The 288,358-nt window shown below is 48.3% G+C and overlaps 2 protein-coding genes across 3 annotated transcripts; both read left to right on the plus strand.

Annotated features, from left to right (window-relative positions):
- Positions 1-12,896: 12,896 nt before the first annotated feature.
- Positions 12,897-133,109, plus strand: uqcc1 (ubiquinol-cytochrome c reductase complex assembly factor 1). Of its 2 annotated transcripts, XM_086005848.1 has the most exons (8): positions 12,897-13,009; positions 14,796-14,903; positions 19,618-19,690; positions 22,651-22,708; positions 53,133-53,241; positions 95,000-95,077; positions 106,455-106,568; positions 130,967-133,109. In XM_086005848.1, the coding sequence occupies exons 2-8, from the start codon at positions 14,868-14,870 to the stop codon at positions 131,099-131,101; spliced, it is 603 nt and encodes a 200-aa protein (XP_085861974.1). In that variant the 5' UTR covers positions 12,897-13,009; positions 14,796-14,867; the 3' UTR covers positions 131,102-133,109. The 2 variants fall into 2 exon arrangements, with proteins under 2 accessions (XP_085861974.1, XP_085861975.1); XM_086005849.1 differs by lacking the exons at positions 12,897-13,009; positions 14,796-14,903 and adding an exon at positions 14,911-14,931.
- Positions 133,110-156,843: 23,734 nt separating this feature from the next.
- On the plus strand, positions 156,844-171,863 carry sack1c (scaffolding CK1 anchoring protein C). The gene is made up of 4 exons (XM_086005850.1): positions 156,844-157,586; positions 160,456-160,623; positions 162,691-162,815; positions 169,170-171,863. The coding sequence occupies exons 1-4, from the start codon at positions 157,056-157,058 to the stop codon at positions 170,014-170,016; spliced, it is 1,671 nt and encodes a 556-aa protein (XP_085861976.1). The 5' UTR covers positions 156,844-157,055; the 3' UTR covers positions 170,017-171,863.
- The last annotated feature ends 116,495 nt before the right edge of the window (positions 171,864-288,358 follow it).

Below are 288,358 nucleotides of genomic sequence, written 5' to 3' on the forward strand. Positions count from 1 at the left end.
AACGACGAGAGAGAAAGGAAAAAGTGTTTTTTGACAAGGGACGGGCTGAAACTGCTTTGAGTCACTTTTTTCAAACAAACTTTTTTTTACATTTTGGGTGGGTTTCTCTGAAGTTCCCCAAGCATTGGCCACACTACATAAGATTCACAATCACTTCTCCATATTATGCATGGGGTAAAGGAGCTGAATTTGCTACCCTGCCACCTATAATTCATTGTGCTGTCAGTAATATGTATATGTGCTTGTAGAAACAATCCTCCCCACTCCCTCCCACCCAAACCATTCAAATCCAGATTGTAGCAGTTCACCTAATGTTGAATTTCCCCATTTTCCACAACTGAATTCTCTTCAATTTCAATTTCAATTTTTTTTCTCACATAACCAAATACAAGAAGTGAAATCCAGTCAGTGAAATGCTTTTTTCTTAACGAGCCGAGCGCACCAAGCAGCAAAGGACACTTAGCTGCCTGGTACGCACGGAGCCCGCAAGGACGGCAGCCATTTTCATCGGCGCCATCACAATAGGGTCCGCTCTCGCCTCGCTCCGCCTTTCCCGCACTCCTGCCCGACAATCTTCAGCCGCCGTGGTACCGACGTCTTCAGATGTTTAAAGGAATTTCCTTCAATGTTTTAAGTGAATATTTGTGCTTGGCGAGGCAAAGTGAGTTAGTGCTGGGAAATGAAACATTTTTTTAATTTCAATGTTGGCGTCGAGCTTATGAAGGATTCCGTAAGATATACAGCACAGAAACAGGCCCAGCCAGCGTTTATGCTCCACTCGAGCCTCCTCCAGTCTTTCCTCATCTAACTCTATCAGCGTAACCCTCTATTCCCTTTTCCCTCATACGCTTATCTAGCCTCCCCTTAAACGCATCTATACTATTCGCTTCAACCACTCCCTGTGGCAGCGAGTTCCACATTCTCACCACTCTCTGGGTAAAGAGGTTAATTCTGAATGTCCTATTTGATTTTCTTGGTGACGATCTTATATTGATGGTCTCTAGTTATGCTCTTCCCCACTCGATCAAAACCTTTCATAATTTTAAAGACCTCTATTAGGTCACCCCTCCGCCTTATCTTTTCAAGAGAAAAGAGACCCAGCCTGTTCATCCTTTCCTGATGGGTATACCCTTGCATTTCTGGTATCATCCTTATAAATCTTTTTTGCACCTTCTCCAGTGTCTCTTTATCCTTTTTATAATATGGCGTCCAGAATTGTACACAGTACTTCAAGTGTGGTCTAACCAAGGTTCGATACAAGTTTAGCATAACTTCTCTGCTTTAGCTCCAAGCTCTGGTTTAGCTCCGTTAGGAACAGAGTAAAGCTCCCTCTATACCACCCCGATCTCTGGAGAGCACCCTGCATCAGTGTGAGTATTCCACTTCCCATACACATTGCTATTTGGGTGAGGCACCAATTTCGGGGGGCAGTTTGGTGCCACTGATCTCCATGACCAGTCGGAACTGATTCGAAACTGGATAAAAACCCATTTCACGTAGAACCCAGCAAGAAGGGACTTTTAGTCTGGGTTGAATTTAACCGCAGGCCTCAGCAGTGAAAGGCCAGAGTGTCTCCCAGTGCATTGGACTAGAGAGGATTTGAACAATGCGCACTCACACGGTTGATTAAAGTTTCCCACTGACGCTGGTGGGAATCGCTCGGTGCTGGCAGACAAACGGATAGCTGAAAGATGCCGTGAACCACAAATAACACAAGCAGACATTTGAGCAAAGAGATGAAGGGAAGAGATGAGCGGGAACTAAAGGGCAAACAGCTTCAAATCAATTGGGAAAGCCAGACTAAGTGCAGAGTATAAGATTGAGGAGAGGCGAGTGTTTAAGGGGGAAAGCATAACGGCAAATTATAAAAGGAAAGAGGAAAGCAAAAATGCAATGGAAAATAAGTCTAAGAGCTTCTGTGAGGGAGGAAAAATATTTTTGATTGGGGGTGTAGTAATTTATTATAACGCATATTCTTGATTCATGTGGAAAAGGCTGTATAGGAAATTATGTGGTATCCCTGAATATGTCATTCCTAATCCACTTGTCCAACAGAACATGGCTTTTTTCAGCACTGGCATATATTTTTGGATATCCCCGAACTGTGTTCCATTGACGATTTTTCCCAATGACGTACTGTAATATGGAACGGCTAACTTTTTTTAATGTGTACATTAACAGTTATTTGTCGAGCTGAATTATGCTCTGTGCTGCCGATGAGGCTTCCAGATGTGAGCCTGTTTCAGGGGGACACTTCAGATCCCCTGGAATTATTTGAGGAAAGGCGGGGAGTTCTGCCTGGCCAACACTCTTCCCTCATCGCCTGGTTGTTTGCGGGATCTTGCTTTGCGCCAACCGACTGCTGTGCTTGCCTACATTTCGAAGCGATTCATTTTGTGTAAAACGCCTTGAGGGATGTGATGAGGTGTTCTATAAATCATAGAATCATACAGCACAGAAGGAGGCCATTCGGCCCATCGAGTCTGTGACAGCTCTTTGAAAGAGTGATCCAGTTAGTTCCACATTCCTGCTCTTTCCCTGTATCCCTGCAACTTTCCCCCTTCAAGTAATTATCCAATTCCCCTTTGAATGTTGATACTGAATCTGCTTTCACTGCCCTTTCAGGTAGTGCATTCCAGATCATCATAACTCGTCTTGTAAAAAGAAATCTCATCTCTTTTGCCAATTATCTTAAATCTGTGTCCTCTGGTTAGTGACCCCCCAGACAATGGAAACAGTTTCTCCTTATTTACTCCATCAAAACCCTTATAATTTTGAACACCTCTATTAAATCTCCCCTTAACCTTCTCTGTTCTAAGGAGAACAATCCCAGCTTCTCCAGTCTCTCCACATAACTGAGCAAGTCATTTAGTGCTGTCAGATAGAGCCTGAGGCTGAGTATTGTCCCTTTTTAGGAAAATATATTAAATGTTTACGTCTGCGCCATTGGCAATTCCCTTTCTAATTGGTTATCTCACCATATTCCACAAAAACAACTCATTACCTGACAAAAAAAATCTTTTCTGAATTTCCTGATTTATGATTCATATTTCACAAAAAAACAAATGATCATCACAACCAGACGTAGAAAACAAAAAGGCACACAGCTGCCTTGACGGCACCCAGCCAACTAGGCCTCTCGGCCTCCCATTCAAAAAAAAGAGAGACACAGCTGCCACAGTGCTGCTTGGGCCAAGACATCAGCTCCTTCGGACCGAGTACTGACCGCTAGCAGCAGTGGGGCTGGTCCATTCAAATCCATCGCCAGCACTAGAGGGAATGAGCTCCAGTAAAACCTCTATAAATGGACTCTTCCCCCAAAAAACAGACACTTAGAATTGAGAGACCCAAATAACTTGCATGGTAAAATATACAAGAGGCACTCTGAAGCCACAGATACTCACAAGTTACAAATTTCGCACAGCCTTCAGTGCACCAAGCCCTTTTACAACTTAAACCATGGGACATGCAGCCTGAGAGGTGATCTCATTGACACACATAAGATACTGAGGGGGATTGACAGGGTAGATGCTGCGAGGTTGTTTTCCCCTGGCTGGAGAGTCCAGGACTAGGGGGCATAGTCTCAGGTTAAGGGGTCGGCCATGAGGAGGAATTTCTTCACTCCGAGGGTTGTGAATCTTTGAATTTCTCTACCCCAAAGGGCTGTGGATGCTCAGTCAATGAGTATATTCAAGGCTGAAATTGATAGATTTTTGAACTCCAGGGGAATCAAGTGATATGGGGATCGGGCGGGAAAGTAGAGTTGAGCTCAAAGATCAGCCATGATCTTATTGAATGGTGGAGCAGGCTCGAGGGGCCGTATAGCGGAGCAGGCTCGAGGGGCCGTGCGGCGGAGTGATAGTGGATTGGCGGTTAGGATCAGATCAGCCATGATCTTATTGAATGGCGGAGCAGGCTCGAGGGGCCGTATAGCGGAGCAGGCTCGAGGGGCCGTGTGGCGGAGTGATAGTGGATTGGCGGTTAGGATCAGATCAGCCATGATCTTATTGAATGGCAGAGCAGGCTCGAGGGGCCGATTGGCCTACTCCTGCTCCTATTTCTTATGTTCTTATGGGCCGTGCGGCGGAGCGGGGCCGTGCGGCGGAGCAGGTTCGAGGGGCCGTATGGCCGACTCCTGCTCCTAATTCTTATGTTTTAATGATGCAAAGCTTCTGTATCTGGAACTTTCACCGAGTCGGGATCACTGGCGCTTCCCCCTCCTTGCAGCTTGCTTCCTCTCCGCCGGTCAGCGCAAGGCGGCAGCAGCTTTTTGTGAAAGAAACGGCTTATGTGGAATGGGGAGCTCTTTACCCAGCATGCACCACGGCAGAGAAACCGCTCTATCTCTGGGATTGGATGTTGGCACGGCTCTCTCCCAGGGGGATAGAGCTGTTTCTCTGCCGCTAAGGTTGCTGCGTAAGGAACTCTCCATTCTAAAAATTTGACAGTACATACATACAATGACACCTGCAAAAAAGGGCAGCTAATGCCAGTCCTTAAGGTGTCCTTTAAGCGCAGGTAGTGCCGCCGATTGGATTTCAACAAATGCATAATGATGACATTTTCATAATGTTCCCAAATGAACTTTTATTCTGAATGAATGTATTCACCCAGTAGAGCATTTACATTGAAGATTTTTCCCTTCTATACTCGGATTGTGTCTGGAATGAGTGTTTTGAACTATATGATACTATAGGGCAATATTGGTGTTTAAGGGCTTAGCATGCCACATAAGCATATAGCATATTATCAAAAACATACTGGCTTGTGCTTGTGATTTATTTTTTTCTTCCTTAGCGCATCGAAGGCCAAGTTTGTTTTCTGGTTAAAACCAGCATTTTGATCAGCGCAGGGTGTGGAGAAGGTAGCAGCTGATTAAAGCGGTTGTTTAAAGCATTTTGCTGAGCAGCACTGCTCAACATAGGAACAAGAGGAGGCCATTCAGCACCTCGAGCCTGTTCCACCATTCAATTACAGGAAACTCTTTTTTATCCGGCACCGACGGGACCGGCGTGGTGCCGGTTTATCAAAAAGTCCGGATTACAGAGAGGTATAGTTGAAAGGTACGAGAGCTCCGTACACAGCAACAAATCCAGGCTTCCCTGTTGCTTAGCAACAGCTGCAGGAACCCCGGCCACAGACCAAGCATCCCTGTTGCTTAGCAACAGGTGCAGGAACCCCAGTTACACGGCCACAGCTCCAGGAACGGCCACTAACATGAAGTAAAACTTACCTGAACCTACTCCTGAATTTTGCCGGTTAACAGAGATTTCCGGTTATTTAGGTGCCGGTAAATCGAGAGTTTCCTGTAGATCGTGGCTGATTAATACCTCAGCACCTTTTACCCGCCTCAGCTCCCTATCCCTTGATACCCTTACCCAACAAAAATCTATCAATTTGTATCTTGAAAGCTCCAATTGACCCCCAACATCCACAGCCTTTGGGGCAGAGAGTTCCACATTTCTGCTACCCTTTGTGTGAAAAAGTGCTTCCTGATTTCCCTCCTAAATGGCCTGGCTTTAATTTTAATATGATGTCCCCTCGTTCTTGATCTCCCCCATCAGAGGAAATAGTTTCTCTGTACCTTCCTTATCGAATCCTTTTAACATTTTAAACATCTCCATCCGATCAGCCCTCAGTCTACTATACTCAAGGGAATACCTGTACAAGCCAAACTTGTGCAACCTGTCCTCAAGTTAACCCTCTAAACCCCGGGATCATTCTGATGAATCAACAGTGAAGTCGACATCAGAATTAGCTATGCTGATCGGGTGGGCACCAAAATCATTTGGGTTCCTGAGCAAATTGATCACTTTAACCAGACTCTTTCAAACTCTTGTTCGTCATAATGATACAGCACGGAAGGAGGCCATTCGGCCCATCATGCCCGTGCTGGCTCTTTGAAAGAGCTCCCCAATTAGTCCCACTCCCCCTGCTCTTTCCCCATAGCCCTGAAAATTTTTCGCTTCAAGTATTTATCCAATTCCCTTTTGAAAGTTCCTATTGAATCTGCTTCCACCGCCCTTTCAGGCAGCGCATTCCAGATCACAACAACTCGCTGTGTAAAAACATTTCTCATCTCGCCTCTGATTCTTTTGCCAATTTAAAGGGAGCTAACACTGAGGGGGATATGGGGAAAGAAAGCCAGAAATAAATACCTCCCCACATACCATGTACACACCCACAAACAGGATGTGCTTTTTTTAAATAAAGAGTATATATCCTCTCCTTCCTTTTGAGAGGGAATTCAGTTTTAACAGATGTGGTACAGACGGTCAGTCAGCCTCCGCATCGAGTCTCTGTCAGAAAAGTAATCAAGCAAGAAACCGGATTGGGGGGGGGGCGGGTCCTGAGAGGAATAACTGAATCCTGTGCTAGTTAAACTGACATGCAGCACCATAGATAACATTTCTTTACCGGTGAGTTCTGCCTTCACTGATGATCGTCTCACACTGTGTAACTAGGGCAGCTGGGCTCATTTGGAACCACTTCGACCTGTGAGTCAGAGAGTTCCGCAGTTCAACGCCCACTCCGAGGTGACTGCACAATTGAGGCTGACACGCCAGGACAGTACGGAGGGAGGTGCTGACATTTGGACACGGTCTTGTCTGCTAGGCTCGCGTGGGTGTTAAAAGATTCCATGGCGCTGCTCAAGAAAGAGGAGGGAATTCTCCTGGTGTCTGGGCCAACATTCCCCCCTCAACCAAAACCACCAGAAACAGACTCCGGTATCTTGCTGTGTGCAACTTGGCTGCCAGGTTTGCCTACATAAGTCGTTGCACACCAAAAATTAATTCATTGAATGTGTAAACACAAAAAGGGCTTGCATTCATATAGCGCCTTTCACAACCTCAGGGTGTCCCAAAGCGCTTTACAGCCGATTAAGTACTTTTTGAAATGCAGTCACTGTTGTAATGTAGGAAACGCGGCAGCCAATTTACGCACAGCAAGCTCCCACAAACAGCAATCTGATAATGACCCGATAATCTGTTTGTGATGTTGATTGAGGGATAAATATTGGCCCCAGGACGCCACTGCTCTTCTTCGAAATAGTGGCCGCGAGATCTTTTACGTCCACCTGAGAGAGCAGACGGGGCCTCGGTTTAACGTCTCATCCGAAAGACGGGCTTAAAATGCTTTGAGATGTTTGAGAGATGTGACGAGGCACTATATCAAATGCAATTTACACACTGTTCCCAGCCAGCTTTTTCTGTCATCGTCGTTGGCATTCTCGCTTCAACATTTTCTGAAGGCATTTCATTTTAAAACTGCATTCAATTAAAGTTCATCATCATCAATTCTAGTTGAACAGTAACTTTTTAAAAAAGAGATCCTGAAGTTTCTCTCTTACGGAGCCGCGATAAACTGAGAGACGGACATGCACATTTGCACATCAGTACACGACCTAGAAACTGTTCTGATAAAATCTCCGCTGAGTTCTAAGTGATCAGGAGTGGGCAGTAGGACTGTAGAGAGTGAAGTTCGAGTGGTTTCTGGATGCTGCTGGAATCTCAATTAAATTGTGGCTTTCCGTGCCCTTTCTGCTATCTGTAATTTTTAAATATGTGCAGATATGCTGTGGTCTCAGTAAAATGAAAACCACGTTGATGACATTTAACAGCAGGGCTGTAAATGATACTGATTGAAAACACTGAGGTTACTGTGCTATCACTGCAGAAGGATGCTAATGAGATTTTGGGGAATTCTAAGGATGTATGGGGACCAGATATTTACGGCAACTGAATGAGCAACATTCCGCTTTTCACTTGAGATCCACCAGGATTTTTACTGGAGTTTCTGGGATCGTATTTCCACAATTCTGCCTCTTTTCCCATGAAAACAGGAAAGCGGTAAAGATATGGAGGGGCTCCTATTCTCGATAATTGGGGCCGCTGGTTTACGATGGCTCAGTAAGCTTCCTCTCGGGTCCAGTTTGACCCTAGTTGGTACAGCTGGGTGGAGGAAGAAGGAGGCGGTGGTGTTTCACGATGGAATTGGACGGCAACTTTGAGGCCAGCTTTAAATATCGTGCGTGGTGCAGGCAGGCAGTTCTGGCTTCAGTAAAGGATTTTCACCAATACTGTAGTGGCCCTGTCGGTGTTACGCCAGAGTGATGGAACACGGGGTTTATTCTGGCCTCTTGAGCATCCCCGATATTCATCGCTCCAACATCGGCGGCCATGCCTTCAGCTGCCTGGGCCCTGAGCTCTGGAATTCTCTCCCTAAACCTCTCCACTTCTCTACATCTCTTTCCTCCTTTGAGATGCTCCTTAAAACCTACCTCCATCTGCCCTAATATCTCCTTGTGTGGCTCGGTGTCAGATTCTGTTCGATAATCGCTCCTGTGAAAAACCTTGGGATGTTTTACTACCTTAAAGGTGCTGTATAAATACAAGCTGCTGTTGGTTGAGAACTCAGTCTGTTGAGTTCTTGATCTCAACCTTGCCGTTATGGAGAAGGTCCGATGCTTCACCGGGAATGGAGGGCTGCTCCCTTGTCCACTCCTGGTAGCTGGTCCAAAGCAGCATTCACAGAATCACAGAAACCTCACAGTGCAGATAGAGGCCATTTCGGCCCATCGAGCCTGCACCGACACATATCCCACCCGATCCCCGTAACCCCTACATCAACACATATCCCACCCTATCCCCGTAACCCCACGTATTTAATCCCCCCCTAACACTAAGGGTCAATTTATCATAGCCAATCAACCTAACCCGCACATCTTTGGACTGTGGGAGGAAACCGGAGCACCCGGAGGAAACCCACGCAAACACGGGGAGAATGTGCAAACTCCACACAGACAGTCACCCGAGGCCTGATTCGAACCCGGGTCCCTGGCGCTGTGAGGCAACAGTGCTAACCACTATGCCACCGTGCTGGGAATAGATTCTGTTCCTCTCGGCTGTAGTTGGTCCATGGCCTGTGGAAAATAGTTTGGGAATGATGTTTGTAGTGAGTGAAGACCTAAGAGACCGGGTCAGAACAGTTCAAATGTAATCATTGGCCCAGAAATTCGGGTCGGGGGCTTCCCGCAGGTGCAAGCCCCCGATCTGCACTTACCTAGCACGCCGGCCATTGAGCTGTGGGCTCCCGTGGGATTCCGATCCTGGGCCTGCTCCACCTGCCGGCGCGCAGTGCTTGCGTATCCCAGGGGCGCAGTTAGCTGGAAGCATCCCCTGGGATCACGTGGGCCATGGGGAGCCAATCGGAGCAGGGAATGCTTCATTCATAAGATTGACAGGAAGAGCTGTCAAGACTTATAAATACTACGGCCCCAAAACATCACTAAATCTTCAAATAATTTTTTTTTTTAAATCACTTTTTAAATAAACTATAAATTACATGAAATAACTATTTTAAACAATTTAAATTTTTGAAATTTTAAAAAAAAAATTCTAACGGGGCTGAAAATAAAATTACCTTGCTTTAAAGTATTTATAAAAATAATAAACCTGTGGAAAAAATGTTTTAATTTTAATTAATTCACCACTTACTTTGTAAAAAGCAGGCCTTGCGACTGCTTTTTATATGTCTAACTTCTGGAGACTTACCCTCCCGGGAAAACCTGCAAAAAAAAACGAAGTTCGATGTGCACGCGCTGCCTCCCCCGCGCACGCGTTCGACCTCTGAACCCCTTCGTTCAGGGGATCGGAAGTGCCGGTTTCCCGCGCATGCGCAGTGCATGCAGGAAACCGGCACTTCCATTGGGCCTACGGGCGAGTACCCCGTGCGTACTCACCCGTGGAGACCCGAATTTCTGGGCCATTGCTTTAAAACCTTCCAGAGCAGCCTGTATTAATTGGATTCTACAGATATTTTCCTCCTCTGATTCCCTATCCAGCTGGCTCTGGTGTATCACATCGTCAGACTGGACTGGGTCAATGTGCGGCATCAAGTGTCAGATACGAAACGCGAAATTGACCATCGCACTGCAGAGTTTACAGTTAAAATCAATTTCTGGACTCTCGGTAATCAACGTTAAGTCATCCAACGATCTCAAAGCAAGCAAGACTTGCATTTCTATAGCGTCTTTCACTACCTCAGGGCGCCCCAAAGCATTTTGCAGCCAATGACGTGCTTTTGAACTATAGTCACTGTTGTAATTAAGGATATCTCTGACTCATCCATGGTATTGATCACATAATCTGGGGCACTATAGGTAGAAACAAACTGCTTCCGGTGGCTGATGGTTCTACAATAAGGGGACATAGATGCAAGATCAAATCGTAGAATCATACAGCACAGAAGGAGGCCGTTCGGCCCATCGTGCCTGTGCCGGCTCTTTGAAAGAGCTCTCCAATTAGTCCCACTCCCCCTGCTCTTTCCCCACAGCCCTGCAAATTTTTCCTTTTTAAGTAGAGATCTAAGTCACACACCATCCTGACTTGGAAGTATATCGGCGTTCCTTCATCGTCGCTGGGTCAAAATCCTGGAACTCCCTCCCTCACAGCACTGTGGGAGCACCTTCACCACACGGACTGCTGCGGCTCAAGAAGGCGGCTCACCACCACCTTCTCAAGGGCAACTAGGGATGGGTAATAAATGCTGGCCCTTGCCAGTGATGCCCACATCCCAGGAATGAATTAAAAAAAAAAAAAATTCCCTTTTGCAAGTTACTATTGAATCTGCTTCCACCGCCCTTTCAGGCAGCGCGTTCCAGATCACAACAATCCCCTCTGGCATTTTTGTCAAATATTTCAAATCTGTGTCCTCTGGTTACCGACCCTGTTGCCAGTGGAAACAGTTTCTCCCGATCTACTCTGTCAAAACCCCTCTCTCAAATGTAGTGTATTTAGATTGGAGAGCCGGAGAAACCTTTTTATACAGGGTTGTGAGGCTGTGGAACGCACTAGTGATTGAAGCAATATTTAAGACTAGGTTAGATGGTTGGTTGACGGAGCAGGGAATAAAGGGATATGAGCACAAGGTGGGGGCGCATGCAGGCGGCCTATCGCTCGCGTGCAGGATAAACACAGACTGACTGACCCCCTTTCATAGAGTCATACAGCACAGAAGGGTCCATTCGGCCCATCATCTCTATTCTGGCTCTTTGGTAGAGCTCTCCAATTAGTCCCACTGTCCTGTTCTTTTCCCATAGCCCTGCAAATGTTGCCCCCTTCAATTCCCTTTTGAAAGTTACTATTGAATCTGTTTCCGCCGCCCTTTCAGGCAGTATATTCCAGATTTAAAAAAATTAATTCATGGGATATAGACATCGCCGGCATTTATTGCCCATCCCTAATTGCCCTCAAGAAGGTGGCGGTGGCTTGCTGTGCCAATTCAGCGGGTCCGGAGTCACATGTCGGCCAGACCGGGTAAGGACAGTAGATTTCCTTCCCTAAAGGACATCAGTGAACCAGATGGGTTTATACAACAATCCGGTAGTTTCATGGTCACCATTACTGATACTAGCTTTTTATTCCAGATTTATTTAATTAACTGAATTTAAATTCCCCAGCTGCCGTGGTGGGATTTGAACTCACTGTCCGTGGATCAGTTAGTCCAGGCCTCTGGATTATTAGTCCAGTAACATAATCAATATTGTAAATTCTAGGTAAAAATCTAGCTGGTGTAAGGTTGGTGCAATATCCATGTTTAAACTGCAATAACTTTATCTTTAGCCTATAACGAGAAAAAGTATTTAGGTGGTGTAGAAAGACTTAACATGCATGTCTCTTACCTGTAAAAATCCTTCCCCGGAAGTGCCCTTGCCTCCCCAATGGATTTATTACTGGATTGACTGTTGGCTCATCTGCAGTAAATGTGAATTGAGCGAGAGAGAGAGAGAGTTTGCTTTCTTTCCTTCCTTTAATACACTGGGATTGCAGTTGGGAATGAATGTTTGTCTTCGATTCCCACCTTTCCATTGTTTTCAACTGGAATATGATGGACGTGTGTTGCAGTAGCATTTGTATCCCCTTGTCATTAGTGGTGCAATGTATGTATGTGCATTTTCTTCTATTTGGCTTGCATCCGAACCGCTGATGTTTGCATTGCCATGGCAATGGAACAAACAGTTTTTAGTCCACTAGCTTAAACTCTTTCTTGTGCTCCTGTCAACACTTTCCATTCTTCAAAATGGAGAGCATGAGCTATGTGGCTTCATAGCTGGGAATACATGAGCCATGTAGCCTGCAGCATTCAACGCACATGACATAACTGGGCTGACGTTTGAAATTTGGTCGTGTCCCGTGGCTGTGTAGTTGTTTTTGAGGCCTTGTATTGAACTCTGTTGCAGAACAGATGTACTGTATAACCACAAACCCGCGACCTCTACCACCTAGAGGGACAAGGGCAGCGGGTGCATGGGAACACCACCACCTCCAAGTTCCCCTCCCAGTCACACACCATCCTGACATTGGAAATATATTGCCGTTCCTTCATCGTCACTGGGTCAAAATCCTGGAGCTCCCTCCCTAACAGCACTATGGGAGTACCTTCACCTCACAGACAGGCTCACCACCACCTTCTCGAGGGCAATTAGGGATGGGCAATAAATGCTGGCCTTGCCAGCGATGCCCACATCCCAGGCATGATTAAAAAAAAACTGACAGGTGATTGACAAAGTGTCTAGAGGTTGGATTACATCTAAAAGATAAACTCACTTCACAGCACCACAGGTGGGGGGAGAATTTAAGTGGTGCAATGCTGTAATACTGTGTTTCTTAATCACACCATATTTTACCAGCGTAAGCAGGTGAGACCAGTTGTTTCTACTCCTGGTTTATGACCATGACTAAAAACACAGCAGGTAACTAGAGAAGGGGCAATGTAGCTGTTAGCTTTTCGTTTCCACAGATCTGTACAGCGGACTGTTTTTTTTGTATTTGCATACCACATAGATCTGAAATGCCTTTTTGTTTCCTTTCAGCTCCGTGCTGTGTGGCAACGTGCAGTGATAGGAGCCCGCATTTCCAGGCCGAACGGCCCAGCCTCGTACAATGGGCTTCGACGCACTTTACTCAGACAGGCACCCCCATGCCGAGCAGCTCACGTCACACCGAAGGTGGGTTCTGGAAATGGAAAGGGCTAATCTGTATACAAACCACGCAGAGCATCAGATGCAGCCTCCATTTCTTCCCTTCTCCCTCTTGCCCCCACCCCTCAGGTAATCGTGTTCACACTCAAACTGTTCATGTTGCTAATATGTCTGTCTTTACTTTGGCTGCCTCAGCTCATCTGCTGCTGAAACCCTCATCCATGCCTTTGTTACCTCTAGACTTGACTATTCCAACACACTCCTAGCTGGCCTCCCACATTCGACCCTACGTAAACTGGAGGTCATCCAAAATTCGACCGCCCGTGTCCTAACTCGCACCAAGTCCCGTTCGCTCATCACCCCTGTGCTCGCTGACTTACATTGAAAATTTTTTTTTTCACTCATTTATAATTTAAAAATACTATTAAAAAAGGTAAGTTTATTTTTAGCCCCGTAAAATTTTTTAAAAAGTTTTGTTGAAAAAATTAAAAAAAAATATTTAATTTAATGTAATTTTAACTAATTTTAAAAACATGATTTCAAAAGAAAATTATTTAATGTTAACGCCTCAATTTTAAAATTCTCATCCTTGTTTTCAAATCCCTCCATGGCCTCGCCCCTTCCTATCTCTGTAATCTCCTTCAGCCCCACAACCCCCCAAGATATCTGTGCTCCTCTAATTCTGGCATCTTGAGCATCCCTGATTTTAATCGCTCCACCGTTGGTGGCCGTGCCTTCAGCTTCCTAGCCCCTAAGCTCTGGAATTCTCTTCCTAAACCTCTCCGCCTCTCTACCTCTCTCTCCTCCTTTAAGACGCTCCTTAAAACCTACCTCTTTGACCGAGCTTTTGGCCACCTGACCTAATGGCCCGTATTTTCCAATCCCTACGGGTGTGTAAGAGCTGTGTACCCACCCGTAAGGACCTCGCAAGTGCCGGTTTCAGGCATGCCAAGAGTTGAAAACCGGCATTTCCGATCTGTCAAGAATCTTGACGGATCCCGCGCCTGCCCTGGAGATGGGCCTGTGCGGGGGGAGAGTTCCGCTTTCTGCACAACCTCTGCCCGCTGAAATCCCGTAAAAATCTTACGCCTGGTAAAAGCATGAGTAAGGCCTGCTTTTACCAGCATAAGAGTTTGAAAAAAGTAAAAAAAAACACTTTTTTTCCCACTCATTTATAATTTTAAAATACTTTTTAAAAAAGTTAAGTTTATTTTTAGCCCCGTAAATTTTTTTACTTTTTTTGGTTGAAAAAATATTTAATTTAATTTAATTTTAACTAATTTTAAAAACGTGATTAAAAAAAAAATAATTTAATGTTTTGATGTTTTTTGAGTGATCCCCATTCATACTTCCGACATGTCTAAGCGGAGAGACCTGTCGAAAGTATGAAGGGGGATTCCCTTCTCCCATTGGCTCCCCATGGCCCACTCGATCCCAGGGACGATTGCGAACCGCCTGCACCCCTGGGATACCTGGGCCCTGCGCATTTCGACTGTGGAGAGGCCCAGGAGCGGAAATGGCCGGACCTCGGGAGCCCTCCGGTAAGGGCATAGATTTTTTCCCGATAGGAGGCCTCCGCACGCAGGAAGCCTCCGATCGGAAAATATGGGCCATCATCTCCTCATGTGGCTCGGTGTCAGATTTTCCTTGCTGACGCTCCTGTGAAGCACCTTGGGATGTTTTACTACGTTAAAGGCGCTATATAAATGCGAGTTGTGTTGTTGCGTACCCTAGTATTTTATTGCAAGCTTTGCCAAACAAATAATCCTCTGGTGAGCCTTGACTGACAATTTGTTCTCTCTTTTATTAACAGCTTTCCAATGTGAAAGATAAGGCTCAGCCTGTTGAGGAAGAACTGGGCCCCTTCACCAAACTGATAGAAGCCATGGGATTCACAGGGCCCCTGAAGTACAGCAAATGGGTATCTCTTTAAATTTGCACTAATGAAGGTGGGTGGGGGGTGGTGTCTCTGCTGGGAGGTGGTGTCTCTGCTGGGGGGGGGGGGTGGTGTCTCTGCTGGGGGGGTGGTGTCTCTGCTGGGGAGGTGGTGTCTCTGCTGGGGGGGTGGTGTCTCTGCTGGGGGGGGTGGTGTCTCTGCTGGGGGGGTGGTGTCTCTGCTGGGAGGTGGAGCAGTATCTTATTCTTTGTAGCGGCAGTAGTCGGGATTCGCAGGTCTGTTACTGCTTGGTTTAGATACGGAATAAAGCCTCTTTCACGTTCTCTTCCCCCCCACCCCCAAAAAAGGAAAACCCAACTTGACACCAACGATGGTGGAGCAACTCTTGCTGCAACATAGAATCATGGAAATTTACAGCACAGCAGGAGGCCATTCAGCCCATCGTGGCCATGCCGGCCGACAAAAAGCGATCTAGCCTAATCCCACTTTCCAGCTCTTGGTCCGTAGCCCTGTAGGTTACGGCACTTCAAGTGCATATCCAAGTATTTTTTAAATGTGATGAGGGTCTCTGCCTCTCCCACCCTTTCAGGCAGTGAGTTCCAGACCCGCACCACCCTCTGGGTGAAAAACTTTCTCCTCAACTCCCCTCTAAACCTCCGACCAATGACTTTAAATCTCTGCCCCCTGGTTATTGACCCTTCTGCTAAGAGCTGCGGCCTAACTAGTGTTTTATACAGTTCAAGTATAACCTCCCTGCTCTTATATTCTATGCCTCGGTTAATAAAGGCAAGTATCCCGTATGCCTTCTTAACCACCTTATCTACCTGGCCTGCTACCTTCAGGGATCTGGACCTGCACTCCAAGGTCCCTTTGTTCCTCTACACGACTCAGTGTCCTACCATTTAATGTGTATTCCCTTTCCTTGTTAGCCCTCCCCAAATGCATTACCTCACACTTCTCCGGATTGAATTCCATTTGCCACTGTTCTGCCCACCTGACCAATCCATTGATATCTTCCTGCAGTCTGCAGCTTTCTTCTTCATTATCAACCACACGGCCAATTTTTGTATCATCTGCAAACTTCTTAATCATACTTCCTACATTCAAGTCCAAATCATTGATATATATATACCACAAAAAGCAAAGGACCCAGTACTGAGCCCTGCGGAACCCCACTGGAAACAGCTGTCCAGTCACAAAAACACCCTTCGACCATTACCCTTTGTTTCCTCCCTCTGAGCCAATTTTGGATCCAACTTGCCACTTTGCCTTGGATCCCATGGGCTTTTACTTTTGTGACCAGTCTGCCATGTGGGACCTTATCAAAAGCCTTGCTAAAATCCATATAGACTACATCAGACGCACCACCCTCATCGACCCTCCTTGTTACCTCCTCAAAAAATGCAATCAAGTTAGTCAGACATGATCTTCCCTTAACAAATCCATGCTGACTGTCCCTGATTAATCCGTGTCTTTCTAAATGAAGATTTATCATGTCCCTCAGAATTTTTTCCAATAATTTTCCCACCACCGAGGTTAGGCTGACTGGCCTGTAATTACTTGGTCTATCCCTTTCTCCCTTTTTAAACAACGGTACCATGTTAGCCATCCTCCAGTCCTCCGGCACCACACCTGTAGCCAGAGAGGATTGGAAAATGATGGTCAGAGCCTCTGCTATTTCCTCTCTTACTTCTCTTAACATTTCATCCGGGCATGGGGATTTATCCACTTTCAAAGATGCTTAAACCCCTTAATACTTCCTCTTTCACTATGTTTATTTCATCTAATATTTCACACTCTTCCCCGATGGCAATGTTTGCATCGACCCTCTCTTTTGTGAAAACAAACGTGAAGAACCATACCCGTGCCTTCCGATTCCACACACAGGTTACCTTTATGGTCCCTAATAGGCCCTACCCTTACTTTAGTTATCCTCTTGCTCTTAATGTATTTATCTTTGGGTTTATGGCATGGCATCTCTCCCACTTCAGATGGTCTTTCCGAGTTTAAAGCAAAGTAAGATCGATCTTGAATTTATACAGTACTTTCACAACCGGAAGTCCCAAAGTGTATTACAGCCAGTGAAGTACTTTTTTGAAGTGTAGTCACTGCTGTAATGTAGGAAACGCAAAAGCTAATCTGTGCACAACAAGCTCCCACAAACAGCAATGTGTTAACGACCAGATAATTTGTTTTTAGGTTTTAGTTGAGGGATAAATATTAGCCAAGACACCGGGGAGAACTCCCCTGCTCTTCTTCCAATAGTAGCCATGGAATCTTTTACGTCCACCTGAGAGAGCAGACGAGGCCTCGGTTTAACGTCTCATCCGAAAGACGGCACCTCCGACAGTGCGGCGTTCCCTCAGCACTGCACCAGGAGTGTCAGCCTAGACTTTGTGCTGAAGTCTCTGGAGCGGGGCTTGAACCCACAACCTTCTGACTCGGAGGCGAGAGTGCTGCCCACTGAGCCACGGGCTGACTTTCAGTTAGACTATCCAGTGCTGTGGTGTGTACTAACTAAGAGCTGAACTGGTAGTTCTCAGAGCAGAAAGGAGCACCAAGTTTTCCAGAAACTGGGTAATTAATTTCCAATCCCACTGGCCTCAAAAATATTTTTTATCGCACGTTAAGAACATTCAAAACAGCCCCGAGGGAAATAGTTAGTGCTTTACCTACGGTGTGATGAGTAACATTAACATGGGTCAAATGTGAAGCAGCTGTGAGCTAACACAACTAAACGAGTTGCTGCCAAATCTATCGGAGGCTCAAACTTTGAGGGCATGTATTTGTAACAAGATTTGTCCTCGTGAAACAGCAAGCCCAGGTGAGAGTGCTGGTGCTCAGGGCCACTTTTTTTTTGTTCTTTTATGGGATGTGGGCCTGGCTGGCAAGGCCAGCATTTATTGCCCATACCTAGTTGCCCTTGAGAAGGTGGTGGTGAGCCGCCTTCTTGAACCGTTGCAGTCCGTGTGGTGAAGGTTACTCCCACAGTGCTGTTAGGGAGGGAGTTCCAGGATTTTGACCCAGCCACGATGAAGGAACAGTGACATATTTCTAAGTCAGGATGGTGTGTGACTTGGAGGGGAACTTGCAGGTGGTGGTGTTCCCATGCGCCTGCTGCCCTTGTCCTTCTAGGTGGAAGAGGTCGCAGGTTTGGGAGGTGCTGCCGAAGAAGCCTTGGTGAGTTGCTGCAGTGCATCTTGTAGATGGTACACACTGCAGCCACGGTGCGCCGGTGGTGGAGGGAGTGAATGGTTAAGGTGGTGGATGGGGTGCCAATCAAGCGGGCTGCTTTGTCCTGAACCTATGATGGAGGGAAGGTCGTTGATGAAGCAGCCAAAGATGTTTGGGCCTAGGACACTGATGGAATAAGTCAGATTCCATCTCGAGATGGAATACCTGTGATTTTCGTTAGGCAAGTGTATTAACGTTTACTGAACCAAGGCGGGTAGATGGAGTTAAGATACAGATCAGCCATGATCTAATTGAATGGCGGAACAGGCTGGAAGGTGTGAATGGTATCCACCTGTTCCTATAAATGTGCAGTATCAGCTCCCCACGTTTATTTCAGCCTGTACCAGACAGCAGATCTGCAGACCCACATTTTTGTGGGTCTACAATGCCACAGATTCCCTAGATATCGGGTTGTTTACACTAGGGAATGAAGCCGATGGAAGGAGAGCTGCGTATCTGCGGTTGGCTACACTCCCCCTAGTGTAAAAATGTCTAATAAAAGGCTTCAGTTGGATTCACTGATACTGGGTTCCCTTGCACTGGCTACGCGGGGATGGGAAGCTTAGTACAATGAAGTTTCAAGTCTGGATTAACATACCCCTGTGGGTACAACTGATCTTATCTGTAAAATATGCTAATAGGTATGTACATAGAGGGCGTATGTAAAAGCGTTTCCTCTGCCCACCTGGGGCTCTCTTGCCGTGCCGGAGCTCCGAGTAGAGCGCTTGTTTTGGGAGCCTCGTATCGGGCATGCGGACAATGTGACCCGCCCATCGGAGCTGATTGAGCGTGGTCAGAGCTTCAATGCTGGGGATGTTGGCCTGAGCAAGAACACTGACGTTGGTGCGCCTATCCTGCCAATGGATTTGCAGGATCTTGCGGAGGCAGCGTTGGTGGTACCTCTCCAGTGCTTTGAGGTGCCTGCTGTACATGGACACCCACAAAGCCTCCTTGAAAAAGTGTAACATCCCCACCGACACCTGGGAATCCCTGGCCCAAGACCGCACAAAGTGGAGGAGAAGCATCCGGGTAGGCGCTGAACACCTCGAGTCTCATCGCTGGGAGCAAGCGGAAGCCAAGCGCAGGCAGCGCACGTCAACCCAAGCACCCCACCCACCCGCCCATTCAACCACCATCTGCTCAGACAGAGACTGTAGGTCCCGCATTGGACTAATCAGTCACCTGCAAACTCATTTTTAATGTGGAAGCAAGTCATCCTCGGTTCCGAGGGACTGCCTAAGAAGAAAAGAGAAGTATGTAAAATCTCACCTCCAAACACAAAGTAGGAGGGATCATGAATCTATTTTCTCTGTATCTTTCCATATTTGCCCACACCCCTTGACCCTCCTTTCTATAGTGTACAAGCTTAATGACGACGCTATTGATTTCTAGCGGGTGTGATTCATGTTGCTTTTCTCGTTTATTTCCCTTCTATGTTTTGGCTCCTATGTCTGCACTTGCTGTTCTGATCATTTTTCTTTCTTTATCACTGTTTTTGTTACAGAAAATTAAGATTGCCGGCCTCCGCATGTACACCTGTTGCGTGGAGAGAATAGACTACGATGGCTTGTTTGAAAGTATGTACAGACAGGGTTTCTCTGCAATTTGCTAAATTTGAGCTGCATTTAATGCATTTATTCTTTGAAGGTTTCACTCATTCTTTTCATCAGGGATGCACAGTTGCATTTTGGTGAAATTGACTCCAGCTCCGAAGGCACTCCCCATTCCGCCAGTCTCAGGCAGTCTGCTGTTAAATGCAAAATTAAGCCCACTGTCAAAATGATTTCCAGCCTATTAAAACCTTTCGAGATCTATATTGAAGCCAGGTCAAACATTCAGTCATGCACTCGGGATTTATCTCCATGTTTTCAAATTATGGTCATCAAAACAAAATGGGAATTGCGGAAGGATCGTTTACTAAAAGGGGGGGGGAAGATTACTGGCACAGTTGGTGGAACAGGAAAGCTTGATGGGTATCGGGAAGGACCTCGACCGATTCTTGTCAACCAATGGGATTCAGGGCCATCAGAAATGCACCAAGATACCACTGTGGGTAGGCGGGCTAGATAGGTGCCTGAACTGGCTGTGGGTTTCAAAGCTTCATCGGCAGTGAGTTCTAATTGTGGAACGTGCCCGATTATAAAAGAAAGAATGAATGAACTTAGATTTCTATAGCGCCTTTCGCAATCTCTGGACGTCCCAACGTGCTTTACAGCCAATGAAGTACTTTTTGAAGTGTAGTCACTGTTGTTGTAATGTAGGAAACGCGGCAGCCAATTTGCGCACAGCAAGCTCCCACAAACAGCTATGTGATGATAACCAGATAGGAAACTCTTCATTATCCGGCACCAACGGGACCGGCGAGGTGCCGGTTTATCAAAAAGTCCGGATTACAGAGAGGTATAGTTAAACGGTATGAGAGCTCCGTACACAGCAACAAATCCAGGCTTCCCTGTTGCTTAGCAACATGTGCAGAAACTCCGGCCACAGACCAAGCGTCCCTGTTGCTTAGCAATAAGTGCACGAACCCCAGTTACACGGCCACAGATCCAGGAACGGCCACTAATATGAAGTAAAACTCACCTGAACCTACTCCTGAATTTTGCCGGTTATTTAGGTGCCGGTTAAAAGAGCGTTTCCTGCAATCTGTTTTTAGTGATGTTGGTTGAGGGATAAATACTGGCCAGGACAAATATTGCTAGTAAAAGCTGGCAGCTTCACTGGAAAATAATGCGGAAAGGGGCCTCAATAATTTGCATTTGAAATTTAATTATCACGGCCTCTAAATTATCCAGTGTATTTAACGGACATGGTTTTGTGGCTGGAGAGTGGATTTGAAGCTTCACTTTGGAAAAAGAGGAGGCTTTTGGTGACCTAATCGAAGTCTTCCAAGATGGTGATGAGAATTGACCAAAATTGTCCAGGCAAATTGCTCACTGTGGCGAAAGGTTCAACTATCCGGAGACTTCATTTAAAAATAGGAGTTTCCAGGCCCAGCTTCTTCATCCCAAAGGTAACCTAGCTGTGGGATGAGATACCCGGGAAGGTCACTGAAGCAGATCTAAATCTACGGCAGTCTGAACAGCGAGTCGCACCACAGCAAAACTGAACCATTGCCGTAAAACTTAAGAGCTTACAGTGTCCATATCGGATTATAGGAACAGGAGGAGGCCATTCAGCCCCTTGAGTCTGTTCCGCCATTCAGTTAGATGATAGCGGATCTGAATCTTAACTCCTACCTGCCTTGGATCCGTAACCTTTAATACCCATGCCTAACAAAACCCGAAGAGGCTTTATTATCCCTGGTCCCTATCGATTGCCATTGTCCATCACAATGGCATTCAGACTGAGACAGGCCGACCTTATAGACTCATAGAATGGTTACAGCACAGAAGGAGGCTATTCGGCCCGTCGAGCCCGTGCCGGCTCTCTGCAAGAGCACTTCAGCTAATCCCACTCACCGGCCCTTTCCCCGTAGCCCTGCATATTTTTTTCTTTCAGGTACTTATCCAACTCCCTTTTGAAAGCCATGATTGAATCTGCCTCCACCACCCTTTCAGGCAGTGAATTCCAGATCCTAACCACTCACTGCATAAAAAAGTTTTCCCTTTGGTTCTTCTGCCAATCACCTTAAATCTGTGTCCTCTGGTTCTTGACCCTTCCGCCAATGGGAACAGTTTTTCTCTATCTACTCTGTCTAGACCCCTCATGATTTTGAACACCTCTATCAAATCTCCTCTCAACCTTCCCTGCTCTAAGGAGAACAACCCCAGCTTCTCCAGTCTATCCAAGTAACTGAAGTCCCTCATCCCTGGAACCATTCTTGTAAACCTTTTCTGCGCCCTCTCTAAGGCCTTCACATCCTTCCTAAAGTGCGGTGCCCAGAATTGGACACAATACTCCAGTCGAGGCCGAACCAGTGTTTTATAAAGGTTCATCATAACTTCCTTGCTTTTGTACTCTATGCCTCTATTTATGAAGCCCAGGATCCTGTATGCTTTTTTAGCCGCTTTGTCAACTTGTCCTGCCACCTTGAACGATTTGTGCACATGAACCCCCAGGTCCCTCTGTTCACGCACCAGCTTTAGAATTGTACCCTTTAGTTTATATTGCCTCTCCTTGTTCTTCCTACCAAAATGTATCACAATTATGCTGAGTAACTCAGTGGGGTGGAAGTTTTAACCTATGTGGCTGTACACTTGGATTTCCAGCACATTGCACCACGCACTTATCGCTGTGACAGCCTTTGTGGTTTCCTCTTTTTTTCCAAGTAATTTTTCTAAATGTTTCAAGCATAAAGAAGCTGTTAGTTACTTCAAAGTCTCCTTTCCAAAACCACGTTGCTAGAGGGAGGAAACACCCATCCTGCGCTTTCCTCTGAAATTTAGCCACAACCTTTTATTTTTTTTGATTCGTTTGTTCTTGGGGAGGGTCCCTTTCTGTTCTAGGTAAAGAGCGACTCTAAATTAGGCTTTCTAAATTTTTTTTTTTTAAGAAGTAGGCAAACTAAAATGACTCCTTGTTTCTGTGTATGCAGGATGCAGTTTATCAGACACTCTGAACTCCTGGTTCCTCGTCGCTCAACTTCATGTCTGGTGAGTGAACTCAAATCCAAATTGGGTGCCTTTGCGTCTCCCGTGCGCGCCCCCGGGCGGCGCTAACGGGGCGCAAATGGCTTTGCGACTGTGCGCGATGCTGACATCGACTCTTCCCTCCCCCCCCCCCCCCCCCCCATATTTGACGGGAGTGTTGCGGCGGCGCTACGGCATTGCAACCCGCTCTCCTTCGCCCGCAGATCGTGACGTCTTCGCCATGCGCATCGCCCCAGTAACGCCGCGGACCTGAAATTGACTTCTGCCCCCACAACAGCGACGGTGGAAAACATCGACATCTGCAAGAGGCGTGCGTCGGGGGGAGGGGGGTGCGATGATTAAAAGTGAGGTGGCCGAGGTAAGTGGAAAAAAAACGTAACCTTTCCTGTTCTAGTTTTTTTTGCCGGTTCCTGTCCGCGATCGATCAGCCCGGCTCTCTGCTTGAGCGCCGGACTGATCGCACGGGATCGCGGCTGCCTTGGTGGTCCAGGCAGGCACTTTTTAAATCGCAGAGCCTGCGGCGATGGCCCTTCCCTTTAAGGGAGGGAAGGAGCCTTTGACCGCAGCAGCCTCCACCCCGCTCTCCAATGTTAGTGCCCTAAGATGGAAGTGGCGTGCTTGATTTAGCGCTCCACTTCCCTCTTGGGGTGCTAAAACTCAATTTCGTGGTTGCCGGCGCTACTTGGAGACTGGGCGATGCTTGCGCCCCAAAATGGTCGATCCCGAATTCCCCCCCCCCCCCCACCTAGCGTCGTAACAAGAGGATCCAAAAGTTGGGTAGCGTTTTTTTTCCGTTTGATTATTCCTGTTAGATTGGAGTTCTTGTGCGAAAATACCAACAGCCGAGTACAACGGGCACAGTTGAATGAACGTGCTGCGAGTTCATGCAATCTTAGCGCCATCTGCATCCAGGTTACCGTGGTGCCAGAAAAAGCAATTGTGGCTACTTCTGTCGTCTTTCATCTGTGCTTCAGATCTAGGTCTTAAAGGGATGCGTTGTTACCACTCAGCTGCCTAGTTTCCACCATCAGGAGAGGGAGAGAGAGACCAGGGTGAGGGAATAAGACTGGGGTCTGTTTTAACACAGACCGAGGTGTATAAAATTATGAGGGGCCTAGATAGAGTGGATAGGAAGTTCCTATTTCCCTTAGTGCAGAAGTCAATAACCAGGGGGTACAGATTTAAAGTAATTGGTAGAAGGATTAGAGGGGATTTGAGGCAACCTTGTTTCACCCAGAGGGTGGTGGGAGTCTGGAACTCACTGCCTGAAAGGGTGGTCGAGGCAGAAACCCTCATCACATTTAAAAAGTACTTGGAGATGCACTTGAAGTGCCATAACCTGCAAGGCTACGGACCGAGAGCTGGAAAGTGGGATTAGGCTGGATAACACTTTTTCAGCCGGCAGAGACACGATGGGCCGAATGGCCTCTTTCTGTACCGTAAATTTCTATGGTTTGTAAATTTCTGTGATTTTTATGACCCTAAGAGTGAAAGGGCAATTTTCTCACCCGTGCTTAATTTGGAATTGTGACACGAGCTATTAGGCAGATCCTCCCTCACTGAGCCAGACACTTGTAAATGGGTTTGGTTTTCCTCGATAGATCTCCGCAATGACTAGGCACTTGTTACTGTGACTATTCCGACCCCAGTCTTGTTTTGAAGCCTGGAACTGAACCAAAGGTAACATTTTGACACTGGATTTTAAGCTGGTCACAATTCCTGTGTCTGGAACTGCCTTAGAATAATGTATTTCTTCATTTATTTTGGTTCTCTGTGCCCTAGTGTTCTGAACAGGCTTAAAGCAAACTTTCCACAGTGAAATGAAAGAGCTTTAATAGATATATGGAGGCAACAATTAAAATACGTGCCTTGAAATTTAGCTCTTCAGACATTAGCATAGGAACGATTGGCGAATTTACAAACTTTTCATCTATAATGCAACAACAAACAACAACTTGCATTTATATAGCACCTTTTAACCTAGTAAAACATCCCAAGGCGCTTCACATGAGCGTTACCAAGCAAAATTTGAAACGGAGCCATATAAAAGAGATATTAGGCCAGGTGACCAAATGCTTGGTCAAAGAGATAGGATTTAAGAAGCATCTGACATAGGATTACATAGGATATACGGCACAGAAACAGGCCATTCGGACCAACCAGTTTATGCTCCACTCGAGTCTCCTCATCTTTCCTCACCTAAATCTACCAGCGTAACCCTCGATTCCCTTCTCCCTCATATACTTGTCTAGCCTCCCCTTAAATGCATCTATACTATTCACTTCGACCACTCCCTGTGGTAGCGAGTTCCACATTCTCACCACTTTCTGGGTAAAGAAGTTTCTTCTGAATTCCCTATTGGATTTTTTGCTGACTATCTTATATTGATGGCCTTTAGTTATGCTCTTGCCCACAAGTGGAAACATTCTCTCTCTATCCACTCCTTCATAATTTTAAAGTTATTAGGTCACCCCTCAGCCTTTTTTCAAGAGAAAAGAGACCCAGCCTGTTCATCCTTTCCTGATATGTATACCCTCGCATTTCTGGTATCATCCTTGTAAATCTTCTCTGCACCCTCTCCAGTGCCTTTATATTATTTTTATAAAATGGCGACCAGAACTGTACGCAGTATAAGTGTGGTCTAACCAAGGTTCGATACAGGTTTAGCATAACTTCCCTACTTTTCAATTCTATCCCTCTAGAAATAAACCCTAGTGCTTGGTTTGCTTTTTTTATGGCCTTGCTAACCTGTGGCGCAACTTTTAGTGATTTGTGTATTTGTACTCCGAGATCCCTTTGTTCCTCTACCCCACCCAGACTCGCACCCTCCAAGTGGTAAGTGACCTCCCTATTCTTCCTACCAAAATGTAATACCTCACATTTATCTGTGTTGAACTTCATTTGACAATTATATGTCCATTCTGCAAGTTTATTAATGTCCTCCTGTAATTTGTTGCAGTCCTCCTCAGTATTGACATCCCCCCCCCAAATTTGGTGTCATCTGCAAATTTAGAAATTGTGTTTGTGATTCCAAAGTCTAAATCGTTAATATAAATTGTGAACAACAGTGGTCCCAGCACTGATCCTTATCGAACACCACTTGCCACTCTGAATAGCTACCCTTTACCCCTACTCTCTGCTTTCTGTCTTGAAGCCAGCTAGCTATCCATTCTGCTACTTGTCCCCTGACTCCGCATTCTCTGACCTTGTTCATCAGTCTATTATGTGGTACCTTATCGAAGGCCTTTTTAAAATCTAGATAAATTACATCTACTGCATTACCCTTGTCTACTCTCTCTGTTACCACTTCAAAAAATTCAATGAGTTTGGTCAAGCAAGACTTTCCCTTTTGAAATCCATGCTGACTATTCATTACAGTAAACTCTTGTTTAAATGGCACTTAATCATCCGGAATTCTTTAATAACCGGCAAAATAGATAACCGGTAATCTTGCCGAATCAATCCATTTTTCGTTTTTCTGAGTTTCCCGCGGTGGCCGAGTTAGTCAGTGGTTTTAACTTTTTTTGTGTTACAAATTGCCTACCTCTCTGTTATCCAGAATTTTTCATCAACCGGCACCATCCTGGTCCCGTAGGTGCCGGATACGAAAGAGTTTACTGTACTTTGTTTTTGGTTTCTAGATGTTCTTCTATTTTCTCCTTTAGTAGGAGACTTCAAGGAGGAGGGGGAGGCGGAGATGTTTAGGGAGGGATTTCCGGAGCTTAGAGCCAAGGCAGCTGAAGGCATGGCCGCCAGTCGTGGAACGAAGAAAATCAGGGGCTGCGTAAGCGGCCAGAATTGGAAGAAAGCAGAGATCTTAGAGCGTTGTAGGGCTGTAGGAGGTTACAGAGATAGGGAGGGGGCAAGACCATAGAGGGATTTGAATACAAGGATGAGAATTTTTTAATTGAGGCTTTGCCGGACCGGAAGCCAATGTAACTCAGCAACCACAGAGGTGATGGGTTAGTGGGACTCGGTGTGTTAGGATAGGGGCAACAGAGGTTTAGAAATACTCGAAGTTTACAAAGAGGCCGGCCAGGAGAGCATTGGAATAGTCGAGTCTGGAGATCACAAAGGGATGGATGAGGGTTAAGCACCTTACCTGTCCTGTCCCCAAGAGGTCCCAAAGCACTTCACAGTCAATGAAGTACTTATAAAGTGTAGTGATTCTCTTATGTAGGCGAATGAGGCTGCCAATTTGTGTCAGCTGTCTGTTTTGGGTAGTGGTAGTTGAGGGGGGAATATTGGCCAGGATACCCGCTCTTTGTAAAATGCTTTGGAATTGGGGACTTGTTTGTTGGGATGAAATCCCTTTGCTATTTTAATGAAGGCGCTTAAATTAACAGGCCATCACCTCTTCTAAAAGAACAGACAAGGAAATTTCATACAAGTGTGTGCTAACATTCGCATAGCTAAATTTGAAAGCCATGGTTTCAAAAGAATACGCAATATTGTTTGAGAACGAACGCACATTGCTGGTCAAATCGCCTTTGTACAGTGGCCCAGAAGATAATCTCCAGATCTACAAAAGTATATATTACTATAGCCAAGTTAGTCACTTTTAAATACAGCTGGGATTGAGAGGCGGAAGCGAGAAAAAGAAAAAGAAAGACTTGCATTTATATAGCGCCTTTCAGGATCACCGGACGTCCCAAAGCGCTTTACAGCCAATGAAATACTTTTTGAAGTGTAGTCACTGTTGTAATGTAGGAAACGCAGCAGCCAATTTGCGCACAGCAAGCTCCCACAAACAGCAATGTGATAATGACCGGGTAAACTGTTTTAGTTTTGTCGATTGAGGGATAAACATTGGCCCCAGGACACCGGGGAGAACGCTCCTGCTCTTTGAAATAGTGACATGGGATTTTTTGCCTCCACCTGAGAGAGCAGACGGGGCCTCGGTTTAACGTAGGTATTGGTGAGGCCGCACCTGGAATACTGCATACAGTTTTGGTGTCCATACTTAAGAAAGGACATACTTGCTCTCGAGTCAGTACAAAGAAGGTTCACTCGGTTAATCCCGGGGATGAGGGGATGGACATATGAGGAGAGGTTGAGTAGATTGGGACTCTACTCATTGGAGTTCAGAAGAATGAGAGGCGATCTTCACAGAATCACAGAAACCCCACAGTGCAGATAGAGGCCATTTCAGCCCATCGAGCCTGCACCGACACATATCCCACCCGATCACCGTAACCCCTACACCAACACATATCCCACCCTATCCCTGTAAGCCCCCTAACACTAAGGGTCAATTTATCATAGCCAATCAACCTAACCTGCACATCTTTGGACTGCGGGAGGAAACCGGAGCACCCGGAGGAAACCCACGCAAACACGGGGAGAATGTGCAAACTCCACACAGACAGTCGCCCGAGGCCGGATTCGAACCCGGGTCCCTGGCGCTGTGAGGCAACAGTGCTAACCACTATGCCACCGTGCTGCTGATCTTATTGAAACATATAAGATTGTGAAGGGGTTGGATCGGGTGGATGCGGGGAGGATGTTCCCGATGATGGGTGAAACTAGAACTAGGGGGCATAGTCTTAGAATAAGGGGCTGCTCTTTCAAAACTGAGATGAGGAGGAACTACTTCACTCAGAGGGTGGTAGGTCCATGGAATATGCTGCCCCAAAAAGCTGTAGAAGCTACATCATTACATAAATTTAAAACAGAAATAGACAGTTTCCTAGAAGTAAAGGGAATTAAGGGTTACAGGGAGCGGGCAGGAATTTGGACATGAGTCTAGGTTCGGATCGGTCATGGCCCTGTGGCCCTGAAAGGCGAGAGTGCTGCCCACTGAGCCATGGCTGACACCTGAGAAGGGTCAGCATATTTTTCAGGAACTGTGATGATGGAAGCAGAAACAAAAAGCCTCTAAAATCAAATCAAATAGGCATCAAAACCTCTGAGCTATAACCAACTTCAGCCAAGCCCAGATGATCATCAAAGAGCCCTTCACAAGGTGGTTAGTGAACTCCATGAGGGACCCGTTGCAATAGTATCAGGCTGTGCCATAACCACTAATTCCTAAAGGAAGTTTCTGCCCAAATACCAAACGGTATGAAACATCTTTGGTCAATCAGCAGCCATTTGTTTTCATGTGGTTGTTTTAATGGCTTTGATTAAGGCTCTGAATGTTTTTCTTTTAATTTAATTGTTGATTTAACTTTTTTTTAGGAAGGCAGCATTTTCAGTGGTGGGTTTCAGTGACAATCGACCACTGTGTGAATGTTTCTTTTAATCAGTGCCACAATACGTTAGGTTTATGAAATGGTTAATACAAGGAAAAGCCTGTGACAGTCACCATAATAAACGGCAGCACTTTGAAAGAAAATGGTCAACTCCATTACCTCACCCTTCCGTAATCTCTGATTAATGAGGCTAAAACTGTGCAATACGTCAAATGAACGGACTGCTGTGGGTGAGAAAGTTTTGAATGAGTGACGTGATTTATTTGAGAAATACACATGGGGTGGGGGGAATGACTGGCCTGTGGTTTTTAAAAGGCTACTGAAGTCTTCGCATTGCTCTTTAGTCTAAATATTCTTGTTATATCTCCAAACAGTTCAGGAAGGATATTTCCACAGACTGGTGGTTGTTTATGTTGCTGAAGGGTAAAGATGCAGAAACCACAGGCATTTGAAATGCAAGGTCGAATCTGTCCCAGTAGCTTAGTGGTTACAGGTCTCGACGTCCTCAACCAGCTGGTTATAAGACTCTCGAGTGTTCCTTGAATCTTGCCACTGCAGTTTACAGTAAGGATATCAGCTCTTGGTCCAGTTTCTGGGTGGAGTACCTCACCATAGTGAAAAGTTCTATCTCTGGCAATTGGTACTGAGTCGCTCTCTCTCCCCGTCTAAAGCTGACCAAGTCTGTTTGCAACCTTGGTGCCCTTTACCTCAACTTATCTGCTGCCGAAACCCTCATCCATGCCTTTATCACCTCTAGACTTGACTAATCCAACGCACCCCTGGCCAGCCTCCCTAGCTCTCATAAACTTTTGAAATCATTGATCATCTCCGCTTCCACCACTGTCGTCGACAGCGAGATCCAGGTCATTACCACTCGCTGCATAAACTTAAGGTCATCCAAAACTCTGCCGCCCGTATGCTAACTCTCGCCCATCTCCCCTGTGCTCGCTGACCTACATTGGCTCCCAGTTAAGCAACGCCTCGATTTTAAAATTCTCATCCTTGTTTTCAAATCCCTCCATGGCCTCGCCCCTCCTTATCTCTGTAATCTCCACCTCTTCTCCAGCTTATAATCTCCCTAGTCCTCTGCGCTCCACCTATTCTGGCCTTTTGAACTTCCCCAATTTTTAAATGCTCCACCATTGGCGGCCGTGCCTTCAGCTGCCTGGGTCCTAAGCTCTGGAATTCCCTCCCTAAATCTCTCTGCCCCATTACTTCTCTTTCTCTTTAAGACGCTCCTTAAAACCTACCTCTTCGACCAAGCTTTTGGTCATCTGCCCTAACATCTCCTTATATGGCTGTGTCAAATTCTTTTGATAATACCCCTGTGAAGCGCCTTGGGACATTTTATTACGTTAAGTCATAGAGTCATAACGGCACAGAAGGAGGCCATTCGGCCCATTGAGTCCGTGCCGGCTCTCTGTAGAGCAGTCCAGTCAGTCCCATTCCCCCGCTCTATCCCCGTAGCCCTGCAAGTTTATTTCCCTCAAGTGCCTATCCAGTCTCCCCTTGAAAACATTGAGTGTCTCCGCTTCCACCACCCTCGTCGGCAGCAAGTTCCAGGTCCTTACCACTCGCTGTGTAAAAAAGTTCTTCCTCACATCCCCCCTGTATCTCTTGCCCAATACCTTAAATCTGTGTCCCCTAGTCCTTGTACCATCAACTAATAGGAACAGTCTTTTTTATCCAAACCCGTCATAATCTTGTACACCTCTTTCAAATCACCCCTCAACCTCCTTTGCTCCAAGGAGAACAACCCCAGCTTCTCCAACCTAACCTTGTAGCTAAAATCCTTCACCCCGGAACCATTCTGGTAAACCTCCTCTGCACCCTCTCAAGGACCTTCACATCCTTCCTAAAGTGTGGTGACCAGAACTGGACGCAATACTCCAGTTGTGGCCTAACCAGAGCTTTATAAAGGTTCAGCATAACTTCCCTGCTTTTGTACTCAATACCTCTATTTATGAAGCCCAAGATCCCATATGCTTTGCTAACTACTCTCTCAATATGTCCTGCCACCTTCAAAGATCTACGCACATGAACCCCCAGGTCCCTCTTTTGAACGGTGCCATTAAGTCTATATTACCCCTCTCTATCCCTTCTGCCAAAATGCATCACCTCACACTTCTCTGTATTAAATTCCATCTGCCAGTTGTCTGCCCATTCTGCTAGCTTATCTATGTCCTGTTGCAGTCGATTGGTATCATCCTCAGTTTGCCACACCTCCAAGTTTGGTATCATCAGTAAATTTTGAAATCCTACTCTGTATTCCAATATCCAAGCCATATACAAAAGAGCAGTGGCCCCAGCACTGACCCTTGGGGAACACCACTGTCTACCATCCTCCAGTCTGAAAAACAACCATTTACCACGACTCGCGGTTTTCTGTCCTTAAGCCAATTTCTTATCCAAGCTGACACTGACCCTCCTATTCCAGGAGCCTCAATTTTGTTAACCAGCCTCTTATGTGGTACTTTGTCAAACACTTTCTTAAAATCCATGTAGACAACATCCATTGCATTCCCTTCATCAACCTTCTCGGTTACTTCATCAAAAAATTCGAATAGATTAGTCAAACACGATCTGCCTTTTACAAATCTGTGCTGGCTCTCCTTAATTAACTTAAACCTCTGCAAGTGCCTGTTAATTTTTTCCCTGATTATTGTTTCTAAAACTTTACCCACCACTGATGTTAAACTGACCAGCCTGTAGTTACTAGGATTGTCCTTACACCCTTTCTTGAACAAGGGTGTCACATTTGCCACTGGCCAATCCTCTGACACCTCCCCCGTATCAAGCGAAGATTGGAAGATTATGGCAAGCCCTTCCGCGATCTCCACCCCCACTTCCCTTAGCAACCTGGGATGCAGGCCATCCGGACGAGGCGACTTATCCACTCTAAGCATATCCAGCCTTTCCAGTACATACTGCCTATCAATTTTCACCCCATCCATTACCTCTACCATCTCCACTTCTACTGATATTTTGTCAGCATCCTCTTCTTTAGTAAACACCGATACAAAGTACTCATTAAGTATTCTAGCCTTGCCCTGCGCCTCTAAGCATATATCACCACCTTTGTCCCTGATAGGGTTTGGGTGCTGCTGCCGAAGAAGCCTTGGCGAGTTGCTGCAGTGCATCTTGTAGATGGTACACACTGCAGCCATGGTACGCTGATGGTGGAGGGAGTGAATGTTTAAGGTGGTGGATGGGGTGCCAATCAAGCAGGCTGTTTTGTCCTGGATGGTGTCGAGCTTCTTGAGTGTTGCTGGAGCTGCACTCATCCAGGCAAGTGGAGAGTATTCCATCACTCTCTTTACTTGTGAAAGGCTTTGGGGAGTCAGGAGGTGAGACACTCGCCGCAGGATACCTAGCCTCTGACCTGCTTTTGTTGCCACAGTATTTATGTGGCTGATCCAGTTAAGTTTCTGGTCAATGGTGACTCCCAGGATGTTGATGGTGGGGGATTCGGCGATGGTAATGCCGTTGAATGTCAAGGGGAGGTGGTTAGACTCTCGCTTGTTGGAGATAGTCATTGCCTGGCACTTCTGTGGCGCGAATGTTACCTGCCACTTATCAGCCCAAGCCTGAACGTCGTCCAGGTCTTGTTGCGTGCGGGCATGGACTGCTTCATTATCTGAGGAGTTGTGAATGGTGCTGAACACTGTGCAGTCATCAGTGAACATCCCCATTTCTGACCTTATGTTGGAGGGAGGGTCATTGATGAAGCAGTTGAAGATGGTTGGGCCTTGGACACTGTCCTGAGGAAGTCCTGCCACGATATCTTGGGGCTGTGATGATTGACCTTCAACCACCACAACCATCTTCCTTTGTGCTAGGTATGACTCCAGCTAGTGGAGCATTTTCCCCACGATTCCCATTGACTTCAGTTTTACTAGGGCTCCTTGATGCCACACTTGGTCAAATGCTGCCTTGATGTCAAGTGCAGTCACTCTCACCTCACCTCTGGAATTCAGCTCCTTTGTCCATGTTTGGACCAAGGCTGTAATGAGGTCGGGAGCCGAGTGGCCTTGGCGGAACCCAAACTGGGCATCCGTGAGCAGGTTATTGGTAAGTAAGTGCCACTTGATAGCACTGTTGATGACACTTTCCATAACTTTGCTGATGATTGAGAGTAGACTGATGGGGCAGTAATTGGCCGGGTTGGATTTGTCCTGCTTTTTGTGGACAGGACAGACCTGGGCAGTTTTCCACATTGTCGGGTAGATGCCAGTGTTGTAGCTGTACTGGAACAGCTTGGCTAGAGGCATGGCTAGTTCTGGAGAACAAGCCTTCAGCACGATAGCCGGGATGTTGTCGGGGCCCATAGCCTTTGCTGTATCCAGTGCGCTCAGCCGTTTCTTGATATCACGTGGAGTAAATCGAATTGTGATGGTGGGGACCTCAGGAGTAGGCTGATATGGGTCATCCACTCGGCACTTCTGGCTGAAGATGGTTGCAAACGCTTCAGCCTTGTCCTTTGTACTTACGTGCTGGGCTCCACCATCATTGAGGATGGGGATATTCATGGAACCTCCTCCTCCCGTTAGTTGTTTAATGGTCCACTACCATTCCGACTGGATGTGGCGAGACTGCAGAGCATTGATCTGATCCGTTGATTGTGGGATCGCTTAGCCCTGTCTATAGCCTGCTGCTTCCTCTTTTTAGCATGCAAGTAGTCCTGTGTTGTAGCTTCCCCAGGTTGGCACCTCATTTTTAGGTATGCCTGGTGCTGCTCCTGGCATGCTCTTCTACACTCCTTATTGAACCAGTCCCCTGGCTTGATAATAATGGTCGACTGAGGGATATGCCGGGCCATGAGGTTACAGATTGTGGTGGAATACAATTCTGCTGCTGCTGATGGCCCACAGCGCCTCATGGATGCCCAGTTTTGAACTGCTAGATCTGTTCTGAATCTATCCCATTTAGCACGGTGGTAGTGCCACACAACACGATGGAGGGTGTCCTCAGTGTGAAGACGGGACTTCGTCTCCATAAGGACTGTGTGGTGGTCACTGCTACCAATACTGTCATGGACAGATGCATCTGCGAGAGGTAGGTTGGTGAGGGCGAGGTCAAGTAGGTTTTTCCCTCGTGTTGGTTCTCTCACCACCTGTCGCAGGCCCAGACTGGCAGGTATGTCCTTCAGGACTCAGCCAGCTCGGTCAGTAGTGGTGCTACCGAGCCACACTTGGTGATGGACATTGAAGTCCCCCACCCAGAATACATTCTAAGCCCTTGCTCAGTGCTTCTTCCAAGTGGTGTTCAACATGGAGGAGCACTGATTCATCAGCTGAGGGAGGGCGGTAGGTGGTAATCAGCAGGAGGTTTCCTTGCCAATGCTTGACCTGAAGCCATGAGACTTTATGGGGTCCGGAGTCAATGTTGCGGACTCCCAGGGCCACTCCTTCCTGACTGTATACCACTCTGTCACCACCCAGTGGGACAGGACATACCCAGGGATGGCGATAGAGGAGTTTGGGACATTGCAAGGTATGATTCTGTGAGTATGACTATGTCAGGTTGTTGCTTGACTAGTCTGTGGGACAATTTTGGTACAAGTCCCCAGATGTTGGTGAGGAGGACTTTGCAGGGTCGACTGGGCTGGATGTGCTGTTGCCGTGTCCATAGCCGGCGCCGGGTGGTCCCTCCGGTTTCATTCTTTTTATTGTTTTTCGTAGTTAAGAGTCAACCACATTGCTGTGGGTCTGGAGTCACATATAGGCCAGACCAGCAGACGATGTTAGTGAACCAGATGGGTTTTTAAGACAATCCGATAGTTTCATGGTTACCATTACTGATTCTAGTAATTATTCCAGATTTATTTAATTAACTGAATTTAAATTCCCCAGCTGCCGTGGTGGGATTTGAACTCGCGTCTCCGGATTATTAGTTCAGATCTCTGGATTACTAGCCCAGTGACATTACCACTATGCTACTGTTCCCTCATTTTATGATACGATGATCACTCGTACCCAAGTGTTCTCCCACAGACACTTGGTCGACCTGGCCCACCTCATTCCCCATCACCAGATCCAGCAATGCCTCCTTCCTAGTTGGGCCAAGAACATACTGGTCAAGGAAATTCTCCTGAACACATTTCAGAAATTCCTCCTCCTCCTTTCCCTTTACTCTAACATTATCCCAATCGATATTTGGGTAATTAAAGTCCCCCAATATCATCACTCTATAGTTCTTGCACATCTGTGATTTCCGTGCAGATTTGCTCCTCTGTCTCTCACTATTTGGAGGCCTATAGAATACCCCCAATAGCGTGATCAGACCCTTTTTGCTTCTCAACTCTAACCAAATGGATTCTGTCCTTGCCCCCTCAAGGACATCCTTTCTTTCCAACACTACAATGTCTTCCCTACTCAGTACTGCCACCCCACCTCCCTTTTTTCCTTCCCTATCTTTTCTGAACACCTTGTATCTGTGAATATTAAGTGCCCAGTCCTCACCATTTTTAATCCACATTTCCATTATTGCCACTACATCATATTCCCACATGGCTAATTGTGCTTGTAGCTCACCAACCTTATTCACCACACTTTGTGCATTTACATACATGTATTCCAAACCTGTCTTGTATTCCCCATAGTCCTTCTCAGTCTGCTCCTATCTAATATGTTACTACTTCCTTCTCTAGTACTATCCAACACTCTCCCTCCTTTATGCACCTTATTCCGCTTTTCTACTTCTATATGCTGGTGCCCACCCCCCTGCCAATTCAGTTTAAACCCTCCCCAACCACACTAGTGAACCTCCCTGCAAGGGCATTGGTCCCAGTCCTGTTGAGGTGCAACCTGTCCCTTTTGAATAGTTGCCTCCTGCCCCAGACCTGGTCCCAATGCCCCAACAATCTGAAGCCCCTCCCTCCTCCACCATGCCTCAAGCCACACATTGATCCTCCCTATCTTCCTATTTCTACTCTCGCTGGCACGTGGCACTGGGAGAAATCCAGAGATTACTACCTTTGAGGTCCTACTTTTTAACTTCCTCCCTAGCTCCTGAAAGTCTGACTGTAGGACCTCAATACCTACCCTCTCTATGTCATTGGTACCGACGTGTACCACAACGTCTGGCTCACTCCTTTCCCCCTGCAGAATATTCTGCACCCTCTCCGTGATGTCCTTTACCCTGGCACCAGGGAGGCAACACGCCATGCAGGACTCACGGTGACGGTTACAGAAACGCCGGTCTGTCCCCTTAACTATGGAATCTCCTATAAAGACTGCATTTCTATGTTTTTCTGTTCCCCCCTGTGCAGTCCCTTGCCTATTGGTGCCCTGGTCTGGACTACACTCCTTCAAGGTGTCGTCTCTCCCAGCAGTCTCCAATGCTGCGTACCGGTTTGAGAGTGAGCCACACCCCAAAGACTCCTGCACTTCCTGCCTCTTCCAGATGGCCACCCATTTACTATCCTGAACTCTCTCTGCCTGTGGGGTGGCTACCTCCTGGAATGTATGGTCCAGGAAACTCTCACCCTCCCTGATGCTCGGCAGTGACTCCAGCTGCCCCTCAAGCTCGGAAACCCTGAGCTCGAGCAGCTGGAAACACTTCCTACACACACGGTCCCCCAAGACACATGAAGTGTCCTGAAGTTCCCACATGGTGCAGGAATTGCAAGCAACAGGTATCAGCTGCCCATTCATGATCTAAAAAATGTCTATTCCCTCTTTCAGAAGCTAATTAGTATCTTGTTTAAACTATTAATTTTATTCAATGTCTCTGGACCGCAGCTCTCGGGTATCGCTGTCTCATGCTCCCTTTCTCGGACCACTCCTTGTTTTTTAAAATATCAGAGCAGCACCACTTCCCTCACTCACCAAATTCCCTCACTCACCGAATTCCCTCACTCACCGAATCCCAGCTGATAGCCTTAAAGGCACTATATAAATATAAGTTGTTGTTGAGACCATTAAAAGGACTTATGCTTTGCGACCAGTTCCCCATTTGTAACCCTCAATCACAGAATAATGTCAGCTGATCGCCTTGAGAGGCAGTTCTTCAAATACAGGTCAAGAGGCTGCATCTTTACTGGAGTGTGGAGAAGGCAGGGAAAGAGAGCCCAGTCTTTGTGGCCTGATGAATGTAATGGGTGGACCATTGGACTTTCAATTAGTAGGATTGTTTGCAAGAATTCTGCATATTATTTAGAGCCCCATGCAACACAGATAGTTTAAAAAATATATATTTTTTATTCATTCTCTGGATATGAGCAAGGCCAGCATTTATTGCCCATCCCTAGTTGCCTTTGATAAGGTGGTGATGAGCTGCCTTCTTGAACCGCTGCAGTCCATGTGGTGAAGCTACTCTCAGTTCCAGGATTTTAACCCAGCGATGATGAAGGAACAGCTATATATGTCCAAGTTGGGATGGTGTGTGACTTGGACGAGAACTTGGAGATGACCGTGTTCCCATGCACCTTTTGCCCTTGTCCTTCTAGGTGGTGAAGATCTTGGGTTTGGGAGGTGCTGCCGAAGAAGCCTTGGCGAGTTGCTACAGTGCATCCTGTGGATAGGACACACTGCAGCCACGGTGCGCCGGTGGTGGAGGGAGTGCATGTTTAAGGTGGTGAACGGGCTGCCAATCAAGCGGACTGCTTTGATCTGGATGGTGTCGAGCTTCTTGAGTGTTGGAGCTGCACTCATCCGGGCAAGTGGAGAGTATTCCATCACACTCCTTACTTGTGCCTTGTAGCTGGTGGAAAGGCTTTGGGGAGTCAGGAGGTGAGACACTCGCCGCAGAATACCCAGCCTCTGACCTGCTCTAGTCACCGCATTTAAGTGGTTGGTCCAGTTTGACATAATGATGGTAGAAGGGCAATTAAGTTCTCATTTCAAGCTTGGTAATTTCTGTATAATGCCACTTGCATTTCTTACCCGTCCCCACATATCTTTCTCTCCTTCCTGATCTCATAGGTTGAGATCTAAATTGGGGAAATCCAACCGTCATCCAAACATTTTTATTTTTGCACGTTGGTGAAGTTTAATAAGAAATCTTTTTGAGAGACACTGACATCGTCAGTCTTGCTCTGCAATCTGCAAAAAAAAGGGTAAGCCAAGAAACATGGGCCAATGTCACTTTCAAAAGCTGCCTGCCTCGGGAAAGGAGGCATTGAGCTGTTTGACAAGCTGTTAGTAATGATTAAAGCTCAGGCGCAACTTTGTTTGAATGCGTGGTTTTAACATTCTTAAGGTCCAAAGATTTGCCTGTGGATTTTTCCGCACCATCGTTCCCGTTGTCCATTTTGTGTAGACGTCATTTTGCCTTTAAAACATGTCAAGTAAACTTGGCTTGCTTGTGATTTAAGCAGTCAGTTAGCTCGGTTAATGGTACTTGACTACTGCAGCCTGCGGCATATTTATTCAGAGCTGGTCTCCCTGCACTCGTGCAGCGTCAGTGAGTTGCGTTGCATGTACAGTACATTGCCTTGGGACTACCAGTGATGTCATTCACCGAAGTTTCAATGCTGTAGCTGTCTGCTCTGGTTATTGGCTTCAGATATATATATTAAACCGTGCTCATATTTAAATACGTGGAGTAGTGGGGGAAAACACAAGAACTCCCAGACACTCCTGTTATTGCGTCTACTTCCTCCCATCGCGGACTGCCTCAGTAAGCATAAATGACTTGCAGCAATAGTTGTGCGGAGGAGACCAGGAGGGTCTTGGGATTGGTCGCTTGTATGTTCTGAGGCTGTGGTAGGGTTTGCTACAGTTGGCCTTGCTATCCCTTAGGGAATGAGAATAAATGCGTGTATGTAGGACTTGTTGCATCAACTTTCACAATCAGATAGTCTACTGACGCTGTCCAGACTCCGAGATGAAGAATGTTTCTCACCCGTGGAACCGTTCTCGAGCACAAATCGTGTCCTTCAGGGGAGGATAGGTTATGGCTCGGCAGAGATGATCAGGAAGGACCAAAAAAAAGTTTATGACTCCCAAGGACTGTAGTCGTTTTGCCTTTGATAAAGTGATACACCATAGTATCATAAAGAAAGAAATTGCATTTCTAGCACGCCGTTCACAACCTCAGGACGTCCCAAAGCGCTTTACAGCCAATGAAGTGCTTTTGAAGTGTAGTCACTGTAGTAATGTCGGAAAATGCACTCAGCAAGATCCCGCAGCACAGTTCTTGTCATCAGACAACCCTTTTAAAACGTAAATAATTACAGAGAGCGATGGTCCGAATGAAGGATTTCTTTATTCTGTTCACTTCTGTTTTCTGGATGTTTTATGCAAAGCCTGAGTAGTGATGTCACTGGAGGTACCAGTGTGAGTTAGTGTCTGGCAGTAACAGGAAGGGAGCTAAGTTAACACAAGAGAAAGCGTCATTAATCTAATGGGGCTCACCTTAAGTGTGTTATTTCAGCTCCGCCACAGTGTCAGGCTCAATCCTCCAATGATATCAGTCCTTGCTGTTTTTAAAATATCCTTCAAATCTAAAGAACAGTAAAAGAGCGATTGAACAGTCCATGATCGTTTATTTTCTCTCGGTGACTTTTTAAGTATGATTTTGTTTTAAAAACGTATCTTAGACTCGTTTCCACTTATCTCGGGCAATATGTAAATGTGCTTTTAAAAATCTTCTTAATCATACACCTGCAGGTGGGTTACAGCTTACGATCGAGTCTGGGGATGGTATTAGGCCGAGAATTTACATCAGTTTATGCATGTTAGCGGGGACCCTGAGATTGGTTTTTAATCCTTTCTGCTCCCTCCTTTTATATCATCTATGTACTTTAATGAATGTTTGGGGACAATCTGGTTCTTTTCAGGACTTTCACACAGCAGGACTGGTGATTGTTGTTGAAATGAGTGACTTAAAGAAAAATATTACTGGTGATAGAATAATGGCTACCTGGGAGTGATTACAGGGTGTAATCGAATCAAGTGGCCTGGATAACTTTACGAGAGGAGACCTGGAATTTCAGGTGCCTTTTCCTGTGTGACCGCACCAGTTGGCAATAACTTTTTTTTAAATTTAAAAATGTTTTTTTCTCATCAATCTGTACTTGTGCTACAATTGAATCTGATGATTCATAATTTTTGTATTGTTAAGACTGTTGAATTTCCACTGCTCCCTTTTGCATCTTTTGGTAGTAAACTCTAGGGGTATTAAAGAGGATTTATGATCCCACTACAGCAGGTTCATATTAAAAAAAAAAAAATCTGTGGCTGCCGACACTGGGCATACAACTACTCTTTATATAGACACCAAAGTCAACATGTAATGGATGCTCCATGGCTGGCTGAGAGTTGCAGGGCACCAATTAAAGAAAGAGCTTGCATTTATATAGTGCCTGTCACGTCCTCCGGATGTCCCGCGGTGTTTTACAACCGGTTCATTGCTTTCTAAGTGGAGTTGCTGCCGTAACCTAGGCAGGCACGGCAGCCAAGTTGCGCAAAGCAAGGTCCCGTAAAACAGCGCTGAGATCACCGAATCATACAGCGCAGAAGGAGGCCATTTGGCCCATCGTGCCTGTGCTGGAAATGAATGACCCGTTAATCGGTTTTTGGTCGAGGAATGACTGTTGGCTAAGACACGAGGAGAACTTCATATTCTTCAAATAATGCCGTGTGATCTATGGTGCCCCCCGTGAACAGGCAGGCCCAACCTCGGTTTAACATCCCATTTGAAAGAAAGATGGCGCCCACAACAATGCAGCACTCCCTCTGTATGGCACTGAAGTGTCATTTTACATTATGTGCTCAAGTGAGGCTTTAACCCTTGACCTTCTGACTGCCACTGAGCCAAGCTGACACTTGAATCAACAGGTTCAGATGATGTCAGGTCACAGAAACCAAATTCAGATAGTATCCAGCCTTACCGCTGCCCCGATCTCTGGCCCTTTTAATTCATTATATTCTACTGTTTTATGTAAATAGAAGAGGCATCTCAAAGTGTTTCGGATACATTTCTTCCAATTCTGGTCGCCATATTATAAAAAGAATATAGAGGCACCGGAGAGGGTGCAGAGAAGATTTACAAGGATGATACCAGAAATGTGAGGTTATACCTATCTGGAAAGGATGAACAGGCTGGGTCTCTTTTCTCTTGAAAAGAGAAGGCTAAGGGATGAGCTAATAGAAGTCTTTAAAATTATGAAAGGTTTTGATAGAGTGGACATAGAGAGAGTGTTTCCACTTGTGGGGAAGAGCAAAACTAGAGGCCATCAATGTAAGATAGTCACCAAGAAATCCAATAGGGAATTCAGGAGAAACTTCTTTACCCAGAGAGTGGTGAGAATGTGGAACTCGCTACCACAGGGAGTGGTTGAAGCCAATACTATAGATGCATTTAAGGGGAGGCTAGATAAGCATATGAGGGAGAAGGGAATAGAGGGTTATGCTGATAGTTAGATGAGGAAAGACGGGAGGAGGCTCGAGTGGAGCATGGTCTGGTTGGGCCGAATGGCCTGTTTCTGTGCTGTATATCCTATATAGTACAGTGACTTGCTATGTGGGCAGAAATTTCTTCAGTACTGCACTGGAGGGTCTGCCTGGATTATACGCTCAGTGTTCAGGTCCATTCCCAGCTCCTCCAATAATAGAGCAGCCTTTGCCAGCCCACATCAGGACTTGTATAACATCTAGTCTTCGGCTGACAAGTGGCGGGTAATATTCGCACCATATTAATGTACATAAGAACATAAGAAATAGGAGCAGGAGTAGGCCATACGGCCCCTCGGGCCTGCTCCGCCATTCAATAGGATCATGGCTGATCTGAATCTAGACTCACGTCCACTTCCCTGCCCTCTCCCCGTAACCCCTAATTCCCTTATCTGCTAGGAAAATGTCTATCTCCATTTTAAATTTATTTAATGTTGCAGCTTCCACAGCTCTCTGGGGTAGCAAATTCCATAGATTTACTACCCTCTGAGTGAAGAAGTTTCTCCTCATCTCAGTTTTGAAAGGGCAGCCCCTTATTCTAAGATTATGCCCCCTAGTTCTAATCTCACCCATCAGTGGAAACATCCTCACCGCATCCACCCGATCAAGCCCCCTCACAATCTTATATGTTTCGATAAGATCGCCTCTCATTCTTCTGAACTCCAATGAGTAGAGTCCCAACCTACTCAACCTTTCCTCATACGTCAACCCCCTCATCTCTGGAATCAACCGAGTGAACCTTCTCTGAACCGCCTCGAGAGCAAGTATATCTTTTCTTAAATATGGAAACCAAAACTGCACGCAGTATTCCAGGTGTGGCCTCACCAATACCCTGTATAACTGAAGCAAGACTTCCCTGTTTTTATACTCCATCCCCCTTGCAATAAAAGCCAAGATTCCATTGACCTTCCTGATCACCTGCTGCACCTGCATACTAACTTTTTGTGTTTCATGCACCAGGACCCCCAGATCCCTTTGTACTGTAGCACTTTGCAGTTTCTCTCCATTTAGATAATAACTTGCTCTTTGATTTTTTCTGCCAAAGTGCATAACCTCACACTTTCCAACATTATATTGCATCTGCCAAATCTCTGCCCACTCACTTAGCCTGTCTATGTCCTTTTGCAGGTTTTTTATGTCCTCCTCACTCACTGCTTTCCCTCCCATCTTTGTATCGTCGGCAAACTTGGATATGTTGCACTCGGTCCCTTCCTCCAAATCGTTAATATAGATTGTAAAGAGTTGGGGTCCCAGCACTGACCCCTGCGGAACACCACTAGTTACTGATTGCCAGCCCGAGAACAAACCATTTATTCCAACTCTTTGTTTTCTGTTAGATAGCCAATCTTCCACCCATGCCAGTATATTACCCCCAATCCCGTGATTTTTTATCTTGATCAATAATCTTTTGTGTGGAACCTTGTCAAATGCCTTTTGGAAGTCCAAATACACTACATCCACTGGTTCCCCTTTATCCACCCTGTATGTTACATCCTCAAAGAATTCGAGCAAATTTGTCAAACATGACTTCCCCTTTGTAAAACCATGCTGACTCTGTCCTATTAAATTATGTTTATCCAAATGCTCTGTTACTGTTTCCTTAATAATGGACTCCAACATTTGGCCAACCACAGATGTTAGGCTAACTGGTCTATAGTTTCCAGCTTTTTGTCTACTTCCCTTCTTAAATAAGGGTGTTACATTAGCAGTTTTCCAATCTGCCGGGACCTTTCCTGAGTCCAGGGAGTTCTGGAAAATGATCACCAATGCATCCACAATCCCTACCGCCACTTCTCTCAAGACCCTAGGATGTAGGCCATCAGGTCCAGGGGATTTATCCGCCTTAAGTCCCATTATTTTACTGAGTACTGTACCATCTCCTTAGTGATTTTAATCGTGTTTAGCTCCTCCCCCGCCCCCCCCCCCCCCATTGCCCCCTGTTTGTCCAGTGTTGGGATATTTTTAGTGTCCTCTACTGTAAAGACTGATACAAAATATTTGTTCAGCGTCTTTGCCATCTCCGTGTTCCCCATCACTAGTTTCCCAGTCCCATCCTCTAAGGGACCAACGTTCACTTTAGCCACCCTTTTTCTTTTTATATAGCTGTAGAAACTCTTGCTATCTGTTTTTATATTTTTTGCTAGTTTACTTTCATAATCTATCTTCCCTTTCTTAATTAATCTTTTAGTTGTTGTTTGCTGGCTTTTAAATGCTTCCCAATCTTCTATCCTCCCACTTGATTTGGCTAATTTATATGCCCTTGTTTTCAGCCGAATACTATCCTTTATTACTTTACTAAGCCACGGATGGCTGTCTTTTCTTTTACTCCCCTTTTTCCTCAGTGTAATATATTTTTCTTGAAAGATGTGAAATATCTCCTTGAATGTAGACCACTGCTCTTGTACCGTCTTACACTTTAATTTGTTTTCCCAGTCCACTTTAGTCAATTCTACTCTCATACCTTCATAGTCTCCTTTATTTAAGCTTAGTACGCTGGTTTGAGATCCAACTCTCTCGCCCTCAAACTGAATTTGGAATTCAACCATATTATGGTCACTCATTCCAATGACCATCTCCAACAAGAGAAGCCCAACCATCTCTCCTTGACCTTCAAATGCACCCCTCATTGCCAACTCCCTGACCATCAACATCCTGGGGAGTCACCATTGATGAGAACTGAATTGAGCCAGCCATATCAACACCGTGGCTACAAGAACTGGGCCAAGGCTCAGTACTCTGTGACGAGTGGCTCACCCCCTGGACCCTCACAACCTCTCCAGCACCTACAAGGCTCGACAACAACAAGCATTTATACAGCACCTTTAATGTAAAACATCCCAAGGTACTTCACAGGAGCGATTATCAAACAAAATTTGACACCGAGCCACATAAGTAGATATTGGAACAGGTGACCAAAAGTTTGTTAAAGAGGTCGGTTTTAAGGAGCGTCGTAAAGGAGGAGAGAGAGGCGGAGAGGTTTAGGGAGGGAATTCCAGAGCTTAGGACCCACACAGCTGAAGGCATGGCCACCAATGGTGGAGCGATTAAAATCAGGGACGTTCAAGAGGCCAGAATTGGAGGAGTGCAGTGATCTCGGAGTGTTGTAGGGCTGGAGGAGGTTACAGAGATAGGGTGGAGTGAATTCATGAGGGATTTGAAAACAAGGATGAGAATTTTACAACCGAGGCGTTACCGGACCGGGAGCCAGTGTGGGTCAGTGAGCACAGCCGATGGATGAACAGGACTTTGCGCGAGTTAGGATACGGGCATCAGAAATTTGGATGAGCTCAAGTTTATGGAGTGTGATGGAATACTCGCCACTCTCCTGCAGCTGCAACAACGCTCAAAGTTCAAAACAATCCAGGACAGAGCAGTTTGCTGGGCTCAATATCCATCCCTCCCTTACAGGCACCCTGTGGCTACAGTCAATGTTCCCTGTACGCTGCGCTTTGTCCTGCACGGCCTGTTTCTTGTAATGTGCAGTCCCTTTAAATTTCTGCGCCTGCGCGGCATTTACAATGGAAAAGCCGGTGAGCGACCTGCGCGGGACCTTGCAGATTGCTGCGCGGCTTCGAGGGAACATTGGCTACAGTATGTTCGATCAACAGGATGCCCTGAAGCTACACGGTGAGCTTACTTCAATCGCAGTGACTACACCTCAGAAAGTACTTCATTGGCTGTAAAGCACTTTGGGACGTCCTGAGGTTGTGAAAGGCGCTATAGAAATGCAAGTTCTTTCTTTCTGACCTTTGCCACTGAGAAGGAGAAGAGCACCAGTGTCGTGGGAATACCACCACCTCCAAGTCACGCACAATCCTGTTTTGGACATATATCAGTGTTCCTCCATTGTCAGCGCACTCTCTTGGAATTCCCTCTCTGACACCATTGCGGTTCAAAATGAAGGTCCAGCCACCACCACCTTGGGGTGACTCAGGATGGGCAATGAATGCCGGCCTTGCCAGCGCCGGCCACATGCCAAGAACAGACTTTAAAAACGTACACACGTGTCAATTGAACGAGTGTGATTCACTGTCGGTATCTCCATATCTTCCACCACCTGAAAAATAATCAAAATAAAACTAATTCCAATAACTCCACAGTATATTCACTATTAAAAAAAATTACGCATCCATGTCACGGCAGTAAAATCTTATTTCATGGTTCAGATAACAACTTTCAAATAAGCTTCGTCCACATGGATTAAATCATAGTCACTCAACAAGATAACTGGGTGTCATATCTCCCTGGTACTGTATATATTCTGATAAATATAAGACTGAGCTATTTCTATAATTTCCTGTGAAGTAGATCCCAGTGTCCCTAAGTTCAGTTAAGTTATCAGTGCTGTATTAAAATAGTGGCAGGAGTGCTGGTCGTACGTCACAGAAAGAAATGCATTTCTGTAGCACCTTTCACGACCACCGGGCGTCCCAAGGTGCTTTACAGCCAATGAAAAACTTTTTGAAGTGGAGTCACTGTTGCAATGTAGGAAAGGCAGCAGCCAATTTGCGCACAGCAAGCTCCCACCAACAATGTGTTAATGACCAGATAATCTGTTTTAATGATCTTGGTTGAGGGATAAATATTGGCCAGGATCCGGGGATAACTCCCCTGCTCTTCTCCGAAATAGTGCCCTGGGATCTTTTATGTCCACCTGAGAGGGCAGACGGGGCCCTCGGTTTAACGTCTCATCCGAAATCATCCAAAAGACGGCACCTCCGACAGTGCAGCACTCCCTCAGCACTGCCTGGGAGCGTCAGCCTAGAATTTTGTGCTCAAGTCTCTGGAGTGGGACTTGAACCCAGAACCTTCTGACTCAGGCGAGAGTGCCGCCCACTGAGCCACGGCTGAAACACGGTATCCTCTGTCACCAATAAATAACGCTCCCCAAAATCAAAATAAAACCATTGCGACGCACTCCTGCTGTACACATGTTTTGTAAGTAGGGCAAGTGATTTGCCTCAGCATGTATTCCCACATCAGATCCTGCAAATTCCCACTTTGCCGCATCATTTGCAATTTGTTGCCAAAGTACTGCAGCTTGTTTGCATCAAAAAGCCCCAGAGGCAGTGGTAATGCCATTTTCTGAGCAAAGTCACTTGTTGCACCATTTCACTTACCCTCATAATGACACAAACTCTGGCGTGTTTCAAGGGTGTAATAGATTGCAGGTTTTAGATGGTATTGAAATCACATCTTTTGAACTTCTCTCTGCTGCTGCCTTCTAACGCATGCAGGCTTGTGTTGTCAATATGTATTGTGTGTGTTCAGAGATATTTACTGCTTAGTGGATATATTAGGCTTTTAAAAAAAATAAACTTAAAAATACATAGGAACAGGCGTCGGCCATTCAGTGAGATCATGGCTGACCTGTGACCTAACTCCATAACCCGCCTTTGGCCCATATCCCTTAATACCTTTGGGTTAACAGAAAGCTATCAATCTCCGATTTAAAATTAACAATTGATCGAGCATCGATTGCCATTTACGGAAGAGAGTTCCAAACTTCTACCACCCTTTGTGTGTAGAAGTGTTTCCTAATTTCACTCCTGAAAGGTCTGGCTCTAATTTTTAGACTATGCCCCCTGTTCCCCTTAATATCTTGAAAACTTTGATCAGGTCACCCCTTAACCGTTTAAATTCCAGGGAATACAACCCCCTAATTTGTGTAATCTCTCCTCGTAACTTAACCCTTGAAGTCCGGGTATCATTCCTTCCTAAGGTGTGGTGCCCAGAACTGCTCACAGTGCTCCAGGTGTGGTCTAACCAGGGTTTTGTACAGCTGCAGCATAACCTCTACCCCCTTGTACTCTAATCCTCTAGATCTAAAGGCCAGCATCCCATTAGTCATTTTGATTATTTTCTGCACCTGTTCATTACATTTTAATGATCTACGTACCTGGGCCCCCGAGTCTCTTTAGACCTCCACTGTTTTTAACTTTCCACCATTTAGAAAGTACCCTGCTCTATCCTTTTTAGGTCCAAAGTGGATGACCTCACATTTGCCTACATTGAAATCCATTTGCCACTATTTTGCCCATTCACTTAAATATGTGGAAACAATAAAGTACTGTTGTAACATTACCCTGACCCGACATGGGATATCGCCCATCGCTTTAATTTGCTCTTTAGAAACAGTGGTAGGCCATTCAGTCCCTCAAGCCTGTCCTCCCATTCAATTAGATCATGGCTGATCTGTATCTTAACTCCATTTACCTGCCTTGGTTTCCTATCTCTTAATACCCTTACCTAACAAAAATCTGTCAATCAATTTTACATTTTCAATTGACCTAGCCTTTTTGGGGAAGAGAGTTCCATATTTCCACTTTGTGTGAAGGAGTGCTTACTGACAAGGTTATGACCACTTGTGTTCTCTGTCTGCCGTGTACAGTCCTAACAGTTTCATGATACAATCTCAGTTTTGAAATTTTCAGTTGCCCCCCCCAGCCTCAACAGCCTTTTGGGGGAGAGAGTTCCAGATTTCCACCACCCTTTGTGTGAAGAAGTGCTTCCTGACATCGCCCCTGAACGGCCTGGCTCTAATTTTAAGGTTAGGCTCCCTTGTTCTGGACTCCCCCCACCAGAGGAAATAGTTTCTTTCTCTCTACCCTATCAACTCCTTTAATCATATTAAACACCTCAGTTAGATCACCCCTTAATCTTCTGTACTCGAGGGAATGGAAGCCTAGTCTATGCAACCTGTCCTCATAATTTAACCCTTTTAGCCACAGTTAAGATCTGATAAAAAAACATTTTTATAATGTATATTATTAGTGGCTTAAAATGAACAGGAAAACTCTGTCTGCCAGTAGCATTCTGGACTGAGGACAGAATTATTCACTGTTTTCACATCAAACTATAGGGGATTGAGACTAATTGGTTAGCTCTTTCAAAGAGCTGGCCACAGGCATGATGGGCTGAATGACTTCCTTCTGTGCTGTACGATTTTATTATAGCGGGAGATACGTGGCTAGTTCAGTTAAGGCCAGGGTTCCCAGAGAGTGGTCATCTGAGTTGTCGCTACCTGGCCCAAGCAGAAGAGTCACGAGGCTGATTCTCTGCACCAGAGGACGAGAGCTATGAAAGCTGGGAGAAGCTGTGGTTTTTCAACCTTAAGAGGCAGCTGATGGGCAATGTTCCCTCATTATTTATTAGGCCGCGCGGCCCATTCAAAATTCCGCGCGAACATGGTTCTTCCCTTTAAAGAAACGGTGAGCCAGCTGCCTGGGACCTCCAGAGCACTGCGCAGCCGTATAGCTTAAAGAGAACATTGCTGAGGGGTGACCTTGTAGATTTATAAAACGCTAAATAGTATGGAAAAGGTACATTCAGAAAATTACTTCATAATACAGTAAATTGTGAGAGTATACAATGGTTCAAACTAGTAAACAACAACTTGCATTTATATAACACCTTTAATGTAGTAAAAAGTCCCAAGGCGCTTCACAGGAACGTAACCCGGCACCAAGCCAAAAAAAGGAAACATTAGGGCAGGTGACCAAAAGCTTGGTCAGAGAAGTAGGTTTTAAGGAGCATCTTAAAGGAGGCGAGAGAGGCGGAGAGAATTCCTGAGCTTAGGGCCTAGACGGCTGAAGGCACGGCCGCCAGTGGTGAGATGAAGGGAGTGAGGGATGGACAAAAGGCCAGAGTTGGAGGAGCGCAGGAACTGATGTTAGGAAGTTCTTCACACAAAGAGTGATCAATATATCGAATAAACTTCCGGGTAAATATTAGAAGCAGAAGTCTTGGAATCATTGATGAATCAATCGGGCGCCATGATGGGGGGAGGACAGTAGGTCCTTCAGGGAGGATGGACTGAACGGCTTTCCTTGTCCATATTTGTCTTGTGAACTCATTTTCTTTGCTAATTTTTCATGATTGAATTTGTGCTTTTGTGGTCAGTTAATTTGCTTGCTGTGACTGCCTGTACAATCAGGAACACTGCGTCTGAATGGAAATTGCGTGGATTTAAGGGCACAATGCTTTGCCCTCGTCCGACCGCTGTCTTGTGTTTGACAGACCTTTATACGCAGTGAGCGCTGTCATATAATAGCATTGACCTTTTCAGACCATTACTGGAGAGTAACAAATTATTTGGCCGTAGCATAAAATCCTGGTTGGAATGGATGTAGCAAAGGCTCCCAGCAGTGTATGTATTTCACTGTAACCGTAATGATGGTGCAGATGGTGTATGGCTCCCTCTAGTGACTTTGGGCAGCAAAATTCAATCTAGCTCAGCCCCCACACGCAGTTAGAAAAGCAACATAGAGGATAAATAAATAGGCCACTGAATAGGATTTATATTGGTCAGAATTGAGGTTTGGTCAGTGGTCATTAGTGGGATATAAATCATAGTTCATGAACGGCCTTGCATTTATATAGTACCTATCTCTCTCAGAAACATCTGTGTTTTAGATACATAGAAACATAAGAATTGCTGGACGAACTAAGACCCAGGTCCATCTAGTTCGCCTTCTACCATCTCGGCAGTCGCCTGATCCAATGATAATGGAGTTGTTGACCAATCGCGGCAATCAATCTCTATCAATGAGTCTACAACAGACCCAGACACGAGGCGAGGAAAACCCCCAGTGGTGGAGAGTTTTGGGAACTACAGGTCCAAAGTCACCTGTTCCTCCCGAGCATTGATACACTCACCACACGGCACATCTCAAATTACTCATAGACTGTGTCCCAAAATGTTATTTTCTGAAAGAAATCTAATTTGCATTTGACTGAATCAATACTAACTGCTTCCACCGTCTCCCTCGCGAGCCTGTTCCATATATTGACCCCTTGCTCCCTGAAATATTGCTTCCGTAGATTTGAATTTACTCCCCTTGAATGATTTTGGATTGTTATGTAGGCAAATTAACAGCCATTTTGGACACTGCAAAACCCTACAAACTGCAATGTGATTAATTTTTGTTTTGGTTGTTGGAGGAACGTTCACTGCTAGCACACTGGGCTTAATACCCTCTGTTCTTCAAATATTGCCATGGGATCTTTAAGGTCCACTTGAATCAGCAGATCAGATAGGACCTTAGTCTGATGTCTCATCTGAGAGACAGCGCAACTCTCAGCACCGTATGAAAGAGAGAACTTGCACTTCCATAGCGCCTTTCGCCATCTCAACACGACCAGAGCGCTTTACAGCCAATTAAGTATTTATTTTGAAGTGCAGTTACTGTTGTAATGTAGGAAATGAGGCAGCCAATTGCGCACAGCAAGGTGTCTCAAACAGCAGTGTGATAATGACCAGATAATCTGTTTTAGTGATGTTGGTTGAGGGATAATTAGCCCGGACACTGGGGGGAACTCCCCTGCTCTTCTTCGAAATGGCGCTGAGGAATCTTTTACATCCACCTGAGAGAGCAGACAGGAGCCTCGATTTAACGTCTCATCCGAAAGACGGCACCTCCGACAGTGCAGCACTCCCCCGACAGTGCAGCACTCCCCCAGTAGTGCACTGGGTGTGTCAACAACAACAACTTGTACTTATAGAGCACCTTTAACGTAGTAAAACATCCCAAGGCGCTGCACAGGAGTATTTTAAAACAAAAAATTTGGTTAATATGGGTTAATAAGGGCAGGTGACCAAAAGCTTTGGTCAAAGAGGTAGGCTGTAAGGAGCGGCTTAAAGGAGGAAAGAGAGGTAGGGAGGCGGAGAGGTTTAGGCAGGGAATTCCAGAGCTTAGGGCCCAGGCAACAGAAGGCACGGCCACCAAAGGTTGAGCGATTATAATCAGGGATGCCCAAGTGTCGGCCTAGATTGTGTGCTCATGTCTCTGGAGTGGGGCTTGAACCCACAACCTTCTGACTCCGAGGTGAGAGTGCAACTGTGGAGCCAAATTGACCCCGTGATAACTGATATCTGTTTCTTCCACTTAAAAGTACTTCAAATAACAAAACTTAAGTGGAAGTATTTAAAGTGCCAACTCTACCGATGCATAAGCTGCCAACAAGTTAGTACAAAACCGTTCCTTGTAGTGCTCTCAGCTCCTGGCTGATGACATCACCATGAAATCTGGAATAGAAAACTCCGAAATGAAGTCATCCCGTGTGGTACGAGGATGTTTCTGCACATGGTTGCTCCAGATTGTGAAATGATAGTCTGGGAGCTCCCAGTTGCAAATTCAAATTAGTAAATGAAGAGTTACATAACACAGATGCTTACATTGCTAAAAAATTGGGTGGAAAATCTTAAGAGCGAGACGTGCGATTACTTCAGCTAACTGCTGTGTGCCGTGATGTTTTGTCGCGACTGTCAACTCCAGTGGAAAAAGGGCTGCCAAGGTTTGTGAGGGCACCGCCGTCAATATTCCCTGTAATTTTTTTTTGGTGCACTGTCCTTTTAACGGGCTGCGCAGCCCATTCAAATTTTCACGCACGCGCGGTTTCTTGCATTGAAAAGCAAGTGAGTGGCCCGCCCGGGACCTCCAGACCATGGCCGGACAGCTTAGCGGGAACGTTGACCGCTGTGTTTATGTAGGATTGTCTTCATTTCAATCCGGCTGCTGTTGGCTTCATTCAGTGATTTCATTCAAAAAAATAAATTTTGGTATCTATGCTCTATCCAAAACATAAATATCTACTTTCTAACTTGCAGTGTCTCTCTTCTTCCCCCCCCCGACCTTTCCCCATATTTTATTTTCCTATATGCCTTGCGCCCTCTAGTTTGGCATTTGTTAAATTTATTTGGTGCAAGATCACTGTCACCTTATAAGAATAGCCTTTTGTAGTTGGCTTTGCTTTTCTAGGATTGGGTATTGCCTGTTATAACCGCCTCTCTGCGCTTAGTCATGCTTCTAAATGCTGCTGAATCCACACTGTTGGGCTATGCGTAGCTTTCTTCACAACATGAGGCTACCTTTTGAACCGGTTGGTATTACAGAATGTCAGTTTGTGTTCTCATAGAAACATAGAAGATAGGAGCAGGAGTCGGCCATTCGGCCCCTCGAGCCTGTTCCGCCATTCAATGAGATCATGGCTGATCATCCAAATTCAGTACCCTGTCCCTGCTTTCTGCCAATATCCCTTGATCCCTTTAGCCTTAAGAAATATATCTAACTCCTTGAATATATTTAATGAATTGGCCTCAACTGCCTTCTGTGGTAGAGAATTCCACAGGTTCACCACTCTCTGGGTGAAGAAATTCCTCCTCATCTCAGTCCTAAATGGCTTACCCCTTATCCTTAGACTGTGACCCCTGTTTCTGGACTCCCCGGCCATCAGGAACATCCTTCCTGCATTTAGTCTGTCTAGTCCTGTTAGAATTTTATAAGTTTCAATGAGATCCCCTCTCATTCTTCTAAACTCTAGCGAATATAAGCCTAATCGACCCAATCTCGCTTCATACGTCATTCCTGCCATTCCAGGTATCAGTCTGGTGAATCTTCGCTGCACTCCATGGCAAGAACATCCTTCCCTCAGATAAGGTGACCAAAACTGCACACAAACTCAAGGTGTGGTCTCACCAAGGCCCTGTACAACTGCAGCAACACATCCTTGCTCCATTACTCGAATCCACTCGCTATGAAGGCCAACATACCATTTGCCGCCTTAACCGCCTGCTGCACCTGCATGCTTACCTTCAGCGACTGGTGCACAAGGACACCCAGGTCTCGTTGCACTTCCCCTTTTCCCAATCTATTGCTGTTCAGATAATAATCTGCCTTCCTGTTTTGGCCACCAAAGTGGAGAACCTCGCATTTATCCACATTACACTGCATCTGCCCAATCACCCAACCTGTCCAAATCATACTGCTCCAGACAGAGTCATTTAGGAGGATGATTGTTGTATCTCTGAGCCAAGCTTCGCTTTTGTTTTTGCAGGATGTCCCTGGTGCGTATGAAGCAGGAAGGCCGAGAGGGGAAGTATATGTGCAAGTACATCGTGCACTCCATGTGGGAGGACCTGGAGCAACGGGGGAAAGTAATGGGGGTAAGCCAGCAGTTCTGTAACACATCTGGAAGATGTTTTCTCCTGATAAATAATGGACGTGCAAAATATTGCATGTTACCCGAGACTGTGTAGTTCACGAGAACCAGTCACCCCAGTGTGTGATTAATCAAGAGAAATATTTGACGGTGTATATTGGGATAATTTACTCCCTGTTGAAACCCCATCCTGTTTTTCAGAAGTTCGTTATTGGCAGATGGTAGACCATCAGACCATTTAAGATAATTGGCAAAACCACTAGGGGGAGATTAGATTTTTTTTGATGTAGCGAGTTGTTGTGATCAGGAATGCGCTGCCTGAAAGGGCGGTGGAAGCAGATTCAATAGTAACTTTCAAAAGGGAATTGGATAAATACTTGAAGGGGAAAAATTTGCAGGTTTGCGGGGAAAGAGCACGGCAGTGGGACTAATTGGATAGCTTTCAAAGAGCCCACATCGCCACGATGGGCCAAACGGCCTCCATCTGTGCGGTAAGATTCTATGATTCAGAGATGTGCTCTGATGTAAAAAGACTACTGAGTACTTGGTTTGAGTATAAAACAAGGCTTTAATCAACTGTTTCACAACCATGAGATTCTAGTTACATCACTAGTTCCTGGTTACAGAAACGTCCTGAGCAAGCTGGGCCCACGCCCGAGTATTTATACTCCTTGGACAGCGCCACCAGCTGGCCGCCCAGTGTTATTTCATGAGTCATTTCTCCATGAATGATCAGATTCATGACATTCTGAATATGGGTATTTGTATGCTGCGGTCCTTTGACCACTGGGTTGGGATGGCCCCAATTCATTTTGCTCTGGTCCCTTACAGCTGGCAATGAGGATCATGTACAGAGTTTGAACCATGTTCCAGAGTTGAAGGGGCAGCGTTCTGTCCATTGTACTGTCCAGTTCACCACCCCCACCCCCCCTCCCCACAGACAAAATTACTCGCCAATGCGAGCGTTAACACAAATGTCAACAAACTATTGTGGGTGTGAGTCCGCAGTGTATAAACACGCACCATGCGTCAGCTTCACTTCAAGGCCACAAAAATAGCTGCTGTGGGGAAGTGGAAAATTTCCTCATTGATATGGTCGAGGGGTGCTCTTCTGAGATTGATGTTGAAGGTACGTTGCCATTGAAGTGCGCCCAGTCCATGCCTTACCTGGCTAGGGATCCTGATACTGGGTGCCAGAAAGCATTCTGTTCCACAGCACTGACGAATCTTGCCTTGTTAAAACCACTGAAAATATCAAACTTCGCACAGTAAACTTGGCAAATGATGGACTTGCGCAGTGCAGCAGCTTTCAGTAGTGATGGGAATCCAATGCCACATGATCGGGGCCGGCTTTCTGTGAAGCTAGGGGTCAGAGTGCCCATTCAAGGCATTGTTTAGCCACTAATACAAAGGCAAAATACTGCGGATGCTGGAAATCTGAAATGTGAACAGAAAACGCTCAGCCGGTCAGGCAGCATCTGTGGAGAGTGTAACAGAGTTAACGTTTCAGGTCGATGACTTTCATCAGAACTTGTTTAGCCAGTTGATTTACGTGGAGCAGCACACAGTCTGGTCAGAAGAACCACAGTGATTCACCTATATCTAAAATATTAAGTGTTATGACTGCACGCACTTCCTGGTGTCGTAATTCCTGTGTCACAATTCTTGACACACTTGCCTACATAACATTTGGGTAATGCCTACTCACCGATTGGTACCTGGTACTTGTCTTTTGTCCTCCCATCACTAGGTGGTGCTACTGCACCTTTAAGTTGTGCCTCCCAGCCCCTGCAGGCTAATCAGGACACCCACTGTAAGTTGCAGTTACATTTAAAGTTGTATTTTAAATTGCTTATTAAATTTTAAACGTAGACATTTGCGTTCCTCCCGGTCCTGCCCCCCCCCCCCCCCCCCGTGTCGAACCTTCTTTCTGTTCGCTTCCCAACCCGACTGGACGCCCGGCCCCCGACTCTGACCCACTCTCCAACTCGGCATCCAACTTTCTTTATTAAATTTGTTCCCGGGTAGTGGGCGATGCTGGAAAGACCTTATTTATTGTCCATCCCTCGGGAGGAAATCTAATATTAGAGTTGCTTTGTATCACAATGTGTAAACATGGTATCACAATAATCAGGCTGACTGTTGCCTTTGTCCCTGTTTGGATTAACAGCTTCACCTATTGTGCTGGTAATCCTTTTACATAGAATTAGATAGAAATTTCAGCACAGAAGCAGGCTGTTCGGTCCAACTGGTCCATGCTCCACTCGAGCCTCCTCCCACCTTAACTCATCTAACCCTATCACCATATCCTTCTATTCCCTTCTCCCTCATGTGTTTATCCAGCTTCCCCTTAAATGCATCGATACTATTCGCCTCAACCACTCCCTGTGGTAGCGAGTTCCACATTCTCACCACTCTCTGGGTGAAGGAGTTTCTCCTGCATTTATTAGTGACTATCTTATATTTATGGCCCCTAGTTCTGGTCTCCCCCACAAGTGGAAACATCTTCTCCATGTTTACCCTATCAAAGACCTCTATTTGACCTTCTATCCAAGTTCAGTCTTCGATGCAATGAGGGGGTATAATTGGGCTCCTTTATCAAGGTTTGTGTGGGTCATACCTGCTTTGACAGACAGTTGACTAGCTGGGAAAGTGGAAACTCTCGTGAATGTCCAATTTCACGTGGAAGCTGTTCCGCACAGTTGCGTGCTCAAGTTTCAAGGCGTTTAGTTTTGGAAACACATTTTGTAAGTGTAGTAAAACCACTATGATTTATCGTTCCTCTGTTGTTTGACTTTTGCATCTGTTCATTTTCTCTCTTTATTTTTTCTGGTTGATAGTTTGTAGCCGAGATCCGCCATCTGTCAGCGTGTTACTTGTCTGCCAGTCGGAACATTTTGAAGTTATTGGCTGGTGGTTGGGGGGGGTTTTCCATTTCTGGACTCGTATTTTCTGCCCAGTCACTTTAATAAAGGCGGGGAGAGTAATCGCGGGCTGGCAAGCACAGAAGCGTAACACCCCAGCGAGCTCAACAGCTGAATGTTGTTCACCCTGAGCACTCCACCGTATCGGATACTTTGCACGGAAGGTCACTCTTCTGCACTGTAGGCGCTCTCGACGTATTTCATCTCCAAGAGAAAGCTGACATTTCTCCCCAACCCGGATGTACTTCCAGGGTGGAAAACCTGGGGATTTATTTACAGTAAGGTTTGGTCCGAGTGGGTAAAACTCGGATGAATTTAAACCTCTTTACTAGTCCAAAGCCTTGCTTTTTTAAATTTGTTTGTGGCTGGTTTGGAGCAGCCTGACTTTTATTTGGCTAACCCACATTCCTGGCTAGTAGCTATTGCTTTAATTGGTGTTGTCTGACTTTTTATTTATGCAGATTGCTTAACACACATTACAGATGACGAGCATCATTTGTGTTGGCCATTCTGCTGAGGGAAAGGCGCTAGAGTGAGTATTGACACCACTGTGTCAGCCAATGAATTGGAGGCTGGGCGGGGCTTGCAGTGAACAGTCTATTTTACAACAAACAGAACTTTTTTAATTTATCCATTCACGGGATGTGGGCGTCGCTGGCAAGGCCAGCATTTATTACCCATCCCTAGTTGCCCTTGCCTTAAGTGACTAGTGGGGTACCGCAGGGATCGGTCCTAGGGCCCCAGCTAGTCACAATATATATTAATGATCTAGACGAGGGAACTAGATGTAATATCTCCAAGTTTGCAGACGACACAAAGCTGGGTGGGCATGTGTGCTGTGAGGAGGATGCCGAGAAACTCCAGTATGATTTGGACATGTTGGGTGATTGGGCAGATGCATGGCAGATGCAGTATAATGTGGATAAATGCGAGGTTATCCACTTTGGTGGCAAAAACAGGAAGGCAGATTATTATCTGAACGGCAATAGATTGGAAGAAGGGGAAGTGCAACGCGACCTGGGTGTCCTTGTGCACCAGTCGCTGAAGGTAAGCATGCAGGTGCAGCAGGCGGTTAAGAAGTCGAATGGTATGTTGGCCTTCGTAGCGAGAGGGTTTTGATGATCAGCCATGATCTCATTGAATGGCGGAGTAGGCTCGAGGGGCCGAATGGCCTACTCCTGCTCCTATCTTCTATGTTTCTATAACTCCCCTGCTCTTCTTCGAAATAGTGTCCTGGGATATTTTACTCCACCTGAGAGAGCAGACGGGGCCTCAGTTTAACGTCTCATCCGAAAGACGGCACCTCCGACAGTGCAGCACTCCCTCAGCACTGCGCTGGAGTGTCAGCCTAGATTTATTGTGCTCAAGTCCTGGGAGCGAGATTTGAACCCACGACCCTCTGACTCCGAGGCTACCAACTGAGCCATAGTCTCTAAACGGGCAACCTGGCCACAGTCTCCTGCCGTGCTACTTTGAACCGTGGCACTCGGGGATGATAGAGGAAGCCAAAGGTGACTTGCATTTATTTTTTTCCCTCGCTGACAGGGAAGTGCCTTTGCTGAGATCGGGGACTGTGTGGGGGGGATCGTGGTGTTCCAGTGCGGTGTACATCGGGTTGCCAACCCCCCAGGATTGCCCTGGAGTCTCCAGGAATTGAAGATTAATCTCCTGGACACTGCAGCAAGCAACACCCGGGAGAGAAACCATAGGGGGCACTTCTTCTGAACGCTTTCATCTATTAGTTACTGAAGATGGGATAAAGGTTGTTTTGACTGACATTCAATGGGAGTGAGGAAGGCGATGCGCTGAGAGAATGGGCGTGTCGGGCAACCAATGGCGGGAGCGTGGGGGCGGGGCGGTAGGAGGCAGGAGGTCATCTGATACCTCCAGGAATCCGAGTTGGCAACCCGAGGTGCCAGGTTGCCCGTTTAGAGACTGTGGCTCCGTTGGTAACACACTTGCCTCTGAGTCAGAAGGCTGTAGGTTCAAAGCTCACTCCCGGGACTCGAGCACGTCAAGCTAGGCTGACACTCCCAGTGCAGTGCTGAGGGAGCGCTGCACTGTCGGAGGTGCCGTCTTTCGGAAGTTTGTCCCAAATAGGGAAGTAGTGAGATCAAAACAGAAAGTGCCGGAAAACACTCAGCCGGTCAGGCAGCATCTGTGGAGAGAGAAACTGTTAACGTTTCAGGTCGATGACCCTCCAGTGAAACGTTAACTCTGTTTCTACAGATGCTGCCTGACCTGCTGAGTGTTCCCGGCATTTTTCTGTTTATTTCAGATTTCCTGCAGTATTTTGCTTTTTGTTTTAGGGAAGTGGTGACGGAGCCAGGAAGTTCTGGAGCGGTTTCTCATGAAATGGGACGAGCTCCACTAAGTCTTCTGTTTTCACAGGAAATCCCCAAAATATAAAATGCACCAACTAGTACAGGAGACTTTGTTATATCCGGCACCGACGGGACCGAGCTGTTGCCGATCTATCAAAACTGCCGGACATACCAGCGTTAATGTTGAAGCATACGGAGGTTTTCATCTCCGTATCTGACAACAAACACTGTTGCTTAGCAACAGCTTCTAAACAGTCGGCCCGTACCTTAGAAGCGTCTCTGTAGCTTAGCAACAGCTTCAGAGAGACTTTCCAGAGCCTGACTGTTGGGGGAAAAAAAGCCACGAGAAGAAAAAAAACCTAACAAAACGGCTCCTGATTTCTGCCGGTAGATCGAGGTTTCCGGACATACAACCTCCGGATAAACCAAAGTTTCCTGTATAGAATTTAGACCATGTGGTAATTGCCTACCAATTCTAGCACAGTAATAGTCGTGTGTAATAGTTACCCACCGCTATACACTACAGGTTGACTATGATCCCTTTGCAGTAATTAGGTGGTTAAACTGAGGTGAAACCAGGGTTATTGTGTTGGCGTTCTGTAGGATGTCCAATGACCAATGGTGAGCATGGGAGGGTGGAGTGTTCAAAAAGCCAAAAATCCGCATTTCAGCCTGACTTGCGCTGAGACTTGGCTGAAACCTCTTCCATTAGAATGTAAGAATTCAGAGCAGGAGTAGGCCATACGGCCCCTCGAGCCTATTCAATAAGATCACTGCTGATCTTCGACCTCAACTCCACTTTCCCGCCCGATCTCCATATCCCTTGATTCCCCGAGAGTCCAAAAATCTATCGCTCTCAGCCTTGAATATACTCGACGACTGAGCATCCAGAGCCCTCTGGGGCTGCTGTGTGCCAGCTACCATTTCATTATCTGCCTTTGACGTTCTCTCTCCGCTCTTCAGAGCGGGCCCCCTATGCTTGCATCGCTGAGTTTTAAAAACAGATGAGAAAGCAGTGATTCCGGGGCTTTGGTCTGACAGCCTATTTGAAAACTTTGGGGGTGATTTTGCCAATGGGGGCGTGTTGGAGGCGGGACACCCACTTGTCGGGTTTCAGTCCCGCCTCCATCGACTTCTGGCCAACCCACGCTCTTTTCCCTTGATTGACCTTGTTAGGCCCGTCCAGCGGGCTCAGCAGGCCAATTAAGGGAAAGCCGGTTACAGAGAACGTCAACGCATGACGTTACATCTGTCAAAAAATTTTGACAGATGAATTGTCATCGTTTGACAGCTCTGTGAAGCTGTCAAACACTGACATTCTCTGTTGTTTGATGAGTTCTTGAATCCAAGACCTCATCAAACCCCTTTCTTTTGCAGAAATGAGATGGTTGCTGCATTGGAGAATGCAACGGCCATCTGTCATCTCTGTCACGGAGGTGCGAGACTCTCCGCATCCCCACCGACTGAAGCCTGCAGGAAGAAACAAAGGTAAGTACACTTCTTCTAACACTTTCCACTTACCTCAGATATTCACCTCTCCACCCTTGCACCCATCACTTACTCCACAGCACAGTGTTGGACCCCTCTGACCCCCGCAGACCCACTACTCGCCTCGGTGACCCTGGCGGGGTTCGGAGCCTTCGGGAAGCCCACACTTCAGGGCTCAAAATGGGGATAATCCTCTTATCTGCCTGTTAACTAATCCCCTTCCCGCCTCCAAGGAGACGGGACCCGGCGCGGGACGCTACCCGCCTCCTGGCAAGATGGCATGGAGGCGGGTTGGGCACCCCCCCAAATTCTGCCATTTTCCTGGCAGTCCCGCCTCCCCGGGGCTGGCAAGGTCGCGCCCTTTGGTTACAGCAGTAGGAACTGGCTGGGCGGAGGTCAGTCAGCAAAACACTGGCCCTGTGCATGGCAATTCAACATGTTCTTTATCGCCACCAGGGAGCTGTTTATTGCCTATGACCCAGGCCGCTGATCATTTTTTTACTGTTGTTTAGTTGAAACTGGTTGAGGGGTGACCTAATAGAGGTCTTGAAACTTATGAAAGGTTTTGATAGAGTTCTCTAAACCTCTCCACCTCGCCTTCCTCCTTTAAGATTGTAAGCAAGGAAAATCTGGATGGTAAAATAGAACTAACAGACTCAGGTGTTACCCAGATCAATAGTTTTATTACGAGTGCACACGGGAGAACTACCTCAGCTACCCTTAGCTAGAGACATCGTTCTCAGAGGAAAAGTGACAATACAGCTTAGTTTATACAGTTTATTAGACAACACCCACTTATACTAATGGGGTGTATACATGGGAATATTGATACTTCATTGGTTTACATGGTTAACCAATCAACTACTAAGCCTGTCCTTTGAACTCGAGTACTCTCTGGATATGTCAATAAAAAGCTTGTCGACTGAGGAGGCTTCATATTCATGAGCTATCTCTTACTCTTGTTATCGGTATGGGAAGGTATTTTCAGCAGAGACATGGCTAGCTGAATACAAAGCCGCATTGAATTATGCAGCTGGCTGACTACTTCTTCAAGGCCTTATTTGCTGCTACTCCTTAATTGTGCCTTTGTACTCTTGCCTCTTCCAAGAACAGGCTCTTTCTAAACAGTTACCAAGTTGTAATTACAAGCAACACTTCAGAATGTCTTTGGTCAGCTAATTTTTATTTACGTTAGTTTAAAAAGGGTTAATATAGCCAAGTATCCCATGGTGCTTTGCGTTTGTTTTCCAGCCCAACAAGACTAACTGGTACCTTTCAGACAGTTTTATACCGGTCGAATATTGAGGACCCCTTTATATCCCTTAAACCAAATTTTATCCTAACAAAGATGCCCCTCAAAACCTACCTCTTTGACCAAGCTCTGCCCCAATATGTGGTTCGGTGTCAGTTTTTGTGTGATGATGCTTCTGTGAAGGCTCGAGTGGAGCATAAACGCCGGCCTGGACTGGTTGGGTCCGATGGCTTGTCTCTGTGCTGTATATTCTATGTGATTCTATGTTTCAAAGCTCTCCTGGCCGGCCTTCCACCTTGCACCTTCCGTAATCCTGAGCTCATCCAAAACTCGGTTTCCCGTGTCCGAACTCGCCCCAAGTCCTGTTCACCCATCACCCCCTGTGCTCACTGCCCCGTGTCCGAACTCGCACCAACTCCAGTTCACCCATCACCCCCTGTGCTCACTGCCCCGTGTCCGAACTCGCACCAACTCCAGTTCACCCATCACCCCCTGTGCTCGCTGCCCCGTGTCCTAACTCACACCAAGTCCCGTTCACCCATCACCCCCTGTGCTCACTCCCCCGTGTCCGAACTCGCACCGAGCCCCGTTCACCCATCACCCCCTGTGCTCACTGCCCCGTGTCCTAACTCACACCCAGTCCCGTTCACCCCTCACCCCCTGTGCTCACTGCCCCGTGTCCGAACTCGCACCGAGCCCCGTTCACCCATCACCCCCTGTGCTCACTGCCCCGTGTCCGAACTCGCACCCAGTCCCGTTCACCCATCACCCCCTGTGCTCGCTGCCCCGTGTCCTAACTCACACCGAGCCCCGTTCACCCATCACCCCCTGTGCTCACTGCCCCGTGTCCGAACTCACACCCAGTCCCGTTCACCCATCACCCCCTGTGCTCACTGCCCCGTGTCCTAACTCGCCCCCAGTCCCGTTCACCCATCACCCCCTGTGCTCACTGCCCCGTGTCCGAACTCGCACCGAGCCCCGTTCACCCATCACCCCCTGTGCTCACTGCCCCGTGTCCGAACTCGCCCCAAGTCCCGTTCACCCATCACCCCCTGTGCTCACTGCCCCGTGTCCGAACTCGCACCAACTCCAGTTCACCCATCACCCCCTGTGCTCACTGCCCCGTGTCCGAACTCGCACCCAGTCCCGTTCACCCATCACCCCCTGTGCTCGCTGCCCCGTGTCCTAACTCACACCGAGCCCCGTTCACCCATCACCCCCTGTGCTCACTGCCCCGTGTCCGAACTCGCACCCAGTCCCGTTCACCCATCACCCCCTGTGCTCGCTGCCTGTGTCCGAACTCGCCCCAAGTCCCGTTCACCCATCACCCCCTGTGCTCACTGCCCCGTGTCCTAACTCTCACCCAGTCCCGTTCACCCATCACCCCCTGTGCTCACTGCCCCGTGTCCGAACTCGCACCAAGTCCCGTTCACCCATCACCCCCTGTGCTCACTGCCCCGTGTCCGAACTCGCCCCAAGTCCCGTTCACCCATCACCCCCTGTGCTCACTGTCCCGTGTCCTAACTCGCACCCAGTCCCGTTCACCCATCACCCCCTGTGCTCGCTGCCCCGTGTCCGAACTCACACCGAGCCCCGTTCACCCATCACCCCCTGTGCTCACTGCCCCGTGTCCTAACTCGCACCAAGTCCCGTTCACCCATCACCCCCTGTGCTCACTGCCCCGTGTCCGAACTCACACCGAGCCCCGTTCACCCATCACCCCCTGTGCTCACTGCCCCGTGTCCTAACTCGCACCAAGTCCCGTTCACCCATCACCCCCTGTGCTCACTGCCCCGTGTCCTAACTCGCACCGAGTCCTGTTCACCCATCACCCCCTGTGCTCACTGCCCCGTGTCCGAACTCACACCCAGTCCCGTTCACCCATCACCCCCTGTGCTCACTGCCCCGTGTCCTAACTCGCACCAAGTCCCGTTCACCCATCACCCCCTGTGCTCACTGCCCCGTGTCCTAACTCGCACCGAGTCCCGTTCACCCATCACCCCCTGTGCTCACTGCCCCGTGTCCTAACTCACACCCAGTCCCGTTCACCCATCACCCCCTGTGCTCGCTGCCCCGTGTCCTAACTCGCACCAAGTCCAGTTCACCCATCACCCCCTGTGCTCACTGCCCCGTGTCCTAACTCGCACCAAGTCCAGTTCACCCATCACCCCCTGTGCTCACTGCCCCGTGTCCTAACTCGCCCCGAGCCCCGTTCACCCATCACCCCCTGTGCTCACTGCCCCGTGTCCGAACTCACACCCAGTCCCGTTCACCCATCACCCCCTGTGCTCACTGCCCCGTGTCCGAACTCGCACCAAGTCCCGTTCACCCATCACCCCCTGTGCTCACTGCCCCGTGTCCTAACTCTCACCCAGTCCCGTTCACCCATCACCCCCTGTGCTCACTGCCCCGTGTCCGAACTCACACCGAGCCCCGTTCACCCATCACCCCCTGTGCTCACTGCCCCGTGTCCTAACTCGCACCAAGTCCAGTTCACCCATCACCCCCTGTGCTCACTGCCCCGTGTCCTAACTCGCACCGAGCCCCGTTCACCCATCACCCTCTGTGCTCACTGCCCCGTGTCCGAACTCACACCCAGTCCCGTTCACCCATCACCCCCTGTGCTCACTGCCCCGTGTCCGAACTCACACCAAGTCCTGTTCACCCATCACCCCCTGTGCTCACTGCCCCGTGTCCTAACTCGCACCGAGCCCCGTTCACCCATCACCCCCTGTGCTCACTGCCCCGTGTCCTAACTCGCACCAACTCCAGTTCACCCATCACCCCCTGTGCTCACTGCCCCGTGTCCGAACTCGCCCCAAGTCCCGTTCACCCATCACCCGCTGTGCTCACTGCCCCGTGTCCGAACTCGCCCCAAGTCCAGTTCACCCATCACCCCCTGTGCTCACTGCCCCGTGTCCTAACTCGCCCCAAGTCCTGTTCACCCATCACCCCCTATGCTCACTGCCCCGTGTCCTAACTCGCACCGAGCCCCGTTCACCCATCACCCCCTGTGCTCACTGCCCCGTGTCCGAACTCGCCCCAAGTCCCGTTCACCCATCACCCCCTGTGCTCACTGCCCCGTGTCCGAACTCGCCCCAAGTCCCGTTCACCCATCACCCCCTGTGCTCACTGCCCCGTGTCCGAACTCGCCCCAAGTCCTGTTCATCCATCACCCCCTGTGCTCACTGCCCCGTGTCCGAACTCGCCCCAAGTCCCGTTCACCCATCACCCTCTGTGCTCACTGCCCCGTGTCCGAACTCGCCCCAAGTCCCGTTCACCCATCACCGCCTGTGCTCACTGCCCCGTGTCCTAACTCGCACCAAGTCCAGTTCACCCATCACCCCCTGTGCTCACTGCGCCGTGTCCTAACTCACACCAACTCCAGTTCACCCATCACCCCCTGTGCTCACTGCCCCGTGTCCGAACTCGCACCGAGCCCCGTTCACCCATCACCCCCTGTGCTCACTACCCCGTGTCCTAACTCACACCAACTCCAGTTCACCCATCACCCCCTGTGCTCACTGCCCCGTGTCCGAACTCGCCCCAAGTCCCGTTCACCCATCACCCTCTGTGCTCACTGCCCCGTGTCCGAACTCGCCCCAAGTCCCGTTCACCCATCACCGCCTGTGCTCACTGCCCCGTGTCCGAACTCGCACCAAGTCCAGTTCACCCATCACCCCCTGTGCTCACTGCCCCGTGTCCTAACTCGCACCAAGTCCCGTTCACCCATCACCCCCTGTGCTCGCTGCCCCGTGTCCTAACTCGCACCAAGTCCCGTTCACCCATCACCCCCTGTGCTCACTGCCCCGTGTCCTAACTCGCACCAAGTCCCGTTCACCCATCACCCCCTGTGCTCACTGCCCCGTGTCCTAACTCGCACCAGGTCCCGTTCACCCATCACCCCCTGTGCTCACTGCCCCGTGTCCTAACTCGCACCAAGTCCCGTTCACCCATCACCCCCTGTGCTCACTGCCCCGTGTCCTAACTCGCACCAACTCCAGTTCACCCATCACCCCCTGTGCTCACTGCCCCGTGTCCTAACTCGCCCCAAGTCCCGTTCACCCATCACCCCCTGTGCTCACTGCCCCGTGTCCGAACTCGCCCCAAGTCCCGTTCACCCATCACCCCCTGTGCTCACTGCCCCGTGTCCGAACTCGCCCCAAGTCCTGTTCATCCATCACCCCCTGTGCTCACTGCCCCGTGTCCGAACTCGCCCCAAGTCCCGTTCACCCATCACCCTCTGTGCTCACTGCCCCGTGTCCGAACTCGCCCCAAGTCCCGTTCACCCATCACCGCCTGTGCTCACTGCCCCGTGTCCTAACTCGCACCAAGTCCAGTTCACCCATCACCCCCTGTGCTCACTGCGCCGTGTCCTAACTCACACCAACTCCAGTTCACCCATCACCCCCTGTGCTCACTGCCCCGTGTCCGAACTCGCACCGAGCCCCGTTCACCCATCACCCCCTGTGCTCACTACCCCGTGTCCTAACTCACACCAACTCCAGTTCACCCATCACCCCCTGTGCTCACTGCCCCGTGTCCGAACTCGCCCCAAGTCCCGTTCACCCATCACCCTCTGTGCTCACTGCCCCGTGTCCGAACTCGCCCCAAGTCCCGTTCACCCATCACCGCCTGTGCTCACTGCCCCGTGTCCGAACTCGCACCAAGTCCAGTTCACCCATCACCCCCTGTGCTCACTGCCCCGTGTCCTAACTCGCACCAAGTCCCGTTCACCCATCACCCCCTGTGCTCGCTGCCCCGTGTCCTAACTCGCACCAAGTCCCGTTCACCCATCACCCCCTGTGCTCACTGCCCCGTGTCCTAACTCGCACCAAGTCCCGTTCACCCATCACCCCCTGTGCTCACTGCCCCGTGTCCTAACTCGCACCAGGTCCCGTTCACCCATCACCCCCTGTGCTCACTGCCCCGTGTCCTAACTCGCACCAAGTCCCGTTCACCCATCACCCCCTGTGCTCACTGCCCCGTGTCCTAACTCGCACCAACTCCAGTTCACCCATCACCCCCTGTGCTCACTGCCCCGTGTCCTAACTCGCACCAACTCCAGTTCACCCATCACCCCCTGTGCTCACTGCCCCGTGTCCGAACTCGCACCCAGTCCCGTTCACCCATCACCCCCTGTGCTCACTGCCCCGTGTCCGAACTCGCACCAAGTCCCGTTCACCCATCACCCCCTGTGCTCACTGCCCCGTGTCCTAACTCTCACCCAGTCCCGTTCACCCATCACCCCCTGTGCTCACTGCCCCGTGTCCGAACTCACACCGAGCCCCGTTCACCCATCACCCCCTGTGCTCACTGCCCCGTGTCCTAACTCGCACCAAGTCCAGTTCACCCATCACCCCCTGTGCTCACTGCCCCGTGTCCTAACTCGCACCGAGCCCCGTTCACCCATCACCCTCTGTGCTCACTGCCCCGTGTCCGAACTCACACCCAGTCCCGTTCACCCATCACCCCCTGTGCTCACTGCCCCGTGTCCGAACTCGCCCCAAGTCCCGTTCACCCATCACCCCCTGTGCTCACTGCCCCGTGTCCGAACTCGCCCCAAGTCCTGTTCACCCATCACCCCCTGTGCTCACTGCCCCGTGTCCGAACTCGCCCCAAGTCCCGTTCACCCATCACCCTCTGTGCTCACTGCCCCGTGTCCGAACTCGCCCCAAGTCCCGTTCACCCATCACCGCCTGTGCTCACTGCCCCGTGTCCTAACTCGCACCAAGTCCAGTTCACCCATCACCCCCTGTGCTCGCTGCGCCGTGTCCTAACTCACACCAACTCCAGTTCACCCATCACCCCCTGTGCTCACTGCCCCGTGTCCGAACTCGCACCGAGCCCCGTTCACCCATCACCCCCTGTGCTCACTACCCCGTGTCCTAACTCACACCAACTCCAGTTCACCCATCACCCCCTGTGCTCACTGCCCCGTGTCCGAACTCGCCCCAAGTCCCGTTCACCCATCACCCTCTGTGCTCACTGCCCCGTGTCCGAACTCGCCCCAAGTCCCGTTCACCCATCACCGCCTGTGCTCACTGCCCCGTGTCCGAACTCGCACCAAGTCCAGTTCACCCATCACCCCCTGTGCTCACTGCCCCGTGTCCTAACTCGCACCAAGTCCCGTTCACCCATCACCCCCTGTGCTCGCTGCCCCGTGTCCTAACTCGCACCAAGTCCCGTTCACCCATCACCCCCTGTGCTCACTGCCCCGTGTCCTAACTCGCACCAAGTCCCGTTCACCCATCACCCCCTGTGCTCACTGCCCCGTGTCCTAACTCGCACCAAGTCCCGTTCACCCATCACCCCCTGTGCTCACTGCCCCGTGTCCTAACTCGCACCAAGTCCCGTTCACCCATCACCCCCTGTGCTCACTGCCCCGTGTCCTAACTCGCACCAACTCCAGTTCACCCATCACCCCCTGTGCTCACTGCCCCGTGTCCTAACTCGCACCAAGTCCAGTTCACCCATCACCGCCTGTGCTCACTGCCCCGTGTCCGAACTCGCACCAAGTCCAGTTCACCCATCACCCCCTGTGCTCACTGCCCCGTGTCCTAACTCGCACCGAGCCCCGTTCACCCATCACCCCCTGTGCTCACTGCCCCGTGTCCTAACTCGCACCGAGCCCCGTTCACCCATCACCCCCTGTGCTCACTGCCCCGTGTCCGAACTCGCACCAACTCCAGTTCACCCATCACCCCCTGTGCTCACTGCCCCGTGTCCGAACTCGCAGCAACTCCAGTTCACCCATCACCCCCTGTGCTCACTGCCCCGTGTCCTAACTCGCACCAACTCCAGTTCACCCATCACCCCCTGTGCTCACTGCCCCGTGTCCTAACTCGCACCAACTCCTGTTCACCCATCACCCCCTGTGCTCGCTGCCCCGTGTCCGAACTCGCCCCAAGTCCCGTTCACCCATCACCCCCTGTGCTCACTGCCCCGTGTCCGAACTCGCCCCAAGTCCCGTTCACCCATCACCCCCTGTGCTCGCTGCCCCGTGTCCTAACTCACACCAACTCCAGTTCACCCATCACCCCCTGTGCTCACTGCCCCGTGTCCTAACTCGCACCAACTCCAGTTCACCCATCACCCCCTGTGCTCACTGCCCCGTGTCCTAACTCGCACCAAGTCCCGTTCACCCATCACCCCCTGTGCTCACTGCCCCGTGTCCGAACTCGCACCAACTCCAGTTCACCCATCACCCCCTGTGCTCACTGCCCCGTGTCCGAACTCGCACCCAGTCCCGTTCACCCATCACCCCCTGTGCTCGCTGCCCCGTGTCCTAACTCACACCGAGCCCCGTTCACCCATCACCCCCTGTGCTCACTGCCCCGTGTCCGAACTCGCACCCAGTCCCGTTCACCCATCACCCCCTGTGCTCGCTGCCTGTGTCCGAACTCGCCCCAAGTCCCGTTCACCCATCACCCCCTGTGCTCACTGCCCCGTGTCCTAACTCTCACCCAGTCCCGTTCACCCATCACCCCCTGTGCTCACTGCCCCGTGTCCGAACTCGCACCAAGTCCCGTTCACCCATCACCCCCTGTGCTCACTGCCCCGTGTCCGAACTCGCCCCAAGTCCCGTTCACCCATCACCCCCTGTGCTCACTGTCCCGTGTCCTAACTCGCACCCAGTCCCGTTCACCCATCACCCCCTGTGCTCGCTGCCCCGTGTCCGAACTCACACCGAGCCCCGTTCACCCATCACCCCCTGTGCTCACTGCCCCGTGTCCTAACTCGCACCAAGTCCCGTTCACCCATCACCCCCTGTGCTCACTGCCCCGTGTCCGAACTCACACCGAGCCCCGTTCACCCATCACCCCCTGTGCTCACTGCCCCGTGTCCTAACTCGCACCAAGTCCCGTTCACCCATCACCCCCTGTGCTCACTGCCCCGTGTCCTAACTCGCACCGAGTCCTGTTCACCCATCACCCCCTGTGCTCACTGCCCCGTGTCCGAACTCACACCCAGTCCCGTTCACCCATCACCCCCTGTGCTCACTGCCCCGTGTCCTAACTCGCACCGAGTCCCGTTCACCCATCACCCCCTGTGCTCACTGCCCCGTGTCCTAACTCGCACCGAGTCCCGTTCACCCATCACCCCCTGTGCTCACTGCCCCGTGTCCTAACTCACACCCAGTCCCGTTCACCCATCACCCCCTGTGCTCGCTGCCCCGTGTCCTAACTCGCACCAAGTCCAGTTCACCCATCACCCCCTGTGCTCACTGCCCCGTGTCCTAACTCGCACCAAGTCCAGTTCACCCATCACCCCCTGTGCTCACTGCCCCGTGTCCTAACTCGCCCCGAGCCCCGTTCACCCATCACCCCCTGTGCTCACTGCCCCGTGTCCGAACTCACACCCAGTCCCGTTCACCCATCACCCCCTGTGCTCACTGCCCCGTGTCCGAACTCGCACCAAGTCCCGTTCACCCATCACCCCCTGTGCTCACTGCCCCGTGTCCTAACTCTCACCCAGTCCCGTTCACCCATCACCCCCTGTGCTCACTGCCCCGTGTCCGAACTCACACCGAGCCCCGTTCACCCATCACCCCCTGTGCTCACTGCCCCGTGTCCTAACTCGCACCAAGTCCAGTTCACCCATCACCCCCTGTGCTCACTGCCCCGTGTCCTAACTCGCACCGAGCCCCGTTCACCCATCACCCTCTGTGCTCACTGCCCCGTGTCCGAACTCACACCCAGTCCCGTTCACCCATCACCCCCTGTGCTCACTGCCCCGTGTCCGAACTCACACCAAGTCCTGTTCACCCATCACCCCCTGTGCTCACTGCCCCGTGTCCTAACTCGCACCGAGCCCCGTTCACCCATCACCCCCTGTGCTCACTGCCCCGTGTCCTAACTCGCACCAACTCCAGTTCACCCATCACCCCCTGTGCTCACTGCCCCGTGTCCGAACTCGCCCCAAGTCCCGTTCACCCATCACCCGCTGTGCTCACTGCCCCGTGTCCGAACTCGCCCCAAGTCCAGTTCACCCATCACCCCCTGTGCTCACTGCCCCGTGTCCTAACTCGCCCCAAGTCCTGTTCACCCATCACCCCCTATGCTCACTGCCCCGTGTCCTAACTCGCACCGAGCCCCGTTCACCCATCACCCCCTGTGCTCACTGCCCCGTGTCCGAACTCGCCCCAAGTCCCGTTCACCCATCACCCCCTGTGCTCACTGCCCCGTGTCCGAACTCGCCCCAAGTCCCGTTCACCCATCACCCCCTGTGCTCACTGCCCCGTGTCCGAACTCGCCCCAAGTCCTGTTCATCCATCACCCCCTGTGCTCACTGCCCCGTGTCCGAACTCGCCCCAAGTCCCGTTCACCCATCACCCTCTGTGCTCACTGCCCCGTGTCCGAACTCGCCCCAAGTCCCGTTCACCCATCACCGCCTGTGCTCACTGCCCCGTGTCCTAACTCGCACCAAGTCCAGTTCACCCATCACCCCCTGTGCTCACTGCGCCGTGTCCTAACTCACACCAACTCCAGTTCACCCATCACCCCCTGTGCTCACTGCCCCGTGTCCGAACTCGCACCGAGCCCCGTTCACCCATCACCCCCTGTGCTCACTACCCCGTGTCCTAACTCACACCAACTCCAGTTCACCCATCACCCCCTGTGCTCACTGCCCCGTGTCCGAACTCGCCCCAAGTCCCGTTCACCCATCACCCTCTGTGCTCACTGCCCCGTGTCCGAACTCGCCCCAAGTCCCGTTCACCCATCACCGCCTGTGCTCACTGCCCCGTGTCCGAACTCGCACCAAGTCCAGTTCACCCATCACCCCCTGTGCTCACTGCCCCGTGTCCTAACTCGCACCAAGTCCCGTTCACCCATCACCCCCTGTGCTCGCTGCCCCGTGTCCTAACTCGCACCAAGTCCCGTTCACCCATCACCCCCTGTGCTCACTGCCCCGTGTCCTAACTCGCACCAAGTCCCGTTCACCCATCACCCCCTGTGCTCACTGCCCCGTGTCCTAACTCGCACCAGGTCCCGTTCACCCATCACCCCCTGTGCTCACTGCCCCGTGTCCTAACTCGCACCAAGTCCCGTTCACCCATCACCCCCTGTGCTCACTGCCCCGTGTCCTAACTCGCACCAACTCCAGTTCACCCATCACCCCCTGTGCTCACTGCCCCGTGTCCTAACTCGCCCCAAGTCCCGTTCACCCATCACCCCCTGTGCTCACTGCCCCGTGTCCGAACTCGCCCCAAGTCCCGTTCACCCATCACCCCCTGTGCTCACTGCCCCGTGTCCGAACTCGCCCCAAGTCCTGTTCATCCATCACCCCCTGTGCTCACTGCCCCGTGTCCGAACTCGCCCCAAGTCCCGTTCACCCATCACCCTCTGTGCTCACTGCCCCGTGTCCGAACTCGCCCCAAGTCCCGTTCACCCATCACCGCCTGTGCTCACTGCCCCGTGTCCTAACTCGCACCAAGTCCAGTTCACCCATCACCCCCTGTGCTCACTGCGCCGTGTCCTAACTCACACCAACTCCAGTTCACCCATCACCCCCTGTGCTCACTGCCCCGTGTCCGAACTCGCACCGAGCCCCGTTCACCCATCACCCCCTGTGCTCACTACCCCGTGTCCTAACTCACACCAACTCCAGTTCACCCATCACCCCCTGTGCTCACTGCCCCGTGTCCGAACTCGCCCCAAGTCCCGTTCACCCATCACCCTCTGTGCTCACTGCCCCGTGTCCGAACTCGCCCCAAGTCCCGTTCACCCATCACCGCCTGTGCTCACTGCCCCGTGTCCGAACTCGCACCAAGTCCAGTTCACCCATCACCCCCTGTGCTCACTGCCCCGTGTCCTAACTCGCACCAAGTCCCGTTCACCCATCACCCCCTGTGCTCGCTGCCCCGTGTCCTAACTCGCACCAAGTCCCGTTCACCCATCACCCCCTGTGCTCACTGCCCCGTGTCCTAACTCGCACCAAGTCCCGTTCACCCATCACCCCCTGTGCTCACTGCCCCGTGTCCTAACTCGCACCAGGTCCCGTTCACCCATCACCCCCTGTGCTCACTGCCCCGTGTCCTAACTCGCACCAAGTCCCGTTCACCCATCACCCCCTGTGCTCACTGCCCCGTGTCCTAACTCGCACCAACTCCAGTTCACCCATCACCCCCTGTGCTCACTGCCCCGTGTCCTAACTCGCACCAACTCCAGTTCACCCATCACCCCCTGTGCTCACTGCCCCGTGTCCGAACTCGCACCCAGTCCCGTTCACCCATCACCCCCTGTGCTCACTGCCCCGTGTCCGAACTCGCACCAAGTCCCGTTCACCCATCACCCCCTGTGCTCACTGCCCCGTGTCCTAACTCTCACCCAGTCCCGTTCACCCATCACCCCCTGTGCTCACTGCCCCGTGTCCGAACTCACACCGAGCCCCGTTCACCCATCACCCCCTGTGCTCACTGCCCCGTGTCCTAACTCGCACCAAGTCCAGTTCACCCATCACCCCCTGTGCTCACTGCCCCGTGTCCTAACTCGCACCGAGCCCCGTTCACCCATCACCCTCTGTGCTCACTGCCCCGTGTCCGAACTCACACCCAGTCCCGTTCACCCATCACCCCCTGTGCTCACTGCCCCGTGTCCGAACTCGCCCCAAGTCCCGTTCACCCATCACCCCCTGTGCTCACTGCCCCGTGTCCGAACTCGCCCCAAGTCCTGTTCACCCATCACCCCCTGTGCTCACTGCCCCGTGTCCGAACTCGCCCCAAGTCCCGTTCACCCATCACCCTCTGTGCTCACTGCCCCGTGTCCGAACTCGCCCCAAGTCCCGTTCACCCATCACCGCCTGTGCTCACTGCCCCGTGTCCTAACTCGCACCAAGTCCAGTTCACCCATCACCCCCTGTGCTCGCTGCGCCGTGTCCTAACTCACACCAACTCCAGTTCACCCATCACCCCCTGTGCTCACTGCCCCGTGTCCGAACTCGCACCGAGCCCCGTTCACCCATCACCCCCTGTGCTCACTACCCCGTGTCCTAACTCACACCAACTCCAGTTCACCCATCACCCCCTGTGCTCACTGCCCCGTGTCCGAACTCGCCCCAAGTCCCGTTCACCCATCACCCTCTGTGCTCACTGCCCCGTGTCCGAACTCGCCCCAAGTCCCGTTCACCCATCACCGCCTGTGCTCACTGCCCCGTGTCCGAACTCGCACCAAGTCCAGTTCACCCATCACCCCCTGTGCTCACTGCCCCGTGTCCTAACTCGCACCAAGTCCCGTTCACCCATCACCCCCTGTGCTCGCTGCCCCGTGTCCTAACTCGCACCAAGTCCCGTTCACCCATCACCCCCTGTGCTCACTGCCCCGTGTCCTAACTCGCACCAAGTCCCGTTCACCCATCACCCCCTGTGCTCACTGCCCCGTGTCCTAACTCGCACCAAGTCCCGTTCACCCATCACCCCCTGTGCTCACTGCCCCGTGTCCTAACTCGCACCAAGTCCCGTTCACCCATCACCCCCTGTGCTCACTGCCCCGTGTCCTAACTCGCACCAACTCCAGTTCACCCATCACCCCCTGTGCTCACTGCCCCGTGTCCTAACTCGCACCAAGTCCAGTTCACCCATCACCGCCTGTGCTCACTGCCCCGTGTCCGAACTCGCACCAAGTCCAGTTCACCCATCACCCCCTGTGCTCACTGCCCCGTGTCCTAACTCGCACCGAGCCCCGTTCACCCATCACCCCCTGTGCTCACTGCCCCGTGTCCTAACTCGCACCGAGCCCCGTTCACCCATCACCCCCTGTGCTCACTGCCCCGTGTCCGAACTCGCACCAACTCCAGTTCACCCATCACCCCCTGTGCTCACTGCCCCGTGTCCGAACTCGCAGCAACTCCAGTTCACCCATCACCCCCTGTGCTCACTGCCCCGTGTCCTAACTCGCACCAACTCCAGTTCACCCATCACCCCCTGTGCTCACTGCCCCGTGTCCTAACTCGCACCAACTCCTGTTCACCCATCACCCCCTGTGCTCGCTGCCCCGTGTCCGAACTCGCCCCAAGTCCCGTTCACCCATCACCCCCTGTGCTCACTGCCCCGTGTCCGAACTCGCCCCAAGTCCCGTTCACCCATCACCCCCTGTGCTCGCTGCCCCGTGTCCTAACTCACACCAACTCCAGTTCACCCATCACCCCCTGTGCTCACTGCCCCGTGTCCTAACTCGCACCAACTCCAGTTCACCCATCACCCCCTGTGCTCACTGCCCCGTGTCCTAACTCGCACCAAGTCCCGTTCACCCATCACCCCCTGTGCTCACTGCCCCGTGTCCTAACTCGCACCAACTCCAGTTCACCCATCACCCCCTGTGCTCACTGCCCCGTGTCCGAACTCGCACCAAGTCCCGTTCACCCATCACCCCCTGTGCTCACTGCCCCGTGTCCTAACTCGCACCGAGCCCCGTTCACCCATCACCCCCTGTGCTCACTGCCCCGTGTCCGAACTCGCACCAACTCCAGTTCACCCATCACCCCCTGTGCTCGCTGCCCCGTGTCCTAACTCGCACCAACTCCAGTTCACCAATCACCCCCTGTGCTCACTGACCTACATTGGCTCCCGGTCCGGCAACACCTCCATTTGAAAATTCTCATCCTGTTTTCAAATCTCTCCGTGGCCTCCCCCCTCCCTATCTCTGTAACCTCCTCCAGCCCTACAACCCTCCGAGATCTCTGCGCTCCTCCCATTCCGGCCTCTTGCGCATCCCCGGTTTTCATCGCTCCACCATTGGTGGCCGTGCCTCCAGCTGCCTGGGCTCTAAGCTGTGGAATTCCCTCCCTAAACACCTCTAACTCTCCCTACTCCTTCAAGAAGCCTTTGGTCACCTGTCCTAAAATTCATGTGGCTCGGTGTCAAATTTTGTTTGACGCTCCTGTGAAGCGCCTTGGGATGTTTTACTATGTTAAAGGCGCGGTATAAAGATACGTGGTGCTGGTGGTGAAGTGGAAAGATGCTGTGTTGAAAGGCCAACATTTATTGCCCATCCTTCGTTGCCCTGAGTAGGTGGCGCTACAACCGAGTGGCTTGTTCGGCCACATCATAGGGCAGTTAAAGTCAACCACATCGGTGTGGGACTGGAGTCGCATATAGGCCAGTCCGGGTAGGGACGGCAGGATCCCTTCCCTAAAGGACATTCGTGAACCAGTTGGGTTTTTATGACAATCCGACAGCTTCACAGTCACTTTGATCGTAGAGACTTACAGCTCAGAAGAAGGCCATTCGGCCCGTCGTGCCCGTGCTGCCTCTTTGAAAGAGCGGCCATGCTCAGTCCCAGACCCCGCTTTTTGTCCGCAACCCTGTAGGTTCCTCATCCTCAAGTGCCTGCCCGACTCCCTTTTAAAATTATTCATGGAATCAGCTGCCACCACCTCTTCAGGTAGAGCACGCCAGATCCCGATGTCAGCTTTTTATTTCCGGATTTTAAAAATAACACTTAAACTGAATTCGAATCGTCGATGTCTCAATTGCCATCTGTGCAGTGCAGACTAGAATGAAAAGAGCAGTTATAAAATGGAAGCCAGCTTTCCATGAAAGCATTCTCAATGATTAGTTGTCTTCCCTGGAAATCCAGGTCAACTCGTCCAGCCTGAGTTCTTTTAAGTGCCTGTTTCCAATATGGCAGCACAATAGGGGTCCTTCACTAACACCAGAGCATTCTGAAATATGGTCTGTAAAAATCAAACCAAATAAGCTGGTCCAAACTAAACTTTGAGTGTTAGTGATTCCTTCACCGTCGCTGACTGCGCTGCCAGTAACCTCATGCAGCCGTGCCAGTACATGTGCCTCTGAGGTTCTTTCTTCCAGCCCGTGGTGCTGTTTTCTTATCTACAAGGCAGTTTAGTTGATCGTGCAATATATATATATTTCCCCCCCTCCTTAACAAAGGTTTGCTTTATTTCCAGTCTTGCTTTTCGCACCTGCAAGCTAAGTATTTACAATGCTGCTGCTGAGGAATCACAGTGCAGACTCTTGCCACATAACAGTCACCTGATAGCTGCACAGAAAAGCATTCTGCAGTGAGAGGAACTGGATGTAATTGAGAGTGTTGATGTGAATTATTTTCTCAATTTCTTCCCCCCCCCCCCCCCCCCGGAAGATAGAGCCTGTCGAGGGAATGGAACCCTTCTCGTTTAATTGCTCTCTACGTCGTCAGCACCAGATGTACTTGTAAAAGAAAGACTTGCATTTCTATAGCGCCTTTCACGACCTCAGGCCGTGGCAAAGCGCTTTACAGCCAATGAAGTACTTTTAAAGTGTCGTCGCTGTTGTAATGTCAGAAACGCAGCAGCCAATTTGCGCACAGCAAGCTCCCACAAATAGCAGCGAGATGATCTGTTTTTAGTGATGTTGGTTGAGGTATAAATGTGGGCCTGCACACTGGGGAGGACTCCCCCTGCTCTTCTTCGAAATAGTGCCACGGGGATCTTTTCCGTCTGCCTAGGGAGAGCAGACGGGCCTCATTTCTTAAGGCTAAAGGGATCAAGGGGTATGGGGAGAAAGCAGGGACCGGGTACTGAATTTGGATGATCAGCCATGATCGCATTGAATGGCGGAGCAGGCTCGAGGGGCCGAATGGCCAACTCCTGCTCCTATCTTCTATGTTTCTATGGTTTAATGTCTGAAAGACGGCACCTCCAACTGTGCAGCACTCCCTCAGTATGCCTGGGTTACCGGCAAAGAGCAAAGTCCCTTCTGCTGTATTCTGGACACAGCGCTTCACCTTACCTTCTGAAGAGTCCCCCCACTGACTGGCATTTTGCATTCCCCACAATAGCCACCCCTTATGATCTTTTTTGAGCGAGGCTGCTGCATTGGTAAGTTCTGGGCAGTTTTTGTTCTGTGTTCTTCTGCTCACGAAGCACTTTGTCGCAAACAGCTCAGTTTCCTTTCAATTAGGAACATTCCAGCCAGCAAAGCGAGCTTTTCATCCTTCCTGCCTGGGCTGGAGTTCTAGATTAATGAGGGAATCATCAACATGTCATATTGAGGAATGTAGATCCTTACATCCTGGACTTGGACATTCTTTTGTGAGGGTTTTGCTCAATTTTTGTTTAAAAATAATCCTGAGCGCTGATACTTTGGGGGAATGACCCGGTATATGGTTACTGAGCATGGCAGTGTGACGGAACTGATTCAGCATCAGTAGAGATACAGTCCTCAACGCACGCTTCGATCCCCAACCCTGTTGAGTGCAGTAACTCCAAGCCACTTCCTGCAATCATGTTGGCGATCCCAGTAAATTAAAAAACAAAATCATCAAAAGAGTATTGAAAATCCTAATTCATGGGAGGAATCGCAGGAAAGGTCATGAGCATTATTTCTCCCTCCCAAATTATTTGACTATTGTATTGTTCATAATTTGAAAGTGTGAGGTAGTACTTTTTGGTAGGAAGAATAAGGAGGCCACATATTCCTTGTAAAATAGGTGTCTAAATGGGGTAGAGGAGCAGAGGGATCTCGGAGTACAAATACACAAATCACTAAAAGTAGCGACACAGGTTAATAAGACCATAAAAAAGGCAAACAAAGCACTGGGGTTAATTTCTAGCGGGATAGAATTGAAAAGCAGAGAAGTGATGTTAAACTTGTATAGAACCTTGGTTAGACCACACTCGGAGTGCTGTGAACAGTTCTGGTCTCCATATTATAAAAAGGTTATAGAGGCACTGGAGAAGGTGCAAAAAGATTTACCAGAACTGAGAGGTTACCTATCAGGAAAGATTGAACAGGCTGGGGCTCTTTCCGCTAGAAAATAGAAGATTGAGGGGTGAACTGTTAGAGGTCTTTAAGATTATGAAGGGGTTCGATAGGCTAGATTTAGAGAAGATGTTTCCACTTGTGAGCGAGTCCAGAACTAGGGCCCATAAATATAAGATAGTCACCAAGAAATCCAATAGGGAATTCAGAAGAAACTTCTTTACCCAGAGAGTGGTGAGAATGTGGAACTCGCTACCACAGGGAGTGGTTGAGGCGAATAGTATAGATGCATTTAAGGGGAAGCTGGATAAACACATGAGGGAGAAAGGAATAGAAGGATATGCCGATAGGGTGAGATGAAGAGGGGTGGGAGGAGGCTCGTGTGGAGCATAAACACCGGCACGGGCCTGTTGGGCCGAATGGCCTGTTTCTGTGCTGTAAATACTTTGTAATACAGACACAAAGCATAATTCGCATTGTACAGTTATCAATTACAACTTTGCACACTATTATTATGGCATTCTACTATAAGCACTTCTTTACAAACTCATGTAAAGAGAATTGCCAGACCTTGTCATCCACCTGACATTAACTCTACAAATAAAGTACACCTCTTGGATTTTATTGTTCATTGGCAGAAACCACAGAAGTGTGCCTGGCTGGTTTAATTGGATTTGTTTTGTTTTTTAACCTTAGCTCATAAATTTTCAATGCAGTTTCCCTTGGGTCTATGAGGTCATCAGATTTCTGTCCGACTGGGGCCAGGTATATTGCAGAACAAAGGGGACATAACCTTAAGATTAGAGCCGGGCCGTTCAGGGTTAATGTCAGGAAGCACTTCTTCACACAAAGGGTTGAGGAAATCTGGAACTCTTCCTTCCCCTACCCCCGCGCCCCCCACCAAAAAAAGCTGTTGAGGCTGGGGGTCAGTTGAAAAATTTCAAAAACTGCGATTGATAGATTTTTGTTGGGCAAGGGTATTGAGGGTTACAGAACCAGGGCGGGTCGTTGGAGTTAAGTTACAGATCAGCCATGATCTCATTGAATGGCAGAACAGGCTCGAAGGGCGATATGGCCGACTCCTGCTCGAATTCTTACGTTCTTATCATTGCACAAATATTAAACTAAACGAATATGATCATAACTGTATCTGTTGCCGAAGACTCTTAATACCTGGTCCCGGTTACACGGCAGTATTGTTTTCCCACGGGTTACTCTTATTATAATAATAATAATCAACTTTATTGTCATTGTTAGTGCACAAGTGCAGTACAACGAAATGTAGGCTTGCGGCTCCCGAGAGTGTACATTTAGATTAAGACATTTAAACATTCAACATTCATTTGGCTTGTAATACATTAACATAAACATAAACATAAGAAAGTGCATTGGCAGATGTGCAGGCTTTAGAGTTTATTTGTGGAGTTCAGTAGGATGACAGCCCTGGGAAAGAAGCTGTTCCTAAATCTGGTCGTTCGGGTGCGAATGCATCTGTAGCGTCTCCCAGATGGCAGGAGGGCGAACAGACTGTGGCTGGGGTGGGTAGGGTCTTTGATGATGGTCCGTGACCTCCGTAAACAGCGTTTCTGGTATATGTGCTCTATGGTCGGTAGCCGGGTGCCGGTAATACGTTGGGCAGTTTTGACTACCCGCTGCAGGGCTTTCCGGTCACAGTAGCTACAGCTGCCATACCATACTGTGATACAGTTCGTCAGGATGCTCTCTATTGTGCAGCGGTAAAAGTTAGAGAGGATCAGGGGTGACCGGTTACATTCCTTCAGTCTCCTTAGGAAATATAGGCGCTGCTGGGCCTTCTTCACCAGAGAGGAGGTATTGAGGGACCAGGAGAGGTCTTCCGTGATGTGGACTCCGAGGAACTTAAAGCTGTCCACCCTTTCCACCACAGCCCCATTGATGTGGATGGGGGGGTGACTTCTGCCTTTAGACTTCCTGAAGTCCACAATGATTTCTTTGGTTTTCTTGATGTTGAGGGCCAGGTTGTTATCGGCGCACCACTTCACGAGATGCTGGACCTCCTCCCTGTAGGCTGACTCATCGTTGTTGGTGATCTGGCCTACCACCGTGGTATCATCCACAAACTTGATGATGGTGTTGGAACCATGAACAGCCACACAGTCGTGGGTGAAGAGGGAGTAGAGGAGGGGGATATAGGGCAGAAGTAGATATAGGGCAGTGCGCTTCAGCTCCCGGAACAGTAAGATGCTCAGACCACTTACGGAAGTGACTGACCCCACTGAACCAGAGAAGGGATCTATGGCAGACCCAAATTGGTAACGGGCTTGAGAATTCTGCATTCCATAATATTTCTGTTCTGCTGATGAGCACACTATTCCTATTGTTATATACTGTAACAGTGCGAGAGGGACGATGTGCAAGTCATAGGCTTTTGGGGGTTCTATCTGCGACGGGTTCAACTTTAAGAAGTTATATAAAATGTCAGAATGACCAAGGAAAGGCGGTATAGCTTTCAGAAATCATTAACCTTAATTGCCTTTATTCAGGAACGACTCCCAGCCTGGAAAGATAAAGGCAGGAAGGAACCGAGAGTGAGAAAGTGTAGGCTGGGAAGAAATCTCTGTTACTGTCTTATTCGTCACTGCACTTAAAGAGACGACAGCCATGGGTGAATAAGCATCACTTGTTTTAGGCTCTAGTCCACGTGTCTAATTGACCGTTGGGTCCTGGGCCCGCTTCAGCTTGCTATAATGCTAATACAGAACTGGTTACTGCAGTAAAAGCACTGGCTTCCTTTGGGTAGTTGGCATTCTCTGTCAGAAGTTAGGACAGAGGGTTCCTGAGGATGTGTAACTATTTATGGGACTCCCCAAGAGCATGTCGATATTTGTACAGGGTCCCACACCAATGCTCTCTCCCTGAGGTGCATGATCGCGCATCAATCGCGAGGTCCCGCGCAGACCGCTCACCGGTTGCTGCCGCAGGAAGAGATACCGCGCAGCAAATTTAAAGGGCCCGCACAGGGGGGAAAAAATCAGAGAGAACGTTGTTCCACGCCAGTGTTGTCACTGGCATCAATACGCCGGGGAAAAGTTAGACTAAAACCCACATGCTGCTGCACCTTGAATATCGCATGCACTTCAGCCCATCGAGACACAAGGAAAATATTCAAGCACTGCAGGCAGTACGGGGCGAAGAGGCTGATCCCCACAGTCAATTTTTTTTTTCTTTACTCATTCATGGGATGTGGGTGTCGCTGGCAAGGCCAGCATTTATTGCCCATCCCTAATTGCCCTTGAAGGCGGTGGTGAGCCGCTGCCTTGAACCGCTGCAGTCCGTGTGGTGTGTTGTAACAATTTGGTACGGTTTGGAGTGCTGGGCCATTTCCGAGGGCAGTTAAGAATCAACCACATGCTGTGGGTCTGGAGTCACATATAGGCCAGACTGGGTAAGGACGGCAGATTTCCTTCCCTAAAGTGAACCAGATGGGTTTTCTACGACAATTCACTAGTTTCCTGGTCACTGATTCATTACTGATACTACTGTAGCTTTTTATTCCAGATTTATTTAACTGAATTAAAATCCTCAGCTGGCGTGGGATTTGAACTCATGTCTCTGGATCATTAGTCCAGGCCTCTGGATTACTCGTCCAGTAACATAACCACTACGCTACTGTTCCCAAATGTCTAAATGATAAGAACATAAGAAATAGGAGCAGGAGGAGGCCATTCGGCCCTTCGAGCCTGCTCCGCCATTCAATGAGATCATGGCTGGTCTTCTGCCTCAACTCCATTCACTGGCCTTACTAGTCAGAAATCTATCGACTTCTGTTTTGAATATACCCAATGACTGAGCCTCCACAGCCCTCTGCGGTAGAGAATTCCAAAGATTTACCACCCTCTGTGTGAAGAAATTTCTTCTCATCTCAGTCCTGAATTGCCTACCCTTTATCTTGAGGCTGTGGCCCCTGGTTCTAGATTCCCCAGCTAAGGAAAATATTCTCCCAGCATCCATCCTATCCAGCCCTGTAATAATTTTGTATGCTTCAATGAGATCCCCTCTCATTCTTCTGAATTCAAGAGAATACAGGCCTAGTTTACTCAATCTCTTCTCATACAACAGTCCCGCCATCCCAGGAATCAATCTCATGAACCTTCGTTGCACTCCCTCTATGGCAAGTATATCCTTCCTTAGGTAAGGAGATCAAAATTGTACACAGTACTCTAGGTGTGGTCTCACCAAGGCACTATATAATTGGAGTAAGACTTCTTTACTCCATGATGGGGTAAGACTGGAGAAACCTGGGCTTTTCCGCTTTAAAAGGGGGTGTCTGAGAGGTGACCTTGTAGAGGCATGTAAGATAGTTAAGGGAATGTAAAAGGTATCCCTGAAATAGTCATTTAAATTAAAGTCGCAGGTTCATACCACTAATAGGTAAATTAAGGACCGATATCAGGAAGATCTTGACATGCAGAGTGATTCACACACAGAGTGACCCACACATAGAATGGACTTCCAGATAAAATAGCACAAACGAAGTCCTGGAATCATTAAACATTTCTATTGAATACTGCAATGGGGGGTGAAATGTAGGATCGTTCCGGATAGATGAGCCTACGTGGGCCGAATGGCTTGCTCATTCGTAACTTGCAATCTCTTGTGCAGCACTCGTAATTCATCATGAAATTGCTCCCACTCCGATGAACTCCAGTGACCAGCCTGAAATTCCAGTGCTTCACCCTAGCATTATATTAGCTCAAAATACTTTTCTCAGAAACTAGTTGGGAAGGGCAAAACCCATCATTCTGATTCCTGACACAGTATGAAAATAGCTCCCACTCGCCACTAAACTTTATTGAAACTCTTTTGACTGCCCAGAGCTATGAAGGAGTCTGCATTTCTGATCAACCACTCTAATCGCTTGGAATACTAGCTGTGCTATAGATTTGTAGAATAATGAATTGGGAGGCTTTGTGGTATACGAGCCAAAACTTACCAAGTGACATTGGAAAGACCAAATCGAGGTTAGTTTATGCCACGCGCACCCATGGGTAGTAAAACAGTCAAAGACCATATGCACTTCCAAAGGCTGGAGACACTTAACCTGATTGATATGAAGTCAACACTGTCATGGGTTAGATGATAACTGAGGCCAGTTGTAACACCCCATTGGGCTAGAGGTCCACTATACTGTATATGGACCATATCTTGCCAATGGCACACCACACAGTGCAGCTTTGTTTTAAAAGGGGAGTATTTACAACCGTGTTAACTTGGCAGCTTATGACTGTGCTGCCAACTTGGCAATGGGCCTCACTGTAGAATGGCACTGAAGCTGTTCAGATTTATTTTTGGTATCATTCAGCCTAGTGTTGTAGAATGGAATACTTAGTCATTTTCAGTGCTAGCGGCCCCCAACGCAACTTGTAGCACATGTTAGATGCAGATTGGAAGTTCCCTCCACTCCACCACAGCAATGCCCATGTCCAAAAAGATACTGATTTCCAATTTTTTTTCAATTAATTCACGGGATGTAGACGTGACCGGCAAGGCCAGCATTTATTGCCCATCCCTAATTGCCCTCAAGAAGGTAGTGGTGAGCCGCCGCCTTAAATACAACTGAGTGGCTTGCTGGGCCATTTCAGAGGGCAGTTAAGAGTCAACCGCATTGGTGTGTGGGTCTGGAGTCACATATAGGCCAGACCGGGTAAGGACGGCAGATTTCCTTCCACAAAGGACATTAATGAACCAGACGGGTCTTTTATGACAATCTGGTAGTTTCATGGTCACTATTGCTGATGCTAGCTTTTTTTTTAAATTCCAGATTTATTTAATTATTTTGAATGTTTTTTAATTCGCTTATGGGATCTGGGCGTCACTAGCAAGGCCAGCATTTATTGCCCATCCCTCGTTGCCCTTGAGAAGGTGGCGGTGAGCCGCCATCTTGAACCGCTGCAGTCCGTGCGGTGAAGGTGCTCCCACAGTGCTGTTAGGGAGGGAGTTCCAGGAGTTTGACCCAGCGACGATGAAGGATCGGCGATATACTTCTAAGTCAAGATGATGTGTGACTTGGAGGGGAACTTGGAGGTGGTGGTGTCCCCATGCGCCCGCTGCCCTTGTCCTTCTAGGTGGAAGAGGGCGCAGGTTTGGGAGGTGCTGCCGAAGAAGCCTTGGCGAGTTGCATGTAAATTCCCCAGCTGCCGAGTCGGGATTTGAACTCATATCTCTGGATCATTAGTCCAGGCCTCTGGATTACTAGTCCAGTAACATAACCACTGTGCTACTGTACCTCCTACATCTTTATCATCTCGCTGAGTGAAAGTGCCAATTGGTGCCGAGTTATGGGCAGTTAGGCTTGTGGACTCGTGCCCAACAGGAGCTGGATCGAGATTGCCTTTCCACCTCCTTTCACTTAGGATTCCTATGACTCCCAGAGGGATACTTCCAGTCTTGGTCTGGTCTGGATATGAGTCATCGTCCCAGACGCGAAAGGAATGTTTTCACTCGTTGTGCTAACTGGTCCCTGAAAACTCTCATTTCTGCTGCCTGTGTCATCTCCTGGAGGAGCATTTGTTATTGAGACAAACCCAGCCAGCTTCTAGGCATTTCCAAGTGAGCTGCCCTCCTTCTGTGGGTTGCGTCCTCAGACTGGACCACTCCGTAGAATTAAACACAAGTGGTCAGTTGTATCTCGGGGCAGAGGGGGTGGTGGGTGATTTAAAAACAACGCTCTCTTGGCCGGCCTCCCACCATACGCCCTCCGTAAACGTGGGCTCATCTAAAACTCTGGCTCCCGTTCAGCCAACACCCCTGTGCTCGCTGACCTACATTGGCTCCCGGTCCGGTAAGGCCTCAGTTTTAAAATTCTCAGCCTCGTTTTCAAATCCCCCCATGGCCTCATCCCCTCCCTATCTCTGTAACCTCCTCCAGCCCTACAATGCTCGGAGATATCTGCGCACCTCCAATTCTGGCCTCTTGGAACATCCCTGATCCATCATTGGCGGCCGTGCCTTCAGCTGCCTCGACCCTCAGCTCTGGAATTCCCTCCCTAAACCTCTCCACCTCTCTACCTCTCCTCCTTTAAGATGCTCCTTGAAACCTACGTCTTTGGCCAAGTTTTTGGTCACCTGCCAAGTGGTTCGGTGTCAAATTTTGTCTGATAATCGCTCCTGTGAAGCACCTTGGGAAGTTTTTACTACTTTAAAGGCGCTATATAAATGCAAGTTGTTGTTGCCTGTCTCTATTTCTGGATGGCAGAGCAAAGTGGCCAGTGAGCAAGGACTCATTCCTGGCTAGGTGCGGAGCTCAGTGAAAGCGACTTTTAAAAATAGGGATTTCAAAAGAAAAATTCCAAATTGCTCTTTTCTAAAATGTTCTGGTAACAAAGCCTCATCCCAATATAGAAGGCCGCACAAGTGCAGACATATGGCAACCATTATTAGATAGCTAATGTTTGTTTGAATTTAGGTCATCGAATTCTCTGAGATTTGAGGCGTGGACAAAACGCTTACCAAAGCTGTTAGTGAGAGGCTCCCCTCTTTTTTTTTTGCACGTCTCTGAGTTAATCAGGGAAGCTTGAGCTAAACTTGTCGGTGAAGTTTGGGAATCGAAAATTGACACAGCTGTATAAACAACACAAAGAGCTCCTGACCTCAGCGCTTTCAACTGTTTCAGTCAAGTTTCATATGTGTATATATATTTTTTTTTTAAAGCTGAAAGATTGATCAAGACTTGAGAATAACTTGAGGTCATTTACCTGGTTTGTTTATACGGTGAGTTTTGTTTCTAACACTCCTGCTCGGAAACCTTATTGATTATTTTAACTCATCAAGCTTAAAACTTTTTTTTTTTACATGTTCAACTGTTAGGTCCACCAAGCTCCCATGTGCGATTTACCGTTTCAAACCTCCCGACTGTGCAGCCATAGCGCTTCCTATAGACTGCATTACTTCCACAAGAGACTTGTCAGCCCAATGCACCATTCAGTCTACTGAATGATTGATTGTTGATCTGTGGACATGCCCCGTCTTTGGCACTCTTCGATCTCCTGCAGATTCCTTGTCAGCGCTGCTCAGTCCTGGCGAGCTGCCTCACGCTGCACCATTCAGGCTGGGCACACACTTCCAGCCCACGCTGGGTATCGCCTTGGCCCATTGGCCCAGTGGTAGCACTGCTGACTCTGAGCCAGAGGGTGATGGGCTCAAGTTCAATTCAGGGACTTGAGCACATAATGTAGGCTGTACCGAGGGGCATTGTCGGAGCGCCCGTCTGTCGGGGGATGGGGGGTGCGGAGAGATGTCGGACTACCTGGGCAGCTGGATGGAAAACCTCCCACGGCACTTCTCAACGAAGGTCGGGCCTATACTCATTGGCGTTTAGAAGAATGAGAGGGGATCATATTGAAACATATAAGATTCTGAGGGGGCTTGACAGGGTAGATGCTGAGAGGATGTTTCCCCTCGTGGGGGAATCTAGAACTCGGGGGCACAGTCTCAGAATAAGGGGGCACCCTTTTAAATCGGAAATGAGGAGGAATTTCTTCTCTCAGAGGGTCGTGAATCTTTGGAATTCTCTTCCCCAGAGAGCTGTGGAGGCTGGGTCATTGAATATATTCAAGGCGGAGATAGACAGATTTTTGAACGATAAGGGGAGTCAAGGGTTACGGGGAGCGGGCAGGGAAGTGGAGTTGAGGCCAAGATCGGATCAGCCATGATCTTACTGAATGGCCCACTCCCCCCTGCTCTTTCCCCATAGCCCTGCAAGATTTTCCCTTTCAGGTATATATTCAATTCCCTTTTGAAAGTTATTATTGAACCTATGTCCACCACCCTTTCAGGCGGTACATTCCAGATCATCATAACTCGCTGCGTAAAAAAAATTCTATTCATCTCCCCTCTGGTTCTTTTGCTAATTATCTTAAATCTGTGTCCTCTGGTTACCGATCCTCCTGCAGTGGAAACAGTTCATCCTTCTCAAAACCCTTTTTGAACACCTCTGTTAAATCTCCCTTTAACCTTTCTTGTTCTAAGGCGAACAATCCCAGCTTCTGTATTCTCGCCGCATAACTGAAGTCGCTCATCCCTGGTACTATTGCTCCTTGTGGGATGTTGCTGTGCGCAATTTAGGCTGCCGAATGACTGCCACTACACTTCAAAAGCAATTCATTGGCTGTGAAGTGCATCTCGAGGACGTGAAAGGTGCTATATCAATGCAAGTTCTTTCTTTTCAAGAATTGTGCCAATAAGGGGGTAAAACCTGAAAGCTTACATTGATTTTCCTTCGAAACAAAACTCAATCTTAACAAAGACGCAGTTTTTCCTCTTTCTCTTGCCTGTTGAATCCAAAGAGCCCAAACGTAGGACAGTTCTGTGGGTGATGCAGCACCGATGATGGTCCTCCTTTGGGTAAGATTCTGCTTTTGCCCCTTGCCTCCTGAACTTGCCATTATGGACACACAAACCTCGGATTTTGATTGGAAATTCAAAATATAAGGAAATAGAGTTCAAGTGTAGCCTCTGTCGTCGAGTAGCTAATCCCGCATTCTTCTCATCAGAATTTAGAAGATGTTTCTGTGGAACGCGCCACAATAAAAGTAAATTATTATTTGAACAAATTATTACAGGGTTAATAGGATTTTTTTTCTCTTGAATTTAATTACATTTTCTCTAAGAGCTGGTGCTGTGTGTTTTATTTCTGCTTTTTTTTGGGTCAGTTTATTTAATGAGGCAATGTTTTCCCTCCTTGTTGGAGGTTGGCACTCCAGCTACTGCTTGTGTTCAGCTTGTAATGTATTCCAGCTTGCCTTTTGCTCCGCTCGCCCCTTGCTCCAAGGGGTGTTGGGTGGCAGGGGGGGTGAGAAGAGGGGAGAGGCTGAGGCTGTGGCTGTAGTCTCGCTCACAGACAGAAAGGGTGCAGCAATAAAACTGCTGCTGTTAGTTAGCATCGCAGGGCACGGCAGCCATCAAGAAGGCCAGAGGCTTTCACTGCTCCAAGGACGATTGCATTACCCTTTAATTGGCAGCTGCTTTGCTCTTTTAAGGCACTGGCAAGGAGTGTAACTCTGGTGCCTTGCAAGCAGTCTGCTTCTGACTTACAGTAACACAGGTTGCCTGTACTGTCCCTGTAAGCCAACAAGACAACATTGCTGGGAACCAGTGTGATTCACTCTGAAATACTAAGCTTGTGATCCGTCCACAGCCAACTCTCTGGTATACGGCTTTTCAAATCCAATAAAAAGTTTATAAAGTTTTGTGTAAACTGTTTCAAACTTTTTTTTATATATATATATAAAATTTTAACTTGCTGTGCATTGGTGGGGAGCCAGAAATGTACTTACTTCAGCAGCCGTGTGGGATATGTTTCAGGACAAACAGTCAGAGGCTTGAAACAGTGGCACGATGTGTAATCTGCTGCTGAGCTGTTTGTTTAACTGTACCAGAAATGTACACAGGGGCAGTACTGAGTTAACAGGAAGGAATAGAACCAGTTTAGATAGCAAATGGTTTGGGTTTTCCGCGAATATGAATGTAGCAGAAACATTCATTTATCAGGCAGCTGACTGTGTTCTTTGGCCTGCTCGGTTTGCCTGAAGGTGACTAGGACATGCCTCCAAGCTTTCAGACTTTTTGTATATCTTGTATGTAAAAAAAAAGGAGGTGGATAGTTTAACTGCCATCCTCTGAGTCTTTTCCTGTGCTGTGCCTGCACCATATTCCTCACAAAACAGGGTTAAGGATTTACTAAATGAGCACGGTGGAACTTTTATAACATTTTATAACAGCCATCCCATCGCAAGGGAAAAAAACAGCTCCATGCTGGTTCTCAATAGCCGGGAACGCTAGCCAGGAACGCTACATTTGTTCAGTGAGAGGGATTCCCCCGTTTGTTCCGCGGGTGGGGATTCCCCCGTTTGTTCCACGGGTGGGGATTCCCCCATTTGTTCCGCGGGTGGGGATTCCCCCGTTTGTTCCGCGGGTGGGGATTCCCCCGTTTGTTCCGCGGGTGGGGATTCCCCCGTTTGTTCCGCGGGTGGGGATTCCCCCGTTTGTTCCGCGGGTGGGGATTCCCCCGTTTGTTCCGTGGGTGGGGATTCCCCCGTTTGTTCCGCGGGTGGGGATTCCCCCGTTTGTTCCGCGGGTGGGGATTCCCCCGTTTGTTCCGCGGGTGGGGATTCCCCCGTTTGTTCAGCGGGTGGGGATTCCCCCGTTTGTTCCGCGGGTGGGGGTTCCCCCGTTTGTTCCGCGGGTGGGGGTTCCCAGGTTTGTTCCGCGGGTGGGGATTCCCCCGTTTGTTCCGAGGGTGGGGATTCCCCCGTTTGTTCCGAGGGTGGGGATTCCCCCGTTTGTTCCGAGGGTGGGGATTCCCCCGTTTGTTCCGAGGGTGGGGATTCCCCCGTTTGTTCCGAGGGTGGGGATTCCCCCGTTTGTTCCGAGGGTGGGGATTCCCCCGTTTGTTCCGAGGGTGGGGATTCCCCCGTTTGTTCCGAGGGTGGGGATTCCCCCGTTTGTTCCGAGGGTGGGGATTCCCCCGTTTGTTCCGAGGGTGGGGATTCCCCCGTTTGTTCCGAGGGTGGGGATTCCCCCGTTTGTTCCGAGGGTGGGGATTCCCCCGTTTGTTCCGAGGGTGGGGATTCCCCCGTTTGTTCCGAGGGTGGGGATTCCCCCGTTTGTTCCGAGGGTGGGGATTCCCCCGTTTGTTCCGAGGGTGGGGATTCCCCCGTTTGTTCCGAGGGTGGGGATTCCCCCGTTTGTTCCGAGGGTGGGGATTCCCCCGTTTGTTCACTGGGTGGGGGTTCCCAGGTTTGTTCACTGGGTGGGGGTTCCCAGGTTTGTTCTGCGGGTGGGGATTCCCAGGTTTGTTCAGCGGGTGGGGATTCCCAGGTTTGTTCAGCGGGTGGGGATTCCCAGGTTTGTTCAGCGGGTGGGGATTCCCAGGTTTGTTCAGCGGGTGGGGATTCCCAGGTTTGTACAGCGGGTGGGGATTCCCAGGTTTGTACAGCGGGTGGGGATTCCCAGGTTTGTTCACTGGGTGGGGATTCCCAGGTTTGTTCACTGGGTGGGGATTCCCAGGTTTGTTCAGCGGGTGGGGATTCCCAGGTTTGTTCAGCGGGTGGGGATTCCCAGGTTTGTTCAGCGGGTGGGGATTCCCAGGTTTGTACAGCGGGTGGGGATTCCCAGGTTTGTACAGCGGGTGGGGATTCCCAGGTTTGTACAGCGGGTGGGGATTCCCAGGTTTGTACAGCGGGTGGGGGTTCCCAGGTTTGTACAGCGGGTGGGGGTTCCCAGGTATGTACAGCGGGTGGGGGTTCCCAGGTTTGTACAGCGGGTGGGGGTTCCCAGGTTTGTACAGCGGGTGGGGGTTCCCAGGTTTGTACAGCGGGTGGGGGTTCCCAGGTTTCTGCAGCGGGTGGGGGTTCCCAGGTTTCTGCAGCGGGTGGGGGTTCCCAGGTTTCTGCAGCGGGTGGGGATTCCCAGGTTTGTACAGCGGGTGGGGATTCCCAGGTTTGTACAGCGGGTGGCGATTCCCAGGTTTGTACAGAGGGTGGGGATTCCCAGGTTTGTTCACTGAGTGGCGATTCCCAGGTTTGTACAGCGGGTGGGGATTCCCAGGTTTGTACAGTGGGTGGGGTTTCCCAGGTTTGTACAGTGGGTGGGGATTCCCGGGTTTGTACAGTGGGTGGGGATTCCCAGGTTTGTACAGCGGGTGGGGATTCCCAGGTTTGTACAGCGGGTGGCGATTCCCAGGTTTGTACAGAGGGTGGGGATTCCCAGGTTTGTACAGAGGGTGGGGATTCCCAGGTTTGTACAGCGGGTGGCGATTCCCAGGTTTGTACAGTGGGTGGGGTTTCCCAGGTTTGTACAGCGGGTGGCGATTCCCAGGTTTGTACAGTGGGTGGGGTTTCCCAGGTTTGTACAGCGGGTGGGGATTCCCAGGTTTGTACAGCGGGTGGCGATTCCCAGGTTTGTACAGAGGGTGGGGATTCCCAGGTTTGTTCACTGAGTGGCGATTCCCAGGTTTGTACAGCGGGTGGGGATTCCCAGGTTTGTACAGTGGGTGGGGTTTCCCAGGTTTGTACAGTGGGTGGGGATTCCCGGGTTTGTACAGTGGGTGGGGGTTCCCGGGTTTGTTCAGCGGGTGGGGATTCCCGGGTTTGTACAGCGGGTGGGGATTCCCGGGTTTGTACAGCGGGTGGGGATTCCCGGGTTTGTGCAGCGGGTGGGGATTCCCGGGTTTGTACAGCGGGTGGGGATTCCCGGGTTTGTGCAGCGGGTGGGGATTCCCGGGTTTGTACAGCGGGTGGGGATTCCCGGGTTTGTACAGCGGGTGGGGATTCCCCGGTTTGTACAGCGGGTGGGGATTCCCAGGTTTGTACAGCGGGTGGGGATTCCCAGGTTTGTACAGCGGGTGGGGATTCCCAGGTTTGTACAGCGGGTGGGGATTCCCAGGTTTGTACAGCGGGTGGGGATTCCCAGGTTTGTACAGTGGGTGGGGATTCCCAGGTTTGTACAGTGGGTGGGGATTCCCAGGTTTGTTCAGAGGGTGGGGGTTCCCAGGTTTGTTCAACGGGTGGGGATTCCCAGGTTTGTACAGCGGGTGGGGATTCCCAGGTTTGTACAGTGGGTGGGGATTCCCAGGTTTGTACAGTGGGTGGGGATTCCCAGGTTTGTACAGCGGGTGGGGATTCCCAGGTTTGTACAGCGGGTGGGGATTCCCAGGTTTGTACAGCGGGTGGGGATTCCCAAGTTTGTACAGTAGGTGGGGATTCCCAGGTTTGTACAGTGGGTGGGGTTTCCCAGGTTTGTACAGTGGGTGGGGATTCCCAGGTTTGTACAGTGGGTGGGGATTCCCAGGTTTGTTCACTGGGTGGGGATTCCCAGGTTTGTTCACTGGGTGGGGATTCCCAGGTTTGTTCACTGGCTGGCGATTCCCAGGTTTGTACAGCGGGTGGGGATTCCCAGGTTTGTACAGCGGGTGGGGATTCCCAGGTTTGTACAGCGGGTGGGGATTCCCAGGTTTGTACAGCGGGTGGGGATTCCCAGGTTTGTACAGCGGGTGGGGATTCCCAGGTTTGTACAGTGGGTGGGGATTCCCAGGTTTGTACAGTGGGTGGGGATTCCCAGGTTTGTTCAGAGGGTGGGGATTCCCAGGTTGGTTCAGCGGGTGGGGATTCCCAGGTTTGTACAGCGGGTGGGGATTCCCAGGTTTGTACAGTGGGTGGGGATTCCCAGATTTGTACAGTGGGTGGAGATTCCCAGGTTTGTTCAGTGGGTGGGGATTCCCGGGTTTGTACAGCGGGTGGGGATTCCCAGGTTTGTACAGCGGGTGGGGATTCCCAGGTTTGTCCAGCGGGTGGGGATTCCCAGGTTTGTACAGCGGGTGGGGATTCCCAGGTTTGTACAGCGGGTGGGGATTCCCAGGTTTGTTCAGCGGGTGGGGATTCCCAGGTTTGTTCAGTGGGTGGGGGTTCCCAGGTTTGTACAGCGGGTGGGGATTCCCAGGTTTGTACAGCGGGTGGGGATTCTCAGGTTTGTACAGCGGGTGGGGATTCCCAGGTTTGCACAGCGGGTGGGGATTCCCAGGTTTGTACAGCGGGTGGGGATTCCCAGGTTTGTACAGCGGGTGGGGATTCCCAGGTTTGTACAGCGGGTGGGGATTCCCAGGTTTGTACAGCGGGTGGGGATTCCCAGGTTTGTACAGCGGGTGGGGGTTCCCAGGTTTGTTCAGCGGGTGGGGATTCCCAGGTTTGTACAGCGGGTGGGGATTCCCAGGTTTGTACAGCGGGTGGGGATTCCCAGGTTTGTACAGCGGGTGGGGATTCCCAGGTTTGTACAGCGGGTGGGGATTCCCAGGTTTGTACAGCGGGTGGGGATTCCCAGGTTTGTTCACTGTGTGGGGATGCCACATTGAAAGGATTAGTCAATTCTTGTGACTCGGCTACAAGTTCGAGGGAAAAATGGTTAAATTATGACGACAGGTTGCGTAAACAAGGCTTGTAACCCCTTGAGTATAGTAGATTAAGGGGTGATATAATTGAGATGTTTAAGATGATTAAAGGATCTGATATAAAAACAGAAAATGCTGGAAATACTCAGCAGGTCAGGCGGCATCTGTGGAGAGAGAAACAGAGTTAACGATTCAGGTTGTTTTGAAGAAGTGATAGGGTAGATAGAAAGGATTTCCCCTGGTGGGGGAGTTCAGAACAAGGGGGCATAACCTTACAATTAGAGCTATGCTGTTGAGAGGTGATGTCAGGAAGCACTTCTTCACACAAAGGGTGGCGGAAATCTGGAACTCTCTCCCCCAAAAAGCTGTTGAGGCTGGGGGTCAATTGAAAATTTCAAATCTGAGATCGCTAGGTTTTTTTTAAGCAAGGGTACTAAGGGTTATGGATCCAAGGCAGGTGGATGGAGTTAAGATTCAGATCAGCCCTGATCTAATTGAATGGTGGAACAGGCTTGTGGGGCTGAGTGGCCTCCTCCTGTTCCTATGTTACTAAGTTGGAGAAAGTCAAATTATGTAAATGCTCTGTTCAGACCATCCCATAAGTACCGTATCCAGAAGAAGGGGAGACGTTTTAGCGCTGGGACCGGTTCAGAGAAGAGCCATGAAGCTGACCCTTAGTGTGAGAAATCTGAATTAGGAAGAAAGACTGGAAAAACTTTGAGTGGCAGGTGATTCTGTGGAGGTATACAAGATAGCAAATGGGATGGAAAAAGGTAAATCCGGAATCACTGCAAACCAAACTGCTGGAAAAGGGCAAGAGGACAAAGGGTCAAACTGGTAAAAGAAAGACAGACTTACATTTATATAGTGGTTTTCATGACCCCAGGACGTCGCAAAGCGCTTTACAGCCAATAAAGCACTTTTGAAGTGTAGCCACTGTTGTAATGTAGGAAACGCGGCAGCCAACACCGACACCAGGGATAACTCCCCTGCTCTTCTTCGAATAGTGCCGTGAGATCTTTTACGTCCACCCAAGAGGCAAATTTAACTGCCAGGAAGTTCCTCACGCAAAGTGTGGTCGATGCACGGAATGAACTTCTGGGTGGAATAGCCGAGGCAAAAACTCTGGAGTCATTTAGGAAAAACTAGATTCTAAGAGGGGAGAGTAGTGCAGGAATCTTCCTGGGTGGATGAATTAGGATGGGCTGAATGGTCTTCCCGATCAGTGGTGACCCCAGTTAGAAACTGAACATTGAGCGAGGTCTGGGTCAGGACTAGCTCTGATGCCCCCATGCTCACAGAATGATATCCCAGCGAGGAGTTGATGTCTTCAAAAGAGAGGAAAGGGAGAAGAATTGGGTGGAGAACATCAACGGAGGCGGGGAAAGTTATGTTGCAGAAATGGGCGGAGAGCATTTGAACCACCAGCATCATCTAGCCCTTTCCCATTGTCTCGACTTTCCAATCTGTCGGAAGTGAAAGGAGCATATGATGGAAGGTGTGCAACAAAAAGTTGAGGTGCTGAAATTGGCTAAATTTGGAACTGATCTGGGGATTAAGAGGACTGACTTTTTGTGTGTGTGTGAGAGAGAAGAAAAAAGAGATTCCGTGAGGAGCATCGTAACGATCTTGCAATGGTACTGGTCTTTCATTCACTGTCAAGATGTTACAACTCGGCTCTGAACGCCACCTTTCAGAGGAAGGACATCTGCCCGTGTCTGAAATATGTGCCAACTGGGTTTACTCAGATTTCCTATGCATCTGTGACTCCTCTGTGTTACCTCCCCAGTTCACCCGGTTAAGTGTATCTTTGTTTTTCCTTGTGGAGAAGGGGCAGGATAAAATAAAAGCCGGTGAATACAGGAAGGAGAAAAAGGATTGCATAATTCATGCTGACTTTTATGCTCCACTCGAGCAGTATATGATGTAAGCCAACTAGTTACTGGTGCTTTGAAGGTGGGATAAACAGTTCAGGACACACTCAGAACCTGCTGTTATCTACTCCTGGGTATCACATGATTTAACATTGCACATTTGTTTATCTCCCAAAATCTCAGTGTCTGTTTAGTTGTAGTCCGGTCTCGCCGCTAAAGAAAAGATACAAATAAACACTTGCCCAACTTTCATTCACGGTACCATTTGTGCCCCCCCAGATCGAATCTGTTATGCTGAAGCAGAACATAAGAGTCATGACGGAAAACTTCTACGCGGCTATTTTTGGATATGATGAGGTGAGTGTTGGATCTCTTTGAAGTTTTGGCTCTCTGGAAAAGAGGAGGGACTTTCACTCATGAAGAAGAGTGGTGGGCTCATTGTGCCCGAGTATGGTGCCGCTGCAGACATCCCCGTTAGGGAGCACTTACACCGTAACCGTGGCGGTTTCGCTGTGCGCCATTGCCACAGTCGCAGTGTGAATGCGTCCTGAATCTGCAGCTCAAGGGCTGAACGGACAAAAAAGTGAAGCGAAGTGAGACTTCATAGATGCATTTAAAGGGAAGCTAGCTAAACACATGAGGGAGAAAGGACTAGAAGGATATGCTGATAGGGTGGGAGGAGGCTCGTGTGGAACACAAACACCGGCATAGACCAGTTGGGCCGAATGGCTTGTTTCTGTAAATTCCATGTAATTTTACGATAAGTGCCCTGGGCTATTTTACTACGTTAAAGGAGCTATATAAATGCAAGTTGGTGTTAATATGACTTAACTGATCTGATTGAATTTTTCAGGAGTATGAACAGGATTAGTAATGTTGATCCTGTTGGCAAAAAGATGTTTTTTTAATTACCTCTCATTTGAGGAGGCAGGGGTGGAATAGGAGTTATTTAATTTTAAATTGCCCAAATCACTCGATTTCTTCTAGTAACAGATTAACCTAAAAAGGAATTGGCGATAAAGGGCTAGTCAGAGTGAGAGGAAGTTGATTCAACCATCGACAAAGCATCAGCTGCAACAGTTCGCCAGGCCATGTTTACCTATCTCGCTGCATTGCACAAAGTGTTTTACGAACATACAAGCAATGACAGACAGGAAAAGACCCCCGTGGTCCATTCAGACTGTCCGCACACAATTGTGATACCTTGTTAAAAGCATGGCCCAGAAATTCGGGTCGGAGGCTTCCCGCGGGTGCAAGCCTCCGACCTGCACTTACCTAGCGCGCCGGCCATTGAGCTGTGGGCCCCCGTGGGATTCCGATCCTGGGCCTGCTCCAACTGCCGGCGCGCAGTGCTTGCATATCCCAGGGGCGCAGTTAGTTCGAAGCGTCCCCTGGGATCACGTGGGCCATGGAGAGCCAATGGTAGCAGGAAGAAGGGTTTCAACCTGAAACGTCAACTCAAATTTCTCTCCACGGATGTTGCCTGACCTGCTGAGTTTTTCCAGCATTCTCTGTTGTTAATCTGTATTCATAGATTTGACAGGAAGACATGTCAAATCTATGAATACAATTCAGCCCCAAAACATAACTAAAACTTCAAATACATTTTTTTTTTAAATCACATTTTTAAAATAACTATAAATTACATAAAATAACTATTTTAAACAATAATTAAAATTTTTGAAAAATATTAATTACAGTTTCTAACGGGGCTAAAAACAAACTTACCTTGCTTTAAAGTATTTAAAAATAATAAACCTGTGGAAAAAATGTTTTAATTTTACTTAATTCATCACTTGTTAAAAGCAGGCCTTGCGACTGCTTTTTAGAAGCGTAGCTCCTGGAGACTTACCCTCCCGGAGAAACCTGCAAAACAACCGGAAGTTCCAGGCGTACGCGCTGCCTCTCCGGCGCACGCGTTTGACCTGTGAACCCCTCCCTTTAAGGGAACGGAAGTTCCGGTTTCCCGCGCATGCGCAGTGCATGCACGAAACCGGCACTTTCGTTGGGCCTACACGTGAGTACACAGCGCGTACTCACCCGTGGGGACCCGAAGTTCTGGCCCATTATCTACACTCCCCGTCCCGCCTAAAACCATGCGATCTCCTGAGAGAGGCGAAAGACCAGATAAAAACCCAGGCCAATTTGGGGGGGGGCGGTGGGGAGTGGATGGGAGATCTGGGATACACCTCTCCAACCCCACCTGCCCCCGCCCAGGCAATCGAAACTAGTCCAGGAGATCACTCTGGCCCTGATAATTCTGCGCAGTACCTACCTTTTTGTACAAGGTGATCTCTGCCCCAGTCAAGAGCAGGTCCAGCTCGAGTGTTTTGAGAAGTTTGAACATGATCGGGCACTCTGTAAATACAGATATTAGGTATAAGTCATAGAAACCTACAGCACAGAAGGAGGCCATTCGGCCCGTCGTGCCTGCATTGGCTCTTTGAAAGAGCACTCCAGTTAGTCCCACATCCCCGTTTTTTGTCCGTAACCCTGTCAGTTCCTCATCCTCCAGAATCCGTCCAACTCCCTTTTAAAATTATTTATGGAATCAGCTTCCACCACCTTTTCAGATCGAGCGTTCCAGATCCCCACAACTCACTGAGTGAAAAAAATTCTCCTCATCTCCCCTCTCGATCTTTGCTAATGATTTTGAATCTGCGATCTCTGGTTATTGGCCCACTCGCCAGAGGGAATAGTTTTTCTCTCTCTACTCTTATCAGAACTTCTCACCATCTTGAAAACCTCTGTTAGGTCACCTCTTAACCTTCTCTGCTCCAAGGAGAACAGTCCTAACTTTTCCAACCTCTCCTCGTAACTGAAGTCCCTCATCCCGGGTAACACCCTGGTCAACCTCCTCTGTACTCTTTCTAAGGCCTTTACATCTTTGCTGAAGTGTGGGGCCCAGAATTGTCCACAATACTCCAGCCGAGACCTAACCAGTGATTTATAAAGTTCTATCATGATCTCTGATCTAAGTGTACTGCTGTTACTCTGAATATTGTGCGGTTTACCAAAAACGTAAGCTTGCCACTGGCTATTTGGTGAGTAGAATTTTCCATCCAGCCTGTTTTTCTTTCCCCGACTCATCTTCAAAAGCACCCTGCATTGGAAGGCTAGTCCACAACACCTGTCCGTCAATCACAGAAGCACGTCAAGAGTGTCTCCACAAATCCTCATCAAATTTACAGGCAGGTTTCCTTTCCATCTGAGGCGATGTTAAACGCCCCGTCTGCCTGTCCAGTGGACATAAACATTCCCACAACACTTTCTGTGGAAAAACAGCATGAAGCTCTCCCACTGTCCTGGCCAATACCACCAAACGCAGATCAAATGGCCATTTATCTCATTTCTCGTGAGCAAATCCGCTGTCGTCTTTGCCTAAGCAGCAGTAACTACACGCCAGAAGTAGCCTGTCACTCCCCTTGAGACATCCTATTTTCTTTCAAATTTAGTTTGAGTAAAAGTATATTGGACAGCAGATTTTGAGGCCGAATGACTGCGAATCAGGACTCTGTCGGAACAATTTACAAGCAATGACCGAGTTGCATTAATGGAACGTTTGTACCGATGCCTTGTACGAGGGGAGGAGGAAGAGAATTAGGTCGGGAGCGGTGCATTAAACTCGCTGTCGCAGATTGGGACATGAGAGGCAGGTGAAAGAAAACTTGCATTTTTATAGTGCATTTCACAATCTCAGGATGTTCCAATGCGATTAACACTTTTAAAGTGCATTCACTGTTGTAATGTAGGAAACACGGCAGCCAATTTGCAAACAGCAATGTGATAATGACCAGATGATCTGTTTTAGTGATGTTGATTGAGGGATAAATATTGGCCCCAGGACACCGGGGAGAACTCCCCTGCTCTTCTTCGAAATAGTGCCGTGGGATCTTTTACATTCAGCTGAGAGAGCCGATGGAGCCTCGGTTTAACGTCTCATCCGAAAGACGGCACCTCCAACGGTGCAGCACTCCCAACGGTGCAGCACTCCCTCAGCACTGCACTGGGAGTGTCAGCCTGGGTTTTGTGCTCAAGCCCCTGGAGTGGGACTTGAACCCACAACCTTCTGACCCAGAGGCGAGAGTGCTGCCCACTGAGCCACAGCTGACAATGGCAGTGCAGTAACTGATATTATGTAGGGAAATGCAGCAGCCATTTTGTGCAGAGCAAAAGCCCACAAGTTAGCAATAAGGTGGAGTAGTCAATTACTCTTTTTTTTTCCAGATGCTATTAGGTGGGAGAGCTATGTTGGCCAGAACAACACAAGAACTCAATCCCCTTCAAAAATAGTACTTTACTGGGGCTAGACGGTTAGATTATGAGGAGTGCCGCCATAGACTGGGCTTGTATTCCCTCAAGTATAAAGATCTAAATCAGGTGTTTAAGATGATTAAAGGAGTTGAGAGGGTGGATAGGGGGAAACTATTCCCTCTGGTGGGGGGGTGTCCAGAACAAGGGGGCAGAACCTTAAACTTAGAGCCAGGCCGTTCAGGGGTGATGTCAGGAAGCACTTCTTCACACAAAGGGTGGTGGAAATCTGGAACTCTCTCCCCCAAAAGGCTATTGAGGCTGGGGGGGAGGGGGGGCGCAGAGAGCTGGAGCGGGGGAGGGGACCGATACACAATGGCCCCGGGAATCCAGACAGACTCTCTTGCGACCTCAGAGCCGATCGCAATTGCAGCTCTTGAAGTGTGTTCCGATGGTTGACGGGTTGTTGTGTAACGCTGGGAGTGGTTTTGGTTTTCTCCCTTGAACTTTGACCTTTCAGCGGGAGAATCCGCAGCGCTCTGATTATTCACCTTTCACTGCCAGCTATATACTCCGGATACCGGAGCGGCGTGTGCGCAGTACCCAGTTGGACTACGCTTTCGTCGGCTCCCTGCAGATGTCAGAGGCCGGTGGAGGGGGAAGATCGAGGATCGGAGGAGGGAGGGAGAGGGAATCGGAGGAGGGAGGGAGAGGGAATTGGAGGAGAGAGGGAGAGGAAATCGGAGGAGGGAGGGAGGGGGAATCGGAGGGATGGGGGACGGAGGGGGAGGGAGAGAGAGAGGGGGAGACGGAGGGAGGGAGAACGAGAGGAGCAGAGAGAGGGGGACAGAAAGAGGGGTGAGGGTCCAGGCGCGTGTAGTCCATTCCCGGGGACTGAGCGGCGGCTGCACTTTGGAACAACACAGGTGAAGGCACAGCACATGTACAATGGCCGCTGGAAGGAGGCTAAAGCAAACAAGTTTTAGGCCACCGGTGAAATAAAAATGAGAATTTTTTCTTAAAGCCGGAAAGGAAATGACGGGAAAGTGATGTTGAATGTCCCGCGGTAAGTTCCAGTTCAATTTTGCCAGGTGTTGTCTTTTTGAAAGCGTCTATCAGGGTTATTTAAATCATGTTGTGAAAGAGGGGAAAGTTTGTGCCCCTGTTTGTACCTCAGAGTCTGTGAGAGACGGAGGGAATGGCAGCAGCAAAAGAGGAAACAGCTTCTCCAAAACTGAACCCAACTCATCGCCAAGGCTGGGGATCGATAACCTCACCACCTTCTTAGGAAGTTTAACCACTTTATTCACTTTCTTATTTGAGCTCCATTTGGAATTAGAGTTTATTTTATTATTTTTTTGTTGCATGTTTAACGACAGCGTTGAAGAGGGAAAGAGAAACTTGGAGCAACTTCTGTCAAAGCTGCAACGAGACTAGAAAGAATTTAAAGATTTTTAATGAATTTTTCACAAAAAAATGAGTATTAAAAACACTTTTCTCCCCCCCCCCTAAGTTTCAAATACAATTTTGGAAGAAACAGAAACAAAAATCAATTTTCCCCTCATCTAAACAAGTTTCAACCAGGTCTTGAAGTCCAAACGCTTTTAAAGAGGTTCTGAAATGCTTAAAACATTTTAAAATTGAAATTTCTCAATATTTGATTTTGAACGATCGAGTGAAGTGAGTAGCTTTACACAAACATGCAACCATGCTGTTGAGGAGGGGGAGGACTTGTAGGAGTTACATGTTACTTTTTATTGACTTAAAAAAAATGTCATTAAGACGTTTAGGAAGAGAACCAAAAAAGGGGAAAAATGCAAACCATTTTATTTTGTCTGTCGTTCTGTAGTCCGGAATAATGTAAATACAGGAAACTCGATTTACTGGCACCTAAATAACCGGAAATCTCTGTTAACCGGCAAAATTCAGGAGTAGGTTCAGGTAAGTTTTACTTCATATTAGTGGCCGTTCCTGGATCTGTGGCTGTGTAACCGGGGTTCCTGCACCTGTTGCTAAGCAACAGGGACGTCTGGATCTTGTGGCCGGGGTTCCTGCACCTGTTGCTAAGCAACAGGGACGCCTGGATCTTGTGGCCGGGGTTCCTGCACCTGTTGCTAAGCAACAGGGAAGCCTGGATCTGTTGCTGTGTATGGGTTCTCATACCTTTTACTATACCTCTCTGTAATCCGGACTTTTTGATAAACCGGCACCGACGTTGCCGGATAAAAAAGAGTTTCCTGTATAGATTTCCTCTTAAACGTTTAGTGGAGTGTTAATAGAAACACGAGTTATGTAATGATGTATAAAAATTGCAGGAAGCTACTTTAGAAGAAACCACTATTTGTTTATTGAGAAAGGCACAGAAAATACTTTGATTAAACTGATGATGTACAATTTTGATTTGGAATAAATGTTTGAAATAGGAGATTAAAAATTGAGAGTACAATGAAGTTTGTTTCCCACTATTTAATTGGGAAGTACCTAAAATAGTTCAACACTTTTCGTGATAAGAGCTGGGACCAAGATTGTGGAAAATGTTTGAGAGAAAAACATTAGAAGTGAAATTCGTAAATTCACATCTTTACGTCACCATATTACAGGAAACTTTCGTTTAACCAGAGGTTAAATGTCCGGAAAGATCTATCTACCGGCAAAATTCAGGAGCCGTTTCCTATAAGTTTTTTTACTTCTCATTGCTTTTTTTTCCAGTCCGGCTCTGCAAGGTCTAGCTGAAGCTGTTGCTTAGCTACAGAGACGCTTTTAAACTGCGGCCGACTGTTTTGAAGCTGTTGCTAAGCAACAGGGTTTGTTGATTTACACGGAGCTCAAAAGCTCCGTATGTTTTGACATTAGCGCTGGTTTCTACGGCAGTTTTGATGGGACGGCACCAGCTCGGTCCCGTCGGTGCCGGATACCAGAAAGTTTCCTGTAGTTTCCAAATCAGTCTGATTGGTTCTCCTGTCCAGGAAGAAAGATGAATGTTTATTTCTGTTAAATCATAGCTTTTCCTGCTTTTTGTTTTTAATTCGGTGATGCAAATTGTGCATGTGTTTTTCTGCACTTGTGAATAAGTGCTGCATTTCTGACATGTTACGTGGTTGGGGGGGGTGCTGGTTCAAAAAGACAACGTTTATTAATGGAAGTGAATGAAGCTGAAAATATGGATACCTGTTTTTGTTCAATTCTTTTTAATACTGTGAACTAAGGAACTGCAGCACTTTATATTTGTTGGTTGTCTGGTTGCATTGTGATTAATATTCTAATGACTTATGTGGACGTACAGCATGTCAGCGCCATAGGAAAGCTGTTGCTCCTGCTGCTTGTGCAGCCATTGCTATAGTGACGTGAGGGATGGGCTAATACATTGAAAACTTTAAAATTAAAACTAATTGCACGAATAGATATGCCTCTTGCAGCTCACCTTGGCCTTTTGGATTGTTTGTCGATGTATAACTGTGTAACTGAGTGACGTTTCTGAAGTGTTAATGCATTATAATGCAGCTCTTTTATATCCCAGTCATTTCTGACAAGTAATTTTTTATTAAATAGAGTTTGTACATGACAATCTAAAAGCTTTTAATTAATTCTACCGTAAACAAACTTGCAGAATGGCAATGTAAATGACAAATTAATTTCAATAATAGATAAGTGTGAGGTGGTGCATTTTGGCAGGAGGAATAAGGAGCCTCCCTAATCCTTGGAAAATAAGAGTCTAAATAGAGTAAAAGTGCAAAGGGATCTCGGGGTATAGATTCACAAATCATTAAAAGTACAAAGGCAGGTTAAAAGAGCCATAAAAGTGTAAATAAAGCACTGGGGTTCATTTCTAGAGGAATAGAATTCAAAAGCAGAGAAGTTATGTTAAACTTGTATAGAACCTTGTCTGATGATTTGAGACAGTGAGGTGGCAATATGGCATTACTGTATATATGCTTTGAAGTGGTTGATGTTGCTGTCTTTGTTGTAAAAATTGTTGTTTTAAAATTTGCTCACAGACGACAAGGTCGCGCTCAAAGGAGTTCGTGGCCCGCTCAGTATATAAAAAAATTAGCGGGAACATTGGTTACACAGTATTTACAGCACAGAAACAGGCCATTCGGCCCAACTGGTCCGTGCCGGTGTTTATGCTCCACACGAGCCTCCTCCCACCCTCTTCATCTCACCCCATCAACATATCCTTCTACAGGAAACTTTGTGTTATCCGGAGGCTAAATGTCCGGCAAGCTCGAGCCACCGGCAAAAATCAGGAGCCGTTTTGTTAGTTTTTTTTTCTTCTCGTGGCTTTTTTTTCCAACAGTCAGGCTCTGCAAAGTCTCTCTGAAGCTGTTGCTAAGCGACAGAGACGCTTCCAAGGTACGGCCGACTGTTTAGAAGCTGTTGCTAAGCAACAGTGTTTGTTGTCAGATATGGAGATGAAAAGCTCCGTATGCTTCAACATTAACGCTGGTGTGTCCGGTAGTTTTGAGGGAACGGCAACAGCTCGGTCCCGTCGGTGCCGGATGGCACAAAGTTTCCTGTATTTCTTTCTCCCTCGTGCTTATCTAGCTTTCCCCTAAATGCATCTTTGCTATTCGCCTCAACCACTCCCTGTGGTAGCGAGTTCCACTCTCTGGGTAAAGAAGTTTCTCCTGAATTCCCTATTGGATTTATTGGTGACTATTTTCTATTGATGGCCCCTGGTTCTGGTCTCGCCCTGGTGATTATGGATGTTCACTCCTGATGCGACCTTTATGACCTCCTGCCTCCAGCCAAAAACTCTTCATGTGTGCTTTATCCGCAAAGTACTAAAATAATACAAGTTCCATCAAAAAGCTTAGGTCAGAACAAGCCCACACTGTATTTCTAAGCCAAAATCATTTGGCATTGATTTGTCTTATTTTATTTGGAACTAATCTCCTGAAATGCCACCAGGCACTTATACAGTTCCCTGCTTTTTATATATACGTATCCCGCTTCACGGAGCTAAGGACAGAGGAGAAAAGTTGAGTGGGGCCTGATCCCTTTCCCTAGGTCCCATTCTCTCTCACCACTGAATGGGTTTGCGGGGTGCTCGTATTTATTGCTTCGTAGAATGACTTCATGGTATAAAATCGGCCCAATTTGGGTTTTTGCCCCAATGATTGTTCTATGAACGGGAATGTTATGTAGGTGGAGCCACACATGGCTTAAAGTAACCTGTCTCGCGATTAGGATGATGCAATGTAGCTTGTACCATCTGCTGGACATTTGCTGTATTTCTCTATTTTCGCACGTAGAATGTATTTTTCAACGCATTGTTGCCCCCATCTTTTTCTTTCTCTTTTTGTGTGTCGGCCGTAGCTCAGTGGGTCGCACTCCTGCCTCTGAGTCAGAAGGTTGTGACTTCATAACCTCTGGACGTCCCAAAGCTCTTTACAGCCAATGGAGTACTTTTGAAGTGTTGTAATGTAGGAAACGCAACAGCCAATTGATGCACAGCAAGGTCCCACAAACAGCAATGTGATAATGACCAGATCATCTATTTTAGCGATGTTGGTTGAGAGATAAATAGTGGCCAAGACACCGGAGAGAACTCCCCTGTTGTTCTTCGAAATAGTCCCGTGGGATCGATGCCGACGGGGCCTCGGATTAACGACTCATCTGAAAGACGGCGCCTCCGACAGTGCAGCACTCCCTCAGTACTGTCCCTCCGACAGTGCAGCACTCCCTCAGTACTGCCCCTCCAACAGTGCAGCACTCCCTCAGTACTGTCCCTCTAACAGTGCAGCGCTCCCTCAGTACTGTCCCTCAGACAGTGCAGCGCTCCCTCAGTACTGTCCCTCCGACAGTGCAGCACTCCCTCAGTACTGCCCCTCCGACAGTGCGGCGCTCCCTCAGTACTGCCCCTCCGACAGTGCAGCACTCCCTCAGTACTGCCCCTCCGACAGTGCGGCACTCCCTCAGTACTGCCCCTCCGACAGTGCAGCGCTCCCTCAGTACTGTCCCTCCGACAGTGCGGCACTCCCTCAGTACTGTCCCTCCGACAGTGCAGCGCTCCCTCAGTACTGTCCCTCCGACAGTGCAGCGCTCCCTCAGTACTGCCCCTCCGACAGTGCGGCACTCCCTCAGTACTGCCCCTCCGACAGTGCAGCGCTCCCTCAGTACTGTCCCTCCGACAGTGCAGCACTCCCTCAGTACTGCCCCTCCGACAGTGCAGCACTCCCTCAGTACTGCCCCTCCGACAGTGCAGCACTCCCTCAGTACTGTCCCTCCGACAGTGCAGCACTCCCTCAGTACTGTCCCTCCGACAGTGCAGCACTCCCTCAGTACTGCCCCTCCGACAGTGCAGCACTCCCTCAGTACTGTCCCTCAGACAGTGCAGCGCTCCCGTCAGTACTGCCCCTCCAACAGTGCAGCACTCCCTCAGTACTGCCCCTCCGACAGTGCAGCACTCCCTCAGTACTGTCCCTCCGACAGTGCAGCGCTCCCTCAGTATTGCCCCTCCGACAGTGCAGCACTCCCTCAGTACTGCCCCTCCGACAGTGCAGCACTCCCGCAGTACTGCCCCTCCGACAGTGCAGCGCTCCCTCAGTACTGCCCCTCCGACAGTGCAGCACTCCCTCAGTACTGTCCCTCCGACAGTGCAGCACTCCCTCAGTACTGCCCCTCCGACAGTGCGGCGCTCCCTCAGTACTGCCCCTCAGACAGTGCAGCGCTCCCTCAGTACTGCCCCTCCAACAGTGCGGCGCTCCCTCAGTACTGCCCCTCCGACAGTGCAGCACCCCCTCAGTACTGCCCCTCCAACAGTGCAGCACCCCCTAAGTACTGTCCCTCCGACAGTACAGCACTCCCATCAGTACTGCCCGTCCAACAGTGCGGCGCTCCCTCAGTACCGCACTGGGAGTATCAGCCTGGATTTTGTGCTCAAGTCTCTGGAGTGGGGACTTGAACCCACAACCTTCTGACTCAGAGGCGAGAGTGCTGCCCACTGAGCCACGGCTGACACTTTAAGTGAACGTTAATCACGTGGCATTGTTTGAGGAAGACGGTGTTCTCTGGGTACTGATAAGGATTTACCCAGTCTGTGAGTCCGTCCATGATGAAAGATCCTGCTGAGGCACTTACAGGAAGAAAAGGCACCGCGATGAGGTACACGAGACCAACATTCCACCCTCAACAAATCCCACCAAAAAAACAGCTTTATTCATCATTCATTTCTTTGCCGTTAGCTTACGGAATGATTGTAGCGTTCGAAAAGTTATTAATTATGCGAAACAATTTGAGACATTTCAACAAATGCAGTGCGATGCTATATAAATGCAGGTATTATACTTTACTAGGTTATATGTGCTCCCATATGTATTGTGTTCCAATGATGGGCACAAAGGCATGATCACAATATCCTATTAGCCTACAGCCATCCCTCACTTTTGCCGAGCGTGCCTAGGCTGAGAGGAAAAGACGCTCTTTATTTCCTGCCTTGTGTTGTCGCTGACGGGCATTTTTTGTTTTTGTTCCTTTTCAGGGCATTTTATCAGATGATCGTGTGTTGGCTGCGTCTCTATGGCGACACCTCTTCAACAAACAATGCGAGGACCCGGGACAGTTGGAGCTGATGGTCGAATATGTCCGCAAACAGGTCAGCACCGGTGGAATAAAATTGAGCTCGTATCCTCTATTTCTCTTACAGTATCAGAATTTTACAACACACAGGAGGAGGCCATTCGGCCCGTCGCCCTTGTGCCAGCTCTCCGAAAGAGCTATCTACATAGTCCCACTTCCCAAACGCATTACATTTTTGTCCTTGTTTCTTTTAAAAGTCATTATGGACTCTGCTTCCACCACTGCTTCAGGTGGGTCATATATTCTAACAACCCGCTATATAACCTCTCCTGTCGTTCTATTGATGCCCTATAGTAATGGATCTTCTAGATTTATTTTATCAAAACCTCTCCGAATTTTAAATTCCTTTGTTGGATCTCCTTTTTGTTAGAATGAAAAGCACCAGTTTCTCTCATCTCGCCTCACAACTAAACATAGAAACATAGAAGATAGGAGCAGGAGTAGGCCATTCGGCCCCTCGAGCCTGCTCCGCCATTCAATGCGATCATGGCTGATCATCCAAATCCTCCCCATATCCCTTGATCCCTTTGTAATGGACTCACTTAAAGGGGCACTTCACCGTAAAGGTTAAAGTCCGACATAAGCTGCCCCATGGAGCCCTACGTTAATCCATTGGAGAGAAACAGACAATGCAGGATATTTCTGTCAGTGGGATTGTGTGGGTAGCACTCTCGCCTCTGAGTCAGAGGGTTGTGGGTCCAAGTCCCACTCCAGAAAATCTAGGCTGACACTCCCAGTGCAGTGCTGAGGGAGCGCTGCACTGTCGGAGGTGCCGTCTTTCAGATGAGATGTTAAACCAAGACCCCGTCTGCTCTCTCAGGTGGACATAAAAGATCCCATGGCATTATTTCGAAGAAGAGCAGAGGAGTTCTCCCTGGTGTCCTGGCCACTATTTATCCCTCAATCAACATCACTAAAAACAGATGATCTGGTCATTATCACATTGTTGTTTGTGGGAGCTTGCTGTGCGCAAATTGGCTACCATGTTTCCTACATTACAACAGTGACTACACTTCAAAAAGTACTTCATTGGCTGTGAAGTGCTTTGAGACATCTTGAGGTCGCGAAAGGTGCTATAGAAATGCAAGTCTGTCTTTCTATTGTTCTGTTGTCATATTGTGTGCCCTTTTATTCCATCTTGCAATCTCTGCCAAGTATCTGTTAAAACAGCACCGTGCGCTATCTGTTCTCTACCATCAATGTGCAGAACAGCTTCCTGATGCTGTGCTGTTCCAACGCTAACTTGTACTAAGATTAATTCCTGTCTGATTACCCTGGATAAGGACATCCTTGTAAATGGCCAGTTGGAATGAATCCGCCTGCTGCAGCTTTACTGCACACAACAGAGGATTGTGAGAAAACTATAATCACACATTTTGATTATGGTAACACTATGGTACAACTAGTTCATTAAATACTGTGGTAATATCCCCAATTAGAACATGCTTTACCGAACTGAGATTAATCACCGATTATGTAATAGCATAACTGTGGTGAATGCACAGCGTACAGCACGGTGCAGTGGATTCTGTACTGTGCTGTACATTTAATGGGTGATCAGTGAAGCTTCGACAGTGCACATTTGAAAGAAAGATCTTGCACCTCTCATGATCCCGGAACGTCCCAAAGTGCTTTACAAGTGGAGTCACTGTTGTAATGTGGGGAAAATCGGCAGGCAATTTGTGCACAGCAAGATCCCACAGACAGCAATGAGATGAATGACCAAATGGTGGTTGAGGGATAACTATTGGCCAGGACACCAGGGAGAACTCCCCTGCTCTTCGAAGTAGTGCCATGGGATCTTTTGCGCCCACCTGAGGGGTTTAACGTCTCATCCGAAAGACGGCACCTCCAACAGTGCAGCACTCACTCAGCACTGCACTGGAGTGTCAGCCGAGATTATTGTGCTCAAGTCTCTGGAGTGGGGCTTGAACTCATAACCCTCTGACACAGAGGCGAGAGCGCTGCCCACTGAGCCACGGCTGATTTGCACTTAATAACTGTGCAAAAATGATCAATATAAAGTCAGAATCAAGAGGAATATTCTAATCCAGTACATTCAAGCATTTCCTCCTGGCAGATTGCCTTTGCTTTCTTCCTCCATTTTCCACATGTTCAGTTGCAGTGTTATTTCTAACTAAAATAGCACCACTACGCTGAGGAACGTTGAACCAACTGGTGCCCAAATTTTAGCCAATATTGTGGTTACCTATGTGCCTCCATTTGGTTTGGAGTTGGCATGGAATGAGACCTTTCCATTCACTGCCAACTCCTGGATTCTCATGCACTGGCAAAGAGATCATTACTTTTTTTCCCAACTTTGCCTCTCCTGAATTTAATGCAATGGATTCGAGCGCAGGAGACAAAACATTCAATTTACAAAATCAATACGCGCTATCTTTTTCTTTCAATAATTAATCTGACGTTTGTAGGGTTCGAAATGAATGCTAGTTTACTGGACTGAGAGAAGTGCAGCTAAGCTTTGCAGCAGACTAGTAAAAGTGTTGCTGGCTAACTGGACTAGCGAATACATTTCCAATCCAGTGTATGGTCACTGCGGTGCCTTTCTGTAAGCTGCTGACTCTGCCCCGGTTCAGGTAAACTGCCCCACTTGCCAAGTTCTTCCATCTGTTTTCATGTTAAACCTGGATTGTACAATTCGTAGCCAAAATCTAAGCTTCCACTATCAAAAACGTATTTTTCCATCTCGTGGCCCTGATAAATTGCTGTAAGCTTCCTAGATCCAAGATGGTGTGACGTAAGAAAACTACTAGGCACTTGGTCTAAGCGTCAAACAAAGCTTTAATCAACTGTTTTACAACATGGAGGTCTAGTTGTGTCCTTCACTAGTTCCTGTTAAGAATGTCCTGCGCAAGCTGGGCCCGTGCCCGAGTATTTATACTCTCCCTGGACAGCGCCACCCGCAGGCCGCTCGGTATTATTTCATAAGTCTTTCTTTCATGAATGACTGATTCATGTCATGGTGTACGGACTGGAACCCATTTGGCCAACGCAAACATTTGACAGGATACAGAAGAAAGCAACCAGAATGATTTAGGGGTTGGAGGGATTGAATTACGAGGAGCTATTATGTAAATTGAGCATGTTCTTACTGGAAAAGAGAAGGTTGGGAGGTGATATGATTGTTGTTTTTAGGGTCTGCTGTTTCTAAAAGGACTAGATAATCTAGACCATGACCAGCTGTTTCACCTTGTCCAGAACAGTGGAACCAGAGGACACGGCCTGCGCTTCAAGGGGGGTAAATTCAGAACTAAGCTGCTGAGGCAATGGCCCAGAAATTCAGTTCGGGGGCTTCCCGTGGGTGCAAGCCTCCGACCTGCACTTACCTAGCGCGCCGACCGTTGTGCTGTGGGCCCGCGTGGGATTCCAATCCTGGGCCTGCTCTAACTGCCGGCGCGCAGTGCTTGCGTATCCCAGGGGCGCAGTTAGTTCAAAGCGTCCCCTGGGATCACGTGGGCCACGGAGAGCCAATGGTAGCAGGGAATCTCTATTCATAGATTTGACAGGAAGAGCTGTCAAATCTATGATTAGAGTTCAGCCCCAAAATATCACTAAAACTTCAAATACATTTTTTTTTAAATCACATTTTTAAAATAACTATAAATTACGTAAATAACTATTTTTAACAATAATTTAAATTTTTGAAAAAATTAATTACAGTTTTTAGCGGGGCTAATAATAAACTTATCTTTCTTTAAAGTATTTAAAAATAATAAACCTGTGGAAAAAATGTTTTCATTTTACTTAATTCACCACTTATCTTGTTAAAAGCAGGCCTTGCGACTGCTTTTTAAAAGCGTAGCTCCTGGAGATTGTAGAAAAAACGGAAGTTCCAGGCGTACGCGCTGCCTCTCCGGCACACGTGTTCGACCTGTGACCCCTTCCTTTAAGGGAACGGAAGTTCCGGTTTCCCGCGCATGCACGAAACTGGAACTTTAGTTGGGCCTATGCGTGAGTACCCTGTGCGTACTCACCCGTGGAGACTCGAATTTCTGGGCCATTAATATTTCAGTGAGCGAGTGGTCAATCTATGGAACACACTCCCAAGGGAGATGGTGGAAGCAGAAAGTATTGACTCATTCAAATGCAAATTGGATAGATTTCTTTCAGGAAATAACATTTTGGGATACAATATATGAGTAATTTGAGGCATGACATGTGCTCTGGAGGAACAGGTGACTCTGGACCTCTGGTTCTCAAAGCTCTCCACCACTGGGGGTTTTCCTCGCCTCGTGTCTGGGTCTGCTGTAGGCTCATTGATTGCTGTGATTAGTCAACAACTCCATTATCGTTGTATCACAGGTTAGCATGGCCATAAAAAAAGCAAACCAGGCACTAGGGTTTATTTCTAGAGTTATAGAATTGCAAAATAGGGAAGTTATGCTAAACCTGTATCGAACCTTGGTTAGACCACACTTGGAGTACTGTGTACAGTTCTGGTCGCCATATTATAAAAAGGATATAGAGGCACTGGAGAGGGTGCAGAGAAGATTTACAAGGATGATACCAGAAATGCGAGGGTATACATATCAGGAAAGGATGAACAGGCTGGGTCTCTTTTCTCTTGAAAAAAGAAGGCTGAGGGGTGACCTAATAGAGGTCTTTAAAATTATGAAAGTGGATACAGAGAGAATGTTTCCACTTGTGGGGAAGAGCATAACTAGAGGCCATCAATATAAGATAGTCACCAAGAAATCCAATAGGGAATTCAGAAGAAACTTCTTTACCCAGAGAGTGGTGAGAATGTGGAACTCGCTACCACAGGGAGTGGTTGAGGCGAATAGTATAGATGCATTTAAGGGGAGGCTAGACAAACATATGAGGGAGAAGGGAATAGAGGGTTACGCTGATAGAGTAAGATGAGGAAAGACGGGAGGAGGCTCGAGTGGAGCATGGTCTGGTTGGGCCGAATGGCCTGTTTCTGTGCTGTATATCCTATGTAATCCTATCTAACCATGCGACTACCAGGATGGTAGAAGGCAGACTACATGGGCCTTGGTCTTTTTTTGTCTAGCAATTCCAATGTTCCTATCTTGGAGGAATTGTGCTCTTCACTGACACTGATGCACCCTGAACAAGAAACCATCGTTTCAGCTGACATGTCAAATTCCTCTCCCAGGTAAACAGTTAAGATCCAATTATTGGGACCTATGTCAAACAAAATGGAGATTTCTGGGGGGTGTTTCTGAATTAAAATCCCTTAATTTAAAAAAGCAAATGATTTCTTCATACAAACTGCTTCAATGACCTTCAAAGAGATCAAAATCTTGCTAAAAATGGCACAAAGAAGGAAGCTGAATTGATGTTGAAGCGGGGTAAAAGGAACCTTCATTTTAAAGGTGCATTTTAACTCTGTGAACATTTTATCTTACGGGCTACCGGCCGCTCCAGGTGACAAGCGACTTGATGTTCTATCCAATGCAATTAGAGCCTTGTGTATAGTTACCACCTGATTGGGAGCAGCAAAGGTAGGCCTTGCTATTAAGGGTCTCTGAAAGCAGAAGGATGAGTCCGTGAGCTCTGCCAACCAGCCCATGGAAGTTGACGCAGAGACAAGACACAAACTCCTCTTCACATTTGTCACTAGGCTGATTAAAGATGGATTTGGCAGGACTGCCAAGATCAAGTCCATTTAGACATTCAGAGAAACTGACTATACTGGAGTTTTTGAAGGGAGTTTGCTACATTTTAAAGTCTGCACGAAGAGCCTGTAATTGTATCTCACTTTTTAAGTGGCAAGAATAACTATTCGAATTGTCCCATGATGACACATTTCATGAACAGTAGACCATACTCCATTTATTGCATTGGGGCGGTTGATACTTTAAAGCGCCAGTAAATAATGTCAAGTGGTGCAGACATCTGACTATTTGCTGGGCAATCATGTGACATTTATACTGTGCGGAGTTCACTTTTTACAGTCTCCATTAGAGGTGCAATAACAACATTGTTGGGAGGTGTATTGCCGGTCAGTGCGGGGGCATAGTACATTGGTGTACCAGCGTGCTGTAGGTTGGTGTATTGCGACGAGTTTCCATACGTGGAGAATCGGCAGTCTTGGGGAGAGGCCAAGCAGAACTAAGGTATTTCCCTGCCAGGAGGAAAAAGTTGGAGTGTCACGTTGGCACAGTCCTAGAAATGGTCACGAGTAGTGTGTGCCAGGGTTTCTCTGTCTCCTCTACATTACTCACCTTCCCCCCCCCCTGACAGCTCCATAGTGAAACACTGCCAAGTCTGTGATAGGACAGACACCACTCTTTTATTTTATTAATTACTAGGATGTGGGCGTCACTGGCAAGGCCAGCATTTATTGCCCATCCCTAACTGCCCCTGAGAAGGTGGTGGTGAGCCGCCTTCTTGAACCGCTGCAGTCCGTGTGGTGAAGGTACTCCCACAGTGATGTTAGGGAGGGAGTTCCAGGATTTTGACCCAGCGATGATGAAGGAATGGCGATATATTTCTAAGTCAGGATGGTGTGTGACTTGGAGGGGATCTTGGAGGTGGTGGTGTTCCCATGCGCCTGCTGCCCTTGCCTTCTAGGTGGTAGAGGTCGTGGGTTTGGGAAGTGCTGCCAAAGAAGCCTAAAACAGCCTGTTGATTTTTTTTTTCATGTGAAACAGTATCAAAATACTACTCTTAACTGCAGAATTTTGAAAAAGTTTCCTCTTAGTTGGCATAAACCATTCTAATGCACTCTTTTTTTTAAAAAAGCACATATTTAATTCCAGCCTCATTTTCTTTGAACACAACGCACATGGTAAGATCAGTTTAAGAAAGGCTGGGTATAAAGAAGTCGTTTTTGAAAATTCGGGGCTGTCAAAATGCACTGACTTAATATGAAGGAGATACAAAGTCTTTAAAACACTGGGGAAACAATCAGTAAACTATCTTCCTGTGCTTTGAGTTTGTGATAGAATGGTGAAAAGATTGTGTTTTTAAAAATCAGTCCCATACCCTGCTAATCCTGTAATTGTTTTGTTTTGTGAAAGGCTTGTAAGAGTTACACTGCCCCTGACTGATGGTAGTGCACACTGACAATAGGTGAAATAACTCTCTCTCGCTCTCTCTCTCTTGCAGAGGTGCCACTTGGCAGGCACTGGGTTATTGAGAAAGAAAAGTTCCTATTCAGTGAAAGCCACAGGAGACCCCTGAAGTTTCCAGTGGTAGGATGTTGCTACCAATACAGAGTACTCCCAGTAATTTTAGGGGCACTCCCATATATACACCCTGTCTCAGCAACTACCCTCCAAGAACCAGGTAAAAAGAGCTCTCGGAATAGCAATATTGAGGGTCAGATTGCTCAGCTCCTGGATCAGCCTGAAACTAATCCTATTTGGCAACTTCTCAAGATCTGAACTTAATAACAAGCTTGCCCTGGGAAGAGGTATCGATGCCAAAAGGAACTCCCCCACCTCTCTTCCCCCACCCCCCACAGAACATTAGCAACCCGAGGCACACTGATTGCCCAGGTCGGAAATCCACATTACCATATCCAGTAGACTGCTCTCACTCTCTGCTATTTCGGTATGGAAAGGGTATTCGCGGAGCCCCAAAAAAAACAAAATACTGCGGCTGCTGGAAATCTGAAATACAGGAAACTCTTTATTATCCGGCACCGACGGGACCGGCGTGGTGCCGGTTTATCAAAAAGTCCGGATTACAGAGAGGTATAGTTAAAAGGTACGAGAGCTCCGTACACAGCAACAAATCCAGGCGTCGCTGTTGCTATGCAACAGGTGCAGGAACCCCGGCCACAAGATCCAGGCGTCCCTGTTGCTTAGCAACAGGTGCAGGAACCTCGGCCACAAGATCCAAGCATCCCTGTTGCTTAGCAACAGGTGCAGGAACCCCAGTTACATGGCCACAGATCCAGGAACGGCCACTAATATGAAGTAAAACTTACCTGAGCCTACTCCTGAATTTTGCCGGTTAACAGAGATTTCCGGTTGTTTAGGTGCCGGTAAATCGAGAGTTTCCTGTAAAAGCAGCAAATGCTGGAGACTCGGCAGGTCAGGCAGCACCTGCGGAGAGAGGAATCTGACATAAGGAGGTGTCGGCCGTGGCTCAGTGGGTAGCTCACTCTCGCCTCGTGAGTCCGAAGGTTGTGAGTTCAAGCCCCACTCCAGAGGCTTGAGCACACAATCCAGGCCAACACCCCAGCCAGTTCAGTACTGAGGGAGTGCTGCACTGTTGGAGGTGCCGTCTTTCGGGCGAGATGTTAAATCAAGGCCCTGTCTGCCCCCTCGGGTGGCGTAAAAGATCCCACGGCTGTACTGATGTGGGATCTTGCCGTGTGCAAATTGGCCGCCATGTTTCCTACATTACAACAGTGACTACACTTTAGAAGTGCTTCATTGGTCGTAAAGCGCTTTGTGAAAGGTGATAAATAACAGAACGGTCATTTACCTGAACAAGCACCCTCCTCTCTCCACAGATGCTGCCTGACTTGCAGAGTGTTTCCAGTTTCTGTTGTGAAGCCCCCTTGACTCTGGCCAGATGGTTGGTTTCAGCTGCAGTTACCTGGAGTTTCTTTGGGAGTACACTTGCAAGTTTGGGTTACGCACGAGTGACGAGCAGTTTATCCCCATTTAATAATATGTCCAGTCAACAACAGCAACTTGCAGTTGGAGCACCTTTAACGTAGTAAAACATCCTGAGGCGCTTCACGGGAGCGATTATCAAACAAAACTTGACACCGAGTCAAAGGGATTAGGACAGGCGACCAAAAGCTTGGTTAAAGAGGCAGATTTTAAGGAGCGTCTTAAAGGAGGGGAGAGAGGCGGAGAGGTTTAGGGAGGGAATTCCAGAGTTTAGGGCCCAGGCAACTGAAGGCACGGCTGCCAATGGTGGGGCGACGGAAATCAGTGGTGCGTAAGAAGCCAGAATTGGAGGACGACAGAGATCTCAGAGGCTGGAGGAGGTCACAGAGATTGGGGGGGGGGGTTGGGGGGTTAGAACACGAGGATGAGAATTGCTGCACTCTAGTAATCAGGGTTTCTGCTGGCAGGCAGCAGATTTTCTCTTCAGATTTCACTGTCATACTAAAATATTGCCAAATCTTTTTGAAAATATACATTGTTTAATACCCAGCAGCTATGAAATCCTCCATCAAACACCTAATTGTGGTAGGAACACTCTTATATAATTTCACACAGTATTTCTACTTACCCGCTTCAGCATAGAAAGCAGAGAGTGGGGGTAAAGGGTAGCTATTCACAGTGGCAGAAGGTGGGTAGTGGTGTTCCACAAGGTTCAGTGCTGGGACCACTGCTGTTCACAATTTATATTAACGATTTAGACTTTGGAATCACAAACACAATTTCTAAATTTGCGGATGACACCAAATTGGGGGGGAAGTCAATACTGAGGAGGACTGCAACAAGTTACAGGAAGACATTAATAAACTTGCAGAATGGGCATTTAATTTACAAATGAAGTTCAACACATAAATGTGAGGTATTACATTTTGGTAGGAAGAATAGGAAGGTCACTTACCACTTGGAGGGTGCGAGTCTGGGTGGGGTAGAAGAACAAAGGGATCTCGGAGTACAAATACACAAATCACCAAAAGTTGCGACACAGGTTAGCAAGGCCATATAAAAAGCAAATGGGTTTATTTCTAGAGGGATAGAATTGAAAAGCAGGTAAGTTATGCTAAACCTGTATCGAACCTTGGTTAGACCACACTTGGAGTACTGCGTACAGTTCTGGTCGCCATATTATAAAAAGGATATTTAAGAGGCACTGGAGAGGGTGCAGAGAAGATTTACAAGGATGATACCAGAAATGCGAGGGTATACATATCAGGAAAGGATGAACAGGCTGGGTCTCTTTTCTCTTGAAAAAAGAAGGCTGAGGGGTAACCTAATAGAGGTCTTTAAAATCATGAAAAGTTTTGATAGAGTGGATACAGAGAGAGAATGTTTCCACTTATGGGGAAGAGCATAACTAGAGGCCATCAATATAAGATAGTCACCAAGAAATCCAATAGGGAATTCAGAAGAAACTTCTTTACCCAGAGAGTGGTGAGAATGTGGAACTCGCTACCACAAGGAGTGGTTGAGGCGAATAGTATAGATGTATTTAAAGGGAAGCTAGACAAGCATATGAGGGAAAAGGGAATGGAGGGTTACGTTGATAGATTTAGATGAGGAAAGACGGGAGGAGGCTCGTGTGGAGCATAAACTCTGGCCTGGACTGGATGGGCCGAATGGCCTGTTTCTGTGCCGTATATCCTGTGTAATCCTTTGTAATACTGTTTCAAAAGAACTGATGTCAGCCCACCTCTGAGTCAGAATTTCATGGGTTCGGTCTCCATGCTGGACCTGAGTATATAATGCAAGCATATAATTTCAGTGCAGTACTGAGGGAGTGCTGCATTGCCGAAGGTGCCGTCCTGTAGATGTCCAAGGGCCCTGGTTCCTAAGATACTATTTGGAGAAGAGTACGGATTTCTCCTGGGTTATATTCCTTTCCAGAACAAAGCCACTAACAATAGATTAACTGATCCTTCATCTCCTTGCTATTTGTGGGATCCTGCTATGCATAGAATGATTGCTGTCCTTATCTTCATTTCATTGTCGGGGTGAAGGGATAATTACAAGTCCTAGCCCTTTTTCAGGCTACCCCAGATCAGGCGTATTCCCCAGACGTTCATCTTCAACTAAAGTTAGAGATAGCCGAATTCTATAAGATGCTTAAATGGGTCTAAAGGTTCAGGCTATCTCTCCCTAAAGGAAAGGAATGACTGAAGATGTTACTGTCCTCCGGATAGCACTTTTAATAAGTTTAACTAGACTGTAACCTTCCGGATATTATGAGGGTCCGGAATACCCCCCAGAATTCTGCAACTCCTTACAAAAGAGTGTACAGAAATTGGGTTCGCGAGTTTATACAGAAATACTCTGAGACTATTCTAAAAATATATATTTATTTAAGAGCCGACATACAATTAACAGCTGTTGAGTCAGTCGCAACCTTAACAGTTCAAAATACAAATAGCTTACATTTCTTATTTCTCAGAAATCCTTATTTTCAAATCTTTACTTCGTTACATTTCTACATTTCTTATTTCTAAATCCAGAACATCCACCAAAATCAAATACCTTGATTACCCGAGACTCATAGTTGTAAACTTACAGAGCGTGCCTGTGAAATTGAAAAACACTTGCCCGTTCAGCAACTTCTGACTTTTCATCTGAAAAGCTCTATCTTTTACACTCTTTTTTAGTGGTTTATTCTTTGAAGTTTCCTGCTGATGTAAGCTAATTGTCTTATTCATTCTCTCTGTTGAATTCTTACTGATCTTATTGTCAATTTAGCTGCTGCTCTCAGACTTCTGTCTCTACCTTTAGGTGTTCAATAGTTATCATTAAAACAATATGACAGTAGTATTTATTTGATGCCATTCTTATCGAAGAACTTTCATTCAATTCTTAATACTGGCTTAACTGGTTTTAGCAGACGTTGTGACTCTGTGGTGTTCCAAGTTCAATACAAAAACAATGTAATTACTTGGTGCATCTATTGAAGTCATATCTTCAAAGTGTTCTGCAGGTATCATTTTACTATATGTAAATCAAAACCACTTTAACCAGAGTGTTTACTTGTTTTCTAGCTATCTCAATTGGTTGCATATTTAATCGTGTTTCCTGTCTTATTTGATGTTACTTTTACAAAGGCACATGGTTTTTTAATATTCTGTTCCTGTTCGAAGTGTCAGTTTCTGACACTTTACTTGGGTCATTTATTGTGTTGGTTCCAAACCACAGACCTTTCGGAAGCGCCAAACTGTTATTTCAATAGGGTCATTGTATTAGCATTAACAATCAATTCCCATTTCAAAGCTTGTAGTGTTTACAACTTTGTTATCAAACCATCCCATCTCAGAAGCCTGTTTTCTGTTTGCAGCCTGTGTCTCTGAGGCTTTAGATTTTTAAACCCAGTATATCATGTATTAATAAATATCAGAATTCTATTCATATTATGGTGTATCTCTTGAAATATGGCTTATTCCATCACAGGGGAAGCGCTTTAAGGGCATTTCTGAGAGATGTGACGAGGTGCTATTAAACTGCAAGTCTTTCAAAAGTGTTTTTTAAGGAGTGACTGTCCCATGATTGTCTGGAATCTGGTGGTTCAGAGTGGGTGCTGACTGACTCTAGGCGAAGTAGAACTAAGATGGTATGGAGACCGCGTAGAATCTATATACTACCCAGATTAGGTTGGAGATAGAGTTAGCCTTTGCTTCATTCCTTGATGTGTCAACATATTTACATTCCTGGCATACTTTCTCCATAGGACTAAGGCTCAAAGTATTACATAGAGTTTACAGCACAGAAACAGGCTATTCGGCCCCAACAGGTCCATGCCACACAAGTCTCCTCCCACCCCTCTTCAACCCACCCCATCTACATGTCCTTCTATTCCTTTCTCCCTCATTTGCTTATCTGGCAATGCAGCTATACTATTTGCCTCAACCACTCCCTGTGGTAGCGAGTTCCACATTCTCACCACTTGCTGGGTAAAGTTTCTCCTGAATTCCCTATTGGATTTATTAGTGACTATCTTATATTGATGGCCCCTAGTTCTGGTCTCACCCACAATTGGAAACATCTTCTCTACATCTAGCCTATCAAATGCTTTCATAATCTTAAAGACCTCTATCGAATCACCCCTCAGTCTTCTTTCTTCTAGAGAAAAGAGCCCCAGCCCATTCAATCTTTCCTGATGGGTATAACCTCTCAGTTCTGGTATCATCCTCGTAAATCTTTTTTGCACCTTCTCCAGTGCCTCTATATCCTTTTTATAATATGGGGACCAGAGCTGTGCACAGTGCTCCAAGTGTGGTCTAACCAAGGTTCCATACAAGTGTAACATAACTTCTCTGCTTTTCAATTCTATCCCTCTAGAAATGCACCCCAGTGCTTGGTCTGCTTTTTTATGGCCTTATTAACCTGCGTGGTGACTTTAATGATTTGTGTATCTGTACCGCTAGATTCCTCTGTTCCTCTACCCGGCCTCCTTATACTTCCTACCAAAATGTACTGCCTCACGCTTATCTATATTGAAGTTCATTTGCCAATTACACGTCCATTCTACAAGTTTATTAATGTCTTCCTGTATTTTGTCACAGTCCTGCTCTATTAACTGCAGTGTAATTACAGTCCTACAATCATAGACCCTTACAGCACTGAAGGAGGCCATTCGGCCCGTCGTGCCTGTGCCGGCTCTTTGAAAGAGCCATCGTGCTCAGTCCCAGACCCCGCTTTTTGTCCGGAACCCTGAGAGTTCCTCATCCTCCAGAACCCGTCCGACTCCCTTTTAAAATTATTCATGGAATCAGCTTCCACCACCTTTTCAGGTCGAACGTTCCTGATCCCCACAACTCTGAGTGAAAAAAATTCTCCTCATCTCCCCCTCGAGATCTTTTGGCACTGATTTTAAATCTGTGACCTCTGGTTATTGACCCACTCGCCAGAGGGAATAGATTTTCTCTCTCGACTCTATCAAAACCTCTCATCATCTTGAAAACCTCTATTGGGTCATCTTCCAAGGAGAACTGTCCTAACCTTTCCAACCCCCCCCCCCCCCGCCCTCAGTGATAAACCATAGGGAACCTGTTCCTAAGTAGCACATTGGTAACTGGCCATCTTGGGTTGTCAGTTGGCAAGCAAGAGAAGGAGCCTAAGCCGTTTTCTTCCCTTCCCTTCCTCTTCCCCCCCCCCCCCCCCCCGCTAAATTCTCATCACGGCCAAGTCACAGAATCAGTATATGAGGTAGCACTTGAAGTAATTTCCCAGTTTTTGCTTAATAAATTTAACTTGCAAAGAAGGTGCGTCTGCCTGTAAGGGTCAAGTCATGAATTGCCCCACCTCAGTAACATTACTTTGGTATTCAAAGATCAGAATGAAAAAACAATTACATTACTTGTCTTGGGCATTTTCATCCAATTACCTACCCCATCCCAATTTGGAACATTTGGCCGGTATTATGTTTATGAAAGGTTTCTATTTCCCTGGACTCATGGCTGGGCGTGCAGACTGTTTCCATCAGAAGATGTGAGGATTGTCTAAACATACAATGGGGGGGGTTTATTACACAGCTGTCCTGGTAGCAATTTTAAGAGACATGGTCCCTTTTGATTTACCCCCTCCATCATGATAGGAACAGGAGTAGACCGTTCCGCCCCTCGAATCTATTCCGCTCATTCGCTGAGATCATGGCTGATCTGTATCCTAACTCCAATCGCCGGCCTTGGCTCCATATCCTTTTATACCCTTGTCTAGCAAAAATCCATCGATCTCAGATTTAATTGAGCTAGCACCTATTGCTTTTTGTGAGAGAGTTCCACACTTCTACCACCCTTTGTGGCTCTGATTTTAAGGTGATGTTCCCTTGTCCTAGACTCCTCCACCAGTGGAAGAGGTTTCTCTCTCTCACCCTATCAATTCCTTTCAAAATCCTAAAAACCTCAATCAAATCACTCCTTAACCATCTATATTCCAGGAAATACAAGCCTAGTTTATGCAATTTCTCCTCATAATCTACCCCTTGGAGCCCTGGTAACATTCTGGTGAATCTGCGCAGAACTCATTCCAAGGCCAATATATCCTTTCTGATGTGCAGTGCTCACAACTGTACACAGTACTCTAGATGTGGTCTAACCAGGGCTTTGTATAGCTGTAGCCAACCTTCCTCCCCTGTTATGTTCTAGCCCTCTAGTTATAAAGGCTAACTAACATTGATGGTAAATATGCCCCAAGATACGTTGGAGAATTTTAATCTCGACAATGAGGGAAGCCCATGCTGAAGTTGGGTATTCGAGCTTCATTTGGGTTGGAGGAGAGAATGGTAAGAGATTGTGGGACATCAGAGTAGGCACGAAATAGCCCAAGGCGCCTCCATGGCCTCGCCCCTCCCGATCTCTATAGCCTGCTCCAGCCCCACAACTCTCCGAGTTCTCTGCGCTCCTCCAATTCTGGCCTCTTGCGCATCTCCTATTTTTATCGCACCACCATTGGTGGCCGTGCCTTCAGCTGCCTGGGCCCTAAACCTCTCCGCCTCTCTCTCCTTTAAGTCGCTCCTTAAAACCTACCTCTTTGACCAAGTTTTTTGGTCCCCTGTCCTAATATCTCCTCATGTGGCTCGGTGTTTGACACCACTCCTGCGCAGCGCCGCGGGACATCTCACTACGTTAAAGGCGCTATAGAAATGCAAGTTGCTGTTGATTCAAATTCACAGAAAGTAAGATGTGTTTGACTGTGCCTGTGATAGCATAAATTATCCATAATCTCAACAGGAAAAGAGAATTGATGGAAATACGGAATATCTGTTTTAAATGCCCACCCCAAAAAGTTGTTCCATAAAAGGGGGGGAAAAAAACAAATCCTTTGGGCGTTCTACCCCGGCTCCGGAGACGGAACCATGGTGCGAATGTGCGCACAAGTACTCGTCTGTTGTGGCGCCAGACTGCCAATAACTCTCTTGGCGCCTTCTTTCTCCCCCCCTCAAAAAAAATAATAATCCTCGCTCGAGACTCCCAGCACAAAATGTGAATCGGAACATCTGCTGCAACTTCATCCTGTAGGTTACCTGGAATCCTGACAGGAAAGAATAAAAATTCCTGGAAGACCGAAGGCAGCCACCACGTGGGCTGTCGCTTAACAGTCGGCCAGTTGTACTCGTGACCACAGAAAACGTGAGAGTTGTGACTTGACGCAGTAAATTCTTCAGAGAAATTTCCTTTCGAAAACAAAAACCTTTGTGGTGTTGGGATGTGTCGGGGGGGGGCCAGTGATCGTACATCCAGAGCTCATACAAAATCAGGAAATGGACAACTACCTCAGCTTCCATTTTCATGCTCTTTTTAAAGTTCTGGGAAGCGGGTTGTGAAGAAGGTATTGTAGAGTCAGGTAAGGTCACAGAGCAACATTGGGAAGGTACAAATTGGATTTGTACAGTAATGTGGTGTGATGTCGACATCTTCAGCATCTGTCTTTGACCCCTTACTGCCGAGATTTTTTTCTATGGTGTCAGTCAAAACTGAAGCAGTCTCGTCCCTAAATTAACCCCTTCCAACCTCAATATACTGAGAGTAGTTCAGGGAGAGGTCTCTAGCACTGCTAGTTGGGGTCCTTACTGATTTATGACCGGTCCAGTCTACAGATTGTAAGTGTGCGGTTAAGTTTTGGGGATTAACTGTGTTTAGCCCCACATAGTTACATTCCTAGCATTCTATTTCCATAGAACTAAAGATCAGCGTAATTACAAAGTATTTACAGCATCGAAACAGGCCATTTGGCCCAATAGGTTCATGTCGGTGTTTATGCTCCACACGAGCCTCCCCCCCCCCCCCCCCTCTGATGTAATAAAACTCACTACACACCTGGTTTGAGTATAAAGCAAGGCTTTAATCAACTTGTTTCAAAACATGGAGGTCTAGCTATCTTTCACTAGTTCCTGTTTACAAAATGTCCTGGGCAAGCTGGGCCCACGCCCGAGTATTTATACTCCTTTGACGGCGCCACCAGCTGGCCGTCCAGTGTTATTTCATGAGTCTTTCTTCATGGATCATAAGATTCATAACACCCCCCCCCCCCCCCCATCTAACTTCAACATGTCCTCCTATTCCTTTCTCCCTCTTTTGCTTATCGAGCTTCCCCTTGAAAGCATCTGTGCTATTCGCCTCAACCACTCCCTGTGGTAGCGAGTTCCACATTCTCACCACGCTCTGGGTGAAGAAGTTTCTCCTGAGTTCCCTATTGGATTTATTAGTGACTATCTTATATTTATGGCCCCTAGTTCTGGTCTCGCCCGCAAGTGGAAACATCTTCTCTACGTCGACCCTATCGAACCCTTTCATAATCTTGAAGACTTCTGTAAGAAGTCACACAACACCAGGTTATAGTCCCAACAGTTTTATTTGAAACTTGTGATTTCAAATAAAATTGTTGGACTATAACCTGGTGTTGTGTGACTTCTTACATTTGTCCACCCCAGTCCAACACCGGCATCTCCACACCTTGAAGACTTCTATCAGGTCACCCCCCTCAGTCTTTTTTCTGGAGAAAGGAGCCCTAGTCCGTTCAATCTTTCCTGATAGGTATAACCTCTCAGTTCTGGTATCATTTTAGTAAAAAAAAAAATCTTCTCCAGTGCCTCTATATCCTTTTTGTAATATGTAGATCAGTTCACAGTACTCCCAAGTGTGGCCTAACAAGTTTAACATAACTTCTCTGTACCGTCAACTATAATCTTCACTACAGTGATAAAACCATAGGGAACCTGTGTCTTGGGTTGTCTGTTGGTATGCCCTTTCCTTCCTCTCACCCATCAAAGTCTCTACTCTTGATAAATCTACCTAAAACATCGGTGTTGTGCAGTTTATGTCTATTTCGGAGCTCCTATTTCATTGCTCCAACTTGCCCCACCCTGAGCAAAGCATCGGGAACTTTTGCAACACCTGGCAAACTTGATTGAGTTCTTCGATGTAATAACCAAATAGGCATAGGTTTAAGATAAAAGGGCAAAAGAACCAAAAGGAAGATGAGAATTTGGTGATCTGGAATGCACTGCCTGAAAAGGGCGGTGGAAGCAGATTCAATAGTAACATTCAAAAGGGGAATTGGATAAATACTTGAAAAGGAAAAATTTGCAGGGCAGTGGGGGAAGAGCAGGGGGAGTGGGACTAACTGGAGAGCTCTTTCAAAGAGCCGGCACAGGCATGATGGGCCGAATGGCCTCCTTATGATTCTAACTGGGCGCAATATTCAAGGTGGGGTCTGCCCAGAGCCCTGTACAGTTTGATTATAAACTCCTCCGACTTCTACCCTACTGTATGGCTATAAAACATCGGATTGTCTTTATTGATTACTGCTCTGCCTTGGTTGGACATGCCAAGCATCAAGTTCACTAAGACTGCTCGGCCTTGTTCAAATTGATCCCTCATTACTTCAACACCATTGATGGACGTTCTTCCTTTCTCTGGGCAGTAGTTTATATTTGAATTAAATTTCATCTGCCATTTTTCTGCCCATTTTTTCCAGCCCATGCTGTAACTCCGAAGCCGTCTCTTCTGATTTCGCTGCCCCTCCTAGGTTGGTACCACCTGCTGACTTGACCATTTTCTTCTAACTTGGTCTCTGTTGCACTAGGTGGTGTTCTATCAGCTGACTGAAGAGAACGTTGAGAAAGTTACGATATCTGATCTTGTGTCCCCTGGTTTGTTGATCCTGGTTCTCATTTCTTATCAGTCCTCTTTAGAAGGATCTGAATGGATCTACCTCCCTTTACCCCTCATATTAATTGATTCTGCCAACCTCAGTCCTTGCTTTTGCTGGGGTACAGTTCTATAGGCACCGAACCCCCTCCAGTAGCTCACCCAAATATCCATTCTTTATGCGGGAGCCTAGACATCGAGTGTTGGCGGGCTGTTCCACTGTGGGAGGCATTGCATGCAAGCTCAATCATGCTCGCCGTTTGACTGCAGTTTCCAGCTTGGGATCAGTGGAATAGTGCCTTTAGATCAATGATATTGAACCGTGAATGATCTCATTGACCTTTACTGAATTCTCTTCACTGCTGTATATCAACATAGGAGCAGGAGGAGGCGGCCATTCAGCCCCTCGAGTCTGTTCACCATTCATAGATCATGGCTGAGCTGTATCTTAAATCCATCTACCCACCTTGGTTCCGTAACCCTTAATACCCTCGCCTAACAAACATCTATCAATCTCATTTTAATCAATTGACCCCCAGCCTCAACAGCTTTTTGGAGGAGAGAGTTCCAGGTTTCCTCTACCCTTTGTGAAGAACTGCTCCCTGAACGGCCTGGCTCTAATTTTAAGGTTATGCCCCCTTTGTTCAGGACTCCCCCACCAGAGGTAATAGTTTCTCTCTCTACCCTATCAACTCCTTTGATCATCTTAAACACCTCAGTTAGATCACACCTCAACCTTCTATACTCGAGGGAATACAAGTCTAGTCATTGCAACCTGTCCTCATAATTTAACCCTTTTAGTCCCACTTCAATCATCATTTAATAAAATTCCCAACAAAAGGATAACCAGTTCTGATAACAACTGTGTGACTAACCGATTTACTTTGTTTTACATGCGTGAAGAAAACATTTTAGGGAGTGTAACAGACATTTGCCAAGTCGATCATTGGCTGGGATTTTGCTCACCTCGGTGGGTCCGTGGCGGACGATGTCCGTGGCGGGTCCCGATCCCGCTGCTGGCTCCATCCCGCTCTGAAATGAATTTCCCTTGATTGGGCTTGTTAAGCCCGCCCAGCACATTTCCCGGCCAATTAGAAGAAGCGGGTCTGATGACGTGTAATCAGCCGGTTTCCTTAAAGGGACCATGGCCACATTTGTTTTGACATTTGTGCTGTCCGTGTTCTACAGCATTGAGGTGGTGCAAACACTGACAATCACTGCACATAGGTGCATGGCTGCACCCAGGCTCTCCCATGACTCCCTCCATATGCTTATAGAGGGAGTCACAGCACGCAGGGAGGTCCTCTTCCCTTCCCATGGGTGGAAGAGACCTCCCCAGGAGATCAACACAATCTGGTTGCACAGTGCACAGGAGGACACGAGCAGGGATGTGTTCAGGAGGACCAGGCTGCTGTGCCGCAAACCTTTCAATGATCTCAGTAGATCACAAAACGTTAGTACAAAGCCACGCTCAACCTCATCCTGCTGTGCCTCTCATCACATCCCCATCACTCTGCCTTCCCCACCCTACTCCTGCACATCCTTACACCAACTTACCTTGGACTTCCACCCATCACTCTGATTATCACATCCCCATCTCACTAGTCACCCCTCACACTCACCCTCATCCTAGAGCAATCGTACCAACTAACAACACACAAGGGTAGCCACTTAGGTGTTTTATCCAATGTGCATGTAAAGTTTTGGTTTATGTGGTGTCAAACATAAAAACCTTTATTTTCAACACTTTGCGTTCTTGGATAGATTTGTGTGCACCTTTGGAAGTGGCTTAGTGAGTTGCAGTGAATGGTGAGACATAACGGTACCCCCCACAATGGTGATGAGCGTAAAAGGATTGGTTTGGGCATTGTAGGGATGCTTTATGGAGTTGGTGTGAGGTGGTGCCAACCTGGTGCATCATGTGACAGCCAGGGTGCACAGCGTCAAGGGAAGTAAATCAGACCATCCCTGGCCTCCCGGGCAGCAATGTGATCGGGTGCTGATGCCCTCTGTCCTGTGCAGCATCAGGTGATTGCAGAGAAGGTTGGTGTGCCTGGTGCTGCTGGTGTTGGGGCTGATTGTGGTGGGGTTCTGAGGACTAAGGTGAGACAGTATAAAGGGTACCCATGCTGATGGAATAGATGGCAGGTGAAGTAGAGATGACAGAAGCGATCTGTCAGTGGTGGGAGAGGTAATGAGGTCAGACTGGATGGAGACTTGTGTAAGACTTGCAGCCTGCAGAATCTGTACTAGAAATACAGTGAGGAACAGCTTGTGAATGAGGGAAGATATCTCTGTAAGGTGGGGGCTTTTACTGGACATTTGAAGCTGTCAACTCATCAGCTGATTCAATGGCCACTGAACTCTTGCCTCAGTTTGACAGACGTGGTCCACGACCAGCGTGGACCCCGTGGGCAAGTTGTCAAATGCAGAAGGTGAGCTGCAAATCATTCTTAAGTGTCTCTAAACAAGCCACTAATTACCTGAATTGGATCGCCTGTCACTGACTGTCGGGTCTGCTCAGCGCTGACAGACCCAACATCAGGAAAGGCACGTTGGAGTGAGTTGACAGCGGGTTCCCGACCCCCTGTCAAAAATATCACATTTCTCACCCGACCTGCCACCAATCCCGCCCGCTGATGCCCCTGTAAAATTCTGTCCATTGTATCTCCACTGATTTGCGAGCCAGTAATGTTCTGCGAGTGCCTCCCGCTATACCTGGACCGTGGAGCGGGCAGGCAGTTCCACTGGAAGCAGTCTCTAATTGATGTTTTTAAGACTGAATATAAAGTTAGCCGGTATGGTGTATGCAGTGATAAAGCTAACCCTGACAAGATCGGCTTCTTGCTGTAATAAGGTTTGTTTCCGCATGAGCTGAAATTTTTGAATTTTTAAGATTAAAAGGGCAATTTCTGTGGCTCGGTGAGTTTATTTGCTGAGTAGCTGAGCCGTGGAGAACAGGAAGAGCCCAGGTTTGATCACTGGTCCGTGCTGTGTTGGCTAAGCTCAGCTGGGACAGCAGTAGAGACGCTACAATTATTTATTCATTCTCAGGGGGATGTGAGCGTCGCTGACAAGGCCAGCATTTATTGCCCATCCCTAATTGCCCTTGAGAAGGTGGTGGTGAGCCGCCGCCTTGAATCGCTGCAGTCCGTGTGGTGAAGGTGCTCCCACAGTGCTGTTAGGGAGGGAGTTCCCAGCGATGATGAAGGAACGACGATATATTTCCAAGTCAGGATGGTGTGCGACTTGGAGGGGAACTTGGAGGTGATGGTGTTCCCGTGCACCTGCTGCCCTTGTCCTTCTAGGTGGAAGAGGTCACGGGTTTGGGAGGTGCTGCCGAAGAAGCCTTGGCGAGTTGCTGCAGTGCATCTTGTAGATGGTACACACTGCAGCCACGGTACGCCAGTGGTGGAGGGAGTGAATGTTTAAGGTGGTGAACAGGCTTCCGATCAAGCGGGCTGATTTGTCCTGGATGGTGTCGAGCTTCTTGAGTGTTGTTGCAGCTGCACTCATCCAGGCAAATGGAGAGTATTCCATCACACTCCTGACTTGTGCCTTGTAGGTGGTGGAGAGACTTTGGGGAGTCAGGATGTGAGCCACTCGCCGCAGAATACACAGCCAACTGGCTTCAGTCGACTGTTTTGAACTCTGGAAAGTTTGAAATCCTTGTGTTTGTACATAGGTGCTTAGAATTGGCTTCAATTTGAAAGTGTACGTACTGTAGTCACAGCTTTTGCTGCACTGTAGGAAGCGTGCCACACAGCTAAAACATGGTGTGGATGTGTGTAACAACTGATGGTTTCATAGAAGAATACAGCACAGAAGGAGGCCATTCAGCCCATCGAGTCTGGGCTGGCTCTTTCGAAGAGCAATCCAGTTAGTCCCGTTCCCCCGCTCTTTCCCCATATCCTTGAAATTTTCTCTCCTTCAAGTATGTATCCAATTCCCTTTTGAAGGCTACTATTGAATCTGTATCCAGCGCCCTATCAGGCAGCACATTCCAAATCCCAACCACTCGCTGCGTAAAAAAGTTTTTCCTCCTGGTGCCTCTGGTCCTTTTGCCAATCACCTTAAGTCTGGGCCCTCTGGTTAACGACCCTTCAGCCACTGGAAACAGTTTCTCCTTATTTATTCCACTAAACCCTTCATGATTTTAAACACCACTATCAAATCTCCTCTTAGCCTTCTCTGTTCTAAGGAGAATAACCCCAGCTTCTCCAGTCTATCTCAACTCCACTTTCAACAATATTCAGCTCTGCATGACTTTTAAGTGAAATTTAAATTGAACATTTACAGAAATCAGGATCCATCTGAAATGTTAACATGAACCCGTCTCCTTTGTAACCTGACTAACTTGTGTATTTTCTCTCTTTAGAATCATAGAAATTTCAGTACAGAAGTGGCTCATTCGGCCCACTGAGCTTTTGCCAGTGCTAGTTCCCCCACTGGAGCTCTCTGCCTTGATCCCTTTGCCCAACTCTTCATATTTTTTTCATCCACAGCTGTTTTTCATGTATTAGAACATAAGAAATAGGAGCAGGAATAGGCCACTTGGCCCCTCGAGCCTGCTCCACCATTCAATAAGATCATGGCTGATCTCGGGCTCAAAGCCACTTCCCCGCCCGCTCCCCATAACCCTTCACTCCCTTATCTTGCAAAAATCTGTCTAACTCCACCTTAAATGTATTTAATGACCCAGCCTCCACAGCTCTCTGGGGCAGAGAATTCCACAGATTTACGACCCTCTGAGAGAAGAAATTCCTCCTCATCTCAGTTCTAAAAGGGCGACCCTTTATTCTGAGACTGTGCCCCCGAGTTCTAGATTTCCCCACGAGGGGAAACATCCTCTCTGCATCTACCTTGTCGAGCCCCCTCAGTATCTTATATGTTTCAATAAGATCACCTCTCATTCTTCTAAACTCCGATGAGTATAGGCCCAACCTGCTCAACCTTTCTTCATAAGACAACCCCCTCATCTCTGGAATAACACTGTAGGACAGAAAAAGAGGCTGAAGGGTCCAGGTTGTGAAGGGCACATGTAGGACAAAACTCGTTAGCGACAGGTTCATCAACTGCAAGGAGGGTTGACTGAGACCTTGTTACCGGGCTCATCCAATATGATGTAATGCTGGGGCGGTAGGCTTGGTTTTCTGGGAGGATCTAATGAATTGAGGGGCCTTCATTCGACGAATCTTGTGAAATGCTTTTAGTAAAGAGCATTGAACATAAGAATTAGGAGGAGTCGGCCATAGGGCCCCTCGAGCCTGCTCCGCCATTCAATAAGATCATGGCTGATCTTCGACCTCAACTCCACTTTCCCACCCAATCCCCATATCCCTTGATTCCCCTAGAGTCCAAAAATCTAATAACATAAGAAATTGCAGACATATTAACCTAAATAATCTGGAAGGCATTACATCCTGTCCGCATAGTGGATAGCTAAACAGAATTAGAATGATAGAGCACAGAAGGAGGCCATTTGGCCCATCATGCCTGTGCTGGCTCTTTGAAAGAGCTCTCCAATCAGTCCCACACCCCCCTGCTCTTTCCCCACAGCCCTGCAAATTTTTCCTTCTCAAGTATTTATCCAATTCCCTTTTGAAAGTTACTATTGAATCTGCTTCCACCGCCCTTTCAGGCAGCGCGTTCCAGATCACAACTCGCTGCGTAAAAAATAATTCTCCTCATCTCCCCTCTGGTTCTTTTACCAATTACCTTAAATCTGTGTCCTCTGGTTACCGACCCACCTGCCACTGGAAACAGTTTCTCCTTATTTACTCTATTAAAAAAAAAACTCAGAATTGAACGAGGTTTTTGGATGGAGTTAGTGCCGGGAAGTGACTTGCAATCAGTGTTCCCAGCAAGCTGGCGCGGCCGCACAGCGCTTCGGGAGTCCTGCGCAGCCAGCTTTTCAATAGAAAAACCGCACATGCGTGGTACTTTGAACGGGCTGCGCAGAAGGGGGCGGCGCGGCCTGAAAACAAATCACCGGGAACATCGCTTTCCATAGGACACGGTCTCCCTTGCATGACTTTCCTGCAGGCTGGTCAGATTCTGGAGCATTCAGCGACTGCTTCATGCATTCTTCCACTGGTAAAGTGTCAGCGGGGCGGGTACCGGTATTGGGTTTTTTCCCTGACGGGCGCTCTCTCTTTTTTCCCCCCATTCAGATGCAGTACCTGGATTCAATGAACGGAGAGGACCTGCTGCTGACTGGAGAGGTCAAGTGGCGACCCCTGCTGGAGGACAACCCGCAGAGCATCTTGAAGCTCGTCTCCCCAGCGTACAATGACGAGGGGCTCTGAGCAAAGACGAGACACATAGCCCGTAGCCAAAGTTCCCAGATGTGCACCCGGTCAGGGGCGCTGAAGCATTTAGTGACAATCATACGTCAGATTGAAATCTTTATAGATCCGGTTTTAAAAACCATTGTATTTATTCCTGGGCTTTTTGTTTGTTTCACACACCCGCCCCCCCCTCCTCCCCCTCCCCCTCACTTTTACATTCTGTAAGGAATATAATCTTGGGCTTGGTTTGCCTTGGCTGAAATGTTCTCTATGTTTTTCCACTTTAGAACATTTCCCAATTCCACGTAAGCCTACCTATAGGTCTGAGCAAAAGTAGTTTCACCTGCCTGCCTTTTGGGGTGGGGCGGTGGTGGGGGGAGATTTCATTTCTGTAGTTTTCTGTGATATTGTCAAGTTAACTGAAGGGATCTTCCATAGAGGCTTTGGGCGGTATTTACAGTATTTTAAACACATTTGGCCAGTAAGACTGCAAGTTGAACCCTGGGCATGGTAACAGCCAGGCTTTAGAAGTGAGACACCGCGAGCGTCTCCGGGTAACTGCGGACAGGCTGAAGTTAAGGCTGTCTTGCAGTTGATCATCTTGCGTAGATTTGATAACCAAATCGCGTGGTTTTTATCCAATCTAATGGGCCCCAAGGTTCAGATATACTCTAGAAATGTGTGTGACACAGACAGATAAACGGCAATTTGAGGTGGACACTTCTGGGGTGAGATAAGTGACTTTCAATGCCCATAGAACAAAGTTTTCACACACCCACACACATGGGATTGTCCCGTTGACAGAATCTTAAATCACGGGGAGAACAAAGTCAAAAGGGACATGCTGTGTGTGAGAAATCTATGGTGTTCCAGCAAGAATGCAACATTTGTTTTACTCGCGGACAAACCAGTAATGTTTATTGCTCCCCCTCACTTCCCCCCCTCCCCTCCCCTCCCGCCAGTCACAGGACCGACGGGTTGCCGATCTGTTGTACAGTGGCCGTGGAACCTTCCCGTCATAATCTGGCTTGACTTGCAGCAATGACACTGCAGGCGACAGTCACTCAGTGGGAGCACGCCTTCCATGTTAACACAGTCACCTTACAACAGTGACGACACTCCAACAGTCCGTCACTGGCTGTGAAACCCTTTGGGCCGTCCTGAGGTTGTGAAAGGCGCTATAGAAATGCAAGTTCCTTCTTTCTTGGAAAGTACAATGAGCAGCCAGTATCATTAAGCAAAGGAGCCTGAAGCTGAATTAAATGCACCCCACCCTCCTAGAGTTCAGTATATACATTTAAAAAATACTTGGGACTGACTTCAAGCTTCAGACTGCAATTTAATCGAATGGCTCAGATTGCAATTCTTTCAGGCCTTGCCCTTGCGGTTCACGGTGTCCGAACGCCTTGCTTGGTTTACTGCATTCTAATCACTGCCAGTTCACCGTTCGTCCTCCATTTCCCACTTGTGAAATATACATAGAAACATAGAAGATAGGAGCAGGAGTAGGCCATTCGGGCCCTCGAGCCTGCTCCGCCATTCAATGCGATCATGGCTGATCATCCAAACTCAGTACCCGTGTGCTCCGTATTCTTGCTGTCTCACTGGGTTCTCCTATACTTTGTCCACTTTGAATTCATAGTGCAGGAGCGGTGAAACTCGGTGAGCTGATAGTTCAGGGTACACCGACGGCCCAGTGTTAAGTACATTGTCTCTTATGTAACCGGACCAAGGAGATGAGAAGGTCGCAGGTTCTATCCTAATCTGTACTGAGTTAGCCGGGGGATGTTTCTTACCTGAATATCGGTCCTATATTAAAAAGATTAAAATATTTCGGCTCCTGTCAAATTCTTTAAATTAGAACAGTTCAGTGGGGAAGATTGCAAACCCTGTAGGGATTTCATTCTGGTTTGGTATCCTGTAATATTTCTGCTTTAAAGTATAAATGTTCAGTTCACATTTTAAATTCATGGGTTGCAGTTTGTACCGTATCTTGTGGTAATTAAAGTTGTTAAACTGCCTCTGAGCCACTGCACGCTGTACTTTTGTCAGTCTCTACACCTCACTGTACGCTAGGAGTGGGCCTTTGGCGTAGCGGTAGCATCACCGCCGCTGGGCCAGAAGGCGTAGGGTTTCGAACCCCGCTCCAGACAGTCCCGGCAAGTGGAGTCGGAGCTCCGGCTCTAAATTCTGGGTTGACATCCAGCGGGATACTTGCGTCCGTGGGTGTGGGTGGCCCCCCCCCCCCACCCCTCGTATGGGTTGTGGGAGCCCGTAAAACTCTCCCGCCATGGGACTAAACCACCCTAATGGCTGGTACGAAGATGGTTACGGTCACTGAAGGAGCGTTAATCGCGGCCAGAAATCCTTCCACCACTTCATACAGTTCCCCAAAGGGAACAGTGTGAAGACACGTACGACAACAACTGTACGCTGTGCAGCAGCCAGATTTGCCTTGAAGGTTCCTGCGGCTAAAATCTGAACTTGTATTTAAAAGAAATCTGAAGTAATACGTTGTGGTGCTTTTTAACCTCTCACACTCACACCACTAGGTGTCGGCTGTGGCTCAGTGGGCAGCACTCTCGCTTCTGAGTCAGAAGGGCGTGGGTTCAAGAGATTTGAGCACAAAATCTAGGCTGACACTCCAGTGCAGTGCTGAGGGAGTGCTACACTGTCGGAGGGTCAGTACTGAGGAAGTGCCGCACTGTCGGAGGGGCAGTACTGAGGGAGTGCCGCACTGTCGGAGGGGCAGTACTGAGGAAGTGCCGCACTGTCGGAGGGGCAGTACTGAGGGAGTGCCGCACTGTCGGAGGGTCAGTACTGAGGGAGTGCCGCACTGTCGGAGGGGCAGTACTGAGGAAGTGCCGCACTGTCGGAGGGGCAGTACTGAGGGAGTGCCGCACTGTCGGAGGGGCAGTACTGAGGGAGTGCTACACTGTCGGAGGGGCAGTACTGAGGGAGTGCCGCACTGTCGGAGGGGCAGTACTGAGGGAGTGCCGCACTGTCGGAGGGGCAGTACTGAGGGAGTGCTACACTGTCGGAGGGGCAGTACTGAGGGAGTGCCGCACTGTCGGAGGGGCAGTACTGAGGGAGCGCTGCACTGTCGGAGGGGCAGTACTGAGGGAGTGCCGCACTGTCGGAGGGGCAGTACTGAGGGAGTGCTACACTGTCGGAGGGGCAGTACTGAGGGAGTGCCGCACTGTCGGAGGGGCAGTACTGAGGGAGCGCCAGACTGTCAGGGGCAGTACTGAGGGAGCGCCGCACTGTCGGAGGGTCAGTACTGAGGGAGCGCCGCACTGTAGGAGGGTCAGTACTGAGGGAGCGCCGCACTGTAGGAGGGGCAATACTGAGGGAGCGCTGCACTGAAGGAGGGGCAGTACTGAGGGAGTGCCGCACTGTAGAAGGGAAAGTACTGAGGGAGCGCTGCACTGTCGGAGGGGCAGTACTGAGGGAGCGCCAGACTGTCAGGGGCAGTACTGAGGGAGCGCCGCACTGTCGGAGGGTCAGTACTGAGGGAGCGCCGCACTGTAGGAGGGTCAGTACTGAGGGAACGCCGCACTGTTGGAGGGTCAGTACTGAGGGAGCGCCGCACTGTTGGAGGGTCAGTACTGAGGGAGCGCCGCACTGTAGGAGGGTCAGTACTGAGGGAGCACTGCATTGTTGACAGGTGCTGGCTTTTGGATGAGGTCTTATCTGCCCTCTCAGGTAGGCGTAAAAGATCCCACGGCACTAATTGTAAGTAAGAGCAGGGGAGTTCTCCCCGGTGTCCTGACCAATATTTATCCCTCAACCAACATCACTAAAAAACACTAATAAAATACTGCGGATGCTGGAAATCTGAAATAAAAGCAGGAAATGCTGGAAATAGTCAGCAAGTCAGGCAGCATCTGTGGAGAGAGAAACAGAGGTAACGTTTCATGTCAATGACCTTTCATCAGACCTTGGCCAGTTGGAATGAATCCGCCTGCTGCAGCTTTACTGCACACAACAGAGGATTGTGAGAAAACTATAATCACACATTTTGATTATGGTAACACTATGGTACAACTAGTTCATTAAATACTGTGGTAATATCCCCAATTAGAACATGCTTTACTGAACTGAGATTAATCACCGATTATGTAATAGCATAACTGGTGAATGCACAGCGTACAGCACGGTGCAGTGGATTCTCTACTGTACTGTACAGTTATTTAATGGGTGATCAGTGAAGCTTCGACAGTGCACATTTGAAAGAAAGATCTTGCACCTCTCATGATCCCGGAACGTCCCAAAGCGCTTTACAAGTGGAGTCACTGTTGTAATGTAGGGAAAAGCGGCAGGCAATTTGCACACAGCAAGATCCCACAGACAGCAATGTGATAATGGCCAGGTCATTTTTTTTAGTAAAATGTTGGTTAAGAGATAAATATTGGCCAGGACACCAGGAAGAACTTCCCTGCTCTAATTCGAAATAGTGGCTATGAGATCTTTTACGCCTACATCAGCGGGCAAACTTTCAGCGGGGCCCCTGTTTAACATCCCATCCACAAGACGGCCCCTCCAACAGTGCAGCTCTCCCTCAGTACTGCCCCTCCGACAGTACGGCGATCCCTCAGTACTGCCCCTCCGACAGTGCGGTGCTCCCTCAGTACTGCCCTTCCGACAGTGCAGAGCTCCCTCAGTATTGACCCTCCGACAGTGCAGTGCTCCCTCAGTACTGCCCCTCCAACAGTGCAGCGCTCCCTCAGTACTGCCCCTCCAACAGTGCAGCTCTCCCTCAATACTGCCCCTCCGACAGTGCAGCATGCCCTCAGCACTGCCCCTCCGACAGTGCGGCGGTCCCTCAGTACTGCCCCTCCGACAGTGCGGTGCTCCCTCAGTACTGCCCCTCCGACAGTGCGGCGTGCCCTCAGTACTACCCCTCCGACAGTGCGGTGCTCCCTCAGTACTGCCCCTCCGACAGTGCGGCGTGCCCTCAGTACTACCCCTCCGACAGTGCGGTGCTCCCTCAGTACTGCCCCTCCGACAGTGCGGCGTTCCCTCAGTACTACCCCTCCGACAGTTCAGTGCTCCCTCAGTACTGACCCTCTGACAGTGCGGCGCTCCTTCAGTACTGCCCCTCCGACAGTATGGCACTCCCTCAGCTCTGCCCCTCCGACAGTGCGGTGCTCCCTCAGTACTGCTCCTCCGACAGTGCGGCGCTCCCTCAGTACTGCCCCTCTGACAGTGCGGTGCTCCCTCAGTACTGCCCCTCCGACAGTGCGGCGCTCCCTCAGTACTGCCCCTCCGACAGTGCGGCGCTCCCTCAGTACTGCCCGTCCGACAGTGCGGCGCTCCCTCAGTACTGCCCCTCCGACAGTGCGGTGCTCCCTCAGTACTACCTCTCCGACAGTGCGGCGCTCTCTCCGTACTGTTCCTCCGACAGTGTGGCGCTCCCTCAGTACTGCCCCTCCGACAGTGCGGCGCTCTCTCCGTACTGCCCCTCCGACAGTGCGGCGCTCCCTCAGTACTTCCCCTCCGACAGTGCGGCGCTGTTTCCGTACTGCCCCTCCGACAGTGCGGCGCTCCCTCAGTACTGCCCCTCCGATAGTGCGGCGCTCCCTCAGTACTGCCCCTCCGACAGTGCGGTGCTCCCTCAGTACTGCCTCTCCAACAGTGCAGCGCTCCCTCAGTACTGCCCCTCCGACAGTGCAGCGCTCCCTCAGTACTGCACCTCCGACACTGCGGTGCTCCTTCAGTACTGCCCCTCCGACAGTGCAGAGCTCCCTCAGCACTGCCCCTCCGACAGTGCGGCGCTCCCTCAGTACTGCCCCTCCGACAGTGCAGCTCTCCCTCAGTACTGCCCCTCCGACAGTGCAGCATGCCCTCAGCACTGCCCCTCCGACAGTGCGGCGGTCCGTCAGTACTGCCCCTCCGACAGTGCGGTGCTCCCTCAGTACTGCCCCTCCGACAGTGCGGCGTTCCCTCAGTACTACCCCTCCGACAGTTCAGTGCTCCCTCAGTACTGCCCCTCCGACAGTATGGCACTCTCTCAGTACTGCCCCTCCGACAGTGCAGTGCTCCCTCAGTACTGCCCCTCCGACGGTGCAGCTCTCCCTCAGCTCTGCCCCTCCGACAGTGCGGTGCTCCCTCAGTACTGCTCCTCCGACAGTGCGGCGCTCCCTCAGTACTGCCCCTCCGACCGTGCGGTGCTCCATCAGTACTGCTCCTCCGACAGTGCGGCGCTCCCTCAGTACTGCCCCTCCGACAGTGCGGCGCTCCCTCAGTACTGCCCGTCCGACAGTGCGGCGCTCCCTCAGTACTGCCCCTCTGACAGTGCGGTGCTCCCTCAGTACTACCTCTCCGACAATGCGGCGCTCTCTCCGTACTGTTCCTCCGACAGTGTGGCGCTCCCTCAGTACTGCCCCTCCGACAGTGCGGCGCTCTCTCCGTACTGCCCCTCCGACAGTGCGGCGCTCCCTCAGTACTTCCCCTCCGACAGTGCGACGCTCTCTCCGTACTGCCCCTCCGACAGTGCGGCACTCCCTCAGTACTTCCCCTCCGACAGTGCGGCGCTCTCTCCGTACTGCCCCTCCGACAGTGCGGCGCTCCCTCAGTACTGCCCCTCCGACAGTGCGGCGCTCCCTCAGTACTGCCCCTCCGACAGTGCGGTGCTCCCTCAGTACTGTCCCTCAGACAGTGCAGCGCTCCCTCAGTACTGCCCCTCCGACAGTGCAACGCTCCCTCAGTACTGCCCCTCCGACAGTGCAACGCTCCCTCAGTACTGCCCCTCCGACAGTGCGGCACTCCCTCAGTACCACCCCTCCGACAGTGCGGCACTCCCTCAGTACCGCCCCTCCGACAGTGCAGCACTCCCTCAGTAGTGCCCCTCCGACAGTGCAACGCTCCCTCAGTACTGCCCCTCCGACAGTGCAACGCTCCCTCAGTATTGCCCCTCCGACAGTGCGGCGCTCCCTCAGTACTGCCCCTCCGACAGTGCGGCGCTCCCTCAGTACTGCCCCTCCGACAGTGCGGCGCTCCCTCAGTACTTCCCCTCCGAAAATGCGGCGCTCCCTCAGTACTGCCCCTCCGACAGTGCGACGCTCCCTCAGTACTGCCCCTCCGACAGTGCAACGCTCCCTCAGTACTGCCCCTCCGACAGTGCGGCGCTCCCTCAGTACTGCCCCTCCGACAGTGCGGCGCTCCCTCAGTACTGCCTCTCCGACAGTGCGACGCTCCCTCAGTACTGCCCCTCCGACAGTGCAACGCTCCCTCAGTACTGCCCCTCCGACAGTGCGGCGCTCCCTCAGTACTGCCTCTCCGACAGTGCGACGCTCCCTCAGTACTGCCCCTCCAACAGTGCAGCTCTCCCTCAGTACTGCCCCTCCGACAGTGCAGCATGCCCTCAGCACTGCCCCTCCGACAGTGCGGCGGTCCCTCAGTACTGCCCCTCCGACAGTGCGGTGCTCCCTCAGTACTGCCCCTCCAACAGTGCGGCGCTCCCTCAGTACTACCCCTCCGACAGTTCAGTGCTCCCTCAGTACTGACCCTCTGACAGTGCGGCGCTCCCTCAGTACTGCCCCTCCGACAGTGCGGCGCTCCCTCAGTACTGCCCCTCCGACAGTGCAACGCTCCCTCAGTACTGCCCCTCCGACAGTGCAGCGCTCCCTCAGTACCGCCCCTTGGACAGTGCAGCACTCCCTCAGTACTGCCCCTCCGACAGTGCAGCGCTTCCTCAGTACTGCCCCTCCGACAGTGCAGCGCTCCCTCAGTACTGCCCCTCCGACACTGCGGCGCTCCCTCAGTACCGCCCCTCCGACAGTGCAGCACTCCCTCAGTACCACCCCTCCGACAGTGCAGCACTCCCTCAGTAGTGCCCCTCCGACAGTGCAACGCTCCCTCAGTACTGCCCCTCCGACAGTGCAACGCTCCCTCAGTATTGCCCCTCCGACAGTGCGGCGCTCCCTCAGTACTGCCCCTCCGACAGTGCGGCGCTCCCTCAGTACTGCCCCTCTGACAGTGCGGCGCTCCCTCAGTACTTCCCCTCCGAAAATGCGGCGCTCCCTCAGTACTGCCCCTCCGACAGTGCGACGCTCCCTCAGTACTGCCCCTCCGACAGTGCAACGCTCCCTCAGTACTGCCCCTCCGACAGTGCGGCGCTCCCTCAGTACTGCCCCTCCGACAGTGCGGCGCTCCCTCAGTACTGCCTCTCCGACAGTGCGACGCTCCCTCAGTACTTCCCCTCCGACAATGCGGCGCTCCCTCAGTACTGCCCCTCCGACAGTGCGACGCTCCCTCAGTACTGCCCCTCCGACAGTGCGGCGCTCCCTCAGTACTGCCCCTCCGACACTGCGGCGCTCCCTCAGTACCGCCCCTCGGACAGTGCAGCACTCCCTCAGTACTGCCCCTCCGACAGTGCAGCGCTTCCTCAGTACTGCCCCTCCGACAGTGCAGCGCTCCCTCAGTACTGCCCCTCCGACAGTGCAGCGCTCCCTCAGTACCGCCCCTCCGACAGTGCAACGCTCCCTCAGTACTGCCCCTCCGACAGTGCAACGCTCCCTCAGTACTGCCCCTCCGACAGTGCAGCGCTCTCTCAGTACTGCCCCTCCGACAGTGCGGCGCTCCCTCAGTACTGCCCCTCTGACAGTACGGCGCTCTCTCAGTACTGCCCCTCCGACAGTGCGGCGCTCCCTGAGTACTGCCCCTCCGACAGTGCGGCGCTCCCTCAGTACTGCCCCTCCGACAGTGCAGCGCTCCCTCAGTACCGCCCCTCCGACAGTGCGGCGCTCCCTCAGTACCGCCCCTCCGACAGTGCGGCGCTCCCTCAGTACTGCCCCTCCGACAGTGCGGCGCTCCCTCAGTACGGCCCTCCGACAGTGCGCCACTCCCTCAGTACTGCCCCTCCGACAGTGCGCCACTCCCTCAGTACTGCCCCTCCGACAGTGCGGCGCTCCCTCAGTACGGCCCTCCGACAGTGCGCCACTCCCTCAGTACTGCCCCTCCGACAGTGCGCCACTCCCTCAGTACTGCCCCTCCGACAGTGCGCCACTCCCTCAGTACTGCCCCTCCGACAGTGCACCACTCCCTCAGTACTGCACAGAGCTTCTGCTGCAGCACAAAACTCGATACTCCAGTTCTCGCTCCTCTGCTGTGAACTCCATCGAGCAGCCTGTCCGAGAACCGAAAGAGCCCAGAATCAGGCAGTTTTTAATTTTTTTAAATGTAGACAGTCTAAATGATTGACCTTATGATTCATCATTTCAGAAAGAAACAAAATTCATTTTCCGGTCTGGTAGGAATCAACTTCTATCACTCTCGAGACAAGTTTTTTGTCCGTGACCCTGTAAGTTCCTCATCTTCAAGTACATCAACAACTCCCTTTTAAAATGACTTCGGGAATCAGCTTCCACCACCTTTTCTGATCAAGCGTTCCAGATCCCGACAACTCTGAGCAAAAAGAAATTCTCCTCATCTCTACATCTTTTGCCAACGATTTTAAATCTGATTTTTTTTTAATTATTAATTCCAATTTTCTTCCACTTGCCCAGGGAAACTGAAAATGTCATTTGTCTGCACTCTACTCTGCGTTTTATTTACTGGAGGGGGAGGGGAAAGGGTTTTGGACCAACATAATATCCAAAACTGACAAATCATCAGGAAAATATTCCCTATCGGAAGTGATGCAGTGCACGGTTTCTGCCAGTAGAAGGGGCAAGTGTGCTTCCATTAATCCCCAGCAGCTTTCAGAGGCAAACCCCTTTAATAGACTTAAACACTTGATATAAGAAACGGTTTGGGCACATCACACATCCATTCATTCGTTAACCCTTGCTTGGTTAAAGGGAACTCTGTATTTGATGTGACGGCACCAAATTTAATCAGCAAAGTAAAACACAAAACGATTCCGTTGACAGTGAAACGCTTTGAAATTGAGAAGAGGACAAAAATCTACTACCTGTTCCCAACTCAGTGCCTCTAAGCTATCTCTAAAAGGAGGAAAGGGGGGGGGGCGGAGGGATTTAGGGAGGGAATTCCAGAGCATGGGGCCGAGGCAGCCGAAGGCATGGCCGCCAATGGTGGGGCGAAGGGCGGGAGGGAATGGACAAGGAGCCAGAGTTGGAGGGACGCAATGCAGAGGGCGCCACGCTGAGATGTGTCATTACAGCCAAATCTTGTGAACTTTTTCAAATGTTACGTTATGTGAACAAGGTGTGTGTATTGCCACAAGGGCAGGGAGTTCAGGTCACTGTTCTACAGCAAGGGCATCCTCGTGCTTGAGAGGGCACAGCAGAAATTGATTTGGAATAACTATGAGGCGAGGTTGGGGATGTTTACATGGTGGGGGAAAGGCTCACTGGAGATTTGATGGAGGTCTTCCAAGCTCTTGATATTCAGTTGGCATAAAGCCTAATAATACCATCAGCATAATCAGAAACTCGATAAGAGGACAGACTTCAACTCAAAAGAGAGAAGCTGAACAAACTGCAGGAAACTGGTTTATCCGTCCGGAAACCTCGATCTACCGGCAGAAATCAGGAGCCGTTTTGTTAGGTTTTTTTTTCTTCTAGTGGCTTTGTTTTCAACAGTCGGGCTCTGGAAAGTCTCTCTGAAGCTGTTGCTAAGCTACAGAGACGCTTCCAAGGTATGGGCCGACTGTTTACAAGCTGTTGCTAAGCAACAGTGTTTGTTGTCAGATACGGAGATGAAAACCTCCGTATGCTTCAACATTAACTTTGTATGTCCGGCAGTTTTGATAGATCGGCAACAGCTCGGTCCCGTCGGTGCCGGATATAACAAAGTTTCCTGTGCTTAGATAGAGCTACACAGAGGGCGGTGAATATATACAACACTTAGGGGGCAATAGCAAATAGACTTAGGGGGCAGTTAGTGCTAGCAAGTTCAAGAGGGAACTGGATAGGTATTTGGCCAAGATCATGGTTGGGTAATGTAAGAGTGGGTGTGGCATTGTTCAATGGTCTCTTGTATACATTCTTACATCGAGTCTGCAAATCTGGGACCGAGTGGGGAAGTCCTTGAAGCCACCGGATTTGGATATGGCTGAACAATAAATTATATTTTTTGCTCCTGTTTAGAAAGCGGCAATCAATAAAAATATAAACCTTCAATTAATAGTGTTACGCCATCGTGTTCTTAGGCACTGTAGCTTGAAACAATCTGATTATAGATTTCACCTAATCACTAGCTTCATCTCTCCTTGTTCAAACTGTTTACCTCACATTAGTTTGCACAGTTAGTTTTTGCACATTTATTGCACATATTTGTATGTACAATCATGTGTAATTTGGTTGTGCACTTTATAGTGATATACTTGGTGGGTAGCTAGCTGCTATGAAATTTTGCACTGATTGCAAATTGTCTATTACCACAATTATTGTTGCAGTCTGATTGTATCTTCTTGGTAAAATGTACCCTTGAATAAATCTGTTGAATAACTCACTAGAGTTTAGAAGAATGAGAGGGGATCTCATTGAAACTTATAAAATTCTAACAGGACTAGACAGACTAGATGCAGGAAGGATGTTCCCGATGGTCGGAGAGTCCAGAACCAGGGGTCATAGTCTAAGGATAAGGGGTAAGTCATTTAGGACTGAGATGAGGAAGAATTTCTTCACCCAGAAAGTGGTGAACCTGTGGAATTCTCTACCACAGAAGGCAGTAGAGGCCAATTCATTAAATATATTCAAGAAGGAGTTAGATATGTTTCTTAAGGCTAAAGGGATCAAGGGATATGGGGAGAAAGCAGGGACAGGGTACTGAATTTGGATGATCAGCCATGATCGCATTGAATGGCGGAGCAGGCTCGAGGGGCCGAATGGCCTACTCCTGCTCCTATCTTCTATGTTTCTATGAAAAGGATTAAAATGCCAAGAATCAGTTGTTTCAATTCTTGAAAGATTTTTGGTTCGTTGACATCTTTGTTTAAAAAAAAGTGGTAAACGAATTACATACAAAGACGACATGCCTCGTTCGTGACTAATAGCGCACAGCATCATTTCAATATCCCAGCGTCAGCTCAAACACATTCCAGGTCGCAACTCGGGACGTCCCAAAGTGCTTTACAGCCAATTAAGTACTTTCAAAGCGTCATCACTGTTGTAATGTAGGAAACGCGGGAGTTTGTACAAAGCAAGCTCCCACAAACAGCAACGTGATAATGAGCAGATAATCTGTTTTAATTAAGTTAAGTTGGTCGAGGGGCAAATATTGACCAATGGGATCTTGTACGTTCAGCCAAGAGGGGAAACGGGACCTCGGTTTAACGTCTCATCCAAAAGACGGCACCTCCATACGGTGTTTGTCCTGAGATACGGGGGGAAGAAGCAGCATTACTCAAAAAACAGGAGAAATTGTGTTTTTTTGAACTTTTAAAAGACCCTCCTGCAAAATATTCATAGCACACTCTCGAAGTGCCAAGTGTAAAAGATGCAAATTTGATAAGCGAGGATAAATTATCAGTGGAGCACACGTCAGCTCTGCAGAAATTATCTTTCCGATCTCTCCTGGAGCAGCTAGAAAGCCACTTGAGCACTGCAGGATATGGGTGAAGCACAGCAGCGCAGAGCTAGTTTCAGCAAGGAGGCTGTGCAGTGTTGGTGAATATGGCTGTGGAGAAATGGGTGCCAAGACGGTGCCAAGCAGAGCAGTATGTCATCAAAAGAAAGGACTTGCATTTCTATAGCGCCTTTCACAACCTCCAGACGTCCCAAAGCGCTTTACAGCCAATGAAGTCCTGTTTTGAAGTGGAGTCACTGTTGTAATGTAGGAAACGCGGCAGCCAATTTGCGCACAGCAAGATCCCACAAACAGCAATGTGATAATGACCAGATAATCTTTTTTTAGTGATGTTGGTTGAGGGATAAATATTGACCAGGACACCGGGGAGAACTCCCCTGCTCTTCTTCAAAATAGTGCCATGGGATCTTATACATCCACCTGAGAGAGCAGATGGGGCCTGGGTTTAACGTCTCATCCGAAAGTCCATAATATAGATAATGTCAACCATGACAAGCTATTTCACCTTGTCCAGAACAGAGGACACAGCCTGCGCTCGAAGGGGAGTAAATACAAAACCAATTTATGGAAACAATATTTCAGTGAGCGAGTGGTCAATCTATGGAACAGGCTCGCTAGGGAGACGGTGGACGCCATTTGTATTGATTCATTCAATTGCAAATTAGATGGACTTTCAGAAAATAACATTTTGGGACACAGTATCTGAGTAATTTGAGACGTGCCGTGTGGTGAGTGTGGCGAGCTCGGGGGGAACAGGTGACTTTGGACCTGTGGTTCCCAAAGCTCTCCACCACTGGGGGTTTTCCTCACCTCGTGTCTGGGTCTGTTGTAGGCTCATTGATAGAGATTGATCGCTGTGATTGGTCAACAACTCCATTATCATTGGATCATAACAAAGAATGAATACACTTCACGAAGTACTTCATTGGCTGTAAAGCGCTTTGGGACTCCCTGAGGTCGTGAGAAGCGATATAATGGCAGGTCCTTCTTTCTTTTACCAGGATGGTAGAAAGAGAATGAGATGAACCTTAGTCTTTTCTCATCTAGCAATTCCTATTTTCCTAACATTGTCCTCCCTTCTAGGAGACCTTGGCAGGAGATCTGGGTTAGATGCATAATTTGTTTCGTTTTAATGCAGAAAATATTATTCTTTAAAAATGAAACACAAACTACAATAAGAAGCATTCTACAATAAAAATATCCAAAGTGACATTGTACGGTGTGGTACACATATTCCTCAGAACCCTAGATATTTCTCCTCCGCCTCTAATAGATCCATCAAACAGAAAGTTGAAAGAGGCAGCGAGTGAAAGCGGACAAATTCTTCCCCGCTGCATTCCGGGATCCTCTCCCATCGTAGCTCCCTCCTGTCCTGATTCCCAATGGAGAGTTTGAATCCGCGACAACTGCGCAGTGGGAAGATCCACCCCTTGGCCTTCTGCTCTAATGGCCCTGCTCATCCCTTCCCCAAATCCGGTTCTGTCTTCCTCGCAGGACAACCTCTCCAGAATCATGTTCCCCAGGGACGCATTCACCCAGTGGGATGCTGGACGAGGCTCCTCTGAGTGCCATGTAATGACAACGAACCTCTTCACTACCACCAATGGAATCATTCTGCGTAAACACTGTGGAGCTTCCACCCCAGATATAAATCCCAACAAACATACTTTAGGACCATTATCAAAAATAGCACTTGCTGCCCTGGTACCAAGCATAGCTCCCAAAAGGAGGGGATTTTAGAGCACTACCACAATATATGAATAAGGGTATTGTTAGGAATGTGAATTTTGTAATAATATATACAGAGGCTGCTGTCCTGTGCTTATATTACAATGGTGACTACATTATAACAGTGACTACACTTCAAAAAGTACTTCATCCGGAGGTTGTGCAAGGCGCTGCGGATATACTGCAAAATACTGCGGATGCTGGAAATCTGAAATAATTTTTTTTTTTTTTTAAAGCTATATAAATGCAAATCGTTCCTTTTTTTTCTTTCCTGTGTACAAGCAAATCTTTACGCCTTAACCTTGTGCGCAAGACTTGGTCCTATGATAACCGCTAGGTTGATGTAACTGAAGTGAGGGGGACCACATACAGAGCTCTTAACCACCTGATGAAACCCAGTATAGAACAGGTACCTCCACTCCATCCTGTCGAACACTTTCTCAGCATCCAAGAGCCCGTGGTCGGGGTACCTGCTGTGTGAGGAGTCTGAAAATACATGTTTGAGTTTCCTCCGAATGTCTGAAGCACCAGAGCCTGTTACCAATCCGATCTGATCACCGTCCGTAATATGCGGAAATACTGATTGCACACACTGTGTGACTGCATTTGCCAAAACATCGCAGTCGGCATTTAAGAGCGAGATGGCCCTTTAACCGCTACAACGAGAAGGTTCTTCCCTCTTTTTGCCAACACTGAAATGAGAATTGGAAAGTTCGGCATCCTAGTGCATCTGTTAAGATAAAGAGGCCCCCAACTTGGGCAGGATTTCCACCATGTACCCATCCAACCCATGTAACTCACCAACCTGCACATCTCATGTTGTCCTCCACCTCAGCTAGCCCTTTGCGCACTCTAATTGATCAAATAGGGACTGGTCCCAGCTCTGAAATCTTAAGCCCTGCGAAAGCTGCTATTTGTGATCACTTTACTGACGATTGGGAGGCGGCTGATAGGGCAGTAATTGGGGGGTTCAGATTTGTCCTGTATTTCGGGTACAGTAGCATTGTGGTTATGTCACTGGACTAGTAATCCAGAGACTTGGACTAATGATCCAGAATAGACGTGAGTTCAAATCCCACCACGGCAGCTGGGGAATTTAAACTCAGTTAATTAAATGAACATAAACCTGGAATAAAAAGGTGACCATAAAACTATACCGGATTGTTGTAAAAACCCATCTGATTCACTAATGTCCTTTAGGGAAGGAAATCTACTGTCCTTACCCGGTCTGGCCTATATTTGACTCCAGACCCACAGCAATGTGGTTAACTCTTAACTGCCCTCTGAAATGGCCTAGCAAGCCACTCAGTTTTGTATAAGGCGGCGGCTCACCACCCCCTTCTCAAGGGCAATTAGGGATGGGCAATAAATGCTGACCTGGCAGTGACGCCCACATCCCGTGAACGAATAAATAAATACATTTGGGGTAATTGGTACAAAAATCCATAACATCCACAAATTCCCGGTTAATTGTAATAGGGTCTGTCTGCAGCTACCTTGTCCAAATTCCATCCACTGGGTTTGCTTCAACTGTCTTTGATGTGTTTCAGTGGGCAGCACTCTCGCCTCAGAGTCAGAAGGTCGAGGGAGTCAAGTCCCACTCCAGAGACTTGAGCACAAAAATCTAAGCTGACACTCCCAGTGCCGTTGTGAGGGCTGCTTGGTGCAATATTTGGTTGAACATTGCTTTGGTATTAAGGGCATAGAAACATAGAAGATAGGAGCAGGAGTAGGCCATTCGGTCCCTCGAGCCTGCTCCGCCATTCAATGCGATCATGGCTGATCATCCAAATTCAGTACCCGGTCCCTGCTTTCTCCCCATATCCCTTGATCCCTTTAGCCTTAAGAAATATATCCAACTCCTTCTTGAATATATTTAATGAATTGGCCTCAACTGCCTTCTGTGGTAGAGAATTCCACAGGTTCACCACTCTCTGGGTGAAGAAATTCCTCCTCATTTCTGTCCTAAATGGCTTACCCCTTATCCTTAGACTGTGACCCCTGGTTCTGGACTCCCCCGCCATCGGGAACATCCTTCCTGCATCTAGTCTGTCTAGTCCTGTTAGAATTTTATAAGTTTCAATGAGATCCCCTCTCATTCTTCTAAACTCCAGCGAGTACAAACCCAATCGACCCAATCTCTCCTCATACGTCATTCCTGCCATCCCAGGTATCAGTCTGGTGAATCTTCGCTGCACTCCTTCCATGGCAAGAACATCCTTCCTCAGATAAGGCGACCAAAACTGCACACAATACTCAAGATGTGGTCTCACCAAGGCCCTGTACAACTGCAGCAAGACATCCTTGTTCCTGTACTCAAACCCTCTCGCTACAAAGGCCAACATTACATTTGCCTTCTTAACCACCTGCTGCACCTTTTTTTAAAATTCATTGATGGGATGTGGGCGTCGCTGGCTAGGCCTGCATTTAGTGTCTGATGCGCCATCAATTACTCGAAAGACTGAGGTTAAGCGAGTAACAACCAGGCTTTTATTAACTAAAGAATGAAGGTCTAGTCTCGAGTGGTCGACCCGTCCAGAATACTAAGGGACTGGGAGGTAGTCACTTATATACCTGGAATAGTGGGAGGAGTCAGCCGAGGCATGTCCAGACCTGTACCTAGTGGAATACACATACACATACAGACAGGTATAACAGTGGTTTACCACATTCACCCCTTGTTTAAAAATGAGTCCGGCGGGGTGAAGTGTATTTAAAAGTTCGTGTATTGGAGTCTCTCCGGAGGTCTTGTCTGCCGCTGTGATCGACGTGGCGACGGCAGGGGTGGTGGAGCTTCCGGCGTCGCGTCCCGTGTAGGCTGGGGCACTGGAGTGTAGTCCTCGTGGGTGACGGTCCAAGGCGAGCCGGCTGCTGGGGTTGGATATAGGGTCGTGGGGGGGGGGTGGTAATGGGTAGTGGGTTACAGCGGTCCCCGAGGGTGTCGTGGGGGGGGGGTGGTAATGGGTAGTGGGTTACAGTGGTCCCCGAGGGTGCGAGGTCTCGTATGGAGACTGTGTCCTCCCGCCCGTCCGGGTACGTAATGTACTGGGGGTTGGCGTGGAGGAGGTCGACCCTCTCAACCAGGGGGTCCGTTTTATTGGTCCTCACGTGTCTTCTCAGTAGTACCGGCCCTGGGGACGTCAGCCATGGCGGTAACGCTGTCCCCGATGTGGACTTCCTTGGGAAGACAAACATTTTCTCATGAGGGGTGGCATTGGTGGCAGTGCAGAGCAGTGACCGAATCGAGTGGAGCGCATCGGGGAGCACCTCCTGCCAGCGGGAGGTCGGAAGGCCCCTAGACTTTAAGGCTAGTAGGGCGGCCTTCCAAACTGTTGCATTCTCTCTTTCCACCTGTCCGTTCCCCCGGGGGTTGTAACTGGTGGTCCTGCTTGTGGCTATACCCCTAGCGAGCAGGTACTGACGGAGTTCGTCGCTCATAAACGATGAGCCCCGGTCGCTATGGATATAGCTGGGGAAACCGAACAGGGTGAAGAGGCTGTTCAGACATTTAATGACCGTGGCACTGGTCATGTCCGGGCAGGGGATAGCGAACGGGAAACGGGAGTACTCGTCAATGATGTTGAGGAAGTACACATTGCGGTCGGAGGAGGGGAGAGGCCCTTTAAAATCGACGCTCAGGCGTTCGAAAGGGCGAGTGGCTTTTATCAGGTGGGCTCTGTCTGGTCTATAAAAGTGCGGTTTGCACTCAGCGCAGACTTGGCAGTTCTTGGTCATGGTCCTGACCTCCTCAATGGAGTAAGGCAGGTTGCGGGCCTTGATGAAGTGGAAGAACCTGGTGACCCCCGGGTGGCAGAGGTCATTGTGGAGGGCCCTCAGCCTATCGATCTGCGCGCTGGCGCAGGTGCCACGCGATAGGGCATCTGGGGGTTCATTGAGCTTCCCAGGCTGGTACAAGATCTTGTAATTGTAGGTGGAAAGTTCGATTCTCCACCTCAAGATCTTGTCATTTTTGATTTTGCCCCTCTGCTTGTTGTTGAGCATAAAAGCAACTGAACGCTGGTCAGTGAGCAGGGTAAATCGTTTTCCGGCCAGGTAGTGCCTCCAATGACGCACAGCCTCCACAATAGCCTGGGCCTCCTTCTTGACCGCGGAGTGTCTGGTCTCCGGGCCCTGGAGGGTTCGTGAGAAGAATGCCACAGGTCTCCCCGCCTGATTAAGGGTGGCGGCCAGAGCGAAGTCGGACGCATCGCTTTCCACCTGGAAGGGGATGGATTCGTCCACTGCGTGCATGGTGGCTTTGGCAATGTCCTCCTTGATACGGTGGAAGGCCGAGCGGGCCTCTGCCATCAGGGGAAAAGAGGTGGATTTGATCAGCGGACGGGCTTTGTCTGCATAGTAGGGGACCCACTGGGCGTAGTAGGAAAAAAACCCTAGGCACCTCTTCAGAGCTTTTAGGCAGTGGGGCAGTGGGAGTTCCATAAGGGGACGCATCCGATCCGGGTCGGGACCGATGACCCCGTGTTCCACAACACAGCCAAGGATGGCGAGGCAGTCTGTGCGGAATATGCACTTCTCCTTGTTATATGTCAGGTTCAGGAGTTGGGCGGTGCGGAGGAATTTCTCGAGGTTTGCGTCATGGTCCTGCAAGTCATGGCCGCAGATGGTCACATTGTCCAGGTAAGGGAAAGTGGCCTGCAGCGCGTTTTGATCGACCATCCGGTCCATCTCCCTTTGGAAGACGGAGACCCCGTTGGTAACGCCAAAGGGAACCCTAAGGAAGTGATAGAGGCGGCCGTTTGCCTCAAAAGCAGTATACTGGCGGTCTTCGGGGCGGATGGGGAGCTGGTGGTACGCTGATTTCAGGTCAATGGTCGAAAAGACGCAGTACTGCGCGATCTGGTTGACCATGTCAGCTATGCGGGGGAGTGGGTAGGCGTCCAGCAGGGTGTAGCGGTTTATTGTTTGGCTGTAGTCGATGACCAGGCGTTGTTTCTCGCCGGTCTTAACGACCACAACCTGGGCTCGCCAGGGGCTGGAGCTGCCCTCAATAATCCCCTCCTTCAGGAGCCGCTCCACTTCGGTTTTGATGAAAACCCTGTCCCCGGCACTGTATCGCCTGCTCTTTGTGGCGATGGGCTTACAGTCGGGGGTGAGGTTAGCAAACAGTGGGGGGGGTGGGACTCTGAGTGTGGAGAGGTTGCATCTGGTGCGCGGCGGGCAATTTGGAGGCTGCTGGCTGCGGACTGTGAGTGGGGGGAGGGGGCCACCGTACGCCATCGTAACGCTTTTGAGGTGGCACTGGAAATCCAACCCCAGTAGAACGGCAGCGCAAAGTTGGGGCAGGGCCAGGAGTTTAAAATTATTGAACACAGTCCCGTCTACTACTAGTGTCACCACGCAGTAGCCGCCAATGTCCGCTGACTGGGACTCGGCGGCCATCGAAATCCGCTGGTGCGCAGGCAGGACTGGGAGAGAGCAACGCCGCACTGTGTCGGGGTGGATGAAGCTCTCTGTGCTCCCGGAGCCAAAAAGGCAGTTTACTGCATGGCCGTTTACCTTAACGTCCATTTTGGACCGAGCTAGTTGGTGCAGTCTCGTTTGGTCCAGCGTAACAGAGGCCAGCGTAGGGGTCGGTGTGTCACTGCGGGTATCAGATGGGGGGGGGGGTTGGCGGCCTGCTGCGTCCCGGCTGGTGTCCAAGATGGCGGCGTCCATGATTCCCATGTGGCTGGAGTCGTCCAAGATGGCTGCTGCTGCGGTGGTTCGCACATGGCTGGGGAGGCCCAAGATGGCGGCCCGCACGGCCCACACGCGGCGCTGTTGGGGGCCCAAGATGGCGGCTCGCACGGCCCACACGCGGCGCTGCTGGCGTTCGGGGTGGCTTTGGCCTTGCAGACGCTAGTGTAGTGTCCCTTTTTCCCACAGCCCGAGCAGGTCGCATTCTTCGCCGGGCAGCGCGCTCTGGGGTGTTTGGCCTGGCCACAGAAGTAGCATTTCTGGCCTTGGGATACTGCTGTCTGGCTTTGGGACACTGCTGCAGTGGTTGGGCCGTTGTTGGGCTGTGGCTGGGGTGGCACGGTGCTATGGGGCTGTCCTACCGTGTCCTAGGTTGTCGTTCCCCGCGGCGTCCACGGTGCAGAGGAGTAGGCATCCATGCCCCGGTAGGCTGTGTCCAGCGTTAGTGCGATTTCGGAGGCTTTGTCGAGGGTGAGGTCACTCTGCTCCAGCAGTCGCTGTCGGGTGTAGTTGGACCTGTGGCCCGCTACGAAGGCATCCCGGATCAGTTCCTCCGTGTACTTAGTGGGCGTTACCGCCTTACACCCACAGGCCCGGCCAAGCACGGACAGTGCTTGGAGGTATTCCTCAGTCGATTCCCCAGGTTGTTGCTTGCAACTCCCCAGGAGGTGCCTGGCGTAAACTTCGTTCACAGGGCGCGTGTACTGGGTCTTGAGGAGCTGGAGGGCGGCTGTGTACGAGGTCGCGTCCCGGATGACTGAGTACACTCGGTGGTTCACCTTGGAGATCAGGACAGACAGTTTGTTCGCATCCGTTACGACCGCAGTGGAGGCAGTCAGGAATGCCTCGAAGCACATGAGCCAGTGAGCAAACTTGGTGGAAGCGTCCGCTTCCCGACTGTCCAGGTCCAGGCATGCTGGTGTGAGGATCTTCTCCATTATAAAAAATTTAGTTAATAAAATTGATGCGCCATCAATTACTCGAAAGACTGAGGTTAAGCGAGTAACAACCAGGCTTTTATTAACTAAAGAATGAAGGTCTAGTCGCGAGTGGTCGACCCATCCAGAATACTAAGGGACTGGGAGGTAGTCACTTATATACCTGGAATAGTGGGAGGAGTCAGCAGAGGCATGTCCAGACCTGTACCTAGTGGAATACACATACACATACAGACAGGTATAACAGTGGTTTACCACAGTGCCCATCCCTAATTGCCCTTGAGAAGATGGTGGTGAGCCACCTTCTTGAACCGCTGCAGTCCATATGGTGTAGGTACACCCACAATGCTGTTAGGGAGGGAGTTCCAGGATTTTGGCCCAGCGACAGTGAAGGAACGGCGATACAGGTCCAAGTCAGGATGGTGTGTGGCTTGGAGAGGAACTTGTAGGTGGTGATGTTCCCATGCGTCTGCTGCCCTTGTCCTTCTAAGTGGTAGAGGTCGCAGGTTTGGAAGGTGCTGTTGAAGGAGCTTTGGCGAGTTGCTGCAGTGCATCTTGTAGATGGTACACACTGCAGCCACAGTGCGCTGGTGGTGGAGGGAGTGAATGTTGAAGGTGGTGGATGGAGTGCCAATCAAGCGGGCTGCTTTATCCTGAATGGTGTCGAGCTTCTTGAGTGTTGTTGGAGCTGCACTCATCCAGGCAAGTGGAGAGTATTCCATCACACTCCTGACTTGTGCCTTGTAGATGGTGGAAAGGCTTTGGGGAGTCAGGAGGTGAGACACTCGCCGCAGAATTCCCAGCCTCTGGCCTGCTCTTGTAGCCACAGTATTTATATGGCTGGTCCAGTTCAGTTTCTGATCAATGGTAACCCCCAGGATGTTGATAGTGGGGGATTCAGTGATGGTAATGCCATTGAATGTCAAGGGGAGATGGTTAGATTCTCGCTTGTTGGAGATGGTCATTGCCTGGCACTTGTGTGGTGCGAATGTTACTTGCCACTTGTCAGCCCAAGTCTGAATGTTGTCCAGGTCTTGCTGCATATGGACACGGACTGCGTCAGTATCTGACGAGTCTCGAATGGTGCTGAACAGTGTGCAATCATCAGCGAACATCCCCACTTCTGACCTTATGATGGAGGGAAGGTCATTGATGAAACAGCTGAAGATGGTTGGGCCTAGGACACTGCCCTGAGGAACTCCTGCAGTGATGTCATGTGATTGAGATGAATGACCTCCAACAACCACAGCCAACTTCCTTTGTGCTAGGTATGATTCCAACCAATGGAGAGTTTTCCCCTTGATTCCCATTGACTTCAGTTTTGCTAGGGCTCCTTGATGCCACACTCGATCAAATGCTGCCTTGATGTCAAGGGCAGTCACTCTCACCTCACCTCTTGAGTTCAGCTCTTTTGTCCATGTTTGGACCAAGGCTGTAATGAGGTCAGGAGCTGTGTGGCCCTGGCGGAACCCAAACTGGGCGTCAGTTAGCAGGTTATTGCTGAGTAAGTGCCGCTTGATAGCACTGTCGACAACACCTTCCATCACTTTGCTGATGATTGAGAGTAGACTGATGGGACGGTAATTGGCCGGGTCGGATTTGTCCTGCTTTTTGTAGACAGGACATACTTGGGCAATTTTCCACATTGCCGGGTAGATGCCAGTGTTGTAGCTGTACTGGAACAGCTTGGCTAGGGGCGCAGCTAGTTCTGGAGCACCAGTCTTCAGTACTATTGCCGGAATGTTGTCAGGGCCCATAGCCTTTGCAGTATCCAGTGTCTTCAGCCGTTTCTTGACATCACGTGGAGTGAATTGAATGGGCTGAAGACTGGCATCTGTGATGCTGGGGACCTCAGGAGGAGGCCGAGATGGATCATCCACTCGGCATTTCTGGCTGAAGATAGTTGCAAATGCTTCAGCCTTGTCTTTTGCACTCACGTGCTGGGCTCCACCATCATTGAGGATGGGGATATTTTTGGAGCCTCCTCCTCCTGTTAACCTGCATGCTTACCTTCAGCGACTGGTAGTTATTCTCTCCTCTCCTCAGGTATCCAGCTCTTGTGTCTCTGCTTTGAGGAGGTCGAAAGCCGAGAGGTTCTGGCAGATAGGGTTAGATGAAGTAGCGTGCGAGGAGGAGGCTCATGTGGAGCATAAACCCCGGCACAGACCAGACTGTTTCAGTGTTGTAAAGTCTGTGTAACACAACAACAACAACTTGTATTTATATAGCGCCTGTAACATAGTATAACATCCCAAGGCGCTGCACAGGAGTATTTTAAGACAAAAAATTTGACACCAATCCACATAAGGATAAATTAGGGCAGGTGACCAAAAGCTTGGTCAAAGAGGTTGGTTTTATGGAGCGTCTTAAAGGAGGAAAGAGAGGTAGAGAGGCGGAGAGGTTTAGGGAGGGAATTCCAGAGCTTAGGGCCTAGGCTACAGAAGGCACGGCCACCAAAGGTGGAGCAATTATAATCAGGCATGCTCAAGAGGGCAGAATTAGAGGAGCCCAGATATCTCGGGGGGGTTGTGGGGCTGAAGGAGATTACAGAGTTAGGGAGGGGCGAGGCCATGGAGGGATTTGAAAACAAGGATGAGAATTTTGAAATCGAGGCGCTGCTTAACCGGGAGAAAATGTAGGTCAGTGAGCACAGGGGTGCTGGGCGAACGGGACTTGGTGTGAGTTAGGACACGGACAGCAGAGTTTTGGATGACCTCCAGTTTACGTAGGGTAGAATGTGGGAGGCCAGCCAGGAGTGCGTTGGAATAGTCAAGTCTAGAGGTAACAAAGGCATGGATGAGGGTTTCGGCAGCGGATGAGCTGAGGCAAGGGCGGAGACGGGCAATGTTACGGAGGTTACACAAACTAAGTGTTGATGAGCAGGTTATTGGTGAGTCGATGATTGTACAATTGGTAACTCCTTCCATCACTACTGATGATTGGGAGGTGGCTGATAGAGCAGTAATTGGGGGTTTAGATTGGTCCTGTATTTTTTGTGGGTAGGTCATACTTGGGCAATCTTCCATATTGCCAGGTAGATTCCAGTGTAAAGCTGCACTGGAACAATTTGTCTCGGGGAGGGCCAGCTCTGGTGCACAGGTCTTCAGCACACCAGCCGGGATGTTGTCAGAGCCCATGGCCTTTGCTGTGTCCAGTGCTCTCAGCTGTTTCTTAATGTCATGTGGAGTAAACCAAACTGGCTGGACACTGGCCTCTATAAGAACATAAGAAATCAAAGCAAGAGTAGGCCATACGGCCCCTCGAGCCTGCTCTGCCATTCAATAAGATCATGGCTGATCTTCGGCCTCAACTCCACTTTCCTGCCCGATCCCCATATCCCTTGATTCCCCTAGAGTCCAAAAATCTATCGATCTCAGCCTTGACCTCTATGATGGTAGGGACCTCGGGAAGAGTGAGTGGGATCATCCACCCAACAACTGAATTGAGCCTCACGTGGTGGCATTTGATTTCATGACCTTTGGATTGCTAATCCAGGACCATAGCCACTACAACAACCACTTGCATTTATACAGGAGGAAAAATTTGGTTGCTTTGCGCTTCCTGTTAGCACCCTAAGAGGGCGCTAACAGGGCACAAAGCAGCTAGCGCCCGGGCGTGGCGATGTTAGCGCCGTTTTGCGCCGGCGCTAAACACTACCGCCATGATCTCCTGCGCCCGCAACGCCCCAGACCAGATATTGAGTCGCGTCCCCTGCCTTAGCGCCTGCCGCTAGGAACAACAGGTAGAGGGGAACGTTTTCAAGTTGGGAAGGGGCTGGGGGAGTGCTATTTAAAGGCGGGCGCTTCCTGCCTTTTCTTGTCGGCAAAGTTTTTGGTTTTAACGCTGTCCTAAGGAATTTTGGCCCTCAGCACCACTTTTGAGGTTCCTAAGCGCCAAGCTCTTTCCTTGGGCCTATCCATTAGTGCTTCCAACACAATTGCTTTCGAGGTCTCTCCAGGCCAAGATTCAAGGCTGCAATGAGCAGGGAGTGGCTGGCCAGCAAGATGGCCCCTCCCCTTTAAGAACTGGACGGCGCCAGTCTGTCTGGCTTCCATGGTAACAGACATCACCTGAGCTTCGGTAGTGTTCTGAGGTAGCGCCTCGCTCCCCGACGTTAGCGCCTTAAGAGAGGTGTGTAGCGCCTGATTTAGCGCTCAAATCACCTCCAGGGGCGATAGAGGCGAATTTTGCAGTCGGAGGCGATAATTAGCGACGGGCGCTAATCTTTGTGCTCAGCCAATATTAACGCCCCAAAATGGGCGATACCGAATTTTCCCCCACAGTGTCTTAAACGTCCCGAGGCAATTAACAGTAGCTTCATTAGACAAAAATTGACACTGAGCCAAAGAAGGAGGTATTATGATTGGCGGAGCAAAAGCTTGGTTAAAGAGGTAGGTTTTGAGGAGCGTCTTAAAGGAGGAGAGAGGGGTAGAGAGGTTTAGGGAGGGTATTCCTTAGGACTTAGACGACTGAAGGCACGGCCAACAATGGGGGACGGGGCAAAGAAAATGGGGGATGCAAAAGAGGCCAGTGTCTAGAACCAGGGGTCACAGTCTCAGGATAAGGGGTCGGCCATTTAAGACTGAGATGGGGAGGAATTTCTTCACTCAGAGGGTGGCGAATCTTTGGAATTCTCTGCCCCAGAGGGCTGTGGAGGCTCAGTCTTTGAGTATATTCAAGGCTGAGATTGATAGATTTTTGGACTTATGGGGAATCAAGGGATATGGGGATAGGTCAGGAAAGTGGAGTTGATGTCAAGATCAGATCAGCCATGATCTTATTGAATGCCGGAGCAGGCTCGAGGGGCGGTACGGCCTACTCCTGTTCCTAATTCTTATGTTCTTATGTATGCTAAGGACTTCCCTCTGAAGTGTATTGGTTAGTCAGCAGGTGACAGGTGTAGGTGTGGCTCTGTCACTGGGGGATGAGCTGCTGGATTTGTCGACCTTTGTTTAGTGCGTGTTGCAGACCTGGGCGGCACCTAACCTGTGTAGCAGTTGGAAACACTTTCTGTGCACAGGTCCAAGGGATTGGAGTGCCCAGAAGCAGGCGGAGAGGACCAAAGGGGGCTTCAGGAGGGGAGAAGGGACTCTTTTTTTTGGGTGGGGGTGACGATGAATGCAAATGGCAGTTACGATGCTCACCTGTCGCACAAACCCACCTCCCGCAAACCGCTGGGGAAACTGGCGCAGAGGCTGGAGGAGGTGAAGTGTCCCTGGAGGCAGAGCTCCGCGCTGGAGCTCAGTCACAGCGAGGCGGCCAGGCTGGCCACCGACGCCTTGCTGGAGTCCGGGCTGCCGGCTTACCAGCGGGCGCTGGCCGAGGAGAGGGAGCTGGGCTTCCTGTCCGAGCTGGAGATCGCCTACATCGGCCGGAGCGGGGCCGCCAGGCTGCCCGGCCCCACGGCGGAGCTCCGCGACAGGGGCTGGCGGCAGAGCTCCGGCGAGGGGGACTCTGAGTCCGAGCGGACCTCGCTCACCTACTTCCCCCTGCAGAGCGACTCGGAGGCGCCGGGGCTCGACCTGGGCTGGAGCAAACCCCGCAACAGCGACTGCTTGCCCTCCCAGACCCAGGTCATCTTCCAGAGGGCTAAAAGCCACAACATCAAGGACATGATTCGGCGCCTGCTCAACCAAGCCAAGTCGGTAGGTCCCTGTCTTCTAAATTAAGGTGAATTATTACCCTGTGTGAATTGATAAGGGTGCAATTGTTATCATGTCTTCTAAATTAAGGTGAATTATTACCCTATGTGAATTGAGAAGGAGGCAATTGTTACCGTGCCTTAAATTAAGGTGATTTTTTTTTTACATAAAATTTGAACAACTTTTATTCAAATTGTCCCAATTCCAGAAACTGCCTAAATCCCCTCTGTTGAAATTAGAGGTTTTGCTTCTCCAAATCAAACAATGTTCCAGTTTCTGTTGAGAATTTTACGGTAACCAAACCAATTAGCCTGCCACCTAACTTGAATGTTACAATTCGAATAGTAAACCAAATTCAGCTTCTGCACAAATTGGAGTAAAGGAACCCAATAATTCATAAGTGGTTGTTATTTAATCCTTACCTTGTGTGAATTGAGAGAAGGGGGCAATTGTTATCATACACGACAGAAGGAGGCTATTCGGCCCATCATGCCTGTGCCAGCTCTTTGAAAGAGCTTTCCAATTAGTCCCACTCCCCTGCTCTTTCCCCACAGCCCTTCAAGTATTTATCGATTCCCTTTTGAAAGTTACTATTGAATCTGTTTCCACCGCCCTTTCAGGCAGCGCGTTCCAGATCATAACATCACACTGCATCAAAGAAAACTCCTCATCTCCCCTGTGGTTCTTCTGCCAGTTATCTTCAATCTGTGTCCCCTGGTTACCGACCCTCCTGCCAATGGAAACCGTTTCTCCCTATCTACTCTATCAAAATCCCTCATAATTTTGAACACCTCTATTAAATCTCCCCTTAACCGTGTCTCCACATAACTGAAGTGCCTCACAGTGGGCATGAATACACCCCAATATCGAACATGGCAGTATCACCGCAGCGGGCATGAATGTGCCCAAACATACAAACTAGCAGTGTCATCACAGCAGAACCAGTTGCTTCAGAAATAGCCCTGGGAAAGTATCGTGCTGCACTGCGACACCGGCTCAGATCTTTGCCAAAGATACAAATACTGTCTCTTGTGTTAGTCTGTTACACACAGGTACGTTTTCTGTTTGAGGTGTGTTTCTGTTAGGAATCTTAAAACAAGTTTTAAAGATACCTGAATGAGGAGCAGGAGTGCTCCCCCTGCCCAACGTTCCCTCTGAGCTGTGCAGCTCGCTGGCTCCATGGAACTGAGGCCTAATATTGGGGGCACCGCTCCCTTCGCCAATCAGGTGCAGGGATCGTACCCTGTGCCCTCCAGCAAGCTCAAAAATGGTCACGGATGAATTTCTAGGCCAACTATTCTTGGAATTCAGCCTGCCCAAAAACTTCTTGATACTCTTACAATGCCTGTTTGATAAATATCTCTTCAGGCATGTTTCTCTCTCAATGGATTCTCCTGAGACAATGTGCAATTCTGGCCAGTTTGCGGAATTAGCTGAAGTTCTAAGAACTTCCTCTGACATTTCGAAGTCATATTACTGGTTTGTGTTCATTTCTCATTTGTGTTACTTGAGCGCCGGGGAGGAGCAGTAAAATTAAAATACACAATGGAGTGTTTGTTGAGAGGGCAGGGTTTTGAGCAGTTCTGAAGCGTGAATAGTGAAAGGGGTCATATAACTGAAGTCACCTGCCACAGGACTGCCCCGCAATGGGCGCCAGTTGGCAAGATCGGAAAGATCACAGGATGGGGTGGGCAATGTAAAAGAAGCAAAAGTCTGATTGATTCAATGGGATGGAACTTTTCTGAGGTTTGGTTGGGTTGGGGGTCAAGGAAGTGCTGCCCTGCATGCAAACTATGTGCCATTCGACCTGGGAGTGCTTAATGATGGTGCTAGGTGTCCAGAATGCAAAGTTTTCATTGCCAGCGTCAACATCCAGAAGATTAAGGGATGACCTGATAGCAATCTGCAAATTATAAAGGGTTATGATAGAGTAAATAATAGATTTTTTCCCCCAATGTTGCTTTCCTAAAGCACCTTTAACATATTAAGAAAAAGCCCCAAGATGCTTCACAGAGGCGTAGGGAAAAATGAATGCCGTTTTGGGGCTGGAGGAGGTTAGAGATGGGAAGGGGCATGAAGGGATTTTAACCAGATACGTAGAAGGATGAGCTTTTTAATTTGAGATGCTGGGGAACCGGAAGCCAGTGTAGTTGAGCAAGGACCAGGGTGATGGGTGAACGGCACTTGGTATGGGATAGGATACGGGCAGCAGAGTTTGGACGAGCTGCAGTTTACGGAGGGTGGAAGATGGAAGGCTGGCCAGGAGAGCATTGGATTAGTCGAGACTGGAGGTGACAGACATGGATAAAAGGTTTCAGCAGCAGACAAGGTGGAAGTGAGAGGATGGATGGTCACAAAAATATCAAACGGGAGGTTATTAAGAAAAAAAATCTATGCAGTGAGTGGTTACAATGTGGAATTCTCTGCCACAAACTATTGTTGAAGCAGTTTCCTTATAAATGGAATTAGCTGATAACTTGAATCCGAGGAATATTAGAGTATGGGAAGCAATGAGGCAAGGTAGCCTTGATGGACTAAATGGCCTATTTCTGTGCTACAACATTCTATGATCCTATCTTTTGCCTTTATCCCCCAACTGTCATCTCAAAGGTGATTATCATTGTTCCATGGAGTTGCTTTCATAGAGGCTAATTATCTACCAATGGTCCCTCTGATTAAGTCTAAGTAGCAAGTTTGAAACTGTTCAAAAACCATTATTAAAACTCCAGTGTTAGACACATCATGTAGCATGTTTTTTTTTAATTTTGCTTTCAACATGTCCCTTGGTAATATTTTTTGTGAAAGATACAAGGAACATACAAGAATGGAATCTGCATCTCTTTCGATCGTTCATGTCCTCTTTCCTTTGCAGCTCATTGCGATTGTGATGGATCTGTTCACTGACGTGGACATATTTTGTGACTTGCTGGAAGCCTCTAATAAACGACTAGTCCCTGTCTACCTACTTCTGGATGAGAGTAACCTGGAACATTTTATATTAATGTGCGATGAGCTTGACATCCAAAAAGATCACGTTAATGTAAGTATTACTAGCTTGTACGGGAGATGGTGATCTTTTTTAAATGACAGCCTTCCTTTGCATTGGGCCCATGTTGCCTGACAGCCCTCCATTTTCTGCTCCAGAACCTTTGGACAATATCCCCCTGAAACCAACATAGGCACAGGAGGAGGCCATTCAGCCCCTCGAGCCTGTTCCGCCATTCAACGAGATCATGGCTGATCCGTGTCCTAACTCCATCCACCCAGGATGGGGGTGGCTCTAGGGTTGTGACACAGCAAGGGAATGCATCTTGCTGCCAGTAGAGAGATATGTGTGTGAAGGGTGGCTTGTTCCTCTCCCTGCTAGCAACGAGGGGAGTGGGAGGTTGACTAGGAATCTCCATTTCCATTTGTCTGGTCTACGCCCTCAGAGTGTAGATGGAAGCGTGGTCCTTGGAAGATTTTCAATGGTTTGGCTGCCTGTTTTTGTTTGTATTTGAAGCAATGGTTCTATTCTGTAACTGTTTGCATAAGCTTCATGCTAGGGGCCTGTAATGAAGACTCGCCACAAAATCACAATCTTGGTGATTGCATGATTCAAAATCTTGCATTCCTATGATTTCATGAGCTATGAATTATGGAGAAGAATGGGCACTCTCTTTTTCATTACAACGACTCTTTTCCCCCCTCGGAGTTGCTTTCAGTGGTTTGCTGCCCATATTCCCTGCCTTTTGATGACCCTGTCTGGAAGATCTGCACCTTCTCCACAGCAAAATACAACATAGGGGTGGAAATTCCTTTTAGACCTGATTTCGGGCCTGAAATGGGCGCTGTGCAAAGAACGCCCGACCCAACAAAACCAATGTTTATCACGGGCCTCGCCTGGAGTGCCATTCAGGAGCTCCAGCCATATTATGACGTTAAAGGCAGGGCCACAATGAGCCTCGCACGCTGTGAGGTGCCATTCCTCTGATTGCTTTGGGGGCGCGAGAAAGCACACTCAGCAATCAGGGTGCTGAGGAGGCCTCTGAGGAGCTGGCATCTGATGCCCATCAGTGCTGTGGACGTTGAGCATTACATTAACGGCCACTCCAATGGATCGTCAAGAAACCTATAAACACAGTTGTGTTTTGTGTAGATTTATATTGTGATGGTCCCAACGGCTCTGCTCGGTTCGTGCTCTATGCAACAAGATTTTAATTTGAAAATATTTTTTAGGAATCTTTGGTGTGTCTATACAGCTCTTTGGACGACTTAATTTTATACGGCTGTTAACTAGCTTTGAAAACTGGGCTGCAATCTGTCCTCTGTTGTGGAATTCCCTCCCTAAACCTCTGACTGAGATGTATAAAATTATGAGGGGCCTAGATAGAGTGGATAGGAAGGACCTATTTCACTTAGCAGAGAGGTCAATAACCAGGGGGCATCGATTTAAAGTAATTGCTAGAAGGATTAGAGGGGAGCTGAGGAGAACTTTTTTCACCCAGAGGGCGGTGGGGGTCTGGAACTCACTGCCTGAAAGGGTGGTAGAGGCAGAAACCCTCATCACATTTTAAAAAGTACTTGGATGTGCACTTGAAGTGCCGTAACCTGCGGGGCTACGGACCAAGAGCTGGAAAGTGGGATTAGGTTGGATCGCTCTTTGTCGGCCGGCATGGACACGATGGGCCAAATGGCCTCCTTCTGTGCTGTAAATTTCTATGATTCTGTGACTTTCTTTTCGCCTTTAAGACACTCCTTAAAACCTACTTCTTTGACCAAGCTTTTGGTCACTTGTCCGAATATCTCCTTCTCGGTCAAATGTTGTTTGATAATCGCTCCTGTGACTCCTCTTGGGATGTTTTACTGTGTTAAAGGCGCTTTATAAGTGCGAGTTGTCGTATGACCTACCCAAGTACAAGAGCATCTCGGTGGGTCTTTAACTCCAGCAGTGATTCAGCATCATGCTGAGCCCGTTCAGTAGCAGGCAATTGCGCTCACCGACCCGGATTATTCTCGAGTTCAAGTTACAGCACCGGGGCCCGAGTTTTACTGCCCCAGTAATCTCCCTCCTTGCCAAATACTGAGTAAAAATACTGTTATTATTTCCCCCCCCCCTTCCTTCTAGAACATGCGGATCAGGAGCGTGATGGGAGACACTTACTGCACAAAGTCTGGGAAGAAGTTTAATGGCCAAGTCTTGGAAAAGTTTATGATAATTGACCTGGAGCAGGTGGTTGCAGGCTCCTACAGGTAAACAATGAGAGTGTGATTGACACTAAACATTTCAATTGTTGCCAAACCATTACCTCATCTATCCCTCCATTTCCTCTCACTTTCTTTCATTTATGCTCATTGTGCCTTCAACTTCAAATTCCAAGTATCCAAACACTGCCAGGACTGCTCCAGTGCTCTGCCGGCCGGCCTCCCACCACCCACCCTTCAAAAAATGTATAAAGCTCATTCAAAACTGCTGCCCATATCCTAACTTGCACCAAGTCCCATTCACCCATCACCCCTGTACTTGATGACCTACGATGTCTCCCGGTCCACCAACGCCTTGATTTATATTTTTTAAAATTCTAATCCTCGTGTTCAAATCCCTCCATGGCCTCGCCCATCCCTATCTCTGTACCTCCTCCAGCCCTACAACCCTCCCAGAAGGCTGCGTGCCTCCAACTCGGGCCTCTTGTCCCCCACTTCTTTCGCTCCACAATAGGACTTTAATCGACTTGTGCAGCACATGAGCGAGTCAGCAAGCAGCCCCTTATGTCTGGTACTCGCAAAAGAAAATGCAAATACTGTAAAACTCTTGGTTACATGTTAGCCATCATACTTTTTAAATGGGGTTCACTTGCCATTGTGTAAGTGGGGCCGGAGAGTGCACGCACATTGCTGAGCCGATATCAACTCCGTTTAGCAGATTATGATCCGTCCCCACCACTTACTGTCCACACTTACCACAGGCAACCGCATATATCGGGAAAATAGCGCTGGCAGTTCGCCATCACCTTAGGACTTGATTACAAAGGCATCATTTATAACGTCTTAAGCGGATGACTATTTCGGGCAGTTCATTAAGCACTTGCCCTGTACTTACCCATTTAAAAGACTCTGCTGATCTCGGCCAAAGTCGGTTCTGTCTCAATCAGCTGTTCCCATCTCGTTAAAGTGCGATTCCCTCATGTGATTCGATTCTGGATATAACTGCTAACCATTAGAAGAGGCTGTTGCTAAATGGAGACTTGTTTTTTTTTAAATGTTGGTTACTTCGCTTTTTGGTTTTTTTTCTCCATTCACCGGGTATAGCGGGCAAATCGCGTCCACGCCGTGGCGTCCACGATACCCGGTGGGGACTGGACTGTCCAGCACAGAAATGTGCTCAAAAGCAAGATTTGCTTCCCCCTTTGAGGCTGAGTTTTGAAACCAGTGAATGGGCGGTTTTGAAAATAAAACTGGGAAGACCGGATTCTGCCGGGATTATTCAACTGTGATAAGCCAGTTATTAGCTTCCTCAAAGAACCAGTGCTGTCATGGTGACCAAGTGAAATTGTGTTTGTATTTAAAATAGCGAATGCTGATGATGTCACCAGGGTACTTTGCATTTTTCGTACAAAGGTTAGTGGAAATCTGAAACACTCCCTCCAGGAGGCTGTTGAGGTGGGTGGGGTCAGTTGAAATTGTCAAGACTGAGATCGATAGATATTTGTTGGGTGAGGGTATTGGACCAAAGGTACAGATGATCTAATTGATTGGCGGAACAGGCTCGAGGGGCTGGATGTCCTACTTCCTGGTCCTTACTGGAAAGGGTTATTGATCCCAACATTGTGGGATCTGCAGTTTGCAGACACAGTCATTTCCCTCAGGTGATTCAGGTTCATTGATGTGTGCTGACTTGGCTCCTTGCCCCTGTCATGCTCGTTAATCCTCCAAAAACAATCTCTGATGCCATCAGCACTCTTTTTTTATTTAAAGAAAAATACCCAACAAAACCCTTCCTCCCAACAAACAAAACGCTAAAGATCGAGATTTTTTTTTAAAAAGGTGCCAAAAATACCTGAAAGTACCTGAAAAGATCAAAGTTGAGTTCTGATGAACGTTTCCTGCACAAAATATTAATCTATTTTTTCTCTTTTGAAATGCCAATGGACCTCCGTACAGGACCAGGAAGGTCTCTGATTTCATTCATGTTCTGACTTGAATTAATTGATCGCTGATCATAGAATCTTACAGCACACGAGGCCATTCAGCTCATTGTGTCTGTGCCGGCTCTTTGAATGAGCTCTCCAATTAGTCCCATTCCCCCTGCTCTTTCCCCAGAGCCCTGCAAATGTTTCCTTTTCAAGTATTTATCCAATTCCCCTTTGAAATTTACTATTGAATCTGCTTCCGGGCAGTTCACTCCTGATCATAACAACTCGCTACATAAAAAGCGTCTCCTCCTCTTCTCCCTCCCACCCACCCACCCCCCAGGCTTTTTAGTCAATTATCGTAAATCTGTGTCCTCTGGTTACTGACCCACATGCCAGTGGGAACCGATGAGTACTGAGGGAGCGCCGCACTGTCGGAGGGGCAGTACTGAGGGAGCGCCGCACTGTGGGAGGGGCAGTACTGAGGGAGCACCGCACTGTCGGAGGAGCAGTACTGAGGGAGCGCCTCACTGTCGGAGGGGCAGTACTGAGGGAGCGTCGCACTGTCGGAGGGGCAGTACTGAGGGAGCGCCGCACTGTCGGAGGGGCAGTACTGAGGGAGTGCCGCACTGTGGGAGGGGCAGTACTGAGGGAGCGCCTCACTGTCGGAGGGGCAGTACTGAGGGAGCGTCGCACTGTCGGAGGAGCAGTACTGAGGGAGCGCCGCACTGTCGGAGGGGCAGTATTGAGGGAGTGCTGCACTGTCGGAGGGGCAGTACTGAGGGAGTGCTGCACTGTCGGAGGGGCAGTACTGAGGGAGCGCTGCATTGTCGGAGGGGCAGTACTGAGGGTGCGCTGCACTGTCGGAGGTGTCATCTTCCGAATGAGGTGTTAAACCGAGGCCCTATCTGCCCTCTCGGGTGGACATAAGATCCCACAGCACTATTTGAAGAAGAGCAGTGGAGTTCTCCCTGGTGCCCTGCACAATATTTATCCCTCAATCAACATCACTAAAACAGATTATCTGGTCATTTTCTCATTGCTGTTTGGGGGAGCTTGCTGTGCGCAAATTAGCAGCCGTGTTTCTTACATTGCAACAGTGATTACACTTGCCTGGAAACGCTTTAAGACGTGCTGAGGTAGTGAAAGGTGCTATCGAAATGCAAGTCTTTCTTTATTCCTCAGTGTCCCAGAACTCCTGGCCTCAGCCTCCGAGTCACCGGATTACAGGGCTGTACACACCACCAGCCTGGCACTGGTGCTGGAGGAACCGTGTCCTCGCTAGAGTCTGCTCCACGGGCATGGGGGTGAAATTTAGCGATAATTGAAATTAGAAGAAAACAATAATTAAATAAAGAGGAAGTGAAGGTAAAATGGAAAAAAACAAATCCCAAATTGGACCAACCAATTTCCTCAAGTCATGCCTTACTTGGGCTGGCTGTCCAGGAAAGAAGGAGGCCATTCAGTTAGATCATGGCTGATCTGTATCTCAACTCCATCCACCCGCCTTGGTTCCGTTACCCTTAATACCCTTACCTAACACAAATTTTTGCTCTCAGTTTTGCCATTTGCAATTGATACTGGGAATGAATCATGTTAATGCCACACAGGAACAAATGATTCATAGATCAGATGTTATGAGGAATATGCCAAGAACCTCATACCATACTCATGTTACATATATACTTCCAGTGAAAGTGGCTCTTTATTAAGCCCTGATTTGCATTGTGTTAAATAAATCTCGCTTGTACTGCGAGGTGAATTGCACAAGCACAATTCTTTTTACACGTGTAGTTAGCTCAAAAGTCACAAGTAGGCCAGACCAGGTAGGGGTGGCAGGGTCTCTTCCTTGAAGGACACAAGGGAACCAGTTGGGTTTTTACAATAGTCCTTTAATTTTTTTTTTTAAATATTTATTAATTTCAATTTCACAACATCACCATGGTTGGATTTGAGCTCCCAACCTCTGTGGTTGCTAGTCAGGTAGCATAACCACTGGGCTGCTGTTGGTGAACCTTCCAGAACTTTTATGTCAACAGGATACAGAATTAAGGTAATTGGCAAAAGAACCGTGGGGGGCGGGGGGTTGGGCGGTGGGTTGGTATATGAGGAGAAATGTTTTCACGCAGCGAGTTGTTGTGATTTGGAACGCGCTGCCTGAAAAGGCGGTGGAAATAGATTCAATAGTAACTTTCAAAAGAGAATTGGATAAATGCTTCAATGGGAAACATTTGCAGGGCTACGGGGAACGAGCAGGGGAGAGTGACTAATTGGATCGCTCTTTCACAGAGCCGGCACAGGCACGATGGGCCTAATGGCGGCCTCCTGTGCCGTATTATTCTATGATTTTTAAAAAAAGGAAATATTCAATTTCTTGTATGCATTACCCTGTGCACAGTACAATCCAGTCGAACCCTACAGTTAGGCTGTAATTACTCCAGGGTATCTTGTGTTCCAAATGAAATACTGTCTTTAAAAAGTGTCCCTCAGTTGTCACAGGATTAATGAGCTCCTTCAAATTGCCCCAATGGTAAGAGATTGAGAGGCAAGAGGTGCTATTGCCAGTTAAGGAACTTGGTGAACTGAGGACATTGAACAATGGCATCCTTACTGAAGCATTCGTGCATCTGAAACTTGTGTGACTGGGGTAATGGCTGACTTGCTGTAAACTGGGGGCGGTGTGCTGATTGGAATCGTCCCAGGAGCAGGTTTGAGGTGCTTTTTATATGTGCCTCGGGGGACTCGTGACATCCATTTTATACAAGAAGCTGGCAAAGTCCCAAAGCCAGCAGAGTATTTGTTTTTTTGCAGCATTTCTGTTTTTCTTACTCCGTTCTCACACTTTCAAACTTTGAAGCTAATTGGCAAAAGAACCAGAGGGGAGAATGACGTGTTTTTTTTTAACGCAGTTATGATGATCTGGAACACGCTGTCTGAAAGGGTGGTGGAACCAGACTCAATAGTAACTTTCAAATGGGAATTGGATATATCCTTGAAAAGGGGGAAAACTGTAGGGCTATGGGGAAGAGCAGGGGGGCATGGGACTAACTGGGTAGCTTTTTCAAAGAGCCGGCAAAGGCACGCGGGTCTCCTTTTGAGCTGCATCATTCTATGAAATGGAGAGCTGACATAGGTGCAGGGTGGAATTTTTAACCTCATGTTTATATTCTTTAATTCCCGGTAAATTTTAATCAAACAACTCCCTTTATAAGCCTTTCAAGCATACACTTGATCCTACTCGACAATGTGGAAAACTGCCCAGGTATGTCCTGTCCACAAAAAGCAGGACAAATCCAATCCGGCCAATTATCGCCCCATCAGTCTACTCTCAATCATCAGCAAAGTGATGGAAGGTGTCGTCGACAGTGCTATCAAGTGGCACTTACCACTAACCTGCTCACTGATGCCCAGTTTGGGTTCCGCCAAGACCACTCGGCTCCCAACCTCATTTCAGCCTTGGTCCAAACATGGACAAAGGAGCTGAATTCCAGAGGTGAGGTGAGAGTGACTGCCCTTGACATCAAGGCAGCATTTGACCGAGTGTGGCATCAAGGAACCCTAGTAAAACTGAAGTCAATGGGAATCGGGGGGGGGGGGAACTCTCCACTGGCTGGAGTCATACCTAGCATAAAGGAAGATGGTTGTGGTTGTTGAAGGTCAATCATCACAGCCCCAGGAGTTCCTCAGGGCAGTGTCCTAGGCCCAACCATCTTCAGCTGCTTCAATGACCTTCCCTCCAACATAAGGTCAGAAATGGGGATGTTCGCTGATGACTGCACAGTGTTCAGTTCCATTCACAACTCCTCAGATAATGAAGCAGTCCATGCCCGCATGCAACAAGACCTGGATGACGTTCAGGCTTGGGCTGATAAGTGGCAGGTAACATTCGCACCACACAAGTGTCAGGCAATGACTATCTCCAACAAGCGAGAGTCTAACCACCTCCCCTTGACATTCAATGGCATTACCATCGCCAAATCCCCCACCATCAACATCCTGGGGGTCACCATTGACCAGAAACTTAACTGGACCAGCCACATAAATACTGTGGCAACAAGAGCAGGTCAAAGGCTGGGTATTCTGCGGCGAGTGTCTCACCTCCTGACTCCCCAAAGCCTTTCCACCATCTACAAGGCACAAGTAAGGAGTGTGATGGAATACTCTCCACTTGCCTGGATGAGTGCAACTCCAACAACACTCGAGAAGCTCGACTCCATTCAGGACAAAGCAGCCGGGGTAGGATGCAGGTACCATTTAATATTACCGCGGGAAGATGCTAAATGGAGTCAGGGTGCCTCGTCCATGAGCTTTTACCTGTTTCAGGTAGGCAGCTCTGAACAGTGTTGAGAGGGGGCTCAGGCTAGGTTGTCCACTTCTTCTCTTGACTGCAAGTACTATTTTGTCCAGAAAGAGCATCACACCTAAAGGGGTTTCTCGTGCCAAAGAAAAATTGACCAAATGTGTTTGCTTTTTCTAGCTTTACCTGGCTGTCTGGACAGGTGCATCTCAATTTTGTGTCACTATTGGCGGGACAGGGTGTGCCAGCATTTGATGATGAGTTTCGGTGCCTTTACGCGGAGTCGAAACCGATCGATCGTTTCTCCTGCTCGGTGGACGAGGATCTTTCTTATTACACATCCAAACTCAGGATCCCTCCGGAACGCCACATGGTGAAGGAGAGGCTGGCAGAACCAGTCCGTTCCAACCCATCCAGCAGCCTGTCCGGCAGCAGTACTAGCAGTGTCATACAGTCAGCTATGTCACCTACTCCAGTTGCTAAAGTACTGTGGGATCGCAAGCAAACCAGCCCTTGTGCTTCCAATAACCCTTCTGTCATTGATCGGAAAATCCAAGAGAGTGACAAATCAAGCGGTAACCGGACACATGACCCATTGGCTAAGCCAACTGGATTAGGCCTTTATGACCCAAAATCTAGCTATGTGCAAGTTATGCATTATCCAGTCAACACTCGGCTCCAAGATCAAGGGGCTGCTATCCAGCAGAGAGGAAACCTCGTCGTCCCATCGAGAACAACCAAAACGCCAAAGGATGACTTGTCTGATACAAGAACGCTAACCCCTCCGTCGTCATCGCAAGCGTGGAATGCTGATTCACCAAAGGTCAATTGCGAAGAAGTCCTGCGTCGAACTGACGAGCTTGACGACCACATCAAAGATTCATGGAAACCCTCTGGGGGGATTACAAGATCAGGAAATCGACTGACTCTTGGACACAGTAAGTTAGAAATGATGATGGAATATAACGATAGGATGAAGGCCAAGAATGTTTACAGCCGGTTTCAATTAATGAAGCACGATCCTTAAGCGTGCTTCCTTTACCTGCCAGCAGGTTCTTCAGACTGTTTCCTACAAAAACCGTTCCTTGATCAACTTCCAGGCAGTCAAATTACTGAAGCTGCTGTGTCAGCGAAGAACCAATTTCCTACAGAGTTGCTAATTGGAGCCTGAGAAAGATGTGCTTTGTGATGGGATTGTGTTCTTCAAAATCTGCAATTTGGATACTTCACAGGGTTGACCTGATTTACAACCACATGTATAGTGACAATGAAGATGATGTGAGGTGGCAATGTTGACCCTTTAACTGGGGGTCATCACCCGAATTTTGGGGATGGAGGGGAAGGCTCTGTGCATATGTTGAAACCGCTTTTGAAAAACTGTTTGCGTCTGTCCAGTGGCAATGGTGTCCTTCAGAAGACCATTGGTGCCTTTCTTTCACTTGCCCATGTATGGTTTCTGTTTTTTGCAGCAGAGGAAGTGTTGAATAGACAAGTTGTTCGACTGCTGTGCAATTTCTTTCCTCTTTAGGTTTTTTTTAACGTGTCAGCCATGGGTCAGTGGGTAGCACTCGCCTCTGAGTCAGAAGGTCATGGGTTCAAGACCAAGGCTGACACTCCCAGTGCAGTGCTGAGGGAGGTGCCGTCTTTCAAATGAGACGTTAAACCAAGGCCCCGTCTGCCTTCTCAGGTGGACGTAAAAGAAGATCCCACAACACTATTTCAAAGAAGAGCAGGAGGGTTATCCCCGGTGTCCTGGCCAATATTTATCCCTCAATCAACATCACTAAACCAAATGATCTGGTCATTTTCACATTGCTGTTTGTGGGAGCTTGCTCTTTGCAAATCGGCTGCCGTGTTTCCTACATCACAGCCAATTAAATTCTTTTGAAGTGTAGTAAAGTGCCTTGCGAGATCATGAAAGGTGCTATATAAATGCCACATTTCTCTTTTAAAAAAGAACACAATGCCAGTCTCTTTTTTTTAAAAAAAAAACAAAAAAAAACCACAATGAACTTTCTCAGCCTAACCGGGTACACAGAGTCAAATTACTAATCTCAAAGGTATAATGAGGTAACAGTTTATTTTTGGAAATGTTAGTCTTTGAAATCTCTCAAAAGGTGTACAGTTTCAGTAGCACTTTTTTTATAATTGTCAAGTCGTCACGCGACGTTCTTTAATAGGACGTCAGCCTGACTGGAGGAAAAGCCTAGAGAGTAGGCCCTTGGAACCTGAACTCCTGAACTCAGGAGGAATCGAGTTTCTAACTGAGATTACGTCTAACTGCTGTGATGGGGAAAAGAATTGACAAAGTTCATTAAGGTGATTGGCAAAAGAACCAGAGGTGACATGAGGAAACATTTCTTTACACAGCGAGTTGTTGTGATCTGGAACGCGCTGCCTGAAAGGGCGGTGGAAGCAGATTCAATAGTAACTTTCAAAAGGAAGTTGGATAAATAATTTGAATTGGAAAGATTTTCAGGGCTGTGGGTAAAGAGCAGGTGAGTGGGACTAATTGGATCGCTCTTTCAAAGAGCCGGCGCAGGCACAATGAGCCGCATGGCCTCCTTCTGTGCTGTTTCATTCTATGAAGACAATTGGTTCATGATGGCAATGGTTCAAATACAGGGAGACACAAAAATTAGGACGTTATTGAAGAAGGGAGTTCAGGCGGTACTTTTTTTAACCAAGGAAATTAGATTTGTAAAGCATGGGAAGATGGTAGAATTTGATAAATGCAAGTATTGTGTGTGTAATTAGACAGTCAGTTCAACACAATGAAAGTGTGCAAACTAGCCCGTCTGTGTGTGAACATCAAACTGTTTCTCTAAAGTCATTCTGTTTTCAATTCTAATAAATGTCATTTGGTAAGCAGTGTCCTACTTGCATCCCAACCTTTATAAAAGAATTCAATTTGCCACAGTGCATCAGTCAATGATTCAACGACTCCATCAAAACATCTGGGTTCCTGCTCCCGATTGCCACGGTGTGACTACGGCAAGAACATGTGTATCTCCAATGAGGTTGGGATCAACTTTTTTTTTTTCATTCATTCTGGGGATGTGGGGCTGGGATTTATTGCCCAAGCGGTTTGATACAACTGAGTGGCTTCAGAAGGCAGGTAAGAGGTGACTGTGTTGGTGTGGGACTGGGGTCACATATGGGTCCAGACCGGGTAAGGACGGCAGGTTTCCTTCCCTAAAGGACAATAGTGAACCCATTGGGTTTTTACAACAATCCGATAGCTTCATGGTCACTTTTATTCCTGATTTAAACATTTTTTTTTTAACTGAATTCTGAAATTGCCATGGTGGGATTTGAACTCTCGTTCTCAGGATTATTAGTCCAGGCCTCTGGATTACTAGTCCGGTAACATAACCACCACACTTCCATGCCCTCTTAACGTGGCATTGATATCTCCCGTATTTCAATAACCTATCAGTACTCCCTTTCTAGGCTCACGTATGGAAACTGATGAGATCCCAGTGGGATAAATGTACACGAGTAAGATTACTCCGGAGTAAAGGCGATAAAATTGGGAAAAGAAACGATATTTGCTTTGGTGGTAATGAACGGGAAAGGATTTGGTCCACTGGAATTCTGCAATGGGAGTAGATGTTATATTACACTTTTATACTGAATCAGGGCGAAATAAGTGTAATGTTTGGTTTGGCGGTTTTGTGGGAACACCATCACCCGCAAGTCGCACACCATCCGAACTTGGTCACATCTCGCCGTTCCTTCAGTGTCGTTGGGTCAACATCCTGGAACTCCCTACCTAACACCATCGTGGGTGCACCAGCGGCGCAAAGATCAGAGCGGTTCAAGGAGAAGGCCCACTGTCACCACCTGCTCGGGGCAACCAGGGAAGGTCAATAAATGCTGACCTTGCCTGTGTTGCCCACATACTGGGAACAATTTATTTAAAAAAAAAAAAATTAAAAAAAATGTATTTATCTTGTAGGCAAGGATAGTCACGGAGATTTCCGAGAGGTTGGTGTTGGACGTTTGACCTGTGCCTGAGAAAGTCTGAGAGTCTGCGTGTACATGGTTTGTTGGAAGGACTGGGCTCTGGGAGAGTTTCACTAACCACTTGGAGGTTTCCACAATGTGTCTACTTTGATGTACCAGCACACTGGCAAATGATTCATCGTGTCTCCAGGATTTAAAAAAATTACCAATGTTCCAACATCTAAAGATTTTCACGATCAATTCATTGAGGACCAGGACATCTCTGTCCAGTGGAGTTGTGTAGAAAACCCTAAAGCCAATATAGCAAATCCTGTAGTTATACGGTCGCCTTCAGTTTTAGTTTATACTGGAGCCTTGCCATGTGGAATCCAGTGTTCCTAAACTACTGTAAAACCTGATGGAATAGAATGAGACAGCAAAGAAGAATGAGACAGCAAAGAAGATGGCCATTCAGCCCATCGTGTCAGTGGCGGCTCTCTGAAAGAGTTACCAATTAGTTCACTTCCCTGTTCTTTCCCCATAGCCCTGCAAATTTTTCCTTTATAAGTAGTGAAGCAATTCCCTTTTTGAAAGTTACTATTGAATCTGCCTCCACCACCCTTTCAGGCAGCGCATTCCAGATCACAACTCACTGTGTAAAACCCATAAAAACACCTGTGAAGGTGGGGGCTGTGCTCCATTAGCTAAATTGAAAAGCATTATTTTGGTTGTGTTCACTTTATTTCATCAATTGGGGAGGAAAGCAAAGGTTGAAAATGTTCTCCTTGTTATTTCCTCCATTGGGTTTCTACTCTTTTTGATGAGTGAGGTGTCCTCACCTCAGACACCTCCCCTCCCGATGTGCTCTCTGTCTTTACGTGGTCATCCTTTCAACTGCCGCATTTGAGTGGTTGAAGAGGGGTCCTCCTCGGTTTTCTGTCCTTCCTGCAGATGCTCCGATGACTTTCAACAAACTCCAGCCAGCTCACAGGCAACAGTGGGATCAGTTTTGGATTGCTCTACCAAAGAGCCGGCACAGACACGATGGGCCGATTTGGGAGAATTATTAATCGTAGGCACTTGGGTTGGACAGTCCAGTTTTTGAATTGCAACAAACCTTTCCCGTCTCTATGCTTCAGCCTTCATTTAATTTAATCTTGTAGGTTATTAACTTCTCTCCATTTGCATAATAAGCCCACACCGCTCACCATTTGCATTTTCATGAATAGAGGATTTTTGTTTGAAGCAGATTACAGGTGTAAAACTACTGTCTCGTAAAATTCCTGTAGCTGGGAGAGAAATGTAGCCTCTGTGCCTGTTCCTCGTGCTCTTTCTAGATGGATCCTGTTATCGCACTCAAACTTTGCATTTCAATAAATCTCATGAGTTGCCTGCTCCAAGGAACTCATTATCTGTTATGCAGCTGCCATTACATGGATGATGGATAGATACTACATCACAGAAACATCACAGAATCACAGAAACCCCACAGTGCAGATAGAGGCCATTTCGGCCCATCGAGCCTGCACCAACACATGTCCCACCCGATCCCCGTAACCCCATGTATTTAATCCCCCTAACACTAAGGGTCAATTTTTTTTAATCATAGCCAATCAACCTAACCCGCACATCTTTGGACATGGTCTGAAGGAGTAGCCTTAACTGTCGGCATTGCTTTTTGCCCAACTGTATTTTCTTGGTCCTCTGTGCATCAACCTTTCATTAAAGGAATGAGCGGTGAGATATATTGTGCTTTCACTGGGGAATTAGTACCTACCTAGATACAGTATTGATACAACAAGCCTTGTCCAACATGAATGAAAAGGACAAAGTCAAAATACTGCGAATGCAATCTGAAATAAAAACAGAAAATGCTGGAAATACTCAGCAGGTCAGACAGCATCTGTGGAGAGGAAACCAGAGTTAATGTTTCAGGTCGTTGACCTGATTGAAAAGGAATTCCATTCATTTGGCATCATTCTAAAGTGGTTTTCAACCATCCATTGACGTGCAGTCCCTGTCATTATTTAGGGAAACCTGCCAGCCAGTTGAATGAGGTTTGGTGGTGCTGATTAAGGGACAAATGTTGGCCAGGACACTGGGAGAACGTCCTGCTTTCTTTTTGATAGTGCCGTGGGATCTTTAACCTGAAGATGCAGTCCAGGCCTTGGTTCATAATCTCACCTGAGGGACAGCGCCTCTGACAATGCAGCACTCCCTCAGCGCTGTCCTGAATTAACTGCCTAGTTCACGTGTGCAAGTCCTGATCATGAGGAGGGTACATCTATGTGCCCGCCTCCCCTTCATCAAAGTGGTCAGAAAGTCCGGTAAAGTGTCCTGGGCAAGGGTAATTTTCTGGGGTCAGGTTGCAATCCAGTTGGGGGCCCCCTACTGGCAGCTGATTGGCTCAGGGCATGGGAACTCCTAACATTCAGTGGGCTTGTGGGAGTGGAGGCCCTGTCTACCCTTTGCAAGGCAATCCAGGCAACTTAGGCATGAGACCTAGTTCCCGGCTATTCTGGTGCACTCCCACTGGAGTTGCGACTGGAGTCCATTGGGTTGGCAACGGAGTTTTGGCCCCATTGTTTCTTGGTTCGGTTTGAGATCCACTCCAGAGACATAAGCACAAAAATCTAGGCTGACACTTCAGTGCAGTGCTGAGGGAGTGCTGCACTGGCGGAGGTGCCGTCTTTAGGATGAGACGTTAAACCGAGGCCTCGCCTGCCCTCTCAGGTGGATGTAAAAGATCCCATTGCATAATTCAAAGTTCAGGGGAGTTCTCCCCGGGTGTCATGGCCAATGTTTCTCCCTCAGCCAACATACTAAAAACAAATTATCCAATCTATCACATTTCTGTTTGTGGGACCTTGCTGTGCGCAATTGAGTGCCGCATTTCCTACATTACAACAGTGACTGCACTTCAAAAGTACTTCATTGGCTGTAAAGCGCTGTGGGACGTCTGGAGGTCGTGAAAGGCGCTATATAAATGCAAGACTTTCCTCCTTTAAGACGCTCCTGAAAACCTACCTCTTTGACCAAGCTTTTGGTCACCTGTCCTAATAGCTCCTGTGGCTCCAGTGAAGCGCCTTGGGATGTTTTACTACATTAAAGGTGCTGTATAAATGCAAGATGTTGTTGTTGTTTCATCTGTTCCTTTTGATTTTTAAAAAAACACGAATGAGTTGATATTAGGCTGTGGCTGTTAATGACTTACTCCTTCGTCTGAAATTCCACCGCTGCTTTAAAATAAATGAACCTTTGTAAAATAGCAGAAAAAAGATTTCTATCTGAATGATTAATAGGTTTGTTACCAATATCACAGGATGTGATTTCAACACACTGTCGTTGCTCAAAGAGGGTTTTCCTGATGAAATCGGCAGAGAAACTGGCTGGAAGGTGTTACTCATGCTGACTGTTTAAGGTGAGTTATTATTACTAGCGATACTGTCAGAAGCCGAGATGATTCAGTATCAGTTGTGCATGTTAATTCAGCCCCTTCATTCGATTTAGCCTCAATAACTAACATGACGATGTCATCAATAGTCGCCCTTTAAACAAACAGAACACAACATCAGTATTTTAATCACAATGATTTGATTTTGAAAAGGAGATCTGCTTGTGGAGAGCATCTCTCTTCCTTTCAGCTTACGACCCTCCTGAATTATTATGGGGAACTACTACCTGGTTCAAGGTGCCACCCTTTCCAGAAACTTAAACTACAATATTTTTTATACTTTATCTCTAACGCTCCATTGGTCCTTCACTAAATGTTCATACTGAAGCTGGATCTCTGACTTTCTGCCCTACTCAACATTGGAATCAGACACCCTTGGACTCCTCTAGAGGTCTGCTGGATGTAAAGAGCCAAATGTGCAATATGTTTGGGCAATGACACCCAACCAAATTGCCCCTTAAATCAGCATTAAATTGGTGCTCTCGCTCAGAGAAGCCACAGGTTAATTGGCAGGAAATGGAAAATGTGCAGCTGGGGCAACAGTGGGTGGTGTTCTTCAGAGGCTGGGGCTGAGGCACATCATTTGGACAGAGTGGAAGAAGTTTTACTCTTCATCTAACCATAATCGCACCTGACCTGGAAGTACTTGATGCTGAAACTGGATGCCTGAAAGGGGAAAGTGTTTCATCTCCAACAATAACATCCTCCACCTTAATTTTGCACAAAAGTAACATTAAAAATCAGATTCCTCCAATTCCCCATGGAAAGTCTACTCTTACACATCTGGGAGCCCATATCGCCAATCAGTCCAGAAGTGAGTCAGAACCAGTCCATTGTTTCTGTCACCGTGATGTTGGTCGCTATTTAAAGAAAATTACACAGAATGTAGAGCACAGAAACAGGCCATTCGGCCCAACTGGTCCATGCCGGTGTTTATGCTCCACACCAGCCTCCCCCCACCCTTCATCTAACTAGATAATTGAGCGAAAGTCACATTCATGATCCCACATGCTTGATTGTACCTTGTCCTTTTCTATAACTATTCTAAACCTGATGATATTATGATCAATGTTCCTCAAATGCTCTCCCACTGAAACATGATCCATTGCCCCACTTCATTCCCCAGAACTAGATCCAGCACTGCTTCCTTCCTCGTTGGACTGGAACCACGCTGATCAAACAAGTTCTCTTGTATACATTTCAGGAATTCCTCCCCCTCTTTGCCCTTTACACTGTTACTATCCCAGTCTCTATTAAGATAAAGTCAATAGTGCATCGTCATCTACTTGTACAAAAAGAAAATACTGCAGATGCTGGAAATCTGAAATGAAAACAAAATGTTGGAGATACTCAGCAGGTCAGGCAGCATTTGTGAGGAGAGAGAAACAGAGTTAACGTTTCAGGTCGATGACCTTTCGTCAGAACTGGAAAAAAGCAGGAAATGGAACAGATTTTTAAGCAAGTTTAGGGGCTGGGAAATGGGGGAGGGGATGAAAGAACAAGAGGGAAGGTCTGTGATAGGACGGAAGGCGGAAGAGGTTAAGAGTCATTAAGAGATATTCAAGGCAAAAGGAGATGGTAATGGGACAGGTTAAGAAACAAAAGATGGCTCTAGATGAAGTGTAAATTGTGCTGGTAGAATGAAGGACAGCTGCCCTGTGGGAGAAGAACAGAATAAAAGTGTGGATAAAAAATATATATATATGTTATGATCTGAAATTGTTGAATTCTATGTTGAGTCCAGAAGGCTGTAGAAACATAGAAGATAGGAGCAGGAGTAGGCCATTCGGCTGATCATCCAAATTCAGTACCCTGTCCCTGCCTTTTCCCCATATCCCATGATCCCTTTAGCCTCAAGAAATATATCCAACTCTTTCTTGAATATATTTAATGAACTAGCCTCCACCGCCCTCTGTGGCAGAGAATTCCACAGGTTCACCACTCTCTGGGTGAAGAAATTCCTCCTCATTTCAGTCCTAAATGGCTTACCCCTTATCCTTAGACTGTGACCCCTGGTTCTGGACTCCCCGGCCATCAGAAACATCCTTCCTGCATCTAGTCTGTCCAGACCTGACAGAATTTTATAGGTTTCGATGAGATCCCCTCTCAATCTTCTAGACTCCAGTGAGTATAAGCCCAATCGACACAATCTCTCCTCATACGTCATTCCTGCCATCCCAGGTATCAGCCTGGTGAATCTTCGCTGCACTCCCTCCATGGCAAAAACGTCCTTCCTCAGGTAAGGTGACCAAAACTGCACACAATACTCAAGGTGCGGTCTCACCAAGGCCCTGTACAACTGTAGCAAGACATCCTTGTTCCTGTACTCGAACCCTCTTGCTACGAAGGCCAACATACCATTTGCCTTCTTAACCGCCTGCTGCACATGCATACTTACCTTCAGCGACTGGTGCACAAGGACGCCCAGGTCTCTTTGCACTTCCCCTTCTCCCAATCTATTGCCATTCAAATAATAATCTGCCTTCCTGTTTTTGCCACCAAAGTGGATAACCTCACATTTATCCACATTATAGTGCATTTGCCATGTTTCTGCCCAATCACCCAACCTGTCCAAATCGTACTGGAGTTGCCTGACATCCTCCTCGCAGCTTACCCTCCCGCCCAGCTTTGTGTCGTCTGCAAATTTGGAGATATTACATCCAATTCCCTCGTCCAGATCATTAATATATATTGTGAACAGCTGGGGTCCTAGGACCGATCCTTGCGGTACCCCACTAGTCACTGCCTGCCACTCGGAAAATGACCCGTTTATTCCAACTCTTTGCCTTCTGTCCGCCAACCAGTTCTCTATCCAAGTCAATACCTTGCCCCCAATCCCATGTGCCTTAATTTTGCACGCTAATCTCTTGTGTGGGACCTTATCGAAAGCCTTCTGAAAGTCCAAATACACCACATCCACTGGTTCTACCCTATCTATTTTACCAGTTACATCCTCAAAAAATTCCAGTGGATTAGTCAAGCATGATTTACCTTTTGTAAATCCATGTTGACTTTGTCCGATCCTGTCACTGCTTTCCAAGTGCTCTGCTATTACATCTTTTATAATAGACTCTAGCATTTTCCCCACTACCGATGGCAGGCTTACCGGTCTATAATTCCCCGCTTTTTCTCTACCACCTTTTTTGAATAGTGGGGTGACATTAGCTACCCTCCAATCCATGGGTAGCGTTCCAGAGTCTATCGAGTTCTGGAAGATGACCAGTAATGCATCTACTATCTCTAGGGCCACTTCCTTAAGTACCCTGGGATGTAGACCATCAGGCCCTGGGGATTTATCGGCCTTTAGTCCCATCAATTTTCCTAACACCATTTTCCTACAAATACTGATTTCTTTCAGTTCCTCTCTTTCATCAGACCCTATGTTCCCCGGCATCTCTGGGAGGTTATTTGTGTCCTCCTTTGTGAAGACAGAACAAAAGTATGTATTTAGTTGGTCTGCCATTTCCTTGTTTCCCATTATAAATTCCCCTGATTCTGACTGTAAGGGACCTACGCTTGACTTCACTAATCTTTTTCTCTTCACATATCTATAAAAGCTTTTACAGTCAGTTTTTATGTTCCCTGCGAGCTTACTCTCATTCTATTTTTCCTTTCTTAATCCCTTTGTCCTCCTTTGTTGACTCCTAAACTGCTCCCAATCCTCAGGATTATTGCTTTTTCTAGCCAATTTATATGTCCTCTCCTTGGATCTTATGCTATCCCTAATTTCCCTTGTTAGCCACGGTTGAGTCACCTTTTTTGTTTTATTTTTATGCCAAACTGGGATGAACAAATTCTGTAGCTCATCCATTCGGTCTTTGAATGTTTGCCATTGCCTATCCACCGTCAACCCTTTGAGCGCCATTCCCCACTGAATCCTACCCAACTCGCTCCTCAGACCATCGTAGTTTCCTTTATTTAAATTGAGGACCCTTGTCTCTGAGTCAACTACTTCATTCTCCATCTTAATGAAGAATTCGATCATATTATGATCGCTCTGACCCAAGGGGCCTCGTACAACAAGATTGCTAATTAATCCTTTCTCGTTACATAATACCCAGTCTAAGATGGCCTGATCTCTGGTTGGTTCCTCGACATATTGGTCCAGGAAACCATCCCGTAAACACTCCAGGAATTCCTCCTCCACAGTATTGTTACTAATTTGGTTGGCCCAATCTATATGTAGATTAAAGTCACCCATGATGACTGCTGTGCCCTTATTGCACGCTTCTTTAATTTCCCTTTTAATGCCATCCCCAACCTCCACCTTACTGTTTGGAGGTCTATATACCACTCCCACTAATGTTTTTTTCCCCTTAGTATTTCTCAATTCTACCCATACAGATTCCACATCATCAGAGCTAATATCCTTCATTACAATTGTATTAATCCCTTCTTTAACCAGTAATGCTACCCCACCTCCCTTTCCTTTTTGCCTATCTTTCCTGAATATCGAATACCCCTGGATGTTGAGTTCCCAGCCTTGGCCATCCTTGAGCCACGTTTCTGTAATCCCAACCAAATCGTATTCGTTTACCTCTATTTGCGCAGCCAATTCACCCACCTTATTACAAATGCTCCTCGCATTAAGACACAAAGCCTTCAGGCTTGTTTTTTTAACGCTCTTAGACCTATTAGAATTATTATTTACTGTGGCACGTTTGATTTAAACCGTTGATTTCTCTGACTGCCACTTTTGTTTTTCTCCTTCCTATCTTTTGCTTTTATCCCTGTTTTCCTTTCCTCTGTCTCCCTGCTCAGGTTCCCAACCCCCTGCCATTTTAGTTTAAACCCCCCCGAACAGTGCTAGCAAACCTCCCCGCAAGAATATTTGTCCCGCTCTGGTTCAGGTGCAACCCGTCCGACTTGTACAAGTCCCACCTTTCCCAGAAGCAGGCCCAGTGATCCAGGAAACTAAAGCCCTCCCTCCTGCACCAACTCTTTAGCCACGCATTCATCTGCTCTATCCTCCTATTCCTATACTCACTAGCACGTGGCACCGGGAGTAATCCAGAGATTACAACCTTTGAGGTCCTGCTCTTTAATCTGCTACCTAGCTCCCTAAATTCTTGTTGCAGGACCTCATCCCTCTTCCTACCTATGTCGTTGGTCCCAATGTGAACCACGACCTCTGCCTGTTCACCCTCCCCTTTCAGAATGCCCTGCAGCCGTTCAGTGACATCCTTGACCCTGGCACCAGGGAGGCAACAAACCATCCTGGAGTCATGTCTACGGCCACAGAACCGTCTATCTGTTCCCCTTATGATAGAATCCCCTACCACTATTGCTCTCCCACTCTTTTTCCTCCCTTCCTGAGCAGCAGCAACACCCCCGGCGGCAGGAAGTTGGCTGTTGCTGCTTTCCCCTGGTGAGTCATCCCCCTCAACAGTATCCAAATTGGTATACCTGTTTGAAAGGGGGATGGCCACAGGGGTCTTCTGCACTACCTGCCTGCTTCTACTGCTCCGCCTGGTGGTCACCCCTTTCCCTTCTGCCTGTGCAGCCCTACCCTGCGGTGTGACCAACTCATCAAACGTGTAATCCATGACCCTCTCAGCATCATGAATGCTCCACAACCCATCCATCCGCAGCTCCAGCACCTCAATATGGCCCGTTAGTAGCTGTAGCTGGATGCATTTCTGGCACACGTGGTCATCAGGGACACTGGCAGCGTCCCTGAATTCCCACATAGCGCAAGAGGAGCATAACCGAAAGTGCCTAATCGAAAGATGAGGTGCTGTTCCGCGAGCTTACGCTGAGCTTCCGTGGAACAATGCAAGAGGCCGAGGACGGTGAGGTCTGAGTGGGAGTGGAGCAGAGAATTAAAGTGACAGGCGACCGGAAGCTCGGGGTCCCCCTTACGGACTAAATGGAGGAGTTCCGCAAAGCGGTCACCCAATCTGTGTTTGGTGTCCCCAGTGTAGAGGAGACCACATCGTGAGCAGCGAATACAGTATACTAAATTGCAAGTACAAGTAAATTGCTGTTTCACCTGGAAGGGGTGTTTGGGGCCCTGGACAGTGGGACGTGGGGAGGTATAAGGGCATGTGTTGCATCTCCTGCGCTTGCACGGGAAGGTGCCAGGGGAAGGGGTGTTGGGGGCAATAGAGGAGTGGACTAGAGTGTCCCGGAGGGAGCAGTCCCTATGGAATGCTGAAAGGGGAGGTGAGGGGAAGATGCGTTTGGTGGTGGGATCACGCTGGAGGTGGCAGAAATGGCGGAGGATGATACGTTGAATGTGGAGGCTGGTGGGGTGAAAGGTGAGGACAAGGGGAACTCTACTGTGGTTCCGGGAGGGAGGGAGGGGCAGGGGTGAGGGCAAAAGTACGGGAGATAGAACGGACATGGTCGAGGGCCGTGTCAACCACTGTGGAGGGGAATCCAAGGTTGAGGAAAAAGGAAGCACTGGTATGGAAGGTGGCATCATCAGAGCAGATGTGGTGGAGACGGAGAAACTGGGAGAATGGAATAGAGTCCTTACAGGAGGCGGGGTGGGAGTCAGTGCGCTTGTAGTGAATGTTAGTCAATAACCTATCCCCAGAGATGGAGACGGAGAAGTCGAGGAAGGGAAGGGAAGAGTCAGAGATGGACCATGTGAAGGTGAGGGAAGGGTGGAAATTGGAAGCAAAGTGAATGAAATTATCTAGTTCAGGTTAAGAGCAGGAAATGGCACCGATACAGTCATCAATGTACCGGAAAAAGAGGTGAGGGAGGGGACCCGAGTAGGACTGGAACAAAGAGTGTTCCACATATCCCACGAAAAAGCAGGCATACCTAGGACCCATGCGGGTTCCCATAGCCACACCTTTGATTTGGAGGAAGTGAGGAGTCAAAGGAGAAGCTGTTCAATGTGAGAACAAATTCAGCCAGGCGGAGGAGGGTGGTGGTGGATGGGGACTGGTTGGGCCTCTGTTCAAGGAAGAAGCGGAGTGACCTTAGGCCATCCTGGTGGGGGATGGAGGTGTAGAGGGATTGTACGTCTATAGTGAAAAGGAGGCGGTTGGGACCAGAAAACTGGAAACTGTTAAAGTGGTGGAGGGCGTTGTAAAGTCTGTGGGTTGTACAGTTAATGACGACACAGACTTCAGGAATAACAAACAAACAGGTCTTTACTATTCGAAGGTCAGGGCGAATCTGCCCAAGGAATCATGCCACAACATTTATATACCGGTGTGGTCACCGTCGGTATTACAGTATACAGAAGCCAAACAAGTAGTGCCACACCTAAAGTAGTTCTCTTAAAGGTGAACGGTTACATACAATAGTTCTCTTAAAGGTAGATGGGTACATACACTACAATCCTCCCTTTTTAGCTTATTACATACAGAGTCCCCATTAAACATAACATATCTTCAACTTCATATAAAACAATTTACAGACATAGTCTCGGTGGGAAACAGTTCACAGGTTCAGTCTCTGCGGGAACAGTTCACAGATTCAGTCTCTGATCTTGACTCGGTCCGAACAACATCTCTTTGGTGTAGATGGTTCACATTGCTAGCGTGACTCCTCCATATCCTTTTCTTGACGTAACAGCTTGAACTTTCGTCCTGCTGAACCAGCAGTGCTGACTTTTACAACAACTGCGTTGCCTTGATATTTTCCTACTTCCCAACTGATTTAACTCCTTTCGTAGGGTCCACGCATGATCTGGTAGAAGTGATAATATTTGCGATAGTTATCATCTTCTGCTTCTTCTTTTTCTTTTCTGCTTTTTGGAGACTCTCGGGGCTCCCTTATCAGCTGCCAGCTGTAGCGCCACCAACTCTCTATGTTCCTTCGACTTTAAGTGCTTCATCCTGATTTCGGCACTTTGGGAGTTTTCATCACAAACTGGGCAGACCACATCCTCGTAATATTCAGTGTCACTCAACAGGTCATGGTAATATTCGGGTTCGTCCTGAGTTAGGCCAGCGAGAGGGCCTTCTACTTCCTCCTTACCCATCTGGACGTTAGCTGACTGTGGTTCCTTCCCTAGACATCTTTCTTGAAAAGACTTCTTCATGCATTCATCTTCATCCCGCTCTTCCTGGGTTTCCTGCAAATCCTTCACTAATGACCTCATTTGTGATTTCAACACTTCCCCTTCCCTCGGGGATTGATTGATCGGGCTATTCAATCCTTCTACTGGAGCAGCTGTTTCAACATTCTGTTGTTCACATAGACGCGATTCAGCGTACTTTTGGCATCCCAGTAAAGTCTGTTTTGCAACCTCAGCTATTTCCCAAACTTTTGAGAGCTCCGAACTCCTTCCCGTTGAAGATTGAAGCTCGTGTTCAGATTGTTCCCATTGCAGAGTCTTTTCCCTCAGCATATGAAGGAGTTGGCTGACCGTTAACTCTTCCACGGGAACACTGTGGATCAGAGTCTTCTCCATTTCATCCACCTTTTCCTCCAATGCTTCCACCTTCTGTTCCTCTTGTACTTTGGCTTTCAGCGCTCGGAAAAGTTGCGCCCTGATGCTCTCTAGCTCATGTTCAGGGACCATTCTTACAGTCTCTGTGTTTCTTACAGTTTCCTTTTCTTCCACTGAAAGGATTCCCAGTTGAATCTGTTCTTCAAGTTGTTGAACCTCGGACATTGCCGCTTCATATTTGTCTTGGGTTTCCTTCAATATTTTTATGAGTTCTTGGACATCTTGTCTTTCATGTTCTGCCATGTCTTTCACCTCTAATTTCTCATCTATGGATGGAACTTCTACCGATGAGTCTGTCTTGGCCTTGAGCTCATCAAGAATTTCCTGCAGCCTTTGGACTTCTTGCTCATGTTCAACCTTTAGTTCATATGCTTCTACTGAAACTAGCTTTTCGGAGGTTGCCGAGTTAACCCCCTCCAGAATTGTAGCCTGGGCCTGTTCATACTGTTCTTTCAACTTCTCACACTCTGCTTGTAAGGAGTCGTAGAGAAGAACTGGAATAACATCCTGGCTTCCTGAAGATTCCTCTTCATTTGCTTCTTTCGCAATTTCCTGTTGGAGTTCAGCCAAGGCTGCTATGCTATCTGCCTCTCGAAGTCTCACTGCCATCAAATCTTCTTTATTCCTGCAGTCTATCTCAGCCATTTTCCGATTACTTTCATTTAACTGAGTGAGTAGTCCCTTATTCTGGGCTGAGAGATATTGCACCTTCTCATGTAGACCATAGCACTCCTTCTCTGCTCGACATAGCTGGTTACTGCTGATTTGGTTCTGTGTTTCAAGTTCCAACATCCTTTGCTTAGCTTCTTTCAGTTTTGCCCCTATAAGCTCCTCTTGCAACATGGCCGCATTATTCACATCAGGTAAAGAAGCGTTTCTCTTTTCCATGTCCAAGATTTTTTTCTGCATATCTTTAAGTGCACACTGCGATTCAGCTTCTCTTAACCTTGCTTGCACTAGCTCCGTCTCCAATTGCAGAACAAAATCCTCAGTGTAGCGTGGTTTGCCTTTATGCTGTATCTCTAGATCATGCAAATATTCTAACTCCTGAACATCATAAGGGAGATGTGATCGGTAATTGGTCACGATGGCTCTATGGTCACTCTTTGCTTGAGCTAGCTGCCTCTGCTGTCTTTCCAGGTTCTCCCATTCGGTGTCCCAGAACTTTTCCATTGTTTTCATCTCTTGTACGAGACGGTAACTCAACTGTTCTAATTGTTGTCGTACTTTGAAATAAGTTTGAGTCCGAGTTTGGTGTTCTTCCGTCGTGGATAAGTCCTTAACTTGAACAGGCTCAGAATTCTCTGTCAAACTGGAGTTCTGCTCTGAAGCTTTATTCTTCTCGGTAGCATAAGCCTTTATGCATGTCTTCGTTTTCTCCACCATAGTCGGCAAGTTCATTTTAGCCTTGTCTTCCATATTTGAGTTGGTCTTATCGTCATCCGTTTCAGAATCTGAGCTGATAGCTTGCACCGAGTCCTCACTCATTATGGCTTTTAGATAGTGCCATTCCATGTCTATTTTCTTGATCCACTCTCGTCCTAGAAGCGGTGGTCCTCCCTCAGATAATACGTACAAGTTCATTCTTGGGTGTTCTTTACCCCTATCTCTCACCTTGACTCTTATCTTCCCCATGGGGTATACCTTATGCCCCGTGTATGTCTGCAATACGAACTTGGTATTTCTTAAGGGTATGTGAGAGAATAGCTGGTGGTAGTCCCTTCGATTTATGACTGATAGAGCTGATCCAGTGTCCAACTCCATTCTTACTTGGACTCCAGCTATTTTTAGTATGACCCAGATAGTTTGTAGGTCAGCTTCCTTACTCACATTGTGAATTTTCAGACTACCCAGCTCCTGGCTGTTTGGGTCTGAGTCTGAATTCTGTTCGTCTGAACTCTTCTCAGCCACCTTGTGTACCTTGTTGTACTTTTCTTGTGGTGGCTTCCTTTGTTTGTTGGTCTTCTTCCCTGACCGGCATACCTTAGCGATGTGACCCAGTTTGCCACGTTTCCTACATTCTTGGTTCTTAAACCAGCATTGATTCTGGTCGTGTGTTGTCTTCCCACAACGATAGCATTTTGTTGTACTTGAGGTAATTTGGTCCACCCCGAGTGCCGCCGCCTTTAGCTGCATTTCCGCCGTTCCTTTCGCTGCGGCTTCGTGCGATGCGGCTATAAGGACAGCCCTGTCAAGTATGAGGTTGTTCTCTTCGAGTAGTCGCTTTTGTGTCCCTTCCTTGGACAATCCGCATACGAACTTGTCTCGCAGTGCCTCTGTCAGATTCCCTCCAAACTGGCAGCATTTCGCTAGCCTACACAGTTCGACCAAATATTCCGCGTTGCTTTCGTCTTTCCGTTGCGTTCTTGCATAGAATTTGAATCGTTCAGCCAACATCAACGGTGTGGGGTTCAAGTGGTCCTTCAGAACAGCCACAATCCCTTCGAAAGTCTGATCCGCCGGTTTAGCTGGTGCTAGTAGATGCTTCAAGAGCCCGTATGTCTTTGCGCCCATCGAGTTTAGCAATGTTATCGCTTTGTCGTCTTCCTCTATTTTGTTGGCTTCACAATAGATCTCGATGCGTTCCACGTACGTGGCCCAGTCTTCTATCTCAGAATTAAAATCGTTAATATTCCCTCACTTAGGCATCTTCCTTTCCTTGGGAGCAGCACAAGTATTTCTTTAAATTCTTATTTATTATTTATTTATTTCTAAGATGGCGGTTTTTCCCGCGAAAATGGCGGTTTCCCGCTCTTTCCTTCTCTCCCCGCCCCTTCAATGGCGGTCTCCCGCGTCTGTCGTCTTCTCCGCCTAATGGCGGCTTCCCGCGCTTCTTCCCTGGTGGGAGGGGTACGCTTTCCCCACAGCGGACAGGTTCAGCCGCTGGGCTGGCTTCCGCACAGCTCCCCTTACTTGGCTCTGTCTTTCTCTCCCGCTCGCACGGCTCTACCGGCGCTGGGTACCCCGTTCACGGAGAACAGTTCAGCCGCTGGACTGGCTCTCGCGCAGCCTCTCTCCCCTTGCTCGGCTCTGTCTCTCTCTCCCCCACGTTCGGCTCTACCGGCGCTGGGTACCCCGTTGGTGGAGAACAGTTCAGCCGCTGGACTGGCTCTCGCGCAGCCTCCTTTGGTCGGCTCTGCCTCTCCCACACGCCCGGCTCCCGTTCGCCTCCCAGCCCTCACGCAGTCCGGTGCTTCCCTCCCCGGCTGCGGCTGAGTTTCTCTCTTCCCGCGCCTGCTCCCGGTCTCAGCGCTTCATGGCTTCGGTCGCTGCCCGGCTTTTCCCGCCGATCGCGGTCCGGCTATCTCACGACGCCGTTGGACCCGCCTTCCTGACCGGCTCCGCTCCCCCTCGACCATGGTCGAGTGCACAGCCCTTATCCTCCGGATTTCGTTACACTTTTCCCTACTCACAGTCTCCGCGGCCGCCTTGTTTCCTGCTGATCGGCTCACTCCGCACCGTGGTAGAAGGGTAGTCAGTGCCTGTTGCTGATGGAAGCTTTTGTTGCTAAAGTCTTCCTCCTTTCTATTGCTGCAGCCTCGTGTTTTCTTCCAGCAGAACGACGAGGGCGGTTGCCTCTCTTCGACGCTCTTTAGTTGCTTTGGTAGTCTTGCCGCAGGGTACGATCGGACTCGTCGCCACTGTAAAGTCTGTGGGTTGTACAGTTAATAACGACACAGACTTCAGGAATAACAAACAAACAGGTCTTTACTATTCGAAGGTCAGGGCGAATCTGCCCAAGGAATCATGCCACAACACTTATATACCGGTGTGGTCACCGTCGGTATTACAGTATACAGAAGCCAAACAAGTAGTGCCACACCTAAAGTAGTTCTCTTAAAGGTGAACGGTTACATACAATAGTTCTCTTAAAGGTAGACGGGTACATACACTACAGGCGTCGGAAGAGTCGCGGATGTAGGTGGGAAGAGACTGGACAAGGGGAGGAAAAAATAGAGCCGAGATAGGAAGAGATAAGTTCCATGGGGCAGAACAGGCTGAAACGATGGGTCTACCAGGGCAGTCCTGTTTGTGGATCTTGGGAAGGAGGTAGAAGCGGGCTGGGGGAACTATGTGGTTGGCGGCCGTGGGGGGAAGATCTCCAGAGGAGATGAGGTCAGTGACAGTCTTGGAAACGGTGGCGTGATGTTCGGTAGTGGGGTCATGGTCCAGGCGGAGGTAGGAGGAGGTGTCGGAGAGTTGCCGTTCAGCTTCCGCTAGGTAGAGTTCGGTTCGCCAAACAACAGCACCACCCTTGTCAGCAAGTTTAATGACAATGTCGGGGTTGAATCTGAGAGAATGGAGTGCTGCAAGTTCAGAGGGAGGTAGGTTGGAGTGAGTGAAGGAAGCAGAGAAATGGAGACGGCCGATGTCACGCCGGCAGTTTGCAATGAAAAGGTCTAGAGAGGGTAAGAGGCCAGGGGGAGGGGTCCAGGTAGAACAAGAATTCTGAAAGCGGGAGAAAGGGTCAGCCGTGCGGGGGGGAGACTCCTGGCCAAAGAAGTGGGCACGGAGACGAAGGCGACAGAAGAAGAGCTCAGCATCGTGCCGAACTCGAAATTCATTCAGATGGGGGCATAAGGGGATGAAGCTCAGGCCTTTGCTGAGGACTGATCGTTCGGGGTCAGAGAGGGGAAGGTCAGAGGGGATAGTGAAAACACGGCAGGGGGTGAGATTGGGAGAAGGGATGGGGTCAGAGTAAAGTGAAGGGGAAGAAGGTTCCGGAGGGGCGTTGGTGTCCAAGAGTTGTTGAAGCTTGCGATCCTTGACACCTGAAAGGAAGAAAAAAAGTTTTTTGTTAAAGCGCTGGATGAGACGAAGGTTGAAATGGAACTGCGGACCAGGACAGTGTTGAGATAGAGAGAGTCGGTGCTGCTGAAGAGAGAGGTCGAGAGTGTTCATGTGGCGTCGCATGGCATTCAACGTGGACCTCAGGATACGGCGAGAGCAATGGTTCGAGGAACGCTGAATATCTTGGAGATATCTGTAGTCCTGGGTCATCCACTTGTGCTCATTTAAGATCTGAATAACATGTTTCTCTACCTGTTTTGTGACTCAGCCTCTGAAGTCATTGAGTCTACAAAAAACACACAGAAATCTAACTCGTGCTCATAACAAACTGTTGCTCAGAGTGCAGTTTGGCAAACAAGCAGCTCTCACGGAACAGAGCAAATACCAACACTAAATGAGCAGTGCTGCCTGGACAAAGGCAGTACCTTGGATTAATAAGGTGTTTTGCTGGAAGCCATAATCCCAGCAACCATTTCTAGTGAGGCACTAGGCATAATTGGTACATTTATTGAGAACAATACAAACTGTACCTTATATACCCGGCTGCCAAAAGTCTACTGCGAATATTGGTAAAGAGTTGACTCTCATTCAAACAAGCAGCTGACCTCCTGTGCCATTGCTCACTAGCAATTTCATTTTTATAAAGCAGAGATGGCACGTGAGGCAGAACCTACTCAACAACTGGGCTGTGGACTTGTCCAGGGGCTTCATTAGACTCAGGCTTCAACTTAGTCTAACATTTCAATCCGAATCTGAAACTTGTAAATATTACTCGTAAAGCCTGAAAGAAAGAACTTGCATTTATATAGCGCCTTTCAAGATGTCCCAAAGTACTACTTTTGAAGTGTAGTCACTATTGTAATATAGGAAAGGTGGCAGTCGATTTGCGCACAGTAACGTCTCATTCAAAATACAGTGTCTCCAACCGTGCAGCACTCCCTCAGTACGGCACTGAAATGGATTGTGTGCTTGTCTCTGTTGTGGGACTTGAACCTACAACCTTCGGCCTCAGAGGCGAGAATGCTACCATTAACCCGGGCTGACAGCTTTAGTGCAATTAAACTTTTAGTTACATCTTTTGAATGGTTAGAGTTACTTCAACTTACGTAAACCCTTGTTGGTGTGGAACTAGTATGACTGCCTCTTTGTTGATTCTCAGATTTGATTTACCCTACTTACCATGTGACTGATATCACATGGTCAACAACCCTAGAATCGTACATTCCTACAGACACAAAAGTATTAATAGATAGATAAAGTGTACAAGGACCATTAGTCTTCTCTCCCTGCGTCTCCTTGTAAAAATATTATTATTCATGAGGGTAGCAGGTTGGAGCTCAAACTACACCACAAAGGGATGGGGCGTGAGTTTGTGATTATGATCCCTCACAAGTGTAAGCCCTCTGATTTAACCATGCTGTTCTGAGGAGATATTGAATAAAATCCAGGAGAATCCCCAGAAGGAGGGAAAACGGAGTATTTTTTAAAATTAATTCTCAGGATGTTGACATTGCTGGAAATTTATTGCCAGCATTTATTGGCCATCCTTCATTGCCCTTGAGAAGATGGTGGTGGCCTACTTCTTGAACCGCTACAATAGATCCAACTGAGTGGCCTAGCTACACCACTTCAGAGGGCAGTTAAGAGTCAACCACGTTGGTGTGGGACTGGAGTCACATATAGGCCAGACTAGGTAAAGGACATTAGTGAAACAGTATCAGTTTTTTCATTAAATTAAATTCAAATTCTCAAAATGTCATGGTGGGATTTGAACTCATAGTCTTTGGATTACTAGTCTAGAAACATAATCGCTACGCTATCGTCCTCGTTGTACTCTTGCACCCTTTTAGGAACCAATTTAAGCTTTGGGAGAGACACGGCAGTAAGAACATAAGAAATAAGAGCAGAGTCAGCCATTCGGACCTTCTGTTCCGCCATTCAGTAAGATCATGGATGATCTTCTACCTCAACTCCACCTTCCCATATCCCTTGATTCCCTTAAAATCCAAAAATCTATCAATCTCAGCCTTGAATATACTCAAAGACTGAGCCTCCACAGCCCTCTGGGGTAGAGAATTCCAAAGATTCACCACCCTCTGAGTGAAGAAATTTCTCCTCATCTCGATCCTAAATGGCCGACCCCTTATCCTGAGACTGTGACCCCTGGTTTTAGACTCTCCAGCCAGGGGAAACATCCTCCCAGCATCTACCCTGTCAAGCCCTTTAAGAATTGTATAAGTTTCAATGAGATCACCTCTCATTCTTCTAAACTATAGGGAATATAGGCCTAGTATACTGAATCTTACTCAGCAACACTCTCAGTCAACAGTGCTGCCAACAGGGAGAATGAAGTAAAGAGGAGAGAGTACACCTTTGAAAAAAGTAACATGGACCCTATCTCTGATGGGTACGGCACCTGTATAAGTGTCAATGGGGACCCAAAACAAACAGTGTTAAATCTCCCTGAACAGATGGCATCCAATACCCTGAACAGTACACATCCAGTAACTGAAGACAGTGGGGTCGATTTTCCTGAAGCTGTCGGGAAGAAGGCGGGACTACAACTTTTGGGTTTTAGACCCGCCTACTTCGACGTCCGGCCAATCCACGTGATTTTCCCTTGTTGAGCTCGCCCAGCGGGCTCAGCAGGCCAATTAAGGGCCACCCGGCAACAGGTGACATCACACACTGCAAAGCCGTTCAGCTTTAAGTGCTGGCTGAGTGATGGGCTCCCGACGGCTACAGGAAGAAAGGCTGTTAAGGTAAGTACAGGTAAGTAAAAGTTCTTTACACACTTTAGACACACCAAACACACTTACCTTTGCACTCATGCACCCATCACTCACCTGAGCGCCGACATCGCGACCCCTCCAACTCCTTCAACTCGATGGCCCGCCTGCTCTAACCTGGCGTGGTTTGGAGCCGTCGGGAAACCCACACTTCACCAATGAAAATAGGGATTAGGCTAAAAACTGCCTGTTAACTACCTGTTAACAGGCAGTTAATTGGCACTAATGCCTTCCCGCCTGGTTTCGGCGGTTCACAGTGCGGGGTGGGTACCCGGCGCCCCTGAAACTTGCGTGGGGCGGAGTTTTGGGCGGGATGGTGTCGGGACCCCCAAATTCGGGATTTCCCCCCCCCCCCCCCAACGCCTGAAACCCCGCCTGACGGCTCCCGGAAAATCGACCCCAGTGTCTCACTGCATGCTCAATACACAGCCCCGCTTAACAGAGCTGTTAACCATTTATTAATCGCAGATCCACCAGAATAATGCTGGGGCTAAATGGGTTAAATTCTGAACACAGGTTACATAGTCTAGGCTTGTATTGCCTTGAGTATAGAAGGTAATCTAATTGAGGTGTTTAAGATGATTAAAGGAATTCATAAGGTAGATAGGAAGGAACTATTTTCTCTGGTGGGGAAATCTGGAACAAGGGGGAATCACCTTAAACTTAGAGCCAGGCCATTGAGGTGTGGTGTCAGGAAGCACTTCTTCACACAAAGGGTAGTGGAAATCTGGAACTCTCTCCCCCAAAAAGCTGCTGAGGCTGCCGGTCAATTGAAAATGTCAAAACCGAGATCGATAGATATTTGTTAGCCAAGTGTATTAAGGGTTATGAAACCAAGACGGGTAGATGGAGTTAAGTTAAAGATCAGCCATGATCTAATTGAATGGTGGAACAAGATCGAGGGGCTGAATGGCCTTCTCCTGTTCCTATGTTTATCCATCAGAAGAACACTAGGCTGTTTTATTTATTATTACCAAGACTGCTTCTAGTGCACTGAAATCTATGGAACTATGTCCCAGTCAACGCCTCCAGGAAAGGAGAGAAGTAAAAAAAAAAAGTAGAGTCACAAAGAATGACAGAAACACAAATAAAATAAAAGTTATGTGACAGGAGAAACAGAATGAGTAAAAGATTGAATATTGCTTGTAAATATCGTGGTTCCGAAACCTTATGGCAACAAGACAGGGACTTAATCATTACAGCTGGGGCTAGTTAAATAATGAAACCCTTCACCAATTCATTGAAGCAAAGAGACATGCTACTCAGTAACCATTAACATCCCAGACCATCTCTACCTGAGGACTGGGAGGAACAACGCAAAGAAATTTATAATGAAAACCAGTTCAGTTTGGCATATGGTAGCACTTCTGAATATTTCATTAGCTCTGTGTGCCCTTTTAATGTATGATTGGTAATATTTAAATTGGGCAAGGGACATTCATGGACCTGCCAGGTGAGTTGGTCTCGGTGTAATTCATCATAGATTGTTCTCCTTAGAGCAAAGAAGGATAAGGGGAGATTTCATAGAGGTGATCAAAATTAGGAGGGTTTTTGAGTAAATAGGGAGAAACTGTTTCCACTGGCAGGAGGGTCGGTAACGAGAGAACACAGATTTAAGATATTTGACAAAAATGCGAGGGGGAGATGAGAATTTTTTTGACGCAGCGAGTTGTTGTGATCTGGAATGCGCTGCCTGAAAGGGTGGCGGCAGCAGATTCAATAGTAACTTTCAAAAGGGAATTAGATGAATACTTAAAAAATAAAAATTTGCAGGGCTATTAGGAAAGAGCGGGGTGAGTGGGACTAATTGGTAGCTCTTTCAGAGAGCCGGCATGATGGGCCGAATGGTCTCCTTCTGTGCTGTAAGATTCTATGGCTGTATCCATGGCATCCTTCTTGGTGTGGTGTAGAGTTTATGAGTTGTACATGTGTCACCTGTAACTAAGTATAGCTTTTTAGTAATCATATGTACTGGTTTAAAAATAAATCTATAGTCAACATAGACACAGCCAGCAGAATAGAAAGAAGTAGAAATAATTTGCATTCATATCGCATCTTTCATGACCTCAAGATGTTCTACAGCGCTTTACAACCAATTAATTACTTTTGAAGTGTGGTTACTGCTGTAATGTAGGGAAGTAATCACATTGTGTTGTCTATCTCAGCTGCTGCATGGGTCAAGTGGCTATACAGCTCATAGGAAGAGTAAAAGAAGCATTGAGCATCTTGAACTGACTTTCTTGTACCTCACGCAAGTGGCCATTCTTCACTTGAGTGCCTGGATAATGAGTCAACTGTGCAGGGAATTGCTCCCAAATCCCAATCTGTTCTTACCTAATGTTTTCACACACGCCTTCTTTCAGGGATCACCGGGTAGTGATCAGGGGCAGAAACCTTGGCTGATTTTATTTCCCCTCCCAAGCCAGGAGCCAAGTGTGTTCCTACTGCTGCTCTGACTGAGGTTGGCTGACTCAGTCTAGATCAGAACACGTTCACTTGGCTAACCTAAACATTGCAGTCTACGGTTTATACTTGTTTTTGCTAATTCCTTTCTCTATTAATAATTCACTCAAGAACGTGACAGTGGTATGTGATAAATGTGTTACACCATGTTTTATGTGGTGTTCACTTGGCAATAGGGAATTATTCCAATGCAAGATGGATATGTAGTGATTTAGTTAATAGGCATTCTCAGTGATAATGCTGTCTTCAAAGATACTAAGCCACAGTAAACTCTGCCTTCTGAAGACATTGATATGTCAATCTGTAAGAGCTTTGTAAATACTATAGGAGCAGATTTGGTTAAACAAAAAACATCAGATTGCGTAAGGCTATGCACTTTGCTTAACGGCAGTTTATACCCTGGGGAGTTTTCGATGTGAGCCAGCCCTGAAGATTCCACTTTAGGTTTGTCATAGTGGCTTTCATGTAGATTTAGCAGTATGTTGAAAAAATAGAAATGTGTAACAGGAGACCCAATTATTCATGTAATTACATTACCGCCAGGCCAATGACATCATTGCCCACAGACTTGTTTTGAAACCTGGGTAGACATTTTTCTATTGACGATAACTGTAATTTGGCAGTCAGAGGAAAAGCAGACAACGGGTAGTTTTCCCATCTCTCTGAGCTCTGATGGTAGGCAGCTACCCTGAGGGCACAGACGGGCCAGCAAGTAAGTTAATGAAAATTAGTGGGACAATAGATCCATTGCTAATCATTTTGTTTTTCTGTAGACTTACTGCCAGCAGAGAGATTTTATATAGCGCCTTTCATATTCTCGAACATCTCAAAGTACTTTACGACCAATTAATCACTTTTGAAGTGTAGCCACTGCTGTTGCGTAGGCAAATGTGGCTGCCAATTTGCGCTCAGCAAGGTCCCAGAAACAACCAATGAATGAAATAAAAGCAGAAAATGCTGGAAATACTCAGCAGGTCAGGCAACATCTGTGGAGCGAGAAACAGAGTTAACGTTTCAGGTCGATGACCCAATGAATGAATTTGTTTTGGTCGGGGGAGGAATATTGGTCAGGACACCGGAAGAATTCTCAGCTCCTCTTCAAGTAGTGCCATAGGAACCTTTATGCCCATGGGATTTTGGCTTAACATCTCATTTGAAAGATGGCACCTCTGCCAGTGCAGCACTCCCTCAGTACTGTATTGAAGTGTCAGTCTATATTGTGTGCTCAAGTCTGTAGTGTGACTTGAACCCACAACCTTCTAACTCAAAGGTAAGAGTGATGTCAAATGAGCCAATCTACCACCCAGTAACTTAGTTATTGCTAGCACCAAAAATTTATCTCCTGCACAGGATAAGCAAGTGTATGGATGTTGGACTTGGCTGTGACATCCAACATGGTCAGATATCCAGCCAGTACTCACTAGGTTCATGTGATGAATGCTCACTTGGGTGGAATACTGGATGACAATTTGTGCCTATGAAACCATTCCCCAGAGTGAGTCAGTGCCTTCAGGAGAAGAAAGGGTAAAAATTGGCATAAATATTTATTTAAATAAAAAGTCATAAACACCTGGAAGAGTTTCCACATGGATGTGAAGACTGCAGTAAAGTGTCAAACCAATTCATCACCGTGTAACATCGGTGCATCAAGAAACTCTTGCAATCAAACAGTTGGTAGCAATCTCTCCTCTGGGTCAGATGGTCCCAATACCACCAAAACAGATTAACTGGCCATTCAACTCATTGCAATTTGTGAGAGCTTGCAGGTAATTGGTGCATTTGCCTCCAACACTGCACTTCATAAAATGTGAGTTAATTGTGTAAAATGTGTTGAGATGCTACAATGTGATGAGGCAGTCTATAAATGCAGGTATTATTTAGTATTTGCTTTCTAGATTTGACTTAATCTTTCAATGAAATCAGGATTGGGGAGAGGGGGATTGCAAGAAGTGATCGCCCCCTTCCCATTGGAATTTTGGATCATCGGCAGAATGGGGAGAAAAGCTGGTGGAACCAGATTTTGTCACAAATTCCTTCCACGCCCCCACCACCCCCACCGCTGCTAGACAAACGTTAGGAATTTCAGGGCTCCAGTTTCTCTTATAAAAATTGCAAGGACTTGCGTTTGTATAGCTCCTTTCACAACCTCGATGTCCCAAAGCGCTTTACAGCCAATGAGGTGCTCTTGAAGAGTAGTCACTGTTGTAATGTAAGGAAACAAATGAAGGAAAGAAGGCCCTTTAAAGGTGGCTCTTTTCCCTTTGAGTCTAATTTCAGAAGCACATGAAGCCATTGGAAAAAATTACATCAGGAAACATCACTGTGTCGTCAAAATATGTAACTGCGTTGTTTATGTGGGACAGTGATCAGCTGTTCATATTGATCCTCTCGCCATTTTAAATTATGACAAAACCCTTTTTAAAAAAATGCAAGAAGACTGAAAGACTACACTTAAAATATAACCAGGGATAAAAATAAAAATGAAATGCTGAAAATCAATATTTCATAAATATATAAGTAACAAATAAAATAGAAAATGCTGGAAATATACAGCAGGTCATGTCAATATCCGAAAGAGTCATAGAGTCATAGAGTTTTACAGCACAGAAAGAGGCCCTTCGGCCCATCGTGTCCGCGCCGCCCATCCATCCCTGTCCAGTCTAATCCCATTTTCCAGCATTTGGTCCATAGCCTTGTATGCAATGGCATTTCAAGTGCTCATCCAAATGCTTCTTGAATGTTGTGAGGGTTCCTGCCTCTACCACCCTTTCAGGCATTGAGTTCCACATTCCAACCACCCTCTGGGTGTAAAAGTTCCTCCTCAAATCCCCTCTAAATCTCCTGCCCCTTACCCTGAATCTATGCCCCCTTGTTATTGACCCCCCTACTAAGGGGAAAAGTTCCTCTTTATCTACCCTATCTATGCCCCTCATCATTTTGTACACCTCAATCAGGTCCCCCCTCAGCCTTCTTTGCTCCAAGGAAAACAACCCCAGCCTGTCCAGTCTCTCTTCATAGCTGAGGCGCTCCATCCCAGGTAACATCCTGGTGAATCTTCTCTGCACCCTCTCCAAAGCAATCACATCCTTCCTATAGTGAGGCGACCAGAACTGCACACAGTACTCCAGCTGTGGCCTCACCAGCGTTTTGTACAGCTCCATCATAACCTCCCTGCTCTTATATTCTATGCCTCGGCTAATGAAGGCAAGTATCCCATATGCCTTTTTAACCACCTTATCTACCTGTTCCGCTGCCTTCAGGGATCTATGTACATGTACACCAAGGTCCCTCTGACCCTCTGTACTTCCTAGGGTCCTACCACTCATTGTGTATTCCCTTACCTTATTTGTCCGTCCAAAATGCATCACCTCGCGCTTTTCAGGGTTAAATTCCATTTGCCACTTTTCCGCCCATCTGACCAACCCGTTTATATCGCCCTGTAGCCTGAGGCTTTCCTCCTCGCAATTTACCACCCCACCAATTTTCGTGTCATCTGCGAACTTACTGATCATACCTTTTACATTCTCATCCAAATCATTTATGTAGATCACAAACAGCAAGGGACCCAGCACCGATCCCTGAGGTACCCCACTGGACACAGGCTTCCAGTCACAAAAGCAACCTTCGACCATCACCCTCTGCCTCCTGCCACTCAGCCAGTTTAGGATCCAACGCGCCAAGGCACCCTGGATCCCATGGGCTCTTACCTTCTTGACCAGTCTCCTATGCGGGACTTTGTCAAAAGCTTTACTGAAGTCCATGTAGACCACATCCACAGCATTTCCCTCATCCACCCCCCTAGTCACCCCCTCGAAAAATTCAATCAGATTTGTCAGACATGATTTACCCTTGACAAAGCCATGCTGACTATCCCCGATTAATCCTTGCCTCTCCAAGTGGAGACTAATTTTGTCCCTCAGAATTTTTTCCAATAATTTCCCTACCACAGATGTTAGGCTCACTGGCCTGTAATTCCCTGGTTTATCCCTGCTACCCTTCTTGAATAATGGTACTACGTTAGCTGTTCTCCAGTCCTCTGGTACATCCCCTGTGGCCAGAGAGGTTCTGAAAATTTGTGTCAGAGCCCCTGCAATCTCCTCCTTTGCCTCCCACAGCAGCCTGGGATACATCTCGTCCGGGCCTGGGGATTTATCCACTTTTTGGCCTGCTAAAACCGCTAGCACCTCCTCCCTCTCGATGCTAATATGTTCAAGTATGTCACAGTCCCCTTGCCCGATTTCTATGTCTGCATCGTCTTTCTCCATAGTGAACACAGATGCAAAAAATTCATTTAAAACCCCGCCTACATCCTCTGGCTCTACACACAGATTGCCACTTTGGTCCCTAATGGGCCCTACCCTTTCCCTGGTTATCCTCTTGCCCTTAATATACTTATAAAACATCTTAGGATTTTCCTTTATTTTGCTCGCCAGTGTTATTTCATGGCCCCTCCTCGCCCTCCTAATTTCTTTTTTAAGTATGCCCCTGCATTTTTTATACTCCTCTAGGGCTTCTTCCGTCTTTAGTCTTTTGTAACTGCCAAAAGCCCCCCTTTTATTTCTAATGCATTTTTGTATATCCCTTGTCATCCAAGGTTCCCTTTGCTTGTTGGTCCCACCCTTGACCTTTACAGGAACATGTTGGCGTTGTACTCTCTCTATTTCCCTTCTGAAAGTCTCCCACTGTTTTGATGTGGATTTTCCTATAAGTAGCTGCTCCCAGTCCACTTTGGCCAGATCCTGCCTTATCATATTAAAATCGGCCTTCCCCCAATTTAGAACCCTTATTTCCGGGCCGTCTTTGTCTTTTTCCATGACCACCTTAAAGACAAGTTAAGATTTTGGGTGGGATCCTGTGATTCTGATTTTGTTTTGTTTTGTTGGACAGCAGTTTATTTCCAGCAATTTTTTTTTGTTTTATTTCTTAAACTATTTTATTTCTCACATTGCTGTATGATCTAATAGCAGAATTCAAGTTACATACACATTCTGCCCCTCATTTCTTTCACGTATTGATAAATGCAGAAGCTGAAGTTGTAGAATTACCAGGAGCATGCATGCTCAGGATGTGGGCGTCGCTGGCAAGGCCGGCATTGATCCCTAGTTGCTCCAAGAAGGTGGTGGTGGATCTTCCTGAAACGCCGCAGTCCATGTGGTGATGGCGCTCCTACAATGGCATTCAGCAGGCTATTGACCCAGCAACAATGAAGGAAGTGTGATACCTGTCCAAGTCAGGACAGTACGTGACTCGGAGAGCAACTTGGAGGGGATGGTGTTGTCATGACATTGCTGCTCTTGTCCTTCTTGGTGTGGAGGGAGGTGCTATCAAAGTACAGGTACAGCACCGGTAATCCGGCACCCGATGGTCCGGCACCTTCAGTGGTCTGGCACGAGGAAGGTCCTGCTGTCACATTCCCTCCCTGGGATGGGTCCGGCTCGGGTCCCGGGACCGCCGCCGGGTCAGGATCAGCGCCTGGACCGCACAGCATCAACAACGGCTCGGCGGAGCGATGGAGCCCGAGCCCGAGCCGCCCGTGGGCGGCAGGGTCGGCGGCGGCACAGGGAGGGCAGCAGCAGGAAGAGGAGGAGCAGGTGGTGGCGGTGTTTGGGGTGACTTTTGACACCTTCAGTGGTTCGGAATTTTCAGTGGTCCGGCTCCGGCCTGGTCCCGAGGGTGCCGGATTACCGGGGTTGTACCTGCAACTGTTTGTGAGTTCTTTCAGTACATCTTTTAGACCATACATACTGCAGTCACAGTTCACCAGTGGTGGCGGGGCTGGATGTTGAATCCAGCGGCAGGGGCATAAAATGGGCTACCGCGTTTCCTACATTACAACAGAGACTGTGCTTCAAAAAGTACTTCATTGACTGTAAAGCGCTTTGGGACATCCTGAGGTCGTGAAAGCCACCACATAAGTGCAAGTCTTTTGTTCTTTCTTTCACTATTATTACATAGTATTTACAGCTCAGAAACAGGCCATTCGGCCCAACAGGCCCGTGCTGGTGTTTATGCTGCACACCAGCCTCCTCCCACCCCTCTTCATCTCACCCCATCAGCCTATCCTTCTATTCCTTTCTCCCTCGTGTGTTTATCTAGCTTCTGCATAATTGCATCTGTGCCAGTCGCCTCAACTACTCCCTGTGGTAGCGAGTTCCACATTCTCACCACTCTCTGAGTAAAGAGGTTTCTCCTGAATTCCCCATTGGATTTATTGGTGACTATCTTATATTTATGCCCCCTAGCTCTGGTCTTGCCCGCATGTGCTTTCAGGTCTGCCTTTCAACAGAACTGGAAGATGTTAGAGATGAGCAGCTTCTAAGCACGTACAGAGCTGAATTATAATATGGCTCTTGCTTTCGAGCTGCCTCTGAATTTTCACAGGTGAGTGTGTTACTGAAAAATAGCCAGCGATATTGGACGGTGTAACACGGCCTTAGTGGTGAGGGCATTGCATCATCCTGATGTCCTGGAGTGTTTTATTTAAACAGTGCATGTCAAAGCTGCTGCGTTATCCAGGCAACAAACAGCTCCCCCCCGATTATTGGATTTATTAGTGACTATCTTATACTTATGGCCCCTAGTTCTGGTCTCACTCACAAGTGGAAACATCTTCTCTACGTCTACCCTATCAAACCCTTTCATAATATTAAACACCTTGATCAGGTCACCCCTCAGCCTTCTCTTTTCTGGAAAAAAGTGAAGGCTGTTCTATCTTTCCTGATCGGTATAACCTCTCAGTTCTGGAATCCTCCTTGTAGATCTTTTTTTGCACCTTCTCCAGTGCCTTTATGTCGTTTTTATAATATGGAGACCAGAACTGTTCACGGTAAGCCAAATGTGGTCTAACCAAGGTTTGATACAAGTTTAACATAACTTCTCTGCTTTCAGTTCTATCCCTCTAGAAATGAACCCCAGTACTTTGCCTTTTTCATGATAGATGAAACAAACTGGTCCTGGATGCTATTGAGCTTCTCGAGTGTTGTTGCGGCTGCGTCCATCCAGGTGAATGGTGAGCATTGAAATATAAGCAAAATACTGCGGATGCTGGAAATCTGAACCAAAAACAGAAAATACTAGAAACACTTAGCAGGACAGTCAGTTTCTGTGGAGAGAGAGAAAATAAGTTAAGGTTTCAGATGTGGATCATTCTCTGGTGTTCTGATGAAGGGCCCACACCTGAAACGTTACCCTATCTGTTCAGTCCACAGGCATTAACTGGCGTTCTGTTCTCAACACTTTCTGTTTCTGATGCACATTAAAATATGATGTACATTAAAATATGATGTTAGAGCCCCCTCTTGTGGTTAGTGGCAAGCAAATGGTATAATATCCTGCTACGTGATTGAGAAGGCAACATAAGGATTTTTAAAGGCGGATAATCATAGAATAGCACAGCACAGAAGGAAGCTATTCGGTCCATTGAGTCTGCGCCCCCTCTTTCGAAGAGTTTTTCCTAATGTCGCCTCTAATCCTTTTGCCAATCACTTTAAATCTGTGCCCTCTGGTTAGCTACCCTTCAGCCATTGGAAACAGCTTCTCTTTATTTACTCTTTATGATTTTGAACACCTCTATAAAATCTCCTCTTAGCCTTCTCTGCTCTAAGGAGAACAACCCCAGCCTTCTCTACTCTAAGGAGAACAACCCCAACTTCTCCAGTCTATCCACTTAACTGTAATCCCTCATCCTTAGAACCAGTCTAGTAAATCTCTTCTGTACCCACATGTCCTTCCTAAGGTGTGGTGCCAGAATGTTAAACTGATACAAATCATTGGTTATGCTGCAGTTAGAATATCGAGTCCAGTTTTTGGGCACCCTACTTTAAGGATAGGATGCACAAGAATGTATATTTTATTTATTCTAACTTTAATTTTCTTTGTGCTTTATTCATTACTGGGTTTCTCAATTTTATTTGCAATGTCTATTCGTCATCATAATCATGCATTGTTCCACTTCCTTACTTGCACATTTATTTTGTTTCTTGTGTTTTTTGTCTTTTGTTTCACATCTGATAATTCCCATTGCTATTTTATTACTACATAGCCAGCAGTCACAGCTTCTGCAAAAACACTGAAGCTCTGATATTAGCTACCCATACATATCCTTGGAGTAGCAACTTAATGGCCAGATTCTGCGGTCAGTGGCGAACAAATGGCGCTCGCCCGTTCATTACACTTGCCCACAGACTTTCTCATTTTAATTCTTCGTAAATGTTTTTTAACAAGGAGTTCTGAATCGGACACTCGGTTATTTGTAGTCTTGTTCTACTTGGTACCTCAGGACAGACATGGCGGAAGGCTCACACTAGGAAAGGACGCGATAGGGAATGGTATCACACAACTGCAAAGTTCTCCCTCAGGATCTTGCCCCCCAGTCTTTGGTTTGTCTCCTGGTTACAGTAGGAGCTTTGGTCTGTGGGACCTTAGCTTTTGAACATCTCTCCACTATTTCAGCAGAGACACTGACCCTTTTTATTTTAAACCTTAGCAAAGAAGCCTCACCACCAGAGGGCCCTTTTAAAGTCTCATCTTCTTTACTCTTATTAAGGACGTAAGGACACAGGTTCAGAGATGAGAAAAGGCTATGCGTCCTACACAAGTTCATCCCTGTAGTGTTAACACTCCCCTTAGGCCATCTAACTGTATTTTGAGTAATGCATTTGCCTACATTACTTTACTTGATAGCTCATTCCAAACATTTATCACACTGAGGAAGTTATTCTTGATTTAAATTTAATTTTCACTAATTTAAATGTATATCCTCTGGTCCTACTTCCTTGATGCACGTTGAAGATGGAATCTCATCACAAGTACCCTGTATTATAAAGCGAATCTCACCAGGGGCCCCCTTTAAAGAGGCAATCTCACCACCGGGGCAGCTTCTTCAGAAGAATTCTCATCCTCAGGAACCCCCAATTAAAGAGAAAACCCCTCAGTCAGGAGAGGGGCCCTTATTCAAAATAGATACTGTTAACCATGACAAGCTATTTTACCTTGTTCGGAACAGTGGAACCAGAGGACACGGCCTGCCCTTGAAGGGGGGTAAATCCAAAATTAATCAGAAACAATGGGGCAGATTTTACAGTCAGCCGCGAACACTGTTCATTACACTTGCACAAAGACTTTTTATGGGCTTTTGCACTGGAAGTTCCTGTCAACCAACTATCCAAACAGCCCGACATCCTCTACAGAGCATCTGGGACATGTGTGAACAGGGCAAGCAACTGTGTAACTCCTTAACCAATCAACTTAAAGAATCATTAATGAACAGCACAGAGGAATTATATTGAGATAGAAAAATACAACAGCTACTTTGGGCACAGCCAGATCCCACTAACAATGCGATGAATCAATGGCCAGTTAATCTGTTTTTGGTGGTGTTGGTTTGAGAGAGATTCTTCTTTGAATAGTGCCATGTGATCTAAGAGCGGGGGAGTTCTCCCCGGTGTCCTGGCCAAAAGTTATCCCTCAAACAACACCTAAAAACAGATGATCTGGTCATTATCACATTGCTGCTTGTGGGAGCTTGCTGTGCGCAAATTGTCTGCCGTGTTTCCTACATTACAACAGCGGCTCCACTTCAAAAAAGTACTTCATTGGCAGTAAAGCACTTTGAGATGTCCTGAGGTTGTGAAAGGTGCTACAGAAATGCCAAGTCTTTCTTTTTACATTGACCTGAGTAAGCAGATAGGACCTCGGTTTAACATTTTATCTGAAATTCAGTGCAGTACATCCTCAGTACTGCACTGGATTGTCCCCCTAGATTATGCGCTTAAATCCTTTAGCCAGATAAATTTCCCTGAAGTTCCTGGGAGCCGATGGGTTAACGAGGCTGCTGCCACGGCCAGTAAGGCAGATTTGTTGAGTCTCATCTATTTTCTGGGACTGTTGCCGTCAGTTAACGATTTTCTGCTCCCCAGGACAGGCGGTGAGTTTGATGCAGTGTCACAGGACATCAATCATGGAGCCACCCTGGACAATAGATTTTTACTAAGGCGGAGATCGGGGATAAAAGTGCTGGATGATCCAAAGCCCACAAACGCAATTATTTTAGTAAAGTTTCCCCCATTTCGAAAAACATCATCCTCCTCTTTCGCTCAATGTTATGCACTTAGGTATCCTTAAATCGAGGGAAGGCAAGTACAACAGCTTGGGTTGACATGACTACTAATTTCCTTCCCTCCTTCCCTGTGGGGAGACGCCTTCTCTGACTGAATCCAAGATCATATGATGTAATTCCATTTGGGACATCGCCTAGCTGCCCCGTCAACAACAACTTTTATTTATAGCCCTTTTAACGCAGTAAGAAACAGAATTGAACCCTTTAAGGAATAAGGGACCAATATTTTGTGACGTTACACTCATATCCTCTACGTCACCCAAAATTCTTCCCTCATTAGGTTCCCGTAAGTCTGTTTGCTGCAAGGCTATAGCTAACAAGAAAAGATAGAAACATAGAAACATAGAAGATAGGAGCAGGAGGAGGCCATTCGGCCCCTCGAGCCTGCTCCGCCATTCAATGAGATCATGGCTGATCATCCAAATTCAGTACCCTGTCCCTGCCTTCTCCCCATATCCCTTAATCCCTTTAGCCTTAAGAAATATATCCAACTCCTTCTTGAATATATTTAATGAACTGGCCTCTACTGCCTTCTGTGGCAGAGAATTCCACAGGTTCACCACTCTCTGGGTGAAGAAATTCCTCCTCATCTCAGTCCTAAATGGCTTACCTCTTATCCTTAGACTATAACCCCTGGTTCTGGACTCCCCGACCATCGAAAACATCCTTCCTGCATCTAGTCTGTCCAGGCCTGACAGAATTTTATAGGTTTCGATGAGATCCCCTCTCAATCTTCTAAACTCCAGTGAGTATAAGCCCAATCGACACAATCTCTCCTCATACGTCATTCCTGCCATCCCAGGTATCAGCCTGGTGAATCTTCGCTGCACTCCTTCCATGGCAAGAATATCCTTCCTCAGATAAGGCGACCAAAACTGCACATAATACTCAAGGTGCGGTCTCACCAAGGCCCTGTACAACTGCAGCAAGATATCCTTGTTCCTGTACTCAAACCCTCTCGCTACGAAGGCCAACATACCATTTGCCTTCTTAACCACCTGCTGCACCTGCATGCTTACCTTCAGCGACTGATGCACAAGAACACCCAGGTCTCTTTGCACTTCCCCTTCTCCCAATCTATTGCCATTCAAATAATAATTTGCCTTCCTGTTTTTGCCACCAAAGTGGATAACCTCACATTTATCCACATTATAGTGCATTTGCCATGTTTCTGCCCAATCACCCAATCTGTCCAAATTGTACTGGAGTTTGACGACATCCTCCTCACAGCATACCCTCCCACCCAGCTTCGTGTCGTCTGCAAATTTGGAGATATTATATCCAATTCCCTCGTCCAGATCATTAATATATATTGTGAACAGCTGGGGTCCTAGGACCGATCCTTGTGGTACCCCACTAGTCACTGCCTGCCACTCGGAAAATGACCCGTTTATTCCAACTCTTTGCTTTCTATCTGCCAACCAGTTCTCTATCCAATCAATACCTTGGCCCCAATCCCATGTGCCTTAATTTTGCACGCTAATCTCTTATGCGGGACCTTATCGAAAGCCTTCTGAAAGTCCAAATACACCAGATGTGATAGAAGTCTAGCTCGAGACTTTTGTATTTTACTTCACTCTGTCCCTTGTAGGGAGGCACCTGGAACTTAGCAGAGTGGGTAAATGGAACCTACGTCAAACCACCTTGTGCCAAGGGTTGCTGCTCCAAAGCACCGAGCCACTAGGCCACCCGTGACAGACCAACAGATGTCCAGTTTACATTACAGCACTGGCACTGGTTCCATAGACACAACTGAAATATAAATGAGACAGTACATATCTCTGGAGGAGCTAATGTAGACCAGCGATAGGATTTTCACATTGCTGCCTTTTACAGATGAAGGAAGGAAGGAGCCTGCATTTATATAGCATCTTTTATGACCTCAGGGCATCTCAAAGCGCTTTACAGTCACTATTGTAATGTAGGAAACGCAGCAGCCGATTGGTATACACCCCACAAACAGCAGTGTGATAATGACCTGATAATCTGTTTTTTTAGTGATGTCAGTTGAAGGATAAATAGTGGCCAGTACATTCGGGATAACTCCCCTGCACTTCTTCCAATAGTGGCCGCGGGATCTTTTACGTCCACCTGAGAGAGCAGACGGGGCCTCAGTTTAACGTCTCATCTGAAAGACGGCATCTCCGACAGTGCAGCACTCCCTCAGCACCGCACTGGAGCATCAGCATGGATTTTGTCTCTGAAGTGGGACTTAAACCTCCTGATTCAACGGCAAGAGTGCTACCGACTGAACCACGGCTGACACCTGGAAAGCCTGCAGCCAGATTTGTAAAGTTGCCAATACAACTTCAGAACAACTGTCCATGATTAAACCTGCCGCTGCTGTCTGAGTCCACTCGACAGTATGTTGGGGGGGAGAGGATTTGGCATGCAGACAATCACATTGGGCTGGATTTTCATTGAGGAGGCGGGTAGGAGGCGGGACTACAACTTTTGGGCTCAGCAGGCCAATTAAGGGCCACCCAGCAAAAGGTGACATCACAGATTGATATTTCATCTGTCAAGACCTTTTGACAGATGAAATATCAGCGTTTCACAGCTGTTTGAAGCTGTCAAACACTGACAATCTGTACTCTAAGTTAATTCCTCCCTCTCAGGATGATTTAGAGATCTCTCCAGAACAGAAAGCTGAATGCTGCAGATTTTGACAGCTTGCAGCCATTCTGCTTTCTGTGCCAGTGAGATGAGGGACTCCCGAGACCTGAAGGAAGGAAGGCTGTAAAGGTAAGTAAATGTAAGTAAAACTTCTTTAAACACTTTACACACACCAAACACACTTACCTCTGCACTCATGCACCCATCACTCACCTGAACACCGGACACCTCGACCCCTCCAAGCCCTTCAGCCCGATGGCCCGCCTCCTCTAACTTGGCGTGGTTTGGAGCCGTCGGGAATCCCACACTTCAAGAATGAAAATAGGGATTAGGCTAAAAACTGCCTGTTAACTACCTGTTAACAGGCAGTTAATTGGCACTAATCCCCTTCCCGCCTCGGGGAGGCGGGTCCCAGTGCGGGTTGGGTACCCGCTTCCTTTGAAACTGGCATGGAGGCAGGTTGGGGGCGGGATGGGTTCGTGCCCCCCCGATTTCAAGATTTTAACCCCCCACACGCCTCCAATCCCACCTCCACGGCCCAATGAAAATCCTGCCCCTTGTATCTGAAAAACGGGTAAGAACAGTGTGCCAAGATGTCATATACTGCAGATGCACACCAGTCAAGCTGTAAAAATGATGTGATCACCACAAACAACAGTTAGCCTCTTTAGTAAGTGATAATTGTGTTCAGCTGCTTTGAGAGCTAGAGGTTAGTTTTGTTTAATTACATATCTAATTGTTGCTTTATTATTATGACAGATCGACTTAGCTAACTGCCTAGTAACTGCCTATCCATCATCCTGTCAGACCCTTCTTTAATATCCTTCTTCTAATGGCCTACCTGTCAGTTCAAGGTTACTTTGATCTATTCAAACAATGATCTCTCTGCTGGAGCTGCCTTGGAAGCAGGGTAATCAGTAAATGGATTAGTGCAGTAAGATTTAAATTAAGTATTAATGATCCAAGTGTGTGCTGTGTTGTCAAATTAAAGGTAAATGCTTTGACAGGAGGCCTAGGCCAAAGGTCAATCCATCAATCATTTGATCTATCCTCGGTTTGGTAAGATAACACTCATGTAGTCCATTAATATAGTTGAATCAGACATTAAAGAATGTTATGATTATTGGGTGTAAGTATCAGAGCTGGCTCCTGATCAGAAAGTCAATGATTGAATAACATAGGAACAGGAGGAGGCCATTCAGCCCCTCGCGCCTGTTCCGCCATTCAATTAGATCCTGGTTAATCTGTATCTTAAATCCATCTACCCGCCTCGTTAACTAACAAAAATCTCTCAATCTTCGTTTTTAAATTTTCAGTTGACCTAGCCTTTTTGGGGAAGAGAGTTCCAGATTTCTACTACGTTTGTGTGAAGAAGTGCTTGACTTCCCCCACCAGAGGAAATAGTTTCTCTCTGTCTACCCTATACAATCCTAACAGTTGCATGATACAAGGTACTCTCTGCGAGGCATGGAAACAACTACTATGTCCTACTGGGAACATACGAAAATGACAGGCAGAAAAAAACAGCTGGTCCATCAAGCCTGTCCCACACCCATGATGCCTGGAGCATCATGGCTAGCTACCTCCTACACCGCCCACTCCCCAGATCCCTCAGTCGCCGCAGCCGTGCAATCTCCTGGGACAGGCGAAACCAAAAACGGGCCAAATAATAACGCTGGAAAATTCTCTCCGACCTCCTCAGGCGTTCAAAACTAGTCCAGGAGATCACGTGGACCAAGTGTACGTTAACTGTTGATCTACTTACCTTCTATAAGGCATAAACAACTTGTTGAGAATAGGACTAAAGATTAGGAGGTTAGGTATAGACTGAGATGACCAAATACTCCATGGGGGACACAATGATTCCAGTACTGGGGGCGGAGGGGGGGAAGCAGGGAGAAGGGGAATTGTATTTGTGGAGGACAGCAAACTGCAATTAGGAAATGGAGATGTTAGGTTAACTGGACACCCTGGACTTTGCTCAATAACCTTTGGCGGTTAGAGAGTGCTTATGTAGAAGTCTTCTTCAAACAGAAGAATGAAGGAAAGAGTAGATTGTATGTGGTCTGTGGAAGGAATGGTGGAACAAAGTCTGTATTGTTTGTTTCCTTGACTTTAATGTTCAAATAGCGTCTTTGATGTTGGAGGGGGGTGGGACCATGATTTAAATTGTGTATTTTAGGGTGAAATTTCCATATGACCAGTTTTCAGGTGCATAACTGTCGACATGCTTCCAGCATGTACTCAAACCGGGAGGCCCCGGCTCACTCGAGCTGACGGTGGCTTGGAAAATGTGGTCTTCCCCCCGGGGACACTCGTTCCTGCCCGCTGACCAACTACTAATGAGGCCTGGCCCTCAAAGTGGGCCTAGCCTCCCACCTGGACTAGTAGATGAGCTGGCGCACTTTTCCGGCCAGCCGGTCGATCGAAGGCCACTCGAGGAAAATCTACCCCTTTTAAAATTTTTTGCTGTCATTCTGAAAATGTATTTTCAATCCCCCCCCACCCCCCGTCCCATCACATATCTCCGCGTTACAAACTCAATCCCATTCAAGAGGCCGTGGAATTCCCTAAATGTTATCAGGGTGAGTATTGACACCGTTGTGTCAGTCAATGAATTGGAGCCATAATGTGGAGATGCCAGTGTTGGACTGGTGTGGACAAATGTAAGAAGTCACACAACACCAGGTTATAGTCCAACAGTTTTATTTGAAATCACAAGCTTTCGGAGCGCTGCTCCTTCGTCAGGTGAAGTGGAGAGATGCATAAAGACACAGCTTATATAGTCAGAGAATAATGCCGGATAAGCTGTGTCTTTATGCATCTGTCCACTTCACCTGACGAAGGAGCAGCGCTCCGAAAGCTTGTGATTTCAAATAAAACTGTTGGACTATAACCTGGTGTTGTGTGACTTCTTACAATGAATTGGAGGGGGGTGGGACTTATGGAAGGAATTACAGCAAAAAGTCTATTTACTCAGCAAATAGCAAACTGAGTTTATTTAAGCAGAGTCTCTACGAACTACAGCAAACGGAACTCATGATCGAAACTACAGCAACGTCTCCTGATAAAAGCGGGATTATTTCTCCAGCAAATGCAGTGAGCGGAGGATAGTTACAAATGTTGTGTGTAAAATCAATCCCAGTCACTCACAGCAGTGCGGTCTCCAGGCGTGATTGACAGGGGAATTACCCAATCTTCTCCATTAGGGCCAGGACTTATGGTGTCGCTATACGCAGTCAAATTTTATCCATAAGCAATGTCTTGAAAGATCAACTAGGATTGGAGGAAGTGATTTGGTGGGGCAAAAATTGCTGGAAAACCACAACGCAATAGTGGGGAAAATAACTAAACTCTCAGGTAGTTCCACAGGATATTTCCCTTGCAATCCCAGTCAGTTTTGTCTCCTTGCTGGTGCTTTAATTGCAATCAGCAGCCTGTTTTTAAAGTGTTGGTCTACTGCCTCTTCTCGACCCATTGAGCACAGAAGCGAGTTTCCAGCTGGTTACCGTAACAACTGATACTAGACAGCTGGCTCGACAGCAAGACTCAACACATCAGCGCTGTTTAAAAGATGGATCCATTTGCCAGGCATTTGAATGTGCGGCAACTGCACAAGCAGATGTTAAAGTAATCAGCTGGAAACTTCCTTCACTCTTAGGCAGTTTGAGAGAAGTAAAACACCAGCATTTTTGAAATATTTTACTGATTAAAATTAAAGTTTAGGCAAGTAAGGGACCCATGGTTTTATAAATTTCAAGATTGTGAAGGGGTTTCGACAGACGAGATGTAGAGAAACTGTTTCCACTGACAGGAGGGTCAGTAACAAGAGGACACAGATTTAAGATAATTAGCAAAAAATCCAGGGGAGAGATGAGGAGAATTTGTTTTACTCAGCAAGTTGTTATGATCTGGAATGCAGGATTGCATCTGTAAGTGGAGTGACAGGAATGAAAGGAGAAATTTGCAGGCAAAGAGCAGGGGAGTGGCACTAATTGGATAGCTCTTTCAAAGAGCCGGCACAGGCACAAAGGGCCGAATGGCCTCCTTCTGCGATGTATGATGCTAAGTAGAGAAACTGACAAGAAAAGTTGCAGTCTAAGGTGAAAAGTGTCGGATATTTTATGGGATCGTGTGTAGCAACAAATCATTTGTCCTATTTATAATACAATCTGTAGTACATGGTCTAATACACTTTGGGCTAAAAATTCGGTATCGCCGCGCCAGGTCTTTAGAGCCCGAAATTTTGCGCTCGCCCGGATTCCCGTAGCGCCCGCCTGAAATTCAGTTGCGCCGCCCCAAGACGGAGGCGGGCGCTATTGCAGGGTTTGGCCGCCTCGTTTGGGGCGATGAAAGTCAGTTTCAGGCGTCCAGCTGCCGCTGCGGCACCCGATGCGGTGCGGCAGGCTGGGGTACTGCAGGCCTCCTCCTTCTCTTAAGGAGGAGCTGCCTGCAGCCGTGAGATCGCCGCTGGATTCCCCCGGCAAATGAGCCCGGCACCACGGAGAAGTGCCGGGCTCGCGGGAGTCAGACACCAATGCCGCGGGGGGGTGGTGCAGGAGTCCGGGGAGGGAGGTGCAGCCAGGCGGCCGCCGGGAAAGCGGCCGGCCGCCCCTCCACCTTTCTGCGCCGGCCTCTCGGAGCTGCAAGGCACCGTTTTTCAAACGCTGTTTGCAGCCGCTACGGGCGAGGCGGCCGCAACTGAATTTGGCCATCGGCACGGAATAGCATTGGAACCGGGGCGCTGCGCACACCGATGACGTCATCGGTGCCGGCGCAGCGCTACCGGCTAACGCCGATGTTAGGGACCAACTGAATTTCGGGCGCTAAAAAACTTCCGGCGCAAACCACTCTATAGCCAATAAGTGGGCGCAAACGCGACTGAATTTCTAGGCCTTAGTATTCCATGGTGTAATACTGCTCTTATTATAAAGCAGAATATGTTCCGAGCAACTCTGTGTGAAACATGCTCATGTTAAAATGTGTGTCTCTGTTGTAGTGCTGTTGTCATTTCCACCAATCAGCTAGCAGAACCATTGACCACTGGCTCTTCAACTAATCAGATAGCAAAAGAGAAGGCAATTGGGGTGGGTGTAAATCCTGAATTGGTTAAAAGCGATATGATAATAAATAAAAGTAAAGTATTAGAGAATTTAGTTAAGCTAAAGGAGAACAAAGTGCTGGGACCTGACGGGACACCTCCAAGGAGCCTGAGAGAAATGTTGGATGAAATAGCAGTGATCTTAGAAATTATATTTTGGAGTTCTACTGAGAGTGGATGTATGCTAGAGAACTGGAGAGTAGCCAATGTAATACACATTTTCAGAAAGGGAAAAAGAGCTAACCTGGCCAATTATAGGCCAGTTAGTTTAACATCTGTGATAGGGAAAAATTTGGAATCTTTAATTAAAGATGAAATTACTAACTTTCTAACTAGAAGCAGCCAACACAGATTTCAGAAAGGAAGATCACACTTGACAAACCTGATAGAGTTCTTTGAGGAGGTGACAGATATGGCAGGTGGGGGAAATGCGGTGGATGTGGTGTACGTGGACTATCAGAAAGCCTTTAATAAGGTATCACATAAGACTATTAGTGAAGAATAAAACATATGATTTTAGGGGAAGGGTAGCAAATTGGATTTAAAAACTAGTTAAAAGGGAGGAAACAGAGGATAGGAGTTAAGGGCAGTTTCTCAGAGTTCATTGTGTACATGAATAATTTGGATATAGGCGCGAGGGATCAGGGTCCAAATTTGCAGACAAACGTGCAGACATAATAATTCTGAAGACAAAAGGAAGCACAACGGATATTGATAAGATGGAGGAATGGGCAAAAAAGTGGCAGATTGAATTTAATGTCAGTCAATATGAAGTGGTACATTTTCCTTTAAAAAAATGCAAATAATAATTATACTTTGAATGGGGGAAAGCAGGGTGATGTGGAAGAGCATTTGGGAGGCTTCAGCTTCACAAGACATTAAATGCAGTACCTCAAGTAGAATGGTAACTTATAGGTTAAATTGTTCTTTTGACTCTGTGAAAAAGATTTATGTTGTGCAGGAAATAAAAACCATTGCACATTGCAATCATAAAGAAACTAAAGTGCATGATCGGGCACAGGGAGCTAAATTTTGTGCTGTCATGTGAATTTGATTGGCTGCCTCTGTTCTGGGGTTTGCATTCTGTTATATGGTAATTGATTATTCCTCACATTTCTGTGTGGATGTTGACTGTTCGCTTCCTGGGTTGCTGAATTCTAACAAAGGAACCTGGACATAAATGGGCACCCAGCTCATCAAAGCCGGGCATTGGGTCCACATAACACTAGTACAATGCAGTAAATATATAAATATGGGAATTTATGTGTAAATTTTAAAATTATGTGGAATTCATTAACATAATTTGGGCTGGATTTTCATTGAGGAGTCGGGTAGGAGGCGGGACTACAACTTTCGGGGTTGTAGTCCCGCCTCCATCGAGGTCTAGCCAACCCATGCGATTTTGACTTGATTGACCTTGTTGAGCCCGCCCAGCGGGCTCAGCAGGCCAATTAAGGGCCACCCGGCAACAGGTGATGTCACAGATTGATATTTCATCTGTTAAGTCCTTTTGACAGATGAAATATCAGCGTTTCACAGCTGTTTGAAGCTGTCAAATACTGACAATCTGTACTCCAAGTTAATTCCTTCCTCTCAGGATGATTTAGAGATCTCCCCGGAACAGAAAGCTGAATGCTGCAATTTTTGATAGCTCGCAGCCATTCTGCTTTCTGTGCCGGTGAGATGAGGGACTCCCGAGACCTGAAGGAAGGAAGGCTGTAAAGGTAAGTACGTGTAAGTAAAACTTCTTTAAATACTTTACACACACCAAACACACTTACCTTTGCACTCATGCACCCATCACTCACCTGAACACTGACATCTCGACCCCTCCAAGCCCTTCATCCCAACGGTCCGCCTCCTCTAACTTGGCGTGGTTTGGAGCCGTCGGGAATCCCACACTTCAACATTAAAAATAGGGATTAGGCTAAAAACTGCCTATTAACTACCTGTTAACAGGCAGTTCATTGGCATTAATCCCCTTCCCGTCTCGGGGAGGCGGGTCCCAGTGCGGGGCGGGTATCCGCCTCCTTTGAAACTGGCATGGAGGCGGGTTGGGGGTGGGATGGGTTTGTGCCCCCCCCCCGATTTCGGGATTTAACCCCCCACATGCCTCCAATCCCGCCTCCACAGCCCAATGAAAATCCTGCCCAAAATGTCTAGTTTTGGTTTGATGACTATTGCATTAAATCCAGCCATTGGGTCAGTTCCCTCTGCGACAGAAGGTTATGGTTTTAGTTCCCAGTCTCTACTTCAGTGCAGCTTTGATAGAGTCTGGCATTGTCTATTCTTCATGTGAGACGTTAAACAAAGGCTTTGTCTGCCTGTTTAGGTGGATATAAAAGATCCCATGACACTGTTTCAAAGAGAGTATGGAGCTCTCCTGGCAACTTGGTCATTTGTCTCATTGCTGTTTGTGGCTCCTTGTTGTGCACAAAGTGGCTGCATACAAAGTCCCTGCATATAAAGTGGCTGTGTACAAATTGATTAAGGTACTGCATGTCACTTTGGGCATCCCATTATTATAGAAAATATATCAAACCTATTGCGAGTGTGCAGCATAGATTCTCCATGATAATGTCAGGAATAGGAAACTATAGTTATGAGGAGAAAGCTGAGCTGCTGGGCTAGTTCCACTGGACCTGAGAAGGCGATTTAACAGAGGCTTTTAAAATTATGAAGACTTATGATAGAATGAACAGAGAACGACCAGTTACTTGGGTTGGGAGTCAGTGATGAGGAGGTCATCAATTTAAAATGATCACTAAGAGAGTAAGGAGAGCGGTTAGGAGAAATTTCTTTACATCGCAATGTATTGGCGCATGGAATGCTTTGCCACAGAAAGTGGTTGAGGCAGAGACCATTGGATTTTTAAAGGGAAAAGTGGATAAATATTTGAAGGAGTGGAAGATACGGTGTTCTGGGGTTCCAGCTCCTAGCCTTCCAAATTGAGCTGACCTCAGGGTACAAGGAAAGGTCCTCATTCTCGCGCATGTACATGGAGAGAAAAAAAGAAAGATTTAGGAACAAGAGGAGGCCATTCAGCCCCTCGAGCCTGTTCCGCCATTCAATTACATCATAGAATCATAGAATGGTTACAGCACAGAAGAAGGCCATTTGGCCCGTCGAGCCCGTGCCGGCTCTCTGCAAGAGCACTTCAGCTGGTCCCACTCCCCCGCCCTTTCCCCGTAGCCTTGCAAATTTTTTTCCTTCAGGTACTTACCCAACTCCCATTTGAAAGTTGTGATTGAGTCTACCTCCACTATCCTATCAGGCAGTGCGTTCCAGATCCTAATCACTTGCTGAGTTAAAAGATTTTTCCTCATGTCGCCTTTGGTTCTTCTGTCAATCACCTTAAATCTGTGTCCTCTTGTGGATCATGGCTGATCTGTATCTTACTGCATTTATATCACATCTTTCAGAACCTCAGGACATCCCAAAGCACTTTATAGCCAATAAAATACTTTTTTGAAGTGCAGTCACTGCTGTAACATAGGAAACGCGGCAGCCAATTTGCACACAGCAAGGTCTCACAAACAGCAATGTGATAATGACCAGATAATCTGTTGAGGGATAAATATTGGCCAGGACACCGGGGAGAACTCCCCTGCTCTTCTTCAAAATAGTGCTGTGGGATCTTTTACATCCATCTGGGAGGGAGAGGGCCTCTGTTTAATGTCTCATCCGAAAGACGGCACCTCTGACAGTGCAGCACTCCCTCAGTACTGCACTGAAGTGTCAGCCTGGATGTTGTGCTCAAGTCTCTGGAGTGGGATTTAAAGCCACAACCTTCTGACTCATAGTTGAGCATGCTACCACTCAGCCACAGCTGACATGGAGCACCTGGACAGCGCCAGCCCCAGTGCTGCTGCATGGGGAAGGCATTTGTTTACAAAGAAAACATTTGCGGTTGATATTGGACAGGTTATTGTATGTCCAATATATTTTAAATCTGAGATATGACTCCTGACATAGAGCAATAATTCAATTGAGTGGTTCTGACAGAGTCATGATCACATGGTGACAGCAAAGCTAAGGTCACTTTATGAATATACCGCAGATTGAATTATTGCCTGGAGCTCCCTGCTAGTTATTTATTATTCCTTATACTGAGCCATTTTTTAAGAACCATGTTCATTTGAAACATTTTGTAAGATTACACATCATGCTGAAGAAGCACCATAATGTAGATTAGTAGTACTTAATACAGCTTGGTGATCATGTGAAACCCACATGCCATTCATCTGTAAATCTCATCAGACTTCCTATTCTATCTGTCTCTTGTATCTAATCCTGACCCACCTGCCTATGTATAACACCAGAGCTAGAATTCATTGCTCTTGTCTCTCTTGCCGTCCAGTGAAAGTAAGCTAGGGATTCCTGTCAGAAAGCAGGACAGTCCCGGCATCTATATAAATGAAAGTGCACTACTTAAACTATAGGACGTGTCATTTTACACAGGATTACCTAGAATTTACAGCACAGAAGCAGGCCATTCGTCCCAGCTGGACTATGCCGGTGTTCATGCTCCACACGAGCCTCCTCGCACCCCACTTCATCTCACCCTAGCAACATAGCCGTTTATTCCTTTCTCCCTCATGTGTTTATCTAGCTTCCCCTTAAATGCATCTCTGCTATTCATCTCAACCGCTCCCTGTGGTAGCGAGTTCCACATTCTCACCGCTCTCTGGGTAAAGAAGTTTCTCCTGAATTCCTTATTGGATTTATTAGTGACTATTTTAATTGAACAATCGGTTCTATAGATTCCCTGCTGTGTCCCCAGTAAAATGTATGGACTCGAATTGGCAAGAACCAAGTGTAGCTTATTCAAAATACAAAGCTCGCTGTTTGGGGAATCGCAAGCACAGACCCATGTTTCATCAATCTGTGGAGCAAGATGTTGGAGCACGCGAGCAACAGGATATTCTGCATTGCGGCCCCTGACATAAAACCTGATGCTATGTGATATCCTATCACTGCTACGAGTATTATAAATTTTATTTCTGGCATTCAGTATTTATTATCTAGATAATGACTGGTGGCTGGCAATGTGTTATAGGGTTATAAAGCAGACAAGGTGTTTGTACAATGTCATAAATTGAAGTTCCAAGCCTGACGATCATGAATTGAGTGCTACCAACAATCCACTAGTCCCTTTCGGTGCTTAAGGTGGGGCAAACACACAATATCTGCTTCCAGGATGGCACTGACCAGTAGCTCTAAAATATGAAACAGGCAACAAAAGGCGATTGAGAGTCACCAATTAGTGTGCAGGTATCTCCCTTCATAACATTTAAGATTACAGGACAGTTCAACAACAACTTGCATTTATATAGCACCTTTAATATATAGAGCCCTGGTGAGACCACACCTGGAGTATTGTGTACAGTTTTGGTCTCCTTACCTAAGGAAGGATATACTTGCCATAGAGGGAGTGCAATGAAGGTTCACCAGACTGGTTCCTGGGATGGGGGGATTGTCCTATGAGGAGAGATTGAGTAGACTATTCTCTAGAGTTTAGAAGAATGAGAGGTGAAACATTGAAACATACAAAATTCTTACAGGGCTTGACAGGTTAGATGCAGGGAGGATGTTTCCCCTGGCTGGGGAGTCTAGAACCAAGGGTCACAGTCTCAGGATAAGGGGTTGGCCAGTTAAGACTGAGATGAGGAGGAATTTCTTCACTCAGAGGGTGGTGAATCTTTGGAATTCTCTACCGCAGAGGGCTGTGGAGGCTCAGTCATTGAGTATATTCAAGACAGAGATCGATAGATTTTCGGATATTAAGGGAATCGAGGGATATGGGGATAGTGCAGGAAAGTGGAGTTGAGGTAGAAGATCAGCCATGATCTTATTGAATGGCGGAGCAGGCTCGAGGGGCCAAATGGCCGACTCCTGCTCCTAATTCTTATGTTCGGAAAGTGGTAAAACATCCCAAAGTGCTTCACGGGGGCGTAATCAGACAACGTTTGACACTGAGACAAAAGAGGAGCCATTAGGACAGGTGACCAAAAGCTTGGTCAAAGAGGCAGATTTTAAGGTGCAACTTAAAGGAGGAGAGAGGTGGAGAGGCGGAAAGGTTCAGCTGAAGGCACTGCCGCCAATGGTGGGGCGAAGGAAGTGGGAGATGCACAGGAGACCAGAAGGAACGCAGAGTTCTCAGAGGGCTGGAAGGCTGAAGGAATTTACAGAGATAGGGAGCAGCGAGGCCATGGAGATATTTGAACACAAGGATGAGAATTTTAAAATCAAGACATTAGTGGACCAGGAGACAATGTAGATGAGCGAGCACAGGGATGATGGGTGAACAGGACTGGGTGCGAGTTAGGGTAGTTCAGTAAGTTTTTATTTTCACCACCTGGGTGGTAATCTGGCAGATCACCCCTCATTGTAGAACTTTTCCAGTTTTTCATTCTATTGACTTCATGGTATCAGCTGCAAAGCAAACTTTCCCTGGCAGCCAATGTTGTTTCAGGCGGAATTTTCAGAGAAAGGCATTACTATTTCAGGAACTGAACCTGGTTGAACCCTCACTAATATGCAGCACCACTGATCCTTGAAGCTCCAGCATCTGTTTACCGCCAATGATGGATTTCACTGTAAACTAAAGATTTTTTGGGTAATTATTCAGAGCCTGGATCATAGCTATACAATACGAAGGTACATTATGGTATGTGTGTGTACGTCCAGCGTAGATAGTTAAGACACTTGTTTGCACTTTACAAATGTGGAAATTTTGTGTCATAGTGTCATAGAATCATACAGCACAGATGGAGGCCATTTGGCCCATCATGCCTATGTCAGCTCTTTGAAAGAGCTACCCAATTAGTTCCACTCACTTGCTGTTTCTCTGTAGCCCTGCAATTTCTTTTCCTTTTCCAGTATACTTCCAATTCTCTTTAGAAAGTTACTATTGAACCTGCTTCCACCACCCTTTCAGGCAGTCCATTCCGGATCATCATAACTCACTGCACAAGCAATTAGCTTACTGGCAGATCCTAGAAACAACCTTGTTGTTATATTTTATGATTGCCAATCATAATTTTATTATGACTGCAACATGTCCACCCCCCTCTTAAGGAAAAACAAAATGGAACTTTCTGTTGGGCTTGCAGGAGGAGCACCTTTTTTTTTCTATTGAGGTGAAAAGCCATGGCCCACAGTGCTGGCTACCACCAAGATTGAAAAGAGCAGGAGAGAAGGTAAATCAATGAATTGTTCAGTGGTGGCAAGTTTGGCTTTTAAAAGCCTGTAGGTTTTACGAGGAAGAGAATACAGGAGCAGGGTAAGGAGTTACACACGTTTAAGACCCTGAGAACTATTGAGTTGGAATGGTAGACTGTCTGATAAATCTTGATTTTTAACAATAATAAGAATGTAGGGTGGAGGAAGTGTGTGAAGTGTGTATTTAGCATGTAGGAGAAACAAGAGGAAAGTTTGGATGAGTACTAACAACAGCAGCATTGATAAAATAGAGAATGACAAGAGAGAGGTTGATCTACAATGGGATGGGTCACCATCAATTTGTCTCTGCCATTTGCCATTTGTATTATCAGTGGAGGTGAGGCCACTTTGGGTATATTCACTCTCCCAACATGCAGTTACTTAATGTGGTGAGAATTAGATTTGGGATTGCACCTGACCCACGTTATACCAGCCTCATAAATACTTCACGATAACGCTAGGCTTCACATCAGCTTAAAATTTGAGGTAAGTTGTTAAACTTCTGGAGGTGAGCAAGCTGAACAAACTACAAGTAGGTGAGTAAGGTATAGTGTTGCACTAGCTGAAATTCAAATCAAGGGGTTGTATTATTGCTTTATAAGCATTTGCCACAGCCTAAAAAGAAAAAGAAAGAACTTGCATTTATATAGCGCCTTTCACAACCTCAGGACGTCCCAAAGTGCTTTACAGCCGATAAAGTACTTTTGAAGTGTAGTCACTGTTGTAATGTAGGAAATGCAGCTGCCAATTTGCGCACAGCAAGCTCCCATAAACAGCAATGTGATAATGACCAATGATGTTGATTGAGGGATAAATATTGGCCAGGACACTGGGGAGAACACCCCTGCTCTTCTTTGAAGTGGTGCCATGGGATCTTTTACATCCACCTGAGAGAGCAGGTGGTTTAACGTTTTATCCGCTCCTCCGACAGGGCAGCACTCACTCGGCACTGTAGTGAGCCTAGAGTTTGTGCTCAAGTCTCTGGAGTGGGATTTGAAGCCACATCCTTCTGACTCAGACGGTGAGTGTGCTATCCACTGAGCCACAGCTGACACTTTATACTAACTGGAGTACTTTATACAATTCTGGTTGCCTAATCAAAGGAGAATGGCATTGTCCTTGAAGGTAAATGGGCAATTGTTGTCAACCAAGTTTATTGGAATTGTCAGGAATCCGAGTTGTGGGGAAGTTTAGGAAAGTTGGTTTTGTTGTCTAAGGAAAAAATATTTTGAAGTGACTTAGTTGAAGTTCTCAAGGTTATGAAAGGGATTGTCAGAGTTGATTCAAACTACAGTAATTGTTCCCTACGTCAGGACTAGGGTCCTGAATTTAAATAAAGGGGACTACGATGGTATGAGGAGCGAGTTGGGTAGGATTGATTGGGGAATGACACTCAAAGGGTTGACGGTGGATGGGCAATGGCAAACATTCAAAGATCGCATGGATGAACTACAGAATTTGTTCATCCCAGTTTGGCATAAAAATAAAACAAAAAAGGTGACTCAACCGTGGCTAACAAGGGAAATTAGGGATAGCATAAGATCCAAGGAGAGGACATATAAATTGGCCAGAAAAAGCAGTAAACCTGAAGATTAGGAGCAGTTTAGGATTCAACAAAGGAGGACAAAGGGATTAATTAAGAGGGGGAAAATAGAGTATGAGAGTAAGCTTGCAGGGAACATAAAAACTGACTGTAAAAGCTTTTATAGATATGTGAAGAGAAAAAGATTGGTGAAGTCAAGCGTAGGTCCCTTGCAGTCAGAATCAGATCTCATTGAATGGCGGAGCAGGCTCGAGGGGCCGAATGGCCTACTCCTGCTCCTATATTCTATGTTTCTATGTTAAAGGGTTAGTACCAGGGTACACACGCTGAAAATTAGGAAGTTACAGTAATAAAGGAAGCCAGCTAAGCTACCTTAATGGCTCAGTAGTTTAGGTCAGTGAGTAACTGAGACCAGGAAGTTCCTAGTCTCTAGTTCCTAGGAAGGTTTGATTTTTTTTTGTTTTTGGTCAGCTGGGTGTCTGCATAAGGAAACCCTTCGCCATGCTTAATAGTTTCCAAACCAAGCTGCTAAGGCCTCCATACAGCTAGAATATGTTTCCCAATGTAGTGTGCACACTGTCTCCCCATAAGAATAAACCTCATTTACCTAAGTCCAGGTGGCTTAGGCACAGATTGGCAAGAGTCATTGCTTAAGGATCCCCCAAATGTGCACAGGGGTACTACTGAAATTTAGTTCATATCAAAAATATTATTGGATTAAACTAAAAGCCCTCCCTAGGTCCAATAATCAACAACCCCAAATCATGACAGTAACAATAGGTAATCTTGTATCATTGCTCGCTGGAGAGAGGTAGATTTAGTGAGTCTAACATCTACCCTTATATTGCTCTTGGGGTAAATTTTGCATTCCCTTGCAGCATTGGGGTGACTGCCAGCATGTGCACACAGTTCATGCACATGTTGTTAATAGTGGACCATGTGTTATCTTCCACAGTCTGAATATTATTCATACTGGGTGCAGCATTGGAAACATAGTTGACGCAGGTGTGGGGTATCTGGCACAGCAGCAGATTTAAAGAGCTGCTGCTGTGCTTTTTTAAAGGGGAACACGTCAATGTGTAACTGGTCCAACAACTGAGCTGCCACACTTTGGGGGGGGGCGGGGAGGGGAGGAATAAGAAATAGAGACATGGCTGAAAGAAGAGTGAGCACCCAGGGCAAAGCAAGGACTGCTTCCTTTACAGAAAAAGACCTCAAGTGTCAGCTGTGGCTCAGTGGGTAGCACTCTCGCCTCTGAGTCAGAAAGTTGTGGGTTCACAGTCCCACTCCAGGGACCTGAGCACATAAATCTAGGCTGACACTCCAGTGCAGAGCTGAGGGAGTGCTGCACTGCCAGAGGTGCCATCTTTCAATGAGACTTTAAATCAAGGCCCTATCTGCTCTCTCAGGTGGATGTAAAAGATCCCATGGCACTACAGGTAGACTACCCTTTATCCGAACTTCCGAAAACCGAAACCCTCTAAAAACCGAAGGTTTTTTCGTTCAGCGTAAGTCGTGCGCACGACATGACCAGAGTGGCGCACGACTTACGCTGAGCAGAGGGTCAGCGTAGGTCGTGCGCACGATCCCCCGCGGACCCCCGCGGACCCCCGCCAACCCCGACCCCCGCGGACCCCCGCCGACCCCGACCCCCGCCGACTTACGCTGAGCAGAGGGTCAGCGTAAGTCGTGCGCATGACCCCCCGCCGACCCCCCCCCCCCGCGGAACCACCTGACTCTCTTCCAAAGGCTCGAAAGCAACGAGAGCTCTGAGCCCGCGGCAGTGCCGGCCCCTGTTCTGACCGAGCACGACGACCTGTTGGTGGAAATGCGGAACTTCATTGCATTCCAGGCTAGCAGCGACGGACAAGCCACGACTGCGGACCCCCCTGCGGACCCCCGCGGACTCCCGCCGACCCTGACCCCCGCCGACCCCTCCGCGGACCCCCGCCAACGCCGACCCCCCCGCGGACCCCCGCCGACCCCCGCGGACCCCGAACCCCGCCGACCCCCCCGCGGACCCCCGCCGACCCACCTTCCGAAATCCGAAATTTTCCGAAAACCGAAACACGGCTGGTCCCGAGGTTTTCGGATAAAGGATAGTCTACCTGTATTTCGAAGAAGAGCAGGGGAATTATCCCTGTGTTCAGGCCAATGTTTGTCCCTCAACCAACATAACAAAAACAGATTATCTGGTCATTATCACATTGCTGTTTGTGGGAGCTTGCTGTGCGCAAATTGGCTGCCGCATTTACTACATTACAACAGTGACTACACTTCAAAAGTATTTAATTGGCTGTAAAGCGCTTTGAGATGCCTGGTGGTTGTGAAAGGCACTGTATAAATGTAAATCTTTCTTTCAAGTGATGCTGCAGGTGGTACAGCATAGGTAGGTTGTCCTATTTGCAACCAATCGCCCTCCCTAGAAAGCTGCAGCACGACGTGGGTGGGATGAGGTCCCTGAGCCGCTCAATGTGGTGTTGCTGGTGAGAAGGACAGCCACTCAAATATACAAGAAATTCTTCACCCTCAGGAAGTTTTAAAAAAGTATACGTGTTCAGCAACTGCATCGAGTTAAATGGAATAGTATACTTGCAACACCTCAAAACTGCTGTACCTTGACTCTGTATGCATATGTTTCTCCGTTGGGAAAACCTAGCCTTATTCACACTCTCACGGAGCACCTTGTGTAATGAAAAATTATGACGGAATAGGCTCGAGGGGCTGAAGGGCCAGCTCCTGTTCCTATGTTGCCACCTCATACTGATGCATGATGCATCATGTATCTTATTAGTGTAGCTTACCCATCAGAAAATTTGGGCCTACTCATTGTTCCAACTATATAATTTGCAAGCTGCATAGTCTTGATGTGTTTTTGGTCACATGCTATTTCAAGGCTCTTAGGCACTTCACCCAAGTTTTTATGACTACGGGAAAACAAAACCCAGAACAGATGAGATGCAAGCAGCAGAAGATGTGCCACTTAACCGTGAGTCCCTGACAAGGCTTGAAGAAATGTACCTTGAGATAGTGGGGCCAAAATGTATAGAATCAATTGGAGAGGGTCATGCTAGAAGGTATTATGCACCTGAAGCTAATATCCTTTATTGATGCTTATTCTGTCTGCCCAATTTTCCAGAAACTGTCATTCATTAGCTTAGCACACTCAACATTGGCTCCGGACCCCATGAAGTCTCATGGCATCAGGTCAAACATGGGCAAGGAAACCTCCTGCTGATTACCACCTACCGCCCTCCCTCAGTTGACGAATCAGGAGTCCTCCATGTTGAACACCACTTGGAAGAAGCACTGAGGGTAGCAAGGGCACAGAATGTACTCTTGGGGGTGGGGGGGGACTTCGATGTCCATCACCAAGAGTGGCTCGGTAGCACCACAACTGACCGAGCTGGCCGAGTCCTGAAGGGCATAGCTGCCAGATGGGGCTTGTGGCAGGTGGTAAGAGAACCAACACAAGGTGAAAAACCTACTTGACCTATCCTCACCAATCTACCTGTCGCAGATGCATCTGTCCATGACCACCGCACAATCCTTGTGGAGAAGAAGTCCCGTCTTCATGCTGAGGACTCCCTCCATCATGTTGTGTGGCACTACCACTGTGCTAAATGGGATAGATTCAGAACAGATCTAGCAGCTCAAAACTGGGCATCCATGAGGCACTGTGGGCCATCAGCAGCAGCAGAGTTGTACTCCACCACAATCTGTAACCTCCTGGCCTGGCATATACCTCAATTTACCATCAAGCCATGGGCCAACGCTGGTTCAATGAGAAGTGCAGAAGAGCATGCTAGGAGCAGCACCAGGCGTACTTAAAAATGAGGAGCCAGCCTGGGGAAGCTGTAACACAGAACTACATGCATGCTAAACAGTGGAAGCAGCATGCTATAGACAGAGCTAAAAGATCCCACAATCAACAGATCAGATCAAAGCTCTGCAGACCTGCCACATTTAGTCGTGAATGGTGGTGGACCATTAAACAGCTAACAGGAGGAGGAGGCTCCATGAATATCCCCATCCTCAATGATGGCGGAGCCCAGCATGTGAGTGCAAAAGACAAGGCTGAAGCGTTTGCAACCATCTTCAGCCAGAAGATGGAAAAGGACAGGGATGGGCCGGAAATAAAGGTTCTAAATTGGGGGAAGGCCGATTTTAATAGGATAAGGCAGGATCTGGCCAAAATGGACTGGGATCAGCTACTTGTAGGAAAATCCGCATCGGAGCAATGGGAGGCTTTCAGAAGGGGGATTGAGATCATACAAGGGCAACATGTTCCCATAAATGTCAAGAGTGGTTCCAAAAACCACAGGGAACCGTGGATGTCAGGGGATATACGGGAATGGATTAGGAAAAAAAGGAGGGCTTTTGGTAGATACAAAAGGCTAAAGACGGAGGAAGCCCTAGAGGAGTACAAAAAGTGCAGGGGGATACTTAAAAAAGAAATTAGGAGATCAAGGAGGGGCCATGAAATAACACTGGCGAGCAAAATAAAGGAAAATCCGAAGATGTTTTATAAGTATATTAAGGGTAAAAGGATAACTAGGGAAAAAATAGGGCCCATTAGGGACAAAAGTGGCAATCTGTGTGTGGAGCCGGAAGATGTAGGAGGGGTTCTAAATGAATTTTTTGCATCTGTTTTCACTATGGAGAAGGACGATGTAGACATAGAAATAGGGCGGGGGGACTGTGATATGCTCGAACATATTAACATCGAGAGGGAGGAGGTATTGGTGGTTTTAGCTGGCCTAAAAATGGATAAATCCCCAGGCCCGGATGAAATGTACCCCAGGCTGCTGTGTGAGGCAAAGGAGGAGATTGCGGGGGCTCTAACACATATATTCAGGACCTCTCTGGCCACAGGGGATGTGCCAGAGGACTGGAGAACCGCTAATGTAGTACCATTATTCAAGAAGGGTAGTAGGGAAAAACCGGGGAACTACAGGCCAGTGAGCCTAACATCAGTGGTAGGAAAATTACTGGAAAAAATCCTGAGGGACAAAATTTGTCTCCACTTGGAGAGGCAAGGATTAATCAGGGATAGTCAACATGGCTTTGTCAAGGGAAGATCATGTCTGACTAATTTGATTGAATTTTTTGAGGGGGTGACTAGGTGTGTGGATGAGGGTAACGCAGTGGATGTGGTATACATGGATTTCAGTAAGGCCTTCGATAAAGTCCCGCACAGGAGACTGGTCAAGAAGGTAAGAGCCCATGGAATCCAGGGTGCCTTGGCACATTGGATACAAAACTGGCTTAGTGGCAGAAGGCAGAGGGTGATGGTCGAAGGTTGTTTTTGTGACTGGAAACCTGTGGCCAGTGGGGTACCACAGGGATCGGTGCTGGGTCCCTTGCTGTTTGTGGTCTACATTAATGACTTGGATATGAATGTAAAGGGTATGATCAGTAAATTCGCGGATGATACTAAAATTGGTAGGGTGGTAAATAGCGAGGAGGGTAGCCTCAGTCTGCAGAACGATATAGATGGGTTGGTCAGATGGGCGGAACAGTGGCAAATGGAATTTAACCCGGAAAAGTGCGAGGTGATGCACTTTGGGGGGTCTAACAAGGCAAGGGAATACACAATGAAGGGAAAGACCCTAGGCAAGACGGAGGGTCAGAGGGATCTGGGTGTGCAGGTACACAGATCCCTGAAGGCGGCGGAACAGGTGGATAAGGTGGTAAAAAAGGCATATGGGATACTTGCCTTCATTAGCCGAGGCATAGAATATAAGAGCAAGGAGGTTATGATGGAGCTGTATAAAACACTGGTTAGGCCACAGCTGGAATACTGTGTGCAGTTCTGGTCGCCACACTACAGGAAAGATGTGATCGCGTTAGAGAGGGTGCAGAGGAGGTTCACCAGGATGTTACCAGGGCTGGAGCGCTTCAGCTATGAAGAGAGACTGGGCAGATTGGGTTTGTTTTCCTTGGAGCAGAGGAGGCTGAGGGGGGACATGATTGAGGTGTACAAAATTGTGAGGGGCATAGATAGGATGGATGCTGAGGAGCTTTTCCCCTTAGTAGAGGGGTCAATAACTAGGGGGCATAGATTCAAGGTAAAGGGCGGGAGGTTTAGAGGGGATTTGAGAAAGAACTTTTTCACCCAGAGGGTGGTTGGAGTCTGGAACTCACTGCCTGAAAGGGTTGTGGAGGCAGAAACCCTCACAACATTTAAGAAGCATTTGGATGAGCATTTGAAATGCCATAGCATACAAGGCTACGGGCCAAATGCTGGAATATGGGATTAGATTAGACAGGGCTTGATGGCCGGTGCGGACACGATGGGCCGAAGGGCCTCTATCCGTGCTGTATTACTCTATGACTCTATGACTCTAAGTGCAGAGTGGATGATCCATATTGGCCTCCTCCTTAGCTCCCCACCATCACAGAAGCCAGTCTTCAGCCAATTCGATTCACTCCAGGTAATATCAAGAAACGACCGAGTGCATTGGATACAGAAAGACTATGGGCCTCGACAACATCCCGGCTATCGTGCTGAAGACATGTGCTCCAGAACTAGCCACACCTCTAGCCAAGCTGTTCCAGTACATCATCAACACTGGCATCTACCCGACTGTGGAAAACTGCCCAGGTATGTCCTGTCCACAAAAAGCAGGACAAATCCAATCCGGCCAATTACTGCCCCATCAGTCTACTCTCAATCATCAGCAAAGTGATGGAAGGTGTCGTCGACAGTGCTATCAAGCGGCACTTACTCACCAATAACCTGCTCACTGATGCCCAGTTTGGGTTCCGCCAGGACCACACGGCTCCAGAGCTCATTACAGCCTTGGTCCAAACATGGACAAAAGAGCTGAATTCCAGAGGTGAGGTGAGAGCGACTGCCTTTGATATCAAGGCAGCATTTGACCGAGTGTGGCATCAAGGAGCCCTAGTAAAACTGAAGTCAATGGGAATTAGGGGGGAAACGCTCCACTGGCTGGAGTCATACCTAGCACAAAGGAAGATGGTTGTGGTTGTTGGAGGTCAATCATCTCAGCCCCAGGACATCGCTGCAGGAGTTCGTCAGGGCAGTGTCCTAGGCCCAACCATCTTCAGCTGCTTCATCACTGACCTTCCCTCCATCATAAGGTCAGAATTGGGCATATTCGCTGATGACTGCACAGTGTTCAGTTCCATTCACAACTCCTCAAAGAGAAACAGTCCATGCCCGCATGTAGCAAGACCTGAACAATTTGGCAAGCTGATATTTGGCAAGTAACATTCGTGCCACACAAGTGCCAGGCAATGACTATCTCCAACAAGTGAGAGTCTAACCACCTCCCCTTGACATTCAACGGCATTACCATCGCCGAATCCCCCACCATCAACATCTTGGGTCACCATTGGCCAGCCACATAAATACTGTGGCAACAAGAGCAGATCAGAGGCTGTGTATTCTGCTGCGAGTGGCTCACCTCTTGACTCCTCAAAGCCTTTAAACCATCTACAAGGCACAAATCAGGAGTGTGATGGAATACTCTCCACTTGCCTGGATGAGTGCAGCTCCAACAACACTCAAGAAGCTCGACACCATCCAGGACAAAGCAGCCCGCTTGATTGGCACCCCATCCACCACCTTAGACATTTACTCCCTCCACCAACAAGATGCACTGCAGCAACTCACCAAGGCTTTCCTGCAATGCCACTCAACCTCTCCGGCCCAGAAAGGGCACAATTGAAACTGTGGAGTCTCATTCCTGCAGGTAGTAAATTGTTCCTCAATGTTTTTAAAATTTCATATTTAAGTTTTTACTTTTTTTTCTTTTCTGTTTCTTTTTTCTCTCTCTTAATCCAATGTTTCTTCCCCTCTTTATTTCCCTTTCTATATCTAATTCAACTCTAATTCACCCTATCACCTTCTCCGTTGTTTGCTCTGTTTCTTTCTCTAGCCTTAAATTTCATTGGCTAGGGAGATAGACTGTTGGTCCTGTTGTTCACCAAGGACCCAGCTGCCCCATTGCCTTCACCGCGCCATTATCAGCTCGCGCTTCCAGCAAGCTGTGCAGCTGAAGGGAAAGGTAAAAAATTCTAACAAACGGGGCATGCCGCAAGATGACCACGCCAGCAAGATCCGCCAGTAAGTGAAAAGCTGAGAAACAACCAATTCAGTCAAATAAAAGCAGCCCAAAATGCTACAAAAGGTGGAATATTTCTCCTAAAACAAATAAGCACCACTTTAAGAAAACTCACTCTCAAAGGCCAGGAAGTGAGTTTCAAAACGTGCCAGTTTTTTAAAAACTTTCCAGCGGTGATGCCATTGTTTCTCTGGGGCAAACTGTCCAGAATGGAAGGGCGGGAATGCTGGAGCCTCTATTGAGCATGTGCTGTGCTGCTATCAAGAGCAGCAGCATCAATGCCTAATTGTAAATTGCAGTCTCGGCAGACACTGTTCGTCTGACCCATGGAGGAATGTGCGCTTCTGTCTGCATATTCCGGTATGGGGACACTGGAATGCATCTGCATGCAGCTTGAGGTTTGGACACCTTGTAGTTTATGAAGGGAGGAGGAATAGAGGCCAGCAAGGGAAGCCATTGCAATAGTTGAAAGAAAGAAAGACTTGAATTTATATAGCGCCTTTCACAATTTCAGGATGGCCCAAAGTGCTTTACAGCCAATGAAGTACTTTTGAAGTATAGTCACTGTTGTAATGTAGGAAACCCAGCAGCCAATTTGCACACAGCAAGCTCCCACAAACAGAAATGTGATAATGACCAGGTCATTTTTTTTTAGTGATGCTGGTTGAGGGATAAATATTTCTTCAAAATAGTGCCATGGGATCTTTTACATCCACCTGAGAGGACCTTGGTTTAACGTCACATCCAAAAGACGGAACCTCCAACAGTGCAGCGCTCCCTCAGTACTGCACTGGCGTGTCAGCCTGGATTATGTGCTCGAGTCAAGTCTTGCATCAATAGGTGACAAACATACGTATAAGAGTTACAGAAGTGGATGGGTGGAGGGCAGGCAAAGTTCCCAGAGGTAGAAGGAAACACGCTACAGTATTAAAATTAGGCTGATCCCCAGTAATGTGCACGGGGTCAGTGCACTACAGGTTGGGCAGGTACGATTCTCCGAGCAATGGACGAATTTTAACTCCCAGTTGGAAAGTAGGCAGAACTGATATTGGTAATATTGTCAATGATGATAAGGAAGTGACGGACATGTTGAATGATTACTTTGCATCAGTATTTACAGTAGAGGAAGTGGATAGCATGCCGGAAAACCCAAGTAAACTAATATTTGAACCAGGGACAGGGACTCAATAAAATTAACGTAAGCAAAATAGCAGTAATGAAGAAAATAATGGCACTAAAGAGTGACAAATCCCTAGGCCAGATGGTTTCCATCCCAGGGATTTAAAGAAAGTAGGTGAGCACTTTGCTGATGCCCTAACTATAATCTTCCAAAGTTCTCTCGATTCAGGAACTATCCCTTTAGATTGGAAAATTGCGCATGTCACTCTGTTATTTAAGAATGGCGAGAGAGGAAAACCAGGGAATTATAGACCAGTTAGCCTAACATCTGTTGTGGTGAAATTACTAGTCTATAATTAAGGATTGGGTGACTGAACACCTCGAAAATTTTCAGCTGATCAGAGAGAGCCAGCATGGATTTGTGAAAGGTAGGTCATGCCTGACAAACTGAATTTCTTGAAGTGGTGACTAAAGGAGTGGACAGGGGAATGTCTATGGATGTTATTTATATGGACTTTCAGAAAACATTTGATAAAGTTCTGCATAAGAGACTGTTAACTAAGGTTGAAGCTCATGGAATTGATGGCAAATTATTCACCTGGTTCAGAAATTGGCTGAGCGGCAGGAGACAGAGAGTAGGGATAATGGGCAGGTACTCTAATTGGCAGGATGTGACTAGTGGTGTCCCGCAGGGATCAGTGTTGGGGCCTGAATAATTCACAGTATTTATTAATGACTTGGATGATGGCATAGAAAGCCACATATCTAAATTTGCCAATGACACAAAGATAGGCAACATTAAAGGCAGTGTAGATGAAAGCATAAAATTACAAAGAAAGGGATATTGATAGATTAAGTGAATGGGAAAAATTGTGGCAAATGGATTTCAGTGTAGATAAATGTGAGGTCATCCACTTTGGACCTACTTTCCAAATGGTGAAAAGCTAAAACCAGTGGAGGTCCAAAGAGACTTGGGGGTCCAGGTACATAGATCATTAAAATGTCATGAACAGGTACAGAAAATAGTTAAAAGGCTAATGGAATGCTAGTCTTTATATCTAGAGGACTAGACTACAAGGGTGTAGAAGTTATGCTGCAGCTGTATAAAGCCCTGGTTAGCCCACACCTGGAGCACTGTGAGCAGTTCTGGGCAACACACCTTAGGATGTATTGGCCTTGGAGGGAGTGCAGCGTATGTTTATGAGAATGATACCCGGACTCCAAGGGTTAAGGTACAAGGAGAGATAACACAAATTAGGGTTGTATTCCCGAGAATTTAGACGGTTTAAGGGGTGATTTGATCGAAGTTTAAGATATTAAAGGGAACAGATAGGGTAGATAGTGTCATGTATGTACCTTTAAGGGGAGAACTACTTTTTACAGCTCCTGTATACTGTAGTACCGGCAGTGACCACACCTGTATATAAACCCTGAGTAGGGATCTGTACAATTAGTTCTAGAGTAACCCTCATTCAGTAAACACCTGTTGATCGTTCCCTGTAGTCTCTTGTCTGATTATTGAAGGACACAACATCAAGATACACGGATCTAACAGATAGAGAGAAACTAGTTCCACTGGTTGGGGATTCTAGGTCTATGAGGGCATAGCCTAAAAATTAGAGCCAGACCTTTCAGGAGTGAAATTAGGAAACACTTCTACACACAAAGGGTGGTTGAAGTTTGAACTCTCTTCTGCAAATGGCAATTGATGTTAGATCAATTGTTAATTTTAAATCTGAGAGTGATAAATTTTTGTCAACCAAAAGTATTAAGGGATATGGCCCAAAGGTGGGTATATGGAGTTAGGTCGCAGATCAACCATGATCTAATTGAATGGCGGAACAGGCTCGAGGGGCTAAATGGCCCACTCCTGTTCCTGTGGAATGCCCGGACCGACCGTACCACAAGAGACCTGGTTCAGTTAAGCAGCCAGCCCTCATTTAAATGCAGCGGGCAAGCTGCCTGCCCGAAGCGGTCACCCAGGTTCTGGCTGGGAAACATCGGGCCTCTAGGCCTCCCAAGCAACAACTCAGTTAAATCGTTGGATGGAGGTATTCGGGAGGTTTTGCAAACATGGAAGGAGGGGAACCCGGGACGGCAGCGGCTGAAACGCCTGCTCCTCCTGAGCCCACAAATTAAAGTTTTGTACTTTCCTTTCGGAGCCTTCGCTTTTGCTCAGTAGGCTGTTAAAAGTCCTGTCTAAGTGATAGAACCCCGAGTCAGACAGGCACCTCAACCGTCCAGGAAAACAACAATATGATAAAGACCGCAGGACACAAACAAAGCGGTAAGTGTACCATTTTAATTCTAATTCCCATTCCATCTGGCTTCCACCTGAAGGAAGTTAAAATTCCCCCTAATGTGCCTGGCTTTTAATTGAGGTGGCTGCAAAATTATATTCAGAACTCATTTTTATTTGTCAATGGAATTTAAAAAAATATATATGCACACACAGTCTTCTATTATATTTTATCTGGTTCAAGCCTGGAGTAGTATTGATTGCACAGAAATGAAGAATGAAAGTGCAGAGCTAAATCTAGGTTAATACCATCCTGGAGGCATTGTAATCAAGCCCATTTAAAGCTTTATTTTGACAAATAAGTTGCATATGCCAGCATGTCCTTGGTTTCAGTGCACCAAGCCATAGCTTTAAAGGATCTTCCTGATCATCATCAAGGTGAGAAATTGCATTGCAAGAGAATGGAACGTGTTTGGACTTGAGCAAGCAGTTAATGACGAGCACTCCAAAGCCAGCTGAAATTCTCATCAGTTGTAATGCTTTAGCTGTATACTGTATCCTTAGTGTTGCACCATTGTGACATTTATATCCCCTTGTACCCCTTCCCTATGGCAGGGTAATGTTGTCAAATTAATCTTTCGAATGGCATTCCATATCCATATGGTTCCCATTTGTGGCGGTTTACTTCTAATAACTAAACCTAAACAATGAACACAAAACCACAGAAAACTGCTTCAGACTAAAGGAAACTTAGTAGTTCAAGGTCTCATCTGTGGTTCTGTGGGTAGCACTCTCGCCTCTGAGTCAGAAGGTGGTGGGTTTAAGTTCCACTCCAGAGATTTCACCACAAAATCCAGGCTGACACTCCAGGACAGTACTGAGGGAGTGCTGCACTGTTGGAGGTGCCGTCTTTCAGATGAGATCTTAAACCAAGGCTCCGTCTGCTCACTCAGGTGGACGTAAAAGATCCCATGGCATTATTTTGAAATAGAGCAGCAGAGTTCACTCGGTGTCCTGGACAATATTTATCCCTCAACCAACATCACTAAAAACAGAATATTTGGTCATTATCACATTGCTGTTTGTGGGAGCTTGCTGTGCCAAAATTGGTTGCCACGTTTCCTACATTACAACAGTGACTATACCTCAAAAGCACGTCCTTGGTTGTGAGGTGCCTTGGAACATCCTGAGGCTGTGAAAGGCGCTGTATAAATGCAAGTTCTTTCTGTAATTTTATAGGGTGATACGGGCCAACATGGGATTTGGAAAATGATATAGGGAGCCTAAGAATATTAAATACCAAATTAAGGCCACGAACAACTTCTCTTTTATCCAGAGAGGTGGTGGCGGGGGGCGGGGGGGCGGTGGGGGTGTATACACTGGAAAGACAGCATTTATTGCCCATCCCTGGTTGCGCTGAGAAGTGGTGATGGGCCACCGCCTTAAACCGCTGCAATCCTTGTGGTGATGGTGCTTCTACGATGGTGTTTGACAGGGAATTTCAGTATTTTTGACCTCGTAATGATGCAGATACGGTGGTATAAGTCAAAGTTTGGTTTGTGTGTGACTTGGAGGCGATGGTGTTCCCATGATCTTGCTGCTTTATTCCAAGGATAAGTCCATTTTCAACTTGATGGTAGAGTTTGTAGGGCTAGGAGGTGCTGTCGAAGTAAGTTGCTGTAGTGCATTCTGTAGATAGTACACTCTGCAGCCATAGTGTGCTGGGATGGATATTGAATCCAGTGGCAGGGCACCAATCAAACAAACTGTTCTTTCCTGGATAGTGTCAAGCTTCTTGAGTGTTGTTACACTTGCTCCCATAAGCATCCAGATGAGTGGTAAGCATTCCATCACAGTACTGACTTGAGCTTTGTAGATGACGGAGAGGCTTTGAGGAGCCTGGAATTAAGCCACTCATCGCAGCGTGCCCAGTCTCTTCCCTGCACTTGTAGCCACATTGTTGATACAGCTGGTCCAGTTAAGCTTCTGGTCACTGATTGGGATATTGAGTGGGAAGACTCTGTGATGGTGATGCTATTGAAGGCCAGCAGTGGGTAGTTGGCCCTTTTCTTGTTGGAGACAGTCATTACCTGCTGCTTATGTGGTGCAAATGTTACCTGCCACTTGTCAAAGCCAAGCCTGAATGTTGTTCAGGTCCTATTGTAGTCTGACCTTATCAGAGGAGTTGTGACTAGAGCTGAACACTGTAGAATCATCAGCAAATGGCCCCACTTCAAACATTACGATGAAGGGAAAGTCATTGATAAATCAGCTGAAGATTATTGGGTCAGTGACACTTCCCTGAGGAACTCTTGCAACAATATCCTGGGGCTGCAATGATTGGCTACCAACAACCATGACCATCTTTGTTTGTGTCAGATGCTGGAGGGTTTTCCCACTGGCAAAATGTGTTCGGCTTTTAATTGACATGGCTACAAAATTCTATTCCTGCTGACCCCGACTTTCATTTATGTAATGCTCCTCAAACAAAGAAAACTACTCAACACTTTACAGGCAGAGATGTATTCACCTGACTTGTATTTAACTGTTTTGTATATGAAATTCAACGCTCTATTGACTCTGATTGCTGCTCTGCATCGGGTTGGATATGTTTAGTGCAAATCTACTAAGACTCCTGGGTGTCTTTCCATTTCAACCGTAGCTATTTCAACATGTGTGCTGCTTATTTTTCCATCCCATGTGCAGCATTTTGCACTTGTCTGCATTAAATTTCATCTGCCATTGATCTGCTCACATACTTATATTGACCAACTCAGCCCATAATTTCTGAGCTGCTACCTCCAATTCCACTTCCCCTCTCAGTCCAAGGTTTAACTTGATTCCCTTTAGGACAAAGCCAGTATTCTATTTTTAGTGGTTTCCACTTGCTTTGAAATAAAAATCTGCATACATACATAAACTGTAATGTTTCTGTAAACACTTCCCTCCACAGTGATAATTTTCAGGCACCCATATAAGATTTAGAATTAAGCCTGCAGTGAAAGAAAATGTAGATGATCAGCCACACTTCATATATCTATATAATATCTTGGCCTAGAAATTCAGTATAGCCACGTTTGGGGCGCTACAGCTGGGCGCTTGCTAAATTTAGCACCCGGCGCAACTTAGCGCCACCTTCACCGATATTCAGTTGCATCGCCCCAAGAGGTTGCTGCTGCGCTAAAGCAGGCGATGCACGACTATCTAAGCCGGCGACCCGGGGCGCTACCACTGAGGGCGGGCGCAGCGCAGGTGCGGCGAGTTGCTGATTGAAGGCAGACACGCTGGCGCCGGTCAGCTCTTAAAGGGGGAGGGTGGATTTGTTTGGCTGCCACGCCCTGCACACTGCAGCCCTGAATCAAGACCTGAACATAGCTGCTTCAACAGTTCAATGCCCACGACTATGGAGAAGGCTAGGGAGCGAGCGCAGCGCTTCAGCGAGGGTGCCCTGAAGCTACTGGTTGGCACAGTGGAGCGCAGGCGACTTGTCCTCTTCCCTGATAGTGGCAGGATGCCGCTGCCCAGCGAGTATAGAAAAGCCTGGAGGGAGGTGGCAAACAGGGTGACCTCCAACAGCATGGTTGGCAGGACTCCTGTGCAATGCAGAAAAAAGTTCAATGCCCTCACTCGGGTTGTCAGGGTGAGTACCCTTTCCAGTATGCTCCTCATCCCTGCATGTGCACCTCACTTTATGGCCAAAGGGACCTGAAAGCCCCAATGCCCAGCCCTCATCCAGCAGCTATGGGACTGTCATGAAAATCACTTGCACATTCAGCACTTTACACACTGTCAGGGCTATTCCACCATATGAGGCAGTGCAGGCAAGATGAGGGCTTGACACTGTCAGGGCTATTCCACCATGGGAGGCAGTGCAAGCAAGATGAGGGCTTGACACTGTCAGGGCTATTCCACCATGGGAGGCAGTGCAGGCAAGATGAGGGCTTGACACTGTCAGGGCTATTCCACCATGGGAGGCAGTGCAAGCAAGATGAGGGCTTGACACTGTCAGGGCTATTCCACCATGGGAGGCAGTGCAGGCAAGATGAGGGCTTGACACTGTCAGGGCTATTCCACCATGGGAGGCAGTGCAGGCAAGATCAGGGCTTGACACTGTACTTGGAGGCCGTCCTTTCTCTTGCAGGGCAAGCTGGCCCACAACCACAGGCAGCAGCGACGGACCGGGGGAGGCCGTCCTGACCTCAAACAGCTCAGCGACCTGGAGCAGTGTGTGGAGCGCATTATGGCAGGCCGGCTGATTGGCCCCGTCGCCAGTGGAGATGCCGACCCTGTTCTGGGCAGCAATGGTAAGGTCATCACCTTTTTGACCTCTCTCTTTCCACTTGCGCCTCACACCAGCATCCTTTGCCACTATCGAACCAATGCAGTGCATAGCAGCACTCATGCCTCCCTCGCTGCCGCCCTGTCCTCACTCTAAAGCAACTCTTGTGCCTCCCTGCTTTCAGGTGCTGAATCGCCAGGTGAGGAGGCGGGCCCTCAAGCTGGCACTGTGTCTGATTCTGAAATTGAGGAGGAGGAAGAGGAAGCCGGCCCATCAGTGCCACCCTCAGCCGAGGCAGCCCATGGCCATGATGGGGACACGACTTCTCTGGAGGGGAGCAGGGGGGAAGGGTCTGAGGAGAGTGAAGTTCCGGAGCCCGGCGGGCTGCAGCAACGCGGGAGGGGTGGGGAAGCTCGGCGGCCTTCTCCCCAGAGGGAGAGCCTGGCCTCGAGTCCTGCTACGGTGAGCGCAGAGGAGGTGCGGCTCCTTGCTGAAATGGGCGCCCAGGCTGAGCGCAGGCACACTGAGCTCATGGCTGCAGTGGCAAGGATGCCTGACTCCATAGAGTCACTGGCAAGGAGTGCTCAGGAATTCGGGGCAGCAAAGGCCAGGAGTCTGCAAGAATTCAGTGCAGCACAGGCAAGGAGTCTGCAGGACTTCGCGGCAGCACAGGCGGCTTCCAGCCAAGTGCTCAGTCGTGCCATGCATTCACTGGCCGGTGTGATGCAGACACAGACCAGGGCCACACGGGCACTAACTGCTGCCACCCTCGCTGGATCGGGCAGGCATCGACAGGGCCCGCGCCGCAGCAGCCCAGCAGTCTGTGCTTCAGGAGATTGCTGCGCATGCTGCAGTGCTGGCCCGTGCGAGTGCCAGTGTATCAGCCGACAAGTGAGTGCCTGTGCTCTGTCAGGTTGGCAGCATTCCTGCAGCCAACACTATCACTCCTCCACTGCAGCTGCCACCACCCGTAGGACAGACTGCTGCCGCCCAAGCAGAGTTGGAGCAGTCAGCAGCCGGGCCCTCCAGGCCCAGAGCTGGTCCAGGCCGTCCCCCAAGGGCATCTGCCATCTCACCATCTGACCCTCAGCAGCCTTGCTGCAGCCACTGGGGTCCCATTGAGGAGGAGCTGCAGGGCGGGAAGGGGCCACTCGCGGAAGCGAGGCGGATCACCCTCGCAGGGGAAAAAGTAGAAGGCGTGGCCAAATGTTTTTTTTATATATGAGGTCGAGAAGGTTTTTTTATATATGAAGGCTGAGACTGTTGTGTTTTTTGATATATGAAGGCCGAGACTGTTGTGTTTGTTTTTTATGAAGGCCCAGACTGTTGTGTTTGTTTTTTATGAAGGCCGAGACTGTTGTGTTTGTTTTTTTATGAAGGCCGAGACTGTTGTGTTTGTTTTTTATAAAGGCCGAGGATCATGGTAATTTTTGTTTAACTTTTTTTCATTTTCCGAAATTTGTGAGAGCCAGTTATGTCTCTGATTGTTTTTTGGGGGGTTTATCTGAATTAGTTTGTCATGCGGGAAGGGCACAGAGTTTGCACAGTAAAAAAATTTCTTTAATCACATTGTCCATGTTTGCATTTTGAACTATTTGCTGCCTTGACCGGCTGAGGGCTTGCGGAGCGGCTCCATTCATCTTCTTTCATTGCCACAAGCCATTCCCTGAGAGGGGGCCTAGAACTGAGTTGCAATAAGCCACCGACGGATGGCCCTTGCACTTTGTGCCTCCCTCCCGTCTTGGTGCTCCTCCTCCTCCTCCTCTGGTGGTCCTCCAATGTCTGCTGGCAGTGGCTGAGTCCTGAGGATAGCCAGGTTGTGCAGCATGCAGCACACGACAACGAAATGGGAGACTCGCTCAGGCGAGTACTGTAGGGCTCCCCCGGAACGATCCAGACAGCGGAACCGTTGCTTGAGCACGCCGATTGTGTGCTCAATGATGTTCCTGGTTGCTTGATGGCTGTCATTGTATCGCTCTTCAGCAGGGGTGCTGGGCGCACGGCGCAGGGTCATCAGCCAGGTGCACAAAGGATAGCCTTTGTCCCCGAGAAGCCATCCTCGTGGGTGAGCCTGGGCTTCGAAAATGTCTGCCACAGAAGTCTGGCGCAGAATGAAGACATCATGGCTGCTGCCTGGAAAGCGGGCATTGACAGCTAGTATGAGCTGCCTGTGGTCACACACCAACTGCACGTTGAGCGAATGGTAGCCCTTCCGGTTGCGGTAATCCTCGGTATTCTGTAGAGGTGCCCGCAAAGCCACATACGTGCAGTCAATGGCGCCCTGGACCATGTGGAAGCCTGCTATTCCTGCAAATCCCATTGCATGCTCTTGCTGCTTGTCAAGGGTCATGGGGAAGGAGATGTACTGACGTCTCCTTCTGAAAGGGGCATTGGTCACCTGGCGGATACAGCAATGTACCGCGAACTGGGAGATGTTGGCAATGTCCCTGATACGCTTATCAATTACTTCATAAAAGGTGATGAGTCGAAGAAGAGATGATGAGTCGAAAGAAGAGATGAATAAGGCTTTTATTAGCTAAGAAGAGACCATGCTTCTTCGTGAGTGACTGAACAAGTCTGAACGAAACCCACAGTGGTGGGTGGAGTCAGCTGAGGCATGCCTCCATACACAGCGCCACCCAGAGGTGGCAATATACAATACAGTGGTTTACCACATTCACCCCTTGTTTAATGTGAAGTCCGGCGGGGTGAAGGGTACTACAAGTTAAGTCTATCAGGAGGCCTTGTCTGACGTCCTGATCATCGTGGTGGCGGCGGTGGTGTTGCAGCATCCGACGTCGGGTCTGGTGTCTGGGTGGTTGGCGAAGATTCCTGGGGCTTTGGCATGCCGTCTGCAGGGGTTGGGTTGGGAGGGGTGGTGGGGGATAACAGTGGTAAGGGGGATAACGGTGGTAAGGGGGATAACGGTGGTAATTCAGGGGTACCCGAGGGTGCGAGATCTCGTATGGAGACCGTGTCCTCCCGCCCGTCTGGGTATGTCACCCAGGCATACTGGGGGTTGGCGTGTAGGAGGTGCACCCGCTCGACCAGGGGGTCCGTTTTATGCGTCCTCACGTGCCTCCGCAGTAGGACGGGCCCAGGAGAAGTCAACCATGCCGGTAGCGAGGTTCCCGATGTAGACTTCCGGGGGAAAACGAACATTTTCTCATGAGGGGTCGCATTAGTGGCAGTACAAAGCAGTGACCGAATGGAGTGAAGCGCTGCAGGGAGGACCTCCTGCCAGCGGGAGGTCGGAAGGCCCTTAGATTTTAGTGCTAAGAGGACTGCCTTCCAAACCGTCGCGTTCTCCCTTTCCACCTGGCCATTCCCCCGGGGGTTGTAACTGGTGGTCCTGCTCATGGCGATACCTCTTGTTAGCAGGTACTGCCGAAGTTCGTCGCTCATGAACGATGAGCCCCTGTCGCTATGTATATAGCTGGGGAACCCGAACAGAGCGAAGATGTCATTCAGACACTTGATGACCGTGGTACTGGTCATGTCTGGGCAAGGGATGGCAAAGGGGAAACGGGAGTACTCATCAACTATGTTGAGGAAGTACACATTGCGGTCAGCGGAGGGGAGGGGCCCTTTAAAATCGACGCTCAGGCGTTCGAAGGGGCGGGTGGCCTTGATCAGGCTTGCTCTGTCCGGCCTATAGAAGTGCGGTTTGCACTCGGCGCAGATTTGGCAGCTCTTGGTCATGGTCCTGACCTCCTCGATGGAGTAGGGCAGGTTACGGGATTTGATAAAATGGAAAAACCTGGTGACCCCCGGGTGGCAGAGGTCATTGTGGAGGGACTGCAGCCTATCACTCTGCGCGTTGGCGCATGTACCACGTGATAGGGCATCTGGGGGCTCATTGAGTTTCCCTGGCCGATACAAGATATCATAATTGTAGGTGGAGAGTTCGATTCTCCACCTCAAGATCTTGTCGTTCTTGATTTTACCCCTCTGCTTATTATTAAACATGAAAGCTACTGAACGCTGGTCAGTGAGCAGGGTAAATCGTTTCCCGGCCAGGTAATGCCTCCAGTGACGCACCGCTTCTACAATAGCCTGGGCCTCCTTTTCGACGGAGGAGTGTCTCGTCTCGGGGCCCTGGAGGGTCCTTGAGAAAAAGGCCACGGGTCTGCCCGCCTGGTTAAGGGTCGCGGCTAGGGCGAAGTCGGAGGCATCGCTCTCCACTTGGAAGGGGATGGACTCATCCACCGCGTGCATTGCGGCCTTCGCGATATCGTTCTTGATAAGAGTGAAGGCTGCACACGCCTCTGGTGTCAGGGGGAAGGAGGTGGCTTTGATGAGGGGCCTGGCTTTGTCTGCATAGAGGGGCACCCACTGGGCGTAGTAGGAGAAAAACCCCAGGCATCTCTTCAGTGCTTTTTGGCAGTGGGGAAGGGGTAGCTCCATTAGGGGGCGCATTCTGTCGGGGTCGGGCCCGATGACTCCGTTCTCCACCACGCAGCCGAGGATGGCCAGGCGCTTGGTGTGAAACATACATTTTTCCTTATTGTACGTTAGGTTCAGCCGTTGGGCCGTACGGAGGAAATTTGCTAGATTAACGTCGTGGTCCTGCTGGTCGTGGCCGCAGATGGTGACGTTATCCAAATAGGGGAAGGTTGCCCGCAGCGCGTTCTGGTCAACCATTCGGTCCATCTCCCTTTGGAAGACCGAAACCCCGTTGGTGACGCCGAAGGGGACCCTAAGGAAGTGGTAGAGGCGGCCGTTTGCCTCGAAGGCAGTATACTGGCGGTCCTCATGGCGGATGGGCAGCTGGTGGTACGCTGACTTAAGGTCGATGGTGGAGAATACTTTGTATTGCGCAATCTGATTGACCATATCAGATATGCGAGGGAGGGGGTACGCGTCCAGCTGGGTGTACCGGTTTATGGTTTGGCTGTAGTCGATTACCATGCGGCGTTTTGCAGTGGTTTTAACGACTACAACCTGGGCTCGCCAGGGGCTAGTGCTACCTTCGATAATGCCCTCCTTCAAGAGCCGCTCCACCTCAGAGCTGATAAAAGCTCTGTCCCCGGCACTGTACCGCCTGCTTTTGGTAGCGATGGGTTTACAGTCGCGGGTGAGGTTAGCGAACAGGGGAGGGGGGGGGACTTTTAATGTGGAAAGGCTGCAGGTGGTTTGCAGCAGGCGATTTAAAAGTTGTTGGTTGCAGACTGTGAGTGGGGGGAGGGGTCCACCGTATGCTAGTGTGACACTCTTAAGGTGGCACTGAAAATCCAACCCTAGCAGGACGGCAGCGCAAAGACGGGGCAGGACTAGCAGTTTAAATTTTTGATATTCAGTGCCCCCTACTGACAGGGTCACCACACAGTAGCCGCTGATGTCCATTGACTGGGACTTGGACGCCATAGAAATGCGATGGTGCGTTGGCAGAATCGTGAGGGAGTGGCTACGTACCGTGTCGGGGTGGACGAAACTCTCTGTGCTCCCGCTGTCGATCAGGCAACTGGTGGCGCGGCCGTTTACCGCGATATCCATCATGGAGCTGGATAGATGGTGAGGGTGGCCTTGATCCAGCATCACGGAGGCCAGTATGTGGCTTAGTGAGTCACTATAGTCATCCGCCGAGACGGTGGTCGGTTCCGGTGACGAAATGGCGGTTGAGTGCGTTGGATACGATGGCGGCGGATGCAATGCGGCCGGGGGTACACAAAATGGCGGATAAGATGGCTGCTCCCACGGCCCGCACGCTGCGCTGCTGGCTGGCTTCCCCTTGCAGGCGTTAGCGTAATGGCCTTTCTTCCCGCAGCCCGAGCAGGTAGCTGTCTTAGCTGGGCAGTGCGCTCTGGGATGTTTTAACTGGCCACAGAAATAGCATTTTTGGGCCTGGTTACTGGGCATCGAAGCAGTTCTTACCGGAGGCTGCTGTCTCGGTTGGGTCGCTGCAGCGGTTGGTACCGGGGGCGGCGGTCCCGTGTCCCACGGTTTCGATTGCCATGTCTCGGCGCCGTTACGGGGGTATGCCTCGAGGTTTCGGTGGGCCTCCTCTAACGAGAGCGCAAGGGCAATGGCCGTCTTCAGGTCGGGTTCCTTGCTTTCTAGCAGTCTCTGCCGGGTGTGGTCTGACTGGAGGCCCCTGACGAAGGCATCACAGGCGAGTCCCTGCGCGTGCTCCACAGCCGTTACCGCTTTACAATCGCAGTCTCTGCAGAGTGCCAGTAGCGCCCGTGCAAATGCCCCTACCGATTCTCCCGGTTGCTGCCTGCGGGATCCCAAGAGGTGTCGGGCGTAAATTGTGTTCACTGGGCGCGTATATTGCCCTTTTAGTAGCTCGAGGGCCGCCACGTACGTATTAGAGTCCCGGATTAGCATATATACTTGATGGCTCACCTGGGCGGTCAAAATTTTCAGTTTGTGATCCTCCTCTGTAACCTGTGAGATTGCGAGGAAGGATTCAAAGCAGCTCAGCCAGTGTTCAAACTTGGCTGATGCACCCACATCTTGAGGGTCGAGGTCCAGGCGTGGTGGTCTGAGGGCTCTCAGCAATGTCTGCTGTATCCGTTGCTGTTGTTGCTCCTCAGGTGTCGCCATTTAACTTTTAGCTAATAAAATTGATACGCTTATCAATTACTTCATAAAAGGTGATGAGTCGAAGAAGAGATGATGAGTCGAAAGAAGAGATGAATAAGGCTTTTATTAGCTAAGAAGAGACCATGCTTCTTCGTGAGTGACTGAACAAGTCTGAACGAAACCCACAGTGGTGGGTGGAGTCAGCTGAGGCATGCCTCCATACACAGCGCCACCCAGAGGTGGCAATATACAATACAGTGGTTTACCACAGTCCCCAGTAGCGGATTGGAAGGAGCCGGTGGCATAGAAGTTGAGAGCCACCATCACCTTCACTGCCACCGACAGAGACGTCCTGCTCCTCAGCTGTGGCTGCAGATCTCTCTGAAGTAGGTGGCAGATCTCAGTGACCACCTCCCTTCTGAATCGCAGCCTCCGAACACACTGCTCCTCAGACATGTTCAGATATGAGAACTGCTGGCGGTATACCCTGGGTGGGTAAGGCCTCCTGTGCCGACGCCTGTTGGCCCTTCTCCGTCTGGCCATGACTGGCACCCTTTCACGGCGTCTCTGAGCCCTTTGAATGCAATGCAGTAAGCCAACGTTTCCACCCATTGCAGCCCCCATTATATGTGGCGACTGAAGGCTATGGCACTGAAAGTTAAATCCAAGTGCAAATCTCTGGCCTGAAGCCAGAAGTACCTGTGCAAGCGCTGAGTCAAACCAGAAAGCTCTCTCCCTTTGTCTCTCTCCAAATATCCGTCTCTCACACAGAAGGAGTGGAACAAAATGGCTGCCACTTATAATGCAGGAGGAGACCCCTTTAATTAGCGCCCCCCGCACCCCGCAGCGACTGGGAACCGTTCCCCTCTACTAGTCGCTGGGGGCGCCAGACGCAAAGAAGGGCGGCACCACTGAAGTTCCGGTTCGGGGCGCACCAAGGGCGTTGCACCATGAAATGACGTCAGGATCTGCGCGCGCAGCTGAGCGGGCGCTGCGGTTTTGCGCCGCCGCTAAATCTTGAGTGAAGTTCGCGAGAGGCGCAGATCGCGCCGCGCCCGGGCGCTAGCCGCTTAGCGCCCCACTTCTCCTCTTCCTAAGGCGCTAGCGGCTGGCGCTAACAACTGAATTTCTAGGCCCTTAAGTTTTACTTGCTGACAGAAAGGTCAAATCACACTATTTCCATCATGTCTGAATGTCATACCACAAGTGTTAAATTGCTAAAATTGAAATTTCTAATACTTTCCTTTCGGTCCTCCCAGCTCCTGATTTGCATCTCCAGGTAAGTGGTTTTATGCATCACGCTATCAAACACTTCATATTCCTTTTTTTTTACTCCTGGCACTATCTCCTCTTACTCCTTGGTGCCAGCCTGAAGCCCAGGACGGATCCCCTTCCGCTCCCAGATGCTGACCTGTAGAGCTGGTTTGATCCTTTCCCCAACCAGCAGCCTGCATCCACCACTGGAAAATGAGGCCCCTGCCTCGCATCCCTGCCCCCACCCACCAGCCACCTCATATGGCCCAAAAGGGAGCTGTGACCGTGAGCCTGCAGTCTTAGCTGGATCTCACCCCCAGGGGGCCCCCTGCACTCGCCACCAGAAAATGCGGCCTGTGGTCCTCAGCAGATTCCTTCTTCATCACAACACACTACTGCTTCCCACCCAAAAGGACAGAAGAAACAGTAACAGAGACAGAGAAGCAGATAAGGACAGGGGGAAAAAGGGAGTCAAAGAGAAGAGGAGAAAAAGGGAGAAATAGAAGAGAAGAGGAGACCCAGTGAGAGAAGCAGCAACACTAAGATGACAGACAGAACGTATCCTGACTTAGTTTGATCAACACTCTTATGTTCATTAATAACTAGACATTCTTATTATGAACACAGCTAGCTTCTAGCTAGTCATTTATTCAGTACACGTTCTCTAGGTACAGTATCTGTAGAGATGCAGCATGTGTGCTCCTGTGTGCAGGCTGCCATCTTGACTGTTGCCTTCTGGGTAGCCTAGCCTCATGGGTAATGTAGTCTTAATATATATACAGCTGGGTAGTGTAATCTTATACATACAGCTATATACAGCTCTACACAGCTCTACGGCTCCACCTAGTGTCCACTATAGAATGACATGTTATTGATCATTACAAACACCATAAGAGACCCATTAGTAGATATTAAAAAGAGAGACTTTCTTGTTATTTGAAATGTAACAGAACACCCTTTCTGTTGCAAGGAAGAGGGACATGCAGATCGCTAGTGAAATAATTTTGAAAGGGGTTTGTAAGAAGTCTCCCCAGAGACCATAGAGTTTCCGTTATCTATTCCAGATAGGTAAGTAGGTAGATAGATAGATAGATGAGTAAGTAAATACTACGGTTGAATAAATAAATATAATTATAAGAACAATTATTTTCAAGTTATCAGCATAAAGAAATAAAATAAATGTAACAATTTAAAATACATTACAAAAAGGGGTAAAGAGAGAAAGATTCCACTTCGGAATTTGATTATTGTTTAAACTTTCCCTAGTTGTAAATTTAAAAATGCTGTAAAGAACTTCTTGAATATAATAATCTTTTCAGGAAAATCATCTCTGATAAAGTTGAAGAGTTCATGTTTTACCTGCGATGTTTCATTTTAAAAAACTACGGTTGCTTTCACAGCCCTAGAACTGTTTTCCCTTGCGGTTTTTATTCTCAGTAATTTTCCACTGAGTGAGGTGGAACTTACAAACAGCAAGTCCTGACATGCACTGCCAAACATAGACATTTCTAGAAGTTGCACGCCTTGGTGCATGCTGTTGTTATTTTTAAACCTAATTGAACCCCTTCATAATTTTAAAGACTTCTATCGGATCTCCTCTGAGTCTTCTCGCTTCCAGAGTAAAGGGCCCCAGTTTGCTCAATCACAGAATCACAGAAACCCCACAGTGCAGATAGAGGCCATTTCGGCCCATCGAGCCTGCACCGACACATTTGTGTCCTCTGAATTCTGGTAACATACTGGTAAATCTTTTCTGCAGTTTCTTTAGTGCTTCAATATCCTTTTCATAATATAGAGATCAGAACTGCACACAGTACTCCAAGTGTGGCCGAACCAAGGTTCTATTTAAATTTAACAGTATCTCCCTGCTTTTGTGCTCTATTGTTCTATAAATGAACCCCAATTCTTTGTTTGCACTCTTAATGATCTTATCAACTTGGGTTGCTACTTTTAGTGATTTGTGTATCTATATTCCCAGATCTCTTGGAGTTTCTTACCTTCCAAGAAATATGTGGCCATCTTATTCCTCTTAACCAAAATGAACCACCTCACAATTCGCTCTATTGAATTTAATTTGCCATTTATCCACCCACTCTGCAAGCCTCTTTATGGGCTGGATTTTACCAACCTCGGCGGGTGCATGGCGGGCGACGTCGGTGGCGGGTCCTGGCCTTGCTGCAGGCTCCAGCCCGCTGTTTAGAATGATTTCCCCCTGATTGGGCTTGTTAAGCCCGCCCAGCGCGTTTGCCAGCCAATTGCAGGAAGCGGGTCTGATGACGTCATTTGATGATGCGTCCTCAGCCGGTTTCCTTAAAGGGACCATGCGCAAATTGATTTTGACATTTGTGCTGTCAGTGTTCTACAGCGTTGAAGTGCCACAAACACTGACAAGCACTGCACAAAGGTGCAGGGCTGCACCCAGCCTCTCCCATGACTCATTTCAATATGGGGGGACTCAGAGCACACAAGGAAGTTCTCTTCCCTTCCAATGGGAGGGAAAGACCTCCCCAGGACAACAAAGCAGCCTGGTTGCACATTGCACAGGAGGACACAAGCAGGGATGTCATCAGGACCAGGCTGCAGTGGCGCAAACCTTTCAATGATCTCAGTAGATCACAAAACATTACTGCAAAGCCACACTCAACCTCATCCTACTGTGCCACTCATCACATCCTCATCACTCTGCCTTCCCTACCCTACTCCTGCACATCCTTACTCACACCAACTTACCTTGCAGCTCCACCCATCCCTCTCTATCTATATTATCATTTCCCCATCTCACTAGCCACCCCTCACATTCACCCTCATCCTAGTCCAATAATACTAACTAACAACACACAAGGGTAGGCACTTGTGTGTTTTAGCCAATGTTCATGTGAAGTTTCTGTTAATGTGCTGTCAAACATTGAAATCTTTATTTTCAACACTTTCCGTTCTTGGGCAGATTTGTGTACACCTTTGGAAGTGGCTTAGTGAGTTGCAGTGAATGGTGATACATAACAGTACCCCCCGCAATGCTGATGAGTGTGAAAGGAATGGCTTGGGCATTGTAGGGATCCTTTATGGTCTTGGTGTGGGGTGGTGCCAACCTGGCGCATCATGTGGCAGCTAGGGTTACAGTGTCAAGTGAAGTAAATCTGGCCATGGTGAGGCCACCCCTGGCGTCCCGGGCAGCAATGTGGTCGGGTGCTGATGCCCTCTGTCCTGTGCAGCATCAGGTGATTGTGGAGAAGGTTTGTATTGTTGTTGGTGCTGCTGGTGTGCCTGGTGATGCTGGTGTTGGGGCTGATCGTGGTGAGTGAAGTACAGATGACAGAAATGATCTGTCAATGGTGGGAGAGGTAATGAGGTCAGACTGGATGGAGACTTGTGTAAAGACTTGCAGCATCCTGAATCTGTAGTGGAAATGAAGTTTAGAGAAGCTAGTTCCTAAGGGAACATTTTTCAATCAGCTGGGAGCTTTGACTTGACATTTGAAGCTGTCAACTCATCAGCTGATTCAATGGCCTGTGACCTCCTGCTTCAACTTCACTGACGAGATCTAGGCACAGTGGGAAACTGATGGGCGACCTGTCAAAATCAAAAAGCTGGGAAAAAAGCATTAAGTGGCTCTAAAGAGGGGAAAAATAGAGTATGAGAGTAAACTTGCAAGGAACATAAAAGCGGATTGTAAAAGCTTCTAAAAATATGTAAAAAGAAAAAGATTAGTGAATACAAATGTAGGTCCCTTACAGTCAGAAATGGGAGAATTTATAATGGGGAACAAGGAAATGGCAGAGCAATTAAACAAATACAGGAAACTTTGTGCTATCCGGCACCGACGGGACTGAGCTACTGCCGTTGCCTAAAAAGTGCCGTACACTCCAGAGTTAATGTTGAAAGATACGGAGATTCTTATCTCCGTATCTGACAACAATCACTGCTGCTTAGCAACAGCTTCTAAACACTTGTGTGTGGCTGCAAGGGTCTGTAGCTAAAGCTGTTGCTATAGCTACAGACCTTGCACTGCTTGACTGTGGAAAAAAAAAGCAAAGAAAACAAACAAGAAGAATAAAAAACGGCTCCTGATTTCTGCCGGTGGCTCCAGTTTGCCGGATAGCTCACCTCCGGATAGCACAAAGTTTCCTGTACTTTGGTTCTGTCTTCATGGAAGAGGACACAAATAAGTTCCCAGAAATGCTAGGGAACCAAGGGGCTAGTGAGGAGGAATTAAACATAGAAACATAGAAGATAGGAGCAGGAGTAGGCCATTCGGCCCTTCGAGCCTGCTCCGCCATTCAATGAGATCATGGCTGATCATCCAAATTCAGTACCCTGTCCCTGCCTTCTCCCCATATCCCTTGATCCCTTTAGCCTTAAGAAATATATCCAACTGCTTCTTGAATATACTTAATGAACTGGCCTCCACCGCCCTCTGTGGCAGAGAATTCCACAGGTTCACCACTCTCTGGGTGAAGAAATTCCTCCTCATTTCAGTCCTAAATGGCTTACCCCTTATCCTTAGACTATGACCCCTGGTTCTGGACTCCCTGGCTCCAAGGAAATTAGTATTAGTAAAAAAAATAGTGCTGGAGAAATTAATGAGACTGAAAGCCGATAAATCCCCAGGCCTGATAATCTGCATCCCAGAGTACTAAAAGAGGTAGCCATAGAAATAGTGGCTGCATTGGTTGTCATCTTCCAAAATTCTATAGATTATGGAACAGTTCCTGCAGATTGGAGGGTGGCAAATGTAACCGCACTATTTAAAAAAGGAGGGAGAGAGAAAACAGGGAACTACAGCCTAACATCAGTAGTAGGGAAAATGCTAGAGCCTATTATAAAGGATGTGATAACAGGACACTTAGAAAATATCAACGGCATTAGACAAAGTCAACATGGATTTATGAAAAGGAAATTGTGTTTGACAAACCTACTGGAGTTTTTTGAGGATGTAACTGGTAGAATAGATAAGGGAGAACCAGTGGATGTGGTGTATTTGGATTTTCAGAAGGCCTTTGATAAAGTCCCACATAAGAGGTTAATGTGCAAAATTAAAGCACATGGGATTGGGGGTAATATACTGGCATGGATTGAAAATTGGTTAACAGACAGGAAACAGAGAGTAGGAATAAATGGGTCTTTCTCGGGGTGGCAGGCGGTGACTAGTGGGGTACCGCAAAGATCAGTGCTTGGGCCCCAGCTATTCACAATATATATCAATGATTTGGATGAGGGAACCAAATGTAATATTTCCAAGTTTGCTGATGACACGAAACTAGGTGGGATTGTGAGTTGTGAGGAGGATGCAAAGAGGCTTCAAGGCGATTTAGACAAGTTGAGTGAGTGAGCAAATTCATGGCAGATGCAGTATAACGTGGATAAATGTGAAGTTATCCACTTTGGTAGGAAAAACAGAAAGGTAGAGTATTATTTAAATGGTGCTAGATTGGGAAATGCTGATGTACAAAGGGACCTGGGTGCCCTTGTACACCAGTCACTGAAAGCAAACATGCAGGTGCAGGCAACAGTTAGGAAGGCAAATGGTATGTTGGCCTTCATTGCAAGAGGACTTGAGTAAAGGAGCAAGGTGTGGCGACACGCCACCACTGGACATAATCCGCTCACGGCGGCACAGACAGTCTAAGCAGAAGCCCCCAGCCGGGGGCCCTTTCCTCCAGCAACTTGTTTCCCGCAGGGACAGGCTGCCGGGAGCACTTCCTGTCTGGGAAGTATTTAAGTGGATGCGCGGGCTTTTCTAGTTCCTGTTTGTCATGTGATTGGAATAAAGCAGTTGTGTTTTCAATAGCTCTGGTCTCGACTCCCACGTTGGCCGCGGTATCTCAACACTGGTGACCCCGACGCTCAGGACAAATCCTAAGCTAGCATGGCGGATACAAACGCAGTCACGGTTAAATTACCAGACTTTTGGGAGAACCTCGCCGAAGCCTGGTTCGTTCAAGCTGAGTCCAGATTCCGGCTGAAAGGCATTACAGTCGACGCCACGAAGTACGACTACCTCGTCGCCTCGCTCACCTACGCTACAGTCCCCAAGGTTTGGGCAGCGCTGCAGAACCCACCAACGGAGGGCAAGTACGAACATCTGAAGGCTGCGCTACTTAAAAAATTTCAAACGTCCTCTTACCAGCGCCACTGCCAACTCCTGGACCTCCCCGGCCTTGGTGATGCTTCACCATCAGACCTGCTTTCCCACATGCTGTCCCTCTCAGACGACAAAAATCCCGGCGCCCTTTTTCGCACGCTTTTCATTCGGCAGCTCCCCGCCAGCATCCGCCCGCTCATTGTGGAGTCTGACTCCACGGACCTGAATGATATAGCCGAAAAGGCCGACCGGCTGCTCTCTGCACAGGCCGCTCGCGACGTCGCGCCCGACCTCACGGCAACGACCACGCGGTCTTCCCGGGCCGCTAGGCCCGACCGCCCTACCACTCCGGGTCACTGCTACTACCACACCCGTTTTGGCGCTAGGGCTCAACGCTGCACGCCACCGTGTACCTTCAAACCACCCCCCGCACTGGCCCCCGCGATGGCCGCGGGGCAGAAGGAGCCCCTACTGTACGTCACTGACGACAGAACCAACCGCCGATTTCTGTGCGACACAGGGGCCCAGCACAGCATCACCCCCGCCTCCGCCCTCGAGATCCAACGCGGCACACGGGGTATCATACTGGCTGCAGCTAACGGCTCTGAAATCCGCACATATGGCACCCGCATGGTCACGCTCGACCTCGCGGGCCGCCGCTACCGCTGGGAGTTCCTCACAGCCAAGGTCCTCTGTCCACTCATCGGCGCCGACTTCCTACGCGCCCACGGCCTCCTTGTCGACATTCCGAGGCACCGCCTCGTCGACATCAACACTATGGCCCCCATCCCCGGCGCCTTTACCCCGGCCCGTTCGGCCGGCCTGACGACCTACTGCCTCGCCAGAGCCACGGACGACTACTTGGCACTCCTAGCTGAGTTTCCCGCCCTCACTAACCCAACCTTTTCGGCCAAAGCCGCCAAGCACGGTGTGGAACACTATATCCCCACCACCGGCCCCCCAGTTTCTGCCCACGCCCGCAGACTCAACCCGGCCAAGCTGGAAATCGCGCGGGCCGAGTTCACCAACATGGAACAACTCGGCATCATCCGCCGCTCCAGCAGCCCTTGGGCCTCGCCCCTCCACATCGCCCCCAATTCTGGCGGAGGCTGGCGCCCTTGCGGGGACTACCGCCGCCTCAACGACGCCACCACCCCCGATCGATACCCGGTGCCACACATCCAGGACTTCTCGGCCCGACTGGCCGGACGAACCGTCTTTTCCAAAGTCGACCTGGTGCGCGGTTACCACCAAGTCCCCGTACACCCCGCGGACATCCCCAAAACGGCCGTCATCACCCCATTCGGCCTGTTCGAGTTCCTGAGGATGCCCTTCGGCCTCAAGAATGCAGCACAGGCTTTCCAGCGCCTTATGGACTCAGTCCTCCGGGACCTGAACTTCCTATTCGTCTATCTAGACGACATTCTCGTGGCCAGCTCCTCCAAACAGGAATACCTCGAACACCTTCGCATCCTGTTCGGGCGCCTAGCCCAACACGGGCTCATCCTCAGCCCGGCGAAGTGCCAATTCGGCCTAACCGAGATCGATTTTCTTGGTCACCACATCACCCCTGCTGGGGCCGTCCCCCTGCCCAACAAGGTGCAGGCCGTCCAGCAATTCCCCCGCCCCACAACCATCAAGGGCCTCCAGGAGTTCCTCGGGATGGTGAACTTCTACAACAGGTTCATCCCCAGAGCTGCAGCCCTCATGAAGCCCCTATACGACTCCCTCCGAGGAAAATCCGGCAAGATGGACGTAGCCTGGACAACTGACACGGCAGCCGCCTTCGACGCCACCAAAAACGCGCTTGCCGACGCCACTCTGCTCGCGCACCCGAGGGCCGATGCCCGGGTCGCGCTCACCACCGACGCCTCCGACCACGCGGTCGGGGCCGTGTTCGAGCAGTGGGTCAATGGCGCGTGGCAGCCACTTGCCTTCTACAGCCGCCAACTGCGCCCCCCGGAGGTCAAATACTCCACTTTCGACCGCGAGCTTCTCGCACTCCACCTGTCTGTCCGCCATTTCAGGTTCCTCCTGGAAGGCCGCCCCTTCACCGCGTATGTGGACCACAAGCCACTCACATACGCGATGGCCAAGCACACCGAACCCTGGTCCGCTAGGCAGCAACGCCAACTCGCGGCCGTCTCCGAGTTTACTACGGACATTCAGCACGTCTCCGGTAGAGACAACGTGGTCGCCGACTGCCTTTCCCGTCCCGCCGTCTGTGCGAATCACCTCGTGGTCGACTACGCACAACTAGCAGCGGCCCAGCTCACGGACCCAGACCTCCTCTCGGCGGCTACCAGCCTGCCAGGGCTACGCCTAGCCAAGGTCGCGCACAGGCCCGAAGCCACGGCAGTCACGTGCGACGTCTCACTCGGCCAACCCAGGCCGGTCGTCCCTGAGACCAGGCGCCGCCGCGTCTTCGACGCGCTCCACGGGCTCTCTCACCCGGGTTCCCGCACATCCGTCAAACTCCTCTCCAAGCGCTTCGTCTGGCGCGGCCTCAGCAGAGATGTTCGGACTTGGGCCACCTCCTGCCTCGCCTGCCAACAGGCTAAGGTACAGCTGCACACCAAAGCACCCCTGGGAGACTTCGAGGTACCCAGCCGCCGCTTCGACCACGTACACGTCGACATCGTCGGTCCCCTGCCGCCATCGGAAGGCCAAACTTATCTCCTCACGATGGTCGACCGCTACACACGCTGGCCTGAGGCAGTGCCGCTGACCTCCACCACCACAGCCGACATCGCCAGGGCGTTCGTTAACACCTGGGTTGCGAGGTTCGGCGTACCGGCCGACATAACCTCCGACAGAGGCGCCCAGTTCACCTCCGAACTCTGGACGGCCACAGCACGCAACCTCGGGGTGACGCTCCACCGCACCACGGCGTACCACCCGCAGGCCAACGGACTTTGTGAACGCTTCCACAGGTCACTCAAGGCCTCACTCCGCGCCGGCCTGCAGGACAGTACCTGGACTGACCGCCTACCGTGGGTGCTACTCGGCCTACGCACCGCGGTCAAGGAAGACCTCCAGTCCTCGGCAGCGGAGTTAGTCTACGGACAACCGCTGCGCGTCCTAGGCGAATTCCTTCCGGAGCCTACCAAGCCTTGGTTGGCCGAACAGCAGCGGCTCGACTCTTTCTCTTCCGCTCAGCAGTTCGCCCCACTTCCGGTCAACCGACACGGCGAACTCGCACCTCACGTCCCGCCAAATTTACAGCAGGCGCGCTTCGTCTTCGTGCGACACGACGCGCACCGCGGGCCCCTGCGACCCCGTACGACGGTCCGTACGAGGTACTACAAACCGGGGACAAGGTCTTCAAGCTGCGACTCGGCGACAGGGTCGAGACAGTCTCCATCGACCGGCTCAAACCAGCACACACAGAACCAGGGGAACAGGTCCCCGTGGCCCAGCCTCCAACTAGAGGCCGTCCCCCCGGCAAGCCAGCACAGCCGGCGGCGAACCGCCCGACCCAACCAACCAGACCGGCGACCACTCAGCCGCTGCGGCAGAACCATTAGACCACCGTCACGACTCGTCCACTCCTCCTAAGCGGATTCTGGGGGGAGCTCTGTGGCGACACGCCACCACTGGACATAATCCGCTCACGGCGGCACAGACAGTCTAAGCAGAAGCCCCCAGCCGGGGGCCCTTTCCTCCAGCAACTTGTTTCCCGCAGGGACAGGCTGCCGGGAGCACTTCCTGTCTGGGAAGTATTTAAGTGGATGCGCGGGCTTTTCTAGTTCCTGTTTGTCATGTGATGGGAATAAAGCAGTTGTGTTTTCAATAGCTCTGGTCTCGACTCCCACGTTTGCCGCGGTATCTCAACAAAGGATGTCTTACTACAGTTATACAGGGCCTTGGTGAGACCACACCTGGAGTACTGTGCGCAGTTTTGGTCTCCTTACCCAAGAAAGGATATACTTGCCATAGAGGGAGTGCAGCGAAGGTTCACCAGACTGATTCCTGGGATGGCAGGACTGTCGTATGAGGAGAGATTGGGTCGACTAGGCCTGTATTCACTAGAGTTTAGAAGAATGAGAGGGGATCTCATTGAAACGTATAAAATTCTGACAGGGCTAGACAGACTGGATGCAGGGAGGATGTTTCCCTTGGCTGGGGGGTCTAGAACGAGGGGTCACAGTCTCAGGATACAGGGTAGGACATTTAGGACTGAGATGAGAAATGTCTTCACTCAGAGGGTGGTGAACCTGTGGAATTCTCTACCACAGAAGGCTGTGGAGGCCAAGTCACTGAATATATTTAAGAAGGAGATAGATACAAAAGGCATCAAGGGGTATGGGGAGAGAGCAGGAATATGGTATTGAGATAGAGGATCAGCCATGATCATATTGAATGGTGGAGCAGGCTCGAAGGGCCGAATGGCCGACTCCTGCTCCTATTTTTCAATGTTCTATGTTTCTATGTAAACAAGCCACTAATGATTTCAATTGCCTCCCCACCGCTGCGTGTCGGGTCTGCTCAGCTGGTCCCGACCCGCTGGGAAAAAAACACTTTCCCACCAGACCCACCACCAATCACGCCCACTGATCCCCTGGAAAATTCTGCCCCACAGGACCAGTGGAATGCATTGGGAAATTGCTTGCAAACTCTCCATCTGCTGTCCATTTGTCCTTGCCACTTTTCCCACTGAAAGTGACAGGGTTCTAGAATACGTCCACCTCAGATCTGGCATATTCAAATGCTCTGCAAATTATCAAATTCTGTCGCACTATTTTACAGGCACTTTCCCGGCATTTGCGTCAAAGTGAAGCTTGACACAAAAGTGTTATAAATCTCATCATCATCGAGGAACTACTCATGAAATAATGCTGGACAGCCAGCTGGTGGCACCGTCCAAGGAGTATAAATACTCGGGCGTGGGCCCAGCTTGACAGGGACATTTTATAAGACAGGAACTAGTGAAGTACAACTAGACCTCCATGTTCTGAAACAAGTTGATTAAAGCCTTGCTTTATACTCAAACCAAGTGCGTAGTGAGTTTTATTATGTCACAAAGTACGTCTGCTCATCAGAGCACCGGATCCCTTTAAAATTTAAATAACTATAAGCTTGTACAATTGAACATAGTGATTGATTGCACAGGCTTTGCCCCTGTTCTTGAACATTTAAAAAATTAAACTTAACATAGCAGCAAAGAGACTGCTGGCCATGCTACGCTGCAAGTGGCTTCCAAGACCAAGGCGTCCATCTGCAAAATCATCCAGAGTTGGGGCACATCCTTATAGGTGGCACAAGTCCTGCCACAACATTATTACAACAGCATAATGGCCGAACAGAAAGAAGAAGCCATAACTTGCATTTATATAGTGCTTTTCACAACCTCAGGATGTCGCAAAGTGCTTTACAGCCAATGAAGTACTTTTGACGTGTAGTCACTGTTGTAATGTAGGAAACACAGCAGCCAATTTGCACACAGCAAGGTCCCACCAACAGAAATGTGATAATGACCAGATAGTCTGTTTAGGTGTTGGTTGAGGGAAAAACATTGGCCAAGACACTTAGGAGAACTCCACTGCTATTCTTCGAAAAAGTGCCATGGGATCTTTTACCTCTACCTGAGAGGGCAGACAGGGCCTCGATTTAACATCTCATCCAAAAGACGGCACCTCCGACAGTGCAGCACTCCCTCAGTACTGCACTGGAGTGTCAGCCTAGATTTTGTGCTCAAGTCTCTGGAGTGGGAATGGTCAGTAGCTTGCACCCCAGTTGCTAACTATCAGTAAGAGCAACAGCAATGGAGGTCTGTAACTACCATAATGCAAAAAAACTAAGAAAATGCCCTATTTCTAAAGCATGCCACTTTGCATTGTGAGAAAGGTACTCCGCACTTGTGCAGACCAGGAGTTTGCCAGTGCCAATGTTAAATTTATTTTAAACTTTATTATTGACATGAACTTATTTATCCAACACAGGCTGTGGATAATGATTCTGAGCCTGGAATCTGGACTTTGGATAAGGAAACTCTGAGTACTGCTGAGCAGCAGTGCCTAGTCATCCTAGAAGAAGAGATTGAGGTACTGATGCTGTCTGGAACTTAATGTTAAATATCTGTAAATGTAAAAATTCAACAATGTAAAAGTTCAGTGTTCTTTTCAATAGGTGGGGACTACCATAGGTATCAGCCTTGGCTCAATGATAGCACTCTCACCCCTGAGTCAGAAGGTTGTAGGTTCAAGCCCTACTCCAGAGACTTGAGCACATAATCTAGGCTGACCAGTGCAATACCAAGGCAGTACCGCGCTGTTGGAGGTGTTGTCTTTCAGATGAGACATTAACTGAGATTTGAAGAGCAGGGGAGTTCTCCCCGGTGTCCTGGACAATATTTATCCCTCCACCAACATCACGACAACACTTAATCTAATCATTTAATCTCATCACTGTTTGTGGGACCTTGCTGTGTACATATTGGTTGCCAGGTTTCCCTACATTACAACAGTGACTACACTTCAAAAGTACTTCATTCACTTTGGGACGTTCTGAGGTTGTGAAAGGTGCTATATAAATGCAAATTCTTCCTTCTAACCTGTTTTTTTTTTCCTGTGACTGTTCCATGAATTTTTCATTGTCTCTCTTTATGGAATGGATGATGGTTAAGCTCTAAAAGCCATAAGGGAAAAATTGAGGGTAAGGAAAGTGGCATACATTACGTACATGGACAGCAGGGGGATATAAGGGAGAATATGAAAGGATTAGGAGAGAAGTCAAAAAAACAATTAGGAAGGCAAAGAGGAACTATGAAATTAAATTATCAAGGAACATAAAACAAAATAGTAAAATATTTTACAGGCACATCAATAAAAAAAGGAAGGTCGGGATGGGAATAGGGCCACTAAGGGATGGAGAAGATAGTACCACAGGTAACGATAGAGAGATGGCAGAGATATTAAATAATTACTTTGCTTCAGTATTTACCAGGGAGGTAGAATAGGTGGAGATGACATTGGATGATCAGATTAGTAATGAGTTAACTGCATTTAAAATAAAACAAGGAGATATACTAAATAAATTAATGAAACTCAGAGGATAAAACCCCTGATCCGGATGGATTACATCCGCGCATTTTAAAAGAATCAAGGGAAAAAATAGCAGGGGCATCACCACACATATTTAGTAATTCATTAGAAAAAGGAGTAGTACCAGAGGACTGGCGGATAGCTAACATAATAATACCTATATTTGAGAAGGGAGATAGAACATGTCCAGGGAACTATAGGCCAGTCAGCTTAACATTGGTGGTAGGAAAAATAATGGCATCCCTACTAAAGGAGAAAATAGAAGAACATCTAGAAATGAAAAATATAATAAAAAATAGTCAGCATGGATTTCAAAAGGGAAAGTCTTGCTTGACCAACCTAATTGAATTTTTTGAAGAGGTAACAGAGAGAGTAGACAAGAGTAATGCAGTAGATGTAATTTATCTAGATTTTCAAAAGGCCTTCGATAAGGTACCACATAATAGACTGATGAACAAGGTCAGAGAATGCGGAGTCAGGGGACAAGTAGCAGAATGGATAGCTAGCTGGCTTCAAGACCGAAAGCAGAGAGTAGGGGTAAAGGGTAGCTATTCAGAGTAGCAGAAGGTGGGAAGTGGTGTTCCACAAGGATCAGTGCTGGTTCATAATTTATATTAACGATTTAGACCTTGGAATCAAAAACACAATTTCTAAATTTGCGGACAACACCAAATTGCGGGGGAAGCCAATACTGAGGAGGACTGCAACAAATTACAGGAAGACATTAATAAACTTGTAGAATGGGCATATAATTGGCAAATGAAATTCAACACAGATAAATGTGAGGTATTACATTTTGGTAAGAAAAATAGGGAGGTCACTTATTACTTGGAAAATAAGAATCTAAATGGGGCAGAGGAACAAAGGGATCTCGGAGTACAAATACACAAATCACTAAAAGTATCGCCACAGGTTAACAAGGCCATAAAAAAGGCAAATCAAGCACTAGGGTTTATTTACAGAGGGATAGAATTGAAAAGTAGTGAAGTTATGCTAAACTTGTATCCAACCCAGGTTAGACCACACTTGGAGTAGTGTGTGCAATTCTGGTCGCCATATTATAAAAAGGATGTGGAGGCACTGGAGAGGGTGCAGAGAAGATTTACAAGGATGATACCAGAAATGCGAGTGTACACCTATCAGGAAAGGATGAACAGGCTGGGTCTCTTTTCTCTTGAAATGAGAAGGCTGAGGGGTGACCTAATAGAGGTCTTTAAAATCGTGATAGGTTTTGAACGAGTTGATACAGAGAGAATGTTTCCACTTGTGGGGAAGAGCAAAACTAGAGGCCATCAATATAAAATAGTCACCGAGAAATCAAATAGGGAATTCAGAAGAAACTTTACCTAGAGTGGTGAGAATGTGGAACTCACTACCACAGGGAGTGGTTGAAGCGAACAGTTTAGATGCATTTAAGGGGCGATTAGATAAGCATATGAGGGAGAAGGGAATAGAGGGTTATGCTGACAGGGTTAGATGAGGAAAGACAGGAGGAGGCTCGAGTGGAGCATAAACACTGGCATGGACTTGTTGGGCCGAATGGCCTGTTTCTGTGCCATGTATCCTGTGTAATATAATACTCAATACAAATTTGTGTGAGGGGGATTATTTTAGTACTTCATGTAGATATGGAATCACCGATTTTGAATAAACCTACAGAAAAAATGTAAATACAGTACTGTTTTCGTTGAGCTGTAGATATTCAATGGCATTACCATCGCCGAATCCCTCAACATCCTGGGGGGTCAATATTGACTCTACCTAGTGCTTTTTCTTGTGGTTCTTTCTCTTGGTTTTTTTTAGGAATGTGTGAGGATAGAGTGGCTTCACTATTAAGTGCCAGTTTGAATCTTCTGGTATATCATGCTGTGGGGGCGGGGAGCGGAGCGTACTTGCCTTCTTGGGTCTCATTTAAAAAAATTAATGTTGAACAATATCTCCATCTTCTCCTACCCCTCGTGTCTCCCCAATCCCCCAAAAATTAATTCCCGATGGATCTGAAACACTATCTGCATAGGATTAAAACACCAACTAGTTATTGTACGTGACATTTCCCTCACTATCACTCTAAAGGGCTCTTTTCAGTTATATATTTCTCACTACAATGATAAGATCGGGCTTTACTTATTGATGATTAGTCAACAACTTTTAAAATGTTTACTGTGATCAGCTTCTGACTCTCACGTGGGGCTGAACAAAAAGTTGCGATTAACTAGCTGCAATTAGCTAGCGAACCTCGAGGTCTCAATCAGCTCATTGAGAGAAACGTCAAGTGAGAGAGCTAGATGCCAAGTAGCAGGTGTCTGTTTTAATGAGCAGAGAACAAGGGGAATTAAACGCAGGTGCGCAAATTGTCAAGTACTGTTGTAATGGGGAAAGATTGGCAGCCAAAGAAAACCATTTGGATCCCGAGACACTGGGATTATCCAGTCACAGGTAAAGCCTGAAATAAAAACAGAAAATGCTGGAGACACTCAGCAGGTCAGGCAGCATCTGTGAAGAGAGAAACAGAGTTAAAGAGCAGGATTTTCATTGGGCCGTGGAGGCGGGATTGGAGGCGTGTGGGGGGTTAAAATCCCAAAATCGGGGGGCATAAACCCATCCCGCCCCCAACCCACCTCCATGCCAGTTTCAAAGGAGGCGGGTACCCACCCCGCACTGGGACCCGCCTCCCCGAGGCGGGAAGGGGATTAGTGCCAATTAACTGCCTGTTAACAGGTAATTAACAGGCAGTTTTTAGCCTAATCCCTATTTTCATTCTTGAAGTGTGGGATTCCCGACGGCTCCAAACCACGCCAGGTTAGCGAGGCGGGCCATCGGGCTGAAGGGCTTGGAGGGGTCGAGATGTCCGGTGTTCAGGTGAGTGATGGGTGCATGAGTGCAGAGGTAAGTGTGTTTGGTGTGTGTAAAGTGTTTAAAGAAGTTTTACATACCTTTACAGCCTTCCTTCCTTCAGGTCTCGGGAGTCCCTCATCTCACCGGCACAGAAAGCAGAATGGCCGCGACCTGTCAAAAATTGCAGCATTCAGCTTTCTGTTCCGGAGAGATCTCTAAATCATCCTGAGAGGAAGGAATTAACCTGGAGTACAGATTGTCAGTGTTTGACAACATGAAACAGCTGTGAAACGCTGATATTTCATCTGTCAAAAGGTCTTGACAGATGAAATATCAATCTGTGATGTCACCTGTTGCCAGGTGGCCCTTAATTGGCCTGCTGAGCCCGCTGGGCGGGCTCAACAAGGTCAATCAAGTCAAAATCGCGTGGATTGGCTACAACTCAATGGAGGTGGGACTACAACCCCGAAAGTTGTAGTCCCGCCTCCTACCCGCCTCCTCAATGAAAATCCAGCCCAAAGTTTCAGGTCGACGACCTTTCGCAAGTGGGGGGGGGGGGGGAAGAACAAAAGGGAAGGTCTGTGATAGGGTGGAAGGCAGGAGTGATTAAATGACAAAAGGTATGATTGTACAAAGCAAAAGGAGATGGTAATGGGTCAGATAAATAAACAAAAGATGAGTTTAGAAGAGGTGTAAATGGGAATGGCAGAATCATCAACAGCTGCCATGTGGAAAAATAGGGGCCGAGGTTATGGTCTGAAATTGTTGAACTCGATGTTGAGTCCAGAAGGCTGTAAAGTGCCTAATCGAAAGATGAGGTGCTGTACTTCGAGCTTACGCTGAGCTTCGTTGGAACAATGGAGGAGGCCGAAGACCGAGAGGTCAGAGTGGGAGTGGAGTGGAGAATTAAAGTGACAGGCGACCGGACCATAGCTCGATCCCATGCGGGTTCCCATAGCAACACCTTTAATTTAGAGGAAGTGAGTGGAGTCAAAAGAAAAGTTGTTCAATGCGAGAACAAGTTCAGCTAGGCGGAGGAGGGTGGTGGTGGATGGTGACTGGTTGGGCCACATGGGACCTAGATATGCCTGCCTTTTCGTGGGATATGTAGAACATTATTTCTTTCTGTCCTACTCAGGTCCCCTCCGTCACCTCTTTTTCCACTACATTGATGACCGTATCGGTGCTGTTTCCTGCTCTCGCCCTGAACTAGAAAATTTCATTCACTTTGCTTCCAATTTCCACCCTTCCCTCACCTTCACATGGTCCATCTCCGACTGTTCCCTTCCCTTCCTTGACTTCCCTGTCACCATTTCTGGGGATAGGCTATCGACAAAAATCCACTATAAGCCCACAGACTCCCACAGCTACCTGGACTACACTTCCTCCCACTCTGCTCCCTGTAAGGACTCTATCCCATTCTCCCAGTTTCCCCATCTCCATTGCATCTGTTCTGACGACGCCACCTTCCATACTAGTGCGTCCGATATATCTCCCTTCTTCCTCAACCGAGGATTCCCCTCTACCGTGGTTGACATGGCCCTCGACCGTGTCCATTCTATTTCCCGCACTTCTGCTCTCATCTCTTCCCCTCCCTCCCAGAACCACGATAGGGTTCCCCTTGTCCTCACCTTTCACCCCACCAGCCTCCACATTCAACGGATCATCCTCCGCCATTTTCGCCACCTCCAGCGTGATCCCACCACCAAACACATCTTCCCCCTCCCCTCCCTTTCAGCATTCCGGAGGGACCGCTTCCTCTGCAACACCCAGGTCCACTCCTCAATCACCCCCAACAGCCCCACCCCTTCCCACAGCACCTTCTCTTGCAAGCGCAGGAGATGCAACACCTGCCCTTTTACCTCCTCCCTTCCCACTGTCCAGGGCCCCAAACACTCCTTCCAGGTGAAACAGCGATTTACTTGTACTTCTTGCAATTTAGTATACTATATTCGCTGCTCACGATGCGGTCTCCTCTACATTAGGGAGACCAAATGCAGATTGGATGACCGCTTTGTGGAATACCACCGTTCAGACCATAAGCGTGACCCCGAGCTTCCGGTCGCCTGTCACTTTAATTCTCTGCTCCACCCCCACTCTGACATCTCGGTCTTCGGCCTCCTCCATTGTTCCAACGAAGCTCAACGTAAGCTCGAGGAACAGCACCTCATCTTTCGATTAGGCACTTTACAGCCTTCTGGACTCAACACAGAGTTCAACAATTTCAGATCATAACCTCTGCCCCTATTTTTTCAGATGGTAGCTGTTGTGTCAGTACCTTTATACCTAGACACAATTAGAACTCAGAACCCAGAGATTCAAACATGAAGTGCTTTATTCGAAAGGAAAGGAAAGTTCTGGAGAGTTCCGAACAAAGAGAGCTAAACTTAACCAAGAGAACACCCAACCATTTATCTGCTGGGACAGCGCCACCACAGGTGGGAGGAGAACACACAATACATAACATATTCCTCCCCTCTTAAATGGAAGGTCCACATTATTCCTCAACAGGTAAGTTACTTTCAATGCACTCAACTAACCAAGGGTAGAGGTAGACTGCCTCAAACCCTGACTTTACCCTGGGGTTTATTCTGCCCCAGTCTTGTGGGTAAGTCACTAAGCCTACAGATCCAAGTGTCTTGGAGGCCGCCGCTCTCTGACAGGATACCGGCGGTCATCGCTGGCTTGCACAGCAGTAGGCATTGACACAGGCCTAGATAGAGAAGGTGCCTGTGTCAGTCGAAAGTCAGGAGTTGGCACAGGTGGAACAGTCTCTATGACTTCCTGTGTTGGAAAAGAGCACTGTGGCAAAGGATGCTGGTTTGCGGTATCATCCGGAAACTGTTCAGGCCAACCAGCCGATGGAGCCTCTGTGGCTGTCTCTGCTCCTAGCAACAGTTGATCTGTGTGTCTTCTCCAGACGACGTCCTCAGCAGTCTCAACCGTGTAAGACACAGGGCCCATCTACGCGATCACCGTAGCAGGAACCCATTTCGGTCCAGTGTTGTAGTTTCGAGCTAGGACGTGCTCTCCAGGGTGAAACCGTCTCTCCTTGGCTCTTTTCTCTCTTTTAACTTGAGCTTGTTGTTGACAATGGACAACCTGTTCTGCCCTTGGAGGTTTGAGTAAGTCAAAACTTGTCCGCAACTGCCTCTTCATCATGAGCGAAGCGGGGGAAGTTTTGGTTGTGGCATGCGGCTCGTTCCTGTAGGACAACAGGTAGCTGTTCAGACGTTGGTGGGTTGAGCCCTGACCTTGCGATGCCTTCAAGGCGTGCTTCAAAGTTTGCATGAACCTTTCTGCCTGGCCGTTAGTAGAGGGATGATAGGGCACAGACCTGATGTGTTGGACACCATTCACATGCAGGAAGGTTGCAAACTCCTGTGATACAAATTGTGGACCGTTGTCACTTACGAGTTGTTCCGGTGAGCCATAACGGCTGAACATCTCACCAAGTTTCTCAATTGTTTTCTCTGCCATGGTAGACCTCATCACAGCGACCTTCTGCCACTTGCTACGAGCGTCCACAACCACCATAAACATCTTCTCTTCGAAAGGACTGGCGAAGTCCACATGTACTCGCCGCCACACTTCTGCAGGCCAATCCCAGGGGTGTAGGGTTGCCAGCTGTGGAACATTCCGGACCCTTTGACATGGGGAACATGTTTTGGCTTTCTCCTCAATATTTCCATCGAGACCTGGCCACCAGAAGTAGCTTCTTGCCATTTCCTTCATCCAAACCATCCCACTGTGGCCTGTATGAAGTTGTTGCAGTATAGGTTCCCTCAGAGGTGGCGGAATGATGACACGGCGTCCCCAAAGAAGACAACCTGCCTGGACGGAGAGCTCATTTCTTTTTGAAACGTAAGGTTTCAAACTAGGAGAATCTCCTATAGCTCTCCCTCGAATGACATCGTCCATTACCTCAGACAGGACTGGATCGTTGCGGGTGTACCTTCGCACCTGAACTGCAGTGACAGGTGCTCCCTCCACTTGTCTAAAGTAGAAGATGTCTATCTGACGAGGCTCTTGGGGAGTAACAGGCAAGGGCAGCCTCGAGAGACCGTCTGCGTTGCCGTGCAAGTCTGATTTGCGATATTTGATGTCGTATGTGTGTCCTGACAACAGTAAAGCCCACCTTTGCATCCTGCTTGCAGCAAGAGATGGAATTCCGGTGTGGGGCCCGAAGATTGAAGTCAATGGACGGTGGTCCGTCAGGAGTGTGAACCTTCTCCCAAACAGGTACTGATGAAATTTTCGAATTCCAAAAACGATTCCCAAGGCCTCACGCTCAATCTGTGCATAGTTACTCTCAGCCTTGTTCAAGGTGCGTGATGCGAAGGCGATAGATTTCTCTTCACCAGAAGGCATGATGTGGGATATGACTGCTCCCACACCATATGGTGACGCATCACATGCTAGCTGCACGGGTAGCTTTGGGTCGAAGTGTGTCAGGACCTCCGACTTCAGCAATGCTTTCTTTGCTTGGGCGAAAGCTTCGTTGCACAGTTCAGTCCATTTCCATGTTTTGCCTTGACATAGCAACTGATGTAACGGCTTCAGCAATGTTGCTAAGTCTGGAATAAACTTCCCATAGTAGTTAAGTAGCCCCAGAAATGAACGTAACTGGCTCACATTCTGGGGTGCTGGGGCCTCCACGATCGCCTTGACCTTTGACGGCGCCTTATGCAGGCCAGTAGCGTCAATCACATGCCCCAGGTACTCAACTGAAGACTGAAAGAATTCACATTTGTCTTTACGAACTCTGAGTCCGTACTCTTTCAGTCGTTGTAGTGTCGCATCCAAGTTCAGAAGATGATCCTCCTCATTTGTCCCAGTGACAAGGATGTCGTCCAGGTAGCACTGGACTCCTGGCAGTCCACTCAAAATCTGATCCATTGCCCTTTGGAATAGAGCAGGGGCCGACGTAATTCCAAACGGAAGGCGGCAGTACCTGTATAGCCCCTTGTGTGTCACAATTGTCAGCAGCGCCTTTGATTTGTCATCGACATGCATTTGTAGATAAGCCTGGCATAAGTCTATTTTGCTGAACTTTTGCCCTCCGGCCAGGCCCGTAAAAAGATCATCAATGAGGGGAAGAGGGTACTGTTCCGCAGACAGCACCGGGTTAATAGTCACTTTAAAATCCCTGCAGATTCGAACAGATCCATCCTTTTTCAGGACAGGAACAATGGGTGTGGCCCATTTGCTCACGCTCACAGGCTCCAGGACTCCATTCTTGACTAAGGCCTCCAAGTTAGCCTCAATTTTTGGCCTAATTGCATAGGGTACAGGTCGGGCTTTGTGAAATTTCGGCTTGCTGTCAGGTTTAATGTCCAGTCTCACGCTGATCTTTGTCATGCTCCCAAGTTCCCCATTGAAGAGTTCTGCATGTTTGTTTAACACTGCAGTCAGACCTGACTCCCCTTTTGACATCATGCGGACTGCAGGCCAGTCCAGCGTGATTTTTCTCTCGCCACGCACGTCTCAGTAGCGATGGGTAATTTCCCTTTACCACATATAGTGGCAGTTTCGCAGTCTGTCCGTTCAATTTAACTGTCACCTCAATGGCGCCTCTCATGGCCACAGGTTCGCCGGTATACGTCTTTAGCACAATGTTTGTTGTCTGAAGGGTAAGCTGTTTTAGCATTTTGTTGTAGACAGTGTCTGAAACAAGGGACACAGCCGTGCCTGTGTCCCCCTCCATCCGCACTGATTGTCCCTCCACCAGTGGTGACACCCAGTAGCCATTTGAACCACCTGCAACCATCAGTATGTGCACCTCTTCCTCCTCAGAGGTGTCGCTCCCCTCTGTTTTGCTTGTTCCATCATACTGCACTGAATGAACACTCTTTTTCCTCTCTTGTCCAAATACAGACATTTTGCTTTCATGCTTCCCAGCTCTGTCTGTTCTTTTTTTACCTCTACAGGCGCGTTCAATGTGACCCTTTTTGCCACAATTTCGGCATTCCAGCTCCGTACACCAGCAGTCATTAGCGTGATGGCCCGTTTTCCCACAACGGTAACATGTGCCGTTCCGCGCACCTTTAGGCTCAGACGACATCTTGTGAACTCTCCCTGTTGAACTCAACTGGTGAGCCTCCTTTTCCGCCATCTCCATGGAGACACTAACTTCAATGACCTTTTCAAGAGTAAGGTTGTCCTCAGTAAGAAGGCGCTTCTGTGTGGCTGCACTTTGCAGACCACACACAAGTCTGTCTCTAATGGTTTCATTCAGCACCTGCTTGAACTCGCAGTGTTCTGACAACCTTTTTAAAGCAGCAATAAACATCGTCACTGATTCCCCCTCCTCTTGATTCCGTTTGTGAAATCTAAATCTCTCAGCAATAACCAGAGGTTTTGGTGCAAAATGTGCTCCGAGAATTTCCACTAGTTGCTTATATGTTTTAGTTCCTGGCTTATCTGGCTGCACAAGGCTGCGAAGTAAATTGAATGTCTTCGGCCCTGTAATGTGTGGTAAACCACGTTCACTATCGTATCACTGTTAGTAGTTAGCACTGTTCACCACTGTTCGTTATAACTGTATCACTGACCACTATTGTATCACGGTACGAGGTCGCCTCTTGCCACACTGCTATACCTGGGATGACCACTGCCGACTCCGCCTTGGCTCCACCCACCAGGCCAGGTATAAAGGTGAGCGACTGGCTGGTATTCCTCCTGCTTGGATCGGATCACCCACGAGAGTGGGCTCTGTTATTTAGTCAATAAAAACCTTTAGTCACCTTCGTAACTCTTCGCCTTTTATTGGAGGAATTGATAGGTATATCATAATGTATATACCTTTAAGGAGGGAACTATTTTTTACAGCTCATGTATACTGCAATACCGGCAGTGACCACACCTGTATATAACACTGAGTAGTAATCTGTACAGTTCAGTTGCAGTTTGAGCCATGTTGAGTAAACACCTGTTGTACCGTTCTCCGCAGTCTGTGTCTTATTATACACGGACGTAACATTGGCGACGAGGCAGGTTCTAACCTACCTGCAACTCTGCATCACCTCCCGGGGATTCGTTCCTGAAGATCAGTGGATTGGAGGTCAAGGCCAGAGACTCGGGCGTCGACCACTGGCAACCACCCAGTCATCCAGCAGAGACTCGAGAATTGCGGGGGAGGCTGTCGAGAGCCAGGCTTGGCTTTCCAGTCGAGGTGGTCCAGCGAAACGGGCTGGCAACAGGTAGTGCGCAGACCCTTCCCAGACGGTGGCGGGCTAGAGCCCAACCGAGCGGCACAGCAAAGGGCTGAGCAGCGTCGACGGGGGAGAGAGAGAGAGGGCAGAGCGCACAGGGTGCAGCCGGTGTTCAGGGGCTGAGCAGCGTTGGAGAGAGGGAGAGAGAGACGCGCAGAAACCCGCGAGGCACCACCATTGCCACGAGGACCGCCGAGAGCGGCGTTGGCAGCAGCACAGAGAAGCGCATGAAACCTACAGGGCGCCGACATTGCCACGAGAACCGGCAGCAGCGGGGGAGGAAGGAAAGCGCGGGAGACGCCATTTTAAGCCATTGGGAGATGCCATTTTAAACCACACCCAAAATGCCGAAGAGTGGCAGTATCACCGCATTTGACAATGAAGTCGAAGATTGGACTACATATGTCGAACGAATAGAGGTGTACTGCAAGGCAAATGAGGTGTCAGATGACAAGAAAGCGTTGGTATTGTTAAATTTAATGGGTGCAAAGACGTATGGTTTATTACAAAATCTAGTAACCCCAACGAAGCCAATGGAAAAGAGTTTTGAAGACATAGTAATGATACTAAAGGTGCATTTAAACCCCACACCGCTGCTGATAGCAGAAAGATTCAAGTTTCACAAACGGAACCAGCATAAGGATGAAAGCAATGCTGATTATCTAACAGAACTGCGCAAACTATCGAAACACTGCCAGTTTGGAGCGGGACTGGCAGATACCTTAAGGGACAAGTTTGTGTGTGGGCTTCAAAGTGAAGGAACCCAGAAACGGCTTTTATCTGAAAAGGACCTTACGCTGGAAAAGGCTTTCAGCATTGCGGTATCATATGAAGCAGCAGCACAGGGCGCTGCAGAGATACAACAGAGACCGCAAGAATATGGCACAAACGAAATGTCATATGGAACAGAGAAGTGCTATCGCTGCGGCAGAACAACACACGACCAGAATGATTGCTGGTTCAAAGACAAAGTGTGCACACAGTGTGGAAAAGTAGGACACATAGTGTGGTGTATGTAACCTGTTCCACCTTAAGAGAACTACCTTAAGAGATGTACTACTTTCTCTTGGCTGCTGTATACCGTAATACCGGTGTTGTGTAGGGATATGCTGGGCAGTTCAGCCCTGACCTCCGAATAGTAAAGACCTGTTAAAAGTTATTCTTGTTGTCTGTGTCTAGTGATTGATCCTAAGCATAACTGGGACACACAGACTCAACAGTGGCGACGAGTCCGATCTTACCCTGCGGCAGTTTTACATCCAAGGCAGCTTCGTCCTCAGAACGGGCGTCGAGAAGAGGCATCCGCCCTCATCATCCTGCTGAGCACCATCGCACGGGAGGCATCGAGAACCCGGGTTAAAAAGAAAAATTCTGACCACGAAGCCCTCCATCAGCGACAGGCAGTGATCATCCCTTCTACCACGGTGGTGGGTAAGCCGATCAGCGACACGAGCAGAAAGTCGGCCGCGTTGGCTGTGGAGTAGGGGAGGGAAAACAGAGGAATAAGGGCGGAGAACTCGACCACGGCCGGTAAAAAGGGCCGGGCTGCAATCGAGGCCGAGAGGCGCAGCGACTGGGGCAGCTTAAGGCACGAGAGCCGCGGAGAACTCAAACGCAGCCGATGTAAAGGACCGGGCTGCAAGCGGGGCTGCGAGGCAAAGCAGCGTCGGGGAATTGAGAACCGCTGGGGAGGCGAGAACGGCAGCAGCACGGCAATCGCCATTGCAGCCAGCGGGGGAAGAAGGCAAACGCGGGAATCCGCCATTGTAGTCGGCGGGGGAAGAAGACGAGCACGGGAAAGACCGCCAAGCGTGGGAAGCCGCCATTTTAGTAGGCGGGGGAAGAAGACAAGCGCGGGAAGCCGCCATTTTGAGAAAAAGAAAAATTAAAAAACTTGCAAGGATGCCTAAACATGGGAACATTAATACCTTTGATAGCGATATCGAAGATTGGACCACGTATGTAGAACGCATGGAAGTTTATTGTAAAGCAAATAAGGTACCAGATGATGAGAAAGCACTAACCTTATTAAGCTCAATGGGTGCGAAGACATACGGGCTATTGAAGCACCTTCTATCACCAAATAAACCGGCGGATCAGACTTTCGCGAATATTGTTACTGTCCTGAAAAATCATTTAAACCCCACGCCGCTGATGATAGTGGAACGATTTAAATTTTACAGAAGAACGCAGCTGAAAGACGAAAGCAACGCTGCATTTTTAATTGAACTGCGTAAGCTATCGAAGTACTGTCAGTTTGGAACAGGACTAGCAGATGCGCTGAGAGATAAATTTGTGTGTGGATTGTTAAAAGAAGGAACACAAAAGCGACTGCTTGAGGAGAATGATCTTACGCTTGATAAAGCTGTCACTATTGCAGCATCGCAAGAAGCCGCAGCGAGAGGCCGGAAATGCAGCTACGGTCACCGGAACTCAGCACCAATCAAATGGTCTTGGGTACAGTAAAATGTTATCATTGTGGAAAGACAACGCACGATCAGAACCAGTGCTGGTTCAAAAATCAGGAATGCCGAAAATGTGGCAGGCTTGGTCACATAGCTAAAGTATGCCGGTCAGGAAAGAAGACCAGCAACAAAAAGTCACCGCAGGAAAAGTACAGAAAGGTACACAAGGTGACAGAGAACAGTTCGAACGAACAGAAGTCAGATTCAGACTCCAGCAGTAATGAACTGGGTAGTCTAAGAGTACACAATGTTGGTAAGGAAACAGACCTCCAAACAATTTGGGTCACACTTCAGATAGCAGGAGTCCATGTGAAGATGGAATTGGACACTGGATCGGCATTGACGGTCATGAATAAGCAAGATTACAAAAGGTTATTCCCACATATTCCCCTACGGGATACGGAGATTGTATTGAAAACATACACGGGGCAAAGAGTATATACCCCATCGGGAAGATAGAGGTAAAGGTGGTCCACAAGGGCAAAGAAAGCCGAGGAATGGACTTATATGTGCTACCTGAGGGAGGTCCACCACTACTGGGACGGGAGTGGATTAGGAAAATAAATATGGACTGGCATTCCTTAAAAGCACTAACGGTAGATTCCGGTAAAAAAGATGTCAAACCTAAACGATTGTCCAGAATATTGGACGATGCTAAAGAGGTGTTCCAACAGGGACTGGGAACACTGAGAGGAATTACGGCAAACATCAAGGTTGAAGAACATGCAAACCCGAAATTTTTCAAAGCCAGACCGGTACCTTATGCGATACGACCTGCTGTGGAAGCTGAGCTGGAAGGGCTAGAACGTTCAGGAGTACTGTCTAAGGTAGACTGGAGTGAGTGGGCTACGCCCATTGTTCCCGTCATGAAGCGTTCATCGAGCAACAAGCCGGGGGAACCGGGGAAGGTTCGCATCTGTGGAGATTTCAAGATCACTGTTAATCCGGTGCTTCACACGGTGCAGTATCCGCTTCCGCGGATTGAGGATATCTTCGCTTCGTTGTCTGGCGGGAAACACTTCACCAAGATAAACCTGGCGCAGGCGTACTTACAGATGGAAGTTGAGGAAGAGTCACGCCAGTATCTCACGATCAACACGCATAGAGGCTTGTACCGGTATAATAGACTGGTTTTTGGAGTGGCGTCGGCTCCAGCAATTTGGCAGAGGGCCATGGAGCAGGTATTACAGGGAATTCCAGGCACACAATGTTACCTGGACGATATTCTGATTACAGGAGATGATGACGAGGAACACCTTGCAAATTTGGAACTGGTGCTCACCAGATTGAAAGAATATGGACTTCGAGTTAATCGCCAGAAATGTGAGTTCTTTCAGAAGCGGATCTCGTACTGTGGTCATGTCATTGACCAGGAGGGGCTTCATAAGTCTCCTGACAAGATCGAAGCTGTTGTGAAGGCTCCCGCTCTGGATAATGTATCCCAGTTGAGGTCGTTCCAAGGGTTGATTAACTATTACCATAAGTTTCTGCCAAATTTATCCACGGTGCTGCACCCGCTGAACGCTCTTTTGCAGAAGGGAGTACCATGGAAGTGGAGCGAGGACTGTAAGAGGGCCTTTCGCAAAAGCAAGGCATTGATCGCCTCAGAGGAAGTGTTGGCTCACTTCAACCCAACGCTGCCTATTCGTTTGGCTTGTGATGCTTCTCCATATGGTATTGGGGCAGTACTCTCACACAAGTTGCCAAATGGCCTGGAGAGGCCAGTCGCGTTCGCATCCAGATCATTGACCTCCACGGAGCGCAACTATGCTCAGATAGATAGGGAGGCGCTCAGCCTTGTGTGGGGAGTAAAGAAGTTTAATCATTACCTGCAGGGCCAAAAGTTTACGCTTCTGACAGACCACCAGCCGTTGGTATCCATTTTTAACCCTAAGAAGGGTGTTTCGGTGATGACAGCACAGAGACTCCAGAGATGGTCCCTTTTCCTAGGGGCACATCAATATCAGATTGAATTCAAAGGTACAAAGCAGCATGGTAATGCTGATGGGCTGTCGCGCCTGCCACTACCTACAGAGGAGGAGGCACCGACGGTTGACCCTGTTGAGTTATTTCATTCGACCATCATCGAATGTTTACCAGTCACCAATGCAAGTATTGAAAGAGAAACCAGGAACGACCCGACACTGTCCCGGGTCTACGAAGTGACAGTGAAGGGATGGCCAGCACATGGTGATCCACTGTTACCGGCATTCTCAGCAAGACGAGAACAGCTGTCCATCTGTCAAGGAACATTGATGTATGGAACAAGAGTGATTATTCCTCCTAAGTTAAGAGAGAGAGTTCTAAAGGAACTGCATGAAGGTCATCTGGGGGGAGTCAAGATGAAAAGCCTTGCTAGGGCTTATGTGTGGTGGCCGGGTATCGACCAACAGATAGAGGATCTGACGAAAAGCTGCTCAGGGTGCCAAAAAGTGCAAAATGCACCTCCGATTGCACCGCTGCATCCATGGGAATGGCCTTCAACCCCATGGCAACGTGTACATATTGACTTTGCTGGTCCATTCATGGACTCCATGTTTTTAATTGCAGTGGACGCACATTCTAAATGGCCAGAAGTGATTAAGATGACTACCACTACCTCGGAAAAGACGATCGCGGTGCTAAGAACGATATTTGCAAGAAATGGATTGCCAGAACAAATATGTTCAGACAACGGACCGCAGTTTGTGTCAGAAGAATTCCAGAAATTCATGAAGAAGAATGGGGTGAAACATTATACCTCTGCCCCATATCATCCGGCTACAAACGGGTTGGCCGAGAGATTTGTACAAACGTTCAAAAAAGCAATAAAGGCCATGAGCGAAGATCAGATTCCACTACAACACAAGGTGGACAAATTCCTACTGGCATATCGAAACGCCACTCATGCAGTGACAAACCAAAGTCCTGCCATGATGTTCTATAACAGGAGGTTGCGGTCCAGGTTGGACTTGTTAAAACCAAATGTGCGGAGGGAAGTTGAAAACAACAAGACCACTCGGAGTTTCGAAATAGGACAACCAGTGTTAGCCCGGGACTATAAAAACGAGAAATGGCAATCTGGAACAATTCGGGCCAGACAAGGACCCCTGATGTACACGGTAGATATTGGTGAAAATGTAATACGGCGTCATGCTGACCAACTGGTAGAATCGAGAACAAGGGTCGAACCCATGGTTACGGCAGAGACAACCGTGGAAGAAGTTAGTGAACCTGAAGCATCTACCTCAGAAGTGAATGTACCTGATGATGATGTCCAATCCATAAGAGATCAACTAGATGAGTCACCCCAGCAACGAGAATCAGAGACCCCTGAAAGGCGTTATCCAACTCGAATCAGGAGGCCTCCTCAGAGACTGAATCTTTGAACTGTTTTGCATGAAGTTGTATATATATATATGTTATTATGTTATGTTAAATGGGGATATAACTGTTAAGCTAAAAAGGGAGGATTGTGGTGTATGTAACCTATTCCACCTTAAGAGAACTACCTTAAGAGATGTACTACGTTCTCTTGGCTGCTGTATACCGTAATACCGGTGGTGACCACACCGGTATAAGTGTTGTGTAGGGATTTGCTGGGCAGTTCAGCCCTGACCTCCGAATAGTAAAGACCTGTTAAAAGTTATTCTTGTTGTCTGTGTCCAGTGATTGATCCTAAGCATAACTGGGACACACAGACTCAACACATAGCATGAGTCTGCAGGTCGGGAAAGAAAACCAGCAATAAGAAACCTACCAAAGGAAAGTACAAGAAGGTACATAAGATGACGGAGAATAGTTCAGACGAACAAAAGAGTGATAACGACTCCGAAAGCAGGGAACTGAGTTGTCTGAAACTACATAATGTGATCACAACGGAGGATCACCAAACCATTTGGGTCACTCTCAAGTTAGCAGGAGTCCAGGTAAAGATGGAATTGGACACAGGATCAGCCCTAACAGTCATAAACCGACGGGAGTACGAGCGGCTATTCTCACACATACCCTTGAGAGACACAAAAATTATTTTGAACACGTACACGGGGCAAAAAGTCTACCCCAAAGGAAAAATAAGGGTGACCAGCCTCTTGTCTCCATTTTTAATCCGAAGAAGGGCGTTCCGGTGATGACTGCGCAGTGACTACAAAGATGGTCACTTTTTCTAGGGGCGCACCACTATGAGATTGAATATAAGGGCACGAAACAGCATGGAAATGCTGATGGGCTGTCACGCCTGCCACTGCCTACTGCAGAGGAAGCACCAGCAGTGGATCCTGTTGAAATATTCCATTCGACTATAGTTGAATACCTACCGGTAACTAACGCTTGTATCGAAAAGGAAACCCGAAATGACCCGACACTGTCTTGGGTATATGATTTGATGGTGAAGGGATGGCCAGCACATGGCGACTCACTGTTGCCAGCATTCTCGACAAGGAGAGAACAGCTGTCAGTGTGCCGGGGGACCTTGATGTGTGGATCCCAAGTGGTAATTTCACCCAAGTTAAGGGATAGAGTGCTCAATGAGCTTCATGAGGGTCATCTGGGAGGGGTAAAAATGAAAAGCCTAGCCAGGGCTTATGTGTGGTGGCCGGGAATCAATAAACAAATCGAGGACCTGACCAAGAGCTGCTCAGGATGCCAGAAAGTCCAAAATGTACCACCACAGGCCCCTCTATACCCATGGGAGTGGCCCTCATCTCCATGGCAACGGGTGCATATTGATTTTGCTGGTCCATTCATGGACTCAATGTTTTTAATAGCCGTGGATGCGCACTCGAAATGGCCTGAGGTCATCAAAATGTCCTCTACCACCACGGAGAAAACTATTGCAGTCCTACGGACCATTTTTGCCAGGAATGGCTTGCCAGAACAGATTTGCTCCGACAACGGACCAAAGTTTGTGTCCGAAGAGTTCCGGAGGTTCTTGAAAAAGAATGGGGTAAGGCATTACACATCTGCCCCGTATCATCCAGCCACAAATGGATTGGCTGAGAGGTTCATACAAACCTTTAAGAAGGCAATAAAGGCTATGTACAATGAAAACATTCCGCTGCAGCACAAGGTGGACAATTTCCTGTTCGCCTACCGGAATGCGACACATGCAGTCACCAACCAGGCCCCAGCCATGATGTTCTTTAACCGAAGGTTAAGATCTCGCCTGGATTTGCTCAGACCAAACGTACGAAGAGATGTTGAGAGTAAGCAATTCCAGCACATCGATGAGAAGCCAACAAGGAGCTTCAATGTAGGGCAACCAGTCTTGGCCCGCGACTACCGAACAGAAAAATGGCAGCCAGGAACGATATGCACACGGCAGGGCCCACTAATGTACACAGTGGACGTTGAGGAGAGCATCGTGAGACGCCATGCTGACCAGATCCTAGAGTCACAGGAACAAGTCAACCCCATGCCTCGCCCATATGTACCTGGTGATGAACCCGACGTACAGGTCGCATCTACCCCAGAAACAGTAGCATCGGAAGCTGATGAACCAACCGACGACAGGGGGCCAGAATCGCCTCCGCACCAAGAGTAAGACACTCGGGAAAGGCGCTATCCAGAAAGGATCAGGAAGCCTCCCCAAAGACTGAATATATAAATAGTCTATTTTCAGCTAATGTTGCATGTTAAAAGTGTTAATTGTAATTAGTTTGATATTTAATTGTTAAATGAGTGTTATGGTACTGTTAATCTAAAAGGGGAGGAATTGTAATGTACATACCTTTAAGGAGGGAACTATTTTTTACAGCTCATGTATACTGCAGTACCGGCAGTGACCACACCTGTATATAACACTGAGTAGTAATCTGTACAGTTCAGTTGCAGTTTGAGCCACGTTGAGTAAACACCTGTTGTACCGTTCTCCACAGTCTGTGTCTTATTATACACGGACGTAACAGGCCCCATTACACTCAAAAAGGTAGGCACGACCTTTTCGTTTGCCACCGCATTCGCCAAGACAAAATAGTCAAAACGTTCCGTATAAGCGCTCCATTGCTCCACATTTTCATCAAAATCACCGATGTTTCCTAATATAGTAGCCATCTCACGTTTCAAATTTAAATTTCTGTTTACTCACTGCACCCGTAACGTTAATGTGATGCTGCAATCTCTGTTCCGAGTGTTTTGTAGTCAAAAACAAGAAAGTTCCCACAACGCAGATTCATCCGATCCTCGTCGCCACTTTGTTGCGTCGGTACCTTTCTACCTCGACATAATTAGAACTCAGAACCCAGAGATTCAAACATGAAGTGCTTTATTTGATAGGAAAGGAAAGTTCTGGAGAGTTCTGAACAAAGAGAGCTAAACTTAACCAAGCGAACACCCAACCATTTATCTGCTGCGACAGCACCACCACAGGTGGGAGGAGAACACACAATACATAACAGTAGCTGTTGATGATTCCACCATTCCCATTTACACCTCTTCTAGACCCATCTTTTGTTTCTTTATCTGTCCTATTACCATCTCCTTTTGCTTTTTACAATCATACCATTTGTCATTTAATCTCTCCTGCCTTCCACCCTATCACACACCTTCCCTTTTGTTCTTTCCTCCCCTCCCCCCTTTCCCTGCCCCTGCACTTGCTTAAAATCTGTTCTATCTCTAACTTTTTCCAGTTCTGATGAAAGGTCATTGACCTGAAACCTTAACTCTGTTTCTCTATCTACAGATGCTGCCTGACTTGCTGAGTATTTCTAGCATTTTCTGGCTTTATTTCAGATTTTCAGCATCCTCAGTATTTTGCTTTTGTACAGATAAACACAGTCTAATTTACATAAGAACATAAGAAATAGGAGCAAGAGTAGGCCATTCGGCCCCTCGAGCCTGCTCCACCATTTAATAAGAACATGGCTGATCTGATCTTGGCCTCAATTCCACTTTCCCGCCCGTTCCCCATAACCCTCGACTCCCTTGTAGCTCAAATATCTGTCTATCTCCGCCTTGAATATATTCACTGACTCCGCCTCCACAGCTCTCTGGGGCAGAGAATTCCAAAGACTTACGACCCTCTGAGAGAAGAAATTCCTCCTCATCTCCATCTTAAATGGGCGACCCCTTATCCTGAAACAGCCCCCTAGTTCTAGATTCCCCCACGAGGGGAAACATCCTCTCTGCATCTACCCTGTCAAACCCCCTCAGAATCTTATATGTTTCAATAAGATCACTGTAGGGGGTTTCTCTTGCTCTTTCTGGTCTCCTGCCAGGCTTCGTGCAATAATTACCCTTGAGTGGTTCGACCCACTCCCCCTACGGTTCTAGACCTTGGACTTAGGTGCAGAGAACAGTAGTGCAGAGAAAGAACTCAATAGACCAGGTTGAATAGCACGAAATGGATGCTTTTATTTTTAAACAGTTTGAAGCATTACAAAATACATGTCATAGGCACAGATTAAAGTTACTACAATCATGCACAAATTTATGAACTTGACTCTATGGAAATGGGGAACACACGGCACATCGTAAAAGGGGAAACACATTACGATTTCCCTTAACTCCCTCCCCTATACCTAAACTAAGTTTCGACCTGGGGAACTTGGGATCATGCTCACCACTCTCGAAATCACGAGAAAGGGGGTTCGCAGCCCTTTTGGCACCGCTTTCCGTCGTCACGTGGATTTGGAAACTTCTGGCGCAGTCGATATTCTCTCCTCCCTCGAGGCGGTGGGGTAGACCCAGCCTCGATGAGCGCTCGTTAAGGTTGAGATCTACTAAGTCGATGGGAGAATCTTGTGGCCTAGATCGCCAGTCCTCCAGAGGGTTTCTTCTCCGTCGGCCTGGGTCGTCGATGATCTCCCGACCCCAGTACCCGGGCCACCCTCGTCGTCTTCTCGTCGTGGCCGAGCCTTGTTTGGCTGAACACCGACCACGTTGTCCTTTTACCGAAACCGTCCGTCTTTAAAAAGACGAAAACGTTTTCATCGATCTGCCGAAGTGGAAGAGGCGCCGATCCGGGCACCGTCCGCCCTTCGTTCGTTCCTCGTAGAAGAAAGTTCTTGAAGAAATGGAAGCCTGAAGTCGCCCAACAAGAAGCCGTGGCAGTGAAGAAGAAGTTGTTCAAGTAACCCGAAGTCCGAAGTAACTTAGATGGACTTTCAATCCATAGTTATACTCTTTTGGGACAGTCTTATCTCCCGCCAAATCATAGTCCTGTCTTTGTATTAATTTTGGCGGGCAGAAATCTCTGCAGGGGCGCTTTGTCTTGTAACGGAGCCGGTGATAACTTAAACTGGCCTTCCTGGCCGATAATGTCTTTCAATGTCTTTTGCATTGTCACCGTGGCTCGGTTCGCATATTGATCGGTCCGGACATTTTCCTTGATGGCTGCTAAACGGTTTTTCCTTTGTACGATAAATGGGTATAAGTGTTTTTACATTGTCCGCCCATATCTTGATGGGCCCCATCCTGTACTTATAATCCATTGAATATGTATGCTGTTGCTCTGAGTTTCGGTTCCCAGAGACTGGCTTTCGTGGGCTCACTGTCTTCAATCCACAAGCCTGTCTGGCTTGCAGTAACAGAAATAAAATGGTTCATAAACTGATCACGGGGCCTGGCGGCCATTTTGTATGCCCTTTTATCAAAGGTTTTACTGTGCAAGCTTACTTTGGTCAATAAACAGTCTTATTTTATCCAGTTTTCTTGCGTGATTTTTGCTGAAAATTGCGAATCTTACAGGCCCCCCTGTGATACTGATAGCTTGCTTAAAGTATCAATAATCCTTGATGAGCAAAATTTCCCTGATTCCCCACATCCAAACATTCCTGGCACTTAACTATCTATGCCCCTCACGACACATGCAGTTCCCATTTCCGGAGAAAATGAAAATTACCTCATGCACATTTGGAATCATAGACAGCAAATCTTAAACTATAACACCTTCACCTGTCAGATGGGCAGGGGTTGATACCCTTTTGCGCCATCTGCATGCATCTTTTATTAATCCAAAAAAACTTAAGAACAACTAATAACATAACAATACTTATTTCCTTATAACCCAAAACAATCCAAAAAAAATTTTTAAATGGAGGGACGCTTAATCTTATACTAGCAGCTTAGAGTGGGGTATCTGCTTCCCCCATTCGCACATAGCGTTCTCTCCATTCTCCTGTGTTCTCGTGCCTCTGGAGGCGTTTGCCTCTTTTGCAATGCACAAAGAGCAAAAATATCACAATCAAAACCTGACATACTACTAGGATATGGGATGCTATTCTAATCCAGGCGGGGACCTCTATGTTGGTGAACAAGTCCCACCATGGTGGGATGGTTATGTCCAATATGTCTTTTCCTATCTCTAAAGTCTTCCGCTCCAGTGTGTAGAAATGTTTCTGCGAAATTATAATGGCTTTTAAAATCTTGGTGAGGTGTTCGGGAAGAGGGGGAATGACATAACCAAAATGCGCGACAAATCGTTGTAAGTCTGTGAAATTCTCTTTGATAGTGATGTGTACGGTGGAGGGCGCAGGAATGGGAACAATTCGTTGTTGTGCCACTTGAACCTCGGCCCTGGGTTTGAAACAGAAACTGCTATCACCGACCGAACACCACTCGTGTTGTCCATATCGGTACTGAGGCGCTGCAGTGGTGACGCAGTATGTCCCACCCCCGATATATGCTACCTGTGGGGGCACATGGTCCTCTGCCATTGCCTCCATGGTGCAATTCACCGGCTTCGCGCTAGCGGTTCTGAACCCGCACTGTGGTTTCAAAAGGGCATTCAAGTGCTGGGGACACAGGATGATGTGTGCTCCCCGGCTCCGACATCCCGAGAGGTCGGTGCCTGTCATCGTACGCTCCCATCTGATGACGTAAGGCGGGACCACTGCGTAACGAATGTGTGCGCCCCCCTGAATGACTCCAATGTTCTCTACTCTGTATACCGGGGCGGGCTTTGCTGCGGGACCCAACACCGGCATTCTTACTACTATTCCCATAATAGTGTGATTCGAATGTCCGCAGTCCACTGGAACTGGGTATGCTTCTGCGGCTAGTCTGAGCTGGCACGGGCTTAATGCATTCTCAAAAGGGTGGAGCGCTTGCAAGTGCTTGTTGCTGATCCAGGACGGGACCAAACCCTGTTTTAAATCCTCAAGATTACTGCGGCCCTCGCCCAATAACCACGCCCCGTACAGCACACAGGCCTCGTTTTGCGCAGCTTGATCGGACGCATTCCGATCCTCCTTAATGAGTGCATTTACCGTTCTCGCGTGTTTCTCCAGCTCAGCAATTATGTCCTTAAAGTGTAGTGTCATGGCCTGGTCCTCATGCAACTCAGAACCCACGACCTTGTTTTCGTCTGTCAATATGTTCCTTAACTGGGCTTTTAAACCGTTGATCTGTGTCTGCAGCTCCACGTTATCTAGAGCGTTGACAACAGATGTCCCGGTATTAAAAGCAGTGAATATGTCATTTACAGTACCCCTTCTTTGCCTCCCGACTCGATCCAAAACTTCTGGCGGTGTGGTGTATAATTTGTCTCTGTCGATGTCGGCAAAGTCAAATTCGTAAAATTGTCTAAACATACTGGTTAACAGGACCTGGTATAATTGTTCCGTTTCTTTGGGACACCACTCCGGCAATCTTACCTCAGTGAGATTTAAAATCACTGAGGCCACCGCGTAGTGTACCCCTTGGTACAGCACCTGACCGGTGGGTACCAATACTAAACCGTTCCCGGGTCCCTTGGTGGTGGTTGGGCACCCTCCTTTCTGGGCTAGTGCTACCGGAAGCGTGGGCAGGGGCTTGCGTGGGCGGGTGATGAGTTCAGTGGCGTTCACCGGAATAGGGGAGTATGGGGCTCCGCACGCTCGAGTGCTAACATCCCATCTCATCCCCTTCCCTTCATCCTGCCACTGCCTCTGGAAGAAGATGGACACGCCCTTGGGGCAGACGTGTCTCGAACCCCACATACAGACATATATTCCCTCATCCGGTTCCCACCATTTGTCCCAACACACACGTAATTGTCCGTGAGTTCCCATAATAGTCCGATGGGTATTATTACCCAGTCGCTCCCACTCGACCGTAGAGTTTCTCATGTCCTTTCCCAGCTTTCGTAGCCACCACCATCGCCTTGGTGGTACGTTCCCATTGCACACCAGACAAATCCTCTTTCCCACGGTGACGCTGACTCTGGGCGCTAGGATCCTCACTCGAGGGCACGTTAATGAAGTCTCTTGGTAGGCAAAACCGAAATTGCTGGAATATTCCGTAGAATTCGTTCCCAGCCAACCTGGCCATCTCCCTTGGTGGAAGTAGGTGGCGGTTTCCTCTACCTCTCGCTCCCCCGTCCCATCCGTTGCGATGGGGGCCGTGTCCCCGGAGCACCCGAAAATGATGACGTCCTTGGTGCGGCCTCGGTAGGCCCACCCGCACCCGATCGCCATGAACGCGACGACAATCCTTTCCATCGTATCCCAGGTTTCTGTAACCAACAAAATGATGTAGCCGGGCTCCCGATAGGTGCTGGCCTAAATTAATTGGACGCGCGGGTTCCTGGACCCCGCTCCCTAACAAACACACATACCGGGCAGACCTCAAAATTGTACTCTTAACACCATATACTTTACATTCCTTAAACTATGACCATAATTACCTATCTTAACTTATGTACAGCGCCGCCCTCCGTGGGGCGGCTTTCCGAATCCCTGTGAGGTCTGTCGTGTGCCACACCCTGCGGTGGGGCTGCATTGATCTTTGGCCTTGATCCCCCGCAGCCTGTCGCTGCTGAACGGGGATCATGTCTTCCTGGGGCTGCTTTAAACCGTGGTTGGGGAGGATGGGGAGAATCTGGCCAAAATTTTCTGGGCTGGGGCGCTCGAGCCGACCTACGAGGGGCTGCTTTGGGTTGGGCTCCCGGGGCCGATGGACCTGGGGTCGTGACTGTTACCGTTACAGCCTGTGGTTCCTCCACAGCTGCCGGCTCCAGCTCCCCTCCCTCAGGCTCCGCCCCCCCCGGGGTCGGGATCTGTGGCTTCCGACTCCACCTCACCTGTCCCTACAGGTAACGAGTCTCCACCCCCACTCCCTACCTCCCCCAAGCTTGAGTCGAGGGCGGGACTGCCGTCCTCTGACTCTTCCTCCTCCGTGATTGGGTCTAAAGCGAGGTTGAGCTGTTCGGGCTCTCCCCTGCCTAAATCCCATTCAAAAGATGAGACCTCCCACTCCAATGGGATGGCCTCTCCCTTCACGCAGGCTACTGCTCCAGCCTGTGTGGTCTGTGACTCTGTTACAGGCTGAGGATCTTTGTTCTCAGACCTGGTCCCCTTTGGTGGCCCTTGTGTACCCGGTTTAAACAGTTTACACTGGTTGATGTGAAACCATTTGGTACGTCGGGGCGTCTTCACTGCATAAACCATGGGGCTGGCTTTGTCTACAATGCTGTATGGCCCCATGTACAGTGGTTCAAAACTCCCTACCCTGGCGTAGTTTCGGACCATGACCTGGTCCCCGACTACCCACTCTTGTTGTTTCCGAGGTTCCAACAACAGTTTATTTCCCTGGTGCTGTCTTCCCATGTTCCCAGCCGCCTGCCCATAAATCTGTCTCAGGCGCTCCAAGAGGGTTTGGGCGAATTTGTCCCGTTTCACCTCTCGGAGCTGGCCCTCAGTGAGCACCGGGGCTAGCACATGGGTGGGTGTTCGCATGATCCTTCCAGTCATTAACTCGTGCGGGGAATACCCCGTGCTTTTGGACTGGCTGGCTCGGATCCCCATGAGGACTAAAGGCAGGACCTCCGCCCATTTCTGGGGCGAGCCCATTGTCTCTTTCCTCAGCTTTTCCTTGAGGGTCCGATTCATACGCTCAACAATCCCGGATGACTGGGGATTGTATGCTACGTGCCACTTTCCCTCAATGCCCAAGAGCCTGAGGGCGTTCTGCATTACTTGACCGGTGAACTGACTCCCTTGGTCGGACTCTACAAAACGGGGGAGTCCCCACCGTGAGAACACTTCCCGAATCAAGATCTTAGCAGTACCCAGTGCCGTAGCTGTTCTGCACGGGAAGGCTTCTACCCATTTGGTGAACACATCTACCAGGACAAGGCAGTACTTATAGCCTCCCTGGGCGGCGGGCAGGGGCCCTATGTAGTCGACCTGAATCGACTGCCATGGTCCCTCTACCCTCCTGATGTGCCCCATGGGCACCTTCCTTTTGTGGGGGTCTGGGTTGTTAGCAGCACACACAAGACAGCTTGCGCAGAACTCGCGGACATCGTCCCGAAGTCCCGGCCACCATCCCGCCTGCTCCACCCGTTGCCAGGTGACCTCAGGTCCGGGGTGTCCCGCTCCTGGACCCTCGTGGGCCAATTGCAGGAATTCCCTTCGGTGCTGCTGCGGCACAACCCACTGCTCCTTTCGGAACAGCATACCTTCTTTGACTGTGAGGGCTGCCGTACTGTACGGACCTTCTACCTGTTTGCCCTCTGTGATGGCTTTTAGGACTGCTTTTAGGGCGGGATCCAGGGTTTGGACGGTCTTTAGGTCTGGGGGCGGTGTCACCCCTGTGTTCCCGGGAATTCCCTCCCTGCCTTGGATCGCCGCCACGGGTCCGGGTTCGTATGGGTCCCAGAGAATGCCGTTGCGGGCACCCTCCCTGGCTAGCGCATCCGCCTGCTGGTTGCCCTGACTGCGGGGTTCTGTAATGGAGTGAGCCTTCACCTTATGGATGAACACCTCTCCTTTCTCCCCCACAGCTGCTAGGATCTTCTCCAGCAAGGGCTTAACTGTTAAAGGCCGCCCGTCCGCGGAGGTGTACCCGCGTCGGGACCAGATGGCGAGGTACTCTGTACACGAATTGCACGTGAACATGCTGTCTGAGCAAATCGTGTATGGGGTTGGGAAAATCTCGGGGTGGGTAACCACGTACGCCACCGCGGACAGTTCAGCCTGCTGCGCGCTCATAGTGCTGGGGAGCTTAATTGCCAGGGCAATGTTTGCCGCAGGGTCATAAACTCCACACCCTGTGAGTCGCTTGCCGTCAGCTACAGTGCTAGAACCGTCTACGTAGATCTCGCGGCCCGTGGGATGTATCCCGGCCCGTAAACCTATGTTAACTTCCCATACCCCTTCTACGGAACATTGATGGGCTGTCCCGGGATATGCCATATTGGCTGCGAGCCTTGGCGCGCAGAGGCCTTTAACTTTGAGATCCATCTGGGAAAGGAGGAGGGTCCAGCGCGCAATCCGAGCGCTGCTTATGGTCCCATCCTTAATCCTCCCGTCCAGAAGCATCTTCGTGGGGGTGTGATGGGTGAGGAGCGTAATGGGAGAGGTCCCTGTGAAGATCACTGATCTGTGCACAGCCCAATGCGTGGCCAGGAGATGCCGTTCGCAATTGGAGAAACTCCTCTCCACATCCGTGAGCACCCTGGAGGAATAAACTACTGGTCTTAGCTTGCCGTGCCGCTCTTGGAGCAGCACTGCGCTCAGGCTGTCCCCACTAGCGGCTACCTCCAGAAAGAACTCCTCTCCCCCATCTATGGCCCCTAGGGCTGGCGCGGTCTGCAGATCTCTTTTCAACTTCTCGAATGCTGCCTGGCACCCCTCGTCCCAAGACCACTCGACTCCCTTGTGTAAGAGTCGAAGTAGCGGGGCCGCTGTGGCAGCATAGTCCTCGATGAAATCTCTGCAGTACCCGGTCAATCCCAAAAAGGACCTTACACCCGTTACTGTGTTGGGAATCGGCAGATCTTGTATAGATTCCCGTCTGGCCTTATCTATGGCTCTTTCCCCAGCGCGGATGGCCAGACCCAGGAATTTAACTTCCTGCTGGCCGATCTGGGCTTTCTTTGGGTTTACTTTGAAACCCTTCCTTTCTAACAGTTCCAACAATTCGGCTAACAGTGGGCCGTGCTGCTCCCTTGTATCTGTGAACAGGAGTAAGTCGTCCACATACTGCACTATCTGGTTGGGCTGGCTGAACTCTTTCAAACTCCCCGCCATGCACTGATGGAAAATGCTGGGGCTGTTGTGAAAACCCTGTGGTAAGCAGTTCCAGGTGTACTGTTGCCCTTTGAAAGTAAAGGCAAACTTGTACTGGTCCTCCCGCCGCAGCGGAATGGACCAAAAACCGTTCGAGATGTCCAGCACCGTGAATGTGGTCGCCGATGCTGGAATACTCCCTATTAAGTCTGCAACTGCTGCTACCGTGGGCGCGCAGGCTGGGATATTACTATTGAGGACTCTATAGTCCACCGTGGCTCTCCACGAATTGTCCGGTTTCTTTACCGGCCATAATGGGGAGTTCACGTGGGTGGCTATCGTCCTCAACACGCCCTGCTGTACCAATGAAGATATTGCTGTCTCCATGTCGGGTTCTGCCTCCTTGGGGAAATTATACTGCTTTTGGGGTCGGATCATGGGGTCCCCGTCTACGCTGACTTCGAACCCAGTGACTCTCCCGCAGTCGTGCTTGTGGGTGGCGAACGCGGTCAGATTTTCTGACACACGCGCCTGCAAGTCCGTTGGGACGTTTGTTATCATGAGCTCGAGATCGTAACCTCCTGATGGCTTCATAGTGCACAGGGCCCCCTTTTCTTCCTTCCCCGGGATTACGACTACCTTACCTAAACCGCCCTCGGCTCCCCAGAGACAGTGATTTCTCAGGTCCACGAGGATCCCGTGTTCCACCAAGAAATCAGCCCCGAGGATGCCTTCCCCCCCCCCCTCTTTCCACTTCAATAGGATGCACGTCCATGTGGTGTGGAGCGCTCCCAACTGAATGGAGAGCGGGAGGGAGTGCACGCCAGCCTGTGCTCTACCTGTGAAAACCGCTACTAAATATGGAGCCTGGGCGGACAGAGGTGAGGCAAAAGGTTTGTCCGTGTGGATCACGGTACACGAAGCTCCCGTATCCAACAGGTAACTTCCCCTTTGTTTCTCCACCTCCATCTCCACCACAGGTCTTCTCCAAGCGTCATAGCGGAGCGGACACAAGTAGATGGGCTGCGCGGGCGTCAGTCATTTAGGTGTTTCGGCTGGGGTCTCGGGGGCGATAGGGCTGTTAGCAACCGCTACCTTCCCCTGCCAGGTCATCAGAGACCGCATAGTCTCCAAGACTGACTCGATCGCAGCGGGGTCCACAACCGCACCACCCCCTTTATTCGGGGCAGAGGCTACGGTTGGGTTCTGGACTGGTGTTGGGGCAGCGGCCTGCACTTGTGGTTGTGCTGGTGTTGGGTAAACTCTCGGGCCGTTGGCGACTCGGGCTTGGGCTTGATCTTGGGCTGCGGCGAACGCTCTCTCCCTCTTATCCTTCCAAGGATTCCTACAGTCCTTGCGCCAATGACCCTCCTTCCCACACCCGTAACAACTGCTATTTGCTTGGGGATGGCGATTTCCCTCCTGACGCCATTCCTTTTTAGCAGAGGCTGCGGGTCTCACCTCATGCACCTTTCCTTTCACAACAGGCGTTTTCTTGCCCTTGTTGTTTCTATAACTGATCGTGAGCTGATCTAGTACTACTTCCTCCGTGGAGCGGGCGTTAGTGGGGTCAAACCATGCTTTGGCCTGTTCCTTCACTACTGGCAGGCAACCTGCTACCAGGCACCGAAGCCAGTGAGCCCTTTGTTCGCCATCCAGCCCGGCCCGGGCCGGCCCGCCCGGGCAGCTGCGCCGATACACTGGCCACAACCTGTCGGCGAAAACCCGTGGGGGTTCTCCCTCTAGCTGCACTGTCTTTTCTAAACGGAGGAACGGAGTTCCGTCCCCCTCTCCCATGATCTCCAGAATCTCATCCCGTAGCAACTCATAGTCCCTGTGCCCTCTCTTGCTCTCGTCAGGGAGACACTGGAGGAGCGAACTGTCCAGGGAGAACAGCAGCATTTTAGACTGTTCAACCCCGTCGCAGTCATTGACTGCTGCGGTCTGCTCCACGTCCCTGAAATGCACGGAGGGATCTCCTGACTCGGAGAGTTTTGTGATGTGACTTATCATCTCTCTTAGCTGTCGTGCGCTATGAGGCATTATGATCTGACTCTCAAGGGGTCCGTCATCGCCATTTTCTTCATTTGGACCGATCCTCCGGTGTCTCGTTGGACACATTGGCGCCGACCCCGACTCTACTGTCTGGGGTTGCTCTACCTCAGGGCTCTCTTCCTCTACCGTCTCCGTCTCCTGTCCCGGAGTCCAAGACTCCTCATAGGCAGGAGGCGCAGAAGGTTCGGGGGTTGGTACCCCAACTGCCTCTTGTGGACTCGGTCTTTTGGATTCCTTGGCTAGCAACAGCTGACTCGCTGGTGGATTTATGAGACACACCAACCCGTTTGCCTTCGCTAGGGCCTTTCTCAGGTCCTCTAGCTCCCGGCGGCAAGTGCTGTGGTCGGTGTTCTCAGATCTATCCTCCATGGCCATCTTATATGCTGCCCTGGCTCCCAGGAGCTTTTCCTCTTGGGCATCTACTTGTTTGGCTAGACGGGAACACCTCTCTCTCATTCTACCTTCACTGGCCTTGGCCTCAACGACCTGACATTTTAAATATTCTACCCGGGTTTCGTGGCAGCGAATTACAGAGCGGCGTTCCTGGTTCAGCGCGTCAAGCGATTCAATCAGTTTTTGACCTCCCGCAACCTTTTCCTCTACGCCTTTAAGCAAGCCGTTGATCTGGACTGTCTGTGCTGCAACTACCTGGTCCAAAAGCTGGACTTGCTTCTTGTAGCACATCAGCCAGACCGCCTTTTCTACAGATTTCTTATGCTCTCTACCCGCTGTCCACTTGATGGCTGCGTCTAGCGGGCGCCTATCCCTTAGTAGATCAGATATCCATTGTTT

This window comes from Somniosus microcephalus, chromosome 13 (assembly GCF_052327205.1).
Source record: "Somniosus microcephalus isolate GS21.2 chromosome 13, FLI_Smic_1.0, whole genome shotgun sequence".
NCBI classification, from domain to species: Eukaryota; Metazoa; Chordata; class Chondrichthyes; order Squaliformes; family Somniosidae; genus Somniosus; species Somniosus microcephalus.

Coding starts and splice junctions, on each gene's coding strand:
- uqcc1 (XM_086005848.1), top strand. CDS start 14,868: ATGGGATTCACAGGGCCCCTGAAGTACAGCAAATGG. Junction 22,709..53,132: donor GTCGCTCAACTTCATGTCTG/GTGAGTGAACTC, acceptor TTGTTTTTGCAG/GATGTCCCTGGTGCGTATGA. Junction 95,078..106,454: donor CTATTTTTGGATATGATGAG/GTGAGTGTTGGA, acceptor GTTCCTTTTCAG/GGCATTTTATCAGATGATCG.
- sack1c (XM_086005850.1), top strand. CDS start 157,056: ATGAATGCAAATGGCAGTTACGATGCTCACCTGTCGCACAAACCCACC. Junction 157,587..160,455: donor TGCTCAACCAAGCCAAGTCG/GTAGGTCCCTGT, acceptor TTTCCTTTGCAG/CTCATTGCGATTGTGATGGA. Junction 160,624..162,690: donor TCCAAAAAGATCACGTTAAT/GTAAGTATTACT, acceptor CCTTCCTTCTAG/AACATGCGGATCAGGAGCGT.